The sequence below is a fragment of the Hyperolius riggenbachi genome, chromosome 1, assembly GCF_040937935.1.
Source record: "Hyperolius riggenbachi isolate aHypRig1 chromosome 1, aHypRig1.pri, whole genome shotgun sequence".
In the NCBI taxonomy this organism is placed as follows: Eukaryota; Metazoa; Chordata; class Amphibia; order Anura; family Hyperoliidae; genus Hyperolius; species Hyperolius riggenbachi.
This window is the reverse complement of record NC_090646.1, coordinates 485,454,286-485,742,643: the sequence shown is the minus strand read 5'-3', so window position 1 is coordinate 485,742,643 and position 288,358 is coordinate 485,454,286. Positions and strand designations below refer to the sequence as shown.

General features: G+C 43.2%; 4 protein-coding genes across 6 annotated transcripts; 2 read left to right on the top strand and 2 right to left on the bottom strand.

The window, feature by feature from the left end:
- Positions 1-36,607: 36,607 nt before the first annotated feature.
- LOC137522092 (proteasome subunit beta type-5-like) lies at positions 36,608-51,728 on the bottom strand. Of its 2 annotated transcripts, XR_011022256.1 has the most exons (4): positions 51,506-51,728; positions 45,132-45,438; positions 37,444-38,061; positions 36,608-37,080 (listed from the first exon to the last, which is right to left on the bottom strand). XR_011022256.1 is itself a non-coding variant. In XM_068242121.1 (3 exons), the coding sequence occupies exons 1-3, from the start codon at positions 51,683-51,685 to the stop codon at positions 37,772-37,774; spliced, it is 777 nt and encodes a 258-aa protein (XP_068098222.1). In that variant the 5' UTR covers positions 51,686-51,728; the 3' UTR covers positions 36,608-37,771. The 2 variants fall into 2 exon arrangements, 1 of the variants encoding a protein (XP_068098222.1); XM_068242121.1 differs by having other exon boundaries at positions 36,608-38,061.
- Positions 51,729-64,449: 12,721 nt separating this feature from the next.
- Positions 64,450-65,532, top strand: LOC137555070 (proteasome subunit beta type-11-like). Its single transcript, XM_068271541.1, has one exon. It carries the CDS (start codon positions 64,514-64,516, stop codon positions 65,357-65,359), a length of 846 nt encoding a protein of 281 aa, XP_068127642.1. The 5' UTR covers positions 64,450-64,513; the 3' UTR covers positions 65,360-65,532.
- Positions 65,533-82,880: 17,348 nt separating this feature from the next.
- On the top strand, positions 82,881-83,864 carry LOC137555054 (proteasome subunit beta type-11-like). Its single transcript, XM_068271540.1, has one exon. It carries the CDS (start codon positions 82,926-82,928, stop codon positions 83,730-83,732), a length of 807 nt encoding a protein of 268 aa, XP_068127641.1. The 5' UTR covers positions 82,881-82,925; the 3' UTR covers positions 83,733-83,864.
- Positions 83,865-108,064: 24,200 nt separating this feature from the next.
- Positions 108,065-274,374, bottom strand: CDH24 (cadherin 24). Of its 2 annotated transcripts, none has more exons than XM_068242114.1 (12): positions 273,982-274,374; positions 269,207-269,575; positions 150,356-150,650; positions 148,424-148,543; positions 146,654-146,821; positions 138,697-138,884; positions 131,574-131,827; positions 124,759-124,895; positions 120,389-120,510; positions 114,758-114,866; positions 114,376-114,624; positions 108,065-108,930 (listed from the first exon to the last, which is right to left on the bottom strand). In XM_068242114.1, exons 1-12 carry the CDS (start codon positions 274,225-274,227, stop codon positions 108,413-108,415), a joined length of 2,775 nt encoding a protein of 924 aa, XP_068098215.1. In that variant the 5' UTR covers positions 274,228-274,374; the 3' UTR covers positions 108,065-108,412. The 2 variants fall into 2 exon arrangements, with proteins under 2 accessions (XP_068098215.1, XP_068098219.1); XM_068242118.1 differs by having other exon boundaries at positions 108,784-108,904.
- Between the last annotated feature and the right edge of the window lie 13,984 nt (positions 274,375-288,358).

Below are 288,358 nucleotides of genomic sequence, written 5' to 3'. Positions count from 1 at the left end.
TACATAAATATGCAGTTTCACCTAAACATAACTGGGGCTCTCTCCTTACCTGGCTTCTCTGCTGGCTGGTCTGATTTTATGCTCGTTGGGTTGGCCTGCTGCCAGGTTGTCTGACAGTCCCCCACATAGCATTCCCTGACCCTCTAGTGAACCCCTACCATGCTCCCACAGTTGAGGCACCCCAACTCCCAGCATGCCCCTATAGAAGAGTCACAACCCCTGCATGCCTCCACAAAGGTATTACAGAACCCAGCATGCCCCATAGAGGCACCACAGCACCCAGCATACTGCCCATTGATGCAACAAAGCTCCCAGCATGCCCACAATTGAGGCACTACAGCTCCCAACATGGCTCCATAGAGGCTCAACAGTTGGTATGCTGGGAGCTGTGGTGCCTCAATCAGTCGCTAGGAGCTCTAGCATCTGATTCATTTCCAGACACTAGAGGGAGAAGGGGAAGAGAAGATGCCTGCAGAATCTGGAGACCAAGCACTGAAGGTGAGTACTGACGCCTTATGCCTGACTCTGCCTGGACCCCAGAGTAGATCCGTGGCACATGCCACTGATCTTTGGGGCTAGCAATGCCCCTGGTTATGAGAACTGCCACTGATAACCTTGACATTAAAAAAATGCTACTTAGTGACCGACATAGCCAGTTTTTAAACGGGCTAAGGTCACAAGTGTGATTATATTGTCCATTCAGATGGAATGCAAAAAGTACATTGTGAAAGGAGCCTAAATCTTCCACTGAAGCTCACCATTGGTCCACTGACATGAAACAATGTGAATGCTTTCTAGTGGGGTTTCTTTTTGGTCAAAGATGCTTTTTCTGGGGCTCACTCCTCACCTCACACCACTGTAAAACTAATGTGAATGGGAGTCCCAAGACTATCTTTGAATCTCTTGCTGGGGCTTTCCATTGGTGCTGATATGGACTAATGAGATGTCTCACTTAACGTCTGGACGTAGGGGTAGCTACCTCCAGTGGCGTAGCTAAGGAGTTATGGGCCCCGATGCAAGTTTTACAATGGGGCCCCCCAAGCGCTCTATACATAATAATTGATACTGCGCACAAAAACCTGCCAATGGCAGCAACAGTGTCAGAGGTGCAAGAAGGGGATGGGGAACAGTTTGTTAATGATTACCACTATTCAAAGCATCTATAGAAGTGATTATTATGAGCACAGGACCAATAGAGAGTTAATACTGTGGTTGAGGGAGGGCCCTTCGGGGCCCCGATGCGGTTGCAACCTCTGCAACTCCTATTGCTACGCCCCTGGATAACCCCACCTCTTCCTGGGCATTGGAGGTGGGGATAACTCCCTTGTCCTCAACATGGTCAAGGGTGCTTTGCAAAGCTCCACTCATGTGAAGAACCATGGTATTGTTCCGCCAGCACAGACCCACACTGTTGCGCTCAGCGAATTCTGGCAGCCAGACTGCATGGGGGGTGAGGTTTTGAAAAGACATCAGTTAAACTGATGGCACCACCGTGAGCTGAGCAATGTGTTGTCACCAGGGTAATTCTTTCATTCTGCTTGTTAAACAGTACATTATTACACTAGACACTGACTTCAGCATCGCTTCAGCTATTCTGCACATCATAGCCTTATTACTTTTATCAATCGTCATCAGCAGCAGCAGCAGCAGCGGCAGCATTGTATTGTGCTTTGGAGCTTATTGGCAATTTATGGCAATGAGCAGCACTGCCTTTTTTATAAAGTGAGTTTGAAATGTATTTTCTCAGTTGCAACAAATTATTGTTACACAGCCTAGACAGTTATAAAAGGGAACTACAGATTGCCCAGCAAGCTCACGGTGAACCAGAACTCCCAGGCGTGTGTAAGGAGCTGAAAGAGACCAAAGAGCCTCCCTACTAAAATGCTATGCACTGTGGGACACCTCAAAGCTCACTACAACCTGAATAATCACAAATACTTTCTGTTTTAAGAAGGCAAACTTCTGTTTTGAAAAGGGAAATAATATTTGATTTCTTATTAGGCAAAGTTTATTATTTCAAACTTACCCTTTACAGCAAGAAACGATTAGCAGATAAATCAAAACATCCTTTGGGCATTGGGCGTTCGCACATAGGGGCAAAGTGGGGCACTAAACTTGGGGATCCCAGTCACCACCTAAACTGGGGGGAGTCTCTGTCACCACCTAAACTGGGGGGAGTCCCTGTCACTAAACATAGGAGGTCCCTGTCTCTACCTAAACTGGGGGCATCTGTGACAGGGGTGCTCACAATCTACTTCCTACCATAGTCCTAGTCTAATGACCACTGCTACGTTCATGTAAATTTGGCTCCACCCATGACCACACCCACATCCTGGTCCATGACCATGCCGATGCCCATTGCCGCTGCTGTTCTGCATGTAGAGGAGCATCGGAGAGGGACCCGAAGAGGCGGGGGGGGGGGGGGTCACCCTGACGCTAAAGCTGCCTGAGGAAGTGGTGTCACCTGGCATCATGGGCGGCCCGGAGCTGTCTGTGGGTCAATAGTGCAGTGGTGATGATGAACTCAACTGATACAGAGAGCCATACATCTAGTGATTTTAAAGGGAACCTGAAGCGAGTAAAATTATTTAAAATAAACACATGACGTAGCTGCAAATGAATATTACATACTAACCTCACCGGCAGTTCCTCTCAGAAGCTCACCATTTTCTTCTTACAGTGATCCCTTCCAGTTCTGACAATATTTTGTGAGAAATGAAATATACCAGTTGCTGTCAGTTATATATCAGCAGCTGTCAGTTTCAACTGAATGTGCAAGGTAATGACCATGTTTCCGTATGGCTCAAGTGGGTGACATTACAGTTTAACAGTGTGCTGACCAGGAAGCTGTTATGGTGTAATGGCCATTTTTAAAATAGAGGACGGAGAATGCCATTGGTCACAGTGGACAAACAGGACGCAGGAGAGGAGAAAGAGATTGAGGAGTAGACTACACAGGAGGTAAGTATGACCTGTGTATGGTTATTTTTACTTTTTATTTTCAGTTCAGGTTCTCTTTAAGGGCCAATTCGGATGAAAATTGGTACCGCAACAAGCATGCCTGATCAATGACGCGACCATTTTCGGGCCAAAATTGGTTGAATGTATTCATGAAGCAAGCTGGAAAACCTTGGTTCAACGTGGTTGATCAGGAGCACGGTGGTTACAGCAGGCATTTTCTCAATGAACATTGAAGAGGACGGACCTCCGGCTGCTGCCCCCCCAAGAGTAAAATGTGTCCACCCTGTGCATTGTAAAATCTCACCTGTGCAGCTACCGTGACTCTGCTGTCTCCCCAATGTGGCACCAAGCGCATGTGTGTGGTGTCACACACGTGCCACGTGGTATATGCACCACCACATGGCCGCTCCGTGTGATGGAGGCACTCACTCATTTACATTTGGGGGACGGCCAGGTGAATATGTCAGATGCTTGCATGACAAAAATCCAGTACCCTGAACTGCTGAGGACAGAATCAGTCTGACAACATTTCAGTTTCTAAATAGGGACAGTAAAGTAGACTGAGACTGCAATTGTCTGATAAATATGAATAAACCTATTTCCGGTAGCTCACCTTAACATTCACTTTTAAGAAAGTCATCTGTTTAAGGAGAAATCAAGTAATCTCTGGATAATAGAGCTCAACACCCTGTAACAGACTTCACTGACTAACCGAGCATCTGTGATGGATGTCCCAACTGCCACTTGTGAGTAAATGCACAGAATAACAGTACTTTATGTGACAGCATATATCCCCTGTGGCAAGATTTATGACTGTCAGACTCACTGATACCCCTTGTGACAGCATTTATCCACTGTGACATAATTTATGACTGACAGGCTCACCGATAATCCGGTGACAGGTTTATGACTGACGGGGCTGAATGCAGCTGCACCAGACTGATGGTGCTTTCCGCTATTCAGAGCCCTCTGATAGGGCTTGTTCCAAGGTTCCTACTGACAGGGAGTTTCTCACCAATGACCTTTTATATTCAGGCCTCATAATATCAGTACTTTTGTCTGCCTGTTTATTTCCAGAGTTTCAACCACACCTCACAGTAACCTTGTACTGGCCATCATAGCGGCCTATGGCTGTACCGCTCTCTTTCTGCAGTTGCTTTCTATGTTAGCCCCATCCAGCTCTAATCAAATTGGTGACAACCCTGCCTCCAGCCAGACCAATTAAGTGTTAAGTACCATTATGATGATGAAGTATGTAATCAGAAGGTGCCTTCAGTGAAAACTTTATGACATTATTTTTATTTTTTGGTTCCACAGATATGACCATTAAAATGATATGCAAATTAATGTCATTGCTGGTGTCAGGATCAGGAAGCAGTACCTCTGTTTTAACTTTTCAAGCCTCCCAATTTGACCTATCATGTGATAGATGGCTTTATTAGCCAATTTTTAGTGATGCTCACATTGCTCAGCAGCACAGCTGATTAACTCATTCACTTTACTTTATTTCACCTCCTCCAATCTGTGGAACTACTGAAAATGTAGAAACGGTGTTTTAACTTCTGTTTAAATGTTGGTTTTTTTGTGTATGTGCTGTTTTTGTCTCAGGTTTACTACAAAAGGAAATCCCATTTGTGTAAATAAACAAACTTGAAGTGAGGAAACTCACATCAGGTTTGATACATACCTATGGTCAGAGCAGGGACAAGGTCCTCCAGCACCCAAGGCTGAGACACCAAAGTGCGCCCCTCCATCCCTCCCACCCCAGCTGTCACACACTGATTTCTATTAGACTAAGAGGGCCACAGGGCCCACAACCTCCCCAACACCTTAATATCTAGTTATCTGGCTTGCAGTCACTGCTATGTATCCCCTTTTCTTCTTTCTTTCTGCTTCATACACAATTAGTAATGACAGCTGAATGAATTGTGCGCCCCCTCCTACACTGCGCCCTGAGGCTGGAGCCTCTCCAGCCTATGCCGTGGCCGGGCCCTGCCTTTGATAAGTAGAGGGAAGGCTCTGTATAGCATAGAGCCTTCCTGTTCTTCCATTCCGCTCATTGCTCCAGCACGGTCCCCGGATATAGGTATTCGACCCGCTCGGTCAAAGATATATTTGGAAGTACTTGGGTATTCTTAGGCATTACTTGCATCCCCAAGTAGCTCAGAGGACAAGCGCATCTGTACTGCGTATGCATGAGTCTGACTTGCACATGCGCAGTGTAGATGTACTTGTCTATTGAACTACTCTGAGACGCAAGTCGCAAGTAATTCCTTAAATTACTTGAGTACTTGCAAAGAGCTATTCTGTGGAATATATACACCTGGGGATAGTGCTGGAACAGCAAGAGAGGAACGGTAACGCTCTATGTTATCCAGAGCCTTCTTTTTACTTAGGTGAGTATCAAATCTGAGTTTCCTCACTTCAGATTTGGTTTAAGTTGCCATGTGCTTCACAAGTTTTTTGGCAATTTAATACCATTAAAACTTATATTTGCATTACAGTTTGCAACCAGCTCAGAATTCCCAAAACTGACAGTAAGGTCAATTTGCTTTTGCTTGTAACCTTGGCAACAGTGCTATGTTTGGGGAACTGTTGACATGAGACTGCCCAGAGACTCGGACGTTGCCGCAAGAGTAATTAGCTGCACAGATCAGGAGACTTTATTATTCATTTCAATCTATTGACTGGTATAAAATGTTGACACTTTTAATCTACCAGTTTCTGCTAGAAGCACTGTGCAACGACCGTGTTTTATGCACATGTAATAAAACATAACAACAAAGTAATCAAGCTGAAATAATGTCTGCCATTAACCATTGTAACATATACAGCCAAACTGAAAACATTTAGATTTTCTTAAGAAAAAGTAAGATTCTTCTAAGGGGGTCACCTGACTTCTATTATGAAAGCACTTTAGAGGACTAGCACTCGCTAAGAATAAGCATGCTATGACTGCTACTGTCAATATACCATCTCTACACCTTGCAGATTAAGTGCAGTGGAACAGTGTAATGTGCTGCATCAGTACTGCATCAAACCTCCTCTGTTCTATCCGGCAACCACACGCTCTATGCTGCTTGCCCAGCCCACGATCATGTGACATACACCGAGTGTCTGGTATGCAGCATAGAGCATGCAGCTGTCGGGCAGAAGAGACCTGGCGTAGCACTGGAGCAGGTAAATATTACACTGCTCTCCTCTCCTTACTCTGCAGAAGAGGGAGAAGGAGAGGGCCTCATAGCCTTCTGGCCCTCTGGGTCCGGGGGTGGGACTATTGTCATGCTACTGCATGGATACACAGGAGCCTGGTTCACAAGGCCAACCGGGCGGTCACTGGGAGAGCTGTGAAAAGGGGGGGGGGGGGGGTTAGATTGTTCACTGGCCACTGCCCGCAGAGTATAGTTTCCGGCAGGCATAGCAGGGCTAAGGGAAGATGGGGCCCGAAGCCCTGCACAGTTTTTCCCGCCTGGAATGAAAAAATGGCTAGAGGCACCCCTACATGGATACATAAAAATACAGACATTAGTAGATAATACAGGCACGATAGTAGCCAATAGTGAACATAGTGGATACTGTTTTTTTGTTTTTTTTCATTCTGTCATCTCAATCTAGCCAGATGAGAATCTTGATACAAAAACTTCTGTCTCTAGTTAGAGGAGAATATATTGTAGGAAAAGTTTAGCCTTTAGTGGTTAGAGTACCCTCATACATTCTCAACAGGTTGTTGACAATTGTCTTACACTTTGGCTATCATTCATAAAGCATTACCAAATGCGGTAATGCAGAAAACAACTGACTTTACCGAGCACTTAGGAAAATGTCAATTCATAAAGGCTGTTACCGCATGAAAAGCTACAATTATGGAGCAGTGAGGTAAATTACCGACTTGTGCGGTAAATACCTCAACACATGTCAGCAAATGTCAATTCATAAAGACTACAGCATGCGGAAAAAGGGTGACATTTTACCGTCACCTCTGATGTGCTGAAATCTGTGAGAAGAGTGTGCCGAGCCAGCATGACTCACACAAGCAGAGACGGATAAACTATGTCTGACCGGAGCAGAAACCAAAAAAAAAAAACAGCCCCTGTCTCCTGCTAGTCCGGCTGATAGGTTGCAGCAGGCCTTTTGTACCCCCCAGGCAGTGAGCAGAGAGAGTGGAACAGAAGAGGCTTCCCTGGAGCCCTTCGGCGGTTTAACGTCTTGGGTTCCTGTTTGTAGTGTAGAGTAGCTTGTAGGTAAATCCACTAAGCAAGGCATGTGTAAAGTCTCCTGGAAGTTCTAAGCTGTGGCTAATAAATAAAATGTTAAGAAGGACTAAAGGACAGATTCAGAGCGAGCAGAGGCAGTATAACAAACAGTATATGAATCATGTATATCTAAAGGGATGTCGGGATGCCTCTAACTGGTGTAATGCTGTCTCTGCACAAAGATCAGCATGTAACAAAAGCAGACAGCTTCACACTGCTCTGCTGTTATCAAGCAAGTTAAGCTGGTAAATTACCGAACTTCTACTGAACATTTTATGAATTAGCACACAAAAGTCTAAATTACTGAATGTGGTACTTTCCCGACAAGATTTTTTTTCCGCACAGCCTTTTATGAATGATAGCCTTTGTCTTTTATAATCAGAATCAGAAGGTATTTGCAATTATGCAGGTTGGCGTGAGCTCTGATGACGCCATATGATCACTCAAACCTGAATAAACGCAAATACCTTCTGTTTTAAGAAGGCCAACTTCTGATTTTCATATCATCTTAGTAAGGAGGCATTTTGGCCTCTTTCAGCCCCTTACACACTCCTAGGAGTTCTGGTTCACCATGGCAATCTGTAACGATTAGTCTTTTATAAAGATTCAGGTACTCTAAAGCAAACTGCTTTTCCACAAATGTGAGTTCTGGAACTATGCAACGCTGCGCAGGAATGTTTTCATTCAGCCTCCTTACTCATCTGTTTTTATTTCCTTTGAGATAGTGCTGATTAGGGATGTTTATTGATCGGCCTATACTTTTAGCACAGTCATTTAATCAAGTCACTAATGTTAAGAGTGCCAAATTACTTATATCAGCAGGGCTAGCTGACCTCTCTTCTAAGGACATAGCTATTCCTGACTTTTCTACTACCTGTTTAGTTTATTCAGACCTCAAGGATAATGCCGCATTTCTAACAGTGGGAGATAACAGTGCCCTGCAAACCTTTCTATACTCAGGGCTGCTTTTTGACAAACCGTACAGAATTCTGTCCCAGCTACTTTCCCGAAAGGCCAGTGCAACACTTAACTCCTGAGGTCTGCAGCGCAGTTGCAGTAAGTTATCCTAGGCTATATTCCATTGTAGACAGACTCTGTGGCTTTATTTTAGAAAATGATTGCTGGGGGTTGAGCAGTGGCCTAGCCGAGGAGCTATGGGCAGGGCCGCATTCAGGGCATCATTGGTGATACTGCTGTATGGGGCCCGAGTGAGTCTGGGGCCCAGCGACCAGTGCCACACACAGGACCCAGCTGCAGCATGCATTTTTCCTTCTGGCTGCCCATTGATGTGGTGAGAGGTGCCGAGAGGCTCATCCAGGAGTTACCTTAGTCAGTTAATGAATAAAGTAAACCTGAGACTAATGGGAGAAAAGGATTTTTACTTACCTGGGGCTCCTTCCAGCCCCCTGTAGTCTGTCAGCTCCCACGATACGTTGAGCTCCTGTGTCTGCACAATGCAGCTGGGTAGTGGGTCACTGCCCCTGAATTGTTCTGGGAGTAATGCCTCCTCTGTCATGCTCCCCATAGTCTGCACAATGCAGCTGGGTAGCGGGTCACTGCGCGTGAATTGTTCTGGGAGGAATGCCTCCTCCATCATGCTCCCCATAGTTGGGAGCGTTCTGCGCAAGGGCAGTTAAGCAATCTTAACGAGGAACTGTCGTGAAAATCTTAAAATTTAAAACACATACAAATTTTAAAATGAGCTATAAAATACTTCTCTACTACGTTGCTGTCACTTACAGTATGTAGTAGAGATCTGACATTACCGACAGGTTTTGGGTTAGTCCATCTCTTCATGGGGTATTCTCAGCATGTCCTTTATTCTTTACTAGCTGATGAGCCTGTGTTGCCCGAGTATGTATTTGGCTGTTGTTGGCTCTGCCCACTTTTTCTAACCCTAACACACAAACACTCAACGTCCAAGTTGTGGAACGTTGGGGTCTGTGGCATCAATAAATTGTATATTCCCATAGAAATTAAACAAATCTTATTGGCTGTTTGTGGCTCTGCCCCTCTCCAGTATTTGAACCCCAGTCACCCAATGACCAACTGTAATAGGTTTGAGGCATCTGCTATTAACAGTGTAAAAATGGCAGCAATTTAAATATTCCCCTTGAAAATCAACAGGTGAATTTTGATTGGCTATTAAAGGCTCCACCCACTTCCCTGAATATTAATCTTAGTCACCCAGTGACTAACTGCACAAAGTTTGAGAACCCTGTCATTAACAGTGTAGGAATGACTGCAGTTTATATTTTCCCAGAGTAATTTGTTTTTGGCTCCACTCACTTTTTGTAACCTGGACACACAGTCACTCAATGACCAAGTTTGGGAGCTTTGGGGTCCTTGGCATAAAACATTTATATTTTCCCAATGAGATGAAACAAATCTGATTGGCTGTTTGTGGCTCTGCCCACTTTTCTGAATTTGAACCCCAGTGACCCAATGACCAACTGTACCAGGTTTGAGGCTTTTGCCATTATCAAACCTGGAAGAAAGGCAGCAATTTTAATATTTCCCTTGAAAATCAACAGGTGAATTCTTTTTTAGGCTCCACCCACTTTCCTGAATATTAATCCCAGTCACCCATTAACCAACTGTGCAAAGTTTGAGAACCCTGCTATTAACAGTGAAGAAGAGCTGCAGTTTACATTTTCCCATAGAAATCTGTTCTGACTCGACCCACTTTTCATAACCTTGACACACAGTCACTCAATGACCAAGTTTATGAGCTTTCGGGTTCCTGGCATCAAAATTGTGTGCAATTTATTCAGCAAAGAAATCTGATTGGCTGTTTGTGGTTACACCCCTTTAGTGGATTTAAACCTTAGTCACTTAATGACCGACTGTAGCAGGTTTGAGGCCTCTGCCATTAACAGTGAAAGAATGAAAGCAGTTTCAATATTCCCCTTGAAAATCAATAGGTGAATTTTAATTGGCTGTTGTAGGTTCCACCCACTTTTTTAAATATTAATCTCAGTCACCCAGTGACCAACTGTGTCAAGTTTGAGAACCCTGCCATTAACAGTGTAGAAAGGCTGCAGTTTATATTTTCCCATGTAAAAGTTAGGTTTTGCTTCGCCCACTATTTCTAACCTTGACATACAGTCGCTCAATTACCAAGTTTATGAGCTCTGGGGTCCTTGGCATCAATAAGTTGCATTTTCCCATTGAAATTAAACAAATCTGATTGGCTGTTTGTTGCCAGCCCGGCCCCTTTTCAAAATGTAAACCCCAGTCTCCCAGTGACTGACTGTATCAGATTTTAGGCCTCTGCCTTTAACAGCGTAAGAATGGTAGCAATGTAAATATTCCAAATGAAAATCAATAGGTGAATTTTGATTGGCTGTTGTAAGCTCCACCCACTTTTTCTGAATATTAATTCCAGTCCCCCGTGACCAACTTGGTCAAGTTTGAGAACCCTGCCATTAACAGTGTAGGAATGAATGGCTGCAGTATACATTTTCCCATGTAAAAAATTTAGTTGTTGGCTCCGCCCACTTTTTCAAACCTTGACACACACAATCCCTGTATAACTAAGTTTATGAACTTTGTGGTCCTTGGCATCAACAATTTAAATTTTCCCTCTAAAACGAAACAAATCTGATTGGCTGTTTGTGGCTCCACCCCCTTTTCAGAACATGAACCCCACTCACCCAATGACCGACTGTACCAAGTTTGAGGCCTCTGCCATTCAGAGTGTAAGAATAGCAGCAATGTAAATAGTCCCCTTGAAAATCCATAAGGGAATTTTGATTGGCTGTTGTAGGCTCCACCCACTTTCCTAAATATTAATCCCAGTCACCCAGTGGCCAAATGTATTAAGTTTGAGAACTCTGCCATTAACAATGTAAGAATGGCTGCAGTTTATATTTTCTCATGTAAAAGGTTTAGTTATTGGCTCCGGCCACTTTTTTCTGACCTTGACATACAGTCACTCAATGACCAAGTTTATGAGCTTTGGTGTCCTTGGTATCAATAATTTGTATATTCCAATAGAAATTAAACAAATCTGATTGGCTGTTTGTGGCTCCGCCCCCTTTCCAGAATTTGAACCCTTGTCACCCAATGACCGACTGTACCAGGTTTGAGGCTTCTGCCATTAAGAGTATAGGAATAGCAGCAATGTAAATATTCCCCTTGAAAATCAATAGGTGAATTCTGATTAGCTGTTGTAGGCTCCTCTCACTTTCTTGAATATTATTCCCATTCACCAAGTGCCCAACTGGGCAAAGTTTGAGAACCCTACCATTAAGAGTGTAAGAATCGCTGCAGTTTATATTGTCCCAGTGAAATTTGTTTTTGACTCCGCCCACTTTTTGTAACCTTGACACACAGTCACTCAATGACAAAGTTTGTGAGCCTCCGGGTTCCCGGCATCAAAAATGTGTGAATGGAAGCAGTTTATCCAGCAAAGAAATCTAATTGGCTGTTTGTGGCTCCGCCCCTTTAGTGAAATTGAACCCCAGTCATCCAATGACAGACTGTAGCAAGTTTGAAGACTGCCATTAACAGTGTAAGAATGGCAGCAGTTTAAATATTCCCCTTGAAAATCAATAGTTGATTTTGATTGGCTGTTGTAAGCTCCACCCACTTTCCTGAATATTAATCCCATTCACCCAGTGACCAAGTGTGCAAAGTTTGAGACCCCTGCGATTAATAGTCTAAGAATGGCAGCAGTTAACATTTTCCCATTGAAAATTAGTGGCTGAAATTTGATTGGCTCTTTTATGCTCCGCCCACTTTTCCTGAATGTGTAACTTCGGTCACCAAGTGACCAAGTGTGGGGACCCTGGCTTGATTACTGTGAGAATGGCAGCCTTTTACATTTTTCCCATTGACTTGAATGGGTGAAATCTGATTTGCTGTTTGTAGCTCCGCCCCAGGTGTGCAGGGGGGACCCGAGACCCCCAGAACATATCATCCCAGGTTGTGAGGGATCTGTATACCAAGTTTCGTTCAAAGGTGGTTTTGAGTGATTGCGGCACATACATACATACACACACACACATACATACATCCGATTTTATATATATACAGGATCTTCTCAAAAAATTAGCATATTGTGATAAAGTTCATTATTTTCTGTAATGTACTGATAAACATTAGACTTTCATATATTTTAGATTCATTACAAACAACTGAAGCAGTTCAAGCCTTTTATTGTTTTACTTATTGATGATTTTGGCATACAGCTCATGAAAACCCAAAAATCCTATCTCAAAAAATTAGCATATTTCAGCCGACCAATAAAAGAAAAGTGTTTTTAAAACAAAAAAAGTCAACCTTCAAATAATTATGTTCAGTGATGCACTCAATACTTGGTCGGGAATCCTTTTGCAGAAATGACTGCTTCAATGCGGCGTGGCATGGAGGCAATCAGCCTGTGGCACTGCTCAGGTGTTATGGAGGCCCAGGATGCTTCGATAGCGGCCTTAAGCTCATCCAGAGTGTTGGGTCTTGCGTCTCTCAACTTTCTCTTCACAATATCCCACAGATTCTCTTTGGGGTTCAGGTCAGGAGAGTTGGCAGGACAATTGAGCACAGTAATACCATGGTCAGTAAACCATTTACCAGTGGTTTTGGCACTGTGAGCAGGTGCCAGGTCGTGCTGAAAAATGAAATCTTCATCTCCATAAAGCTTTTCAGCAGATGGAAGCATGAACCCACTTTTGAACCAGAACCAGCGGCAGAAGCGCCTGACCTGGGCTACAGAGAAGCAGCACTGGACTGTTGCTCAGTGGTCCAAAGTACTTTTTTCGGATGAAAGCAACTTTTACATGTCATTCGAAAATCAAGGTGCCGGAGTCTGGAGGAAGACTGGGGAGAGGGAAATGCCAAAATGCCTGAAGTCCAGTGTCAAGTACCCACAGTCAGTGATGGTCTGGGGTGCCATGGCAGCTGCTGGTGTTGGTCCACTGTGTTTTATTAAGGGCAGGGTCAATGCAGCTAGCTATCAGGAGATTTTGGAGCACTTCATGCTTCCATCTGCTGAAAAGCTTTATGGAGATGAAGATTTCAATTTTCAGCACGACCTGGCACCTGCTCACAGTGCCAAAACCACTGGTAAATGGTTTACTGACCATGGTATTACTGTGCTCAATTGGCCTGCCAACTCTCCTGACCTGAACCCCATAGAGAATCTGTGGGATATTGTGAAGAGAAAGTTGAGAGACGCAAGACCCAACACTCTGGATGAGCTTAAGGCCGCTATCGAAGCATCCTGGGCCTCCATAACACCTGAGCAGTGCCACAGGCTGATTGCCTCCATGCCACGCCGCATTGAAGCAGTCATTTTTGCAAAAGGATTCCCGACCAAGTATTGAGGGCATAACTGAACATTATTATTTGAAGGTTGACTTTTTTTGTTTTAAAAACACTTTTCTTTTATTGGTCGGATGAAATATGCTAATTTTTTGAGATAGGAAATTTGGGTTTTTATGAGCTGTATGCCAAAATCATCAATATTAAAACAATAAAAGGCTTGAACTACTTCATTTGTGTGTAATGAATCTAAAATATATGAAAGTCTAATGTTTATCAGTACATTACAGAAAATAATGAACTTTATCACAATATGCTAATTTTTTGAGAAGATCCTGTAGTTAAAGACATTCCCTGAAAAAATGTATACAAAGATGCTGGCCAGACTCCCTGCTCGCTGCACACTTTTTTTGGCAGTTGTACAAAGCAACTGCCATTCACAAAGTGCTTTCAGAATAAAGAAAACCCTGAGAACCCCCATGAGAAGATGGGCTAGTCCAAAATCTGTCTGTAATTTCTACTACTTACTGTAAGTGACAGCAACATAGGAGAAAAGTAATTTATGGCTCATTTTTCTCTGGAAGAAACGTACTTCTTATTTGTATATGTTTACATGTATTTTAAATTAAAGATTTTCACGACAGAGGTCCTTTAATGAGCTGAACATAAGTAGAATGCTCGCAACGATGACAGCTTTTGGATAGCGGACGCACGGATGGTGTTCAGGCCTTCAAAGATTGTGATTTTCTGTGTAGGGCAGAGGGGAGTGCCCAGTATGGGGCCCAAAAAATTCTGATGGTGGGCTCAAAGCCTTTAACCATAACAATTGATATGGAGCTCCAAAACTTGCCAAGGAAAGCCACAGTATCTAAGAGGTGTAAAAACGGGAGGGGAACACTCTGCTAATGATTGTCACTATTCAAAGTAGATAGAGATGTGATAATTAAAACTATAGCACCAATGAGCAGCCAGTACAGCACTTGAAAATGAGCCCCCTGTAAGCCTATATGGTGGTTGCAGGGATCTGCAACCCAACTTTGTGTGTATAAACATTTATATTTACAATTAACCTCCTTAAATAACGATACTGCACCATCAGACTCCTGGCCTCTCTGTTTGCCACCTAGGTGTTCTGGGAGTATGAGCCCACTATGGAATACACCGAAAACTTTTCACTAAAACCCAACACAGTCAATTGCTGTTTCCCTATGAAAAACTTGGGTGCATAGTTCATCACTGTCACCTGAAACATTCACAAACAAATAACAGAAAGTGTAACGTCTGTACAAGGTTTAAAAGTTGGCTTTAACATTACTAAACTTTCCTTTGGAGGCTTTGTCTGGATGTTTTCAAGCTGGAGAAACCTGGTTGGATACATCACTTATTTCCAACTCTAAGGCAGAGAGAAGCTATTAAAGATCTCAACATGGGAAATCTAAATGGTTCTATCAAGCCATAAGGATTTGTATAAAAATCATAGCAGATATCCCAGCAATTATGGTGAGGGATTCTTTGGTAGGCGTACACGTAAATGATAGCTTTCACACAATTCCAATTTATCCTGCTCATCAAGCATGGCTCTGATTCAATTATGAGTAGATTATTTTTTAATGGAAGCTTTTACAGATATAAGCATGTTATTAGCTCACAAAGATACTGTTCTACAGATATTATTAGACCTTAGAAATCAGGCCAGACTACCAAAATCTATTTTAGTCCCTTAGCAGTTGATTCTGTTTGAGATTCACTCCTTCCACAGTAAAAGGTGTCTGCCATTCAAGCTAAGACCTGCACGATTTTATGAAAGGGGAAAATATCTGGGACTCGGTTCAGTGTCACACTATAGGCTCTTTTTCCAGGAAACTACAGTTCCTTTTTAAGTCTCATCTGACAAATGCAAGGATCTGAAATTTCCTGAGGGGGTATATGATTTTTTAGAGTTGTGAAGGTGTTTTTGTCTGTGACGGAAAATCGATTTCATATAAGTGTTTTTGAGCTTAGAGCAGACTCAGAGATGTTACAACCCCTAGGCTCCAGCAGTCAGGAGGAGAAATTCCTCATAATTGAATTTAGGTCAGGTCAGAGCCAAGTAGATCTCTTTGCTTCCACTCCAAGAATCCTCTGCTTATCTCAAGGACATGGGTAAAAAGGACATGTAGAGAATACATAATCCCTTCTTTCTTTTTCATCTGTTGATCTGGTGGTATTTATGCAACGGTTCGCATTTCTAGTGAATCAGTGGATCAAATTGAACTCCATCTACAATTTCTAGGGAGGCACTTACAGGATGCTGTTCCTTGAGGGAATCATTGTTCAGGTCATAGGTGAGACATTAATATATGTGAAGCCCTGCAAAGCACAATCCAACTATAGTATCATCTTAAAAGCTAGGCAGGTAGGATGAGTAGTAGGTGCCCTGAACTTCCTTAGGATAACATCAGTCGGCAAAGAAAATTTGCCATATGTAAGTCGCATTATGCCATTAAAGCCCCAGCTCAGGCTTTTTAATTCGTATTCTGCCAAATAGTGTATTTGGCACTGCACAACACTGTGAAACATAAACTGTTTCTGCATATCCAGTTTTTATTACCTGACTGGCTAGGTTTGCAAAACTCATTTCCTATCAAAACTGCAGCTTGATAGTAATGATCAACAGGCCCATATGCACTTTAAGTAATCCCGAGCCCAAGCTAAGGTTAAAACACTTTACCCTGAAGAGAGGGAAGCCTCAGGATCCTATTGAGGCTTCCCTCGGTGGTCCCAAGCCCCTTGTTGCTGAGCGCGGCCCCCCTCTAAATCAGGGCCTTACAGCTCTTCTCCCTGTATCTTGGCCACGCAGTAGCCGGGCGAGCCTGTCCGCGCCTACCAAGTAGCACATAACCTGCGGCTCTAGCGTACTGCGCATGCACGGGCGGGCCCGCATGACTACTGCATGGATACAATACAGGGAGAGGCGCTGCGCGGTCCCGATGTGATTAGCAACAATGCCAGTCGCTAATCTGGGGGGGGGGGGGGGGAGGGGAAGTGCATGCTCAGCAGCGAAGTATGTCAGAGCAGCGAGGGAAGCCTCAATAGGATCCTGAGGCATCCCTCTCTTTAGGTAAGTATATTATTTTGTACTCAAACTGTGGCTCGGGTACATGTTCACTTTTTCTCCTGAGTTTTATCTTAGGAGATAATCTATATATATAATAGACTAAGTGCCTCAACCTTCAAACAAGAAGAAGAAGTACTTTGCATGAGAAAATTTATGCGTGCTCAAACACCAAGTTTAAGGCCTCTTTTCCACGGACTGTTGAGCTGTGTGCTCAGCAAGCAGTTACCAGGCAGCAGTGAGCAGATACCAGGCAGCAACAAGCAGTTACCAGGCAGCAGCAAGCAGTTAGCAGATACCAGACAGCAACAAGCAGTTACCAGGCAGCAGCAAGCAGTTACCAGGCAGCAGTGAGCAGATACCAGGCAGCAGCAAGCAGTTACCAGGCAGCAGCAAGCAGTTACCAGGCAGCAGCAAGCAGTTACCAGGCAGCAGCAAGCAGTTACCAGGCAGCAGCAAGCAGTTACCAGGCAGCAGCAAGCAGTTACCAGGCAGCAGCAAGCAGTTACCAGGCAGCAGCAAGCAGTTACCAGGCAGCAGTGAGCAGTTACCAGGCAGCAGTGAGCAGTTGTGAGAGTTTGAGAGCCATTTCACTGCCTATTCACAGTCCATGGAAAAGAGGCCTTACCCTAGCAAGTCTGACATTGCAAATCTGGCCTAATTGGCTATTCATGAGGCAATGCTCATGCAAATGCATGCACAAACCAATACCACAAAGCAGTCACCCTGCTACATGCTACATTAGCACTTTCCGGCTTAGTGCACACCAGAGCGGTTCGGCAGCGTTTTGCGATCCACTTGCGGCTGCGGATACGCTTGGGTAATGTATTTCAATGGGCTGGTGCACACCAGAGCGGGAGGCGTTTTGCTGAAACGCATACTCCCGAGGTGAGGCATTTTTTGGATTGCGGAGGCGTTTCTGCCTCCACTGTGAAGTATAGCAAAAACGCAAACCGCTCTGAAAAACGGCAGTTCAGAGCGGTTTTGCAGGCGTTTTTGTTACAGAAGCTGTTCAGTAACAGCTTTACTGTAACAATATATGAAATCTACTACACCAAAAACGCTTTACAAAACCGCAAAATGCTAGGTGAAATGCTACAGAAAAATAAGAAAAAGCGTTTCAAAATCTGCCAGCATTTTGCGGATCTGCTAGCAGTTTTTGGTGTGTTCCAGGCCTCCAGGAACGCCACGGGGAGGATTCCCAATGCCTCCTTTTTATACAACTGGGGGGACCGCAGGGTCCTAGGCTCTCTCACTGCCTGGAAACCACAGCGGCACCCCGGAGAGGGAGGCTGGGTGGCGTGGACGACCCCCCCAAGTGTGGCCAGCGCCGGGGAGAGCCGTCTGCACCCACCTCCCAATATTAAAAACAGGCACTTACCTTAACGTCCATTGCGTTCTGCTACATGCGCATTAATTTGGGGGCACCACATGAGAAAGGAGAGAAGCATGGGTCACCCCGAGCTTTAGAGCTCAGGGCTGGCTCACATACAGCACTCCAGAGGGGGGGGGGGGGGGGGGGAGGACAGGCGCACTCACTCCAGGGTTCACACCACCGGAGCAAGCCATCCACCACCTGCCTCCAAAGGATACAAACTGCACAAAATGCTTTCCATGAGAAAATTAATGCGCATGTAGCAGAACCCAATGGACGTTAAGGTAAGTGGCTGTTTTTAATATTAGGAGGTGGGTGCGGACGGCTCTCCCCAGCGCTGGCCACGCTTGGGGGGGGGGGGGGGCGGCTGCGCCACCCAGCCTCCCAATCCGGGGTGCCGCTGTGGTTCCCAGGCAGCGAGAGAGCGCTTTGCAGTATTGGTTTTTTGACCCTGCATAGTTTGGCATGCGAAAGCAAATGCATATTTGCATGAGCATTGCCTCATGAATAGCCAATTAGGTCGGATTTGCAAAGCCAGACTTGCTAGGGTTAAACTTGGTGTTTGAGCACGCATACATTTTCTCATGGAAAGCCTACTTCTTCTTGCTTCAAGGTTGAGGCACGTACTCTATTAGCTAGATAGATGCGGCGTATGCTACGACGCGGGTTGGCTAGTAATACAATAATACAATAACATTTGTAAAGCGCTTTTCTCCCATAGGACTCAAAGCGCATAGCTGTGTCTCAGATTAATACAGGGTTTCAGGCTGGGTTGTGTTATAGAGGAGATAGTCAGATGTTCATGAATGCCAGACTGAAAAGGTAGGTTTTCAGTTTAGACTTAAATGTTTCCAGGGATGGGGCTGTCCTGATTGGGTGTGGCAGGGAGTTCCAAAGTGTAGGGGCAGCATGACAAAAGGCTCTGTCTCCAAAGGTTTTGAGGTGGACTCTGGGGGTGACCAAGGTGTTACGTCCTTTTGATCTAAGTTTGTGGGGGGTGTGATGTAGTTGCAACAAGTCCTTCAGGTATCCAGGGCCCAGATTGTGCAAGGATTTGAATGTCAGTAAGCCAATCTTAAACAGAATTCTCCATTTTATCGGTAGCCAGTGGAGTGAGCTCAGGGTTGGTGTTATGTGGCAATGGCGGGGTTGGCTCGTTAACAGCTTTGCGGCGGCATTCTGTACTAATTGCAGGCGGCGTAAGTCTTTCTTATGCAGGCCTGTGTAGAGGACGTTGCAGTAGTCTAACCTTGATGTGACGAAGGCATGAACTAGGGTTGGAAGATCCTCTGAAGGAATTAGGTGTTTAATACTTGCAATATTCCTTAGGTGAAAGAAGGAATGTTTCACAACAGCTGAGATTTGATTCCTGAAGCTTAATTTCCCATCAATCAGTACTCCCAGGCTGCGCACACAGTCTGAGTTGTTCAGGTCTGAGCTCCCTATCCGTAGCGGTGTTGGTTGAGACTGGAGCTGCTTTGCTGTTGAGCCCTGGCCCTCGATAACAAGAACCTCAGTTTTGTCAGCATTAAGTTTTAGCCAATTACTATTCATCCACTCCTGAAGCTCAGCTAAGCATGCGTTTATTTGTGGAGTAGGGTCTGTGACGTCAGGTTTGAATGACAAATATAGCTGGGTGTCATCAGCATAGCAATGATATGTCAGGCCATGTTTTTGTATGATTTCTCCAAGTGGCAGCATGTATATGGTGAACAGTAAAGGGGATAATATTGCGCCCTGAGGTACACCGTATTTTAGTGGTACAGGGTTGGAGAGGAAGGGCCCTAAGGCTACCCTTTGTGTTCTGCCAGCCAGGAAGGAGTTGAACCACCGGAGAACAATGCCATCTATGCCACAGTACTCTTGTAGCCTGTTGAGTAAGATTTCATGATCGACTGTGTCAAAAGCCGCTGAGAGGTCGAGCAAAATCAGGATGGAACATTGACCCTTGTCTCTTGCAATGAGCAGATCATTGCAAATCTGGGTGAGGGCTGTTTCACAGCTGTGATATTTCCTGAAACCAGATTGAAGAGGGTCAAGGATGTTGTTTCTGGAGAGCCTGGCTTCAAGTTGGAGGTAGACAGCCTTTTCAATAACTTTTCCCAGAAAGGGGAGGTTTGAGGCAGGTCTGTAGCTGTTTAGAGCATCTGGGTCTAAGGATGGTTTCTTGAGTAGAGGCCTGACGATTGCTTCTTTCAGAGTAGAGGGAAACCACCCTTGTTGTAAGGAGCCGTTGACTATTTTGGGGAATGCCGGTGTAAATAGTTCAGGGCATTTCAACATGAACTTAGTGGGGCCAGGGTCCAGATCGCAGGTAGTCTGGCAAAGGTTTGAGAGGATATCCAAGATGTCTTTTTCAGTGATTACCTTAAAATCAGACCATGGTGGTAGGCTATTTTTGCACCTGTTATATGGCTCTGCATGGGTTTCTGGGGCTGTGAATTGAATGGCAGATCGTATGGAGGAGACTTTGTCTGAGAAGAAGTGGGCAAATTTCTCGCACAGTTCCTGTGAAGGTCTGATGCTGGATTTCCTGCAAGATGGCTTGCAGAGACTGTCAACCGTGCGGAAGAGTTGGGCAGGTCTGTTGGCTGCATTTGCAATTTCGTGAGACAGGAATAAGGACTTCTTTTTGTTAATCATCGTTTGATATTTTTTCAGGTGAGCAATTAGGGAAAGTTTGTCATCAGGAGACTGATGTTTGCGCCACCTTCGTTCCAGTCTGCGTCCCGGTTTCTTTAGTTCCTTTATAGAGTTGTCAAACCAGCGAGCATGATGTAATGGTGCGGAACGTTTAATCTTTAAGGGAGCTATGGCGTCAAAAGCGGCTGAGACATCGTGGTTATATTTAAGGACCATGGATTCAAGGCCGAGGTTGTGATCTGTCAGTCCACCTAGATTGAGGCTGTTCTGAAGGTGTTGGGGTGTCAAACCTTTCAAGGAACGATATTTTATTAGTTCTTTCACTTGGTGTTTTGTAGCCGGTGCTGTAAAGGAGAAGTGGACAGTGTGGTGGTCTGACCAAACTACTGGATCAATTTCCACATTGGATATTAGGAGTTCTGAATGGAAAATGAGGTCCAAAGTGTGTCCTTTTTTGTGGGTAGGGAGGTTGACGGCTTGAGAGAAGCCCAGTTCATTCATAGAGATCATTTTTCAACTACTTTTTAAAATAACTTCTCATTAATTTGCAATGGATCTCCTAATGCATACATAGCTCCCACATAGCAAATGTTCTTGGGTGGTGGATTGGCAAATAAGTAATTTACCTACCTAGATCTTATCTGTTGGCTCCTATTCCAACCTCCCTTCTCCATTTCCACCGCAGCTCCTAGGAAAAGGTTATAGCAAATCTACTATCAGTTGAATCATGGAGTACTACTTTAAGTGAACCTATCAATAAAACCACATTTCATGTTTCAGGTGGGTGAAGGAAAAATCTTAAATGTATACAGGTGTCCCCAGGTCATGGGTGTCTGCACATAGGGGCAAAATGGGACAGATGCCCCCCTCCTGGCCGACAGTCTTCTACCCCCCGAGCGTCTCCGCTGCGTCCCAGCAGCTAGCGTCAGACCTCAAACTCAGCCGGCGACCAGTGAGTGTGGGAGCTAACACCTCGTGGACACCGCACTGATATGCGGTCCACTGGGGTACAGTGCGCCAGCTCTCACTGGTCGCCACCTGATTCTGAGGTCTGACGCTAGCTGCTGGGATGCAGAGGAGACGGCCAGGGGGTAGACAACTGATGGTGAGTGGGGTCCCCGTCGCTAAACATGGGGGGCACCTGTCACTACCTAAAACTAGGGGCACCTGTCATCACCTAAGCTGGGGGGGGGACCTGTGTCAGAGGCGCTCACAATCAAATCCCTACCATAATCCTAGTCTAATGTCTTACCATTGCTTGGTTCATGTAAATTTGGCTCCACCTATGACCACATCCATTTTTGGCTTACCCCCATTTTTGGGCACAACCCCCCCATTTTTGGGCACGGCGTGCCCCACCCTTTTTAAGCCCCCCCCCCCCCCCCGAAAAATTTCTGCAGACACCTATGCCCCAGGTGTCACTGTCCTCCTCTTCAGACATAACTTGACAGATGGCCTCACCCAAGGTATTTTTTTTCCTGTGGAAATTTCAAAGGAAGGTACTGCAGCATGGTGCTGCTTGCTTGTCTTCCCTTTCCATAGAGCTGAACAAAATGCTAAATGTGTCTGTACAGCATTAGTTCTAAATCTACTGTCCCATATATCGAAAACCCCACAATTACATAAGCTGACAAATGTCTGAAACATGTACCAGGCTTTAATTGTGTTTGCTTCATAGATTCTTTGATGCTCCACAAAAATGTGTTCTATTTAAAAACAATAGTCTCTGTTGTGTTAGTTTTTGCCCTTGCTCTTATTTCTTCTTGAGTCTACCGTAGTTTCACAACAGGACATTTTGGAGCAACGCATTCTTTTTATGGCAAGAAATATATTTGTTTTTTTTAAAGCAAATCTGTAAAAATCTGGACAACAGAACTAAGCCTTAATTACTCAGTTACTGTCTGTGAAAACTAATTGTCAGAATGATATAGTTCCTGAGATACACACAATGAAACCAGAAGAGCAGTGTGACAGCAAAGCAAGTAGAGCAATGTTGTTATTGGCAATACATAGTTAGCTAGCAATCTCAAGAATGGTGACACAGTAAAGCTAATGGTGAAGAGCTGTGGTTACCGAGTGACTTGCTGCTAGTAGAAAGGAAATTGTGAGGAGTTCTGCATTAATCTATTATGAACAAACAACAAGGCACATGTGGTAATACAAGCTCCCAAAAAAACTGTTTACACTGTAGCCAAAATGCCCAGACTAGCTTTGTTTTACAGGCTGGGTAGTCAATTTGACCATCCAGGTGAAATTCTGGAGCAATGAATCAGGAATCAGATGTGTTCTGCTCCTTCTTTATCACAAAAGTCAACTTTATTAGCATTTGCCATTAAATATTACCATAAAAAGGTTTCCTCTCCACCCCAAATAGATCACAGTGTTTCTGCTGTAAAAAAAAAACAGGCCTTGTTCACATAAATCGCCAGCGCTGAGAGATTTATAGAGCGCTTTTTAAAAGAACTTTTACCTTAAAAAAATGCTTTTGTAAGCGCTTTTCTGAGCGATTAATTTAGACACTTACTGACATCAGTCAGGAAGTAAACTCTTTGACCTGGAAATGAATAAATACAATATATTTATTTATAAAAGCACTCGGGAAATCGCGATACAAATCGCTTTTTCAAACACTTTGCAATTTCCCTATACCTTCCATTGAGCCAAAACGCTCAGAAAATAGTATAGGTAGTGCGTTTGCGATTTTAAAAAAATTGAAACGCTCAAATGTGAAGTCTCATAGGAAATAGTTGCACAAGCGCTTTTAGAGCGATTTCTAAAATCGTATGGAGAGGTACCGGTATGTTGCTTCCTTCTAGCTTCTGCTCACTACTCTACAATTTGTGGGGTCCACCACGGGTTCTTCATGAGGCCTACACCAGACCCCTTCCCACCGAGCCCCCCTAGGCTACAGGCCCCATAGCAGCCGTTATGGCTGCTATAGTGATCCCTACGCCACTGGGTTGGAGAGTGACAAAGCAGATAAACACTTATCATTGTAGCTAATTATAGATGGTTTCCAGGCTTGTTAAAATGCGACAGCCATACTTCTACACAGAAAGCCCAAGCCACATAAGGGGTAACTCACTAGGTCCGTAGGGGGTGCAACTTACTGGCTATAAGCCTGATATGCAGCAGTAGGGATAGCACTGGTAGCAAACCACCTACTATCAAAAAAACCTTACTATCAACTTTACCAAAGTCTCCTGAAACGCTTGTTCATATCTGCCTTTCACTGCTTCAAGGAAGAATACCAATAGGCTGGCCATGAATCTGTAAAGAAATGCATGCTCCTGGTTTTCAGCCCTCATTAAAAAATCCTAATGCGTAGGTTGGTCGGATTATTATACTTTGTAAAATCACTGTGTTAAGCTGAAAGTTTAGAATGTGCCTCTGCACTTGTCTTCGGGTACCTTCTGCATCTTGATTTGGGTTGTATAAGGGACTCAATGTTCAAATGCAATCAACAGACACATTTAAACTCTGAGATTCTACGCTATTCCACTGCTAAGCCTGCACTTCTTCCACTGGGAACTATTTTTCATAAACTATTTGCTCAGATTAAAATACTGCTGTTTGTCCTAATGTTTATTCATCTGCTGTGATTTTTCTTGCAGCTTTTCTTTTTCAGTAGCTCCCCTCAGCTTACTGAGCAATTAAAATAAAGTTTTCTTTCTGCATTACATTAAAGTGAACATCTAGTCAGAAAAACAAACAAAAATAATTGCTATATTACAGAAAGCGCCATAGGGTATTAGGACATACTTTCAGGCTACGTTCACAGTGCTGCATAACGGCTGTTTTGTAATGTGGCTTGCCGCAATGCACCACTTATGTGACGTTCACAGTGTGGCGGGTGTGTTGCGGTATAACAGTGTGCTACATTGTAACACTGCATGCAGTACATTACTGCAAAACGTGCTTGTACGAAGTTGCAGTGAAGCTTACATTTAATTGACTGTATGTTTAACTGTATACAACACAACACACAGATAACATGCAGTTTTCCCTTCCTGCTGTTTCAGGAAACACAATGGCCTCAATTTACTGAGATCATGCTGGAGCTAATAAGGCAAGAGAAAACTTACCTCCACATAGTTAGAGAGTTATCTTATCTCTTCATTCCTTACGTTACCTCTTCTGTAGTTAATTTACCTCCTCTGTAGTTAATTTACCTCCTCTGTAGTTATTTTCACACGCAGTTAATGAACAGCCTGTCTTTAACTCTGTTATTTTAAGGATTAACCACCCTGGCGTTCTGATTAAATCGCCAGGGTGGCTGCGGGAGGGTTTTTTTTAAATTAAAAAAAAACTATTCCAACTGAAAGTTGGCTGCATGAAAGCCCACTAGAGGGCGCTCCGGAGGCGTTCTTCCGATCGCCTCCGGCGCCCAGAATAAACAAGGAAGGCCGCAATGAGCGGCCTTCCTTGTTTTGCTTAGATCGTCGCCATAGCGACGAGCGGAGTGACGTCATGGACGTCAGCCGACGTCCTGACGTCTGCCGCCTCCGATCCAGCCCTTAGCGCTGGCCGGAACTTTTTGTTCCGGCTACGCTGGGCTCAGGCGGCTGGGGGGACCCTCTTTCGCCGCTGCTCGCGGCGGATCGCCGCAGAGCGGCGGCGATCGGGCAGCACACGCGGCTGGCAAAGTGCCGGCTGCGTGTGCTGCTCTTTATTTCATGAAAATCGGCCCAGCAGGGCCTGAGCGGCAGCCTCCGGCGGTGATGGACGAGCTGAGCTCGTCCATACCGCCCAGCTGGTTAAAGAGTTAACTTAAAGACAGAAGAGTTAACTTTAGGTTTGCCTGAGGTAAAATGTTTCCTGAATACTACATGCCTTATCACCATGGTAACAACTTTAGAAGAGTTATTAAAGACAGGAGATAAGCTTAGTGAATTGAGGCCAATGCCCTCTGTGAACCAAGTCTCAGGATCGCGCATTATGCCTGCACAACCCTTGATTTACCTAGGCATCTATGCAGCGGGAGTGACATTACATGGGAGGAGAACAGTGATCACGGCCAGCGTTTGGCCGAATCGATCCGCCAGTGTGATCGCTGAGGGCAAGGGGTGGGGGTGTGGCAAATGTACAAGCACAAGATTCTTGGCAGAGGCGGTTGTTATCGGTAGAGTTTCATCTAGCATTGTTTAGTGATGACGGCACAAAAAATGAAAGTGCTCTCCCACAGTACATCACTGATGAATATGCAAATTGTCCCTGAAGGCTACACGTTAGGGAATGTCAAAGAGATACAATTATTTTCAAGTTTATGCAGGAATATGCAATTTTGTATGCAGATTTATGCAGCTTGAAAATGGACCAGCAAAATTTTACCTCAGCAGGATTTGATCTGCAAGCTGCATACATTTGCATAATGCAGCATCAACTTGAAATTATTTCCATTTCATTGAACATCCTTAAAACAACTCCAGAACCGCTGGAATGCAATGAAGTGTCAGCTTGTTAATTGTACAGAGCCATATAATCAAAGAAAAATGATGGTACAGTATATATACACATTGCAGAAAAGAAGCCCAGTCTTATTTTATTCAAGCAGAATGCCAGTACACAGCCAATAGTGAAAGATCTTCCTAACCAGGGTTGGATGTAATCGAAATTATGAATAGCATTTCAGGCCTGGTGCACGCCGAGAGGTTTTTTGAAGCGTTTTGCAAACCGCTTCCGCCTGTGAAACCGCTTGGCTAATGTGTTTCAATGGGATGGTGCACACCAGCGGTTTGAGGTTTTTAGCAAACCGCAAAAGTGCCTCCTGCTGCACGCTTGTGGTTTTCAGAAGCGTTTCTGCCTCAATGTAAAGTATAGGAAAAGCTCAAACCGCTCTGGAAACCGCTAGATCAGAGCGGTTTTCCAGGCGTTTTTGTTACAGTAGCTGTTCACTAACAGCTTTTACTGTAACAAGATTTGTAATCTGCTACACAAAAACTCTCCAAAAAACGCTAGGCATGTTTAGAAAATCTCTCTAAACACGCCTAGAATCGCTCTTAAATCTGCTTCAAAAACCTCTAGCATTTTGAGGATCTGCTAGCGGTTTTGATGTGCATTGGGCCTCACAGGCCACAGGAGGGGGGGAGGGGTATTGTTAACTTTTCCATGCCGCTGCCTATAGCCAATGTGCTTCACTTGCATACCACGTCACTCCCATGCTTCCGCCTTCCGGGTTGAAGGAGTGACGTGAATCGCAAGTGGAGCGCATCAGCTATAGGCACCATTGATAAGTTAACTTAAGTTAACAAGCTGATCTTGTTAGATCTGAAAAAAACAACTGATCTGCTGCATGCTTGTTCAGGTTCTAGGGCTAAAAGTATTAGAGGCAGAGGATCAGCAGGACAGCCAGGCAACTGGTATTGCTTAAAAGGAAATAAATATGGCAGCCTCCATATACCTCTACCTACAGTTCTCCTTTAAGTGCTACTCGTAATTAGGGCTGGCGCTACCATAGAGGCAAAGGGGGCAATTGCCCCAGGGCCCCAGAGCTTGTAGGGGCCCCCAGTGGCTACAAGAGGAAAATTTTTTTTCAAAATCGACCTTATAGTTTTTGAGAAAATCGATTTTAAAGTTTCAAAGAAAAAAAATACACATTCAAAAACCTGCCGACTTTAATGGTTAATAGCAAATCCACCTTAAATGCTAGAAACCCTAAATTTGCAGAATATGTTCAGGAGATCATTGGGAATAAGAGGAAAAAACTATTTTTCAAAAAAGACCTTATAGTTTTTGAGAAAATCGATTTTAAAGTTTCGAAGGAAAAAGTATACTTTTAAATGCGGTAAATGTCACTTTTAGTACCAAACCTAACGGTAGTGTAATTTTACATGCATCAAAAGAAAGAGCAATAAATTTCCTGACGGGGTTTCCTGGGGGTCCATACGCAGTTTGGCCAGGGATCGCTATACAGCCGCAATATGGCTGCATGAAGATCCCTGGCATTTTTTCCTATTTACCCAATTTTTTTTTATGTTTAGAGTGTGGGAATTTTTTTTTTTAATTATGTGGGGTCCCCCCTCCTGAAACTTTTTAACCCCTTGTCCCCCATGCAGGCTGGGGTAGCCAGAATGTGGAGCTCCGACCGATTGGGGATTCACACCCTGACTCTACCAGCTGCAAAAAAGGTCCCTTAGCCTCCCTGGCGGTAAGCCGTACAGGAGGTTTTCTCAGGCCCTGCTGGGCCGATTTGCTTAATTTTTTTTTTGCTGCACGCAGCTAGCACTTTGCTAGCTGCGTCAGCACGCCGATCGCTGCCGCCCTGCGCTCGATCGCCACTATCCCAGACCCCGTGCGCTGCCTGGCCAATCAGTGCCAGGCAGCGCTGAGGGGTGGATCGGGACTCCCAATGACGTCGCTGACGCCATGGCGCCGGGGGAAGCCCTCCAGGAAATCCCGTTTTTTGAAGCGGGTGGGGGGATGCTGCTGAGCAGCGGCTATCATGTAGCAAGCCCTGGGCTCGCTACAGGATTTAAAAAAAAAAACAAAACTGCTGCGCTGCCTCCTGGCGGAATTTATTAGACCGCCAGGAGGGTTAATGCCGATTTTTGTTCCGGGGTATCTGTTGGGGGGGCAGGTTTATTTTTGCCCCATTGTTGCTTAAACCGGCCCTGCTCGTAATTTCGATTACGAGCAACCCTACCCCAACACCTGTGTTATCAATTCTTCACACTACTGCCACTGGATGCTAGAGTATACAAATGCATTGAGAGTTTAAAGAACAAGCAACACCCATGCTAACCTAGAAATAAAAAAACACATATATAAGTAGATAAATACTACTTCTACTTGCATAACAGATGTATTGTGCTATCCACATGATTCTTGTGAATTTTATACAGAAAATCCTATTCTAGGCAGTGGCCATCTTGCCAAGCTACCACTGACATCATATCCTCCCTGACTCGTCCCCCCCCCCCCCTCCTTTCTCTTGCTCGTTGTGTATTCATTAGCTGCCATCCTCTCAGAGTCTTCAGGCACTCCCACTGAGGTGTATACGAACAACTGCACTGTTTTTTTTTTATTTATACATCCAATCACTGAGTCACCTCAGCCTTGCTTGTAAACACAAGTAATCAGAGGGTGTTTCTGATAAGCAGCTAGGCAGGGAAATAACTGTAAGGAGGAGGAATATATTATAGATTAAAAAAAAAAACTCCCAGCATTCAACTCTTTGGCACTATGGCCAGTAGTCCTAAAGTATGTGATAACTACAAACCATAACAGCAGAAAAAGGTTTGCAAGTTTTGATTGCAGGATTAGCATCTTTATCACTTAATACACAGACCAGTTGCTGTTGAAATTTGATTTTTATGGTGACAATACCGCTTTAAAGTGCAACTGTAACAAGAGATATAAGGAGGCTGTGATATTTATCCCTCTTTTAAAGGACTTACAAGCCCAAAAGAGGAAAAAGACCACTTTACTTACGGTAAAGTCTTTTCCAGTAGTCATGAGGACAGCACCCCTGGATGAGACTTGTCTCCCTCCCCACTGTGGACAGGAAACTGTTAAAAGAAGAATTTGCATAAGCAATAGGCAGCCACATATAAGATACTACACCTGCCACAGTACCTCAGTTAATAAAAAGATGACACGGACATTTAATGATGCTTACACAAACTTATTTCTCTTTCCTACCCAAATAAGGGCGGGTTGCAGGGGTGCTGTCCTCATGACTACTGGAAAAGACTTTACCGTAAGTAAAGTGGTCTTTCCCAGAACGTCATTTCGGACAGCACCCCTGGATGAGACGATATACAAGAGTTAAAACCTTAGGGTGGGACCACAGCTTGCAAAACTTTCCTTCTGAAGGATAAACCTGCAGAGACAGATACATTAAGGCGATAGTGCTTTACAAACTTATTGTGACTTGACCAGGTCGCAGCTCTGCAAATCTGATCTATAGAGGCCCCTGCCCTCTCTGCCCAAGAAGTCGAAATTCCTCTTGTGGAATGAGCCATGATAGAATTGAATTGCTCCCCCTGTGTCTGATATGCTAATGAAATAGCCCAAACAAATGTATAATCTGTGTAGGATTTAATTAAGGAAGATTTCTCCCAATTAATGATCCAACCTAGATCTTGTAGTAAGACTATTGTCGTAACAATCTGATCTCTTACCGAATTGGGAGATGTCCCCCAAAACAGAAAATCAAGGTAACCCAAAATGTTAACCTTTCTCTGTCTAAGTGTAGCTAGAACCCCAGACATTACCTTCATAAACAACCCTGGAGCTGAGGATAATCCGAAGGGCAAAGCATTAAACTGATACATTCTTACCTCTTCCTCCATCTGGATGGCAAACCTTAAGCATTATTGAGAAGACAGATGTATCGGTAATTGAATATACGCATCTCTTCCGTCTAGAAAGGCTAGGAAATCGTCCTTCTGTAAGAGATGAATAATAGATCAAATCCATCCTGAATTTTCTGTATTTTACCTTCTGGTTTAGACTCTTTAAATTTAGTATGAACTGATAATTTCCCTGTAGCTCCTTTACTAGACAAAACACAGGGCAATAGAATCCCTGTCCTTTGACATTTCGGTACTTCTCGAATTACCCTTTTTTTCTAAACAGGGAAAGGACTTTCGATTGTAGGGCTGAAAACTTTATTTGGTCCTGCAAACGGGGAGTAATGCAAAAGCTCTTAAAAGGAGGCTGGCTGAACTCTATTCTGTATCCCTCCGACAAAAAACACCTTAAAGGCTCTTTCCCACTAAGACGTTGCGTTAGATGCGACGCTAAGGTTACATAACGTGCCCCCAAGGCAACGCATGTGAGCTTTGAAGTTGGATGCTATTTAGAGCCACGTTATGAGTCTCCTGATGGGTCTGTGATGCGTACTTTTTGACGCTTACTATCGGACGAAAACGGCGCATGCAGCAAAAGACTGTGGAGAGCACGTGATCGGAAAACTCCGCATCACGTGGTCCTGCCAGCCAATAAGCGGCCGCTCCAGGAAGTTAACACTGCAGTGCATATTAATTAGTCATGTGGCTGGCCACAACAGCGGACTCTCCCCTCTCCTGCAAGAAAACAAAAAACACACATTATTGAGCATATGCAAACAGTCTAATGCGGCTAAAACCGTGTATAACGCACAGCATGATGCACTTTCTTTAAACGTCCAGCGTTAGAATGTAACACAACGTGGGCACTGTGAACAGCCCATTGATTTGTCATTACTGTGAGCAGGGCTGCGTTACAAGCTGCTCTAACCTGCGCCTGTAACGTCCCACTGTGAAAGAAGCCTAAATAACCAATATTTTGTGCACTGTAGTTGCCATGTTTTGAAATTTGCAATTCTCCATCTCACTGGAATACTAGCGTCATTGCTTATCCGACTTCTTGGTAAAAGTGAAGTTGGACTTAGGGCCGGTTCACATTACAAACGCGGACGGCCACGCATGCGGAACGCAACGCGTACGAACGCACGCCATCCGCGTTTGCATGCGTTGCGTGGCTGATCCCATCACTGAAAAGTGAATGGGACAGCCGCGCGTTTTTGCTAAATCTGCGTGCAGCATGCGTTCCCGGACCGCACAGGTCCGGAACGCATGCAGTGTGAACATCAGACAGTGCACTCTATGCACTGTCTGATGTCGTGCGTGTTGGCCTTCTGCACGCGTTTCCAAAACGCAGCTGGAAACGTGTGCAGTCTGAACGGGCCCTTAGGCTTCTGTGACTTGTAGAGAGCCCATCTCCTGCCCTTAGAGGACTAGGGATCTGACTTATTCTTAGAAGGAGGGACGAAAGGACCGTTTACTTTGAAAAGGTCCTTTCTTAAAGGAATACTATCGATACCCAAGTGTTCTAAAATGACAATGTACAAATAATGTCTAAGTTGCTGTGTAAACATTTTCCTACTTTTCATGTTAAATATCAGAGGCAAAAGCTGTAATTTACTGAGGGTAGGATTAGCTATATTGGGACAAATCAATTGCAGAAGGGGTGTCTACTTCAATGCACAGCCAGAGTTGCATATCGGACTACAGAAAGCAAATATCAAACAAACTCTGAAAGCAAAAAACAGTATGAAAAGCTGTAACAATTAGTTACATTTCCTCTGCTCTCTACAGACACTTCAGTCCGAAACAGGACACAGAAGCTGCAGCTGTTCTCTCTGTCACACACAGTTACACAGAGTTATCTGATCAAGTGTGAGGGGAATTTCCCCTCTCCTCATGGCTCAGAGTCAGTTTTGTCAGTAAAGTTCGAAAGCATTTTGATAACAGTAAACAAAGAGGTTGCTACTAAAATGTATACACCAGTACTTAGCAACACTTCCCAAACAATTCCTGTGTCAATTGAAAATATGTGAATCGATAGAATTCCTTTAACAGGAATACTTTTTTTTTTTTTTTTTTTTTTTTTTTTTAATGCGTGTCTGCCGTTCTGTCTAGAGGGTTGTCTAACTGACTCAAACAGCAGACCCCCTTCACAAGGTACACCACATAACTTGATTTTGAAGAATTGTCATCATTCCAAGTTTTTACCCATACACCTGTTCTGGCTGAATTAACTAATGCCGTAGTTCTGGCCATAAGTTTAACCGTATCATCTGAAGCGTCCACTAGATAATTGGAAGCATTCCAAACTTTAGGGAAATCATTCAAAATTTCCCAGAAATCCTCAAAAAAGTAGGTCAGTTTTGTTTGATACCCTTGAAAAATATGGATCTAATTTAGGCGGGGTTCCCCAAAACCCTGATCTTCAGGAGAAAAACAACATTTAGATAATGATCTGGGCCAAAAAAAAACCAAAACTTTTCCTAGATTATCCCACTCCTTAATCCTAATCTTAAGAGTAGAATGGACTGGAATAAGCCGAGAATGAGGATCCGCCAAACTCTCATACATTTGATCCAAAGGTGTCAAAGATTTCTGCTCAGACTTAATACCTATTAGTAAGTCTTTCATTAATTCAGGAAAAAAACATTGCGGTTAGGGCTCTTTTCTACTATGAAATGCGATCGCAACCGCATTTGCGATCCCAATCGCACTTCAATTTCCACTATGCGATTGCGTTACTATACTTATAGTACAGCTCAATTGCATACAATGCAGGAGGATGACGATTGTGCTTTGTCCAAATCGCATCGCAATCAGATTGCACTAATGGAAATTGCTGCTGCAGTTTCCATTAGTTTAACGTACCTCGTGATCAGAATCAAATCGTAACTCGCAGAGTAATGAAAAAAAGGCCCTTAGTCAGTTTTACTCAAATCTTCCTCCTAGTTTGATACATTTTCTCTGTGCAGAGAGAGTTACTATAAAGGAGGCAGCCCCAGCATTCCTTTACATGTGCATTTTTGTTTAAATTGCCTCTCCTTGCCCTGAATCTGTCTAGTTCTTTTAAACAATCTATTTAATTGCTGCAGCTTAGAAGAACTTCAAGAATGTTACACATGCAGGCTTTCTGATGTGAAATTTATCTGAAAACAGGTACCCAAGGGGTTAAAAACACAGCCTGGGTATTCCGGGATGCAGTTTGTTCTGCTCTCACTGCAGCTGCCTGGGAGGTCTGTCTCTCCATTAGCTTGCCTGTTATGGCTGGCTTATCGCCTTCTCTAAACAGCCAGGGTTTCTCTGCTCACATTTGCCTGCTTTAATTTTTATGAATTAACCTTCAGTGACCTGTGTTGTGATAATCTCCGCACAAGGTGTTAATTTCTGGCACCTGCTCAGGAATTATAAATTTTCATGCGGACACAGGTTTTATGAATGCACACTTTACTAAATGGTGGGTAAAGTCAGCTGTTTTGAGCATTACCGCATGCAGGAATGCTCAATAAATAGAGGCCTATGTCTCTTGGAAGCAGGAGGCATAGTTAGAGGTGCAGACAACATAGGAGATGATGGATTAGCTATAACAGGTAGATAAGCCATAGCAGTACTAGTCCCAGGCCCATCTGAAGCAGCTGAGGCGGTAGAAGCAATAGCAGAATCTTTAATTTCCTATTGCTGTGGACCTTCTCTGTACAATACTGGCACAATTTCCATTCAGAGTTGCCAATCCATGCTGACTGGACTGAGTAGAAGATTTTTCAGACTTTTCAACCTTCTCAGTCTTATGTCTTTTGGGGTATAAAACATAATAAACGATAGCCAGCCATTAGACAAATCCCTCTATACATAACATACATCCAGCCAAGCAGAAGAAACATAATCACATCTACTTGCCAGAGAGGGATCCTGGGCAGATTCAGCAGATTGTGCAGGAGCTGACCCAGAGGCGTCCTCCATGATCTCAGCCACAAACCAGAGTGCATCATGGACTCTACAAACTTATACCTGTGCTGCTGATTTGATGCAGCTGATCCAATTATGCATGCGGCCCCTGCCGGCTAAGCATATGCTTAATCAGCTTCTTACCTTAAGGAATCAGCTGTATGCCGATTCCTAATCACCGCCGCGGCCCCTGCCGCCCGGCTCAGACTTCAGATCACGCGGGACGCCAGCGCGTGACTACCTCCGGTTCAACCGGAAGTGAACTCTCTCCAATGCACGCACCTGCGCGCATAAAGTTGCTGCCTCCAATGGAGAAGCCTCCTCCACGCTGCAGGGCTCCGACTGTTCACTGAACAGTGCTGCTTGGAGCCCTGGAAACCGCTGCCCCTGCCGCCTGACATGGATGGCCCTCCTGGAGACCTCTCCCATGCATCCCGTCCGGGACAGGAAACTAAACTGAGGTACTGTGGCAGGTGTAGTATCTTATATGTGGCTGCCTATTGCTTATGCAAATTCTTCTTTTAACAGTTTCCTGTCCACAGTGGGGAGGGAGACAAGTCTCATCCAGGGGTGCTGTCCGAAATGACGTTCTGGGAAAAATGTCTTTACCTTTGTGAATTTGTAACGCACGGAGGACGCCATCCGCGCAGCTCCGCCGGGTCCCCGCTGCTTTTGTCCCCCCCGGCCGGACCCCGAACCCCACAGCCCGGGTCGGACGCTCCTTCCTCCACAAATATGGCCGCCGGAGGAGGCCGCGGCTGCACAGTCCGCGAGTGCGGCTGCGCAGCTCTAGGGCCTCGTTCCACGCTACGTAGCGTGGGGTCGGGGTCCGGCCGGGGGGGGACAAAAGCAGCGGGGACCCGGCGGAGCTGCACGGAGGGCGCGGATGGCGTCCTCCGTGCGTTACAAATTCACAAAGGTAAAGACTTTTTTCGTCTTTTGGGCTCGTAAGTCCTTTAAGCAATACCAGTTGCCTGGCTGTCCTGCTGATTCTCTGACTAATGGTGGCAATACATGGTACAATTTTTTCATCCAATCTTACCATTTCTATGTAGTATAAAGGTAAATTAAGTGAATATACTGAAAGGATAATTTAGGCAGTTCCCTTATATTACATAGAAATGGTAAGGTAGGATGAAAAAAAATTGTACCATGTATGGCCACCATAATACTTTTAGCCATAGACCCTGAACAAGCATGCAGCAGATCAGGTGTTTGACAGTCAGATTTGACAGCTTTAGCTGCATGCTTGTTTCTGGTATTATTCAACACTACTACAGCCAAATAGATCAGCAGGTCTGCCAGGCAACTGGCATTGTTTAAAAGGAGATCAATATGACAGCCTCCATATTCTTCTCACTGTAGTGAGAGGGATATGGAGGCTGCCATGTGCATTTCCTTTTAAACAATACCAGTTGTCTGGCAGCCCTGCTGAACTATTTGACTGCAGTAGTGTCTGAATCACAACAGGACCAAGCACGCAGCTAATCTTCTCATATCTGACAATGGCAGAAACAACTGATCTGCAGCATACTTGTTCGGGGTCTATGGCTAAAAGTATTAGAGGCAGAGAATCAGCAGGGCAGCCAAGGAACGGGTATTGCTTAAAAGGAAATAAATATGGCTGCCTCCATAATTTGTTAGTTGTCCTTTAAGCATAGATTTTTCTGCCTGCATGAAAAAAAAAAAAGTGCATTGGCACCAGTTCCGTTTATGAAGCACCTAATACACCTTATAGGGCAGTGATGGCTAACCTTGGCACTCCAGCTGTGACAAAACTACAAATCCCATCATGCCTCTGACTCCCCGATGTATGCTTAGAGCTGTCAGAGTATTGCATTGCCTCATGGGACTTGTACTTGCACCACAGCTGGAGTGCCAAGGTTAGCCATCACTGTTATAGGGCCCGTTTCCACTAAGTACGAAATCGCAATGCGATTATTTGCACTGATACCAATGTATGTCAATGGAGTCATCTCTGTACTGTGCATGTGCAAGAATGCGAGCTCGCACATGCGCAGTAGATTCCTGAAGATTGCCGAAGCCTCCAGCAGTGGAGGAAATGAGCAGTCAGAGTCAGAGACTGCTAAAGGGGAATGCAGCGCTGGAATGCGGAGACCGTAGGAGGAACAGGAAGGTTCTATACGACCCAGAGCCTTCCCTCTCCTTAGGTGAATGTTGTTGTTTTTTTTTACTTTGCTTCAGACTCAATTTAAATATGAAAAAAAAAATATCTAAAAGTAAAGAAGGGGAATAAAAGGTTTATAGAAAGTAATGATCAATGAGATACAAATTCTCCTTGTATATATTTCATGTAAATGTTCCGCAGCTTGAACTTGGACCAATACAAATGGACAGAAACTTGCTCCGATTGGTCTAATTTCAAGCTGCATAACATTTACATAAATTTAAATGCAAGGAGAAATGATTTGCATCTTTATGATCATCCTTAGTAATTCGTTTTTATATGCAGGGAGTGTACGTTTCAAGAGTGGGCATGGCTAAAAGTTGTGGTAAAATGCAATTTTTAAATGTAATAGCACCCCTCTTTTTGTTACAGCTTATCCTGGGAAATTAGTGGTTCCCCCTCTTATTTGTATCTTTCATGTCAGTTGCCAAAAATGACGTGCATATACTGTAACCTTGGCACAAAGTGGTTAAATTGTGATGCCCTCAAATCCATTGACTTGCAGTCAACAATTCAGAAAACCAGACAGTATGGAGAAACAACGGTTTTGGAAGAAATACAGCATAAGAAAGTATAAGTGAAATGTCACAAAGCAAGTTTTAGAGAAAATGTTTAATAGGTTACAATGTAGGTGACGGTAATAAAGTTCAAACTGCCCTCCATGCAAAGCCCATAGACTCAATACAAAAGTGCTATAAGGTAGTACGGAAGCTGGCCTACTAACCCCGATAGGACAAAACCAAATGTGCTTTGGATTGAACTAGCAAATTACAAGCTTAGATTTTACCTTTGGGTGCTGCATTTATCCTTATAGGAATGTAAAAGGACCACTGTACACTTAGGCCCACAGCGCACTGTCAGATGGGGATTTAGATCAGGGACACAACTGATATACCTGCTGAGCACTGTTCGATATTACATTATACGTCATCTGATGCAATGCTGATCTGATCACTGCCTCCATGCAATGCAAAGTTAAGGGAATGTTGCATGAGTGTTCACATCAACTAGAAAAATAATGGCTATTCCCTGATACATATTGTTATCTATGGAATTGGCTGTGCCCTAGTCTCAGGCTAAGTTCACAGTGGGACGTTAAAGTCGCGCGTTAAAACAGCATTTAACGCAGAATAACTCAGTGCAATGAAAAATCAATGCCCTGTTCACAGTGCACACGTTGCGTTGGTGTCTAACGCTGCACGTTAAGTAAAAGTACTGCATGCAGTGCGTTATACACGTTATTAGCTGCGTTGGACTGTTTGCACATGCTCAGTAATGACTTGGCAGCATACTTTTCATTGCCTGTATTTTTTACTGTATCTGCTGTATGCGACGGTAACGCTGCGTTGCCACTTTTTGTGCGCGTTGCGTTGTAAGCTTGCGGTGCGACTTTAACGTGGCATCAAAACGCAACGTCCCACTGTGAATCTAGCCTCAATGTTTTATCTAACCTTAATAATGTATAGCGGCCGTTAGTGGAGTCCTGGTTATTACAGATCATCTCACATTCCACAAATACGCTTTGCAGTGGGATGTGTCTGCTGCTGTCAAGGTCACCTTTCAACTAAGGCATGACATGAGAGAGAACTGACAAATCAGCAGCAGTGCCTACAAGTAACAATTTTATTTAGCATTACCAAGATCCATCCAAAATCACATTTTACATATGGGTAGAATTCTACCCCCTTCAGTTGTAAAGAAAAAAAAAAAAATCTATTAACTGCATGGTCGACACACACAACATTCCTATCCAGTAGTGTATCAGCTGTCAGTCATCCCCTTGTATTTTTCATGCAAAACCGCCACATCGTCCTGTGACACCTTCTCCCATCCATCCTCACGCACGTGGTACAGGTTTACTACGCCACCAGAGTAAGCATCACGGTATGTAGCCTGGTATATGGAGCGTCGTGCCAGTTCCCGAGCTTCTTCTACTTCCAGGTCATAGCTGTAGCCTCTGTCCAGAACACCATAGGCATACATGGAACCAGAGCCCACTGAGAACACAGAGCCAGACACACGGTTCCCTGCACTGTCCACATAGTACAGACCTGCAAAGAGAACAGCAGAACAATCAGAAGAAAAAGGAGCACCATCTTGTTGTAAAGGATACCTGTAGTGAGACGAATATGGAGCCTGTAATATTTGTGGTTTATTTCCTTTTAAAAAGAAGCCTCGGTGCACATTTGTTGTAAAAACTTATCAGTGGCTCCATTTTTGGACCTGGACCAAAACCGGAGCCACGGATATAAATGTTAAAAATAGCGGCTGTCTTCACCCACTTCAAAAACGGATCCGTGGGTGATCCGCTTTGATAAAACTGAATGGAAGGTCCGGATTTGCAGGGTTTTCACGGACCCCGGATACACGGAGGGGAAGTGAAAAGCAATGCAAAAACGGATCTCCCTCTACACAGACAGCTTTGGACACAGAAACGGATCCGTTTCCAGTGTCCCAGCCCTGTCTGTGGGTGGGGAGGGGGCCGCCAAGCTGGAGGGACTAGCAGGCAGGAAGGGTGGCAGCGAGCACAGCGATGTGGTGGGCGGTCTGGCCCACCCCTCCCTCACCTGTGTCCCCCCTTCCCCGCTCCCCCGTCGCCCCTTCCCCGCTCCCCCTCCATCTAGTTTCTTTTAAAATCAATCCATCAACTCACTTACTTCCTTGCGTTCCACCACTCGCCGCGTCACTTCCTGCAATGCCGACCTCCGTACATCAGTGGGTGGCATTACAGGAAAAGACGCGTCGAGCGGTGGACCCAGGAAGTGAGGGGGTGCGGAAGGGGGCACCCGGCGAAGGAGAGAGGGTCCAACATCCCTCCCCGCCGCTGTGCCCGCTGCCCCCCTTTCTGGCTGATACCCTCTCCAGCTTGGCGGCCCCCCCCACACCCACGGTTGGGGATGTTTCCACAGACTGGAAACATAAGCTGCAAAAAAGACACTTTTTGCAGAACGGAGATTTTTTTTTTTTTTTTAGAAAAACTGATCCGTTTGAAACAGGATCCTATCTGCAACCTGACAAGTGTGGACCGAGCCTAAGTGCCAGTTGGCTGTCATTTTGTGTTTTTTTTTTGTCTCAAGTAGTTTGTATGAAAAACCTGGAATACATTTAAGTGGTTTATTTACAGAAAAAAAAAAAAAAAAAAAGCATTGTCAGTTATACAAATTATCAGTTTGCCTTCTTAATGCAGCCTATGTATAATTGTCCTGATTGGTGGTGATGGAAAGTCCCTCCCCAAAGGATATCTGAGGTAAAATAAAGACGTAAAGCTTTACGTACCTGGAGCTTCTTCCTGCCCCTAGAAGTCTATCTGCTCCAGTGCTGAAGTTCTGCAGTCCTCCAGGATGCAGACGTCCCCTCTGTAAGATCACTTGACTCCTGGCTGGGTCATGGGCTTCGTGTGGCCATGATTTCCCTGCACCTGGGCAGTTAACAAAGACTTGAACTGCACAAGCGCTGAAGGCTCCCAGGCCATGGGAGCAAGATCATGAGAGGCGCAGGGCTCGCCTGCATAAGACCCACCCATCTGCCACCCTTTTTACCGAGGGGAGGGCAGCAGATCTTCAGCCCTGGAGCAGCTAGGAAGAAACCCCAGGTAAGTAAAGATCCACTTTATTTTACCTCGGATATCCTTTAGGTGACTTACCCTCGGTCGATCCCCGCGCTGTGCCAACCCTCCCCACAGACACCACTGCAGGGCGGGATATTCTCCTGCTCCATCATTAGTCAGTCAGCTGACATGGTTTCTTAGTCATGTGACCTTTTTTTTTTTTTTTACAATTAGTGTGTGGAAAGCCTAATATTCCTGTCAAGCTTTTAATGGTGTTATTTTTGAAATATTGCCTCAGGGCTGGTGCACACCAAAACCCGCTAGCAGATCCGCAAAATGCTAGCAGATTTTTAAACGCTTTTTTTTATTTTTATGAGGCGTTTTGCTAGCGTTTTGCGGATTGCTGCTGCGTTTTTCAGTATAGTAGATTTCATATATTGTTACAGTAAAGCTGTTACTGAACAGCTTCTGTAACAAAAACGCCTGCAAAACCGCTCTGAACAGGCGTTTTTCAGAGCGGTTTGCGTTTTTCCTATACTTAACATTGAGGCAGAAACGCATCCGAAATCCAAAAAATGCCTCACCCAGGCATTTTTCGTTTCTGCAAAACGCCTGCCGCTCTGGTGTGCACCACCCCATTGAGATACATTGACCAAGCAGATCCGCAGCCGCAAGCGGATCTGAAAACGCCCAAAAAGCCGCTCGGTGTGCACCAGCCCTCACTGTGTGATTGACAGGAAGAGAATGCAATCTCTTCAGTAGGGATGGAGAAAGCTGTAAATACCTGACAGAAGGCTTTCCATGCACTTATCTTAGGGAAGGGGGGTGGGGGCGGAGCTGCTCCCAAGCCCCCAGTATTTATGCGCTCCGCCATCTACTTCAGGGAGACTGGTAGGTGGTGCAGTTTCAAACATCACATCTGCCTGACCACAGCAGTGCATGCCGGGTAGTCGTAGTCCTTCAATGTGTGTACTTCTCCCAGACATTTACTAACATCAAAGGACTACAACTATCATTTACTGTGGCAATCATTGGATGTGTGTACCTGGTTTTAGTCTTTCACTGGTCAAAAATAAAATACTTACCTAAGTAGAGGAAAGCCTCTTTTCACACCTTCCTTTGAACCTCCACCGCTGCCATAGAGACCCTATTGCACATCGCGACCACGCTCCTCTTCATGCTCGAGTAGCTGCAGCTTACTGCGCAGACAGTGTGGAAAGTCTCAGACTTTAATGATTACTGCATTGGGCTGCAGTGGGGGGGGGGTAGAGTACAGCGACATGACATGGTAAGTGTAAAAGGGGCCTAAATGAATTTTAAAGTGTCAGAATTACCACACTATACCAGTTATAAATGAATGATGAGTTACACTATTTTGTAAACGGTTATCTGAAGCCTTGGGGCAGTTCCTGCTAAACTAACCAGACCTCTCCCATAATCGAATGTGTCCTGCAGCACGAGATGTTCTAGTGATAACGATATAAAGTGTATCTGTAGCTTGTCTGTCCTCTGCAGACTCTCCTATAGACACTAATATGTCTTCTGAAGCATGGTGCCATTTCAGTCTGTGATGTGCCAGTGCAGACTGCCATAGATACACAAGGCTCTACCGATGTCTGGGAATCGGTGTTCAAGCAGTCATTTCATCTGACCGAACTATAACGTCTGTGGGTACCTTTGAAGGAATCTGAAGTGAGAGGGATATGGAGGCTGATATTTCCTTTTATTTAATTTAAATTTCCTGTGTACCCTCTGCTTCTAATAATTTTAGCCATAGGCCCTGGACAAGCATGCAGATGAGCTGGATTAGACCCATGCTTGTTTTAGGTGGGTGATTCAGACACTACTGCAGCCAGAAAGATCAGGCCTTCCAGGCAAATTGTATTGTGATGAGCGCTTTGAGTCCTATGGGAGAAAAGCGCTATAGAAAGGTTACTGTATTGTTTAAAAGGAAATAAATATGGCAGCCTCTATATCTCTCTCACCTCAGGCTCTCTTTAAAAGGAGAAGGCTTAGAGTTTACTTTGCCTAGGCAATCAGGAACAATTGTAATTTCTATGTTCAAATAAATGAAAAATAAATCCAAGGTTTTCAGCAGCAGAAGTTTCATATCCGGTTCACAGTGGTGTGTTGCAGTGTAAGGGCTGGGGCTGCTCTGTAATGCAGCTTACTGCACCACCTATGCAGCGTTCACAGTGCCGTGGATGCATTGCAGACGGTATAGTAAACTCGTGTGCTAACAGAAGTGAAGCATTCTTTTCATTGACTGTATGCTTCACTTTACCGGAGGAAACAGGAGCATAACATTGCCATAAAGGTGCCATTTTCCTGAACCGCTGCATTCCTGCTGTCGCAGGGAACACAACACCCATTGTGAACGTGGCCTCAAACGTATTCATTCTATCTGGAGTCAAGCATTAGCTAGAGAAATAGATTTTTGTTTCATCACAGCATCATGGATGTTATGACCATATAATGAATGGGTTCTGCATGGAAAAAAACTACTTATTGCCAACACAGCAGAAGGCGTAAAACTATCATTTAAAAAGATCAAGTAAAGAGAGATGGATATGGAGGCATGCACTATACATATTCCTTTTAAGCAATACCAGTTGCCTGGCAGCCCTTCTGATCTATTTGGCTGCAGTAGTGTTTGAGTAACACTAGAAACAAGCATGCAGCTAATCTTGTCAGATCTGAATGTCAGAAACACCTGATCTGCTGCATGCTTGTTCATGGTCTATGGCTAAAAGCAGAGCTCCCCAACCCTATCCTCAAGGCCCACCAATAGTATTTGTTTTGCACAAAACCACACACAATCACAGGTGGAGTAATTAGTTGCAGCAGAGCTGATTAACTACCTCTGTGGATATCCACAAAACATGCACTGTTGGTGGGCCTTGAGGACAGGGTTGGGGAACACTGGCTTAAAGTATTTGAGACGGAAGATCAGCAGGACAGCCAGGCAACTGGTATTGTTTTAAAGGAAATGAGTATGGCAGCCTCCATTTCCCTCTCGGTACAGTTGTCCTTTAAAAGAAACATTCAGGCTAAAAAATAAAAAAAAAATCAACTTACCTCGGGCTTCCTCCAGCCCCTGGCAGCCGTACTGTGCCCTCTCCGCAGCTCCGCTCCCCGCCAGAGGCCTGTGCTCCCCTCCAGTATCAGAAGCCTAGTTGCTCTCCCCCGTGCGTCTCACGTAGTCGTGCTGACGTCATGTGGACTGTACCGCGCAGGCTCAGTACAATCCGGATGACATCAGTGCAACTCCATGAGCCGCACATCAGAGCGCAAGCAGATGCCGACCTGGCGAGGTCAGCAACTGCACTGGAGGAGACCAGAAGCCACCGGGTCTGCCGTGAGGGCACAGGACGTCAGCCAGGGGCTGGAGGAAGCCTGAGGTAAGTAGATTTTTGGTTATTTTTTTGCCTGGACCTTCCCTTTAAATCTGGATTTACACTGTTTGCATTGCATAATGCACGTGTTATATGTGTGAGCTGCAATGGAGACCGGATGTCAATTCAAAGTCTGCATGCAGCAACATAACGCTGTCCACTACAACGCAGAGATGTGAACAGGCCCACAGAATTGTATGGGCAGTTAGTCGACATGCAGAATTATTCTGCAACACAACTGATGCAGACCCTGAAAATGAATTCCCTGTACTCAGTGTTTTTAACAACAAAAATTCTGGTAAGCAGTAAAAATAGAATTAGAAAGATTAATTGTAATACATGACATACAGTATTACTAAAAGGAGTAATTTATGCAACATATCCTGTACTTGTTTGTTAAATGAAAACTGAAAAGAGTAAGATATAGAGGCTGCCATATGTATTTCCTGGTCTATTTGGCTGCAGTAGTGTCTGAATCACACCTGAAACAAGCATGCAGTTAATCTAGTCAGATCTGACAAGAATGTCAAAAACATCTGATCTGCTGCATGCTTGTTCAGGGTCCATGGCTAAATGTATTAGGGCTTGAGCCCACTGATGCAGTTGTGTCCGCTTTTCAGTTACACAATGTTACAGATGCTGAAAAGCAGACAACTGCGTTAGTGGGCTCAGGCCCTTAGAGACAGAAGATCAGCAGGACAGCCAGGCTATTGTTTAAGAGGAAATAAATATGGCAGCCTCCATATCCCTCTCGCTCCAGTTGTCCTTTAAGCAAGGAAGTGTGTAATAGCCATTACCTGGAACACAAGAAGCAGTCAAAAGAAAACCGAAAACCACTAACCCTCCTGGCGGTCAATTAGAAACCGCCAGGGGGCAGCACAACCCTATTTTTAATTTATTTATTTTTAAATCATGTAGCGAGTCTAGGGCGCGGCGATTAGCGGTGATCTTGCGTGGAGCGGCGGCGATCGGAATGCACATGCAGCTAGCAAAGTTCTAGCTGCGTGTTGAAAAAAAAAAAAAAAAAAGAAAGAAAGAAAAAAAAAAAAAAAAGATGCAAATCGGCCCAGCAGGGCATGAGAAATCCTCCTGCGCGGCATAGCCCGTGCGTAGCTCGGGCTTACCGCCAGGAAGGTTAAGACTAGAGTAACTGTTAGGCATAACATCTAAGATCAATTCTCTATTAGTAGCTGTTAAATATGTAAAATGATGCTATCCAGGCAATTCAAAAGTTTAAAATCAATCTCTTTTTTTTCCCCAGTAGATTTCTCATTCCCCTAGGCTCTTATTTGGTAGGACGGCCGCAGAAGGGAAGTCGCAGTGCATGCTAATTCTGCCTGAAGCCTCTATCCCTCCCGGTTTCCCTTACCACACCTCTGTTCTCCCCGATTGGCCGCCTGTTCTTCACTAATGGTGGGCGCAGCCAGGTGCTTGGGCGCGGGGAGGGGGGCCAGCACCGGTTCTCTGCCACTGTTCTCGGTCCCCCTCCTGTAGTGTGCCATGACCTCTCCTCCGTGCCCCCGCCGCATCCCCTCTCCTACCCAAACTGTTACAGAGCACAGCGGGGAGGAATAAAGGCAGCGCACACAGACTCACATACTAATGGTTCCAGGAGCTGGAGTTCCCGTCCATACTCTCTGCACTGTGGTGCAGGGATTATACACAGGAACTCCAGCGCCTGGAACCATTAGTAGGCGAGTATGTGTGCACTGCCTTTATTCCTCCCCGCTGTGCTCTGTAATAGTGCGGCGAGGAGTGGAAATGCCAAGGGGGGAAGTTTCAGCCCGTGGGACCTAAGATGGCCCCTGCCCGGAGAAGAATTATCTTAACGTACTATATAAAAATCTCTGAAATCAAAGTGTGGACAGTACAATATATCTGTTATGTAAGTAGAGCAAGTCATTATCTACTTGCATATGTTTTTTCCCCAGGCATAATATGGCTAATAGTTGTTCTTTAAGGAAGCCTGTAAAACAAAAAGGTGTAACCAGGCAGTTCCAAGAATACCACAACAAGCTGCTTGTTTATTGAACTCAATCAAGTTGCAGGGTGCTAAATGGGAAGCATTTAATAAATTACAAAAATGCTATGTGGAAAGATGAAGAAACATTACATTAAAAAAATGGTGTTGCAAAAGATTAACATAAAATGAGAACACTAAATGCACTTCTTCACTTACCAGGCCCCCTTTTGTCCCATCCGCAGATCATGGTTCCCATAGACAGCCCCATGCCTTTGTACTGATACACCATATTGGCGAGGAGTTTGGAAGCTGCTGCCACAGATATGCGCTCCTTGTTCCGTAGCTCATAGATGCGGCACTGGCGGGCCAGAAGTCTCTCCCAGAAGCTACAGTCAGCAGCTCCTCCTGCCATAGTGCCCAACAGGTAAGGATTGATCTCAATAACCTTCTTCACCGTCTGAGAGGCAATATATGCGCCTGCTGTAGCACGGGAGTCAACGGCCACAATAACTCCATGGCGAAACTAGGAAAAGAAAGCGTAGGTTAGCTGACAAGAAAAGCCTGGTTAAATCCCATTATAATTTAGGTGCCCAGATGTTCAATCTAAATTAAAAGAACCCTGCACTGAAATAAATGTGATATACACACGTGGCCATCTGCACAATATCAGGTGTCATCCAATACACCAAATCAGACGACAATCAAGCTTTTTGGTTGAGCGTGTGTACGAGCGTCTGAACCAACTGCCTGGCTTTTTGATTTAAAGGGAACCTAAACTAAGGGGGATATGGATGTTCCTTTTAAACAAATACCAGTTCCCTGGCAGTCCTGCTGATAACTTTGGCTTCAGTAGTGGCTGAATCACACACCTGAAACAAGCAGGCAGCTAATCCAGTCTGACTTCAGTCAGAGCACCTGATCTGCATGCTTGTTTAGGGGCTGTGGCAAAAAGTATTAAGAGACACAGGATCAGCAGGAGAGTCAGGCAACTGGTATTATTTTAAAAGGAAAAATCCACTTGCTTCTCAGTTTCGGTTTCCTTCAAAGAGAACCAGAGACGAAGCACCCTCATGTATTTTATTACATTTATCAGTGGGAACATGACAGTAAACACCTACCCTGCTTTTAGTTTCATTGTTATCTGCTTAATTAGTCTATTAGCAGCTGTGATAAGAATCCCTGACTGGCTCAGTCTAGGTTTGACCTGGAATCATTAGAGCTGAGTCACTCTTCTGTGGAGTATTTTCAAGCCCAAGCCTTCCCCCTCCTGGCTTAGATTTCCTGCTTTGCATACTGAGAGCTGTGATGACATGAGAGGGGCTGCTGCTGCTCCTGAGAGAGAAGCTCTGTGGCTGTAATATGATCCCTGTGTGCTCTGTGTGCACTAGATAATGATGATGACTGCAGTTTCATTCCAATGAGAGACACTTCCTACAGGCAGCTGTACATCATACCAAAATAAAAGCACACAGATGAAAGGCTGCATTTAGCCTAGATAGCAGCCTAGTCTCATATAGCCTAGACAGCACATCCAGAACAACTCATAACCCGGAAGGATAAGGGATATGAGCCGGCGGCCATATTTGATTTTTCCTGGAGCAATAATGGATAAAAAAAACTATAAAAGGCACATCAGAGCGGCGAAATTATCAGGTAGAGCATTTATTCTTTACAAGCTATCAACTGATATGTTTATTTTCTGTGAAACGTTCATCTCTGGTTCCCTTTAAAGGACAACTGAAGAGAGAGGTATATGGAGGCTGCCATGTTTATTTCCTTTTAAAGGATACCCGAAGTGACATGTGACATGATGATAGACATGTGTATGTACAGTGCCTAGCACACATAACTATGCTGTGTTCCTTTTTTGCTTTCTCTGCCTGAAAGAGCTAAATATCAGGTATGTAAGTGGCTGACTCAGGCCTGACTCAGACATGAAGTGACTACAGTGTGACCCTCACTGATAAGAAATTGCCCTTTTTTATCTCTTTCTTGCTCTCAGAAGCCATTTTTTGGCAGGAAAGTGGTTTATGGTTGGAATTTTTTATCAGTGAGGGTCACACTGACTCAGGAATGAGTCAGTGACTTACATACCTGATATTTAACTCATTCAGACAGAGAAAGCCAAAAAAAAAAAAAAAAAAAAAAAAAAAGGGAACACTGCATAGTTTTTGTGTGTGCTAGGCACTGTACATTCACATGTCTATCTCATCAGGTCACATGTCACTTCGGGTATCCTTTAAGCAGTACCAGTTGCCTGGCAGCCCTGCTGACCCTCTGCCTCTAAAACTTTCAGCCATAGACCATGAACAAGCATGCAGCAGATCAGGCGTTTCTGACATTATTGTCAGATCTGACAGATTAGCTGCATGCTTGTTTCTGGGTTAATTCAGACACTTCTGCAGCCAAACAGACCAGCAGGGCTGCCAGGCAACTGGTATTGTTTAAAAGGAAATAAACATGGCAGCCTCCAGTCTTCTCACCTCAGTTGTCCTTTGAATGCTTTGACCCCCACAGAGGATCACAGAAGCGCCGCGGTGTGCCCGCAGTGGATACTACAAACAAGATGACAGAAAATGACGCGATCATGGCATTTGCACAAGCACCGGTATATGACCATGCCCGGCGACTGTCCATTCACTTTGATGGATAGCAAATAATGTGTTGCAACCGTCACTTATCACTGCAAAAACATCTGTCTAAACCAGACCTAAAAGCTAATGTGAAGGGATATGAAAATGTGAAAATCCAGATATCTATGGAAAGGGAGGGCTCTGGGTCCTATACAGCTTTCCCGTTCCTCTCACGGTCCCCTCATTCCAGCGCTGACACTCCTGCAAGAGCTTTCCAACCAATTGGTCATTTACAGCTCCGAGTATCCTCTGAAGTAGTGGTCCTCAAACAAAGGCCGCGGGCCGAATGCGGCCCCCTGAGGCTCTTTTACAGCCCCCCCCACAAAATTTATTACTTATAGATGCGGTCAGCTAGACAGCTACATCTTTAAATATTGGTGGTCCACAAATAAAATAGCAGTGCTGGCACCACCCATCCATATGGAAGCCAGAAAGCAGTAATTTGCTGGTTTCCAATCATATTCCACATAAGGTGACACTGCTGTCCAATTGGACTTCAGGTTGTCACCTGGGTATGCTTCATTTTCTGGCTCGCAAAGACATCATTTTATGTATACTCCGGCCCCCCAGCAGTCTGAAGTATGTTGACCCGGCCCTTAACCCAAAACGTTTGGGGACCCCTGCTCTGAAGGCTTTGGGAGCCAGAGTGCTCCTGAAGAAGGTCACTACGTACTGCACAGTACAGAGCCTCACGTCTAGCCTCCCGTGGCGGCAGATGTTAACGCGAGTGACAGCCCTGGAATGAAGGAACCGCGAGAGGATTGGGAAGGCTCTATTAGATCCTGAGCCTTCCCTCTCCATAGGCATGTATCTGACATTTGCTTTAACCACTTCACCACTGAGGGGTTTTACCCCCTGAGCACCAGAGCAATTTTCACCTTTCAGCGCTCCTTCCATTCATTCGTCTATAACTTTATCATTACTTATCGCAATGAAATGAACTATATCTTGTTTTTTCCGCCACCAATTAGGCTTTCTTTAGGTGGGACATTATGCCAAGAATTATTTTTTTCTAAATGTGTTTTAATGGGAAAATAGGAAAAATGTGGGGAAAAAAATAATTATTTTTCAGTTTTCGGCCATTATAGTTTTTAAATAATGCATGCTACTGTAATTAAAACCCATGAAACGTATTTGCCCCTTTGTCCCGGTTATAAAACCATTTAAATTATGTCCCTATCACAATGTTTGGCGCCAATATTTTATTTGGAAATAAAGGTGCATTTTTTTCATTTTTGCGTCCATCCCTAATTACAAGCCCATAGTTTATAAAGTAACAGTGTTATACCCTCTTGACATAAATATTTAAAAAGTTCAGTCCCTAAGGTAACTATTTATGTATTTTTTTTAATTGTAAATTTTTTAATTTTTTTTTTTAATTACAAAAAAAAAAAAAATGGGGAGTGTGGGAGGTAATGAGTTAATTTTATATGTAAAAGTCATTTATTTGTATGTGAAAAATGTGTAGGGTGTAGTTTACTATTTGGCCACAAGATGGCCACAGTAACTTTTTGTTTTAATGCGACCTCCAAGCTTCCTTCCGGAAGCTTGGAGGAAGTATAAGGAGGCTGGACACCTGAGTTTTTTCTCACAATGATCGCGCTGCCCATAGGAGAGCAGCTGATCATTGCGGGGCTTAGATCAACGAACGGGAATGGATTTTCCCGTTCATTGATCTCTGGGCGAGCGGGCGGAGGCGTGTTTACTAGCGGCGTGTTTACGAGCGGGAGCGCGGGCAGCGTCGGGAACGCGGAAAGTACGTGTTTCTCCGTCCCTGGTTGTTAAAGGATGGAAAAAGGGGCGGAGAAATACGTACGCGCGGGGGTAAAGTGGTTAAAGTGTACCTTTAATAAAGAAAAAAAAATATACATGACTGGGATTTTCTTCAGCCCTCCTCAGGCTTATTGGTCCCTCACTGTTTTGCTCTGCCACCTGGATATTCCACGTAGGGTCCCGGTAATTCAGTCAGTCAGCACAGTTTGGCCAAGAGCGTTCTGCGCATAATACTGCACAAGTGAGGCACGCGACCTGGCCTCGCATTTGCACTATGCCCGACTGCCTGTAGTATAGGGACCCGTAGCGGAAGATCTAGGTGGCGGAGGAGAGCAAGCGCCCAATTAGCCTAAAGGGGGTTGGCGGAAGCACCAGGAATGTATCATTTTTTCTTTATCTCAGGTTTACTTTACAGTGGACCTGAACTCTTGCACAGGACAGAAGGAAAATATAATTGCATCCTGTGCATATGCAGAGAGTTTAGCCTGTCTAATTCCCCCTTATCTGTCACTAATCACAGTGATTTGATCCCATCAGCTGATTTGTAAACAGGATGTTAACCCTATGTCTGCTTCCATGAAAACAGGAAGTAAGACACTGCAGATTTATTGCAGGATTTGTAACAGACAAATTATTTTCTTTAAAAGGTTATTGTCCTGTTGCTTGTCTTTTAAAGCAGAGGGGAAGCTCTGAGTTCAGGTCTGAGCTTTAATCCATGCAGATGAGGCAGTGGAACTAGCAGTGCTCTCCTGTAGAAAGCAATAAACTTTTATATGTCTGCACACAGACTCCTGATAAGGACTAAAAACCTCAAATGGCAACCTGACAGAGTTCCCACTTGAGCTGAGAATGGACAGTGAATAGCTCCAATTTTATAAACAGGAGTCGTTCACAATTGTCAGTGTGTAACAGATCCATGAGCTCCATGGTGGTAAGCGGGCCCCACTTCTGCGCAGTTTGCGATAATCCCAGGCAGGCGGATGCGTTTCCCCCATATAGCCTATGAAGGTAACACACCTGCCCCAGGATCCAGCCAGACCATCGGAACGGACACTAAACTGTCCACTTACGCTGGCCACACATGATCTGGCTACAGATGGAAAACGAGCCTACATCTCTCCCCTGGGACTTGAATGAATCAGTTTCTACTTTACATCCTGCTTTTTACACTTTATATTGCACCTCCTACAGCAAACATGTAAGGAGGGGGGAGAAAAAGAACGTAAAAGTTAAATCCTTATCTCAGTAGAGGGAGGACTCTAGGTAGCCGAGAGGCTTTCCATGGCCTCCTCAACACCACTGCTGCTGGCTAGGACCCTCTTCCTCTTCACAGCTGCGCTCTCATCTGTGCACAAGTGCAGTTGTACTGCGCATGCACAAGTCGCGCACTATCGCCTTCCTATTACTATGCAAATGTAAACCATTCTCACGCATGCGCAGTACGGCTACAGGAGCATATTCTACAAGCCATTGTTGAGGGTCCCAGCAGTGGATCAGTGGGCTCGAGGAGGATGGCGGAAGATTCTGGACTATGCTGGATAGCTTACTGGTAAGGCTGTTGCCTTTGACCAGGGTTTGAATCCCAGCTCAAGCCACTTTGTTAACAGCATGGAGTTTTTGGTCTAGGCTCACTAATGATCCTGGTCGCCTGTGGAGTACACCCTAAGTGGCTGTAGCTCTCATACGCTTGCGTGTCTGCTAGGAAGAAAGCAAAATATAAGTGTTTTGTGTCTTGTCTATCCAGAGGCTTCCCCCTTCTAAAGTACTGTATGTAACTTTTTCTTTTTTCTCCTTAGAGGTTCAAACCCATTCCCACTACACATACATTTCACTGATAAGTTCAATTCAGGTTTGCTTTATATTCTGGTCTCCTGCGAGAGAATAATTCTTTTTGTATTGCCACCTGCCTCACAAGACAAATTGTACTGTCAACTATTCATTATAAAACATTTTACCTTACATTAAAATAATAATCCACTAGTTGCAAGAATAAATTGCTTTTGTAACATGACACTAAATGAGCCCAACAATACATGACTTTCAGCTCACAGTGTGCCGATGTAAAGCTATACAGGATTCTAATTAGCAGAATATTGCATGCATTTTCAAACCCGCGCAGATGTTTGAGACAAAGATTGTACAGGCAGACATAGTACAAGCTCCATGCTCCCCACTGATGAGCACCTTGAAGGCCAGTGTAGTGGTCCCATGCAGGAACTCGATCCCAGGCTCCGCCACGCCTTGTGCCGCACCGGGCACCATCTGAAAGCTCAGTCCCTCGGCATCCAGGCCGCAAGTCATCGGATTTTCGTGGTGCCGATTCCACAACGGGCCCTCCGATCTCACAACACTAGCCAGCGCCATGTTCACTCCTGGCAGACTACACACCGGCGTGACTATGCTTTTGCATAACAGCGCAGCTTCCGCACGTCACGTGAGCATGACAGAGCACCGTAGCCGCCATGTTTAAGGAGGGCATGACAAGGCTGCTAGACGACGTATGTGGCAGTAGTTTGCAGCAACTTAAGTCGTAAAGTGATCAGAGATTTTTTTTTGTATTAGCGTTTCCTGAGCGGGTTTCTGGCTGCATCAGGGATGTGCTGCTAATCAATAACTATTGCTAGAACTGCTCTGTTCGGAATGGGGTTCTAGGGTACTAGAATGGGCTTTGGCTGCAGTGCTGAGAGGGTCCTTGGACAGAAGATGGGAGAACACTAGGCTGTACTGAAAACCATGTGTTTTCTGCACTGCGGCTTTTTTTTCTGGTGCGGTTTTGTTGCGTTTCACTTTTAAATATTTTTCCTCTATCATTGGAGTAAAATACTATATACTGTAGTATTAAAAAAATATGCATGTAAAAACGCAATTCTCTGTCTCCATTGAGTTACATTATGTGCATTTACATCATGTGGTTTTGAATGCAGCAAGTTGTGCGTTTTCATAAACACACACTGACTGCAAAGCGCACATATATGTGTTTTTATATGTGGCCCATAGACCTTCATTAGTGGCAAAAACGCATGTGTTTTCAGCAACGCTATCGTTTCTGCCTAGTGTGTTCCTAACCCCTTTAGGCCCCGTTCACACTGCATGCGTTCCCACCCGTGTTTTGGGAACGTGTGCAGGAGGCAGACACACAACATCAGACAGTGTATAGTCACTGCGCTGCGTAATATGTTGGCGCTTTGTAAATACAATAAATAAATAGTCGGCACTGTCTAATGTTCACACTGCATGCGGTCCCGGAACTCATGCTGCACGCATTTTTTACCAAAATGCACGGCTGACCCATTCACTTCAGGGAATGGGATCAGCCATGCAACGCATACAAACGCGGATGACGTGCATTCGTATGCGTTGCGTTCTGAACGCACGGCCCTCTGCGTTTGCTAATGTGAACGTGGTCTTAGAGTTTTGCTGCTCTTTTTCTTAAAAATATTTGCTCCTAAAAAGTTTCCCAGCAAAACCCCATTGAAAGGGTGTAGTCTATTATTTAGTGCTATTATTTGGGATCTAGAACTTTTTTTTTAACCGCTCTGCTCCTAGACCTGTTTTGATTGACCAATGCAGTCACAATGGTGACCAGCTTTACTATCAGAGTTGTAACTGTGCATCCTCCATTTTCTGTGCTTGATTTTATGCAGGCAGAAATCGGTTGCATTTTTTTGCCAATGGGTTTGTCTCTGCAGGCAGTGAGGAGCCTTTGCTTTCTGCTTACTTCCTTGCTACACAGGACATTAAGGCCTCTTTTCCACGAACTGTTTACAGGCAGTGAAATGCCTCTCAAACTCTCACAACTGCTTGCTGCTGCCTGGTAACTGCTTGCTGCTGTCTGATAACTGCTTGCTGCTGACTGGCAACTGCTCACTGCTACCTGGCTACTGCTTGCTGAGCACACAGCTCAACAGTTCGTGGAAAAGAGGCCTGAATGCAGCTTTTTTAAGCCAAAGGAGCATGTACTGGCACTGGTTGCAAGGAAATTGCTGGCCAAAATGATCTGGAATAAGGCCTCATTCACATCTGCTGCGCTGAGCAACGTGAAAGCGTGTGGTAAAAAACGCATGCGCTGGTGTGCATTTCTGTGCGTTGTGCTGCGCTTCTTTAAAGCATGTTTTGCTTACTGTAGCAGTTGTCAATAAAGCTTTGTTTTTATATGTAAATGTATTTTTTTTCCAATTAGGGGTAAAAAACACATGCGCTTCTATACGCTTGTACGCGCTTCTATGCGCTAAAAAGCACACCCATTCACTTGCATTGATGTGCGCTTTACAGCTCAATGCGCAGAAATGTATGCAACCCTACGTTTTTGTAAGGCTGCTCAGCGCAGCGCATAGATGTGAACCAGCTACATTTAATTACATGGGAAAATCAATACCTTGCTGAACGCACAGGGCAGTGCGCTGTGAAAAGCACACAGAAACGGCCCTGATGTGAACAAGGCCTTATTGTTTTGGCCATCAAAGAATTGTACAGGGCTTAAAATATACCGAAGCCGAAGCTCGGGTACAAAATAAGATACTTACCTAGAGAGAGGGAAGCCTCAGCATCCTATTGAGTCTTCCCTCCCTGCTCTGATGTCCCCCATTGCTGATCACGGCCCCCTGGAAGATTAGAGACAAGGCATTGTCGCTAATCATATAGGGGCCACCCATTTGCAGTAAGCTGGCGCCGTGACCTCTGTGCTACTGCACATGCATGGGTGGGCTTTTGCGGCTACTGCGCCCATGCTGCACGAAGCAGAGCTCAGCAATAAAGGCAGTTGGACTACCGGAGGAAGCCTCAATAGGATCTTGAGGCTTCCCTCTGTAGCTTATTTTGAACCCGAGCTTTGGCTTGGGATTGCTTCAAGGCAGGGGTGGACAAAGGTAATAATAAAAAAAAAACCATGGGGTACATAATAATACAGACAATGGTATACACACCAAATACGGACACTGGTACAAAATACAGAATTGGTAATAATAGTGATAAATGTAACATGATGAATAATATGTATAACAGATTGCAAGATACAAAATGAATTACCATTTGAACAACAATTAAGACACAAAGGGATGAGAGCCCTGCCCTTGCAAACTTACGGGAATGGGGGAACGGGGAACAAGAGGTGGGGTAATATACAGTATTCATACAGGTAGTGTGTTTTTTGGTTATCTAGTGAGGAGTACAACTTGATTAGAGGTCGAAGGGAAAATGGCCTAAGCTATATCATATGCTTGTCAGAAAAAGTGAGATTTGAGGGAGCGTTTAAAGATTTCAAAGTTGGCGAGTGACAGATGTGTTGTGGAAGGGCATTCCAGAGGAGGGGTGAAGCACGTGAGAAGTCTTGCATACTTGAATGCGAGGAGGTGATTCTAGAGGAGTACAAAAGAAGGTCATGTGCAGATCTGAGATTGCGGTTAGGTTGGTATCTGGAAACAAGGGAGGCAATGTATAGGGGAGAGAGATTGTGGAGAGCTTTGTAGGCTAGGGTTAAGAGTTTGATATGCATCCTCTCGCTAATTGGCAGCCAATGAAGAGCTTGACAGAGAGGAGCAGCAGAGGAAGAGCGAGAAGAAAGATGAATGAGACGAGCTTGAATGAGATGAATAAAATTAGTACAGATTGGAGTGGTGCCAGTCAGTTAGATGGTAGTCCACAAAGCAGTATGTTTCAGTAGTCCAAACAAGATATTATAAGAGCATGTACTAACAGAAACGGTCAAATGCGAGATATGTTTTTTAGTTGGAGATGACAAGAGCTGGTCACGAAGTAAATGTGAGGAATAAATGAGAGAGGTCAGTGGCATAACTACGGGGAGCAGCCCCTGCTACTGCAAGGGTGCCCAGAGCTGTGAGGGGACCTCTTCTACTAACCTTCCCTTCCTCCAATAAAGAGCTCCATCCTTCAGATCAGACGGTTTTGTGGCTACATTGGTTATGGGTGTGAAAATCACAATGGCCTTACTTGTTTTATGGCCCTTGCAAGATGGGCCCCTAGGTGGTGAGTCACCAAAGAGGAAGCAAGGGAAGGGGTGTGGAAACTGGAAGGCCCAATGATCTGCAGTTACCCCCTCCTGGAGAGGACTCCATCTTACCCCTAAGCAATGTGGTTTGGGAACTGAAGTTATAGTGGTGTTATCAACATTCATTGTTATATCAGGCATAGAGGTAGACGGAGGCGGTGGAAAGATGATTAGTTCTGTTTCAGCTGATAGATAAGACTCATTGATTCCTTTATTCTGAATCAAATTGGCTGCCATATAATAACTCTTAACAGCAACACTTGTCAGTACATCACAGTTTAACAAGTCATATCCTTATAATAATTCTTTCTGTTACGAGCCTCAGGATTGTGTGGTGTGATTGATGTCTTCTGTTGTGTCCTCTTCAGAAGTGTTTTTAATTGACAACCCTCCTCAGTTGTCACACTAAAGCCACATACAGACATTTAGTTGATAGCTGATTTAAACATTTATGGTGAGATCAGGTTCAGAATGAATGTCTGCCGGCATGTCCAGTATTCCCCACACTTCCTGTGCCTGATCCTCCGCAGAGAGGGGTTGTTGTAAAAAAGGATATTAGCTACAAGAAATCTCCCGCTTCTTTCCACCTCCCCTCTCCATTGAAAATACCATGACTCCTTGTCCAAATTGGGTGTGAATGCCTGTAGTGTTATGCAATGGAGCAGTTAAGTTATGGTAACCCATAGCCACTTTAGCAGTATTAGGCTGCCTGTACAAAAGGTCTCCTGCTTATCACACCCAACAATTTCCATAGGAAATACCATGCATATTTGCAGTGGCGTAGCAAAGGAGCTGTGGGCCCCGATGCAAGTTTTACATTGGGGCCCCCTAAGCACTCTATACATAACAATTGATACGGCACAACAAAACCTACCAATGGCAACAACATTGTCAGAGGTGCAAAAAGGGAATGGGGAGCAGTTTGTTAATTTATTACCACTATTTAAAGTATCTACAGAAGTGATTATTATGAGCACAGGACCAATAGAGAGCTAATACTGCAGTTCAGGGAGGGCCCTTCGGGGCCCCTCTGACCCAAGGGCCCGATGTGGTCGCAACCTCTGCACCCCCTATTACTACGCCCCTGCATACTTATCCAAGCTGAGAGTGCATGCCTGTACACAAAACATGCTTGATTTAAAGTACAGGTTCTGGAACTGTAAGAAAAATTCCGGATTCTCTGGCCTTCTCTTAAAGAGACACTGAAGCGAAAAAAAATATATGATATAGTGAATTGGTTGTGTACTATGAATAATTACTAGAAGATTAGCAGCAAAGAAAATATCCTCATATTTTTATTTTCAGGTATACAGTGTTTTTTCTAACATTGCATAATTCTCTAATATGTGCAGATTACACAACACTCAGCATTCAAAATGATTCTTTCAGAGCAGTCTGTGAACTAATGACCTCTCCTCTGACAGAGAAAAAGTAATTAGTTCCCTTACAGTTGAGATAATAAAAGTCAGATAACAGCCCTCTCCACGACTTTGAAAGTCGTAGAGATTAATGGCTTTTTTGCATAGAGATAACAACTAGAGTTTCTTAACTCTTCCTGTACTGGAAACAATTAGACTGATATATCTGATCTTAATGTTTTATTTCTTAGCTGTACTACACATACAAATCATAATATCATCATTTTTTTTTCCGCTTCAGTGTCTCTTTAAAGCTGACCCAAACCAAACATTTTTTTTAAATTCAAAATATTTAGTTGCACCACTCTGACATGTACAAAGATAAATAAACACGCCTTCAAGCCTATGAGCATTTCAGTGCATGCTTTTCTCTTTTCATAACTAGGGTTATACAGGTGGCAGCCATTACCTCTGAGCTTAGTTTGAGGTTTTTGATCATGGGTGTGTTTGTCATCAGCTACCCTCCCTCACAGGGGCGTCGTCTATGTGAAATCTCACACAAGCTGAGATCACCTCCCATGTGACATCATCAGTAGTAGCCTGTGGTTTTTTTTTGTTTTTTTTATCTCTTCCACCAGTCTGCCGGATTCTGTCCCGGCAATATGAAAGGAAGGGAGGGGGTCCTCCAATAAATGTAAAATATTTTATATTTGTCATCATACAGCTGAAAAAATGCTGCTTTTAATTTGGGTCCACTTTAAGAGAGCATGTTCTTCTCTAACGTGTCTTTCATTAAAGGGACACTTAAGTCAAACAAAAAAAAATAACCCCTCCGATGCACTCTCTGCACAAGGCCCTGCCCACCAGTGTCTCTAAGTCAGGCTCAGGCGCTTTTATTTTTGAATGAATTCCGAGTCACACTTGGGAATACCACTGGGGAGTTAAAGGGACACTTAAGTCAAAAAAAAAAAATGAGTTTTACTCACCTAGGGCTTCCAATAGCCCCCTGCAGCTGTCCGGTGACCTCGCCGTCTCCCTCCGATCCTCCTGGCCCCGCCGGCAGCCACTTCCTGTTTCGGTGACAGGAGCTGACTGAGTGATTCTTCGCGTTCCCAGACACATTAGCACCCTCTATGCTACTATATGGTATATGATATATGCTATGGCAGCATAGATGGCGCTATTGTGACCAGGAAAGCGACGAATCACTCGCATCCCCAGCCTGTCAGCTCCTGTCACAGAAACAGGAAGTGGCTGCCGGCGGGGCCAGGAGGATCGGAGGGAGACGGCGAGGGCACCGGACAGCTGCAGGGGGCTATTGGAAGCCCCAGGTGAGTAAAACTCATTTTTTTTTTTTGACTTAAGTGTCCCTTTAACTCCCCAGTGGTATTCCCAAGTGTGACTCGGAATTCATTCAAAAATAAAAGCGCCTGAGCCTGACTTAGAGACACTGGTGGGCAGGGCCTCGTGCAGAGAGTGCATCGGAGGGGTTATTCATTCACCTCTCCATCTTCCCTCTTCATCCACTCCCTCTAGGCTCTATGTCTCTATGGTGACATGATGACAGACAGCACTCGCACCATAGAGATGGATTACCTAAATTGAGAGGATGAAAATGTGTTGCATGTGTCTGCTGGATCCTGGAGAGGTGAGTTGCTCACCCCTCTTCTGCACACTCTGTATTGGGATATGGTGCCCTCTCTGGTCACCTATACCGGGGGGAACACTCTCTGGCTACCTATACTGGGTGGGCCTCTCTGTCGATTGATTGATTTTGGGGGCGGGGCCACTTTGGCTACCTATACTGGGGGCACTCCCTGGCTACATATACTAGGTAGAGGGGGCACTCTGGCTACTTATATAGTACTGGGAGGCACACTCTGGCTACCTATACTTGGAGGAGGCACTTTCTGGCTACCTGTACTGGAGAGGGGGGGCGGGGGGAGGGGGCTTCTCTGCCTACCTCGTTATATTATAAATCGCCTTATATTTAGAGATACTAGCATAATCAGACCGCCAGGGAGGTTATAGAAACCTGAGATTTTGGAATCAGGATGCTAACATTTACTAAATAACTCTAATAGAATTAAAGAGTAAGCTTTAAGTAATAGTAATATCGTCTTCAGGTTCTTATCCTGTGTACCTGTACTGGGAGAGAATGAGTAATAAACACCTGACAGAGGCTTTAACCTTTTGTCCTCACATTTCAAAAATATTACTTCTTAGCTTCAATGGAAACATTGAAATTATTTTTTTTAATCAGATCAAGATGTGTAGAAAATTCTCTTATATGGGAAGTAGTAGATACTAATATGGGTTCTAATGCTTTTCATTAATAAAACTAAAATATCTTGCTCCTGAGAAATATAGTCTCTGTTAATCTTAGGTAGATTGTAATCCAAATAAAGGAATTGATTGGCTCTATCCACTGATAATGGATTGAATGACTTCCCTTTACTATACTGCCTCAAGACTGAACGTTTCATCCTGACTGGGGTCTCCTCTCTCTGTACACAGGGCACATTCCGGCAGTCACTGGAGGGCTCTCATTACAGAGCATAGCCCCAGTCCCCACCAGCCACATCAGCTCTGTCTCTGATCCCACAAGCTTTCCATCCAGCATATTTACTTTCATTTTCCCTGCTCCTTCCCTGAAGTGGGGAGCCTCTGGATCCTGAAGGCTTCCGGTATCCTCTACGAGACCACTGCCACTGGCTGGTACCGTCTTTTAGATCTTGATCATGCTCCTCTTTGTGCACGAGTGCAGCTCTACTGTGCCTGCGCGATGACAGCCATGGCAATGCAGTAGCATAAAGCCACACATTAATGAGCAGCTTTGGCTTACAGCACTGGTATGGCCATACTCACGTAGACGCAGTACAGCCATGCTCAGGCACCAGTTTCAGGGCCAGTTTCCACTACACGCGGATTCTGGATGCTGAAAAAACGACTCCAATGAAGGCCTATGGGCCTGTTTCCACTAAGCGCAATTTTTCTGATGCAGATTTCCCTTAGGCATTCATTGGAGTCAGTTTTCTGCATCCAGAATCTGTGTGTAGTGGGAACAGGCCCTAAGCGGGTGCAGTCACAAGAACATAACCAACAAGCTTCTGTTGTATATATTCAGAGCTTCCTCGCGTGGCAACACTGGGTGTGAGGAAGACACGGAAAGCCTCTGGAATCTCTGCAGGCTTCCCTCTATCTAAGTAACTATGTATTAATTAATTTTTTTGGGTGGCGTACACTTTAATGTACTACTAAACATAATGCTAAATTGTATTAATTCCATTAGAGACTACGCTGTGTTTTTGTAACGATTGGTGTCAGCAAGAACAGATTTTCTGATTATTGGTGATCTGCAGTATCACCAATAATACAGATGCTATACCTGATTATGTAGTGATCTGCAGAATCACCAATAATGCGAGTATAGCGAGACACAGGACCACCAGATGTAAAGATAGGTGTTTGGTGCAACAGTAATACAGATAGAGATACCAACTGCCCCAGAGGAGCTAGTAGAGGGAGATATCTCTATAGAACACAGGGATCAGCATTCCAGCAAGCCGGAGATGCAGATGAACTAGTAATCAGTTCACCCGAGGAGCTGGTGGTGTACAGTAAGACAACGTGTACTGATCACCCGTGGAGCGGGTGATTCAGACTGCACTGCAGCAGGTGATCACCTGAGGAGCAGGTGATCAAGACTGTACTGCAGCTCCTAATCACCTGTGGAGCAGGTGATGAGGACAGTACCGTGGTTACTAGTCACCTGAGGAGCAGGTGATTAAGACTGTACTGCAGCTACTGGTCACCTGACGAGCAGGTGATTAAGACTACTGCAGCTACTGGTCACCTGACGAGCAGGTGATTAAGACTGTACTGCAGCTACTGGTCACCTGAGGAGCAGGTGATTAAGCTGTACAGAGAATCCCTCACCAGGGACTAGGCTCACTGGTGTGGGCAGGAGAGTCAGACAAGCAGATTCGGTAACAAACGGACAGATACGGTACAAAGACAGAAGGATAAATCAGAGTAGTGTTCAGGCTGAGTCGGCAACAGGATCAGATAGGCGGAAGTACAGAATCAGTAGGCAGAAGAGTAGTCAAGGCTAGCAGAAGGTCATAACAAATAATACAATTTAATTAGTACTTTAGCTATCAACAGTATCTGACTAAGTGTGGATCCCCAGCTCCTGCTGGTTCTAGCACACTTTGGGATCTGACTAAGTTCGGAGTGCTAACACGTAGCATTTGCAACAGCAGACGAGGAGCTACTGACAGGCAGGTCCTATATATACTGAGAGCGCCCCACAGCGCCGCCCCAGTCACTCAACCAATCAGGAGCACTGCTGGAGTCAGCTGACCGGCCGATCAGCTGACTCCCCTTCTATTCACATAAAGGTCCTGTCGCCTGCCGCGCGTAGCGCTCAGTCTATGTGCAACTGAAGGACCAGGCAAAACTCCACCATGTAATTGCGCGGCGGAGGCTGCCGGCTGAGACGCGGAGACAGCCGCCATGCCACTCACCGCTGCGGCGGCATCTCCGCTATCTATTACAGTTTTTCTGCAGAAATCTATATCCCAATCTCCCCCTTTCTAAATGTTCCTCACACAAGGTTTGCCAGATCGGAATGAAAGCATCAGATTAAAGATGGTCAGTAGCACTGACAACTCATCTCTTTAAAGAGAAAACCCACTCTTGTTAAACCTATTAATAGAGTGCCACAATCAAAAACAGCGCTGTAGTTATTTTTGCAATATATTATTGTTATCATTTATCTCTGAGGGCTCGTTCCCACTGTTCCGACGCGATTTCGGCCGCATTCCGACGCTTGTAAAAACGCATGCGGATGAGTTTCCGCATGCGTTTTTACCCGCGATTTCGCATGCGATTTCGCATGGCAGGGTGCCATGCGAAATTAACCATGACACTGCCAGGGCTAAATAAAATTGAAAAAGGTGCGAAATCGCACGCGAAATCGCGGGTAAAAACGCATGTAACAAACGCATGCGTTTTTACTATTAAATACATTAGCGGCGATTCGCACGGATTCCCGACGCAGGCAAAATCGTTGGCTCTTTTGTGCGTTTTTTTCACGCTGAAAAAAACGCACCTCAACAACGCTACAGTGGAAACAGGCCCATCCACTTGCATTACATGTGCGGATCTGCATGCGTTGGACGCATGCAGATTCGCGATAGTGGGAACGAGCCCTAAGATTTTGCAAAGCTAGCAGTAAACTCAGGTCACTCTGCTTTGCAGCCTGTGCAACAGTACTCTGTGTATTCTGTTAGGAGTATGTTTGCCATGAGATTTTCTGAAAGCTACCATTCCTTTTAGCAAGGGTAATGTGCTGTCCATCTCAAGAGAGTTTGTTGCTCATTTTGAACACTTGGACTGATCCACTGATTGACAGCAAAGGTTGGCATTCCTATTGGCCAGATCCAGTTTGAAGTAGTGTGGAATGCTTGCGTGTTAGAGGCACATAAAAACAAAATAATTAAGCTAAGAAAGGTTTGTCATGAATCTTTGCAATGCATACAGCCAAATTGTAAACATTGAGTTTTTATTAATATAAGTGAAAAATGACTCACTTATCTAAGCTGTCCAAGTTTCAAGGGAACCTGAAATGAGAGACATATGGAGGCTCCTATTTTGATATGATATTTTAATAAGCCAGTTATCTGGCTTTTGGGATGATTGTTTGCGTTTAGCAGTGTCTGAGTCACATACCAGTGGCTGGAAAGTGTAATGGTTAAGGGCTCTGCCTCTGATACAGGTGACCTGGGTTCGAATCTCGGCTCTGCCTGTTCAGTAAGCCAGCACCTATTCAGTAGGAGACCTTAGGCAAGTCTCCCTAACATTGCTACTGCCTATAGAGCGCGTCCTAGTGGCTGCAGCTCTGGCGCTTTGAGTCCGCCAGGAGAAAAGCGTCATATAAATGTTATTTGTCTTGTCTTGTCTCTACCTGGGATAAGTATGCAGCTAGCTGAGTCAGAGCATCTGGACCAAATACTGGTTTTGGGTCAGTGAGTCATTATACATTAGAGATAGAGGGTCAGCAAAACAGACACGTAAATAGTATTTTTTTAAAGGAAGTCCGCCATGGAGCCCTCCATACTCACTTCATCTCCAAAGATCATCTAACATATAATTCTAGTTCTAAGAATGCACTGCTGAAAACCACTAATGTATACATAGGGTCCACCCTGTTACCACAACTTCAGATACATTAAAAACAACAACATAGAGTTACAACTTTATGTTCCAGTACACCAGATTCATTAGTGAAATCATGCACATGAGCAGTAATGACCCAAACATGCTGACCATTTGATGACTGAAACAATTATATCTGATTTCTTTGGCCAAGAGTCTGATGTATGTATGAACATACCTTGACTATTGTGCCTGTCAAACATGGACAACTAGAAATCAGCCATGGTGGACTTTTGTGGCTATTTGCCCTTCTCAGCTTGTTCAGTTTTGGTGATTGTGCAGAAGGGTCGGGAGTCGGGACCTCTGCCTAGTTGTTATTGCTAGATTTATCACATTGCCTTACCTTTTCACTATTGACACAACAAGAAGTGATCAGAAATAGCAATCAGGGCACAAGCAGAACTATTTCTACATGCAACCACGTTATCCAAAACAATGATCTGGATAAGGCCTGGTTCACATTAGCGTTCCCTGTCCGGATCCGGACCTTATACTGTACAAACGGAACGTACGTTCCGCATAGCAATGCAAAGGCTATGCGGACGTTCACACGCGTACGTTCCGTACACTCCGGAGCCGGATCGGATCCGGACTCCGGAGGCTTTTCCAACATGCGCTATTTTTTGGGTCCGGCTCATCCGGCCCACGCACCCGGAACGGATCCTGACTGCACCATGCGGATGTGGAAACCTATGGGGAACGGAAAGCACAAAACACACAGGACCCAAACACCTGACGTTCTACCCCACTTCCTATGCAGATTCTAGCGGCCATTTCGGATGGGGACACATGGGCAGCAGTGGAGCAGCAGTGACTTGCGTGCTGGAGCTGTTTGGCAGTATATGTCGGAGGTGGAGGTGAGGCCTACAGCGGAGGACCTGATTCTACAGGTGCACCTTCTGCAGACCCCAACAAGTTTAGGTACTTTTGTTATTTATTTATTTTTTTACCCCGGATCCGCATGGCAGCCGCGTTCACACCGCAAGAAATACGCATGCAAACGGACCGGATCCGCATCGCATGCGGATAGGTGCCGTACGGCTCCCATGCGTATCAGGTCCGGCTCCGATGCGGATCCGGTCCGTTTGCGTGACAGAACGCAAGTGTGAATGGGGCCTTACTCATTTTACTAAATTGTCTTGTGGCTACAACAGCTTCATTGGCACACTGTCATGATGCAAAGCAATAGCATTACAACACACAAGGGTATGTGATTATTATTTCAAATCAGTAGTGTAGGTAGATGAAGGCCGTTTGAGGAATCGGTACACTATACTTGGCATAAACAGGTTGTTTTTGAAAGCAACTCTTCATTTATCATATTCTTCTTCCCTCTAAAAGGCTTGTTCACGCACTCTATCTCTGTGTATCTTATGTCAGCAAAGCGTAGGGCTGTACACAGGATGTCAGTGAACTGCTCCATTTCAAGCTACGAATATGTATCTTGTGTCAAAACATCCCATGATTCACGATAGGCTAAAAGATCTTCTCTCATTTCTCAACAATACATACATTTAAATATGCCCCCCCCTCCCAGCATCACAACTCTTCTCCATCACTTGCTTGAGCATTCTAAATGAGGGATTACTTAGTCCTCTTCTAGATTTTATGCAGAAGAGAATGGCATTGCAGAACGTTTGTGGCTGGGATGCACAATCTTCACTTCATCCAGCAGAAAATACCTTTGATCCTTCTTTGAACATCAGTTTATCACAATGTTTACCTCATTCTCTACTTAAGAGGACTTCAGATGATTTTTCCTCTTCTCACCACCCCAGCACGGGTCCCCCACCACCAGCACATGGCACTACCACCCTTGCCTTTCTATATGCAGATGGTGTTGCTGTAGCAACGGACACACGCGCCTCTGCTGGAGGTCTAGTTTGCAGCCCTGACAGCCGCAAAGCATTCCTCATTCACAGTCATTTGCTGGCCACCACCTCAGGAAGTGCTACTGATTGCCAGTTCTTTGGGCAAGTTTTGGCAAAAGAGTGCAGGCTTTACCAGTTGAGGAATGGGAACATGCCCAGTGTCCGAGGAGCAGCTAGAATGCTGAGCTTCTTGATGGGGCCATTCCGAGGAACAGATGTCTGTGCTGCCTTTACTTTGTGTGGATGGGACAGGAATGGACCTTGTATCTGCTATGTATATAATGATGGAACCCGTCTGAGCTCAGAAATCCTTTCTGTGGGATCAGGCTCTCCATATGCTTACAGCATTATAGATGATGGGTACAAGCCTGGAATGAAGGAAGAAGAAGCCCGTCAGCTAGCTAGAAGGGCAGTGTGCCATGCTGGCCGGAGAGATGCCTACTCTGGGGGTTTAGTAGATGTGTACTGGGTGAAAGAGGGAGGCTGCGAGATGGATGCCAGAGAAGACCTGGACCAACTTTATCAGCGTTTGAGAGAAGAGGACAAACAAATGATAAGAAACGCATCAGAAGCCACCCCTTAACCAAAATATAATGAAACCTATTAGCAAATAATGATAAATACATATGTATTATTCTTTTTTTTTTTTTCATTTTAAACATGTTAAAATAATAGTTAAGCTATATCATGTATGCATTCAATTTTTCCTCATTATGAAATATTTTGTAATTACTACTTTGTATGTTTACAGGGAACCTAAACTGAGAAGGATGTGGATTTTTCCTTTTAAAATTATACCAGTTGCCTAACTCTCCTGCTGATCCTGTGTCTCTAATACTTTTAGCCACAGCCCCTCAACAAGCATGCAGGTCAGGTGCTCTGACTGAAGTCAGACTGGATTAGCTGCATGCTTGTTTCAGGTGTGTGATTCAGCCATTACTGCAGCCAAACAGATCAGCAGGGCTGACAAGCAACTGGTATTGTTTAAAAGGAAGCATCCATATCCCTCTCAGTTTAGGTTCCCTTTAAGAAGATTTAAAGGTTACTTTGGGAATCTGAGCAGGAAGTTTTGAATCAGGATAGTAGCATTTTCTGGCTAATGTAAAAGAAAAAGAGCAAGCGTTTGGCCATTTAAAAAATGAAACTCACTATATAATGGAGATTGTTAAAGAGATGCATAAGTACCACAAATCCTAAGACCTGAACATACTTAAAGCTTGCAAAGCCCAGTCAGTTGGTAGATCATCTTGAGACATGGCTACACAAAAATTATATGTTTTATCTGTGCAATTGTTTTATTCTTTTAATTTGCTTAAATTGTCCTATAATTATCAGGATGTGTGCCATTCAATATACTATCTGGAACATCTGATATATTATTTCTAGTGCACTAGATTGTTGACAGAGTCATGTTCCTTGAAGATGTCTCAATAAAGTTTTTCTGTTTTGACATTTATGATGTAATATACTCAGAAAGGATATACGGTATGTTTTAAGGTGGCCATACATGGTACAATTTTTCAATTAGATAATTTAGTTCGATTATTCCATTAGATCGAATATAAAGATTTTTCCAGCATGTCCGATCATTTTTCCCGAAAAAACGGGATAATCGTTCGAATTTCTTGATCGAAAAAAAAAATATTTTCAACTTTCATTCAATTCGATCATTTAGATCGAATAAACGGGAAAATCGAACGTTTTTATTGTACCGTGTATGGCCACCATTAGTGAGATAAGTCAGACTTTTCACTGCATGCCTTACTTAATTTGTGTTATTTTACATTAAGTCCATGTACATCTTACAGTATTTATTAAAATATGTTATGGAATCGTGGAGCAACAAACTATTTTGAAAATCATAAAATTTTAAATACATGTAAACACATAGAAATACGAAGTACATTTCTTCCAGATTAAAATGAGACATAAATTACTTTTACTAACAGCAGGTAATAAAACTCTGGCAGTACCAACAGGTTTTGGACTAGCCCATCTCTTTATGGGGGTTTTTTAGGGTTTTTGTTATTTTCAAAAGCACTTAGCGAATGCCATTTTCTAAGTCCAACTGCCAAAAAAAGTGCAGCAAGCAGGGAGGCTGACCAGCATCTTTGTGTAAATCCTTTTCATTATAAAGAATAAAGTCCATGCTGAGAATCCCCCATGAAGAGATGGACTAGCCCAAAACCTGTAATTTATGGCTCATTTTACTCTGGAAGAAACATACTTTTTGTTTGTATGTGTTGAAATGTATTTAAAATTTTACACTTTTTTACTATAGTGGTCTTTTAAGTATGCAGTAGACTTGCAGTAAAATGACAGCTGAACTGAAGTCAAAGGACAGAAAATGACCCTGAAGCCAGTGATGTGGGGTAATTATAAGACGACAACATGTAAAAAGTTTCATGGATGTTTGCTTTACTTCACAAGGTTTGGATACAGGTTGTCACAGGTGCTGAATTACTGAAGCAAGGGATTGCAGCTCACAATCTCTTATTTTGGTGCTTCTGCTATAATAGAAGCTCTAAGTGGGTGGCTGCAAACAGCTCAAAATACCTATGCCCACCTGCTGCTGCACCCACACACAGCTCCGCTGAAGTGAATACATTGCTGCTGAAATGTCAGCACACCTGCACATTTATCACATCATTTGAAGCGATATAGCTGGTGATCCCATTTTTGACAGCATTGTGTGCACAGAATGAGCTAGGACCAGGAGTGGGACTAGAAAAATAAATAAATTATTTTTTAAATGCATTTAACTAACAAAAAAAAAGTGTGGCTTCCCCTCCCAAGCCCTTTTAACCCTTTGTCCAATGTTCAGATTGGTGTAAACCAGTGTCTGACTTATGCTGCCCTCTCCCTTTGATGTGTAGCAGATTCTGTGTCCTCTTTCATGTGCAGCAACAACCCTTATTTCATGTGCAGATTCTCTGTACAGCAGGCCCCATGCAAAGCATATCCCTTTGACCACATCATGAATATTGGATGAGACCAATCTGCATCGATTTCAGCACTATTTGTACAGGCGTAAATATATATTTACATGCCAATAAAGGCTCTTTGAAAACACAACTAGAAATATGATTGAGTCTCCTTTACACTTGCAAATGTGCGTTGCATTACCCTGTTTTGCCGCAGGGTAACGCAACGACAACGTAAGGCAATGGAACCTAGCACACTTACCGCGTCGCACCGGAAGTTTTCAATAAGCCGCCAACCTAACAGCCTGTTGCCGTGACAATGCAGAGGTGGCAGAATGCATGTAAACCAATGGGTAACGCAGAAAATGTAAATACGCTTGCATTATGACAGGAAAGCCGTGAATTCCAGTGACGTACTTCCTGTCCAGCAGGGATTATGTCACGAGGCGAGGGGCGTGCGGTGGAACAACATTATGCATATGACCCTATTGGCACACTCTTGTGCAGTTATATGAATGACGTCACCAAAAAACACACACCACCGGTTTTTGCTTTTCAACTGCCAAGTAGATTTATTAAAGGTACTTTATGCTAATCAATTGGTTACAGTGGCATGGCAATAGGGGATGCAGAGGTAGCGACCGCGCAGGGGCACCTGGACCAGAGGGGCCCATTAGGGGCCCTCCTTCATCCATCTTATTAGCTTTTCATAGGTTAGCACCTAAGATAGGTGAAGGAGGGCCCCTAATGGGCCCCTCTGGTCCAGGGCATAATTATATGTGCATTGAATAGTCGTGAAACTGCTTTTCAATTGTTTCCTTACTCTGATTACACCTCTCTGACACTGAAACTGTCTTTGGTAGGTTTTGGGGCTTCATGTTAATAGAGTGTGCGAATCCCCATTTAAAACTCGCACTGGGGCCCCAAGCTCCTTAGTTACGCCACTGATTGGTCACATATGAAAATGCAAAATAATGAGGCAGGTTAAGGCCTCACTATAGCAATGATCTAACTTCAAACAGATCCAAACACTCAACTGACAATTGTGTGGACTCCATAATCCATCCTAACCCAGAATCTAGAGTGCTGGTGTACGGCACTATTGGGGAGTAACCAAATATTGTGAAAATGTGCCCCACATTAGCAATCACAGATAATGTAACTGTCCATTACCAGCTGTAAAAGAGACCTCAACTGCAAGGTGTAAAGCACACATGTTTCCCTGCACATACCATACAACCACCAATCTCTGCTAACCACCCATAAAGTAACATTCACACAGGCAAGGCCAGCCTCTTTACTACTGTACCACAGACTGAGATAATGAGATGTTAATTAAAGGGATGCAAAGCAGGTTTTAAAATCACAATTTGTACTTACCCGCGGCTTCCTTCAGCCCACCGTAGGCCGCAAGTCCCCCAGCATCCTGGCTCCTCTCCCGGTCCTGCTGGTGGCTCTGTTAATTGGCAACTTCCGCCTGAAGTCACCAGTAGGAGTCCCCGCTGCGCACGTTACGTGTCATCACGTCGGCCGGTGTGAGAGTCCTGTGCATGTGCAGTTCTCTAACTCTGAACCACGCGTGCACAGGATTCTCACGACGGTCTTCATGATGACGCATAGCTGGCATGATAACACGTAACGTGCGTGGCGGGGACTTGTACTGCAGACTTCAAGCGGAAGTCACCAGTGAACGGAGCCACCAGCGGGACCGGAAGAGGAGCCAGGAGGACGCTGGGGACCAGCACAGTCACATGTCATGCCCAAAAGTGGCTCATATGGATATGGGTGTATTGACTGATCATATTCCTCATGTACCATCCAAGGCAACTGTATTGAGTAAAAAAAATGATCATCAATCATATATCAATCATATGAATGAAGTTTTCTTTGTTGTGGTGCGATACAATGGGGGTGGTGCACTGCACTGCTATGCTATGACCAGCAGATGTAAAACCAGCCTCAGTCTACAATACAAAACTGCTGTTTCTTTGCCCACCACACTGGATCACTCATGCAATGGCAGTCTAGACGAGTGGCAGGCAACTCTTCAGATACAGAGTCACAAAACGGTTGCCAAAATGCTTCACATGTCACACAGAAAAGATCAATTGCAAATCAACTGGCAGATGGGTAGTAACTGATTTGTCATGAAAATGTGCCTAAAAATGATGCAGAATAGTAAGAAGGTTTCTATCACCAAGCACCAGTTATTAAAACCCGAGTGACAGAACGTAGCTCAGCATAATAGCATTGTTGTATAACTCTTTGCAGAGCACTGCTATAAAGCTACCCACAGACATTAGACAGCAATGTAGACTGTACAGCCACACTTTCTGCTGAGTTGTGGATCTGGCAGGCAGGCTGTATTTGGGAAGACTGCAAATCACTGACTAATCATGTTTTTGAAACTGGAGTAAATGATGGACCTCAATAAAACCCAAGATCATTTACACATGGTAAGAAGTTCATTAACAGTACAGAAATGTAAAGATATTATGGAGGAACATTCAGGAGATTTCAGGGATAAACATTTCAAAGCACAGTCTTTACAACCATGGCACTGACCCAGGAAACAGTACAAGCTATTCAAATGGATAAATATCTCGTCACCCTAAGACCATTGGAAAACATAAATTAGAAGTTGTAAAGGGAACTCACTGGAGGCCTGATGCACAAAACTATTCTCATGATTTATCTCACCTTAGCTATATAAATGTCTTTTAAGCACTAAACTAGGAAAAAGCACTAAAAATAAGGCAAGTAAATGAATAAGGTTAAGTAAATTAGGAACAAGTTTTCTGAATGATGTTTTTTTTAATACTATGGGAAGTGCTGAAAAGCTGTTGATTCTAAGCTGTTATTTCTGCTAAGATGAGGGTTAAAGTGTACCGAGCCGAAGCTTAGGTAAACAAAATCAGATACTTACCTAAAGAGAGGTAAGTCTCAGGATCCTATTTAAAGCTTTCCTCTCTATTCTAATGTCCCCTGTTGCTGAGCGCAGCTGCTCTAGCTTATTCATGGCCGCGTAATAACCGACTGAGCCGCTCGTGCATGTTCAGTGAGCCAGATTCGCGGGTGCCGTGTTACTGCGCATGAGCGGGCGAGCTCCCGCGGCTACAGAGCGGCAATGAGGAAATGGAGCTGTGCGGCCCTGATGTGGAGGGGGGGGGCGCGCTCTGCAGCGGGGGGGGGGGGGGGGGGAACCCTCAATAGGATCCTGAGGCCTCCCTCTCTTCAGGGTAAGATCTTGTTTTGGACCCGAGCTTCGGCTCTTGTTCATTTTAAGAAGCTGGACATTTTGTAGGGGTAGGTAAGGCGGGTCATCATCTGGGCGAGAGTTTAGAAGCAGGCCCATGCAGAGTGTGGAGGGGTGTAGCGACTCACCTCTCCAGGATCCAGTGCCAGACGTACACAATGCATACATTTGAAAAAGGCACCTGTTGAAAATGGTGCAGGATAGCGATAGTAAAATATTGGCACATTTACAGATCTTCGTCTTCGTTCAAATAGTAAAATACAGGGATGCTCAAATTCCAACTGAAATCCGAATAGGTGTTATTCGAATTTCTTCAGGTTAAATAAAATCACCTGTGCGGGTGGGCAAGGGGGGGTTAATCTTACCCATCAGGCTTTTCTTAGGTCCGTCCCTCGGTGCCTCCCACGATGCGGTCCACGCGCGTCACGTGACTAAAAACACTTCCTCCTTCAACCCGGAAGGAGGAAGTGTTTGTAATCACAGGACCGCCACTTGGACCGCATCGTGGGAGGCGCCGAGGGACGGACCTAAGAAGAGCCTGATGGGAAAGATTAACCCCCCCTCGCCCACCCGCACAGGTGATTTTATTTAACCTGATGAAATCCGAATAACTCCTATTTGGATTTCATCAGAGTTCGAATTTGAGCATCCCTGGTAAAATATCAGTAATATTTACCAATATTTTACTATGACCTAACTTCTCCCTAATCTCACACAGAACCCTCCCTTGGTGATATTTAACACTGATGGTGCCAGTACTACCTGCGCAGGTGCAGAACTCTCCCGGCGATGTGAATGCAGCGGGCATGCACACATGCTCAGAAGAGCCCAACTGATAGGACTGAAGGCAGATTACCGGGGCCAATTAAAGATCCTGGTTTCAGCATCAGAACTACTTCCTATACATTATCTATATATTGCTGTATAATGGTATGTAGCCCCACCCTCCCAGTGAGGCTTATTATAGGATGTTTATGTGATAAATTTTAGAAAGTAAATCAGAGAGAGGAAATATTTTATAATGGGCAAACACTGATTAAATAATGTATAAATGAATACTGTAAAGAAAATAAGCAATTTTATTAATTCTGTTATTTTGGTTACAGTTCCTTTTTAACCACTTGAGGACCACAGTGCTAAACCCCCCTAAAGACCAGGCTGTTTTTTCTGTAATTGGCCTCTGCAGCTTTAAAGGACTTACGAGGTGAAAATTAACTTCTGAGAAAAACAATTATATCTATTCTATTTCTCCTAAAAATGACTTTTTTATATATCCCACAGTTTTATTTTATATTTAAATCTAGTTTTTAAGTTTTTACTGTTTCATTGTCTCTGCTCAATGACCTTCATTGAAGTATGCCAGAGCTCAGATCTATGAATTATTGACCCTTTTTATCTATTTTCTGCTCTTAAAAGCCATTTACTGACAGAAAAATGTTTTATGGCTGTAATTACTTATCAGTGAGGGTTATGCTATAGTCTGACCCAGTCCGACCCGGTCCCGACCCAGACAGAAATTGTCACTTGCATACTCGATGTTTAACTTTTTCAGGCAGAGAAAGAAAAAAAAGGAACACAGCATAGTTATTTGTGTGCTCGGCACTGTACATACACATGACTCTCTCAACATGTCACATGTCACCTCGTAAGTCCTTTAAGGCCAAGCTGCAGGGCCGCTCAACAGAGCAGAGGAGTGATCTCCCCCCTTTTCCCCCCACCAACAGAGCTCTTTGTTGGTGGGGTCTTATCATCTGACCAGTGTTCATTTTTTTAAATCAATATTTAAGTTATTTTTTTTTTTTTTACTATTTCTTTCTTATTTTTTTTTTTTCTAAACCCTCCGACCCCCCAGCCAGCCAATCCTGGCGATCGGCTGTCATAGGCTTCTGCCTATGAGAACCAATCGCTCTCTTGTCCCACACGGCTGTCCCCAGTACAGTGCTGCTACCGATCGCAGCACTGTACATGTAGATAGACGGCGGTCCTGGGGCTGCCACCGCGGCCACGCCCCACGCAAATTTACTGGCATATGCACTCAGGGCTGGTGCACACCAGAGCGGTTCTGGAGAGTTTTTTAAAATGCTTGCAGGGGGAAAACCGCTTGGCTAATAAAAGTGAATGGGATGGTGCACACCAGAAAGGTTCGTTTTTTCCACAAACGCAAACTCAGGTGCTGCAGCATTTTTTTAGATTTCTGAGGCATTTCTGCCTCAATGTTAAGGTATAGGAAAGTGGAAAACTGCTCTGAAAAATGCTAGATCAGAGCGGCTTTCCAGGCGTTTTTGTTAGGGCCGGTTCACATGGGCGGCAGGCAGCGTTGGGGCGGCCAGGAAGTTGCGTCGTCCTGTGACGTCTCGTTCGGTGGCGGCAGTACGGAGATCGTCGCCATCGGCGTTTCTCGTCCCCGCAGGGGGACATGAAGCCGCGCCGGCTAGCCGTCCCTGGACGTTGCATGCGGCTTCTAGGGACGGCCGAAACGATGCATTAAATCGGGATCAGAACGCCGCGTTTATGCAATCGACGGTAATCGACGGTAACCGCGCAATGCTAAACGCTCCTATTCACTTGAATGGGAGAGTTTAGCCGATGGGTCCCGAACGCTTGACGGTAGACACCGCCAAGCGTCCGTGTGAACCGGCCCTTACAGAAGCTGTTCAATTACAGCTGTTACTGTAACAATATTTATAATCTGCTACACAAAAACGCTCCAAAAAAACGCTAGACATGTTTAGAAAACATGCCTAGAATCGCTCTGAAATCTGCTTCAAAAACCTCTAGCGTTTTGCAGATCTGCTAGAGGTTTTTGGTGTGCACTGGGCCTAAAAGTGGGTAGCTGAACTAGAGCTTTAATCAAGGATTTTTGGCTGCATAAGTCTTCCTTGACAGAAATAAATAACATTTAGGCAATCTGATCACCGAGCTATAATTTTACTTGTTCCTGTTGTTGCACTTAAAATGTTCTATCATGCCCACATCTTGAAAATGTCAGTGCTGTTCTATATCTATAATGGGTATGGTAATCAGGCAGATGAGTATGAGTGGTGGGGATCTGGAGTTACCCAATCCTGTTTTCAGAGATGTTCTTTGCAGGAATAGTAAAATGTTAACTGGAACATTTTGTGATTCGGTTGCAGAAAAATAAAGACAGTAAGTTATGTTAAATTGCTGAGCGAAGTGCATTATCTGTATGCATTATGTATACACTTGTATTTCTTTGTGATATGTTTTTAGTAAGCGCATTAACCTCTTAGGGTATGTGGGCAAGTGGGGGAAGAGGCGCTCATATCAAGATAAAACTAGTTTAAAATCCAACAAGATTGAAAAGGCGGATGACTTACCTCAAAGGATTGCAATTATTTATTAGGCAGTGGCTAGCATGTCGTGGGCTCAACTAACTTCATCAGGCCAAATATTTGTGCCACAACAATAATGTGGCCGAGCTTTGAACGCCTCTCTCTCATAGAATGTGGTGCTTACTGAACCTTCTGTCAAATGTTTTGGAAATATGCATGTGAGTATAGAGCAGGCATGGGCAAACTTGGCCCCCCAGCTGTTGAGGAACTACAAGTCCCACAATGCATTGCAGGAGTCTGACAGCCACAGTAATGACTCACAAAGGCAAATGCATTGTGGGATTTGTAGTTCCTTAACAGCTGGATGGCCAAGTTTGCCCATGCCTGGTATAGAGCAAATGCTGAAAACCATTAGAAGAATACAGTATCTGTTGTCCTCATTCACAGCGGATAATATTGCATTTGCTAATCCTCCAACCTAGAGGCATATAAGTTAAATACCCTGAGCCCCTCAACAAAATACAGCAGGCCGCCCTCCCATATGCAAGTGTTTGTGTGGTGTTATAATAAGAAAAACAACAAAAACCTACGACGGGACAGATCCTCTTTGTTGCTGCTTCAGCATAGTGGCGTCGCCAAATTTTGCCAGGTGGGGACATGTTATGTATGCCCCTGGTTGTGGTACTTATACAGATATACAGATGTAGTGCAATATTGGAGAAATGAGGTAGATATTAAAGCTAGTTCTGTGATTCTGATAGCCAGCATTAAAATGAACCTACAGCTAGGCTTCCATATGTATTTCCTTTTAAACAATACCAGTTGCCTAACTATCCTGCTGATCTCTTTGGCTGCGATAGTGTCTGAATCATACACCTGAAAAAGCATGCGGCTTATCCAGTCAGACTTCAGTCAGAAACATCTGATCTGCTGCATGCTTGCTCAGGGTCTATGGCTAAAAGTATTAAAGGCAGAGGATTATCAGGGCAACCAGGCAATATACACTGTTTAAAAGGAAATAAATATGGCAGCCGCTCTATCCCTCTCTCTTTAGGTTCCCTTTAACACAAAAGCCCATTCCATAAATGGCTCCTTGTTGGCCTCTTTCTTCTGTCGGCAGTATAGCATAGGAACCGCTCCTCCCTATGCCTGCTGATTGGACATTGCAGATCAGGCCCATGCACACATCGATTGATGCCCCGCTAGTGCACCTATTGTTCATTTCAATAACACTACAACAGCTAAAACTGATTAACAACCCCCACTGCTACTTAACTGACCAGATCAATATCCCAGAAGTTTCATTGAATTGATTCCATATTCTAATTGGATAAACACCTTGAGCTTTAACTCTTTCTGGACGAGATGGATACTGAAAGATCAGACAGTGCAGTCTATGCACTTCTAATGTCCCTGCGGATTGCACAAGGCCCGGTTCACACTGGCAGTTAGTGGCAAACGGATCCGTGAAAATGGATCTGATTACCGATCAATCGGCTCTGTTTTCACTCCGTTGTCATTCAGCTGCAACCATTCCGTTTCCCCACACCCCCCCAGACCCAAAGTGAATTTTGCTGGCTAGAACAGCCCGTTTCTTCCCTAGTGTGAAGAAACGTTCCGCTTTCTCACTGCCACCAATGCAGTGTTTCAGCTTCCACTGGTCTTCAAAAATTGCTACAGAATCAAATTTGCTGTCTGTTCAGCGGACCGTGCGGGACAGATTTGTTCTAACAGACCAATTTGAATGGATCCATAGGTTAATATTTGTTCCATTTGAATGCATTAGGATCCGTTCCATTAGGATCTGCGAACGGACCATTTTTTCCTGCAAGTGTAAAACTTGTGGGACTGAAACTGAATGGTTTGTATTGAAACCAAATTTAAATTCGACCTAAATTTCAACAGAAACTCTATTCAGGGTTGCAGAAAGTTATGTCACCTTGTGGTTGACTTGTTTCAGTTGCATGATGACCCCACAAAAACCAGTCAAGGCCCAACTGGTTTTTAGTATACTGATGTTTTGGTGTAATGTTTTAGACTTGTTTTTAGACCTGGACTACCATTCAGTAATTACACAATTCACAAAGGCAAACAAAGAGTAACCACGCCAGCTTTTTCTGACAGAGATTAGACCAGCTGATTTCTGTCAGTAAAGTAATTATGTGAGGTATTTTAAATGTGAGGTTGGAACCTTTTGAATTAATTATGCAGGAGTTTATTTTGTATCTAGAGGAGAACTCATCAAAGGAGAAGGATGTCAGCTACTTGTTTGTGAATTGCATCTTTTGATAATTTCCCCTGCTTTACCGACCTAATTACCAAATGTTTTAGACCAGGTCTAAAAACAGGTCTAAAAAATTTAGTTATAGTGAATTCCCCTTTAATGCAACTGGCCAAACCATCAGTACACTAAAAACCATCAGTAGACTAGTCTAAACTGCTTAGTGAATTGAGGCCATTATGTGGGTTTTAAACAGCACCATCTAGTGTCTATTTATCAAAGTGCTACCAGGAAGCGTTTAAAATGGTAAAATTAATTACGAATATAGACAACCTTTTTGATACATATATTACCTTTTCTTGTTATTGTGAGTTTAATGGATGTCACTATTGTTATTTTAATATTCATTATAGTGTTTTAAACAGATTCAGCTGCATTTTGAAACACTGTTTATAAGCTTTTATGCTTTATCTAGTGGTACGGAAGTGATGGTGATTGACTACTTCTGTGAACCTTCTTAGTACAGGTCACTGTGTATTCCATACTAGCCTTCCACATCATTAGCTGGTCTGTATAATGAAGCTCATTTATTGTGAAATGTGTTGCATTGTCTCTCAGCTACCAGTCATTATATCCACTTTGAATCTACAATAAATCCCCCAAGACACTTCCCAGAGTTCAAAGCATTTCATTTAGAAGTTATCCTAAACAAGCCCTCCCTGTAGCCTGAGATTACTGGATAGTCACTGTGCTTAACCGGTCCTGTACAGCATGCATTATTGTAGTCTAATGGGAATACCATCATTGTGTGTACAGTCACACTAAGGTCACTAATGGCAAAATCAAATGTCATATAAATGGGGCATCTGGAAGAAACCTTTACAACACAAATGGTTTGAACTGGCACCAAATTCCCAGAATATAATACAGCCAGGAAAATAAGCATTAAACATGACAATGGTTTTCTCAGTAGATATATTTCAAATGCAGTTATTGACAAGAAATTTACACATAAAAATAAAATAAAACACATAAGTCCATAAATGAAGTTATGTGTAGCAAAGAGGAGTAACACAGGGAATAAGTATTGAACACATGGGGCTTGATTCACAAAAGAGTGCTAACTGTTAGCACGGCCATTTTCGCGCTAAACGATAACGTTTTCGCGCGCAAACGCGAATTTTCACGTGAAAACGTTATCAATTTTGCGGTAAAATTCGCGTTTGCGCGCGAAAACGTTATCATTTTGCGCGAAAATTCGCGATCGCGCGCAATGCGAAAATTCGCGCGAAAACGGCCGTGCTAACAGTTAGCACTCTTTTGTGAATCAAGCCCATGGAGGTGTAAAAAGGCATGGAAATCCAATAAACCAGCTGAAATCTGCAAGTATTTTGAAAGCAATCCTGCCCCCTATCAGTGCTAATTCATATCAGCTGTCTTAGTCCTAATTGATGGCCTATGAAAAGGTATCTCATTACCAAGGTATTCTACATGAAAAGCAAAGAGCTCTCAAGACTTTCACAACGTTCTTGTTATAAAACCTACAGATGGCATTAGTAAGGGCCATTTCCACTATTTACGAATATGCAGTGTTTCTCCACATCTGAGTTAGGTGGGGAAACGCTGCTTATTCTATTATTGGCATGCTGGTGCAATTCTGTATGACATGCAGCAGTTTTTTGTAGCACACATCCAAATCCTTATAGCTGTGCATGGCACGCCTATAGAGATTTGTCCGTGGCTGCACAGCAGCGCGCGTGACGTGTCTAATTTGGAAAAAGACATGGCTCCCAGTGGAAATAAGCCCTTACAGATGCGTTTCTAAGCTTCTGAATGTTCCAGTGAGCACCATTGTGGCCATATCTGGAAGTGGAAAGAACATATTTTCACCGTAAACTGGTTATTATGGCCAGGTGCTACTTTTGAGACAGATGAGTTAAAATAATCGAAGAGTTGTCCAAAAGCCAAGGACCACTCACAGAGAGCTCCAGGAAGACCTGAAATTAGCAGGTACAGTTGTTTCAAAGAAAACAATAAGTAGTGCAATTAACCAACATGACCTTTGTGCATGCTCACCACATAAGACCCCACTGCTGAAAAAAAACATATTGAAGTAGGCAAATGAAAAACTGAGAGAATAAAGTCTGGTCAAATAAGACTAAAATGTAACTCTCTGGATGTCATTGCACAAACCATTGGAGGTGGGAACATCATGGTATAGAACTGGATTTTTGCACCTGGAACTGACAAACTCCATATAATTGAAGGAAGAATAAATGGGGAAATGTACTGGGACATCATAGATACTTATGTGCTGCCATCTACCTAGATGCAAGGATGGACATTTCAGTAAGACAATGAATGACCCCAAAAAGAAAAAAAATTAAGCTGCTAGAATGGTCCAATGACCCAACTTAAAGGGACCCAAGAACCACATATAACAAATATATAAAACTAAACCTCCCCCTTAGGGAGGTTTGTAAATGCAGTGGGCTTTTGACTTTCTTACATACGTGGGCGACTCTGTAGCCCCCCATCTATATGAGGGCTCCCATTGTCCTACTTCCTGCTGAACCGCAGCAGCACATTAAGCAGGAAAATAGAGGCCTTCATAAAGACGAGGTTACAGAGCAGCTCCCCATAGGTAAATAAACACACACTGTCCACCCCAAAAGCCCACAGGATTTATATACCTCTCTTAGGGGGAGGATCATTTTATAATTTATTTAACTTAGGAGCACCCAGGTGCTCAGATTCTTTTAAAGCTGATTGAAAATGGAAAGAACTGAATATCCCTAGAACTCCCCAGAGAGAGTTGAAGGTTTGTGTGGAAGAATGGGACGACTTAAAGCTATATTTACCAACAAAGGCATTTTCATTCAATATTAAATAAACATTAGTAAACGTGTTCAGCATGTATTCTCTCTATACGCAGCCTCATCCCCAGAAAGAGCAGGCAGATAAGTACTGCTGTAATTAGCAGTAGCAATGATCAAACAAAAGCTTTTATTATTGGGGGAAGGGGGTTAGGTAGATAGGGGGAGAAATGGCAGCTCCTTCAGCTGTTAGAAACCAGGACAAACTGCAGAAAAAAGCTACTTGGATCCCTTTAATAGGCATCTTGATCAGGGATGGTCAAGACATGCAAATAATTTTGAGTTAATGCCTAATGTATGCAAATGTATGCAGCTTAAAATGGACTGATCCAGTGTTGCAACAGAGGTATTTGTTTGGTCCATTTTAAAGCTGCAGAACTGCGTGCAAAAATGCATTGAGACAATGTACTGCTACACAGTGCACCAGTGTTTCCTCAGACAGTGCTGTGTGCATGTTGCGTTGCATTGTGAAATCCAATTAGCTACGCAGCAGTGTGCTCAAGCCTCAACCCAGGAAAAAAACAGTTTGTTTTGTCAGAGTACAAAATGAGTTACAGCAAAGGTTATTGCTTTCAGTGTCCCCATTTGGGAACATTTCTGTGGTGATCTCAGTATTTAGGAAACCAAGAGATGCACAATGTCAATATGTTATTCAATAAGCCAGCAGCCAAATTAAACTGAAACATCAATTCTGGGTCAAGTGGTCTTTAACATACAACATAAATTTAATTATTTTACTCATTTATATAGCAGCCAGAAATTCTGCAGAGCTTTCTGCTCCTGCTCCCAAAGGCATTTGTTTTCTAATGTGTTTAGGGCCATTGTTCAGGTGGAAGGCAATTAGCTTGCCATTATTATGCACTTATTTATTTCCTTTATTTATATTGTGCTGACATACTACACGAGCTTTCCAGAGTACATAGCTGCATTTATATCTATCATCTGTATAATCAGTACATTTTGATATATTGGGAGGAATGTAAAAACAATTTAGGCTCATTTCACATTATTTAGAATCCGTTAAAGGTGCATTCTTACAGTTGTGTTCAAAATTATTCAACCCCCACTGAAATTGAGTGATTTGCCCAGTTTGATATTGATTTTGATCATTTCAGTCATCTTGTTTACAATGAAATCAAAGAGGCACTTGTAAGTCAGACAAATCTAACATAACATTTATAATGAAATAACCACAAATGTCTTTTTTGTGCTCACATCATTATCAGTTTGATTCAACCCCCAAGTGACATGTATTCTTAGTACTTAGTACAACATCCTTTTCCAGTTATAACAGCTTTTAAATGTGAAGCATAGCTTGACACAAGTGACTTGCAGCGATCTACGGGGATCTTAGCCCATTCTTCATGGGCAAAAGCCTCCAGTTTCAGTCACATTCTTAGGTTTGCAACTGCTTTCTTTAAGTCCCACCAGAGGTTCTCAATCAGATTTAAGTCTGATGATTGCGATGGCCACTCCAAAATGTTCCAGCCTTTAATCTGCAACCATGCTCTAGTGGACTTGGAGGTATGCTTGGGATCTTTGTCCTGTTGAAAAGTCCAACGTCTCCCAAGCCTCAGGTTTGTGATGGACTGCATCACATTTTCATCCAATATCTCCTGGTACTGAAGAGAATTCATGGTACCTTGCACACGCTGAAGCTTCCCTGTACCTGCAGAAGCAAAACAGCCCCAAAGCATGATTGACCACCCGCCATGCTTCACAGTAGGCAAGGTGTTCTTTTCTTTATAGGCCTTGTTATTCCTCCTCCAAACATAGCGTTGATCCATGGGCCCAAACAGTTCTAATTTTGTTTCATCAGTCCACAGAACACTACCACAAAAGTTTTGGGATTCCAAAGGGGCAAACTGGACAAATGCCCCAGGACACCCGAGCGCTGCCGAGTCCTCCAGGTCTTTCCCAACTTTATTTTTGGCCCCCAAAGAGTCATGTGATCTGTCTGGTGTGCAGTAATATAAGCCAGGTCACGCAGGAGAGGTGTCCTGACCCTGTGAGAATGAAGACGGAATGCATGGATTAATAGAGGAGCACACCGGCTGGAAACAGGTGAGTCACAACACTGCCAAAAATGCTGCAACGGATGCACAGACCAAAATAAAGTTGGGGTGCACCTGGGGGAATCCAGCAATTGGCTTGGGGGCCCTGAGTGTAATTTGCACAGAAATAAAGTGCCACTAATGCTAATTATGGGTGAAAGGGATTCAGGGGAGCGCTACGTTAATTTTCCCCAGGGGCCCAATTGTAACTAGAACCAGCCCTGCTCTACCCTTAACATGTTTGGCCACTATGACAACTTTCTTCCTTTGCAGAAATGACCTTACCCCCCCCATCATCATGTCCCCCCCCCCCCCCCCCCACAGGGCCGGTTCAAGACTTTTTGCTGCCAGAGGCAAACTTGTGAGGATGACCCTCTCCACCTCCCAATTTGGAATGGTCGCACGGCACCCAACAATTCACTCTTCATTTAATGCTCTCACATGATATGCTGCAGCTCAACACAATAGCACACTGGCTGGCTGTGAGTCTGTGACCGACACACTGCTCACCCACGGCCACTCCATCCCTCCTCAGGAAGGTACACACAGTACAAACATGCTGCCCCTGAAATATCTGCACCTGATGCAAATGTTTCACCTTGCTTCATGAGAGAACCGGACCTGACCCCCAGGAATATCAGGCACTGTCCAGTAATGCAGGCGCTCCCCAGTAGTTACACCTGTGGATGTACCCAGTTATTATATGGTGACCGTGAATCATCAGGAACCAAAACACTCTTTGCAATAAACACTAAAAAGTACAGAATTCAACTTCAATCCTCTTAACGCATCTGTCACTATCTGTGGTTTAAAATGATTGGTCTCTCTCAGTAAACGATCTCTTTGATAAATATTATAGCCAGTGCCATAGCTAAGAAGCTGTGGGCCCCAGTGCATTGGGCACCCCAAGCACTCTATTCATAACAATTGATTGAAAGACAATCAAGTATAACTACAGTGTCAGAGGTGCAAGAAGGGGATGGGGAACAGTTTGTTAATGATTACTACTATTCAAAGCATTTATAGACGTGATTATTATTAGCATGGGACCAGTAAAGAGCTAATATTGTGGTTGAGGGAGGGCCCCTCAGGCCCAAAGGCCCTGGTGCGGTTGCGACCTCTGTCCCCCTACGCTACTGATTACAGCAGTTCAGTATGCAGAATACACAGATGCATGGAAGAAGCACATAGTACTGTATGGAATATTAAAGGTTAATACCAAAGCATCAAGAAGCGGCTTCTCCTTATCTATCACTTCTGCTTCCTTTCTGTCAAGCTTCTTCTGACATTTTATCCTGGCAATGTTATCCAGGAGCCGCATCTTAAAGAGTCTGGTGAGCTACTTCAAATGAAGCATCATAAAATAGATCTTGTGTCTTAAAGCACAGACACTGATACATGATATCCGGCATCAGTCCAGTATAAATATGTTGTGTATGTATGACATCATCCTCTTCACTTTATTGCTTTTACATGGAGAGCTAAAACACTGAGAGGAATACTCTTCCCAATCATATGCTAGGAAATGGCATTGCAGAGTGTCTGTGGTTGGAATGTAGAATCTTCACCACCGCCAGGAGGGAGTAACATTCATCTACTCCCAAATTCAAGTTTATTGAGGCCTCCACTTCTGATTAAGACTTTATCTTCTTCCAACCACCCCAGCACGGGTCCCCCACCACCAGCACATGGCACTACCACCCTTGCCTTTCTATATGCAGATGGTGTTGCTGTAGCAACGGACACACGCGCCTCTGCTGGAGGTCTAGTTTGCACCCCTGACCACCGCAAAGCATTCCTTATTCACAGTCATTTACTGGCCACTACTTCTGGAAGTTGTGCAGACACTCACTTCTTTGCTCGAGTTTTGGCAAGAGAGTGCAGGCTCTATCAGGTGAGGAATGGGAACATGCCCAGTGTCCGAGGAGCAGCTAGAATGCTGAGCTTCTTGATGAGGCCATTCCGAGGAACAGATGTCTGTGCTGCCTTTACTTTGTGTGGATGGGACAGGAATGGACCTTGTATCTGCTATGTATATAATGATGGAACCCGTCTGAGCTCAGAAATCCTTTCTGTTGGATCAGGCTCTCCATATGCTTACAGCATTATAGATGAAGGCTACAAACCTGGAATGAAGGAAGAGGAAGCTCGTCAGCTAGCTAGAAGGGCAGTGTGCCATGCTGGCCGGAGAGATGCCTATTCAGGTGGACTGGCAGATGTATACTTTGTGAAAGAAGGAGGCTGTCAGATGGATCCTAGAGAAGATCAAGTGCAGCTTTATGAACGAATGAGAGAAGACAACAAAGGAATGTTGAGAGAAAAAGATAACTGAGTGGCCTCCTTAAATTCTGGCTCACATACAATAAAGTCCTACCAGAAATTGATGTGATCAAAGACAATAAACAGGAGACCTTGATGACAACCATGTTGTTTTAACATTTTTCTATATTTCTTTTAGCTGTTTTCCCCTTCTTATCAGTTTCAACCTCTACATTTAAGGGGATTCTTATTTATTTTAAGAGTAATAAATCTTCAAAATCTCCAGTTTTGCCTTTTAAGAGTGAACACAGGTGAGTTTACCGCACTAAGGAGGTTTTTCTAATATATTTATTTTACATGGAATCTTTAGTTAGATAATGTCGTAGTTAATAAGCACAGTGTAGTTGTTTGTAATTTAATGTAATGTCACTCATTGATACTCGAGTTTTCTTGCTGTAATCCAAGCCTAAAGGACACAAACACATGCATGTAAACACTTCTTTTTTGCTTCTATTTACCAAAATTAATGTAGGAGCTAATGTCAAAAGATCCTTTTTTATGAAGCGATTTTCATGGATATGCATGACATGTTCAATAAATTAAGGAAGGAGGTGGGACTGAGAAAAGACATACCTGGGCAGCTTATCACAATGCCGATTTTACCCAATTGTTTTTAGGGTGAAGTATGGATAGCTAATAAATATGGTTAAGTGGTTGAAGGTCATAAGCAGAGCTTGAGTACCAGCTTTGATGCACACCCTGGGCACTGCGTGTACTTTGAATGCCTTTCCTGTGTTTTCTCCCCCCCCCCCCCTTTTAAAAAAACAAAACAATTCCTTTCAGGCTTGCTTGAAACTATCCTAGGGATCTTTGACTACAGTGGTAACATTGGATTGTGAGCTCCTGTGAGGGAAATTAGTGACATGAATTATTCAGTTTACTCTCTAAAGTGTTGTAGAAAATTAAATGTCATTATGTAACACTTAACACTTTTTTTCATGCTTTATGTGAATAATTAATGTTACTGTTCCTCAGAGAGCTCACAGTCTAACATCTCAACTGTGTTTGACAGTCTAACATCCCGACCACAATCTAAGGCCAATAAGAGGGATAGCCAAATAACCTGCTGGTATGTAATTAGTGTTCAAGACATTAGTGTTTAAGATCCATGCAGTGTCCTGCCCAAGATTTCAACCTGGGACTGTAGTACTGCAAGGCAAATGTGCTGGCCACTAACTCAACATATTCACTGAGTAAACTGCATCAAAAGATCAAAAGCCTGACAAATATATATATATTTTTTTAGTTTGGAATAGTGCCAGGTTAAGTTAAAACCTATGGCATAGGAAAGTGGATTACACAGGTTATGAATACACTTGGGCTCCTAAACTAAAAGGCCCTCTTAGAACTTTCCTTCAGACACTTCACTATTCTTTGTGGTTTTAATTGCAGTGATCATCACTATCTGTTTTTTTTTGCATACTGGTTGCCACTAGGAATTGGAACTCACCTGGTTTCCTGCAGGCACGCATTTGTCCTGTGTATTCCCATTATGCTCTTAGTCAACTTGTTAGTCAGAAAGCTAGCAGGAATGCTGCTGCTACCCAGTGATTGCTCTGGGTATTGGAGCTCATCTATCCCAATTCTCTAGGCTATCGACCATCCAGGCGAGCTTGTGTTGCATACAGTCAAATCCTTCTGGCTCACTCTGGGCAAAGTATTGTCTTGGGGAGCCTGATTTGCTCATGTCTTTGATTGGTTGCTGCATACATAAAATGTTCTTCCTGTCTGAGATCCACGCCTGTGATGGTGGTTAGTTGCTAGTACTAAGCAGCTGGGTATTATTTGGATTGTTCTCCTGTTGTGACCTTTTCCTGACTTTTTGACTATGTGTTTGATTGGCACCTGAACTGACCTTTGCTGCTACCAACTACTGATAATAGCAAAGGTCAATTCAGCTTAACTCTCCTCTGATATCTCTTTGCATCCTCCCAGAATGCCTCCTGTGGGTAAAGATAGGATAGGTGTAGACGTTTGGACAGCTTATAGACTGCTGATCAGTCCACCTCAGCAGTACGTGACATTAGCACAGGAAGTCAGCATGGCACCTATGCAGCCAGCTAAAAACAAATAATTTGTGTAGCTTTTCCTTATTCAAAACTCTGGACAATGCCATGCACAGTACTACAGAACCATCACTTATATTTAAAAAAAACTTTTAGCCTATCACATTGTTAGTGAGTATGTTTATAGATAATGGTAGTTGATGCTGTTTTGCTGTTTTTTTTCTTGTCTACCAGTAGTAAAGATGATGACTAGCAGGCTGATTGTGGATCACACTACATGAACGAATTACCCAGAGTATCAATCATTTCTTGATCTCTCTTCTATATTTGAAACATCTCACTTTGCAATGTATTGATTTATTTTTTCTGCCCTACTACTACTGGTAAAGTTAGTGTTAACGGTGTGTGCTGCATTAACTGTTAAGGTAGTGGCCAGCTGCTCCCTACCGAGGAATATGACATATACTGCTGTAATATCAGTGCTTTTATATCACAGACCTAAAGCTTAGAAATATTTCATTTAGCACACACTCAGGCTTTCTTACTACAGTTTAGAGCAGGGGTCTCAAACTCAATTTACCTGGGGGCCTCAGGAGGCAAAGTCAGGATGAGGCTGGGCCGCATAAGGGATTTCACAAAAAAAGTCAATCAGCAGCTATCGCCCCCCCCCCCCAAGTCCCTTGCATTGATTTTTATTTCAAAATCAAATTCACACTGAAGCAAACTATTAGCGAACTATTTTGCCTATTTTACCTTATAGTTCGCTTCAGTGCTCCCATTACAAGTAATCCGCCGTGTCCCCGCCGCAAAACGAGGGCTGCAGAGCCCCCAAGTCGCCCAGGGGGCAATCCGCCGGCATTTCCTGGAACGGGCAGAGCTTTCAGCTTCAGCTCTGCCCCTCCTGACGTCAATCGCGGCGCATTGCTGTCTCTCCCCGCCCCTCTCTGTGAAGGAAGAGTGAGAGGGGCGGGCAGAGGCGCCGTCGTTTAGCGACGGGGATGCGGCGGATTACTTGGGAGCACTTAAGCGAACTATAAGGAAGCTTTTGCTGGCGAGGGCCACAAAATATTGAATCGAGGGCCACAAATGGCTCGCGGGCCGCGAGTTTGAGACCCCTGGTTTAGAGCATCTACAGTAATAAGGAATTAGATGTTTGCTCAAAGCAGTCAATCCAATAAAAATAATTCCTGAGTGGTTATGTTATGTAATAAATAAAGCTTAAATAAAGGTGAATATCAGACCTGTCAATTCATATATGCCTTTCATATATATTTTCCCCTTTGTTGTCATTTAAAAATATATTTTGATTTTTTTTAAATGGGCCGTTAAACCATTTTGTTAGGAAAATGTTTGTATTTTATGTAGCTTTTGTTGTATTGAAGACCAAAAATAAATAAATAACCCCCCTCCTCTACTTTTACACATGCCCCCTCCTCTACCAATGCCTAACCCTAACACCTCCTGGTGGTGCTTAACCTTAACCCCCACCCATGGTGCCTTACCTTAAGCACCTCTGTTGTGCCTAACCTTAACCCCCCATACTCCTAACACTAAAGAACTCTGCCTTCTTTCCCTCACCGCGATTAGTGCCTATAAGTGATACATTGTGGCTATAAACCTCAAGCACCTGTTAGCGCCCAAATTACCAGCTATTAGTGATGAGCATGAATTTCGCATAACCCTAATTTTGCATTATAATTAGATTTGCAATTACGATGCAAAAATGTAATGCAAAATTTCTTGAAAAACCATAATTAATTTTTGTTTGTAACCATAATTAGTAACCATAATTTTGGATTTTCGTGTAATTTTCTTGTAATTTCGCGCTGACTTTAGCGGTTAATAGCAAACCCCTCATACATGCTATCATCACCAAAACTGCTATGTGTGTTGAGGAGAATTGGGGAAAGCATTGTTGTTTTTGAGAAAATCGGTTTTAAAAGTGCAAAGGAAAAATGGTTTTTAAACTCTGAAAATGTACAGTTTAAAAATAATTTTCCTTTGTATTTTAAAAAATTAATTTTCTTAAAAACTTCAAGGTTTTTTCAAAAAATTAATAACGTATATAAGAATTTTGGTGATGATGGCATGTGTAGGAGCTTTGCTATTAATCGCTAAAATCGGCACAAAATTGCTCAAAATCTACTTAACTTCCAAATCGTACTTACATATGGCCGTAATTTCACGTAATTGTGATTAGCATATTACAACTGCTTATACCCGCCCATCTTTTAACATTGCCTCCTGTGGCGGTGCCATTTTAAACACGGTGTCTCTGGTGCCATTTTTACCTGCTTTCCATGTAGCATCAAAAAGGCTTTGCACATTTTTAGTGACACTCTTTTTATTTGCACTTACTACAGAAAAGAGCTTGAATTGCTCTGTAGTGAGTTCCTTTTATCTATCCAGGGCTTACTTTCACATGAAGTCATTTATTATCATGAGACTAACTCCTGATTGGCAGATGCATCATTTGTAGTGCTGTACACTTTGTTCAAGAGCCCCAATGCACTAAAGAGAAACATCTGCATACTTTCATTTCAAATTTAGGTTCATAGAGATTAAATAAATACAGAAATTTCCATGAACTGGATATTTGAATTGAAAATGTCTCTAGTCAATCAAGAATGTGTTGAAAATGACTATATTACTGACAAGTAGAGAACTCCCTGGAGACTGCTCATAGTAAAATCTACTCCGCCTGTGCAGCTTGTGGACACTGAAGCCTGATTTCACTACACCGGCTTCCACAATCCAGATACAATCTTGTGCTTAACTGAGCTTTCTAATGACAGGTGAGTTCTGTGCACCACTCAGGAGCTATTTTCATTGGCTCCTGAACCTGTGATCACTGTGAAACAATCACCGTGATCATAGAGGAAAAATTAAAAGAAAGACTATTGAACCTTAAAGGGAACCTGAAGTGAGTAAAATTATTTAATATAAACACATGACGTAGCTGCAAATGAATATTTCATACTTACCTCGCAGTCAGTTCCTCTCAGAAGCTTACCATTTTCTTCTTAAAGTGATCCCTTCCAGTTCTGACAATCTTTTGTCAGAACTAAAATATACCAGTTGCTGTCAGTTATATATCAGCAGCTGTCAGTTACAACTGAATGTGCAAGGTAATGTCTATGTTTCCCTATGGCTCAAGTGGGTGATATTACAGTTTAACAGTGTGCTGACCAGGAAGCTGTTATGGGGTAATGGCCATTTTTAAAATGGAGGATGGAGAATTCAATTGATCACAGTGGACAAATGGGACGCAGGAGAGGAGAAAAAGATTAAAAGAGTAGAAAAAAGAGTAGACTACACAGGAAGTAAGTATGACCTGTGTATGGTTATTTTGACTTTTTATTTTCAGTTCAGGTTCTCTTTAAAGTACCCCTGAGCTGAAGGGGTGTTTGCATTTTATTTATAGAATTGTATATGTGGTGCTGTGACAGGATTGAGTCTGACGAAGGCTACACAGCTGAAAGCTTGCTTACACTTATTCTCATAAGTTAGCCAATAAATGGTATCATCCTGATTCAAAACTTATTTTACTTATGGCTAGCACGGTACAATACTCTCCTGACAAATGTCACAGAACCATCCTTTTTGTCTAGTTCCCCCTTCGGTAATATGGGCGGGGATGAAGTGGCAGTTCTCCCCATAAGAATGCCCCTTCCTTCACTGACTACGCCCACTTCAAGCCCCCCTAAACTTGATTTTAATGAGCTGTTAAAGGGTACCTGAGGTGAGAGTGATATGGAGGCTGCCATATTTATTTCCTTTTAGACAATACTAGTTGCCTGGCAGTCGTCCTGATCCTGTATTTCTAATACTTTTAGCTAGGGGCGTAACAATAGCCTTTGCAGGCCCCTAAACTGCAGGTGGGCCCGGAGACTCACAGGGGCCCTCACACTCTGGCTGCCTGCATAAGGCGATCCTTTGCAGAGGAGGGCAGGCAGCGTACAAAGAGTACAGGCGGCACACAGGGGCAGTAAAGAGGTAGCCTGCAACGTAGATGTAACACTGTCCCTGTCAGAAACACATATCCTAGCAGTCCCCGGTCAGCATCAGAGCCACTCGCTACTTCCCTTTCCTCACAGGAAGTTACATCCTGCCAGTAGCTTACAGTGGAGATGGTCGCTTCTGCTGAATCTATTCCTCTGCCCTCTGATGCTGGCTGTGCATGCTGGTGTTCCAACATTTTAGCATACCCGACAGAATAGCATACAAATGCTACTGAGCATGTGCAAAGTCATGCAGGGCATACATTAACCCCATAATACCCATCAGCAGCATTAACCTTTTCAACCCCAGTTAGCTGCCTGTGTGCTGATGTGCAATCTCCACTATCCAAGTGGACATAGAGTTAGAATAAAAACTGGGCCAGTTCATCAGAGCAGCGTTCCGTTCGGTGACAAAACTGGGAAGATGCCTCTCTCTCCTGCACTGTGGTGTCGGGTGACACAGGGAAGGAGAACACAGTCCGTACAGGCTCAGCAGAGGGATGGGATCATGTGCAAAGGTATGCTTCATCCCTGCTGTGCCCTACTGTGCCCTGCATTTCACTGACATTGTAATGTGGTAGCAGTGAAAAAAACTCACTAACACACTCACTTTCTCTCACTCACTCACTCTCTCACTCACTCTCTCTCTCTCTCACTCACTCTCTCTTTCACTTACTCACTTTTACTTACTCACTATCTCTCACACTCTCTCTCTCACTTACTAACTCTCACTCACTAACTCTCACTTACTCACTCCCTCTCACTTATTCATTCTCACTCACTCACTCACTCACTCACTCACTCACTCACTCACTCACTCTTTCACTTACTCATTCTCACTCACTCACTCACTCACTCACTCACTAACTCTCTCACTCACTCACTCTCTCACTTACTCACTTTTACTTACTCTCTCACTAACTCTCTCTCACTCACTCTCACTCTCTCTCACTTACTCACTCCCTCTCACTTACTCACTCCCTCTCACTTATTCATTCTCACTCACTCTCTCTCACTAACTCATTATCACTCACTCTCTCTCACTCACACACTCACTCACTCATTCTCACTCACTCTCTCTCTCACTTACTCACTCTCACTCACTCTCTCACACACTCACGCTCTCACTTACTCACTCTCTCTCACTCACTCACTCACTCACTCACTCACTCACTCACTCACACACACACACTATCTCTCTCTCACTTACTCACACTCACTCACTCTTTCACTCTCGTTCTCTCACTCACTCACTCACTCACTCACTCACTCACTCACTCACTCACACTCTCTCTTACTCATTCTCTCTCTCTCTCTCACTCACTCACTCACACTCTCTCTTACTCATTCTCTCTCACACTCACTCACTCACTCACTCACTCACTCACTCACTCACTCACTCACTCACTCACTCTCTCACTTAATCACTCTCTCTTTCACTTTCTTTCTCTCACTCACTCTCTCACTCACTAACTCTCACACTCTCTCTCCCCTTACACTTAACCCTGACCTCTATGCCCTTATGTTAATCACTTCCTGATATACTAATACGGGGGTCCATATTGAACATATAATGTGGGGGGTGGGGGGCCCCATCCAAAAATATGGCAGGGGGGCCCAATAATTGCTAGTTACGCCCCTGCTTTTAGCCATAGACCCTGAACAAGCATATGCAGATCAGGTACACTGACTCAGCTGACGAGGGTTTTACTGGATTAGTCACATGCTTGTTCCAGGGTTTTAACTCAGACACTATGTATGCCTGAAGATCAACATAACTGCCAGTCAACTAGCATTGTTTACTAGGAAATAAATATGGCAGCCTCCAAATCACTCTCACCTCAGGTGTCCTTTAAAAAAAAAGCCACAGCATAACTTACCTACTCAGGGTTCCCATTGCCGCCTATTCTGTTCTGTCAGCTCTGCCGTTCTGCCACAGTGTCCTTGTATATATTTTGGCCTCTTCATAGCAATGGTGCTACTTCAGGAGTACTTCTGGGTCAGCAGCATTGCTGTAAAGATGCCGATATTTGTTGAGAATAGGTAGAACTTTCCTGCCAGACCTCCTTAGGGAACATGCCAGGTGGTGTGGCCCAGGGCTGGAGCAGCATCTGGAAGCAGGAAATGGTGCAGTGGAGGATCAGCGTGGTTTGCTTGAAGGGGTTCACGTTACATATTTTTTAACTCAATGCCATTTGATTCAAACCAGCAGCTAAAATTAGAGTACTGATAATGTGATTATTACAAGTACTTTGCTGTTTCAGGTTTGTGAAGCTGTTTTCGTTAGCGATTGTGAAGCTGTTTTCGTTAGCGATTTCGGCACACCTACCTCATAGATGGGCTAACCCTTACCAGTCCTCAAAGGGCCCTTTCACACTGTGGCAGTGCAGTGTGGAAAATTTCTGCACTGCTACCGCAGCCTAATGAAAGTCTATGGGGAAGTTCATTCTTCCCATGTTGCGGAACACTGCGCGGGAAGTGCCCAATTTAACACTAGCACATACCTATGTTACCGCGAGGCTCCTGGGACAACATGCCGCGATCCGCATCAGCCCGGAAGTCATGTTAGTCTATGGCGACGCAGGGTTCTTGAAACACGGCGTCGCAATGATGTCACAGCGCGCATGCACAGAAGTATATTTTTTACAATATACTTCCCCTGCACTTCCGCGTACCCAAAACAGGAAGTGACTGCAAGTGTGTGCCACTTACTGTTTGGACGGATGCCAGACAGGGAACCCTGTGTACTAAAGCTGTATTCCCTGAGGGCCTGTTTTTGGCGGTGCCTGCCACACCGCTAACGCCAATTTGTAGTGTAAAGGAGGAATAAAAGAGAAAGGAAGGAAATTAAATTAGGATTGACTTCAGTCAGTAGAAGCAAAAATGGAAAATGCCAGGAACAGTTTTCTCTTTATTTACTATATGAAATTCACTGAAAGCAAAACGTGGACAGTACAATACATATGTTATGTGAGTAGAACGAGTATTTATATGCTTATGTAAGTGGGTTTTTTCCCCCTGGAATTGTATGGCTATCCCTCCTGCTTTAAAGGGGCCACTGCCTGCCGTCCTCAATGAGTTAATGTAATTTTATTAAACTTACTGTTTTTTTTTTTATTTCATCCCTTTATTCCCTTTTTCGAAAACAAGTAAGAGGGTCATAGATTACCTATTTTCCCCAGTTTGGGATGGCTACATTGTTGACACCTCTTTAAGGGGGTGACCACATAGCACCCCCCACCACCCCTTTTTTCCCTCTCCCTTTACACTGGCACAATGATGTTTTGCAAGGGAGGGTGAGAAGTTCAGTTTCCTTTTCTGGGGTAAACATTATTCCTGTTGCTTTTCTAAGGAACAGTTTTTATTAGTTATTCCTGCATATTTTTATGCGTAGAAAAGTACTGCCAGCTATTAGCTGGTGGTTATTCTGGCCATCAAGAGTAACTTAGAAATGATTGGGAATCACATGGTGACTTCCTGATGTCACATGCATGGGTTGTATGTACCTGTGAGTGGTACACATGGCCACTTTTATTTAGTAAATCCACAACTGACATTTTTCCCAGTCACATATTTACAAAGACACTTGGCATCTACAATGCACGTTAATTAGAATTGCATGCATTCCATAAAGGAACTACTTTTTTTAGTCTGCCTTTGACTAAGATCACATTAAATCTTCTGATCAATAAAACTTGCAGTTACTTTAAAACAGTATAGTAATAGTACAGAATATCCTGCTGACATAATTATTCTAGTCCTGGTACAATCCAAGCTTGAGGCCAACCGAGCAAAATTGATGCTGCTTCTGTATAAATTGCAAAGGTACCACAATATCTTCCTTTAACTGCTTCCAGACCAGGATGATTGAAATCTACTGCTGATTGCGCCGTTGCTGCAGCCTACTCGCCCAGCCGTCGCTATGACAGCAGAGCTCCGTGAGCCAGTCAAGAGCCGATTTCATTGACTCCTGACCCTGTGATCACAGTGAGCCAATGATTGGCTCACAGTGTTCACAGGGTCAGGAACCAATGAAATTGGCTCTTGACCAGCTCGCGAAGCTCTGCTTTCATAGAAATGGCAGAGAGAAAGGGTGATGGGAGATTAGCACGAATGACAGGTCCATGTGGCGTGAAAATCGGCCCAGCGGGGCCTGAGAAATCCTCCTACGCAGGTTAGCCCGAGCTGAGCTCGGGATAACCGGCAAGGAGGTTAACCACCCTGGCGTTCTATTAAGATCGCCAGGACAGCTGCATGAGGGTTTTTTTTAAATAAAAAAAAAACTATTTCATGCAGCCAACTGAAAGTTGGCTGCATGAAAGCCCACTAGATGGCGCTCCGGAGGCGTTCTTCTGATTGCCTCCGGTGGCCAAAAGTAACACGGAAGGCCGCAATGAGCAGCCTTCCATGTTTGGCTTCTCCTGTCGCCATGGCGACGAGCGGAGTGACGTCATGGACGTCAGCCGACGTCCTGACGTCAGCCGCCTCCGATCCAGCCCTTAGCGCTGGCCGGAACTATTTGTTCCGGCTGCGCAGGGCTCAGGCGGCTGGGGGGACCCTCTTTCGCCGCTGCTCGCGGCGGATCGCCGCAGAGCGGCGGCGATCGGGCAGCACACGCGGCTGGCAAAGTGCCGGCTGCGTGTGCTGCTCTTTATTTGATCAAAATCGGCCCAGCAGGGCCTGAGCGGCACCCTCTGGCGGTAATGGACGAGCTGAGCTCGTCCATACCGCTAAGGTGGTTTTAAGGGGCCAGAGACTGCTGTTACTCAAGTGGTTAAAGTGAACATGAAGTCAAAATAAACTTATGATATAATGAATTGTATGTTTAGTATGGCTAATAAATAGAACATTAGTAGCAAAGAACATAGTCTCATATTTTTATTTTTAGTTATATAGCTTTATTTATATCAAGACTGTCAACAAGCTCAGAGAAGCTCTTTTGCATAGATAACAACTCCAAGGTTTTTTTTAACTCTTCCTGTACTGGAAAACAAAAAAGGACTTCACTTAATTTCTTAATAGGGGTAGTATCATATGTGCATGTTTATCTCATCATGTCACATGACGGTTCAGGTTTAATTTTACTTTACTCATTTAGAGGTATGGCTTTTTGTTCTGTTTGCCGACAGTTTTTCATTTAGCCAGAAATGGCCCATTTGGCATATGATGTTTTCTGAAATGAGAATAAGTGAAACAGATATAAAATTCCCACACAACCAAGCCCTTGTTTTTACTGTATCTTCATGTATTAATGCAAATAAGAAGCAGGATTCACTGAGATACAAGAAGGCCTATAAAAGATGGAATTGAATGTGGCAGCAGAGGACAGGAAAACTGACAGGCTCCAATATTGCGTATCCTTCTTACCAAATAAGCTAGCTGATTTGTGATTGTTGTCCACAGCAGAAATAGCAGGTAAAATTGTGATCCTGTGACATCTATGGCTTAGATGAGGTACAGAGGCTTCTGGGAAATGTCTAAAAAGTCTTTGTTCCTTCAGTCAAAGCTGCAGCACATGCTCTTCTTAGAGAAATGTTAGTCATCTAAAATCTTATGGTTTATTCTTCCTCGACAGTCTGGACTGACTGTGTGAAGATCATATCAGACACATTTATTTGATTTCTTTGACTGTAACTAAAATGACATTGCACTGGGGAGCCCAGACAACGGGTTCAGGAAAGAATGGTTTAGAATTGAAATCAATTATGCCTCAGCGAATATTGTATTGTGAAAAGGGACAATTCTTCTCAGATTATATCAAAGCCAAAGCAGCTGTCCATACTCAATCAGCTAACACATAAAAGGCACATATCTACTACAGACGAGGGAGGCAGAGCAATTCAAAAATACATCTTTAGGATTGTTGTTGTCTGTTTACAAAGTGCAGCCCATCAACGTAAATAAAAATAACTAGATTAAAGGGGAAAAAAGATTGTTCATAATATGCTGCCTACAGATAGAAGTGCACTAAAACAGAGGTAGTGTCTCATAATCCTACATTATGTGCGAGCAGTTATTTTAGCTAAAGCAGATTGCTAGTTCATTCATTGCATTTTATAATGATTAAACAATGGATTTGTTAAGAGTATTCTAATCCCCATGTCTCAATTTGGGATGAGTAGAGCCATTTTTAAAGTGTTGTTATTAGCCATGGTTAATCATCAGCCCTCTCCTCAGTTCTCCCATGTGTGTGAACTGATAAAGGGATCCTTAACCACTTGAGGACCTAGGGCTTTCTACCCCTTAAGGACCGGCCACTTTTTTTCCATTCAGACCACTGCAGCTTTCACGGTTTATTGCTCGCTCATACAACCTACCACCTAAATGAATTTTGGCTCCTTTTCTTGTCACTAATAAAGCTTTCTTTTGGTGCTATTTAATTGCTCCTGCGATTTTTACTTTTTATTATATTCAGCAAAAAAGACATGAATTTTGGCAAAAAAATGATTTTTTTAACTTTCTGTGCTGACAGTTTTCAAATAAAGTAAAATTTCTGTATACATGCAGCGCGAAAAATGTGGACAAACATGTTTTTGATAAAAAAAAAAACATTCAGCGTATATTTATTGGTTTGGGTAAAAGTTATAGCGTTTACAAACTATGGTGCAAAAAGTGAATTTTCCCATTTTCAAGCATCTATGACTTTTCTGACCCCCTGTCATGTTTCATGAGGGGCTAGAATTCCAGGATAGTATAAATACCCCCCAAATGACCCCATTTTGGAAAGAAGACATCCCAAAGTATTCACTGAGAGGCATAGTGAGTTCATAGAAGATATTATTTTTTGTCACAAGTAAGCGGAAAATGACACTTTGTGAGGAAAAAAAAAAAAAAAAAAAAGTTTCCATTTCTTCTAACTTGCACAAAAAAAAAAATGAAATCTGCCACAGACTCACCATACCCCTCTCTGAATACCTTGAAGGGTCTACTTTCCAAAATGGGGTCATTTGTGGGGTGTGTTTACTGTCCTGACATTTTGGGGGGTGCTAAATTGTAAGCACCTCTGTAAAGCCTAAAGGTGCTCATTGGACTTTGGACCCCTTAGCGCAGTTAGGCTGCAAAAAAGTGCCACACATGTGGTATTGCCGTACTCAGGAGAAGTAGTATAATGTGTTTTGGGGTGTATTTTTACACATACCCATGCTGGGTGGGAGAAATATCTCTGTAAATGACAATTTGTTAATTTTTTTTACACACAATTGTCCATTTACAGAGATATTTCTCCCACTCAGCATGGGTATGTGTAAAAATACACCACAAAACACATTATACTACTTCTCCTGAGTACGGCGATACCACATGTGTGGCACTTTTTTGCACCCTAACTGCGCTAAAGGGCCCAAAGTCCAATGAGTACCTTTAGGATTTCACAGGTCATTTTGAGAAATTTCGTTTCAAGACTACTCCTCACGGTTTAGGGCCCCTAAAATGCCAGGGCAGTATAGGAACCCCACAAATGACCCCATTTTAGAAAGAAGACACCCCAAGGTATTTCGTTAGGAGTATGGTGAGTTCATAGAAGATTTTTTTTTTTGTCAAAAGTTAGCGGAAAATTGATTTTTATTGTTTTTTTCACAAAGTGTCATTTTCCACTAACTTGTGACAAAAAATAAAATCTTCTATGAACTCACCATACTCCTAACTGAATACCTTGGGGTGTCTTCTTTCTAAAATGGGGTCATTTGTGGGGTTCCTATACTGTCCTGGCATTTTAGGGGCCCTAAACCGTGAGGAGTAGTCTGGAAACGAAATTCCGCAAAATGACCTGTGAAATCCTAAAGGTGCTCATTGGACTTTGGGCCCTTTAGCGCAGTTAGGGTGCAAAAAAGTGCCACACATGTGGTATCGCCGTACTCGGGAGAAGTAGTACAATGTGTTTTGGGGTGTATTTTTACACATACCCATGCTGGGTGGGAGAAATAACTCTGTAAATATACAATTGTGTGTAAAAAAATCAAAAGATTGTCATTTACAGAAGTATTTCTCCCACCCAGCATGGGTATGTGTAAAAAATACACCCCAAAACACATTGTACTACTTCTCCCGAGTACGGCGATACCACATGTGTGGCACTTTTTTGCACCCTAACTGCGCTAAAGGGCCCAAAGTCCAATGAGTACCTTTAGGATTTCACAGGTCATTTTGCGGAATTTGATTTCCAGACTACTCCTCACGGTTTAGGGCCCCTAAAATGCCAGGGCAGTATAGGAACCCCACAAATGACCCCATTTTAGAAAGAAGACACCCCAAGGTATTCCGTTAGGAGTATGGTGAGTTCATAGAAGATTTTTTTTTTTTGTCAAAAGTTAGCGGAAAATTGATTTTTATTGTTTTTTCACAAAGTGTCATTTTCCACTAACTTGTGACAAAAAATAAAATCTTCTATGAACTCACCATACTCCTAACTGAATACCTTGGGGTGTCTTCTTTCTAAAATGGGGTCATTTGTGGGGTTCCTATACTGTCCTGGCATTTTAGGGGCCCTAAACCATGAGGAGTAGTCTGGAAACGAAATTCCGCAAAGTGACCTGTGAAATCCTAAAGGTACTCATTGGACTTTGGGCCCTTTAGCGCAGTTAGGGTGCAAAAAAGTGCCACACATGTGGTATCGCCGTACTCGGGAGAAGTAGTACAATGTGTTTTGGGGTGTATTTTTACACATACCCATGCTGGGTGGGAGAAATAACTCTGTAAATATACAATTGTGTGTAAAAAAATCAAAAGATTGTCATTTACAGAGGTATTTCTCCCACCCAGCATGGGTATGTGTAAAAATACACCCCAAAACACATTGTACTACTTCTCCCGAGTACGGCAATACCACATGTGTGGCACTTTTTTGCACCCTAACTGCGCTAAAGGGCCCAAAGTCCAATGAGTACCTTTAGGATTTCACAGGTCATTTTGCGGAATTTGATTTCCAGACTACTCCTCACGGTTTAGGGCCCCTAAAATGCCAGGGCAGTATAGGAACCCCACAAATGACCCCATTTTAGAAAGAAGACACCCCAAGGTATTCCGTTAGGAGTATGGTGAGTTCATAGATGATTTTTTTTTTGTCAAAAGTTAGCGGAAAATTGATTTTTATTGTTTTTTCACAAAGTGTCATTTTCCACTAACTTGTGGCAAAAAATAAAATCTTCTATGAACTCACCATACTCCTAACGGAATACCTTGGGGTGTCTTCTTTCTAAAATGGGGTCACTTGTGGGGTTCCTATACTGCCCTGGCACTTTAGGGGCCCTAAACCGTGAGGAGTAGTTTGGAAATCAAATTCCGCAAAATGACCTGTGAAAACCTAAAGGTACTTATTGGACTTTGGGCCCTTTAGCGCAGTTAGGGTGCAAAAAAGTGCCACACATGTGGTATCGCCATACTCGGGAGAAGTAGTACAATGTGTTTTGGGGTGTATTTTTACACATACCCATGCTGGGTGGGAGAAATAACTCTGTAAATGGACAATTGTGTGTAAAAAAATCAAAAGATTGTCATTTACAGAGGTATTTCTCCCACCCAGCATGGGTATGTGTAAGAATACACCCCGAAACACATTATACTACTCCTCCCGAGTACGGCGGTACCACATGTGTGGCACTTTTTTGCACCCTAACTGCGCTAAGGGGCCCAGAGTCCAATGAGTACCTTTAGGCTTTACAGGGGTGCTCACAATTTAGCACCCTGCCCACTTGCCAGGACAGTTAACAAACCCCACAAATGACCCCATTTTGGAAAGAATACACAACAAGGTATTCCATGAGGGTAATGGTAAGGTCATTGAAAATTTTATTTTTTGTCACAAGTAAACGGAAAATGACACTTTGTTAAAAAATAAAATAAAAAAAAAATTCTGCTAACTTGTGACAAAAACTAAAATCTTTTATGAACCCACCGTGCACCTCACATAATACTTTAGGGTGTCCTCTTTCCAAAATGGGGTCATTTGTGGAGTCTGTCCTGGCATTTTAGGGTCTCTGCAATCATTACATGTATGGCCAGTATTAGGAGTTTCTGCTATCCTCCTTATATTGGGTATACAAGTAATGCACTCTGGGCTGAAAGGAAAAATGAACGGCAAACATACCTTGCTCCACATCAATGGCAGATCTTCCTCCACATCAATGGCAGTGATAACCTCAGGAGAGAGACACCCCATGCCACCCTGCACTCAGGGTGAGCCACCAACTTATGTGACTGGGCCTCAGAACTTTAGTATACAGCATTATGCCTGTAGGATACAGCAATATGCCTGCCAATAGAGATGACTCTTTGTGGCATTAAAGCATCATCATAGGCCCAAATCACATATAAACCGGGGGTGTCCACACTCAAGGGAAATTCAAACATGCCGTCTTATATCGCCAACCCAGGACAGATCAGCAATATCAAGCATGGAAACCGATCCTTCTTGCCACTTTTATGCTTACCCGTTTGGTTTTCAAGCTTACCTCTCCTCTCCCTGCGACAATGTGCGAAAGACCACTGAGTGTGTGCCTACTCCTGTGTCTGGAGTTCCCTAGGTTCTAATAGTGTACCTGCTCGTGGTACCTCTCAAAACACGGCCCTACGCATAGGCCAGGCTGGTCAGGACAGCGGGGACAATAAAAATTGGTGTCATTCCTTCTTCCAGTCCTGCTGCAGACACGACAACGTTTTCTTCGGATGCGTTGACCTGGGGCACACGGAATCTGATAGGCGTAATGCCTACCATGCAGTCGGCTAGTTGCATCTGGGGGGGGGGGCCTGGCACCTCCTGGATACAGGATGTCCAGAATGATCTGTTCCTGAAATTGGAGGAAAGATCCAGTTCTCCCAGCCTTACTGTAGAGAACAAAGCTGTTGTAAACTGCCAATTGAATCAGATAAAAAGACACTTTCTTATACCAGCGTCTTGTTTTCCGGGCAATTAAATAGGGCGCTAACCTCTGGTCATTGAAGTCCACCCCTCCCATGTTGACATTATATTCGTGGACGACAAGGGGCTTTACAATGACCTTAGTTGCCCGTTGAATTTGGACTGTCGTGTCTGTGTGAATGGTGGACAGAAAGTAAACGTCCCTCTTGTCCCTCCATTTCACCGCGAGCAGGTCTTCAGTACGCAAGGCGGCCCTCTGCCCCCGTTGAAGTCTGGTGGTAACGAGCCGTTGGGGGAAGCCCTGGCGACTAGGCCGCGCAGTGCCACAGCATCGGATTCCTTCTAACTTTAAGTGCTGAAAGAGGGCCACACTTGTGTAATAATTGTCCACAAAAAGATGGTACCCCTTCCGGAACAAGGGTGACACCAAGTCCCACACAACCTTTCCACTGCTCCCCAGGTAGTCAGGGCATCCGACCGGCTCCAATTTTGAGTCTTTTCCCTCATAGACCCTAAAACGACATGTATAGCCTGTGGCCCTTTCACAGAGCTTATACAGTTTCACCCCATACCGGGCGCGCTTGCTTGGGATGTACTGTTTGATGCCAAGGCGCCCGGTAAAGCGTAAGAGGGACTCGTCTACGCAGATGTTCTGTTCAGGGATATAAGCATCTGCAAATGTTGAGGACAGGTGGTCTATGAGGGGCCGAATTTTGTGGAGCCGGTCATAAGCAGGGTCTCCCCTTTCATGACAGGTTTCGTCGTCGTTGAAGTGCAGGAAGCGCAGGATGGACTCAAATCGTGTCCTGGACATGGCAGCAGGGTACAAGGGAACATGATGTACTGGGTTCGTAGACCAATACGCCCGCAATACATTCTGTTTCATTAGTCCCAAGTGAAGGATAAGGGCCAAAAAGATTTTAATGTCGGAAACTTGGACTGGTTTCCACCCGAAAGGCTGGGCATACATGCTCTCCGGGTGCTCGGTGATGAATTGTGTGGCTTTACGGTTGGTCTCAACCACAATTAAGTCCAAGAGAACCTGGGTGATGAACAGCTGCAAAAAGTCTAGGGCCGTTCCTAGATGAGCTGTCGCCACCTGGACTCCAGACTGGGCAGTGAAAGGGGGCACTACGGGTGCGGCGGAATCAGGGGATTGCCAATCTGGTTGTGCCAGCACCTCTGGGAGTCTATGGGTACTACGGGCCCGTCTTCTTCTTGGTGGCTGCGACGGGGGTACTACTGCACTTGCCACCGTACCAGTTTCGACTTCCATGCTGACGCTCACCACTTCGCCAGGGTCTACAGAAGTACTGGTACCAAGTCCAGGAGATGCTGCGCTGCTGGTGCCTGCCTCACCAAGAAAACTATCAACAGCGCTAGCACCACCCTGCTGCCCTTGAGGCGGATCCTGCGCCACCTGCGGTCTAACGACTTGGGGTCTGGTACGCCTGGCTCTAGCCGGGACCATAGCCTCGTCATCACTATCGGTCAGGGAACCACTGCTTTCTACAGGTTCAAATTCGGACCCGGAAGATTCGACGGATGATTCTTCCCAAAAGAACTCATCCGACTGGTCCATGTACCTGTATACCTCGTCATCGGAAAGCCCCCTTCTTGCCATTGTGGATTGCTAAATTTATGGGGTTTTCCTCCGAGACTACCCAGAAAAAAAGAGCACCTACCTAGCAAAAAGGGAGTATTTGAGAGGTATTGGGGTTAAAGGAAGTGGGGTCTCAGAGGCAATCAAACAATCACGGGACAATCAAATACAATTACAGCACAATCGACTCCAATCACAGCACAAGCAAATCTGATGCACTCGGAAGGTGGTAATTGGGTGTGGTGGGGGGGGGGGGGGGGAGGGTAGGGTTGGTGTGGTGGGGTGGGTTGGGTGTGGTGGGGGGAGGGTTGGGTGTGGTGGGGGGGGAGGGTTGGGTGTGGTGGGGGGGAGGGACAATCGAAGCCGATCACGGGACAATCAAATACAATCGCAGCACAATCGAATACAAGCGCAGCACAATCAAATCTGATGCACTCGGAAGGTGATGGGGGGTGGTGGTGGGGTGGGGGTTGGTGGGAAGTGGGGTCTCAGAGGCAATCAAACAATCACGGGACAATCGAAGCCAATCACGGGACAATCAAACACAATCGCAGCACAATCGAATACAAGCGCAGCACAATCAAATCTGATGCACTCGGAAGGTGATGGGGGGTGGGGGTGGTGGTGGGGTGGGGGTTGGTGGGAAGTGGGGTCTCAGAGGCAATCAAACAATCACGGGACAATCGAAGCAGATCACGGGACAATCAAATACAATCGCAGCACAATCGAATACAAGCGCAGCACAATCGAATACAAGCGCAGCACAGTCAAATACAATGCACTTGGACGGTGATTAGGGGGGGGGGTCTGAGGGCGATTTGAGGGGGTGGGGGGTTGATCAGGAGCCCGCACGGGGCAGACTGAGTCCTGATCTGATGAGAGGCAGACACAGGGGGTTACTGATCGCAGATCAGTTAGTGATCGCTGGGGAGGACAGATGTAAACAAAGAGCAGGGGATGTAATCAGGAGGGGGGTATGAGGGCAATCGAGGGCCTGGGCAGGTGATCGGTTACCCCCGCGGGGCAGTTAGGGTCTGCTCTGATGGGTGGGGGTGCTGAGGGGTGATGGACAGGTGATAGACAGGTGATCAGAGGGGGATCAGAGGGCGATCAGGGGGTAAGGTAGCTGTATACAGATGTATACAGTATACAGGGGGGTAGTCTGGGATGGGGTCTGGGGGTGATCTAAAGGTAGGGGGGGGGGATCAGGGGTGACTAGGAGGCAGTTAGGGACCTAAACTAAGGGGCAGCGTCGCTAGTTAGTGGCAGGTGGGGGGGGTGGGGGTTTTGCAGGGGTGCAAGGGTGCTAGGCAGGGGTCTGCTGGGGTGATCAGGGGGGGTATGAGGCCTGGGGTGGGTGATCAGGGGGCTGTAAGGCAAAAAAAAGGCTGTGTGCTGGGTACTTACAAAGTGCTTCCTCCTCGCTAGTGGTCTCTGCAACAATGAGACCACGAGGCGAGGAGGAAGCACGTATAAGGCACTTTGTTTACTTAACAAAGTGCCTTATACATTCTGATTGGCTACAGTATCGGATTCCTCCGCTCGCCGGCTCTGCTAAGTGGCCGGCGAGCGGAGACAAAATGCCCAAGTAACGATCCCGGGCGGAGGATCGCGTCACTGATGACGCGATCGCTCCGCCCATGCCCCTACAAGGACCGCCGCCAATTGTCAATACGGCGGTCCTTGCGGGGTGCACTTCCCGGCCGCCAATTGTCAATACGGCGGTCGGGAAGTGGTTAAAGGACCACTATCGTGAAAATCGTAAACATTTAAAATACATGTAAACATATACAAAGAGGAAGTACATTTCTTCCAGAGTAAAATGAGACATAGATGACTTTTCTCCTATGTTGCTCTCACTTACAGTAGGTAGTAGAAATCTGACAGAACTGACAGGTTTTGGACTAGCCCAGCTCCTTATAGGGGATTATCAGTGTTTTCTTTATTTTCAAAAGCACTTAGTGAATGGCAGTTGCTCTGTCCAACTGCCAAAAAAAGCGCAAACAGGTAGGGTGGCGGTCTGCACCTTTATATAAATACTTTCCAGTGATTGTCTTTTTAGAAATAATAAAGGCCATGCAGAGAATCCCCCTTGAAGAGGTGGACTAGTCCAAAACCTGTCGGTTCTGTCAGATTTACAACTACTTACTGTAGGTGACAGCAAAATAGGAAAAAATTAATTTATGGCTCATTTTACTCTGGAAGAAACATACTTCTTATTTGTCTGTTTTTACACGTATTTTACATTTTACAGTTTTCGCAATAGTGGTCCTTTAAGTTCTCAAGCCCGCTCACAAATCCTACTGCAGACACACTTTGTCCCTTACATAGAGCACTGGCTCCCCTTCACCCTGCGACGTTTCACTTCCCAGGGAAGATGAGAGTGTAAGCCCACTGCTAGAGACATTGGACCTGGATATAAGAACCATAACATTGGCCTTTGCAACCCCAATGCTAAGTATATCACAATACAGCTTGAGAAATGCAGAAGCAGTGATTCTCAGATCCCGCAGGTCTGCTTTGTAATGCAGGAGGATGGGATGGGCCGCTCAAATATGCCAAAGCAGATGGGCATTTCCAGCACCCTGGCAGTCCAGAATCCTCAGCAAGGAACAACCACCAGCCATGTAACAGAGATATGTTCTTGTTACTGCTAATGTTTAGCATAGTTGGAAGTCAAAATATATATATTTGTTATATGTATGTAATGTAATTCTGCCTGGAGCCCACGGTAACATAGTGTTGCTAACAGTTCCCCGTAGAGGTATCGGGGTCCAGTTGTGGCTACCTAGCTGGGCTCTCTGCAGCTTTCATTTATAAGATAAGATAGCCAGACAAAGTAGCATACTATGCTCCATTGCTCAAGTCTTTTCTTTTAAAGCGGACCTGAACTCAGAACCATCTCTCTGCTCTAAAAGATAAGCAACAGCATAATAACATTTAAAGAAAAACATTTCTTTGTTACAGCTGATACAAATCCTGCAATAAATCATCCTGTGTTTACCAATTAGCTCTCTGCCAAGGCAGCCAGCTGATACAGATGAGGGATCAAATTACAACTTGTGCTTGGTCACAGATGAGGGGAAATTAGACAGGCTAAGCTCTCTAAATACATACAGGGTCCAGATGGGGCATTAGACAGGCTCAACTCTCTAAATACATACAGGGCGCATTTCTATATGTTTTCCATCTGCCCTGTGCAAGAGTTCAGGTCCACTTTAAAGCAGACCTAATCCCAGGTATTGAAGTAAGATATGAAGGATTGGAGAAATAGAGCCAAGCGTTGGCACTGCAGTGTAATGGAAGGGTTGCAGCTGTACCATCCAGGGCCAGCTAGTTAACCAGCTACCATGCTATGCATGCTCTGACATAGGAGACTCAATGCAGTAAATGGAGAAAAAGGCAGAAGTCGGCCCTGCAAGCAGATCAGTTTAATGCAAACAGCAACATTTTAAAGGGCTAACTGGTGCAACAGATCAACATTTAGGTGCACATACCGGTCCTGTGAAACCTGTGAAATCCAAAGGGGTAAATAATTGATACTTACCTTTTCCAGGGTAAACATCTTTCCTGTGGCTTTTTTAAGGAACTGTGTCTATCAGTTATCCCTGCATACTTTTAGGGGGATTTGTAACTAAGACTACATTTATTCTGGCATTAGACACCAGTGTCACCCATCTCTCCTGTCCCCAAGTGAGCAAAAGGGGAACACTGGCAAAAATGCAGACATGGGGGTTCAAAAGCGGCATTCATACTGGCACTGGTCATCATTCCACCAGCATCCTGTTCACTGGACGCTGCTTGCAGTGACTTTTTCCCATCTCACATGCACCCTATGTTCATTTTCCTATTGAAAATTACCATTGCAGAACAGATGCCTCACTATCGTCACACCAAACATCAGGAAGCAACATCTAATGACAAGATGGATAGCAAGTGTGAATCTGGCCTCAGCTGCAGTGTACACCTGTCTGAGTCACAAGCTGCATGCTAGATCCAGTGGGCAATCAAACACCTATTGCTGAAACTGAGTTGACTCTTGGAACTAGTATACAGCTGATGAGTCAAACAATGGCAGCTTCCATTAGACAGTTGTTTTGGCTTCACAACATAATCCCCTTAAATTAGAGAACCTCTTTCATCCATTTGGGTAAAGCAAGTGCTATTAAAAAGTGATGGAAAGGTATTTGAAGCAATGAAAATAAACCAATCTTATGGACCACCTGCCATGCCAACAACTAGGCTTCCTAAAGTGGAACTCCATTTCTGTAAAAACAAAAAACGTTGTTGCATGCTCCATTGATACTTTATTGTAATGTAATGACCTTTTGCTGAACATGCTTTTAACTAAAATAAAATAAACTAAGTCACAATGAAGAAATTACATCTGCTTACAACGCTCAACGTTTGCATGGAAAATGAGTCGATAATTAGCTTTCTCTGTTAGGCTTATTTCACACTATGAGCCAAATGGTCCTTTTCACAGAACTGACCACAGCGGACCAACGGGCATGTCAAAAGATTATATGTTCAACATAAGATCTGTTCAGACATGTGCTGATATGGCAATTCTGTCCGGCATTCATGCCATCCATTGCAGAGATGGAGGGAAAACTCACTGCTTGCCAGGGCCTGATTTGCCATAAGGCACTGTAGGCACGTGTCTACAGGCGCCTGATGATGTAAAGGTGGCTCACTCCCCTCCCCCAGTGCCTCTCTCCTTTACTATGCAGAGTCCTGATGAGAGTGTAAATGAGAGGTTACTCGCCCTGCACTTGGCATTCCACTGATGAGTCAGGGGCACCTCTAGCTACTTAATACTGAGGTTCCTCTGGCTGCCTAATACTTGGGGGCACCTCTAGCTGCTTAATATTGAAGGTACTTATGGTTATCTAATACTAAGGGGCTCCTGTAGCTCCCTAAGAGGGGCAAGGGAAGTAAGGGAGAAGTAACAGCTGGGACAGCCAGCACCCTTGCAGTGTGGTTTGGTGGGGGTTTGTAGGTTCATGGAGGGTAAAGTCTAGGGTGCCAGGACATCTGTGCCTATAGGCTCCTGTGAGGTAAATCCGGGCCTGCTGCTTGCACAATAATTACAGACACCAGACAGAAGTGATATGTAATAATAGCATCACTATTGTTATGTCCGATGCATCAGTATCTCAACAGGTTTTCCCTGTTTCCCCTGTCCAGGGGGCTGAACCCTGATACAACAGTATCTCAACAGGTTTTCCCTGTTCCCCTGTCCAGGGTGCTGAACCCTAATGCAACAGTATCTCAACAGGTTTTTCCTGTTTCCCCTGTCCAGAGTGCTGAACCCTGATACAACAGTATCTCAACAGGTTTTTCCTGTTTCCCCTGTCCAGAGTGCTGAACCCTGATGCAACAGTATCTCAACAGGTTTTTCCTGTTTCCAGTGTCCAGGGTGCTGAACCCTGTATTGTGAACCAATCCTTTCTGACAAGAGAAGTATCAGCTGTTGAGTTCAGTAGGAAATAGAGCAGACATAGAGCTTGATTCACAAAGCGGTGCTAACCTACTTAGCACGTCTAAAGTCTTTAGGAGCACTAACCAGGGTGCTAAGTAGGTTAGCACCGAATTTCTCAATCAGATTGCGCGCTAAGTACCGCGCGTTTGCGTGCACAAAGTCCTATGCGCGCGCTAAGTCCCACAGGCTTTAATGGGCACTTCGCGCAGAGCGCCCTGCGCTCTGTGCAGTGTGCGCGTAAAGTTTTACGCGCATAAAGTTTTATGCGCGAAAAGCTCGTTTAGACATGCTAAGGGGGTTTTCACAGGTGTGCTAACAGTTAGCACCCCTTTGTGAATCAAGCCCTTAAAGCCATACAAACCATACACATATACATACACATACTGCACACAGCGAAATACTTTTATATTTTTTATTTTGAAAATAAAATGTTTGCTTTCAACAAATGGCACACATTGGACTGTATTTGAGACACCCGCAGCAAGCGGTGGGAAGACTGGAAGAAGTGGATGTAATCTTGTAAACGTCACAACAACCTTGGGCACTCTTTTGAAGCCCCTGACATAGGAGGCATTAACACATTCCACCTGTCTCTCTTATGAGTCTGCTAGTCTTTTTGAAGAAGCAGGAGCTTTGTCACTTATTTTGTATAACTTTGTTTATGGAAGGGAGAAAATGATCATTCTGCAGGTCATTCACAAGAAATTGGTTAACAATCACTCAGCAGATTTTCAATAGACAGAATCTTAATCTTCGGAGACCGAGCTTCTTCGTTTTGCTCCATAGATCTCTGCGAGTGTCCTGAAATGAGGGCCCCATTCCCATATGTCATCCCCAACAGGTTCATCTTCTCCAGCCCCTCCTGAGCTGCTGGTAAGTGAACTCAGTGAACCAGCTGACGACCCGCCACCCTCAAACCCATAAACCTGGATGGAGTCATAGGGGGGAGCTAAAGGATCTCTTTCTGCCTCTCTAAGTCGGAGTGCCAGGAACCGCTGTACATCAACAGGGGCTGTCTGAGGAGACCGGGGCACTGGTTGGTGGGGAACTCTCGGAAGAACATCCATTCGAGGAGGATGAAAGAAGCCTCCACTGAGGCCTGTTTGTGGTGGCTGCAAGGCTGACATGTCAAATGCTTGTGTGTCTTGTTCTCCTCCACCTTCATCATCATAAGTAATGATGTTCTCTCGAATATCCTCATCTTCACACAGAGACAGAGGGGATGGCTTGTGTCTCCGCTGTAAATAAAATAGGGACACTAGGGCTGAGGTGGAGGTGTATGGAGGGGAGACGATTGTGTGTCATGATGTGAAAAAAGTATTGTAAGAACAGAATGTTTTCAGGGAATGAAAATGTGATGATGTGAAGAAAAAAGAAGATATATTTTACAATTAGTTATAGACAACAACAATATAGCATGGCTTATGGAAGACTAGTTACATATATAAAGATATGTACACACCATAGATTACTGTCTCCTCAAACTATCATTTCTGATCATATTCAATGACAGTGTAGGAACGAATACTGTACAGATTTATGTTCTGCTGCTGTGATTGGTGGATACTTTGGACTCTGTAGTTCCCCATCACATCCACTGCTGGGGGGCGTGGTTTACTGCTAGGGTGTGTCCCATTTACAGAGGGGTATTTAAACAACTTGTCAGTTTTGTTCCTTTGAGGTCTGCTCAGCCTGAAGAAAGACTGCTTTCTGCCTGAAACAGCAGGGCTGACGCTGCACAGCAGCCCTCTTTTAACTCATTTGAACTGATGAAATAAAGAGCTATGATTTAATACAAAATAGCTATTATTTACACTGTTGGTGGTGCTGATCCTTCTCTCACGGACTGCATTCCTGCCCGAGAGGTACTGAAGGGCAGCTGGATCATGGCACTCCCCTTACGCTCAACTTATACATGCGTGCTGATTTCCCTCTTCTTGCGTTATCCTGGTTTCTGCATCAGAAACACTTCCTATATCTATTTAGATCTTATCCACTGGCACATACTGGCCTGCCCCTCCCATCCTCCAATGACCTGCACCTGTTCGCACTGCACATTTCTCACTACCATGCACGATTGCAGGACTTCGCTAGGGCTGCCCTCACTCCCTGGAACTAGCTCCCACCGGCCATCAAATTTGCTCTCATCTTAATTCATTCAAAAGATCCCTCAAGCACCTTTTAATGCTCCCCTACACCCCTTCCCCACGTATCAGCAACATAATACGTTTTTCTGGGCACCCTCTCAATAGAAGCGTCAATTGTGTCTCTACCCCCACCCCTTAGTTTGTAAGCCCCTAGGCCCCCCCAATAATGTTTCCAGCTTCAACATGCAATCTCACTGTCGGACACCCCTTTCACAGACTAGAACAGACTCTATTTTTACCAAAAGACATTGAACTATATTCTTATCAAAGACATTTGCGTGGCCTTTTTTTTAATTGTGAGCTCCTTGTATGTCCAGCATTCTCTTCCCAGAACATTTTGGGAGACCAGGGCCATATGCAATTCCCTTTTTCTCCTGAATTTTCTCCAAGGAGATATTTTTTCATCTTCTATTTAAAATGACTTTTCAGCACTTTGCAATTGAAAAAGTACCAGAAAGTAGGTGAAAAAGTACTATCAAAACTATTTTGACCCTTTTCTCACTTACTAGTGGCTTTAACCACTTGATGACCCACCCTTTACCCCCCCTTAAGGACCAGCGCTGTTTTGAGTGATCTGTGCTGGGTGGGCTGTGCAGCCCCCAGCACAGATCAGGTAGCAGGCAGAGAGATCAGATTGCCCCCCTTTTTTCCCCCCTATGGGGATGATGTGCAGGGGGGGTCTGATCTCTTCTGCCTGCGTGTGGCTGGCGGGGGGGGGGGGCACCTCAAAGCCCCCCTCCGCGGCGAAATCCTCCCCCTCCCTCTCCTACCTGGCCCCCCCGGCGATCGAGGCTGCACAGGACGCTATCCGTCCTGTGCAGCCAGTGACGGGACGTCCCCTGTCACATGGCGGCGATCCCCGACCGCTGATTGGCCGGGGATCGCCGATCTGCCTTACGGCGCTGCTGCGCAGCAGCGCCATACAATGTAAACAAAGCGGATTATTTCCGCTTGTGTTTACATTTAGCCTGCGAGCCGCCATCGGCGGCCCGCAGGCTATTCACGGAGCCCCCCGCCGTGATTTGACAGGAAGCAGCTGCTCGCGCGAGCGGCTGCTTCCTAATTAATCAGCCTGCAGCTGGCGACGCAGTACTGCGTCGCTGGTCCTGCAGCTGCCACTTTGCCGACGCACGGTATAAGCGTGCGGTCGGCAAGTGGTTAAAGTGAACCTTAAGCCAGAAAAAAAAATGAGTTTTACTCACCTGAGGCTTCTACCAGCCCCCTGCAGCAGTCCTGTGCCGTCGCAGCCACTCACTAATCCTCTGGTCCCCCGCTGCCAGCTAGTTTCATTTTTGCCGACAGGCCCGTCAGGACTGGCCACGCGTAGCATTTTCCGCATTCCCGACTGTAATTAGCACTATTGCGGGCCGCAACGCATACAAAAATACGCGTTGCCGCATATCTATGCGTTCGTAATGCGGCAACGCGTATTTTTGTACGCATTGCGGCCCGCAATAGTGCTAATTACAGTCGGGAATGCGGAAAAAGCTACGCGTGGCCAGTCCTGACGGGCCTGTCGGCAAAAACGAAACTAGCTGGCAGCGGGGGACTAGAGGATTAGTGAGTGGCTGCGAGGGCACAGGACTGCTGCAGGGGGCTGGTAGAAGCCCCAGGTGAGTAAAACTCATTTTTTCCCCTGTCTTAAGTGTCTCTTTAAAGGAGTTGTAAGGCAAATTTAAATAAAATAAATGCTACTTACCGGGGGCTTCCTCCAGCCCCAAGCTCCCAGGACCTCCCTCGCCGCAGCTCTGCCTTCAGCCGTTTGCCGGAGCTCGGACCCGGTCCCCGGCGATGACGTCAGAGTGACCTGGAGGTCCCTCTGTACTGCGTCTGCGCAATTGGCGCTGTCAATCACCGCCACGTGGGCTGGAGCGGACTGAGCAGGCGCAGAACTACTGCGCCTGCACAGTCCGCTCCGGCCCGCGTGGCGGTGATTGACAGCGCCAATCGCGCAGGCGCAGTACAGAGGGACCTCCAGGTCGCTCTGACGTCATCGCCGGGAACCGGGTCGGAGCTCCAGCAAACGGCTGCGTGCAGAGATGCGGCGAGGGAGGTCCTGGGAGCTTGGGGCTGGAGGAAGTAGCATTTATTTTATTGGAATTTGCCTTACAACTCCTTTAAAGGCATTTTATTGATAAGTTTGAAAATATCACCTAGGAGAAAACTCAGGAGAAAAAGTTTATTGCATATGGGCCCAGGTGCTGTTTCTACTAACTTTGGAACACACAGTATACCAACATTGTGCAGTGATGCACCTTGCCAGCAGTAATGATGTCACCATCTGTGATAAATTTGAGAATGTAAATCAGGGAGAGAATTTTTTTTTTACCATGGGCAAACACTGACTAAATAATTTAGAAAGTAATATTGCTAATAAGCAAATGTATTTATTAAAGAGAACCTAAAGTAAAACAAAAATGCCCAATTACTCACCTAAAGTTTCTTCCAGCCCCCTGAAGTGTTCCTGGTCCCTGGCCGTCATCCCACACTCATGGCCCTATGTCGCATGCCTCCTCCAATGTGCTCCCATGGCCAGGAGTGCTCAGCACTTGCACAGTAAGTAAAAATTGCTATTGCGCATGTGCAGAACACACCTGGTCGTAGGAGTGCGATAGAGGATGCACACGGCCAGCGCCATGCTTGTGCAGTGGCCAGTGGACTCATCAGTTGGCCAGATTATGGCGGGGGGACTGCGGAGGAACAGCTGAGTGCGGAGTCACAACAAGTGAGCCAAAGAACTTCAGAGTGATGATGCATAGCGCCCGCATGATGACGGCAAGCATCCAGATCCAGGAAGTGTCAGCCCGAGCCCGGCTCGGGTGTTGCCTGTAACGGAGCCGTCAGCGGGACCCGGAGAAGAGCCAGGAGGATGCTGGGAGACCTCGTGGCCTACGGTGGGCTGGAGGAAGCCCCAGGTAAGTGAAATTTGTGATTTAAAGTACTGCTCATAGTCCCTATAACTTAAAGCAAATCTGATGCAAAAATAAACTGATATGGTAATGAATTGTATGTATAGTCTGGATAATATATAGAACATTTGTAGAAAACAAAAGAGTCTCATGTTGTTTTCCAGTATAAGAAGCAAAAGAGCTACTCTGAGCTAGTCCACTAACTTAATCAAACTCAGTCCAGTTTTCTGAAGAGTGAGGGCCCGTTTCCACTAAAAACATGCAAATTCGCAGAAGCATGCAAATTTGCATGCTTTTTTTGGATGCACACAAAAATGTCATGTGTCATGCAGAAACTGCTGTGCGGATTTTTTTCTGCATACAGATTCTGGATACAATAGAAACAGGCCCATTGAAATACACTGCTATGCGAATTTGTAGTGGAAACGGTCCCTGAGCAAAGGGTCATTAGCTCTGTTCTGGTTTACAGCTTAAAATACAGAGTGTAGTTTCTAAACTGCAAATATGACAGAATGATGCAATTTTCAAAATAAAGCTATATAACTGAAAATAAAAATATGACACTCCTTTATTTCCTACTAATGTTCTGTTTATTATCTGTGCTACACATACAATTTAGCCATGATTTTTTAAAGGAAAGTAACAACCAAACCTATTCCACTATTCCTCTTGTTTGGAAACTTATTAACAGAAAAATATATGTAGGCTTATATTGGTCTGATAGTGGACATCCATCGCGGTTATGGCTTGCCTCACTGATCCAAGTATAAAACTTACAGTTCATAAAAGACAAGGGCCTAATGCACAAAAGTCCAGTAATTCTGTCATGCTCAGGCAGTGCACAGCATCTTTACCAGTCCTAACAGGGGAGCACCGCCAGTTACTCTATTAGCATCACTTGCTTTACCAGGGTGTTGCTATGGTAATGCGCAATACCATAGCGCATGGCAAAATTACTGGCATTTTATGCATCAGGCCCAAAATCACTTAAATTTCAGCATAGATGAAGTATAATACTTGGCTTAGCTGAACCAGACAAAATCACATAGAAACATTACCACAGTGTAGCCACCAGAAATGTATTGGTTAATTTGCAGCCAGAATTTTCTCCATGGACTTTCTGGCTCTTCTGTCAGTTTCATGTAACTCTACAGTATCTACAGACATGACAAGGCAGTTGATCACCCATCTTTAAATTGACCAAAAGACAACATCATGTCTCTAGTGCTTCTATTGATAGCTGAGTGAAGAAAAGGGGGGAGGGGTGAAGACTGTCCAGTACATACGGTCAAGCGAGATCAAAATATGTCACCCCATGCAGGGGTGGCTTTAAAGCGCTGGGCAAAAATCAATGTAGGGCCTCTTCCATTTTCATGCTGTACTGAGAGTAAACTTGTGACCTTTACAAACCCTGACTTATTGGGCCCCTAAAGAGCCAGATGGGGCTCCAGGTTGACCTCTTTGAAGCACTAACTCTGATCTCAAGGACAGAAGTCACTAGAGCATTTTATTGGTATGAATTAGTGGTTTAATGGTTGTTTAGTGTCTGTAGGCCACTTAGTGTAATGTGTCTGTAGGAAGCATTACCTAGGAAAATATAGCTGCACCTTAGCCTTTTAAAAATGATGAGGAAGCTAGTGGTGTTATAATTACCCAGAAGGCTAAATGCACACGCCAGTATTGCCAGCAGAGCAGGAGTGCTGAGTCCAGCAGCTGACCCTGTGGTCATGTGACAGGAAAGGATTGTTCCACCCGTCTCACAGTGACACAAAGAGACCGTCAGGGTATCAGTGCTGCTCATAGGAGGATCTCCATTGTCTGTAATCTCTATAGGCACTAAAAAGATGTCCCTGTGTGCCCTCCACAAACCACTGTGCTTCACCAGAAGAGATGCACTTCCATCTAGAGTAGAGAGACATGAGATTAGACTACACAGAAAGTAAAATATATCTATAATAAAGAGTCTATAAAGATGAGGAAATGGCACTATACAAACATCAGATCTGTAAAGATTGGGAATTTCTAAAGATCGCACCTTTGTTGTCTATGATAGTGAAGTTTCCGTTAGGTATGGCAGCTGGGCTTTGGATAGAAAAAACACCATTCTCAACATCTGCATCTTTCACTTTCACAGTCTGGATGATCTACGGTTACATGAGGGCAAAATAATGGCAGAATAAGTATACCAACATCACAGGACGATGCACTGCTATTATTTAACATTTATACAGCACTGACACGTTATGCAGTGCTTCACAGCGTAACACTTAACCATGTACAGAATTCAGTGGGGGAGATTTATCAACGCATTACCGACAGCTTTTTCTTCTTAATCTGTTCTAACAAGCAAGGAGAACAGTTCTGCATGATAATAAGAACCTTCTTAAATCCTAGACCTGGGTAATAGTGGCAATTTAGCATGATTTCTTAAGATGCCTGAGACAATTGTGCATGGATTTCTAAAACCCTACCAATATTTTGTCTCAGACACTCTTGATAAATTTGGCCCACTGACCCCTCCCACCCCCTCAGAGGGGGATCACAATCGGCAGCCATGCTTAGCCCTCTACTCAAGGCATCGTTCTGAGGAGAAATGTAAAACAGGATTTATGTGTATAAGCTGTAGGTTAGAATAAACATTGAATTGCTATCTATTGATGATGATGTTATCCATTCAGTTGTGTCTGACTCTTGGCGATTCTATGGGTTAGCTCTCTCCATGCTGTCCGATCTTGTACCATTTCTGCCAGTTGAAAGAGAACCTGTACTGAGTAAAATTATTTAAAATAAACACATGAGGTAACTTCAAATGAACATTACATAGTTACCTTGATATTAGTTCCTCTCAGAAGCGCACCATTTTCTTCTGACAGTGATCGCTTCGAGTTCTGACAACATTTTGTCAGAATTGAAATATATCAGTTACTGTCAGTTATAGCTGAGAGAACAACTGATGTGCCAAGTAATGTCTATGTTTTCCTATGGCTCAAGTGGGCAATATGACAGTTTAACAGTGTGCTGACCAGAAAGCTGTTATGGGGTAATGGCCATTTTAAAAATGGAGGACAGAGAATTCCCTTGATCACAGTGGACAAACAGGATGCAGGAGAGGAGAAAGAGATTGAGGAGTAAACTACACGGGAGGTAAGTATGACTTGTGTATGGTTATTTTGACTTTTAATTTTCAGTTCAGGTTTTCTTTAAAGAAAACCTGAACTGAAAATAAAAGTCAAAATAAGCATACACAAGTCATACTTACCTTCCATGTAGTCTATTTCTCAGTGTCTTTCTCCTGTCTCGCGTCCTATTTGTTCACTGTGATCAAGGGAATTTTCCGTCCTCCATTTTGAAAATGGCCATTACCCATAACAGCTTTCTGGTCAGCACATAGTTAAAATGTAACATCGCTCACTTGAGCCATAAGGAAACATGGACATTACCTGGTACATCAGTTTTCCTCTCAGCTATAACTGACAGCAACTGATATTTTACTGACAGCAACTGATATATTTCAGATCTGACAAAATGTTGTCAGAACTGGAAGGGATTATTGTCAGAAGAAAATGGTGAGCTTCTGAGAGGAACTGATGGCAAGGTAACTACGTAATGTTCATTTGAAGTTACCTCATGTGTTTATTTTAAATATTTTTACTCAGTACAGGTTCTCTTTAAGCTCAATCCTGTGTCAACTTTGATGCTATTAGGGGACTGCTTTATTGCCATAATGCCATATATCTTAGCAAAATCTTCTATTTTTAGTACTTTTGTACATCACAGTTCATGTTTTCAGGTTCATAATAACAGAGAGTCAGTGTTCTGTGACATGAAATTGAGTTGTTCTTTAGTTTAACTTTATTTTTAAAACATGGAGTTTGTTTTTTGAAATGCATAGTATATGAGTAATCATGTATAAAAGGCATGCCTGGCTATGTTTGTGCCAATTGAAGTGGACTATGTTTCCATAAATACAGGATCTTCTCAAAACATTAGCATATTGTGATAAAGTTCATTACTTTCTGTAATGTACTGATAAACATTAGACTTTTATATATTTTAGATTCATTACACACAGTGGCATAGCTAAGGAGCTGTGGGCCCCGATGCAAGTTTTACAATGGGGCCCCCTAAGCACTCTATACATAACAATTGATATGGCGCACCAAAACCTGCCAATGGCAACTACAGTGTCAGAGGTGCAAGAAGGGGATAGGGAACAGCTTGTTAATGATTACCACTATTCAAAGTATCTATAGAAGTGAATATTATGAGCACAGGACCAATAGAGAGCTAATTACTGTAGTTGAGGGAGGGCCCTTTGGGGCCCCTCTGGCCTAAGGGCCCCGATGCGGTCGCTACCTCTGTAACCCCTATTGCTACGCCCCTGATTACACACTACTGAAGTAGTTCAAGCCTCTTTATTGTTTTAATATTGATGATTTTGGCACACAGCTCATGAAAACCCAAAATTCCTTTTTCAAAAAATTACCATATTTCATCCGACCAATAAAAGAAAAGTGTTTTTGAAACAAAAAACGTCAACCTTCAAATAATTATGTTCAGTTATGCACTCAATACTTGGTTGGGAATCCTTTTGCAGAAATGGCTGCTTCAATGCGGCGTGGCATGGAGGCAATCAGCCTGTGGCACTGCTCAGGTGTTATGGAGGCCCAGGATGCTTCGAAAGCGGCATTAAGCTCATCCAGAGTGTTGGGTCTTGCGGCTCTCAACTTTCTCTTCACAATATCCCACAGATTCTGTATGGGGTTGAGGTCAGGAGAGTTGGCAGGCCAATTGAGCACAGTAATACCATGGTCAGTAAACCATTTACCAGTGGTTTTGGCACTGTGAGCAGGTGCCAGGTCGTGCTGAAAAATGAAATCTTCATCTCCATAAAGCTTTTCAGCAGATGGAAGCATGAACCCACTTTTGAACCAGCAACAGCGGCAGAGGCGCCTGACCTGGGCTACAGAGAAGCAGCACTGGACTGTTGCTCAGTGGTCCAAAGTACTTTTTTCGGATGAAAGCAACTTTTACGTGTCATTCGGAAATCAAGGTGCCGGAGTCTGGAGGAAGACTGGGGAGAGGGAAATGCCAAAATGCCTTAAGTCCAGTGTCAAGTACCCACAGTCAGTGATGGTCTGGGGTGCCATGTCAGCTGCTGGTGTTGGTCCACTGTGTTTTATCAAGGGCAGGGTCAATGCAGCTAGCTATCAGGAGATTTTGGAGCACTTCATGCTTCCATCTGCTGAAAAGCTTTATGGAGATGAAGATTTCATTTTTCAGCACGACCTGGCACCTGCTCACAGTGCCAAAACCACTGGTAAATGGTTTACTGACCATGGTATTACTGTGCTCAATTGGCCTGCCAACTCTCCTGACCTCAACCCCATACAGAATCTGTGGGATATTGTGAAGAGAAAGTTGAGAGACGCAAGACCCAACACTCTGGATGAGCTTAAGGCCGCTATCGAAGCATCCTGGGCCTCCATAACACCTGAGCAGTGCCACAGGCTGATTGCCTTTATGCCACGCCGCATTGAAGCAGTCATTTCTGCAAAAGGATTCCCGACCAAGTATTGAGTGCATAACTGAACATAATTATTTGAAGGTTGACTTTTTTTGTTTTAAAAACACTTTTCTTTTATTGGTCGGATGAAATATGCTAATTTTTTGACATAGGAATTTTGGGTTTTCATGAGCTGTATGCCAAAATCATAAATATTAAAACAATAAAAGGCTTGAACTACTTCAGTTGTGTGTAATGAATCTAAAACATATGAAAGTCTAATGTTTATCAGTACATTGCAGAAAATAATGAACTTTATCACAATATGCTAATTTTTTGAGAAGATCCTGTACACATTTTAGCAATAACTTCTTAAAGTAGTGTTAAAGTGGGGAGATAAATGCACAGAAAAACCCGCACTGTGGGGTTGTTTCACTAAACCGTGCTATGACAAACAGCACGACTTATCAGAGATAGCACAGGAGCTCAGGGCAGGACGAGTGCCATTGCCAATTAGCAGGCATAAGTTTGTAGTGCTCGCTATGCTACTCTGATAAGGCATGTTAACTTTGATAAGGCGTGTTATCTTTGATAAGGTGTGTTATTTCTGATACGGCATGCTATCTTTGATAAGGCGTGCTATTTGTCATAAATTGCGCAAAAGGTGGATCAGCGCACGGTTTAGTGAATCAACCCAATCTGCAGATACTGATGACTAACACTAACCTACCACTCACTGCCGAAATCTGCGCCGATACAACTATCGCCTTCAGCACTGAATACACGTATTAATGGGTGTTGGCAGCCTAAACCAGGTATTAAAGTGGACCTGAACTCTTGTACAGGACAGAAGGAAAACATAGCAAAATGCACCCTGTATGTAAATAGAGAGTTTAGCCTGTGTACTTCTCACCTGATCTGTGACTAATCACAACTGTAATTTGATCTCCTAGCTGTGTCAGCTGGCTGCCTCGGCAGAGCAGCTAATTTGAAAACACAGGATGTTAACCCTATGTCTGCTTTTATGAAAGCAAGAAGTAGACACACTACAGATTTATTGCAGGATTTGTATCAGCTGTTACAAAGAAATGTTCAGGTCCACCCTAATTGGCTGCCAATGGCACCCACATCACCCCCTGTGCACTGCTATACCCGCAATTAACTTTGCAGTCTAATTTTGACTAATGATTTTTTTTCAAATGAATATTAAATATTGCCTCTGAGTATTTCATATGCACAATATGCACCCAACAATTTGATCTACTTATAGTTTAGTCTGGAAATTTACATTGTATCAATTTATCCATTAGAACCAAATAGTATTTTCTGAACTGGTCTGGTAGTATAGGACTAGCAATGTCTGCTTCCAGGTCCGATCATAGACAATAAAGTCAAGCAACAATATTTTAGTCCATTGATTCTAATTAATATTGTATTATAATATACAGTATATTGTAATATAAGTATTGTGCTCTTAGCAGTGGGTGCAGACATACTTGAACAAGATTCTGGTAATGAAAATTGTCTTATGGCCTCCGTAAAGCACTGCAGACAATGGTCTTGATTCACAAAAGGGTGCTATCATAGTTAGCATGCCTAAAAGCTTGGGACGTGCAAACTAGGGTGCTAAGTAGTTTGCACGACCAAAGCTGTTACTGATCGCGCGTTAAGTTGGTGCGCCCGAAACGTCGCACCGGTGCACTCGAAACATCGCATGTTCGCGTGTAAAATAGCTTTTCCTGCTATTTTGCGTGCGAACGGTGCAACATTTCCTTTGTGCGTGCAAACGCTTGCGCGCATATTAGCGTGTGTAGCGGACGTTTTCGCATCCCAAATGCCTTTTCACTAGTGTGCTAACACTTAGCACCCTTTAGTGAATCAGGGCCCATGTGTCAGTAATATAGAAATGATGAATAATAACAGAAAAAGGCTTTACACTGCATAAGCTAGTTGAAATAATGAGTTAAAACAAGTGAAGTTACACATCAAATTAATACATTAATTTTAAAGTAAAGAGTATTAAATCTGAAAGTCTGGTTATTTGTTTTATTTTAATAAATTACTAAATTACCATTTAAGATGTCTTGGAAATATTAAATTTGCTGCTGCTATGTACATTTTTTTTACATATGCTTTAAAAAGAGAAGTGGCTAAACATACCTGCCCAGCCTGTGCGTTATCACAGACATGCGGCCTGTATAGCTCGGCCAGTGTAGGAGGATTGTCATTGACATCTAGCACCTGGATCACCACTCCCACTTGTGACACCTGGGAAGGGCTGTCTGAAACAAAAACACAACACAGAGACACAACAGAGAGACACAACAAAAAGGAAAACAAAAAACACAACACCAAGACAAAATAAAACACACAACACAAATATACAAAAACAACAGATGATACATAAATACACAATACAAAACAAACAACATAAAAAGACAAAGGTGTGAGTTTGTGAGACACAAGAAATATGCACAAACAATTTCCTACGAAGCTGGACAGATGTGGAAAAATGGTTTATGATGATAAAGTCCCCCCATATTATATCATAAAGATGACCATTGCACCTCAGGTTAGTACAAAAGAAAGAGAGATCTAACAATTCATAATATATTTACACCTCAAAAAAATCACCCAAAATGATCTTTCATGATCACCTTAGGTGTCAGTTTGCCCACGAACAGTATACAAGTGTTCTGTTCATTCTGTCTTATGGAGGAAGGTAGGGTTAGCAGGACATGTCCCGCTTCAGTGCGCAGTGGGAACTACAGCTGTTTTTGACTAGTTTTATACAATTTAGTGGACTGTCGAGGATGAGGTATACTGTGCACACACTAAATTGCAACAATCACATATAATTATTTCAGGCAATGAAAATTTAGCCGGTATAACCTTGCTGTGGTTGTTGAATTGCCAGGGCTGCTTCAGTTTTTATCCATGATATAATGTAAACAGACATGAGGGAATAGTAGCCTAATAAGGTGCAGTATACAGATAAACAAAGACTCATCTTAAGATGGCATTGTGGTATCTTTTTAGGTGTGTGGTGTCTTTAAATAGCTACATGTTAAAGCAGAGGTTTTATCCACTTAAATGCTTCCAATGATTGTCAGCAGAAAGAGGAGAGCCAAGAGAGTAATTTCTAGTCACTGTGATTATATAGTGACTATGCTACAATTTACAATGCTTCCAAACTCTGGAATCCACATCCTGCCTGGCTCTCTCCCTATTCCTTTTGTGGGCTTTGCATGAGGGTCGAGGCGCAAGCAACCTGTCATAAAATCTACTGAAAATTTTGCTTGAGTTTTGTACAGTAACATTCATGTAGGTAATTTTATATATATTTTAAAAACAATGTCCCATCTATCCCTTAAAAAGCAATATATAGATTAGCTGCATTCATAAACAAAATCAAAGATTCTGTTATCAGGTAATACAACACATTTTCAAAGCCTGAAAAATGGTATGATTCTACAAGGAAGTAAACGTTTGAAAGGTCTGGCTAAAGATTGGTTAATCTCTCACATGTTCCTCTAATAACTTAGTGTCGGCAATATACTGTACGCGTTTAATTTGAAGTTTGAAGCATTGAAGACTTTTGTAAAGGGTGATTGAATTAAGCTTGCCTGTGTAATCTGCCCTCTAATCAACTCCAGAAATATCTTCACACAACATATCAGAACTCAGTCAACCAGCACAGAAGTCTTCAAACAAGCAAGAAAACCGCCAAAGATGGCAGGGATTTCTGCCATGGAAGTAAGGTACTTCAATCAACATAGAAGGTGTCAGAGGAGGGAGAGGAGATCAGATGGTCCTGGATTAAAGACTCTGCAGACAAAGCAAGTAGTTTGGGCACCTCCGTGCACCTGGTACTTTAGGCGCTACATAGACTGCAATGTTAAGTGCAGCTATAGTGGTGCCCAGAGTATAATTTGGGCACTGGAGGCACAGGAGTAGCAGAACCCCAAATGATGCCAGGGATGAAAAATAGCGGTGGAGGGAGGGGGTAGATAGCAGCGGAGTAAGAAATAGTGGTGGATGGGTTAGTAAAATGTTGTAAACCGGCATTAGTGTTATGCAAGCCTGGGGGTGAGGTTAGTGTTAGGAGTGGGTAGTTGGTATGTTGGCGTTAGGAGTAGGTAAGGGGGGTTTAGTGTAAGGCGTAGGTAACGGTAGGTTAGTTTTAGGTGTAGAAAGAGGGAAAGTTAGTGTGAGAGGATGGTTAGGTAAAGTGATAGTAGTAAATCGGTAAAATTACAGATACTCTACAACTGCTATTAGACAGCTCCCAATAATAGGATATTGGTAATAATACTGATATTCCAGTGGCTTCACTAGACGCCCACATTACTGGATTCCCTTTTTCAGCATACATCCCGCAGTCTAGCAGTTTGGAGGTTGGCAAGGGACTAAATAAATGTTTTTTTTAACCAATACGGTTAGGGCCCATTTCCACTAGAAGCAGTGCGATGCGGCTACGTAGCCGCATAGCACCATGGGTGTGCTGAAACACATGCACGGCAATGGAATAGTTTCCACTGCGTGCATGTTGTGCAGAGCGATCCGAGAATCTGCAGCATGCTGAAGATTCTCGCATGGCGGCATCCATCCACACCCGCGTCCCATCTCCTCAATTGACTTCCGCATTGGGAGATGCAGAAGTGACACAGTCAGCAGCAGAAGTGATGCGATGCGGCTATGAATGGAAACGGGCCCTTAATTAAAACCTGGCCCGACTGGGAGATTAATTTATTTCACCTCCCAGCCATTTATTGGACATTTTCTTGCATGCCAGCCCCACAATTAACCAATTGATGTATACATCATCATCTCTATGGCTAGTGCTGTTAAAGAGAAACTCTGACCAAGAATTGAACTTTATCCCAGTCAGTAGCTGATACTCCCTTTTACATGAGAAATCTATTACTTTTCACAAACAGACCATCAGGGGGCGCTGTATGACTGATGTTGTGGTGAAACCCCTCCCACAAGAAACTCTGAGTACATACTCCTGGCAGTTTCCTGTCTGTGAACCTTGCTGCATTGTGGGAAATAGCTGTTTACAGCTGTTTCCAACTGCCAAAAAAGCATGCAGCAGCTACATCATCTGTCAACAGTAAAAATGTCACCATGTAATAAATGTCAGAATGTAAATCAGGGATTTAAAAGATTTTACAATGGGCAAACACTGACTAAATCATTTATACATAATTATTGTAAAAATGAAGCACTTTTTTATTACATTATTTTCACTGGAGTTCTTCTTTAAAGCATGTCCTGTATTCAATTCTTGTGTGCTGTTCCATGCACATGGTAGGGTCATCACAACTGTTTGCTGTTATAGTTTAGGGCATATTTTTATGTTCTTCACTTTCTGTACATGTATTTTAATATGCAGTTTGCACTAGTACATCTTTGCATTACAATGAACCATGGGGACCTCAGTTAGGGCATATAAGCCAATCAGTTGATTGCAGCATTTTTCACCATGTGCTATGTAGACATGATTTGTCATAACTAAATACTTATACTGTATGGCTATAAAATATATGTGATTATTGGTGGTTTTAGTGTTTCTTATTTTTATAACTTTGGAAAATAAAGATGTTAAAGAAATATTAGCACTACATGACATTACGAGTGGCACTACTTTATAGGTCCTTCTTGTTCTTTTTTGGTGTATACAGTTAGTCTAATGATCTAGCACATTCTTATGCATATTTACCAGTATGTGGTTTAACTGTTTTGTATTTAATTAAACATGTATGACTTTTGTGGCCAGTGGGTGAGGTGCCTGAGAAAGTCTTACAGAGTATACTGATTAACTAGGGCATTACCACATTACCCCACTCAAGTACTAACAGGCATAGCGAACAGAGGGAGCAGAGAAAAATGTACAAAAAAAAGAAAAGAAAGCTGTCCTGTGTTCCAAACATGTGGCAACCAGATCTGCAAGTTCAGTACCAAGGATAGCTCCTTCTGAGTGATAACTGGGGGAATATACTCCATTGGCTGCATCACATAACAAGCGGGCGGAGCTACCACAGCTGCTCTCATGTTAGTTTTAATGAATCAGGCATCCATCCAGTAAGTTGCCGTTTCGAACATTAATTAAAGCTACTGCAACCTTTTTTATGTTAACAAGTCAAACTGACCCACAGTGTGTGTGTTTATATGTATTGCCAATTTAAAGTATCTATTTGTGTTTTATTCTTTGCTGAAAAAGCTTAAAGCTGTATCATGAATCATGATGCTGAGTCTTTTCCCTCACAAGCTTCAGGTTCACCCTTCCTACATCAGCAGCTGCACTGCATAGAGAATCCCAGAATGCACTAAGTGTGCCAAAGCTTACATGGCTAATGATATCTAATGTCTGTCCTCCTGCCAAATGGCCAGTTTACCACAGTCATGTATTCCATCTTTGGGTTGTCTAACTGAGTAATCATTAGGACATTTATCATCATTGAATTGTACTCTAGCAATATGGGTCTCCCCTGAGCTTCAGGAAGTGATGAATGATTCCCACTCACCGTTCTCAGTAGCTGTTACAGTGATACTGTGCTCTTTCCTGATCTCTCGGTCCAAGGTCACACTTGTTCTGATGGTCCCATCCTCAGGGTTAATAGCAAAGAAAGCCTCAGGGTCAGAGAGCGATTCGATAGAGTAACTGAGAGCAAAACAAAGCGTGGAGATAAAACTGTTAAAAGGGAATTAAAGAGTTGCTCCATTTTAGTACACAAATCTATATAACATCTATAACTACCATTCAAGTCATTTTGTAACTGAAAAATATTAAATATTATCTCTTGACTTCAGTCTGGGGATGCTATAACAGTTTATTAAACGTACTGGCTGAATCTATGGCAATAGCATACAGCTTGATGTTAAAGATAGCCTGAATACTTTTCTCTGTTATCTCATTGGTTCATGGAAAGCAGGAAGTAAATTATTTTTGCACTCACATTTCAGAGACCAGGGGGTTCCTAAACTACTAATTTACAGATTATAGGTGTAAAGTTCATGACTGCCACACTTGTTTATGACCCCTGCAAGCCCCTCATGCCGTGAAGGTCACCAAGGAAAGTCATGAGAAGCAGGGTGAACATTGCAGGGGCCTTATCATAGTTTTGTTGGTGGCCCCATGATTGGTAGCTATGGCCCTGCTCCTGCTACTTCCATCTCAAAAATATTTCACAAAGGTGTCACAAATATTTCACAAAGGTGTCCCTTCCTTACACAATGTTTTTTATTGCTCTAATCATTTACCATTTGGACTACTGCAACAACCTTCTCTACGTCCTACCAAAAGATAGATCGGCACCTAGTTCAAGCTCCTCATTCCACCAATCAAAGCTCTTGATAAACTTCCCCTTCATACATTTCCTACTTAATCTCCAGATACTATTCCATCTGGAACTTTTGCTCTTCCCTTGTTACCCTCCTGTCCTCTAGCTTGGTCACCGCCTCACAATTTTGTATCCGGGACTTTTCATGAGTGCCATCTCTTCTTCAAGCTCTCTCCCACGGCTGGCTTGTCTGTCATGCTTTGAGATGAGAAAAAAACCTTCAAATATACCCTTAAAGGACCACTATCCCGAAAAATATAAAATTTAAGATACATGTAAACACATACAAATAAGAAGTACATTTCTTCCAGAGTAAAATAAGATATAATTTACTTTTCTCCTATGTTGCTGTCACTTACAGTAGTTAGTAGAAATCTGGTAGAACCGACAGGTTTTGGGCTAGTCCATCTCTTCATTGGGGATTCTCAGCATGTACTTTATACTCTATACTTTATACTCTATACTCTATACGCTGTCCCTGTGTAGCTGGGTCCATGCTTTTTGCTACGGCGCATGTGCGCAGCACCGATCCGGACAGCAGTTCTGACTGGAGGACGGGGCCAGTGAGCCAGGTGTGCACGCGGAGGGGTGCACGCGCGCGGATGAGCGGCGGGTGCTAACATGCAGCAGCGGTGACGGCATAATCACTACCTAGAGCCCATTTTTAAACGGGCTTAGGTAGACTAGTTCTTTATAAAGACACTCCCTGAAAAGGATTTATACAAAGATGCTGGCCAGTTTCCCGGCTGGCTTCACACTTTTTTGGCAGTTGGATGGAGCAACTGCCATTCACTATGTGCTTTTGAAAATAAAGAAAACCCTGAGGAGCCCCCATGAGAAGATGGGCTACTCCAAAACCTGTCAGTAATGTCAGATTTCTACTACCCAGTACCCACTATAAGTGACAGCAACATAGGAGAAAAACAATTTTACTCTGGAACAAATGCACTTCTTATTTGAATGTGTTTACATGCATTTCACATTTTAAGATTTTCACGATAGTGGTGCTTTAATACAGACCTCTTCAGACAAGCTTATAATTTGTAGTAGGCAGATGTTGAGGCTCACTGCCTCATCTGCTTGCCCCTTCACCCCCTAGTGTCTCCACCACAATACCCTCTAAATTACAAGATTGCAAGCGCCTCCTCCTAGTATTTCTTGTTTCTGCTGTACTTTATCAATTGAACATGAGCTAATATTAGTTGACGCTTCAAACCACACCTGAACTATGTATGTACTGAGTGTTGAACTACTTTTATATCTATGCTTCCCACGATTGGCTGTTTTGTAGTGTGTAAAAGCACCACAGAAGATGTTGGCACTATACAAGTAAATAATAATAATAATAATAAACACTATACACTGTCCATAAAGTACACCTGTCATGAGAGGAATAGGATACTGCTACTTGTGTTTGACTCCTCTAAACACTGGCTTCCTGGATGTAATAATATAATAATGGTGTGTAACAACAATCCTTTCTAAAGATGGTTACGCACAGATCAATTTTTCTGGTAGATGCCTGAAATCCATTCACTGCCACATTGTTAATAGATAAACATCTGACTCATTTTGGACAGCTTATCAATGGAAAAGTTGATTGGAAGTGACAGTAAATTTCCATCAGGGCAGCAGGTCGATCGGGGTGCCCATCGTTTTTTACTGAATTGAGCAGAATACACTTAGTACAGCATCAGTTTTCATTTTTTTCTCTTTTTTCTGATCATAAATCTTATCAAATTAGAATGATGCTGTGCGTTGCATTGATTACTACTTCCTGATTAATTTTCAATTAAAGAGTAATCAATCATTTGTTTATTCAGGCTGCTATTGTACTTTGTATGGACATCTGAAAGTTGGGGTGTTCTGAATGCTAGTTGTTTCCATGTTCCTATAAAATTCTAATGTTATTTTTACCAGGTGAGTGACTCAAAAGTCTTGATATACTAAAGCAATGGTGTGAGGTGTTAATCCCTGATTAGTTAAAAATCATGATCAGATTCAGTAAAGAAAACGGGGCATGTGATCTGCAATGGTACATGGGAAATTAACTATGTGGGGCCTGTCCACTACTATTCTCCAGGCAATTATTGTAGTGTAGTGCTTTTTTGAATATGTTTATTTTGCCGCCTGAGAAAATGTTTAGAAAATAAGAAAATATCCTTTCTACTTCAAAGAAATACGATATTGACATTTAATATTTATAAAATGACTTTATGATAAAAACAGCATCAAAGGCCGTTCAAACCTGAGTAAACTCCTCATCAACCATGCAGGTTCGGTGTGAGGTTCTGATCCATGGCCTATCCACATGGCTTTTGACATAAGGATTGGGGTACTCTTCAAGGATGGGGGAGAAGTACAAACCTCCCCCCATTGCAGAGCATCCTTGTCCCAATTTTAAGAATAAGTGTCTCTTTCCTATCTCAAAAAAGAGGTTGTGTTAATATAGTGAATGGGGCTTGCGGTGCTATCAGACAACTAAATAGCCACGTCCAGGAAAGGCAAAAAGGTTAAAGCTTTGTTTATTATCCCGAACGTATTTACCATAAAGGATAGAATGTTTGAAACATAAAACAGAAAGCAAAACATCTGGACCACTGGGAAATTCAAATAAGCCCCACTGGCATATATCTAAATTTCCCACTGGGGCTTATTTAAATATGTCACTAAATCTGTCCCATTAGAATTGACCTAACGAAAGGCTCAGCAGCAATTTCAAGTATCCCGATTGCAGAGCTCCCAGTCATCGTTTCTTCTTTTTCTTTTCTTTTTTTCTTCAACGGTGTCTTTATTCATTTTAACTACTTATCTAAATGGTGACGGCCACAAGAAAGCACCATCTCCCCCCCACCAACCATCACACTGTATTACCCTCACCTCCATTTGTTTGCCAATGGCGTGACTGCCAGCTAGTGTAGTAGAGGGGGCAAGTGATGGGAAATACAGAAGAGATAGATGTACAGAAGAAGTGGAAGTTTCACAGCTAAAATATTTTGGGATCAACAGCATTTAAGAGCAATACAGTATATACCAAAATGGCCACAAGATGGCACCATGTATAACTGTGCTGGGCATTCATGTGTGCTCTGCTTTTCTCTCTCTGTCATTTCTATTTTCCAGAGATGGATTAAAGGGGCACTATGGTGAAACATTGTAAAATTTAAAATATGTGCAAACCTATACAAATAAGAAGTACATTTTTTTTCCAGAGTAAAATGAGCCATACATTATTTTTCTCCTATTGTGCTGTCACTTACAGTAGGTAGTAGAAATTTGACAGAAGTGACAGGTTTTGGACTCGTTCATCTCTTCATAGGGGATTCTCAGGGATTTATTTATTTTCAAAAGCACTTTAGTGAATGGCAGTTGTTCTGTCCTACTGCCAAAAAAACAGTGCAGCATCATTGTTTAAATTCTTTTTAGGTAATATCTTTATAAAGCATAAAAGCCTTGCTGAGAATCCCCTATGAAGAGATGGACTAGTCCAAAACCTGTCAGTTCTGTCAGATTTCTACTACCTACTGTAAGTGACAGCAACATAGGAGAAAAAGCGTACTTCTTATTTGTTTATGTTTGCACATATTTTAAAATTTACACTTTTTCACCATAGTGCCCCTTTAAGAAGAAAAGGGGCCCTAGGCAAGGCAGTAGCTTTGGCTCCCCCTTATGGTCATTTTGGAGATCTGAGATCGGAGAGGCGGTCAGAGAAAGTGGCAGTTGGGCTCCCTGACACTCACTAGGCCCCAGGAACCTGCCTAGGTTGCCTTATGGATAATCCTGCTCTGCTATTTTCTTCCTTTCCCCCCTGCTTTTTCTCATCTTTCTAAATAACATGTTTATGCCTTCTATATATAAGTTGCTGAACATGTGTTATCCCTCAGTTGACTCCAGTAAGTCTTCTTAGATGTTACTATACTGATTCTGACACTAGGAACAGAGTTTTATCTAGCCAATGATCTGAGAGAAAGACGGCTAACACCTCAAAATGTGAGCAAGCAGTGGCTAGAATGGGTTATAAGCTGTGGGAGTTTAAGCTGAAATGCTGTTATGCAGAGATGATTTGTATGAGGTTATCACTATGGATAAACCAGATGGTGATCATCAAGAGTAGGATAAGAAAGAGAGACAAGCACAAGCTGTAATAAGCCTATTCATGGAAGATGAACAGCTGATTCATACAGGGCAACAGAATACCGCAAAGGGCATGTGTGCATGTGTTGGCGAGAATACATGAAAGCGCTAACAGAAAGCTATTACTGCTAAGCTTGCTGTACAACATGAGCCCAGGAAATAATATACAGGCGTATATATGAAAGCCATGCTAGAAATGCAACAACACTGGGGGTTGCATTGCGTTCCCTGGAAAAACAGGATCCCAACTAGGGGAAAAATAGCATCACATGTAATGCACGTGGCATTTACAGTAAAGCATAAAGTACATAAAAAGCATGCTTTACTGCAACTGTTACAGGAACAACATCTCAAATATATAACATTTTAAATATATGTGTATAAGAAGTACATTTATCCTAGATTACAATGCATTGTAAATTACTTTTCTCCAATGTTCCTGTTTCTTACAGTAGGCAGTAAAAATCTGATAGATATGATCAGGAAGGGTTTGGAATAGTCGAGCTCCTCATGTGGGACTCTCAGGGTATTGTTTCTTATCAAAAGCACTTACTAAATGGCAGTTGCTCAGTCAAATTGCCAAAATAGTGTGCAAAATAGTTGGGAGGACGACCAACATCTTTGTATTTATCTTTTCCAGGAAGAGCTTTTGCAAAGAGGAGATACTGAGAATCACCCATGAGGGGATGGACTAGTCCCAAAAAAAATCAAATTTTCATTGCCTACTTTAAATGATAGAAGAGAGAGAAAAGTACAATGTGGTACATTGTACTTGGGGAGAAATGTACTTCTACTAAGTACTGTACATGTATTTTAAATGTACAATTTCTTGTGATGGTGTTCCATGAATGTGCACGTTATTCAGTACAATGCATGCACCGCATTATGCCAGATGGATCCATCATATTGCACTGCGAATGCAACAATGTGAATGCACTATTACAATATAATTGCATGGAGTTAGCAGTGAGATTGTATTGTCTGACGCAATGCACCAGTAGCCTAAATACTAGCATTTGTCTGAGGACTCCTTACTGAATAGGTACTGGCTCCAGGCAGGATTTAAACCTAGGTCTCCTAAGTTAATGCTCTAAATCACGAACACTCTTAACTCTGTCCCAAAAAATGAAGAAGATATATTGGACAGCCTGATTTATACAGTGATTTGATTAAGCTGAATTAATTAGCCTGAAGATAAGGTCTGCTTAATACTAGACCATGTTAAAATGAGGCTCATAAATGATCACTTATTCCTATCGGATTTGACAAAGAATCAGATAGGACTAAGTGATCATTTACGTTTTCAATATTCCAGGGGCACAACTAGAAATCACCGGGCCCCCCTGCAAAAAGCATTGGCCACACATCGGCGGGGAGAGGGGACACTTCCCCCCCTCCCCCCCCCCCCTCATCTCGGGCTCTTCCCATAGCACTCCTCCTCCAGCATCAATCAGTGGCAGCAGGCGGCGGGCAGGAACACATACCTCCATCCACCGCGGAGGTCCGCTCTCTAAGTGCCTCACGCTACTTTCTGTTCAAACAGAAAGTAGCATCAGACACTTCAAGAGCGGAACCTCCGGCGTGTGGAACGCATGAAGGTATGTGTTCCTTCCTGCCTGCTGCCTGCTGCCACTGATTGATGCTGGAGGGGGAGCACTGAGGGGAGAGCCCAAGGTGAGGGGGGGGGGGGGGGAAGTGTCCCCCTCTCCCCGCCGATGTGTGGCCAATGCTCTCCCCTCATGCTACGACCCCTCCTGCCCCCCAAAATGGCCCTGAGCGGGCCCAAGAGGGGCCAAAAATAAGTGTATTGCATTATGCCTCAGCTGCTACATTTTGAAAACTGAAGAGTATTATATGTGAATTACCTTACAGAGCTGCTCTGCAGATCAGGGTCTCTGGCCTCCACCACGCCCACGAATGCACCAGGAGGAAGGTTTTCCTGAATACTGAGGATGTAAGGATCCTGGTAGAAAACAGGAGGCTCATTCACATCTCCAACCGTTACTCTCACTGTTGTGACATCCTTAAAGGGGCCTCTGCGAATATATTGAGGATCAATGACAGTGTTCATCACTTCAACACGGAATGTGAAGGACCGCCGGGACTCAAAATCAAGAGGCTAGAAGGATAAAGGGGTGCAAGAAACAAAGGTCAGTGAAGAAGACAACAAATGGAAAGTAGCTTCAGTTTCATATATGCAGAGCAAAGCTTTATAGTTTCCATCCCTGAACTGGTTATCAAAATCATTGTCTCTGGATGTCACATGTGCCATCCTGCCACAGGTGTGCTATACCATGATCTCCATCCAATCAGCTCTGCTGCCAATCATGATGGCCAATTACAATGGGGCAGGAGGTGGTGTTTCCAGGGTGGACGGACACACACATAGCAGGCGGCTTGGAAATTATTATTATCTATATATTGTGCAAAACACCATTATGAGATGTCTTGTCACCAGAGTAAATCAAGAACTGTGTTTCTAGCTCATCTGCCTTTACTTGTTTGTGAAACATGCCTTCCCACATCTACAACCAACTGAATCAGAGAGAAAGAAGTCAGGATTAGAATAACCCCCAAATAAGTTCTTTCTTGTATTGCTGGGCAGTGCAAAGTTAATGGAATCATGATTTTCAAATCACATGATTTTAACACTCACCAGCACTTATCACTGGGAAGGTTATATAAATGCATAAGGCCCTTGCGATTGTATCAAATGTGCATGTTCGGTATCCCTTGGGGAATAGCAATCACAATATGGTAACATTTGATTTGGCATTTAGCAGAGTCTCTGAGTAAGGGCAAACTAAAGCTATGGATTTTAGGAAAGCCATGTTTCAGCTCAGGGAGTCAATACATCTTGTTGACTGGAATAGTAAATTACAGGGCAAGGCCACTGAAAGTAAATGGCAAACATTAAAACAGATTCTTAATGGAGTATTTTAGTATGTACATTCCTAATAGGAATGAACCAGAACAGTTTTGCAAGAAGAAGCAAAACTGTCTGAGGCCCAGTGCACACCAAAACCGCTAGCAGATCCGCAATACGCTATCGGTTTTGGGAGCTGATTTCAGAGCGATTCTAGGTATGTTTAGAGAGGTTTTCTAAACATACCTAGCGGTTTTGCGTGCGTTTTTGTGTAGCAGATTACATATATTGTTACAGTAAAAGCTGTTACTGAACAGCTACTGTAACAAAAATGCCTGGCAAACCGCTCTGAACTAGCGTTTTTCAGAGCGGTTTGCGTTTTTCCTATACTTTACATTGAGGACGAAACGCTTCCAAAAACCGCAAACGCGCAGCAGGAGGCGCGTTTGCGGCTTGGCAAAAACGGCAAACTGCCGGTGTGCACCATCCCATTGCAATACATTAGACAAGCGTTTTTATAGGCGGATGCGGCCGGTGGATCGCTCCAAAAACCGCTCGGTGTGCACTGGGCCTTAGTGTGTACAGGGGTACGGGCTGCACCACAGATGCTTAACTCACCAGTGTGCTGCACACAGCTCTCCATCTTCCTGACACTTCTGCCTTGACAGCCAGAAGTCAAAAGGATGGAAAGCAGCATGCAGTGCAGCGGCAAGAGGCAGTGTTATAGGTAAGTTAACGCTCTGTGTTGTGACCCATGCTTCGCTGCTTGCAAAACAGTTTTTGCTCATCCATAATAGGTATATACATACTACAATACTACAGTTGCAAATTCAGTTGCAGGCTCCTATACAGTTGTCATACTGAAACTTGGTCTGATCATAAGTGTTTTGGGTGACAGTTATCTAACACCTATACACGGCCTTAGACTCCTGCAGAACAGGCCCGCAGGACCTTATGCCAATTGGCGTTAGGTGGTCCTGGGGCTGCCGCCGTGGCCACGCCCATCGGCATGAGGCGGTCGGCAAGTAGTTAAAGCACACGAACAGTGTCCAGTGCCCTTGGCCGGTGCAATGAATGCCAGGAGATGTAGTTCTTTATTGTGAGTACATCTCCCCGCCTCCCATCAAAGTACTATGTCTCCTGTCATGCTTTGCAGTGGTTGGGGACGCAGGAGTCTCCTGGGAGTTTCAAAACTCACTTTTTCCATCAAGCATACGCTCTACCTTAGGAGAGCTCACCCGTTGACCTCTGGCTAAGTTATACTTCCTACCAGATAACCTAAAACACACTGCCTCTAGGTATGATTATTATATTATACCCCACTTCTTGTTTCCCCCTATTCATTTAGATTGTAAGTTGGCAAGGGCAGAGCTCTTTCACCTTTTTGTGCCTTGGATTTTGTTACACATTTATTCATATTAATTATGCCACTGTTATTACCAATTCTGTAGTTTGTACCGATTCTGTATTTTGTACCAACTCTGTATTTTGTACACTGGTGTATACCATTGTCTGTATTCTTTTGTACTCCATATTTGTTCTTACTTTGTACAGTGCCACCGGATATGTTGCTCTTTATAAATATAAATCAATAATAATAATCATCTGTGGCACCTGCGAGTCTGCCTGGAGAAGATGAATTCCAGCATAAAGAAGGGGGCATACCCCACAGGTAATAATGTCTGCCACCCCCCTATGGCCCACCCCAGTTATGAACCTCCCTTAGGGGGAGGTTTGAGGTCAGTGGATTCCTTTAATCCTGTAACTAGCAAATGATAAATAGTCACATTTGTTAACAGAAAGTGGGCCTGTGTTGACAAAGTTATCTGCTGTGTAACGAGTTCTTCTTTGATTAGAAAGAGGTGATGTGTTATCATTAATGTGTTATTATGCCATGAGAGAGCATCCCTAGTTCTTTATGTGTTTTAGAAGAACCACCTGTGATTTGGCAGGGTCATGGAGCTTGTCTTTTGGAGGGGCTTAACAGGGGCATTCCTGAATCCTGATTGATCTGCCAACCCAGTGAAATGTTGACAAGGCTTGCAATGGCATTTAGGAACTGGCAGTTTTCTGATAACCAGATATAACCATATGATGGCCTTGGAATGCAGGATGGAAGGTGCACTGCCTAACATGTAACGTGTCATAAAACACTTCATATGTGTTTTGGCTGGTGCACACCAGAGCGGTTCTGGAGCATTTTTAAAAACGCTAGCGGTTTGAAAACTGCTTGGCTAATGTATTTCAATGGGCTGGTGCACATCAGAGTGGTTCGTTTTTTTCCACAAACGCAAACTCCAGGACTGCAGCATTTTATAAATTTCTGAGGTGTTCCTGCCTCAATGTCAAAGTATAGGAAAGTGGAATACCGCTCTGAAAAACGCTAGATCAGAGCTGTTTTCCAGGTGTTTTTTTGTTACATAAGCTGTTCAGTAACAGCTTTACTGTAACAATATATAAAATCTGCTACACAAAAACGCTCCAAAAATGCTAGGCATGTTTAGAAAACCTCTCTAAACATGCCTAGAATCGCTCTGAAATCTGCTTCAAAAACCTCTAGCGTTTTGCAGATCTGATAGAGGTTTTTGGTGTGCACTGGCCCTATCTGTGTCTACAGCAGCCTGGTGTATTTCAGGTGTTTACTTTCTTACATTAGACCAGGGATGTCCAAACATTTTGGATAAAGTGCCATATCATCGTTCTTGAGATGACTAGAAGGCCAAACTAGTGAAATATAACAAATTTTTTTGGGATTGCCAGGTACAGTATGTCTATTACATTTTATCAAATAAAACATTTCCACAGGAAATAAACCATATACCATGTGTGCTGTCAGCATGTCCCCTTCAGTGTGCAGTGGCAGCTGCTGATAGGGGGCTGCTGCTGCTGCTGATACAGTGGTAGCTGCTGCTGGCATAGTGGTGGCTACTGCTAGGATAAGTAGTTACCCATCAATCATCCAGTCCAGCCCCTTGTCTCTTCTTTCCCATCTCTTTTCCTCCTTCTCGATCAGGACATCTGCGCCCATTTTCCAGAGTCCCATAGTAATCACTACAGGACTACAAAAATGGTTGATATATTTTCCAGTGTATACTGAATTTCTTTGTAGTCCTAAAGTAATTCCTGTGGGACTACAGGAGCAGAGTGGGAGGCAGAGTGGTGACACAGGTTGGCTCTAAAAATTGATGCGTGCTGCACTGCAGTATGGCCTATGGGCTGCATGCAATTAAAGTCTCACAAGAGCTTTGAGGGCCATTGGAAAAGGCTCAGGGGGCCGAGTTTGGCCCTCGGGCCAGACTTTGGACACCCCTGCATTAGACTGAATGTGCAGGAAAGTTGTTCTAAAGGAAAAATGTTTGCAACCAATCAGATTGCTAAATGACAACAGGAACAATTGTAACAACACTTTTTATGTATTTGGTCTGATGAATATGATTATACTGCACCAGAGTTCAGGTAGTTGTCAATATGGCTCTACTGCCACCTGGTAAGACTACATCTCTCATCGCCTGAAGGCCAATCTGTAGCCTGAGGCAAAAAAATGTCACTTTGTCTCATGACAGTCATGGCCTTGTGAAGCACATGCAGTCCCTAGACTTTGAAATTATGAATAGGTTGGTGTCAGCAACAGAATCAGGAGCAGCTCAATTCTCAGCACTGTGGAGCTTTGCAGAAAATCTCTCAGATTGCGTTAGGAATAGGAATGTGCATCCTAATTGTGGCAACACATTGATCTTTATAATAATTGTAATAAATATGGTTTAGTGTTCAAGAACACAAAATATGCTGTAAAAGCAGCAAAGGCTATTGTTAGGAAAAGATGGAAACTTATAAAGGTATTTTTTTGTGTGTTTTATGTTTTTATTCTCATTAGTGATTGTGCTTTATATTTTGATGTATATTTATATTTAACCTTTACTTTCCTCCACTTCATTTCACATGTTTTTTTCTCTTCTTTCAATCAGCCACTGAAATCGTCTTCTTACCACATCTACTGTTTTAAAAATGCAAGGTGTTTTCTTGTTGTTAGTATAAGAGCAATTTGCTCCTTTCAATGCATTGTACCAGATGCTTTGAAATGCTTTTGTTAATAATGATAATAGGGCTGATTATCCTTATTAACCCCCTTGCCGTTCCAATTACTGCGGCAAGGGGGCAGCGCAGCACTTTTAAATTTTTTTTATTAATCATGTAGCTAGCCTAGCGCTAGCTACATGATAGCCGCTGAGCAGCGGCATCCCCCCACCCACTCCGTTCACCTCCGGCGATCTGCGCAAGCAGGTAATCACGTTCAGAACGGAATTTCCTGCATTGCTTCCCCAGTCGCTATGGTGATGGGGGGGGATGACGTCACCGACGTCATGGACATCAGGACGTCAGAGGGAGTCCGGATCCCCCCCTCCCCCTAAGCGCTGCCTGGCACTGATTGGCCAGGCTGCGCAAGGGGTCGGGGCGGCGCGACGGGTAGCAGCGAATCGGCGACAATCGAGTTATGCATGCAGCTAGCAAAGTGCTAGCTGCGTGCAATAAAAAAATTGTGAAAATCGGCCCAGCGGGGCCTGAGCAATCCTCCTGCGCAGGTTACCCCGAGCTCAGCTCGGGATAACCGGCAAGGAGTTTAACAAAAGCTTAGAATAGGGCTCTAAGTGCAATCTTACAGGAAACATAAACTGAGAAGGATATGGATTTTTCCTTTTAAAATAATACCAGTTGCTGGACTCTCCTGCTGATTCCTGTGTTCTTTAAACTTTTAGCCACAGCCCCTCAACAAGCATGCAGATCAGGTGCTCTGACTGAAGTCAGACTGGATTAGCTGCATGCTTGTTTCAGGTGTGTGATTCAGCCACCACTGCAGCCAAAGAGATCAGCAGGACTGACAAGCAACTGGTATTGTTTAAAAGGAAACATCCATATCCCTCTAAGTTAAGGTTCCCTGTAATGGTGTTTATGCAAGCAATGTAACTTGCATTGTACACAAAGCGCAATTCGGGCAATATACACAATGCACACTTTCTGCACACATCAATTTTACCGTAGTTTAGTGAATTAATAACAATATGACAAAATAGGACAAACGATATGGAACATCTATTGTTATTTGTTGTGGCTTTCAGTTAATCCCCAAAAAGTGCATATGCACATTGACTCATTTTTGCTTGATTTGCATTCTGGAATCTTTGCATTTTTTTATCATTATTTTGCTCAGTCTAATTTAACTTTTTGAGCAAAACACCCATTTTTGAGCAGGTTTTCTCTGTTTGATCGACATTTTCCCTCACTGCAGTTAGAGAGTGCATGTGCTTTTGTGTGGTGTGAGGAATTCACTGCAGTTAGAGAGTGCATGTGCTTTTGTGTGGTGTGAGGGACTCACTGCAGTTAGAGAGTGCATGTGCTTTTGTGTGGTGTGAGGGACTCACTGCAGTTAGAGAGTGCATGTGCTTTTGTGTGGTGTGAGGGACTCACTGCAGTTAGAGAGTGCATGTGCTTTTGTGTGGTGTGAGGGATTCATTGCAGTTAATGGGAGCTGGCTAATCCTTATTAGGTTACATTTTAATTGTTTGTTTGCAAAAAAACTAAATTGGCAATTTGCATTGCAATTACGGCGTCTGTAACAACTCTTGTCTCGTTAAGTAGCAGTGCATGTTGAAACATACGATATTCTGTCATTAACACTTTTGAAAAAAACACCTTTATATTGATCATATTTAGACATAGCTCCCAGCTGTCCCTCTTTGGGAACCAAATCCCTCTGTCTCTCTATCTCCCTCATTTGTCACTATTTCCTGACTAATGTACAGATCTATGTGAATATATGTATTTTCCAACTGAAAAATGTGTTTCATTGACTCTTAACATTAATCCCAACCTTTAAATTGACATATTTCTTATTTTCAAATATTATTATGAAGGAAAATAAACCAGGATAGAAAGGACCAGTGTGGTTTGAATAATAAAACAACATATTTTTCTTTATGAAATCTTCATGGTGTGCATGACTAGGAATGTGTTGTGGGCATGAGTGGGGGTTTGGCAGGGGTGTGGCTTATGTGTCCCTCTTTCATTTCTCAAAAAGTTGGGAAGTATGTTTTCAGATAGACTCAAACTGACAAAACCTGCCTTACCTTTTGTACTCTGAGAATGCCATCTTGGCCTGCGGCGCCTGCCATCACACTGAAGGTATCCCCAGCATCGCCATCCAGAATATTATATGACATTTCTGCATTCTCACCTACGTCTGGGTCATGTGCTCTCAGTCGCCCAATTAAAGAGCCAGGAAGTGTGTCTTCTAACACAGTGAACTGGTATAGACCTGTAACAGAATGCACTGAATTTAAATCATGGTTGCCTAATGGTTTCCTTTCCTTTATTAAAAAATCCACACATTTCCAAATGGGAGCGGCACCAGACCAAGGGCCTTATGCACTTCCTTGCAAGAATATTTCCGTGTACATATAGGGCACGGCAATATTACCCTTACTTCCATCAGCGTGTACTGCTAGTAAGGTTCATTACCATAGCAACGGTCGCTCTACTCAAATATCATGGGCCACGCTAATAGTGTTACACACTGCTGGAAGTAAGGGTAATAGTACTGCACTTTTTTGCATCAAGCCCCAAGTGCGATAGGAACCATTTAAAACAATAGGTCCATTCTGCACTGTACGCCATGTGCTGCTGTGCACATAAATGCGTATAGTATGAAAAAGCTCTAAGGCTTCAGGCACACAGGTAGACCCACTGCTGCTGTTGTGGACATTTGGTCATCACCATCAATTTACTGAGTAGTAATCTGTCAGGCAGGAATGTTATATTAATGTACACAGCTCAGATTTTCCCTCTGATTTTTGGTCTTAAGCAGGTTCCTCGTTTGAACACATGGTGTTGATTGATGGTTCACAGGTGCACACAGCTTGACGTGTACAATTAATTGATAAATCCGATCTTGCAACAGCTGATAAAAGACTTGGCTATTTTCAGTCCATTCACAGCAAAATTCACTCTTAGTTCTTGAATTATTCAATCTCTTGATTGTTTTGGAAGGTGCCTATTTGTACCAGGCCTAACCTAAACAACTGTAAACATTCAGTCTTTGGTAGTGACTTTGACAGATGACCAGGGTGTGAATATTGGCTCTTCCTGTTCAGTAAGGAGAGGATGAGACCCTGGGCAAGGCTCCCATACACTGCTACTGCCTACAGAAAGCGCTCTAGTGGCTGCAGCTCTGTTGGTTTTAGTCTGCCATGAGAAAAGCACAATATAAATGTTCTGTGTCTTGTCTTGACCTTTTCTTATTCTATGAGTTATTTGCTGAACCTCTCAAGAGCAGACTTGCTTGTTCTCTCCAGTGGGGTGATCTCGGGGTTGCGACTTGGTTACCACTTGCAGCAAAATAGTTAATTGTCAACCAGGTGTCCATCGGCCCATCGGCCCTTGTGTGGCGTTCTGGTAAAGACTAGTGATGATCACTTAGACTTCACACTGTAGGTAAGTATGCACCCACCACTGGTGGCAGGGTCAACAGATTCTGTCGCAGCAGTCCTTACACTAACATCTGGCAAGACGGATTGCAAATGGTGTTGGTGAAAACCTGTGAGGGTGCTAAATTTTCATCCAAGACAATTGAGTGACAAAAATCTACTGTGTGCATATGGCCTTAAGCCTCATAAACACGCTAGATGAAACACAGCTGATAATAACTGTTGTAGCCGAGAATCTATTGCAGTAGCATCCGAAGCCAAGAGCATTGTTCTTATTCACCCTTCCTGCCGCATGACACTCCTCGTGTGCTGCTCCGTTGGCTCTCCTTCACTCCCCCCGCATAGCAACAGGACATGTCACTAGCCTGAAAGCTTGCAGCATGTCCATGCAACATGGGACCTGCACTGTCACCCTAGGGGTCGATCCCTGGTCCCGGTTGGGTGACTTTCCTCATACATGTGTATGAGTTTTTACTCATTTTAGTAGCATTTAGGAGACGTGTGATGCTGTAACTTATAGCACCCACTTCATCTTCATTTCCTTGTAGTATTGATACAAATGTTAAAATAATTATCATGCTGAATTAGATAAATTCAGCCATTCCACATAAAACACGTCTGCCTAAAATTATAAGTGTGACTTCACCAAGACTAATGGTGTAAAAATGTTTAAAATTCAGAAATTCAGTATTGCTTTTGATCTTGTAAGCAGTGGGAGCCAGATACAGGATATTCATATATTGCAGCAAATATTGTGCTTATTGAAGCAAGCCCTGCAAAGCAATGGAGAGCAGCTCTCCCTGTCTCACATATAGCCCATCCTTTCTCGGAATTGACTGCAATTGCCCGATAGCCAGTCTACTCTTGCATAAATACTTCATTTGCATTTCTTAATTGTATAAGTAATTGTGTAACTTGATAGAAGTAATTATGTATGGATATGTATAACGAAATAGGAAGTGAGAAATAAATCCCTTGCTGGTTTCCTGGAGCAACATTTCATGGGATGAAGCTTGCAGCAGAAAACACAGGCTAGCAGCTAATCCAGTGACAGACTGATTTAATTCCATTTATTGGCATATGTGATGCTTCGTCTTCTTGATATCCATTTAAGCATCTTACGGTTCACTTTACTTATTATTTACCTTTTAAAGCAGCGTTTTCTAATAACAACGAGTAACCCAGTTGGGACCTTCGGAAGATGACGTTACTTTGGGCCAAAGGCAAATGAGATTACCGTTATGGCAATAAGGAGTTGGGAGAAAGATCTAAAATGTGTGTTAGGCTGCCTTTTTGCAGATCCTCTGGTTTAACTAGAACAAGTATGCAGATTGGGGATGTTAGATGAGAGAATACCTGATTTGTCTACTTGACCTTCAACTTTATCAATTAAAGGAAATTTGAAGTGAGAGGGATATGGAGGCTGCCATATTATCTCCCTTTAAACAATACTAGTTGACTGGCGTCCTGCATCCTCTTTGGTTGCAGTAGGGTCGGAATCACAGACCTGAGATAAGCATGAGGCTAACCTTGTCAGATTTTTGTCAGAAACACTTGATCTGCATGCTTGTTCAGGGTCTATGGCTAAAGGTAGAGGCAGAGGTTCAGCAGAACAGCCAGGCAACTAACATTGTTTAAAAATAAATAATTATGACAGCCTTCATATTCCTCTTCTTCAGGTTTCCCTTAAACAGAGGCTAAAGCACTTGCCGCGCTTTTTAGTATTTTGTCCCAGTGTTCGGACCCAGGTCTCAGCAGCCATAATGCAGGCTTCTTACAGACTCCTGGGAAAAGGAATGCTGCAATGTAGAAATCGTTCAGAAGCCATTTGTTGTGCTGGTTTTAGGGTCACGCCATTCATGTCTACATCTTCCTGGAGATCTCATAGTGTACTATGGTGCTCATTTTCCCCGAGGTTATGAGATGGTATCTCAACAGGAAAATTAGTGTTTAAGACGTGTGTGTGAAAAGGCCCTTAAGTGCTTGATAAAAGATCATGGCCAGAAGATGAGCACTACAGCTAGAAAACTGACACCTTTTTTCTCTAGAAGGTCACCAGTAGCAGCCTTACAGGATCTTCTCAAAAAATTAGCATATTGTGATAAAGTTCATTATTTTTTGTAATGTACTGATAAACATTAGACTTTCATATATTTTAGATTCAAATAAACACAACTGAAGTAGTTCAAGCCTTTTATTGTTTTAATATTGATGATTTTGGCATACAGCTCATAAAAACCCAAATTCCTATCTCAAAAAATTAGCATATTTCATCCGACCAAAAACAAAAACGAAGCAGTCATTTCTGCAAAAGGATTCCCGACCAAGTATTGAGTGCATAACTGAACATAATTATTTGAAGGTTGACTTTTTTGTTTTAAAAACACTTTTCTTTTATTGGTCGGATGAAATCTGCTAATTTTTTGAGATAGGAATTTGGGGTTTTCATGAGCTGTATGCCAAAATCATCAATATTAAAACAATAAAAGGCTTGAACTACTTCAGTTGTGTGTATTTGAATCTAAAATATATAAGAGTTTAATGTTTATCAGTACATTACAGAAAATAATGAACTTTATCAGAATATGCTAATTTTTTGAGAAGATCCTGTACATATTTCTGTCATGATGGGTACACGTCAATCTGATCCTTACATTGTTTGACACATACAGGTATTTAAATGAATATGGTAAATTAGGCTCAATTTGGGCACCAGATTAGACCAATGTTTGGAGTATCATTAAACTGCACAAACAAGGGTAGCTATTAGAGATGTCGCGAATGGTTCGCCTGCGAACGGTTCCAGGTGAACTTTGGGGGTTCGCGTTCGCCTGCACCAGGCGAACTTTTGCGGAAGTTCGATTCGCCCCATAATGCACTATGAGGGTCAACTTTGACCCTCTGCATCACAGTCAGCAGGCACATTGTAGCCATTCAGGCTACACTAAGCCCTGGAGCCCCCCCCCCCCCCTTATATAAGGCAGGCTCGCTGGCCATGACACTCACTCGTGTGCCTGCTAGAGACAGACTAGGGACAGCTGCTGCAGACTTGTTCTCCTAGGGAAAGATTAGTTAGGCTCTTGGCTTGCTCCTGACTGATTGTTATTGCTAAAATAGCACCCCTCAACAGCTCTTTTGAGAGCTAATGTTTTCCCGATGTGTTATTTTTTTTGTGTGTGTTGCTCTCTGACACTGACATTATACAGCCCTATCTGTTGCAGCTGGATCTTGGTAATTGTTATTACTGTGCCAGCCAGGCCCTGCCTAACTATCTATACTGGGACACCTACCTATGCCTACCTAACTACTGGGGCACCTACTTACCTATACGGGGACACCTACCTACCTACCTATACTAGGGGACCTAACTATGCCTACCTACCTATAGTGGGTCTCCTACCTATGCCTAGCTAACTACTGAGACAGCTACCTATGCCTACCTACCTATACTGGGACTCCTACCTATGTCTAGCTAACTACTGAGGCACCTACCTATGCCTACCTACCTATACTGGGACTCCTACCTATGCTTAGCTAACTACTGAGGCACCTACCTATGTCTACCTAACTACTGGGACACCTACCTATGCCTACCTACCTATACTGGGACATCTACCTATGCCTACCTAACTACTGGGGCACATACTTACCTATACGGGGACACCTACCTACCTACCTATACTGGGACTCCTACCTATGCCTAGCTAACTACTGGGACACCTACCTATGCCTACCTACCTATACTGGGTCTCCTACCTATGCCTAGCTAACTACTGAGGCACCTACCTATGCCTACCTACCTATACTGGGACTCCTACCTATGCCTACCTACCTATACTGGGTCTCCTACCTATGCCTAGCTAACTACTGAGGCACCTACCTACCTATACTGGGACTCCTACCTATGCTTACCTACCTATACTGGGTCTCCTACCTATGCCTAGCTAACTACTGGGACACCTACCTATGCCTACCTACCTATACTGGGACTCCTACCTATGCCTACCTACCTATACTGGGTCTCCTACCTATGCCTAGCTAACTACTGAGGCACCTACCTACCTATACTGGGACTCCTACCTATGCTTACCTACCTATACTGGGTCTCCTACCTATGCCTAGCTAACTAACTACTGAGGCACCCACCTATGCCTACCTACCTATACTGGAACTCCTACCTATGCCTACCTACCTACCTACCTATACTGGGACTCCTACCTATGCCTACCTACATGCAAGAAGATAATAAGGTCGTTGCTTCATTGTGGACAGACCAAATTTGATCAGCTTGACAGGCGACCATATGGGCTGGAAAACTGCCACGGCCTGCACTCTGGCCATGTTGCGCACCAGTCCAGCACGGCCGTCACCATGCAAACAGCTGTTTGCGGTGCGTTACACAGTGAGTTTGGTGTGTCAGTGTGAAGCAGTACTCTAATTACACTCCCTGATTGATGCATACACATGAAAGATGTTTAAAAGCACTTTAGGCCTGCAATTTAGCATTCAATGTGATTTCTGCCCTTAAAACGCTGCTTTGCGTCAAATCCAGATTTTTCCCCAGGACTTTTGGTGTCTATCCCACTCCGCCACCTGGGGGGTCCAGGTGTTAGACCCCTTGAAACATGTTTTCCATCACTTTTCTGGCCAGCATAATTTTTTCTATTTTTCAAAGTTCGCCTCCCCATTAAAGTCTATTGCGGTTCGCGAACTTTTACGCGAACCGAACCTTCCGCGGAAGTTCGCGAACAGGGTTCGCAAACCAAAAATCGGAAGTTCGCGACATCTCTAGTAGCTATGCTGCTCATCCTGCTGGGTCCTACATATGGGAAAACAGGTGCTGAGAAATGTGGTCAATTTACATGCAAATTATCATCAACCCTCTGCACTCAAAACACATGATCATAACAATCTGCAACACTGACAACCACAAAAGCAACTGAGCGTTGTTAAAATTGGGGATCTTAGTTTAAAAAAAAAACTGCAGTATTTTTTGCATTTGGGCAATTCACCCCTTTGTAGTTCCCTCCTTAGTTGCAGCTTGAATCTCAGGTTCTAATATCTCAGGTTCATGAAGGGCTCACCTAATTTCCCCTACTAATGCTTAACCCTAATCTCCCTCTCTAATGTAACACCTTTACAAAGCCTAACCTTAATGCCCCCCCACAATTGACTCCTTCCTGATGACTAACCCTGACAGTTAAAGGTAACCTCACCCCACCACCTAACACCAATCCAAGCACCAGGGCTGAGAGCTAAATTATAAGCCAACACCTGCCAGGAGTATATTTTGAGAGTAGACTATAGCTGAGTGTCCCTAATCTGTGCCAAATATCAGCTACAATTACAACTCTGACTATATTTCAATATAAAATGGGGAAGTTTGCAATCTTAACATTGAATTGCAGACAATTCTGAAAATATTTAGATTGAGATCTTTTATGCTTGGATATATGGCTCAATAGACAGGTTCGATCTGATTTCGATCATTTTTCTGAACCATTTTCTCATAGAAGTGAATGGAAATCAATCAGAAAAACGATAAAAAAAATTGATTGGACAGTAAATCTGCTGAAAAAAACTCATCATGTATTACCAGCATTAGTGAATAAGACCCATGGAGTAGAATTTACATTTAGTTGACCAGAGCCATGTGTATTTTTTGTTACAGCCAATACAGGTCCAGTTGCAGTTCTCCAGGTGCTGGCCAGTAAACAAAAGCTAACCTGTGACTAAAGGGACTCTGTATATATCCAAGGATATTAATCCACTACCACATCCTGAAGGAGAAGTGGTTTATGAAGGTATAGTTGCTATTCCTTGCCCTGTAGAAGTTTTTCTCTTCCTAATCAAGCCAAACTCAAAACCATGAAATTCCACTACCGTATTGTTGGATCTGTAGCTCTGCCGATCCTTTCTACTACCTAACTCCTCCCACTAGTGGCTTAGCAATATGGGGTGCAGAGGTTGAGACTGCATCGGGGGCCCACCCTCAACCACAGTATTAGCTCTTTATTGCTCCTGTGCTGGTAATAATCACTTATATAGATGCTTTGAATAGTGGTAATCATTAACAAACTGCTCCCCATCCCCTTCTTGCACCTTTGACACTGTTGTTGTCCTTGGCAGGTTTTGTTGCGCCATATCAATTGTTATCTATAGAATGATTGGGGAGCCCCAGTGTAAAGCTTGCACTGGGGGGCTCACAGCGTCTTAGCTACGCCACTGCCTCCCACCTTCATTTTGATGAGTCATGCTGTCTGCTTGAGTGTGCAGAGACATACTCTGCTACCAGCTACAGCACTGAAAGCACAGAACAGCTGTCTTGTTCTACATAAAAAGAGCAGACAGCAGGACACTTATCTGAAGGGACGGGAAGAAGAGGAAGTTAGAGAAACTGAGGAGAGCTGCAGATTTGACCATTTCAGTGGTAGCAGATTCCTATACTTGGAGCCACTACGGGGTCCCTTAATCACTATAAGCCATACACCTCATTCTTTCAGAACTTAGGTTAATTTTTCATTAAGGTATGCACTTAATATGACAATTAATATAATGCAAACATGGTATGGAAAACTGACTGTTTAGCTGTTATTCTTACTTTGAGGGAATTTGGGTGGATTGTCATTAACATCTGTCAGGGTGACGGTAACTGTGGTGGAGCCTGACAGACCTCCTACATGGCCCCCCATATCCTTGGCCTGGATAACAACAATAAACTCATCTTGGGTTTCACGGTCCATGTTTGGAATAGCAGTGCGGATCACACCTGCAAAGACAAATTATAATGTTAATGAATCAATAGCGATCCAGTAATTGTTGGTATTTGTTATCCTGATCTATATAACAATATTCTTGCATAGCTAGGAGTTAGAGAGGAGAGCACTTTAACCTTATAAATAGTAAAATTATAATGTTAAATTAAACCTAAGGTGAAATAAAATTGACGGGTTAAACAATTGTATCTACAGTAGAGTTCTGGTTACCCAGAACTCAACTAACCAGCAGTCTCAACCAACCAGCACAAATCTCCAGCAGCACTCACAGTGGTGAAGGCCAACTTCATAGGCTATTTGTAGGCTCCACTGTGCTGAAAGACTGAGTTCCATGGCTCTCCCAAGGTTAATATACTTTCAATTACTGCATTTTAACATTTAATACAGAGTTCATGGTGTGTATATAGTGTGGGGCATAGAACTGTATTAGCTAAGCCTATATTTAACATTGAGTCTCAAGCAACCATAAAGCACCCACTTATCCGGCATCAGCCGATCCACGCTGGTGCTGGATAACCAAGTCTACTGTATATGAATAATTCTAAACAAGACTTTTATATCTTCTTATCCATTATCAGTTACATTGTACCTTGTACAAATGCTAGATGCTTCTTGGCCAGAAGGCTGCCTCCGCTGAGAATCTAGGTTGTTTATGGCAGCTCCCCCAACCCCCCCCCCTCCACCCGATGCACAGGCGAGAGATCTGAACTGCCAGATCATCTCATCCAAGCGCTGGCCATACCATTGTTATGCTAATCACCCTGTGCATCACGGTGTCCTCCCACCATCCCTCTTCATAGCAACAGAATGCTTTGTTAGCCTCTAGGCTAGAGATACATCAATCCTGAACTGTCGCCTGAGGGGTTGAGTCCTGATTCCTACAGGCCACAGTAATAGTGCATGTGTATTTTTCCCTAAGCTGAAGTGTGACTTAGTCCAACTGTAGATAGACTGTGATTTATAGCACTGGAAAACGAATCCCAAAAGTGCATATGAATGCACAATTTGGGTTGCACGCAGGAAATCAAGCTTGGGCGACAGTTTAGGGCCAAGTACTGTACTGGTGGACAGCAATGCAGTCTGTTGCTAGGAAGGGGGGGGGGGGGAGGAGGAGTCACCGTGCAGTACACTATGGACCAGCTTCCAACAAGGGGGTGGGGGGACATAAGAAGGAAAGCAATGGGATTGACTGGCATAACTTAGTGGGCTGGGTCTCTCGATTTATGAGGGAGGCTGTACACACGCTATATTCTCAGCAGAGAACACCGCGGGCAGCCACCTTGGCCTTATTTTCTCCAAGCGTCCCCTAGTCTTTTGCACAAGCCTAGGTTGGAACATGTTCATTAGATCTTCTTCCAAATGCCAGTGTGGATTTCTCTCCCCTAATATCTCAGCTAACATGCTGTGAACTTCATATATACTACTATGTAAAAATGGAGCAGCCAGATTCACTACATTACAGACAGGAAGAATGTTTACATGCTATAGGCGGTAGAAGAGCATCAAAACCACAGTCCACAACACCTGAAGACTGACCATTGGCTGAGCTTCCCCTGTAATAGACAGTGACTATACATAGCTGTATAGGAAATTACCGGTTTGTGGATCCACAGAGAAGTATGGCTGTCCTTCCAGCACAGTGTATACCAGCCTGGCGCTGTTGCCGTACGTCGGGTCATCAGCATCGCTGGCTGTCACTTGGATCACAGAGGTCCCTGTGAGATTCAGCATGATTACTTGTCACTACATCCATCACATTTATACTGTATATATTGTTCTTATTCAGCACATACATAGAGCTTGCTTACAGCCACTGCACAGCACATCTGCTTCTTAACCTTTCCTCCCCAGTATTGGTAGTGTAAATATGTTTTCCTTGGAACTATGGTGACATCAATTGCCCTAAGCTACGCAAATGTTTCCTTTCTCCTTTTCTAATATGCATTTCTGTGGATGTTTACCGGATTTCTAATTAGTGAGAGAAACAAAAGACAAAAGGCCTGTGGAGAACACAGCACATTTTGCAAACCTGGATTGGATTCAATAAAGGTAACAAATGCTTGTAGCCTTCATCAGGGTCATATCAGAGCATGGCAGGGATTAGTAAAAGGTTAGTGAAACAATACAGTCAGGTATGCCCCCTTTCACCCAGAACATCTTTTTCAATAAATCTAGGCTGTGCTGGATTTAAGAAGAATAAAAACGTTCCTGCTGAGGCCATGTGCACCTGATTTCTGTAGCACAAATATAATAACCCTTTATTACCCCACAGTGTTATGATATGACCCAGGTGGGGGTTGGAACCTTTTGGCAAATAATAGCAGACACTTTTTAATACATCCAGTCCAGGTTTGCTGGATTGTGTCTGTTCCCTGATGTTTTCCATCTAAAGAGAGCCTTAGTGACGGAGGCCCAAAGTATTGTAGCAAAGAAAGGCAAGGGGAGAGGACCTGTCCTGTCTATGGTGTACATCTGTCTGCCATTTCTTGCTTTAAAGTGGACCTGAACTCTTGCAGAAATCCAGCCTGTATGTATTTAGAGAGTTTAGCCTGTCAAATACCCCCTCATCTGTAACTAATCACAAGTCTAATTTGATCTCTCAGCTGTCAGTTCAGGAATCTCGGCTGCCTCGGCAGAGCAGCTAATTTGTAAACACAGGATGTTAAACCTATGTCTGCTTCCATGACAGCAGGAAGGAGACACACTGCAAATGTATTGCAGGATTTCTATCAGCTGTAACAAAGAAATGTTTTTCTTTAAAGGTTTTTATGCTGTTGATTATCTTTTAGAGAAGAGAGGAAGTTCTGAGTTCAGATCCCCTTTAAGCCTGGTACACACATCCAATTTTGATTGGTGAATCATTGACCAATTGTACCATCTCCATGTAGTATGAGGGCCACAGAATTTGAATACTATGAATAGATTTTGCAGGTAAGCTCTCTTACTACACAGAGGTTGTAAAATTGGCCAATGATTGGAAAATGACTATTGGATACCAGGCTTTATAGTTGGGGCATTCAGTGATGGATACTGTACAGCCAGTGCTGAGTATAATGGTGTGTGACTGCTGCATATGCTTGCGGATAGTAATTCTGCACCCACTCCTATTATCCCCATGTAACCTGCAAATTCACACTGAGCATTAAACATGCACAGCTTTCAGCCTCCCCAGCCCGTCTTTGTAAAATCCGGCATACAGAATCTCTCCGTGCCACCCTACTGAGGAGTCTGAAAAAGAAATCCACTTTTCTATCAACCTCGAGAGCTTGTTTAATAGCATAGGCTGAAAGCCCAAACATCTATTTTCCTCTGCATTGATTTTTATCCATTTCGTTCCTAGTCTCATTGTTTGCAGATGTGTTTCGTTGCCTTGCTAGATATGATATCAGTTTATTGCTGCTTCTCTCTAGCACACATTATAGGATTACTAATGATAATTGGCATATTTGCTGTGTGAAGGCTCTGGCCTCTGATGTCTCCATTGCACAACACATAGCTAAACACAAAGACCTGCGGTCCCCCCTCACCTACGTTGGACATCTCCGGCACCGAGGCCCGGTAAGGAGGGTGCAGGAAAACAGGGGGGTTGTCATTAATGTCTTGCACCTTGATGATGAATTGAGAGGGCGGCTCTAGTGGTCGCAGTGTAATCTTGTCCACAGCCTGCGCCAGCAGCACATATTCCTCCTTTTCTTCTCGATCCAAAGACTTTGTGACATGAATATTGCCAGTTTTATCATCAATAACAAACACAGATCCGGCGCCTTCTCCAGTCAGGATATACTTGGCTCGTCCTTCCCCTCGGTCGGCGTCTGAGTGCAGCTGTGAAGCCAGAATGCAAACAACATAAAGCCTTGTAAATATTTATAGCTTCAATAAGGTTCAATAGCGCTATTACTGGTGTATCTGCTTTATTCATATAATAGTAACCCATATCAGCTAGCAGCAGCCAATCAGATTCCAGCTTTCAGGAAATAAAACCACCTGCCAAAAATCAATGAGGATTTCCACATATTGAGGATGCAACTTGCGGTTTCTGAAAAATGTACATTTACATAATGAAAGGCAGCTTGATAAATACTTCCAGCTTGCATGCAAATATAATGCAATTTTATATGCAGCTTAAAATTGGGTCAATCGAGTGCACTTGTTGATTGTGATTGGCCCATTTCCAAGCTGTATACAGTTTACATTACATGCTACAGGCAAGCTGGGATCAGTAGCATCTCATTGACCAACTAAATTCAGGATTGTCCCCAAAACATCTTATTAAAGTCTGAAGAAGGCTTATTAGCCAAAAGCTTCCTTTTGTTTTCCTCTAAGTTAGACAATAAATGGTATCATCCTGATTCTTGCGTTTACTGATGGCTAACACGGTACAATACTCTACTGCTTCCAAAAATTTACCAATATATAAATTCCTGTTCCGTAGGGAAAATGCAGTGTCAGGCATTTGATATGCAGTTACTGAATCTGATTAGACACTACAAACTTCCAATTCCTGTCATACTGTCAATTTTTTGAACACTTCAGTTGGCCATACACTCATCAATTTTCTCATTCGATTCCTTGCAGATTTCATTCATCTGCTGGGAATCGATTCCCCTAAAATGTCAGAGCAATCGATTTTTGATTGCCGTTAACTAAAAATCGATCTAAACTATCGATAGGATGGATATTTTAAAACAATTGGGGACGTGGCAAGAGCATTAACAGTGCCTATAGCTTGGGACTGCATCGAACATTGCGACTCTGCAGATCGATTTTCAATAGATACCCTGTTGGAAATTGATGAGCAGTGTATGGTGGGAATTGATTCCTTCTGAATCAATTATTTTCAGAAAGATCGATCATTGTGGAACATTGGATGGAAATCTAGAATAATACACTATGGGATTAAAAAAACAAGTTGTTAGAAAGTATACATGAGCCAGTGCATTCGCTAGCATTTGTTTTTGTTAGAGAGGAACTGTAGTGAAAATAATGCAATGCATAAAATTGCGTATTTTTTGCTATATACATTTATAAATTATTAAGTCAGTGTTTACCCATTGTAAAATCTTCCCTCACCCTGATGTACATTCGAAAAATTATCATAAGTGGCAACATCTTTATTCCTGTAAAGTGCAGCTCTGCAGAATGTTTGTTTATGAGAATTTCTAAGCCAGAGAAACTAATGCCTGATTTTGGAGGAGAATTTCAAATAGCTAAACAGCCTAGGCTAAGCCATACCTCCCAACTTTTTGAGATAAGAAAGTGGGAGAAACGTACCACAAATAATGGCATAATTTCATAATAAATACCATACTGATTCTTTCTGTCACCACTACCTTTCCTTCTTATTAACACCTGAAAATAATATGTCAATTTAGATGGGAATAAATATTTGGAGTCTCATAAATATTTTTTTCTTAAATAGACTGATATAGGATAAAACAAAGCGCCAGAAAGAATAAAATACACTAAAAGCAGTTTAAAAGTGGTAGAACACAATTTTATTGGAATTTTGTTCCACTTTTTTGCGATGCGTTTTGCGGGTTGAGCCCACTTCCTCCGGCAATAGGAGGGTAACTGTGAAAAGTCTCTCAGTGTATGGGTGCCTCAACATGTGAATCGTGTCACAACAAAATAGAGTGAGTTTCCAATGAAATAGATGATTGTGTCATCTGTTGGGAGGTAAGTCCACCTCTTACTGCCATTTTTAAACTGTTTTTAGTTTATTTTATTCTTTCCGGCACCTCTGTTTATCCTATATCAGTCTAGTTGTTGTCCACCCTTGGAGAATGGGTGTTATCCCTTTTCTTGCTACTACAGAGAGCGACTTATTAACCCCAGTGTGGTCGGGTCTAATCTCCCCACCTGCATTTACAGCGGTTGCCTAAGTGATAACCCACACTTATGAATGTTATTTCAGCTGCAGCAAGCCTGCAACAAGCCTTTACATACTACACCATAGTGGGCTCTCAGTTGTCACCCCTCCCCTCTCCCCCTTTAGTATTCAAGCCACATGGATTTTAATAATGCATTTTCATGCATCTATGCTATCTATGATTATTTGGCTGCTTTTGGATTTACCCATACCTCCCAACTTTTTGAGATGAGAAAGAGGGACACTTAAAGCGGAATATAACCCAGAATTTCTTCTTTGCTCTAAAAGATTATTTACAGCATATAATATACTAACACAATGTTTTTTTGTTTTGTTTTTTTTAGTAAAACAGCATTCAAAGGGTTACATCACAGGGCTGACTCTTTCTTCTGCAGGGATAACCCGCATCCAAACTGCTTATAATCTTATCTTGTGTACACATTCTTTACTTGATACATTTATGTAAATAAAATGCACCAGCAGCTTTCAAAGTAAATTAACTGAACTTTGGGAAGTTATAATATCTAAATGAATTGTGTACTTGTGCACAAAAGCAAATATGATAATTGTATGGGTTATAAAAAGTAGGAAAACATATTTTTGTCGAAAATTTTGTCAGAGTTTTAAACCGCTTTAAGCCTTGCCCCTGCCACACCCATTATCACACCTTAGTCACGCATACCATAAAGATTTCATAAGAAAAATATGTTGTTTTATAATTCAAACCACACTGGTCCTTTGTATCCTCTTTCATTTTCCCTTATATTAACATTTTAAAATTAGTAATATATCAATTTAAAGGATGGGAATAAAGTTTAGAGTCAATCAAACACATTTTTTAGTAGAGAAATATATACATATCTACATAGAAACAGGGACTGTCCCTCCGAAAGAGGGACAGTTGGGAGTTATGGATTTACCTATAAGGGTTAACGATACAATTAAGTAATGTGCCCACCCACATGTAGGTGTGTTTATTTAAGTCAACAGTATTTATTCAACTGTTGCACTTGGGCATAGAGATGGCCCGAACGGTTCGCCGGCGAACGGTTCCCGGCCAACTCCTGTGGTTCGCAATCACGGAGAACCGCAAACTTTTCCGAAAGTTCGGTTCGCCCCCATAGTGCATCATGAGGGTCAACTTTGACCCTCTACATCACAGTCAGCAGGCACATTGTAGCCAATTAGGCTACACTCCCTCCTGCAGCCCCACCCCCCTTATAAAAGGCAGGCAGCATCAGACATTGGACTCACTCGTGTGCCTGCAGTAATTAGAGAAGGGAAAGCTGCTGCAGACTCTCATAGGGAAAGCTTAGTTAGGCTCTTGTAGGCTTGTTAGCTTGCTCCTGGCTGATTATTATTGCTAAAAAAGCACCCCTCAACAGCTCTTTTGAGAGCTAATCTTGTTCTTGTGATCTATTTTTTGTGTGTGTGTGTGTGTCCCACTGACACTTGTGTTGCATAGACAGCCTTGGTAATTCCTACTGTGTGTGCCACTGCCAGGCCCAGCACATTCAGTGACTACCTGTGTGTGTGACAGGTGCACATTGTAAAACCCATCACTGTATATAACTGTTGTTCACTTCAGTGCACCCACCTACCTACGTGAGCGCACACAGTGTCACTGAGCCTATCCGGTACCTGTCTGTGTGTGACAAGTGCACATTGTAATACTCATCACTGCATATACCTACTACCTGTTGTTCACTTCAGTGCACCCACCTACCTACATGAGCGCACGCAGTGTCACTGTGCCTGTTCAGTACCTGTCTGTGTGGGACAGGTGCACATTGTAATACCTATCACTGCATATACCTACTACCTGTTGTTCACTTCAGTGCACCCACCTATGTGAGCGCACGCAGTGTCACTGTGCCTGTTCGGTACCTGTCTGTGTGTGACAGGTGCACATTATAATACCCAGCACTGCATATACCTACCTGACAGTCACCACAGCCCGGCGACCACATGGGCTTGAAAACCGCCGCGGCCTGCACTCAGGCCATGGTGCCAGGGCCGGCGCTACCATTAAGGCAGAGGAGGCAGCTGCCCCAGGGCCCCAGAGCTTGTAGGGGCCCCCAGTGGCTACAAGAGGAAAAAAAAAATTTCAAATCGGCCTTATAGTTCCTGAGAAAATCGATTTTAAAGTTTCAAAGGAAAAAAAAACCACATTTAAAAACCTGCCGACTTTAATGGTTAATAACAAATCCACCTTAAATGCTAGAAACCCTAAATTTGCAGGATATGTTAAGGAGATCATTAGGAATAAGAGGAAAAAAACAATTTTTCAAAAAGACCTTATAGTTTTTGAGAAAATCGATTTTAAAGTTTCAAAGGAAAAAAAACACATTTAAAAACCTGCCGACTTTAATGGTTAATAACAAATCCACCTTAAATGCTAGAAACCCTAAATTTGCAGGATATATTAAGGAGATCATTAGGAATAAGAGGAAAAAACAATTTTTCAAAAAGACCTTATAGTTTTTGAGAAAATCGATTTTAAAGTTTAGAAGGAAAAAAGTATAGTTTTAAATGCGGTAAATGTCACTTTTAGTAGCAAACCTAACGGTAGTGTAATTTTACATGTATAAAAAGAAAGAGCAATACATTTCCTGACGGGGTTTCCAGGGGGTCCATACGCAGCCGCAATGCTTTGGCCAGGGATCGCTATACAGCCGCAATATGGCTGTATGAAGATCCCTGGCATTTTTTCCTATTTTCCCAATTTTTTTTTATGTTTAGAGTGTGGGAATTTTTTTTTTTTTTTAATTATGTGGGGTCCCCTCTCCTGAAACTTTTTAACCCCTTGTCCCCCATGCAGGCTGGGATAGCCAGAATGTGGAGCTCTGACCGATTGGGACTTCACACCCTGACTATACCAGCTGCAAAAAAGGTCCCCTAATGCCGATTTTTGTTCCGGGGTATATGTTGGGGGGGCCCCCCAGGTTTATTTTGCCCTGGGGCCCCATTGTTGCTTAAACCAGCCCTGCATGGTGCGCACCAGTCCAGCATGGCCGTCACTACACAAACAGCTGTTTGCGGTGCGTTACACAGTGAGTTTGGTGTGTCAGTGTGAAGCAGTACTCTAATTACACTCCCTGATTGATGTATGCACATGCAAGATGTTTTAAAGCTCTTTAGGTCTGCAATTTAGCATGCAATGTGATTTCTGCCCTTAAAACGCTGCTTTGCGTCAAATCCAGATTTTTCCCCGGGACTTTTGGTGTCTATCCCACTCCGCCATGCCCCCCTCCAGGTGTTAGACCCCTTGAAACATCTTTTCCATCACTTTTATGCCCAGCATAAGTGTTTCTAGTTTTCAAAGTTCGCCTCCCCATTGAAGTCTATTGCGGTTCGCGAAAGTTCGGGCCATCTCTACTTGGGCACTTGAGAAAGGGTGAACCAGCCCGAAAGTCGTGCCAGTGTTCTGATTGTTACTGTAAAGCAATAAAAGGAAGCTAATAGGCTATATCTCTGTCGGACTGGGAGGTGGAAAAACTGAGTGAGGGCTGGTGCACACCGAGCGGCTTTTTGGGCGTTTTCAGATCCGCTTGCGGCTGCGGATCTGCTTGGTCAATGTATCTCAATGGGGTGGTGCACACCAGAGCGGCAGGCGTTTTGCAGAAACGAAAAATGCCTGGGTGAGGCATTTTTTGGATTGCGGATGCGTTTCTGCCTCAATGTTAAGTATAGGAAAAACGCAAACCGCTCTGAAAAACGGCACTTCAGAGCGGTTTTGCAGGCGTTTTTGTTACAGAAGCTGTTCAGTAACAGCTTTACTGTAACAATATATGAAATCTACTATACTGAAAACCGCAGCAGCAATCCGCAAAACGCTAGCAAAACGCCTCATAAAAATAAAAAAAAGCGTTTAAAAATCTGCTAGCGTTTTGCGGATCTGCTAGCGGGTTTTGGTGTGCACCAGCCCTGACTCCACCTGCTAGCCAAGCAGCAGAATCCCTTTGCTATCACTCCCAATAACAACCTGCAGCAAGTCTTCACTGTGAGCAGCAACACCTGATTACTGCTGCTTGGCCAGCAAGTGGATTTCCTTAGCTTTTCCAGCTCCCAGTCCGACACTGAGCTATATAGCAACATTTGGTTGAGCCCTGGTCCTTATTACACTGTGGTGGATTGATTGGGGAGCGCTGGTCTCCTTGTGTCCAGGAGCTCCCAGCTGAAGAGTGTGAGGGCCTGCAGGAGCATAGTACCTTTAGAATTTGCAAAGTAAATCATATTGACAAAGCACTAGCAATTGCAGAGTACCGTGCGTAGGTTTGGGGCTACACGGAAGATTTTAATTGCTTGTTAGGAAGAGATTTAACTCATCCTGGCAATCTTTGTATAGCATATGAAGCGACTGCCAAGAAGGATTAAAATCCCTATCAAGCAATTAAAACTGCCCGTGTAGCCTGAGCCCAGCGTTTAGCAAATTGCTATTGAATGGGCTTGGCTCCTGGGTTTTTCTCTGTGAATGTAAGAGATATTACATGTCATGCTCTTCTCCAGGCAGGGGCTAGTGTGAATCGCTCACAGCTCTCCGTCAAGTCCTCCGGAATATGTTGGTATTATATAAATGAATCAAATAAATACAAGTAAATAAGATTAGTTTTGACTGACTGCTATGGGTTATTGCAGTCTGCCCGCTGCAATATTAAATACGTCTCTATATATTATTCAGATCTAATCCCTTATGATTGTGTCTTATTTACATAGTACTGACAAATGTAACATTTCTTGACAATCACCTTTTATTCTCTCCCTGCAAAGTATAATTGAACAGTTTACAAGCGGCGAGTTTGATTCAGACATGTCGCTGCCCCACTGGAGCTTATAATCTAATTTTCCTTCTACAGACGCAGAAAGACACAGCCTGGTGCTCATTTAGTCAGAAGCCAATTAACCTACCAGTATGGCTTTGGCCTGTGGGGGGAAACCAGAGTACCTGGATAAAGCAGCAGCAGCAACATGGGAAGAACATACGAGCTGTACCGTTCTGTCACTATCAATGTCATTTTGTGCACACAAAAAGCTCAAATCCTTTCCCATCAAGACAATTCCTCATTAGAAATGGTCAATGAGATGCTAATTAGTTCCAGTTCACGGGAATTGTATGTTAGCTTTATTAGAGCTGTTTCAAGCCAGGCAAAGCCCCTATTGTGCCCCAAATCTTGTGACTAGAAAGATCATAGCCTACATTAATTATACAGGCACCAATATCAAATTGACAGGATATGCCTAACTGGGACAAAATCATGGAATCTACATAACAATGTGCCTGGTTTGTCTATGCCTAAAAACGGCCCTGATTTAACCTCCTTGGCGGTATGGACGAGCTCAGCTCGTCCATGACCACCGGAGGGCGCTGCTCAGGCCCCGCTGTGCTGATTTTCATAATTTTTTTTAAAAAACACGCAGCAAGCACTTTGCTTGCTGCATGTTGGAGACGATCGCCGCCGATCCGCGACGCGTAACGGGGTCCCCCCCCCCGAGACCCCTGCTCAGCCTGGCCAATCAGTGCCAGGCAGCGCTGAGGGGTGGATTGGGATTCCCTCTGACGTCACAACGTCAATGACGTCATTCCGCTCATCGCCATGGAGACAGGGGAAGCCCTAAAGGAAATCCCATTCGGAACAGGATTTCCTTATGGGCAAGCGCGCTGGCAGCGATCGGAGGGGTGGGAGGGATGCGGCAGGGAGGGGGGGAATCATGTTGCTAGCGCTAGGCTAGCTACATGATTTTAAAAAAAAATCCAAAAAATACTGCTGCGCAGCCACCCTGGCGAAATCAATAGAACGCCAGGGTGGTTAATGCACATACATGCAAGTTGGACTGATCAAATACAGTAGCTGATGATGTTCATTGGTCCAGGTCTGATCTGCATACATTTGCATGAAATTAACATACCATTTGTATCAACTCAAAATGAATAGCATCTCATTGACCATGTCTATTCATCATGTTGAGCCTCGTGTTTTCAAGCACTGTGGCCTGCAGGGATTGGGACTTGGGGTTGAGTGCTGTATAGACATGCCCCGAGTCTAGAGGCTTGCAGTGTTTCTGATGAGGGGAGGAGGGACATTGTACAGGACAGGACACAGTGGCTTCTGGCAGGTGGGGTAAGGAGAACCATGTGCTTGTGGGGGTCATCAGATATCGCTAAAGATTTGACATGGTGCACCTTTAGACGACATCAGATGGCTTCTGTACACACGCTAGATTCTCAGCAGAGACGGTCCTCTCAGCTGAGTTTAATCCCTCATGTGTATGTAGCTTTAGTACAACATACAAAATATGACACAAGGCAAGTCTCTGTCTTTTATTATTTGTTAATGCATGTGGCTGGAGCTTACACATCTGGACATGACAGAGTAGCCATATATGCTTTAATTTCATCACTGCCAGCAGCTCCAACCAGAGTTTTTACAATGCCCAGAGTGAAATTAGACTTTGTTGCCGCTGCCTCTAGATTTAAACTGCCCCTACTGCCAAAGATTTCAATGCCGCTACTGCAAGCACAGTGTTCTTGGTAGTGGCAGGTGTTAGGTAGCCAAGTATGCCCTTAGGTATTAGGTGGGATATGGGCGGGTTCCAGATGTCACCCCTATTAAACACTTGCTATTGGCTTACAGAACTCTGTGATTGACATCCAGAACTCTGTGATTGACATCCGTCTAATGCGCAAGCGCGAAGCAGATGCCCTGTACCCTAAATACTCAGAAGCTGGTGTTTAGAAACACCAGGCATTGTTTGGCATTGTTTGGCCCTGGGCATCCCAGGCTCAGACAGCTAGTCTGCACATCCCATAGATAATGCTGCGTTCTGACCTTTTACTATTCCCTGTAATGTTCTCTCTTCTATTCCACTCTCTGCCTGGCCTTCTAGAATCTGTATAGCAAGAGAACTCTGCACATAATCTTTGATTTGAAACACAGGTTCACTTTGGCTATAATAAGGGCCATACCTTGCAAGACCCTCTAAGAATCTTACATTAGATAGCCACCTGTGCCCACTGTATTAGGTAGTCCTCTTCCCCTAGTATAGGCAGCAGATGTGCCACCAGTATTCAATAGTTTCCTTAGTATAGGTAGCAGATATGCCCCCACCCCATGCAGAGTAGGGAGTGGAGGTAGAGCATGAGAGGTTACTCACCTCTCAGGGTCCAGTGATGGAGGGTCTATATCAGCTGTGTGTCTATAGCTACTCAAAATCTCTCATTATGCGAAAGGCCAGTACCTCCCGGAGTACATTAGGAGTACCACCTGTAGCCATGCAGATAGGATGCCGGATAAGAAGCTGGTAGAGGGTGCCAGTCGCTGGATGCCAGGAGGTGAGTAACTCTTTGCCCTGGCCGGGGGGGAGGTAGATTACTCATTGTGCGTCCTGCCCCTGTACTTGACTATGTGACACACTGAGTGACTGCTCAGATCGCTAAACTCAAAGGCCGTCTCTGACTGCCAGGCATCTGTTGATCAACTTTCAATCCATGTTTCTTAATTTAAAGTGTGATCATGTGTGTTAGGAAAGCTTTGCCGAGTGGAATGGGAGTTGGGAGCAGTTGGGACATAGAGTTGTGTGCTTTGAGCAGTACAGTAATAACAGCTTGACCAATTTGGGATTAGATTTCTGATGAAATCTAATCCAGATCGAGTAAACAAGATGGATTGATAACTACTACCCAATAGATTTCCGATTTGGGGTTGACTGCCTGCATATTGGGTTTCCATAGACCTGTGTATGGCTTTAGTTTGTTCACTGCATAGCTTTAATGTTCTTTTGTACATACACCCCTTCCCCACTTTGTATCTCTGTGACTGTCTTGTTTTACAGATTGAACTGATTCCATGCGTGTAAAAATGCAGATCGTGTTTCAGAGTCTAAGCACTGCAGGAATGAAGGCCAGGTTTTCCCCAAATAATAGCACTTTCTTGTTCAGAGCAAGGTTGCGTAGAATAACACTGGATGAAAAGGTGTTGCAGATCATCTTAAAAAGCTCTGTGAAACGCACACATAAACTGGCTGTACTGCATTGTGAATTAGTCACATGAAAGATGAATTAGCATGAACCAAAAGTTATGTGATCTAGCTATTTTCATCCAGGTTGAGAGCTCTGTATGCAGCCCATGATGATGTAACCGGCACTATCAGGGAACGACTGATCAAGCAGGAAACTCTCTCTACTGCATAACTGCAACTGTCTCCCTGAGGCTACGCACACAGCGGTGTGGTAAGGCGGCTTGCCACACTGCAACGCACCACTTATGCATGTTCTCAGTGCAGGTTTGTTGCAGTATAACGCATGCAGTACGTTACCGCAAAAATGCATGCTTTAACAGTGACAGTGAAGCGTACTTTTCATAATGCTTTACTGTGCTTCACTGTATGTGACACAATGTGCGGATAACGTGCGGCGCCACTTTTCTGATCCGTTGTGTTCCTGCTGTTACTGGGAACCCAACGCAATGCCCACAGTGAACGTAGCCTTAGTTGGAGGACTGTATATATCTCTCCCCCTTCCCAAGCATAAACACAAGGCAATAATTTAGTTTCAGGTCTCAGCATTCTGACAGATGCCCTGAGTGCATTTGGATCGTATCTGCGTGTTTGCCTGTCCCCTGATGTCTAGGGGCAGCTGTCCTCTCTGTACTGCATATTCTGTGCTCTCCGGATTGTATTAGTATTCCATTTTGCAAAGCTGCTCATTAACTAAACAGTTCAATGTTTGTTCTGCACATGTGTTTGTAAGATAGCACACTGGTATTCGCGGCATTCACACTGGTATTCGCGGCATTCACACTGGTATTTGCGGCATTCACACTGGTATTCGCGGCATTCACACTGGTATTCGCGACATTCACACTGGTATTCGCGGCATTCACACTGGTATTTGCGGCATTCACACTGGTATTTGCGGCATTCACACTGGTATTTGCGGCATTCACCCTGGTATTCGCGACATTCACACTGGTATTTGCGGCATTCACACTGGTATTTGCGGCATTCACACTGGTATTCGGGTCATTCACACTAGTATTCGCGGCATTCACACTGGTATTCGCGGCATTCGCACTGGTATTCGCGGCATTCACACTGGTATTCGCGGCATTCAAACTGGTATTTGCGGCATTCGCACTGGTATTCGCGACATTCACACTGGTATTCGCGGCATTCACACTGGTATTTTCGCGGCATTCACACTGGTATTTTCGTGGCATTCACTCTGGTATTTGTGTTTGGTGTTTTATTGATGATGCATTGCACCTGGTGGATGCTGTTGCAATGCATTTCGGCCATTTCTAGGGCATTTTCTAAGGCGACATGGCAATTTCTCAGAAGGGGAAATCACCATGAACAAAGATTTGCAGTTAAATGCGTGGCAACATGGATATGGCATGATTATTTCCAATCTTGTCACCATTGCTCCCCATTGCTATTGTGCCTTTAGCCTCACCAAATACATGTGGTGATAAACACCTCTCTAGCAGGGGTGCTGCTGAGGTTTCTGCGGCTCCAAGCAGCCAGTGGTGGGCTGAAATTTTGCATCAAAATTTTATAGAAAATCGTAATTTCATATGTAATAGTAATATGTCATAATTTTGCATCAATTTCACGTTATTTTGCATCATTTTTGCATTATTTTGCGTATTTTTGTGCCGACTAGCCCCCATACATGCTATTGCTACCAAATGTTTTATATATGTTAAGGAGTATAGTGGGTACAAGTCAAAACAAAGAATAAAAAAATGTCAAATAGACCTTGTAGTTTTTGAGAAAATGATTTTAAAAATGCAAAGAAAAAATGGTTTTAAAACTTTCTAAACCCATTTGTAAAAAAAAAAAAACGTATCCCCATACATGTTTTTTTTTTTTTTTTTTTACAAATGGTTTTAGAAAGTTTTAAAACCATTTTTTCTTTGCATTTTTACAATCATTTTCTCAAAAACTACAAGGTCTATTTGAAATTTTTTTATTTTGCTATTCACTGCTAAAGTCGGCACAGAATGATGTGAAATTTTATGCGGAATTACTATATGGAATCAAGTGAATTTGCAAATCGTAATTACATATAGGCGTAATTGCAAACATGTACGTGACATTTTGCGTAAACCTAATGAGCTGATTATGATCATCACTAGAAGCAGCACATAATTTGTGCCCCCCCTCCCAAAGGGTGCCCTTTATGCCTTAATAATAACTAGCCAAAGTTAACTTCCCCCAAAAATAGGTAGCCCCCAACATAGGTAGGTAGCCAAAGGTGCAACCCCTGTACAGGCAGCCACCCCAGTATAAGTAGCTACCCCCAGTATGGGAAGCCAAGGTGTTACCTCAGTATAGATATTCACCTCAAATGTAACCAAAGGAGTCCCCCCCATAAAGAGCATTGAGGGCAGCAGGGATATGTAGCTTCCTACTACCTCCCTATACCCAGCACTCATAGTCCTGCAGGTCAGCAACGACCTGAAGAGAGGAGAGCATGCGCAGTAACTGTGTGGCGCACTTTAAATGCAGGAAATGTACAATGACCTCACTTCCGCTCTCCTCTCTGTTCATGTTGCTGCTAATCTGAGGTCTGTGTTTGAGTCATGGGATGGCAGCGGCAGTCATGAAGGCAGACCTGACAGAATGGGAGGCTCCTGCTCTTTCGCATGTGCCAAGCAGCACCCTTGTTCTCTGGGTAATACAGATAATGGAGCACAAGACACTTCAGCCTGAAGGCCCGTACTCACGGGCTGCAAAACTCGCCTGTCGCCAGCACACGTGAGCGTGTGGGCGACAGGCCGGCGATAGCTTCTCGCCAGGTCCCTCCGCGTACACATGCGGAAGAGGGACCAGCGGCAAGGCGGAAGCTGTCGCTGACGTTCCTCCTCCCCCCGCCGGAAGCTCACCGGAAGGTCTGTGAACCTCAATGGAGGTTGCTGTCGCTAGTCCGCGTACTCACGCGGACTAGCGACAGTTGCGGCGGGGGGGCAGCGGCGACTGTCGCCATGCGATTGAAAGTTTCAATCGCATGGCGACATAGCGACGGGCGACAGTTCGGGGGCGCGCGCGCGTGCGACGGCCCATACTCACGGGCGACCTGTCGCCGCAACACGCGCGCGCCGCGTGTTGAGGCGACAAAAGTCCCTCGTGAGTATGGGCCATTAGTCTCTTACTCAGCTACTCCCTTTGGCCACCTCTAGTCATGTCACATTGATGACAGAATTATTGGGTACCTATTTTCATTTAATCTAGTACTGATCTCCTTGAAAGAGGGCTTAAACTGTAAGTGTAGAAATTATTTCTGTTTTTTGCCAATAACCAGTCATCCATCTTGTTTTATATGCAAATGAGCACTTTAAAGGCTCTTTCAGACGATCGGGTGACAGCAGAACACTTAGCTGCTTGTCAGCTGCTCCTGTTTATGTGCAGAGTGCTTACAGCTGTCTGCAAGCATCGAGCACTTGCTGCGGTCTCTGCGTGTGCATCTGGGCGGCCGGCATCCAGTCATGGACGCGACGTGCAACTTCTTTTACCGGGCGCTAACTGATGACATGCTTGTGATTACAAATGCTCCCATTCGATTGCATTATTTTGCAACCGGAAGGTGCTTAACCCCATCTAAAGAGCAGCTACATGCATGGTGCATTTCACATGCCATTTATGCGTTTGTCTGAAAGAGCACTTTTTTTTTTAGATCAGCATTTATTCAACAAAGATAAAAAGGAACATATGACAAAATATGCAGTGTAGCAGTGCCCCTCCTAGCCTCTCCAACAGTCTAAAGAGTACAGTCAGACACCGATTATTAAATCAACCAGAATAGATAGATTCAAAGTCAGTTATCACTTTTGAAAGTGAGAGCTAATATTAAAGACAATGGCCTCAATTCATTAAGCTTATCTCCTGTCTTTAATAACGTTTCTAGAGTTATCACCATGGTGATGAGGCATGTAGTATTCAGGAAACATTTTACCTCAGGCAAACCTAAAGTTAACTCTTCTGTCTTTAAGTTAACTCTTCAATCCTTAAAATAACTCCAGAGTTAAAGACAGGCTGTTTATTAACTGTGTGTGAAAATAACTACAGAGGAGGTAAATTAACTACAGAGGAGGTAAATTAACTACAGGGGAGGTAACTTAAAGAATGAAGAGATAAAATAACTCTCACTGTGTGGAGGTAAGTTTTCTCTTGCCTTATTATCTCCAGCATGATCTTAGTGAATTGAGGTCAATGGCCTCAATTCACTAAGCTTATCTCCTGTCTTTAATAACGTTTTTAGAGTTGTCACCATGGTGATAAGGAATGTAGTGGTCAGGAAACATTTTACCTCAGGCAAACCTAAAGTTAACTCTTCTTGTCTTTAAGTTAACTCTTCAATCCTTAAAATAACTCCAGAGTTAAAGACAGGGTGTTAATTAACTGCGTGTGAAAATAACTACAGAGGAGGTAAATTAACTACAGAGGAGGTAACTTAACTACAGAGGAGGTAACTTAAGGACTGAAGAGATAAGATAACTCTCTCACTGTGTGGAGGTAAGTTTTCTCTTGCCTTATTATCTCCAGCGTGATCTTCGTGAATTGAGGCCAATATCATGAACGTCACATAATATGCAAAACCTCAGACTGAACTTAAATTTCCAAATATCCTATCTTTTACAAGGTCAAAATCAGCAAGACCAGGGGTATCTAACCATAAAGCCCATATTTTTTTCAAACTTCTGAGGGGCACCTCTATGAGCAAATATGAATTTCTCCATTTTTAGGTAATTATAATGTAATAACCAATCACTAGCTTTGGGAGGGAGTGTTTGCTTCCACGTCAAAAGTATTAATTTTCTAACTTGGAACAACGCTCTTTGTACCATTAATTGCACATGCTCTGCCATATTCAGACCAGACAATAAACCAAAGATGCAAGTTTTAGTTGTTCTTGAAATGGCAGAGCAAGTGACAGTGTCCAATGTATCAAACACCTCCATCCAATACCATCCAATAATGCAGTTTCGGACATTTCCATAGCATGTGTAGAAGGTCCCCATGGTCTCTCATACATCTAGCACATAAGGGATCATCCCTCAAGCCCATGCTATGCAATATTTAGGAGTTAAACAACTTCTAATATGTATTATGGTGAGTTGAGATAATTTTGGAAGAGCACTTTAAATGACCATTGAAATAGAAAAACCATTTCAGGGAACCTACAGACATTCTCACATACTTTAAGAAGTCAAGTGCAATCAGGGAGTTATAAAACCTATGGGCCACAAAAAAAGAAGGCAAATATCATGTATGTTTTATCACATTATATTGGTGCATGCATTTTTGTGCGTAACCTATTAAGCGTAATACAGGTTTGCTTTAATGTGTGGTTATGAATGAGGGGAATTCAGTTAAAGGCACTGAGCTCAGGCAGTACAATAGACAGCCTGTTCACCCATGCAACAGGGCACACAGCTCAGCACCACTGCTACCTACAGGAAGAATATGGATCAGCTTATCCTTGAATTACAAATTGACTGAGCTGTTGATCACCACATGCATCTGTACACATGTGCTACACTACACTACTGTCAGTAATTCTGCGCTTACCGTGTCAGTTTCTGCTGCCTCCGCTGGCAGCGCATCTGGGACTTCCGGTGCGGCTGCCCGCATTGTCAGGGATGGTGTCAGCAGCATTCATGCAGAGATCCGGCCGCATGATTCTCAGACTGCAAATGAGGGTGGACACATGCGCTGTCGGTGACGCCCCTCTTATACTCTAAGGAAGCGTGTCAGCTGATCACCTGTCAGCTGATCACCTGTCAGCTGACCTTAGTCAGATCCTTGTGTGCTTTGAACCGGCAGGACCCCGGGGATTCCACACTAGCTAGCCTATTATTATTACTGATTGATATACTGTGTTTGACTTCTGCTTGTTTCTCTGACTACTCCTTGCCTATCGATTCTGTACCTCTGCCAATCTGATCTGTTGCCTGAACACTCACTTAGCTCTTGCCTGCCGATTCTGTACCTTTGCGCATCTGATTGTTGCCGACCTCTGCCTGTTTACTAGTACTTTGTATTTGCCTGCCAATTTTGTACTGTATCTGTCAGATCTGTTACCGACCCTGATTGCCTGACCATTCTTATTATCTGTGTTATTGCTGCCTTCTACTGACACTGTCTGTAGACAATTCCCGTTGAGGGAACGTCTGATATTGTCTGTCTGCTAGTGCCCACACACTAGCAGATCGTTACAACTACATTGCTCTGAGTTTGTGAATATAAAGAGGCACTGTAGTGGCATATAGTAGAATGCAGTAAATTATTCAGGAAACCCACTTTTATGATGATTATTCTGGTTTCAGCATCAGCAATACTCTTATTTCAATATATTGCTGCTTAGTCTAAGCTGTTGACCTATGCGGAAAATTGCACTCCCGCCTGAACATTTTGGGAGGCTCTATTTGCATTGGCTTTGGAACTCCCAGTAAAAAAATATTCTGAACAGATGCACTTGCCAGTACTAAAGACAGGGATGGATTTGGACATTTTACCGCCCAAAGCCCACTGTCACCAACACTGCCCGCCCCCAACCCCCCAATTTCACCACTATTTCAGCTATACAGATATCCCTGATGGTCTTTTTGAGAAAAGGTAAAGAATTTTCATGAAAAAGGGGGTATCAGTTACTGACTGGGATGAAGTTCAACCCTGGGTTAAAGTTCCACTTTAAGTGCAGAGCCGACAAGCAGTAAGAGCCCATTTGGTATAAACAGGTCCTTACTGGAATCCAGACCAGAATCATCAGTCATTAGAGAACTATGGAAGCTGTCAACTTGACTTCCGTCTAGAAAATGCTTACTTGCATACTCGCATTTGTATGTAACATCCAAGATGGCAGCCTCCATAGCTCTATAATAACTTTAAACCCTACTTTACTCAAAAAAACCCAAAGAGCAGGGCTAGTGGTGGCATGTTCACTATTGGACTTACTCCCTTACCTTTTCTTTTCCATACATCCACAAGTAGGACCGGCACCACTCAAAAAGTATTTATCAGCTCTTTTATTAAGCAAACATGGCTAAGCAATAACAGACGCTGTTTCGGGCCATGCCCTTTCTCAAATTGCAGCAGCCTTTTTTAGGCTGCTGCAATTTGAGAAAGGGCATGGCCCAAAACAGCGTCTGTTAATGCTTAGCCATGTTTGCTTAATAAAAGAGCTGATAAATACTTTTTGAGTGGTGCCGGTCCTACTTGTGGATGGATGACTGAGGGTCTCTATTGGCACTGAGACCTTGACCAAGGCACACTCCAACGTTCTCTACTAGTGGTGCTTCTCCTGCAATTTTGTCTTCTTTTCTTTTCCATAGACAGGGCATGTGAAAATCAACCCCTGCCCCACCCTCTCTGTCAGGCATCCATCTTCCCTCTCTCATGTGTGCCAACTGGTTTAAGTGAATGGGAACTAGGACCACTAGAAACAAAATAGGAAGAAGGAGAAGGAGCAGGAATGATCGGCACTGCAACGTACATTTATTCTTCAAAAAGTGAGGTACAGTCCGAATGCATAAATACAAACCAGTAGTGCAGCATACATGGACATACACTGCTCGCCTGACAGCGCGAAACGGCCGTCAGGCGAGCAGTGCCCAGCACCCACCGTCACCACCACACCTCTGAGCACCGGTATGTCCATGTATGCTGCACTACTGTTTTGTATTTATGCATTCGGACTGTGCCTCACTTTTTGAAGAATAAATGTACATTGCAGTGCTGATCATTCCTGCTCCTTCTTCTTCCATGTATGTACTTCCCTTGGATCAGAGCACGCAAGTTACAACACTGTGGGTGAGGTGTGTTCTACCTGCCTAATGCCCTTCCATGCTGACTACATACTGCTGTAGTGCCAACTGCCTTCTTACCTGAAACAAAATAGGAGATGGTGGTACAAAAAATAGCTGTGGGGGAGGGGTGCCGCGATATATTTTATGGACAATGCTAATGCTTTTTTCTTCTTTGTTTAGTAGCTCTTTTAAGTATTGTCATCACTGCTGATTTAAAATAGCATTAGAGTCATTTTGGTATTTTATTATCATTCAAAGACACATCAGCTCTTCTGTTAAACACCAGAAATGGCAAGATGACAGTCCTTAACCAGGTTCCAAATCTAATCAAAATGTAATAATAGCTTATTTAGCTGATGCTATACAATAATCCAATAGTGATTACTGTATCATAGTCCTCATCACAAGAAATAAGCTTTATTTGCAACCGTATACACCTGTAATAAGATCTGAGAGAGTATTTGAAAGCAAGACAAAGAAAAAAAATGTAGAAGCAGCTCAGCGACGATAGCTGTGACTGTATAAAGAATTAACGAATTTAAAAAAGGAGGTCAGTCTCATAATTAGAAATTACTGTTCCAGATAGCCTCACGCCTTCAAGCCACTCTCATCTCTTTGTTTACATGGTTAAATCCTACCCAACCACTGACATCTACTTAATCCCTAAACAAAAAAGCCACGACTGCAAATTATATTCCTAATAACCATTTCATGTTTCCTGAACTATAAGCACACATATATATCTCCATCTCAGCTGCTGCCAAATCCAGTTGTTGACTGAGCAAATCGATGCAAAGACAGAACAGATTATTGTTCTTTTTTTGGCTTCCAAGTCGCATAGGTAATAAGCCATCGAAGGAGTGCGACAGGCTGGAATAAATCCCTGTTTTATTCGCTACTGTGAAACTAGCATTTTACAAGGTTCTTAGTACTGTACCAGGGCAATTGCCATACCAGCACTGACCATCATAGAGGCGTAGATCATAGGGTAGTCACGAATCCTAAAAAGTATTTGGAAATGCCACAAGGCACTAATGCAAAACCTGAGCAAGACTTTATATAGCTCATACAAATAGCTTATGGCCCCTTTCACACAGACAGATGAACCGCACACAGATCTGCTGAGCCACGACTGCCATTTGGTTGCTATGTAATGCTACCAGATGGAAGCATTTGTAACCATGTGATGGCAGTTGATACACGGTTTGGTTATTGCACGGCAGAAACGCATGTAACATCTAGCATGCTGCTACACTGCTCAGGTGTTCTTTCTTGGTACAGACCCCAATGCCAAACGTTGGGAGCAGTCTAATTCACACAAGCAGTTGACTAGCAAAGGGCTAGCAAAGAGCTACGATATAATTTGCACCGCATGTTTTTGGCCGACTATGTCAAGAACAGGAGAATACCAAGAGGATATCGCATTGGGCTGAGGTCCACATTGTTGAATAATGACCCGATATTTGTACAAAGGTTTTTTGAAATTTTGAACAAGAGCAGCATTGATGTCATGGCACTGACCATCGAGAGACTATCAGTGCATTTGAATAAATTGAAGGTGAACATCTCCACTGCCATTAATGACTTAGAGAGCTGCACCAAAGATTGTGAGTACATTGACATCCTGGAAGAGATGGACAACAGCATTGAGGATGAAAAGATAGCCATCTCTGATAAGAAAAAGAAAAAGATACAGCGCGATTTGGAGGACTATACCTTAGATCGAGTTTATTCCTGGAAACATGATAGACGCCAAAGGAGAGGCCAGTACACCCGTCCCACGGAAACGGATGACTAGTTTGTGACCCAGAGTCACGTCACTTCCGATGGCAGTGCGCGACCCGGAAGTGGAAGAGATGACTATACGCAGAGACGCCGCTTTGTACAACGGCGCGGTGGAGGAGAGAGACCCGGTAGAAGTCACGGAGGAGGCTGGGGACAGCGCGGAAACCGCGGGCGACGTGGACATGGAGGGAGGAGAAGCTTAGCCTTTAGGCAGGCGGCCTCGTCCGATTCAATGACCGATGACTCGGGCACTGAATACGAAAGACCCATCCAAGGAAGCCAGCCAAACCGTGATACTACCAGGTCTAACACAGATCCAACGGAGGCACTGCCACCACGAGAGGGCTACAACACACGCAATCGGCCGAAGGTGAGCAATGTAATTAACATTTCGAATTATACACTAACTTCAGTTGAGACATCTGTGTTGGAAAAAGGACTTGGCTTTGTGCCAGTTTACAATGATCAGCTATTTGAGTGGGAGGTGGCCTTTTACAAATTTATACGTACTTTGAAGTTGAAGGTGCACTTTAAAGATCAGCCTTGTGTTATGAAGCATAAACATGCGAATGATAGAAAGTATTTGAATAGATCAGATTGGACTCCCGATGTTTGTTGCCCAGCAATTGATGCTTTTGAAAAAGCAGTGAAAAACGAGGTAAAAACGAGGTGGGACAACAGGAGAGTGACCAATAATCTCACTTTGCTAGAGAAGCAGGCACATAATGCACTTCGTGACAATGACAGCATTATTATACTAAAGGCTGACAAAGGGGGCGCAACAGTGGTACAAAATAGGGACAGCTATGTGCAGGAAGGACTGAGGCAATTGGGGGTCAATGAGCATTATAGACTGTGTGAGCATGACCCAACCGATGAAGTAAAATCCAAGGTGGACTTCCTGTTAACCTGTGCAGTTGAAGACGGGACAATCCCACAACAAACAGCAAAGGGATTGACTACTGATTACCCATGCGTCCCTTTGTTATATCTCCTCCCCAAGATCCATAAGGGGCTGCAGGACCCCCCGGGCCGCCCCATTGTATCCAGTCGGGGAAGAGTGCTTTACCCGTTAGCAGGCTATTTAGATGGCTACTTACAGGAGATAGTAAGGACCTTTCCACACTGTTTAAAGGACACTACAGATCTATTGTGTAAACTGGAGTCTTTAAATGAAATATTTGATGAGTTAATCTTTTGCAGTTTAGACATACAAAGCCTGTTTACAGCCATTCCGCAAGATGAGGCTATCAGTTGTGTGGAATGCAACCTGTTAGACATGGATCTAACTAATGCTGAGGTTTATTTTCTTCTCGATGCATTGGAGTTAATTCTTAAATTTAATTACTTCAAATTTCATGGCAGGTTCTATTTCCAGAAACAAGGGGCGAGCATGGGTTCTCCAGCTGCCCCTTCGGTGGCTAATATTTTCGTTGAGTCCCTTGAGAAGAAATTCTTTTTTGGAAATCAGAGGTACAGAGAGTACATCTATCAGTACTTCAGATTTGTCGATGACATACTAATTTTATGGAAGGGACCCAGTGAAACATTGGAGGAAATGGTGAGGGAGGCCAATGCTGGCCACAGCACCATAAGGTTCACTATGGAAACTTCCACAGAGATGGTTAATTTCTTGGACGTTACCATTTCTAAACAGGGCAAGAAGTTAAATACGAAATTGTTTAAAAAACCTACGGATCACAACAACTTAAATTAAGGAAAGACAGTTACCATCATCCCCACACTACAAGAGCTATCCCCAAGGGCCAATTTTTAAGAGCTAAAAGGATCTGTTCTACTCCAGATGATTTTGCACAGGTAGGGCAGGAGTTGGTTGACAAATTTGTCACCAAGGGTTACCCACGTGAACAGATCGTTAGAATCCAAGAAGAAGTAAGGACCCTAAAGAGAGATGACTTATTGAGTGGTAAGAACAAAACAGGCGGAGGGGACAGACGGATACCATTTGTTATGCAGTTTGGGAAGAATACCCCATTAGTGAAAAGAGTAGTGAGGAAGTTTTGGCCTGTACTCAGTAGTGACCAGACAGTGGGAGGCCTCTTCCATGAGCAACCTTTGTTTGCCCTTAAAAGAGGAAAAACGATCCAAAATACGGTCAGAAAGATAGACACGGCCACTATTCCAATCAGACAGAATAAGCAGAGGAATGGTACTTTTGCCTGTTGCAGTTGCAATGTTTTCTCGGCAATAGTGGGAGGCAACTGCATTTCTCATCCACACACTGGAAAAAAGGTACAAATTGGCAGTAGGTACACATGCGCCAGCACTTATGTCGTCTATGGTTTAAAATGTCCGTGTGGCATGATGTATGTAGGCATGACCACACGGGCAGTGCGTGTATGCATACAAGAACACAAGCGCTTCATCAGCAGGTTCCTAGAAGGGCAGGAAAAATATGAGACCTCTGTGTCTAGACACTTTCGAGATGCTAGACACAGGGCCTCACAATTGAGGTGGATGGTGCTTGACTCCATAGATGTTCAACGTTGTGGGGGCGACAAAGAAAAATTATTACTCCAAAAAGAAGGGAGGTGGATCAACCACTTGGATGTCATACATCCAAGAGGGATGAACGAGCACATACAGTGGAAATGTTTTGTCTAATACATAATGCTCCCTAGGGGTTTAGCGTTGTTCACAGTGTCTTGTATAAATGCCTCTTGTTTTTAGGATTTTTATGATGTTTTTCATAGAGGGTCTTTTTGTAATTGGGATCATATAATATTAGCGGTGCAATTAATTAATCATTGATATGCGGAGGTGTCAGCGGGTATGGTTATATCCTTCACCTTTCTTTTTTAGGTTGGAGTGCATGGATAGCCCTTGTGGAGTGCCCCAGGATTACGGTCAGTTATAACATCTAACAGTCATATTACGTATATGACAGTTAGCCTGTTTGTGGAGTGCCCTCATAAAGACTGTGATTTTAAACAATTTAATATGATGTATGCTTTGTAGGTGATACAGAGCATTATTTTGTACACACTTTTTGCACAATTTTTTCATGGGTATGCATAGTTTAAGTATTTTTGTACATTCATGTATTTAAGAAATTGAACAATTCATCTAAGAATGCTTGGTGTTGTGGTAGGAAGGCGTGGCCTTTGTCTAAGTAGTGACCACCACGCCCCTCATTCAATGGGTGTGGTCTTGGACTATTATAAATGTACCTGTTGGGATTGTTTTCATTTAACACCTGATGAAGAACCGCGAAGGTTCGTAACATGTAGTGTTGCTCCACCATTAATACACGCTTTAACTAGCAAAGCCTTTTGTGTGCCGCCTCATCACTGTTGGTTGGACTTGGCTCTCAGGGGGGTGACCTGAGCGAGGCGTAGCACCGGCAGCACAGGAAAGTTGTTCCTTGAATAGGTTCCAGGACCGTGACTTGTCACATTGACTAGCAAAGGGTGCACTGCCTGTGTGAAAGAAGCCTAACAGTAGAAAGCCTTTTTTTCTGAAAGTCTGACTTTCATTTAAAACAGACACTAGTGTGAAAGGTGCTGAAATTTGTGCTGCAGCTTTGCAAGAAGAAACTGCACATACCCACCTACAAAACAACATTACAACAAATGTAAAGCAGTTTACAGACTACAGCAAAAATGAAGGCATTCTGCTACAAATCACAGGGCTCTCTATTATTATTGTTATTATTGATTTATATACCGCCAGCATCTTCCGTGGCGCTGTAAAACAGCATACATGGTATAACAACACAAAATATACAATACAATACAGTTAATACAAGACAATGGTGGATTACCGCTGATGCAGTGAACAAATCAAATACAGACTTTTACACAGAAGTGGGAGGTATGTACACACATTACATGACATTGCAAGACAAAAGCAGAAGAGAGATCTGGCCAAAAGGTCATACAGTCTAAAGGTTTAAGGGATAGGACAGTAGGTATAGGGAAGCTGTGTATGAGATGGTAGAAATGGTGGTCAGTGGGCAAAGTGTCCGTGGTAGGAGAGTTTGCTTGCCCGAAGAGGTGAGTTTTCAGACTGCGCCTAAAAAGAGCTATTATGGGTGAGTGGAATAGTGGAGATTGCATGTAGGATGGTATCTGGAAACAAGCTGATTTGGATGGGAAGGACTCAGGTTGTGGAAAGCTTTGTAAGAGAGGAAAAGGATTTAAAATTGTATCCTTTGCGTAACTGGCAGCCAGTGAAGGGGCTGATAGAGTGGGATAGGGCTGGAGAAGTGGGAGGAGAGGTGGATGAGTCGTGCAACAGAGTTCATGACGGACTTCAGAAGGGCTAAACGGTTGGTGGGGAGGCCGCAGAGCAAAGAGTTGAAATAGTCTAGTTTTGAAATGATCAGGGCATGCACCAGAAGTTTTGTAGTGTCCTTTGTTAAAAAAGGGCAGATGTGGGAGATGTTTTTTAAGTAGAGGCGACAAAAGGAGGATAGTTTGTCAATGTGTGGTTTGTGGTTTGAATGTGTGGTTTGATTGAGAATAAGAGTCCAGTAGGCAGTGAGCCTGAGGGACAGGCGTTATTGAAGTGCCATCAATAGAAATAGTGAAGCCAGGCAGGCCCATTGCATTGTGAGGTGGGAAGGCTACAATTTCAGTGTTGTCCATATTGAGTTTTCGAAAACGGGAGGTCATGAAGGAGGCAATTGCATTGAGACAGTCCAGGATACGACCTGTTAAAGTCAAAGGGCTGAAATGTAGATTTGGGTATCGTCAGCATATAGGTGATATTGGAAGCAGGGCCGGGCCAAGGCAGAGGCTGGAGAGGCTCCAGCCTCAGGGCGCAGTGTAGGAGGGGGCGCACAACTCATTCAGCTGTCATTCCCAATTGTGTTTGAAGCAGAAAGAAATAAGAAAAGGGGATACATAGCAGTGACTGCAAGCCAGATAACTAGATATTAAGGTGTTGGGGAGGTTGTGGGCTCTGTGGCACCTATTACTGTGAAAGCAATCAGTGTGTGAAGGCTGGGGTGGGAGGGATGGAGGGGCGCACTTTGCTATCTCAGCCTTGGGTGCTGAAGGACCTTGTCCCGGCTCTGATTGGAAGCCAAAGGAACTGATGAGCTGACCAAGACCATAAGTGTAGATGGAGAAAAGGAGAGGTCCAAGGACTGAGCCTTGGGGTACTCCAACAATGACTCTGAAGGTCTTATCTATGAGATAGGAGGAAAACCAGGAGAGAGCAAGACCCTGAATGCCCATGGATGAGAGGTTTTGAAGGAGAGGGTGGTCCACTGTGTCAAAAGTCTAGGAGATTGAGAATCGAGTAGAGGCTCTACAATGTTTTAATGGGACCACTGACCTCAAATACACTTGAGGGAAAGCAATCTCCTCCATGGAATTGAGGGGCTAATGTAACATACAATCGCACACAATACATAACGTGCATGGTGGCAAATCTGTATATGGCCTGGAACCCACAAGCAGCTATTTTCTAAGCGCTTGTGATTTGAAAAGCTCTTGCTAATGTAATGGTATGGGTGTGATCCCACTTGAGGGATGTGATTTAAAAAAAAATCCCCCATACCATTTCATTAGCAAGAGCTTTTTTAAATCAGTAGCACTTAGAAAAGCGCTGCTAGTAGGTCCCAGGCCTAATTGCTACTTGCTCAGATGCAAAGATGAAGAGCCTGCAGAAAATCTGCAATACAGCTCATCTTTAAGTTTCATTTGACAGAGGATTGTAAAGGCATAACATTTGCAATTTTGAACCTTTGCAAAATATCTTATTCTTAGGGAAAGCAGTAGGGTACCAGAAGTTACATAATAAGATTAATATGTGTACAGTCCCAACTCTTAGTACTAGCCTCTGTTCCTTTTTCACACTGTAAGGGTTAACAATCCAAGGCTCTAAATGACAATTTCACTGCATTTGAACTACAGCCGGACTGTAGCGTGACTCTCACTGGCAAGTAATCTTACTTTGTAAAAGTCTGTGTGGCTGAGAAAACCATATTTGAGTGAAACAAGTTCAATGGCTCAAGTTCAAAGTACTTCTTGAGGAGAGCTGAAAAGTATTTACAAACTGTTGTTATGTATCGGAGACAGGTAGATTTTAATCTTTAAACACAAAATAAGACTATGGGGGTCCCAGGAAAGTCCTATTTAGGTGTAGGACTATAGATACAATTAGTGTATTTTAACTACAGGTTTGCTTTAATATTCCCAAAACTCTCTTTCCCTAATCAGCTGACAATAGTATGATATTTAAATGACTGAGAAAGAGGAATGGCAGTGGTATGCAAGAGAGGAGAGAAGGAGCCAGCATCATAGCCAACAAACTTGTATTGATAGTGATGAGCAATCAGGTCACAGGTGCACCATACAGTAGATAAAGGAGCCAGCAAGTGGGCGCTGGGACAGAAGGTCATTGATCAATAATGAATTGCAATAAATAATATAACTAACTTGACTTAAGGCATCCTGGAGTTCTGAAACGATTTAGTATCGGAAACCATGCAAGGAAATACTTTCTGCACTACTTAAAGCAAATCTGAAGCAAAAATAAACGAATGAAATAATGAATGGTATGAGTAGTACAGCTAAGAAATAAAGCATTAGTAACAAAGATAAGAGTCTCATATTGTTTTCCAGTGCTGGAAGAGTTAAAAAAAAAACTTCAGTTATCTATGCAAAAGAGCTTCTTTGAGCTATTTGACCCATTTGGGTTAAATACAGTCCTGTTTTCTGAAGCACTTAAACAGCCAAGAAACAGCGAGTGGCAGCTTGAGATAAGGTTTCACCGCAGGAAAGTTCAAAGGGTCATTATCTCTGCATTGTCTTGTAAGGTATAAAACAGAGTGTGGTTTTAAAACTGTAACTGTGACAAAATGATGCGATGTTATAAAAAAAAGCTATATAACTAAAAATAAAAATAGGAGACTTTTTTCTTTGCTACTAATATTCTATTCATTATCTGTACTACACATACAATTCATTAAATCATACTTTTTTTCTCTTTAGATTTTCTTTAACTAGAAACTGAAGTAAAGAAAAGATCACAGCGCAGAAGTGTTTGGGGCCTACTCAATTTAAAATGTTGTACTGATCAAGGGTCAGAAAGAAGGAGTGCAGTGGCTGCATCTGTCCCGAAACAACAACAGTTTGACGTGCTTGATTTATGGTGTACAGCCAGTCATGTGATTAATGTTTTCCGTTACTGACATTTAGGGGTCGATTTATCAAAACAGAGAAAGTTTCCCCGGTTTCCTGCCTCTATCTGGAGCGTTTTTTTTTAAAACTTATTCATCAATGTCATTTTTGTGAGTATGAATTAAGAAGTGAAGTGAAAAACAGGTTGTGGAAAACGTGTGAAATGTAATTTCAGAAGAAGAGAGGCGTGTCTCTTAAAATGCGCACGTATCCATTGGTCTTTGCAGTAGTGACATCACTCGCTGTATTGTGCACCTGCATAGAACTACAAACCCCAAAATGCAATGGGCTACCTCAAGTCTGGTTCAACGGCGACAGCAGAGCTATGCAAATCAAAGAACCATGGATCTCATATGGAAATAAAGGTGTTTTTGAGACCAAAAGAACTTATTTTACATATATTTAATTTAACAAGTTTCAAGCCACTGAAAACAATTCCCCTTCTCCCACCTGTATCCCTTTGGCTGTGAGTTCTGCTGCTGAAGGAGCTGAAGTGACGTACTAGTTCCGCCCTTCACCCCGCATCATGATGAACACACACCTTCCCAAGCTCCTTCCACCATGTGAGGCCACTCCCACTCATCCCATGCTTAAAGAGAACCTGTACTGAGTAAAATTATTTAAAATAAACACATGAGGTAACTTCAAATGAACATTACATAGTTACCTTGCCATCAGTTCCTCTCAGAAGCTCCCCATTTTCTTCTTACAGTGATCCCTTCCAGTTCTGACAACATTTTGTCAGAACTGAAATATATCAGTTGCTGTCAGTTATATATCAGTTGCTGTCAGTTACAGCTGAGAGGAGAACTGATGTGTCCATGTTTCCCTATGGCTCAAGTGGACAATGTTACAGTTTAACTGTGTGCTGACCAGGAAGCTGTTATGGGGTAATAGCCATTTTCAAAAAAGGAGGACGGAGAATTCCATTGATCACAGTGGACAAACAAGATGCAGGGGAGGAAAAATAGATTGATGAGTAGACTACACAGGAGGTAAGTATGACTTGTGTATGTTTATTTTGACTTTTAATGTTCAGTTCAGGTTTTCTTTAAAGAGGAACTCCAGTATAAATAATGTAATAAAAAAGTACTTCATTTTTACAATAATTGTGTATAAATGATTTAGTCAGTGTTTGCCCATTGTAAAATCTTTTAAATCCCTGATTTACATTCTGACATTTTTACTGTTGGCAGGTGATGTAGCTGCTGTATGCTATTTTGGCAGTTGGGAACAGCTGTAAACAGGCATAGGATATTGCTTGCAGTGTGAGGGCCACTACTCAATCAATTTTTGATCAACTTAACTGTAGTTGGTCGCTGTCACGGCGCAAGCCGGTATTGCGAGGAATGACCACAATTTGCAGAAATACTGACACTGAAACAAAAACAATAGTGTGCAAAAGTGTTAAATGAACCCCATATGGTGCATAAATGCAACCACATGCACCGCAAGCTATGTACAACAACCAGGAATTGCAGTGATATATACATATATACAATGATGCAAATAAGATGCAAACATATGTGAACCACATACACAGCAAATATATACAAGTGATCACCAACCAATCAAGCACGTGCAATATACACGTATGCAAACAAACCTAACTATCTAACTAAATGCAAATAACCGTGAATATATACAAACATACAAATATATACAAAATATCGTGGTATCACTGGGAATGGCAATGACAAGTCATAACAGAGTACCAGGGTCAGCAACGGGTAATCAGATACAGGCGAGGCACAGAGGAACAAACAGAAGCAGAGTCAGGACAAGCAAAGGTTCAGCAACAGGTTATCAAATCAGGTAAACAAGGAACAAAAGTCAAGGAACAGGCGAGTCCAGGAACTCAGACCTAAAGGGGACGAGGTTTTGGCAAGTGTTTGGAGGAAGAGGCAATCTTTATATAGTCCATGTAACAGGAAGCAGCTGGTGGTAAATGATTAAAGTTCCATTAGAGGCCTCTACAGGCCAGACAATGAACTGCAAGTCTTTGTACATAATGACAGGCCACCTGCTGGTGGATAGTGGAAGTTCATGCAATAAGTTCACAATATAATAATCTGCAGATGGAAATCGTAACAGTCGCCTAATAATGTTGATAATGTCTCCCTTCCCTCTGTCATGCGTATCCTCCTTAAAAGGTCCTCCTTCCAATCACTGTGCTATGTGCAAGCACTTCCTCAGAGAGACATGATAGCAGAGGATTGGGCTTGCACAGGCCCCCTAAAGATGTATGCCTGTAGAAGGATGTGGGGGAGTATAGTAAGGATGTCTTACTATCCCAAGGAGAATGGTATATCAATTTCAAAGCAACTTATTTATTTACTTATATAAGTTACAGTACATTTTGTCTTCTCACACATGCCTGCGTCTGATTTGGTTGCAGAAATTGGCATTGTATTTATTGTATTCATATTGTATTGATGTACAATGGTTTGTATACTCAGTGATATCATCCCCTAGAATCTAGAGTCTAGATTGTGAGCTCACAAGGGCAGGGCCTGTCCCTAGTGTTTCCTGTTTCTGCTATACTTTGATCATGTACCTGTATAACTGATGTTTTAAACTACAGTACACATGAACTATGCCTGTATTTTGTAGCTATGTTGCTGGATGCTGAACTGTTTGTGTCTCTGCGCTCCACACTTTAGTCTGTTTTATGCTTTGTTCAGCACTATGGAAGATGTTGGTGCAATATAAATAAATAACAATATTGGTAGGTACTGGTTATTGTCTGTTCCACATAGTTTGCATATTTTTGAGCTACAGCTGTTTTCTGCCTATGCTCCATTGTGTAATTGTGTACAGTTATGTAGATCTATCACCTACAGCTACTTTCCTCCAGCTTGTTTATATGGTAGCATTTTGTATCAGTTTGCTGTTGTATTGCTGTCTGTTGGATGAGCACCAGCACTCATTACAGTATAGACTATCCACATCCACCAGGTGGTTTGCCTGCATTATATTCGGGATGTGAACTCTATCTGCATATTTAAGTTCCCACGAGGACTGTTATGCTTGTATACTGAGTATTGACATAGCTATGTTGTACTTTATGGAAATGTACATATTTTACATAAATTCTTTTTTTTTCATGGGTTTTCTAAACGTTCTCCAGTTTCCTAACATATCCTCAAAGGCATTCTTGGATGCTAATTGGCTTTCTCTCTAGACTATAACACACAGCATACAATCTTGATTGTACAGATTTACCAAATCTATGTAGTATAGGGGCCAACAGATTGAAAATACCTTGAATGATTGATTGGATAAGCTCTTATACTACATGAAAGTGGTAAGATTGAACAACCAAGATTGTATGGTGTGTGTTGAGCCCGGATGAGTGATGTCATTGGTTTGTAGCTGTCCAGAAAGCACTGCAGAAGACGTGACACCACCATATTAAACTATAGAGTAAATATGTAAGATTATAGCTAAAATGTGATTACAGTTGCCAAATATATACTGTGTGTATATAAGGCTTCTCACTGCGGTATAGGCCCTAGTCCCCCATATAACAAATACAGCCATTATGTCCTTCATTTAAAGGACCACTACAGCATAAACGTAAACAGTGTTAAAATATGACAGAACTGACAGGTTTTGAACTAGTCAATCTCCTCATAAGGGATTCTCAGTTTCCTTTCTTTTCAAAAGCATTCCCTGAAAGGCAGTTGCTCAGACTAACTGCCAAGATAGTGTGCAAGCGAGTAGGAAGGCTGGCATCCTATTATTTAGGCAGTTAGACTTAGCAACTGGCGTTCAGGAAATGCTTTTGAAAACAAAGTTAATGTACAAACCGTAGCGATGTTAATGTACAAACCGTAGCGATTAAAAAATCACTAGCAGTTTGTGATTTTGCGATTCAGCATCGCAAATGCCGCTAGTGGAAAAGGGCCTATTCCAAACAAGCTCCCTAGAGCAGGGGCCCAGTTGTAGCTACACCTGTTCTTATGCCATGTCATTTCTATAGTCAGGTTCCTGAAGTCTTTTCATGTTATATTGACATTACTTCTCAAATTAAGTGATAGAACTGCCTCTCCAGATTCAGATGCTCATGTACTGTAAATGAAAATCCTAAACCCTTATTTATTACAATTTATACTTCTTGTACTAGAGTTTCACACTATTGGCTTGATTCACAGAAGAGTGCTAACTCTTAGCACGGGCGTTTTCGCACGAAATCGTTATCGTTTCGTGCGCAAACGCGAATTTTTGCACGAAAACGGTAACGATTTTGCGCGAAAATTCGTGTTTGCGCACGAAAACGATAACGATTTTGCACAAAAAGTCGCGCGCGAACTCGAAAATTCACGCGAAAACGGCCGTGCTAACAGTTAGCACTCTTTTGTGAATCAAGCCCGAGATGTGCTAACACAGTTAGCACCGGTTAGTGAATCGCGCCCCTTGTGATATAACAGGGGTAGGGAACCTATGGCTCAAGAGTCAGATGTGACTCTTTTGATGGCTACATCTGGCTCACAGACAAATCCAGTAGGGGTTGATTCACTAAACTACACTGCTCAAGCAGCGCAGCTTAGTGTGGCAGCGCAAGTAAAATTTTCAAAATAGTGCATGCTACTGCTGTAGCATGCACTACTAACCTACTCGCGCCACCCTAAAACGAACGGCTGCTCCAATTGTCCCTCTCTGGACCCTGTTAGGTCCAGTGACTTTGTAGAACGAGAATACTACACTTTGATTGGACCAATAGGCTGCCTGTCATTTGACAGGCAGCCTACTGGGCCAAAGTGTGGGGATCTTGTCTTACAAAGTAAATCAACCCCCAAGTCAGCTAGCTAATTGTACAAGCTGTTAGTCAGTATTTCTCCTGTGTGACTCTTTGGGAAATTACTGATGTTGCTGAAACCCAAGAGAAGCTGAAGATGTGACTGACACTGCCGATGCCCGGCGGATCAACTATATACACATCACCAAGGCAACAAGGACGTGAGTCCTACTGTCCCAGTTTGAAACATATATGGCTCTCACGGAATTCCATTTTAAAATTTATGGCGTTGATGGCTCTCTCAGCCAAAAAGGTTCCTGACCCCTGTGATATAATATCCTCCATATATTTGAATGTTCATGTGTTACAATTCTGCATTGATTCTGCTGATCCATCAAAGACAGCTACTCCCAAAAGGTAATAAAAAATATCACATATAGTACCTAACCTTTTTGATGCTGACAGCATTTACGTACAGTTAAACTTAGTTATAACCATGCATGGGTTCAATAAACACCAACAATTGAATGAAACAGTGATGGGAAGAAAAGCAAAACACGTTACTAATTATAATTTGTGCTAGGAAGTCAATTGAATAAAAGTTGGTCAGAGGTCCAATGACCCAGTAGGCCCTGTAACAGTTGTCTACCTTTAATTATGCCCTCAGCACACACTCCGCATTACCAATTTGGGCAGAGGCTATCTGTCCTCCCACTGTGCTTGAGGATTTTGGCAGGTTGTGATGGTAATAGCCAGTCCATGGTGTGCATGCATCCAGCAAATATACCCTCAGGGCACCACTACCAGAAAACAACGTGATCTTCAATAAGAACAAATAAAGTGTAAACAAGTGAACCCTGGTACCCTTATATTATCAAATAAAACAAATGGAAAGCAGGAAGAGCTGCAAAATAAGATCCTTAGGGGTTTTAGTCCAAACACAGAATATAAGGAAAGTAAAGAACAATACAGATAACATGTAAACATAAAAGTAACAAACTCTTTATTATTCTGAACATTAAGAATTGATAGTGTAAAAGAACAGCATAGATAGTGTAAAAGTCTCAATGTCACACTGGTAGAAATGAACTCCGATAGCCGTGTCAGTGGCCGTCCTATGTGTATGTGTCCATTATATTCACAAATACATAATACATGAAAATATAAACATCAACCACGCAGTGGGGAAACAGTGTGCAGATGTAAACATACAAAATGCATAAAGAGTTACAGAAAGCCTTCATAATACAAGCCTGATGTGTGTTTCATGAGGCAGCAATCACTACCTCAGAGCCAGCAAAGAATGACAAATGTGTGTATCACAGTAATGTGTCAATCTGCAATATAACAGCGAAAGGTCACTCAAAATGCCGGGGGGGGCTCAACTCCCCACCTGGGCAGTGTACAAAGTGGTGGGGGTGGAAAAAAGGTCACCAAGTTGATGAAATGATCCCAACAATTAGGTGATAAGAGAGGAGGATAAATACTATGGGGCTGTCAAGCCCAGCAGCAGCAGCATATGAGAAGTGTGATGTGAGGCATGATCCAGTCTTCTGGAATATCTATCTAGTGATATGCACAATGCCTATTATCCCAAATCTCAGCCAGTGTAAAGCAGTATCCATGTGGATTGGGTAGCGATTAAAGGTAGCCATACACTTATAGGATGAGAAAAATAAAGAACACCAAGAGCCCAATATAGTGTAGTATGTACTGGTAATGTATAATTGGAAGAGTAATAATATTAATTTAATACTCACAAACCAGGGTTACCAGGTAGGCAACCACTGTCAAAGCAGGTGGGGAGATTGTCCTGACCCCACTCAGGATTAAAAAGTCACTCTCTGTAGTAGTAGGAGGAAGGGTACAACCCTCCACCAAGGGTGGACTTGATGTAGATAATAGGATAACAGAGGCGCCAACAGGATAAAAAACACTAAAAAAAACTTAAAAACCCATCTTGGTAATAGAGGAGGTAGTGGTGGACTTACCCCCTCCAAGCAGAACATACGACTGTGGATTTTCTGTCAAAACAATTTTATTGGATACTCCAAATAAATTTCAACGCATTTCACAGGGTACAAACCCGCTTCATCAGGCAATAACAGATAGGAGTAAACAGCATCTGCCAGTATCATCAACACTGAGCGCCTCTGTGTTTTGACAGAAAATCCAGTCGTATGTTCTGCTTGGAGAACGTCCACCACTACCTCCTCTATTACCAAGATGGGTTTTTAAGTTCTTTTAGTGTTTTTTATCCTGTTGGCGCCTCTGTTATCCTATTATCCCCATACACTTAAAAATTTGCAGCAGATTCAACCATCAGATTCTTGTCAAGTTGAAACTGACAGGAATCTATCTGATGTGTGCCACACACTAGGAACAGATTTCCAATAGATTTCAGAATGAAATCTATTGGAAATCGATCTAAATGCATTATTGGATCATTAGATCCAATGCAACTCTAATGCTGGGCATACACGGTGCAATAATGCACGTGCGCGCGGATTGATCCCTGCTCGTCCGAGATGGCGCTTCTTATCAGCCGCTCGATTCCCCGCCAGCGGGGATCGAGCGGGGTCATCGGACCTGCTGAATATTATCAGCTCCCGGCATCAGCTGCTCGATACACGGTACAGAAATGTACTGTGTATCCCCAGCATAAGGGGCATCGATTTGCTGCAAGCAGCAGATCGACCTAGATTTTCCATTCAGTCAGATAGATCAAATTGATCAAAATCGGCCACAAATCGATTAATCGGTTTATTTGATAGAATCGATTTCCGATCAATTGATCGATTCGATAGAATCAATCGATCGATGGCTGAAATCGACCAGTATATGGGTCCTTTAGTAGCAATCATGTATGCACAGATCAACAAAACATACATCAAATGTCCATATGTAACTATTAAATCCCTACTTCACCCTCACAATTTTTTCACTTTTAGCAACGCTGAATAGGGGACTGTGGTATGATGCACAAATGTAATATCTAAAGCAGCCCTTCCAGAGAAATTCCCTGTGACACTGAGATGCCTCCAGCAGGCATGGAGCTAGCAGCAGAGTGGGTGTTCCCAGCTTGGGAGCAACTATCACTATCAAGCTTCTCCCTTTGCTGCTGAAAGTTAAACTCTTCTGACCAGCACTGCAGCTCAGCAGATTCTTTTGATTGTGAGAATTAACTGCACCTGCAGAGGGAGGAAGTGGGTGAGGTCAGGTGATCTGTGCTCACAGGGAGAGACAGATTGTTGTCGTCTCAACAGAATTAAGATCTACTAGGCTTGGAATTTGAGATATATTTATTGCAAAAATTACAGCTGTCCAGTGCACAAAACATTTCACATTCACCATTACTTCAAATGTTTTAAGTATAATTGGTGTTACTATTACAGTAGAATAACATTAAAGTAAACTCCAAGGGACCTGGCAAAGTAGTTTATTATATCAGAAGTTTTCTATATTCGAATTGGTCACACATTGTATATTTATACAAACGCATTGGCTTGGACTTGGAGACGGAGTTTACTATATCCAGAGGTTTATTATATCAGAGTTTACCATAATGAGATTCTACTGTATTAGAAACAGTAGCGTAGCAATAGGTGATGTAGAGGTTGCAACTGTATCAGGGCCTCTGGACCAGAGAGGACCACTAGGGGCTCTCCTTCATCCATCCGATTAGCTTTTCATTGGTGTTATGCTCGTAATGAACACCTCTGTATGTGCAATGCATTGGATAGTGATAATCCTTAAAGTGAATCTCCAGACTAAAAATTTACTCTGCAGCACTGAAAAGGCTTGGTGTTTCTTTAACAGTTTTACAGCATCAGAAACTTTGTTTTTCTTACCCAAGACTGATTTTTAGCTGCACAGAAGCTAAGCTCCGCCCCATCAAATAAATCTGCTCGGGCATTTTTCCCCTGATGCTGTGCAAAGCACGATGGGATTTCTCTTTCTGCTGTTTTGGCGCAAATTTGTTTTTTTACATTTTGAATTTGAGATTTGAAGCCTAGCGCGCAGCTGGGAGGGGTGATCAGAACACAGAACAGTTGGAACTGTGTCTCTTGCTCCCTGTAACCTTTTTCAACCAAAAAGATGGCTGCCCCATGAAAAAGATGGCTGCCTCCATGAAATCACAAACATTTGCCTGTTCTTTTAAAACAGGGTGGGTAAGAGATTATATTAACTATCTATTTTAATTAACATAACTAATGTAACTTAAAGAGACTCTGAAGCGAGTCTAAATTCTCTTTTTTAACCTGTATTCATTTTAAGAACCATAAGCTCTGCCGGCGCTATCCCTTGGCAAACCCCTCGTTTTGCTGCGGGATAGCTTCAGAGTCTCTTTAATGACACTATGTTTGTTTAGGCTGAAGTTTCTCTTTATCAAACAGCCCCCTTACTCTAAATACACCTCTCTGACACTGCAGCTGTCCTTGGTAAGTTTTGGGACTATATATCAATGTAGTCTTTGGGGCCCCATTTAAAACTTCCACTGGGGCCCTAAGCTCCTTTGGTACACGCCTGATTAGAAATACAGTATTTTTTATGGAGTCAACATGTTGTGTAGAGCTGTACAAAGAAAAATGCAAAGATGACACATGGAGAGAAATGTACCTGGCACCAACTTGCAGCAGGCCAGACCAACTGGAGTGTGCTCTGTACCAGAAATTGTTCATGTGAGAAGAGAAGAATAGCAAGGCACTGTTCCTTAAAAGCTCTTTGTTCCAATCCAATATACACAGTGGTTCAAGACAATGGGGGTGTCAGGTGCCTGACAGCTGTTATGCAGGCTAAAACTTGCACCTTCCCAGGCAAAACATGTACAATGGTGCAAAGGTGTTTTGTACATGTCTTTGCCTCTGAAGAAGCAGGGTCTAGCCTGCGAAACAGCTGTCAGGCTCCTGACACCCCCATTGTCTTGTAACACTGTATATACCAGACTGGAACAAAGGGCTTTTAAGCAGCAGCGCCTTGCTGTTCTTCTCTTCTCGCAAAAATACAAAGATGAACATACAATGCAGAGGAGGTATACAAGATAGACATCACAGTAATTAACAGAGACACTTCTATAAGAACAGTAATCACAAGAAACAATGTATTAGGTAGTAGAATAAAACATATTCCAAGAAAACCTTTATTACACCGCTGAACTAAGCTGAATATTTCATTCCATGAATATTACGCCTTTCTAGCACCACTGCATCACCCTATATAATGTCACTGTAATCCTAGGCTTGAATTTGGCAGTATATAGACGATATATTACATTTTACCTCTCTCCTTTCTAGTAAATAATGTAAGAATACGGCTGGCTTCCGTCTGCTTTAGAGTACAAGGAGAAAAAAAGAAGACAAACAAGATTTACTTCTGCTATTAATGGCCGAAGATTTAACTGCACTTACACAGTGACATGCTGAAATAAATCTGAAAAACAGAAAAATCCATAAAGAGTTCTCATCAGTAAGTTAAACCCAGGAAAAGAAGATGCAAAATGCAGCAACATGTGGCTTGACTGTAGTACGCTGGATCTCCCCTCTAGTGTACTGAGGAGGAGAGGAAGGAGAAAAAAGCTGCAAATAAATAAATCATTCTTCTACTGTCATTGCTTACTGCGGACTCCTGAAAACTGTATATGCGCCGTGCCTGTGATCTCTATGCCAAGCTAGGAGACATGACTAGAAACAGAAAGAGCTTAAAAAAAGAGAGAACTGGGCATGACAGCGAGTGTTATTACTGGCAGATTGCATCCCTCTCACCTGCAGTCCTTTGAGTAAATCTGCCATCTCGCACTATGCATAGCCATGTTTACTGCAGCCTGCATGACTGCAGTGTGGCTGAAAGCAGACCTATTACCTGAATTTAAGGTCTGCATATATAAATGTTTTTATTTTACAGGGTTATTTAGTGCTGCCGCAGCACTTTACAGCCCGCATCAAACAATTCACGTCGCTAGCTGTCTCTGAGCGGGGCTCACAATCTAATTTGCTTTTATATCACAATATACGCTAACGATCATATTTTGCCAACGAACAGTATGTATCAGTAATAAAAAAAAAACATTTACATAAAACTTCCATCAAGGAACTCTGCCTAGTAGAAAAACACAAGGTCTGCTTTCCAGGAACGTCGTGGCAATAGGATGTCTGCAATATGTAAAACTTTGGATGCAGGGAGGGAGGAAGCTTGGTACCTCCATGTCACCGGAAGAGAGGAAGCTTAATATGGCTGCTATCGCCATGGAGATATCACAAACGTAGCATGTGGTGGTCTTATAACTTGTTAGGGATTTTTTGGGGGGGATAGTGAGGCTGCATTCATACTTATCCCTGTGATTTCTGGATGCCTTTTTTGCATTTGCGATTCTATTTTTTCTTTTTTTCAAATCGTTTTTTTTTTTTTTTTTTCACATTTTAGTGGGAATTTTTAAATTCAAATTTTTCCATGCACACCAATTAAGTTAATTTACATTAAATTGTATGCCTACGCATTTGGAATGCGAAAATTAGCATTTACATTGACTTGCATTGAACTTGTTTCCCATGTCTGGTAAGAAAAAAAGCGTACATATGTCTTTTTTTCAGCAGAAATGTTTTTTTGCAAAGCATCGCTTTTCAGATTTGGTGTCATTGACTTGCAAAACCAAAAAAACACACACAAATACTGTTGTGTGTGAGGCCCTGTTCACAGTGCTCAGTTGTGTTGCAGAATTATTCTGCATGTCAACTCACTGCCCATACACTTCTATGGGCCTGTTCACAGTACTGCGTTGTAACTGATCGTGTTATTCTAACTCGCTGCATGCAGGCTATGTCCAGTCTCCATTGTGGTTCACACTCATTATAACATGTGCGTTATGCAACTGACTACTGTGAAGTGAGCCTGAAAGGTGCCTATCGGAGGGTTCACAATTTTACATGCAGAAACCATGCATTTATTTTTGCACACAGATTCATCTGCACTACAAATTTTATCACAGCATTTTATCACAGTAGCTAATGATTGTTAACAAGATAAAGTGCACAGTGGTCAAAATTATATTACAGGTTGTATGTTTTTTTCTGCATGCGAAAAATTGAGTCATTTGATTTGCATTGGTTGTAAATTGCAAATTCACATGCACGAAATTGTATGCAAAAACAGTCACATTTGGATGAGTCCATCTGCTCATGGGGGATTCTTAAGGTTTCTTTTATTCTTTTATTCTTTTCAAAGCATTCCCTGAACGACAGTGGTACCATCCAACCACCAGAATGTTTTGTACACAAGTAGACAGGCAGACCAGCATCTTGGTATAGTTCCTTGCCAGGAAGTGATTTTCAAAAATATTGAAAACCTTGAGAATCCCTTGGGAGGAGATGTACTAGTTCAAGTACTCTATCGGTAAGAGGTTTTTTTTTTTATTATAGTGCTCCATTAAAGTGATATTGTAGCAAAGGAAAAAAAAACGTTTTGATGCTCACCTATGGAGAGGAAAGGCTCTGGATCCTATACTTTACAGCGTTCCCCAACCTTGCTCTCAAGGCCCACCAACAGTACGTGTGTTGCAGAAAACCACAAACAAGAACAGGTGAGGTAATTAGTGTCTTAGCAGAGCTGATTAACTACCTCTGTGGATTTCCACAAAACATGCACTGTTGGTGGGCCTTGATCACTGCATATAGAACCTTTCCAGTCCTTGCTCAGTCCCCTGGATCCAACGCTGTCACCGCTGTTGCAGGTATTTGATTAAACTAGTCGAATATGTCTTTGTGGATCCTCAGAAGGCTTGGGGAGCACTCACGTCCCTGGCTCTGTGCTTTGCAGGCATGAGTGTGCGCTCGCGCATGCGCAGAGCCGAACTGCCTGTCTTCGGAAGCACTTGGGGACACAATCGCTTCCACAGCCTCTTAAAGTGAATGTTTACTGAATTAAAAAAGAAAAAGTCAGATACTCACCTAAGGAGAGGGAAGGCTCGGTCCTAATGAGCCTTCCCTCTCCTCTCCCGGTGCCCGGTCCCGCGCAGGGTCCCCCGTGGCAGTATTCGACCTGTTCGGTCAAATACTGCCACTTCCGCATGCCTTCGGGAGCTTTCGGAAGCTTCCGGGAGCACTCGGGCTCTCGATGACGCGGCCGCTCCATACTACGCATGCGCGAGCGCCCTCTATGACGCACTCGCGCGTACGTAGTATGGAGCGGCCCGTCTTCGGAAGCCCGAGTGCTCCCGAAGACCTCCAAAGTCCCTGCGGCGGCGGACGCGAACGGGGGAGCCAGCGCAGCACCGAGGGCACCGGGAGAGGAGAGGGAAGGCTCATTAGGACCGAGCCTTGCCTCTCCTTAGGTGAGTATCTGACTTTTTCTTTTGTAATCCGGTACCCATTGGCTTTAAGGGCTCCCAGAGGTGGCAGGGTTGAACCGCTGATAGCGCTGGAACGCGGACACCATGAAAGGACAGGGAAGAATTTATAAAATACAGAGCCCTCCCTCTCCATAGCTAACTATCTGACTTCTTAAAAATATTTTGCTACAGATTTGCTTTAACAAGTGGTGTGCTGGCCCTGCCCTTGCCCACATAACTGTGCACTTTGCCCGGCGCCCACTCTCCCCATTGATATGCCAGCCTCAGAGCATGTTGTGGTAACACTAGTACAGACGCAGAGCAGACAGAGTTTATGGAAGACCCCTGAAGGAATGCGATCTGATGCAATACCCAATGAGGCAAGGTGATAAGCGATCAATATCTGGTGGATGTCAATGTTTTACATCTTCTCTATACAGTATATGCCTAGCTTTACTGGCCAACAGAAAATGGAACAATAAACTCTAAGAAAGAAATACGCTAAAAAAGAGAAAAGTACAGTAATAGCAATGAATACAAAGATCAGCAGAGCATTGAGCTGCTGTATACAGTGTCGGCAGGAGACAGGAATCCAACAAGTAAAGGTAGTCATACATTAGGCGATTTGGCGGCCGATCGACCATCCAATTCGATTATTATAATCAAATCAACTGGTATTGTTTAAAAGGAAACAAATATGGCAGCCTCCATATCACTCTCACCTCAGATTCACTTTAAATAGCAGAACAGTAGGAAGACCTGGTTCACACTACAATGGGCACAGCCAGAGCAGAACCGTACAGTGCTGTACTGCTCCAGGGATGCCCTGTAGTCCATTGCGGAGTCTAGAGTGGATGAATGTCATTTTGAATGCCAGCTCAAAGCCCACTGTTCAATAAATTATTTCCAATCAGGTTTGGTCCAGACCATAGAAAATCATTGCTAGTGTCAACCCATTCAAGTCAACATGTAGACACCTAGTGTAAACTGAGCCCAGGAAGTCTTTAAAGATAATACATGAAATACATTAAAATATATTAATATCAATGTAATATTTTGGTGCTTGCACTAATATTGTATAAAAATTTTCCCTGACAAATTCCATATTTGTAATGCAGCATCACCTGCTATCTGCTGGCGATTGCAATAGTCCTTTTATGGAGCTCAGACCTCCATAGCAAGGGCAGGGCAGTGATTTCCCAAAGGCTTGTGCATTCGCCCAATTGCAGCCCAGCGCTTTAGTAATCCTCAAATGATGTTTTCAGCCCAATTGCAAATTACTGTCCCTCAATTACTGCTTTCAAATTAGGCCCATAGCATAAGACATTATGAATGGAAGAAATTACACTGAAATGCTTGCAGACTTGTGTACTGTACACAGAGCAGGCTTAATAACCCTGCAGAACAGTGGCGAAGAGCAGCTTTTTGGAACATATCCCATGGAAATGTTTTGCAGGCTTGCTTATCCTGCAAACAAACAGACTTAATAACCCAAGAAAATGGTGGAGAATAGCAATTATTTCATCGTTCCTATTGTTGAGTATGTCCCCAAGATATGCAGGCCTGCATATTTCAAAAATAGATACATTTAAAGGACGCCAGACCAAACAGCATTTGGCTTATTGTATTATTGAATCTTGTAACAATCATTGCTTGTAAAATGTATGTGCTTTTGTTTTGTAAGATATTGAACTTTGTTTCTTAAAGGACAACTGAAGTGAGAAGAATATGGAGGCTGCCATATTTATTTCCTCTTAAACAATACCAGTTGCCTGGCAGTCGTGCTGATCTATTTTGCTGCAGTAGTGTCTGAATAACACCAGAAACAAGCATGCAGCTAATCTTGTCAGATATGACAATAGCGTCAGAAACACTTGATCTACATATGCTTGTTCAGAGTTTATAGGTCCGCACACACGCCTGGTGGAAGGCCACGACGGGTCCGTCGTCACCTCCCGCTGGGCGTGTTTTCAGCAGACAGTACAGCGTGTGTACAGTCTGTCGGTGGACTGATAAGGCTGTGTTTCTGAGCGATCCGCCGGGCGGATCGCTCAGAAACAGCCTTATCAGTCCACTGACAGACTGTACACACGCTGTACTGTCTTCTGAAAACACGCCCAGTGGGAGGTGACGACGGACCCGTCGTTGCCTTCCATCAGGCGTGTGTACGGACCTTATGGCTAAAGGCATTAGTAGAGGCATAACATAGACAGGCAACTGGTATTGCTTATAAGGAAATAAATATGGCAGCTTCCATATCCCTCTCGCTTCAGTTGTCTGTTAAAATTGCCCCGTCACTTGGGAAGTGACAGGGATGGTGTCAGATGTATAATACGGGAGAGATCGAGTTCTTCTGTTGCTGTATATAGTTTTTGTTATTTTTAAGATTCAGGTTAGAGCTGTCTTAGTCCTCTGTGGCACCTACAGTACTTCGACGCCATGTCCATTTATATGTTATTTCATCATAACACATACAGTAATAGTAAAAAAAATATATACACTTTTCCGTGATATAGATATATAGGTGATATAGGAATCAGGAGGAACAGTTTTGATGGTTGAGGATGGTGAACAAAATGCCACAAATGGATTGCTCAGCAGCTCGGCTCGTACATATGTCCAATCTGCCCAGCTATCATGTAAACTAGGTCTGTTGGAAGACAGTTGGGTGTGTGTACGGCTGGCAAACAGCAAGACGACCAACTGATAGCAGGTGGTTTGCCAGATTCATCCGGCAAATCAACCTGCACCACCATCTTGCAGGTTGGCTACGTGTGTACAAGTTGTTTGAACAACATTGTTGTTTTTGAATGCAGACATGTTGTGCAGTTTTTCGGTTGGTTGTACATTATTTTAGACATGTGTATGAGCTGAGAGCTGAACATTTCAAGAATAAAAAAAAACAAACTCCATAGGCTAGCTTTAGAATGCAGAGTCTGATCTGTTGCAATACAAAATTAGATACCTCTTTTGGCCAGTAGTATTCTCAACAAAGAAGATGTACTATTTAATAGTGTTCCTTCTTATATCAATAAACAGGTCTGTCTTTAACCATCACACGCTCCTAACAATGCCCACACCTTACTGAAGATATGGCTGGCCACATTTATTGCTGTCAACTCCACACATCTAACTTCGGCTCCGGAATGTAGATAAACACTTTACAACTTGGGATGGAAAAAGGCAGTTTGGGTGCAATGATTATTAGTTAGCATGGCAGCATTCGATAAGATTTGGTTTCAGGGTGGTGAATTGGGCAGAGGCTCTGAAGCTAGAATGAGAAGATTCAGTGGAGGGGTGGTGGATCATCTGGTGGCAATGAGGCTCAAACAAAAATGATGAAAGGTGAACATTGGTTAGTCAAGCATGAGGAAGTAACATTAGGGTTCAGAGTTGGCAGGGGTTAGTTAGAAGTTTAGTATTTGTTGAGGAAGTTAAGATGTACATTAAAGAAAACCTGAACTGAAAATTAAAAAGTCAAAATAAACATACACAGGTCATACTTACCTCCCATGTAGTCTGCTCATCAATCTCTTTCGCCAAACCTGCATCCTGTTTGTCCGCTATGGTCAATGGAATTTTCCATCCTCCATTTTGAAAATGGCCAATACAAGCTTCCTGGTTATCATACTCTTAAACTGTAACATTGCCCACAGGAGCCATAGAGAAGCATGGACATTACCTTGCACAGCAGTTGTCCTTTCAGTTATATCTGATAGAAACTGATATATAACTAACAGCAACTGATATATTTCAGCTCTGACAAAATCTTGTCAGAACTGGAAGGAAACATTGTTAGAAGAAAATGATGAGCTTCTGAGAGGAACAGACAATGAGGTAACTATGTAATATTCATTTGCAGGTACATCATGTGTTTTATTTTAAATAATTTGACTTAGTTATGGTTCCCTTTAAAGGACACTCAAAGCGACTTTTTAAGATATTCCACAGTTTTATTTTATGTTTAAATCCACTTTTTATTGTTTTTGTTCATTGACACATTCATTGAAATATGCCAGAGCTAAAATCTATGAACTGTTTACCCTTTTTATCTCTTTCCTGCTCTCAGAAGCCATTTTCTGCTAGAAAAGTGTTTTATAGTTGTAATTTCTTATCAGTGAGGGTCCCAATGAAGTCACTTCCTGTCTGAGTCAGGACTGAGTCAGCCACTTACTGGTATATTTAACTCTTTCAGGCAGAGAAAGAAAAAAAGGAACACAGCATAGTTATTAGTGTGCTAGGCACTGTACCTACCCATGTCTATCTCATCATGTCACACGTCACTTGGGGTATCCTTTAAGGAGTAGGTTAGAGTTAAAACCTGTCAAAAACAGGTTATTTAAGCCGAAACCTAAAGCATATAAGCAGAATGTGGCACACAGTATGTTACTTTATAGAACACATGCAACCTAATATGCCTGGGGATTTTCATGAGTGCGTCATACAATGGGAATGCAGACTCTCACAAACTGCATACCAGGGTCCACAGTTACAGACATTTTTCTCTACTTTAAAGCTAATGAACAGAAAAATGACTGCAATCACCGACATAAGTGGACATTTTGAGAAAGTCTTTGTCCTAGTTAGCTCAGTGGGCCAGAGCCAAGCTGAGAGCAGCAAGGAGCAGGTGACACATCACCCGTTCTGCCACAGTACATAAATGTGTTACAGCAGGCAGATTAGCAATCAATGATTTAGATGAACATAAATTAAACAGTGCTGTGTACACTTTTGTTAGATAAACAGTGGCTTTATGGTACAGATCCGTGTGTAGGAATAACAGAAGGGCAACTGGTGGGAAAGACTAATTTGATTTCAAAAGAATGACAGTGGGGTTTATTATAACGCTGCCAAAGAGCTCTTCAGCTGAACAGTTTTTTAAATAGATATAATGGACCTCTTTTGTCTATATTTATATAGCGATCAGCATAGTTGCTTATTTAGTTTTCACATATAGTGTTTAGGTTGAGAGCGTAGGAGTGTGGTGTTTGAGTTAAAAACCTGCAACTTTTGACATCTTCAGCTCTTTAAAAAAGGGGACCTGAAGTGAAAGGTATATGGTGGCTGCCATATTTAATTCCTTTTAACAATACCAGTTGCCTGGCAGTCCTGCTGGTCCCTTTGGCTGCAGTAGTGTCTGAATCACACACCTGAGACCAGCATGCAGCTAATTCGCTCAGACTTGGGTCAGAGCCCCTTGAGGATCAGCAGGACGGCCAGGCAATCTGCATTGTTTAAAAGTAAAATATTTATGTCAGCATTCATATTCCACTCACTTCAAGGGGTTGATTCTCAAAAGCGTGATAACTGCTATCACAGCAGTTATCACGCACTCTGCCGCTCGCATTGCTTATCACGCGAACAGCGTTAGTTCACGTGATAAGCGAAGGTTATTGAGCGATCCCGTGCGTGTTTCACGTGAAAAGTGCACGTGATCGCACAATAACCTTCGCTTATCGCGTGAACTAACACTGGTCGCGTGATAAGCAATGCGAGCGGCGGGGCGCTTGATAACTGCTTGAGAATTGGCCCCCAGGAAAAGGGATGGTCAGAAAGACCCATTTCTGATGCATTGGAAATTCCAATTTCCAATTTTCTGTTTTTCCGATTTTCCGTGGAGTATTTTATGTGTCATTTTTTTTGCATCAGAGAATGCAAAAAAACGACCACCCAAAAAATCGGAAATCGTAAAATAGAAAATCAGAAAAACGGAATATCGTTATTGGTTTAAAATAACCACAGTAATCCGATTTTTACAAAAAAAAAATCTGCATTCTTTGATTGGTCCAATGCTTCCAAGTTCTGTGATTGGTCCAATGCTTCCGAGTTCTGTGATTGGTCCAATGTTTCCGAGTTCTGTGATTGGTGTAATGCTTCCGAGTTCTGTGATTGGTCCAATGCTTCCGAGTTCTGTGATTGGTCCAATGCTTCCGAGTTCTGTGATTGGTCCAATGTTTCCGAGTTCTGTGATTGGTGTAATGCTTCCGAGTTCTGTGATTGGTCCAATGCCTCCGAGTTCTGTGATTGGTCCAATGCTTCCGAGTTCTGTGATTGGTCCAATGCTTCCGAGTTCTGTGATTGGTCCATTGCTTCCGAGTTCTGTGATTGGTCCAATGATTCCGAGTTCTGTGATTGGTCCAATGCCTCCGAGTTCTGTGATTGGTCCAATGCTTCTGAGTTCTGTGATTGGTCCAATGCTTCTGAGTTCTGTGATTGGCCCAATGCTTCTGAGTTCTGTGATTGGTCCAATGCTTCTGAGTTCTATGATTAGTCCAATGCTTCTGAGTTCTGTGATTGGTCCAATGCTTCTGAGTTCTATGATTGATCCAATGCTTCTGAGTTCTGTGATTGGTCCAATGCTTCTGAGTTCTATAATTGGTCCAATGCTTCTGAGTTCTGTGATTGGTCCAATGCTTCTGAGTTCTATGATTGGGCTAATATTACGGTATAATAAATAGGATTTCCGCGGAATTTGGATTTCCATTTTCCGATCGGAAATGTGGAAATTGTGGAAATTTCAATTCAATTCCACAGAATCCTAATGAGCATCCCTATTCAGGAGTACATTAATTAGCAGGCCGCAGTCTGTGAGGTAATCGTGCCTGCCAATCTGTCACTCCATTCAGGTGAGTGAGGCTTCTGATTTGAAATTTATGGTAATTACAGTGAATGTTCAATACAGTGATGGCTAAATCTTCCCTTTATAAATCAATTGATCTTAAAGTGAACCTGAACTGGAAAATATAAGTCAAATAAATATACCCAAGTCATACTTACCTCCAGTGTAGTCTACTCCACAGTCTATTTCTCCTCCCCACATCCTCTTTGTCCACTGTAATTGATAGAATTCTCCATCCTCCATGACCCAGTAACAGCTTCCGTGGTCAGCACTCTGTTAAAGGGAACTTTAACTGAGAGGGATGTGGATGTTTCCTTTTAAACAATACCTGTTGCTTGGCAGTTCTGCTGATCTTTTTGGCTGCAGTAATGGATGAATCGCACACCTGAAACAAGCATGCAGCTAATCCAGTCTGACTTCAGTCAGAGCACCTGATCTGCATGCTTGTTGAGGGGCTGTGGATAAACGTAATAGAGACACAGGATCAGCAGGGGAGTCTTTCCTTTAAAGTTTAAACTGTAATATAGCCCACTTGAGCAATAGGGAAACATGGACATTACCTTGCACATCCGTTGTCCTTTCAGTCATAACAGCAACCAATATAGTGGAAAAGGGCCCCACAGCATTTTAGTTCTGACAAGATCTTGTAAGAACTGGAAGGAATCATTGTTAGAAGTAAATGGTGAGCTTCTGAGAGGAAGTGATGGTGAGGTAAGTATGTAAAATTCATTTGCAGCTACCTCATGTGTTTTAGTTTTACTTTCAGTTTTACTCAGTTCAGGATCACTTTAAAGGGACAAACTGATTAAAAAAAGGAAGAAGTGCTGAAGTTGTGATAGCTAACTGGCAGCTTTTTATAAATATGCACCACCTTAGATAGACCGTTCAGAGCTATGGCTCAGCATACAGGCCTAGAAAAATTGCAGATGCCGGCACATAAGGAAGCAGAAAACAGAGAGGGAGAGAGAGAGAGATGCAGGAACGCATAGATTACTGAGGTGCTATAATATCTCTTTTGCATGACCTTCTTTATATCATTGCAATTTTACAGTGGCTTGTTTTAACTTGATTCAGTGGTGGCTCCACACAATGGCTCCACACTGGCAATACCTAATGCAAGTCAATCAGAATTCAGTGCAGAACAGTTAGACTGTTGAAAACTCATCTGTGATTGATGGCTATAATCTTCTGCACAAGATTGCTGTGTTCACTGTTATTCAGGAAAGCCCTGTTCATGCAGCCATAGTTTTATTGCAATATCTGTACACTGTTATCTTTTATTCCTTTGGCTAAACGTTAAATTCCCCATAACCAGCTATCACCAGCCAACCCCCAGACAGATCCCTACGTCATAGTAATGTATCAGGCAATATCAAAGCCTGGTGGAAGCACCATGCCCCAGGATTAGCACCTGCTTTCACATTCCTGGCCTTTTCCTCACCTCAGACTTGTACATTGTCAATTTACACTCAAGTGCTGTAAGGTTTGGAGAAGGTCAATACCTTTCTGCTGTGATCTGAATAATCCATAGCCAGCTTCCCTTTCTAGATCCTGCAGTCTACACATGGAAGCACAAGTAGCGTATACAACTAGAGAGGTGACTGACTGTGTGTTTTATATTAGATTTTCACAATGGAAATGAATATTTACAATGAGGGCCCACCCATCAGAATTTGATGGATTTACAATTAATGCCTCCCCTCAATATGTCAAGATATTAGTGGGTGCTGATTTAATCAGGGCAGGTGTAAGATACTCAAGGATGCTTTAAAGAGGAACTCCAGTGAACATTTTACTTTTGGCAGGTGATGTAGCTGCTGCATGTTTTTTGGCAGTTGGAAACAGCTGTAAACAGCTATTTCCCACAAAAGTTTGAACTTTTCTTGTGGGAGGGGTTACTTGTGGGAGGGGTTTCACCACAATATCAGTCATACAGCGCCCCCTGATGTTCTGTTTGTGAAAAGGAATAGACTTCTCATGTAAATGGGAATATCAGCTACTGATTGGGATAAAGTTAAATTTTTGGTCGGAGTTTCTCTTTAAAGCAAACCAGAACTAGAAATTAAAAGTGAAAATAAACATACACACATACACATACTTACCTCCTGTGTAGTTTACTTATCAGTCTCTTTCCCCTCTACCGTATCTTGTTTGTTCACTGTGATCAATGCAATTTCGTCCTCCATTTTAACAGCTTCCGCATTAGCACACTGCTAAACTGTTATTTATTAGTTGTCCTTTCTGTTGTAACTGACACCAACTGATATATAACTGACATCATTTGCTATATTTCAGTTCTGACAAAATCTTGTCGGAACTGGAGGTTATCATTGTTAGAAGCAAATGGTGAGTTTCAAATAGGAACTAATGGCGAGCTAAATATGTAATATTAATTTGTAGGTACATCATGATTTAACATTTTTACTCAGTTCAGGTTCCCTTTAAAGAACAAGCGACACCCATGCTAACCTAGAAATAAAAAACACATATATAAGTAGATAATACTACCTCTACTTACATAACAGATGTATTGTGCTATCCATATAATGATTCCTGTGAATTTTACAAAGGAAAAGCAAAAAATCCTATTCTAGGCAGTGGCCATCTTGCCAAGCTAATGCTGACATCATATCCTCCCCGACTCTTTTTTTCCCCCTCCCTTCTCTTGCTCATTGTGTATTCATTAGCTGCCCTCCGCCCAGAGTCGTTTTTTATTTACACATCCAATCACTGTGTCACCTCAGCCTTGCTTGTAAACACAAGTGATCAGCTAGGCAGGGAAATAAATGGAAGAGGAGGAATATATTATAGATAAAAAGAACTCCCAGCATTCAAAAGAACTCCCAGCATTCAACTTTTTGGCACTGTTTGGCACTAGGGCCAGTGCTCCTATAGTATGTGATAACTCCAAACCATAACAGCAGAAAAAAGTTTTGAATGCAGGATTAGCATCTTTATCACTTAATACACTCAGACCAGTTGCTGTTGAAATTTGATTTTTATGGTGACAATACCGCTTTAAGACAGAAGTAGGTTAAGTGGCAAAGGTACATTTAGAGGGATCACAGTATATACGTAAATCTAATGGACACAACTCCCAGAAGATGGACAGTTAAAAATGTTAAGCAAGGTAACAGTAATACAGAATTTTCCAGGGAGTACGATTATAGTGTGAAAGTATTTCATTTTTTTAGTGGACAATAGCTCCGTTAGACTCAGCTCTTTATCTAGATTTCATTCATACCATAGGGATATGGAATATTGAACAAAAAATACACTTCTTTTTATCTTATCTGGGTTCCCACAGGACAGAGTGAGGGAATCTGGAACATATTGAACATGCTATCAGTTTGCTAAAAGGTTTCTTTTCTGCTACGGAAGGACCAGGGGACCTGGGACAAAATGTCCTATATATCCCTTCTCTAATATGGTCATGGCTTGTTTGATTTTCAAAATTAGCATTCATTATTTTGGCATGAATTTTTGGAGACATACTTCTTTTGACGGTCATTTTTATTACCATCATTATTGTTCTTATTGATTAATGTAGCATCACAATCTTCCATGGTACTGTGGAATGGACAATACATAGCACTGAAGGTACAGTTAATAAGGGTGGATACAGATAACATACAACTGAGCAAGCTATGTGTGAGTGTGTGTATACAATATAGTTTGTAAAGCTGAAAGTCCTACCAGACAGGTGGAAAAGCAAGAGAGAGCAGGACTATGGGCCGAGAAGCAGCCATCACCATCACAATCACCATGTAGTGCACAAAGTCTGAGTGAATGTAATGTTTCAGTGGTCTGGAGAAGAAGGAGGATAGACATGCTGGTAGTTGAGCAGATCAGCAGTATCTACAAATGCTCTCTTAAGTGTTAATGTTATGAGAGTTAATCTTAAAAAGAAGTTTACCCCTTGATAGTAAGAGGCAGAAGAGAAAGGTTAAGTTGGGATTGATGGTAAAGGACTGAGGTGTAAGAAGATAGAATCAAGAGGAAAGAGCTGAAGAATAGGACTTGCTAATGAGCGAGGACAGCCTGCAGTCATTATTTGAGAGGAAAGAAGTTGAGAAGGATGTCAGAGGTGTGTGTACAAAGACTAGGCTGTACAGTGAAGCTATTTGGGATGTTGTTGATTTTATCTCCCTCAGCTGGAATCAAGGAAGTTGGAAGCAGAGGCAGAGGATGGAACAGGGGGATGGAAGCAGAGGGAGAGGATGGTGCAAGGAGCTGGGAGCAGAGACAGAGGATTGTGCAAGGAGCTGGGAGCAGAGAATTGGAAGCAGAAGATGGAACAGGGAATTGGAAACAGAGGATGGAGCAGGGAATTGGAAGCAGAGGCAGAGGATGGAACAGGGAATTGGAAGCAGAGGATGGAGCAGGGAATTGGAAGCAGAGGCAGAGGATGGAGCAGGAAATTGAAGCAGAGGCAGATGATGGAACAGGGAATTGGAAGCAGAGGATGGAGCAGGGAATTGGAAGCAGAGGCAGAGGATGGAGCAGGAAATTGGAAGCAGGGGCAGAGGATGGAGCAGGGAATTGGAAGCAGAGGCAGAGGATGGAGCAGGAAATTGGAAGCAGGGGCAGAGGATGGAACAGGGAATTGGAAGCAGAGGATGGAGCAGGGAATTGGAAGCAGAGGCAGAGGATGGAGCAGGAAATTGGAAGCAGGGGCAGAGAATGGAACAGGGAATTGGAAGCAGAGGATGGAGCAGGGAATTGGAAGCAGAGGCAGAGGATGGAGCAGGAAATTGGAAGCAGGGGCAGAGGATGGAGCAGGGAATTGGAAGCAGAAGATGGAGCAGGGAATTGGAAGCAGAGAATGGAGCAGGGAATTGGAAGCAGAGGCAGAGGATGGAGCAGGAAATTGGAAGCAGAGGCAGAGGATGGAGCAGGGAATTCGAAGCAGAAGATGGAGCAGGGAATTGGAAGTGTGAAGTGGTCTCGTTGTCTTGACACCCTAAAGACAAGGACAACAGGATACAGAGAACGGGAGCCCAGTAGTGCAGGATGTAAGGTCAAATGGAAAATTCAATAGGTATAAAAAAGCTACTCACAAAGGTGGGCTGCAGAGGGGCAACCAACCGCAGAAAGCAGGTGGAGATGATTAACCCGACTCCACTCGGGGTGGTCCAGCTGGACCCAGATGCGGTCGCTCTCTTTGGAAAAAACTGAGGACAGTGCCACTTATGGTAAAACCACACGTGGTCTGTCTCAACCCCTCTGATGTGGTATATTGGGGGTTTTGGTGGTGTGTGAAACACAATTTATGGGAAAAGAGGTGCACAGGTGTGTATAAAATGGTTTAAAAACACAATAACATTAGAAGATGAGGTAGCTTTTGTCATTAGTCAATGGGGTAAGCTACCTCATCTTCTAATTTTATTCTGTTTTTAATCCATTTTATACACACCTGGTCGCCTCTTTTCCCATAAATTGTGATTCAGGGAATTGGAAGCAAAGGCAGAGGATGGAGCAGGGAATTGGAAGCAGAGGCAGAGGATGGAGGATCACCGGGGCCGCCCTCCCTGCTCCCTCTCTGCAGAGTAAGCGCAGGGAAGCCTGGTAAGAGGAACTCACCTCCCTGCCATTCTAATCGTGCTCACTTACCGCTGGTCTCCTCCGTCTGCATAGCCGCTGATACACTCTCTACTTCCTGTTAATCAAGAAGTAGAGCATGTATCAGCAGCTATGAAGAGGAGATCACGACAGGTGAGCGGCAATTGGACTGGCAGGGAGGTGAGTTCCACTTACCAGGCTTCCCTGCGCTTACTCTGCAACAGAGGGGGGAGCACAGAGGGCGGCCCTGGGGAGAGCAAGGGAGGGAGAAGTCGACCAACCTCCCCGCAGCTGATTGAGTCCAAGTGATGCTGCGGTTCCCCCCTCTATCGCACGCCCCCCTCCCTCACAGCACTCGGGGCGGTCGCATGCCTGGCATGCTCCTAAATACGGGGCTGTCAATAAATTTGTAGTTGAGCAGCATATACTGCTTAGTTCTTGGTCTTTTGTATGCTAGGCATAATAATGGTCCATGAAATGAGTCAGAAATGGGCCAGGATGTGAATATATTAAAGAGAATCTGTACTCTAAATTTCTTACAATAAAAAGCATACCATTCTATTCATTGGGCTTGATTCACAAAGCGGTGCTAACCTACTTAGCATGTCTAAAGTCTTTAGACGTGCTAACCAGGGTGCTAAGTAGGTTAGCACCGGATTTCTCAATTGAGAAAACCGGTGCTAACCTACTTAGCACCCTGGTTAGTGCGCCTAAAGACTTTAGACGTGCTAAGTAGGTTAGCACCGCTTTGTGAATCAAGCCCATTATGTTTTCCTGGGCCCCTCTGCGCTGTTTCTGCCACTCCCTGCTGCAATCCTGGCTCGTAATTGCCAGTTTTAGGCAGTGTTTACAAACAAAAGACATGGCTGCTAACCAGAGTGTGATAGGCTGAGAGGAGCTCAGTCTGTGACTCACACAGAGCCTGCAGGGGGCATGGAGAGGGTGTGTATAGCTTCTATCCTATCACAAGTAGAGCATCACATTCCTGCCTGAGTGCCTGAGACCGACAAAGCCGTCAGAGGAAAGAAGATTAGATTATATAACAGAGATAATACAGCCACTGTGCAACTAGGAAATGCTGCAGTAAGACAGGCCACATTAGAACAGGTATAGGAACTTATAGGATACAAGAAATAAGGCTGACATTTTTGTTACAGAGTCTCTTTAAAGTAATTTGGAAATAGAAGGGAGAATAGATTTTGAGCAAGAGAACATCAAAAGATGAAAGGTAGAAGGCAGGTGCAGGAGAAAAAGTGGGCTGAATGAACAGAGTTCGGTCAGGAGATCACCAATATTGTCAGCTGGTTTACTCCCAGTCCCAAATCTGTTTCTATGGCTGAATTGTAAGCCCCTTTATGCCAGAGGAGCAGGAAGGTAGTCTTGTTTCTTTGAGATAAAGCGTTCATGCATACATGGAAGCTTATATTGCACCAAGTGAGCATTCTACAAGGTACCAGTTATGAGAGTAGAAGGAATTTGGTCTTAGGTTATGTTGATAAGGCACTTTGTTACACAAGTGTGATAAGTTGTAGGAGGTTGTTGTACAGATGATGCTAGTTTGGGAGAGAGTTCAGGGGAGGAATGAAGTTTTCATCTTGTGCCAGGATTAGGTGAAATATCACCAGCACCAAAAAGGAGTAAAAAAAGGAGAGGAGGTGAGAGTGAGATTATAACATGACATCGTCACTGACTGACCCCCAGATGGAATGCTGAACAATTATATGATTGTACAAGTATATGATATCGCCCTGTGATGCAGAGCCTAACTCAGTTCATCAGTGCCACACTGATGTTTACTTGCACAATTGGAGCATCCACTATGGAGGCTTCAGAATCATAAACCAAAAAACTTCTATACTTGACAGTGATCCTATCTACGATGGGTAGATTGCTGGACATTATCATTTAATATTATTATGAATGAAACAAAACAAAAACAAAATGAATGACAGCACTCAACTTATATTTATTGCAGTGGCTGCATAGTGAGGTCTCATCTGACTGTGGTTTCATGTGGCTGTTTGGCTGTGTACTTCATAGTATAAAAAGGTATAGGAAAATACAACCTTAAATGAAGGAGAAAACAGGTCCAGGCACCATCCAGTGCAGTGTGTGAATGCTTTTTTCTCCAAGTAGGTATACATCAAACCAGCTGTCATTCAACATACAGCTGTAGATATCCCAGAGGTGCGTGCGTAGGGTATTGAACGAATCAACACATTACCATTGATTATGCAGCTTTAGAGATCTGTGGTGTCATTACTGCCTAGGGCCATCATGCTAATCTACAGTCTATTCACCCTGCTGGTTATACCAAATATACTTTCAGGGAGTTGATGTTCTGTGCCTCCAGATCCTTGTTGATAAGTTCCTGGACTGATCAGACACTGTGTTTCATCTTTGCCACATTATCATAGGCTGTTCAGCTGAATGGTGTTTATTGCCACTTTAATATGTTACTTCCCTATTATCTTATCTTATTGTGTTGCACACTGGTACTCATGATGCACTCAGGTAATTAAATGCACTGTTTACACTTATGCTCGATTTAATGAGTTTATTGATTTCAGCATTGACTAGAATGATGTGCATTGTACAGGTTGTCCAGGCTAAAACTACAAAGTGGATATTAATACTGAAAATGTTGGTTTAAAGCCTTAGTTCAGGCTTGTGTGTTTTAATGAGCACAGAGGGAAATATATCATAATTTGCAATGCACAGAGTTTTGTGCATTGCATATAAACTATTTTTGCTTTATTCATCTTTATTTAATTTCCTGACTGCCTCTGTTTGCATTGCTGACTTCCTGTACCTATGTCATATACTGTTGAACTGGACTGCATAATAGCCTCTGAGCTGTCCAAACTCCTCTCCTGCTCCATCATCACCCACAGGAGATAATCAGAAATGTCCTTTACATTCTCTACATAGCTCTCTGCAGAGGAATAAACTCCCATTCTGCTGGCATCTCTCTAACTTGTGCACAGATTTCTGGGTCATGTGACTGACTTTTGCAAAGGGAATTTCTCTGGAACAGCTGCCTCAAATTTGAAAATTGTGGTGTAAAGGCAAAAAACCCTTATTCAGCTTTACTGACAATGACATTTCTGGAAGGATGGGCTTAATAGGACATTAATGTACCATGTAATCGACAGCAAGTGCTGAATGTTAAATCCATTCTGTCCTATGTACACCTCTTCATATTTCTAGTGACATTCTAAAGCATTTCACTGATTATATTGTGCATCACAGGTAGGGTGTTCATATTTCATTCATTTTTGTTGTGGGAATTACTTGTGTACACTGTGTTCTCAAGATATCTACTTAGGAAGAAGTCTGAACTTGTTAGGTCTGTTTATCTGGAAGGCTGCAGTCCTTTAAAAAATGGTTGTGTTTACAAACAACCCTTCAAGCAAGACCATAAAATTGACAGTAAAGTGACAAGTTGCACTGCCATTATCATTGCACTTCAATACTGATTAAGATGTTTCTTCATGTTCTGAACCAAGAGAGATGTTCACTTGATTTCTTAATTTCCTCATAGACCTCATTCATCTTGTCATTATCCCTGGGTGTCAGAAACTTCATTTTTCAGCCAAAACTTTTTTTCCCTCCATCATTTCTGTAGCTATAACTGAAGCAATTTACTGGAATTTTAATACCCTTTTTTCTGTTTCAGTACAATATTGTTAACCTCCCTGGCGGTGCATTTGTCAAAAGCGGTAAATTTTTTTCTCGAATTTTCGGCCTCCAATTCTTAAGTCATAATTTAACAAAATATGACAGAATAAAAGCCTGGTAGACATTCTGCAAATAAATAAAAGACTAGAACACAAATTTTGTGAATTAATTAAATTTATGAAGGCACTTACAAATTTTGAAACTGTACAAATAATAGAGTAGTCAAAATCAGGGCAGAGGTCGGTGCAGGCGGCAGGCAGAAAGCAGTCAAAATAAGGGCAAAAATCGGTAACAGTATGGCAGAAGCACTTAGCTCAGAAGCAATTGGGAACCAAATGGCTATATTGTTACTATCCTGTGCTTTTCTGCCATTTCTGCTATGGCAGTCAGGTGACACAGAGGAGAGATCAAATTACTACTTGTGGTTAGAGATAAATGAGGCTAAACTCTCTCTCTCTCTCTCTCTCTCTCTCTCTCTCTCTCTCTCTCTCTCTCTCTCTCTCTCTCTATATATATATATATATATATATATATACATGTACATACATACATGCACATACATACACGTACATACATATATATATATATATATATACTGTATATATATATATATGTATATATATATATATATATATATATATATATATATATACTGTATATGTATATATATATATATATATATATATATATATATATATGTATGTATACACAGTTAAGCATATAAATGAGTGCATTGCACATGTTCAGAGAATTCATCTGGTAGCTAGTGAAAGGTAAGGTGTTTTTAATGTCCTTTTTTCCCATTTACTTGACTTTTGGGTTTTTGGTTTAGTTCCCACTAGACTGCTTATAAAAACTGGCATTTTGCATGGTAGAGTAGGACTCACCAGATTGGGGACACTTTGGCGCAGTTGGTGAGCTTAAGCGCGTTAAAGCATAACCAAGAGCCCCTGTCACTGTTTTCCTGTTGTGTGCTGCAGCCCCTCTGTAATTTTACATATATATATATATATACAGTATATATATATATATACACACACACAGACACAGAGGGCAATTTCACTCTTTCCTTTGCATTACTTTTGGACCTGAACATCTTCAGGTCCACTTTGAAAATTAGCCCCGCCGTGTGACATCACGATGCCCCCGCCGCGCACTGATTGGCCGCCGGCTCCCCGGAAGAATAGAGGGGACTTAAGGATTCCGGCGGCCGAAAAACTTAAAAAAAAGGTTAGAGGGGAGAAACCTGGGTCCCGTTGGCAGCGCTGATCGCACGCGGGACCCAGGTAAACAAAGCAGGAGCCACATTCTTTACAGCCCAACCTGAGCACGGGCTTACCGCTGTGCTCAGGTCGGGCTTACCGCCAGGGAGGCTACGGAATAGACATAAGCCAATATTCAATTAACTTTTTTTTCCTGCATTTTCTCTTAGAAGATCATTTTTTATTATCTCTTTTCAATTGAAAAAGTACCAAAACGTAGGTGAAGAAGTACTATCACGGTTATTTTCTGTATTTTCTTGCTTATTGGTGGCTTAAATGGCATTTTGTTGGTAAGGTATGTGTGACGCCTTTGCTATTTTTCATAACAAATGCATCATAACTCAGATACAGTTTCACAACAGTGCCACAACAGCAATGGATTAAACTGCACAGGCCGAACACAGAGTTAATTAGCTCTTAGCTCTTATCAGCACCCCAGAACCTCATAAAATAGACTCTTACCAGCCTGACAGTCTCCAACATTTCCACATTGTTTTTTTTTTTTTTTAAATTGTTGATTTTCTAGATGGATTGCAAATAACTGTTCTCTTCCTTTTAGAAATAGCTAGTTCTGAGGTCTAGCCTGCGCGAAATTGAAAACTTTTTTTTTTACTGATTGCACATGCAATCAAGATTGTATCATGTGTGGGCACACCATCCAACCTTAAACGTTGACTTTGCTTACAGTGCAATCGCCTTCAGAAGCCTCCAGTGGATGAGACCTGAATGGCAACTGTGGCATAGTAAGACGGGGTGAGAGTTCCAAAGAGTAAACTTCCCCACACACAGTAGACCATTCAATCAAGGAGCTTTCCAAAGGCCAAAAGATCTCTATAACGCTACCAACACGTTAAACCATAATCAGTAAGGCAAGAACCAGAATGAAGAAGAACAACTAGATCCTGGCTCCTAAGGGGAGTGTGCAAAAGTTCCAATGTAAGGCCCATAACAGATCTCATTATCTTATTGATGTGATTGATCTTCTTCTCTGCTAGAATCCTCCTGCTGCGGCAGACTTGCAGAAGTAACTGCCTTGCCTCTGCACTCTGGTTACCTCCCGATTGCTATGCATATCAGCATTATATCTGGAGCATCCAGAGCTTCTTTCAGGGCTGCTCCTAGCAAAGGCCATACGAGGGCAAACTTCAAGAAAGTCATCATAGTCCTACCATATTATTATGTATTTATATGATGCTGACATCTTCTTCAGGGCTTCAGAGAGTTCATAGTCATGTCACTGACTGTCCTCAGAGGAGCTCACAATCTAATCCTACCATACTCCTAGTCTAATGACCTTCCTAATTATTATTATTATTATTATTATTATTACATCTACTGCAGGGCTTTACACAGTACATAGTCATGTCATTGACTGACTGTCCTCAGTGGAGCTCACAATCTAATCATTCTATGTTTGAGAGTTGCTGTACCCCAACTTTACTCTGGGGATTTTAACAACCTTCTTTTGCTTTCATCCTAAAGATTTGCTCTTCTAACATGTAAAAGTTTTGTGAACAAGCTCTGCGTATGTGAAGCGCATCATTCCCCCTAACATATCTGATTGGATATTTAGTACACCAAATGGAGAAAATCCATTTACATAATGAGTGCACCTGGCCATTCAAGCAGTTATCACACGACCGCACAATTTGTGAGTGTTTATGCAACGTGGAGTGTTATATATGGGGTGCCGAGCTTTCTAGTTATTTGCTTAACTTGCTCCAGTGCATAGCACAGTGTGGTAGTATTTCTTCTGCTCAGCTTGTGAAGAAAAAAAAAGAGAAAACTTTCTATAGGATAGACAAAGAGCAAGTTATATATTATTAAACCGCCACACAGCTTTCTGGGTCTCTGTACAGTGCATTGTTGAGAATATGTTTTCTTACCTGCCAAATTAATGACCGAGGGGGCAGTTATCGCTTCTGTTCAGTCAAAGCAGAATTTTTATGCAGATATTGTCTCCCCTTGCTGAACAGATTGTGCTGTTATAATCAGCCCTCTCAACTGATATCTACAAACGCAGTTTATTCGACACTCTTGTAAAGAAAAATTTTTATCGCAAAAGAGATTAGAGGCCTGTTCTTCACTATGTCTCATTTATCCCAAAGTGACATATACAAGTCATGGCTCATTCAGCCGACGCTGAGCTGTTTAAAATACTTTATGTGTCCCATGCGAAGAGAATAATAACCTTTGATGAAAAGATGCTTAAGTGTGTTGTTTTTCAATTGGCGACTGGCGTTAGAGCAGCAAACTCTATCCCCCGAGCCTGATTTGGGCTTTTTCGAAAATGCAAATTTCAACAGGAGAGACCGTATAAAAGACGGCAATTATTTAAAAGCGATATCAGGAACCTGTCACGAGCAAAATAATGCCTTCCTTTTTTAAACCTGGGATTCTTGAATAAATATACTTTTTTTTGTGAATGCCATTTATAACACATGTCTACAGAGCACAATTATCGATGGATACGCACAATGGGAGCTCGCACTATCGCTAATTAATTTTACGGTGCTTACAGATGTAAAGAAGAAATAGTGGATTGATGTTCCATTGTCTACAGTGATACTGTATTATTTATCACAGCTGTCGTTACTGGGAATAAAGGAAGGGAAGTGGTTAAACGCTAAGAGGAGATTAGTAAAATTGGTTGTGTTTACTATGGGAAAGACATCTTAGATGTGACCTGATTAAAGAATAAAATAATTTGAATGTAAATGTATTCAAGGTCAGTCGGTACAAAGACTGTCTAAGATACATTTCCTAGACATAGAAGCATCAGCATTCTCATAAAAGGTAGGCACATTGAAAAAATGATATATCGTTTACCTATTTCCCCTATTTTAATGGTACCAATATTATGCAGTACTTTGTATTATTAATAGAACCATTAATACCCCTTCCTGGTCTGCAAGGATCTACACTCTAATGTCCCCATCACACCCTTACAATGCTGTTTTTGTATTACTTCGGGACTGTGATAATGGGATTGCCGCACGTGACTTGTGAGCACGATCCGTGCAACCCATTCTCCCGTCACATGCAAGACAATATTGGTAGTAAGATATCATTGCTGGAGGGATTTAATACCACTGGGAGGTTCAACAGGCTGACCTCCACCCCAAATTAGCATTTTAATTGGATGGATTTAAGGAGCATCCCACATACCCGAGATATGGACGCTACCAATTAAAATCTACATTTTATAAATCTAATCTTCTGGCATTGATGCTGATTCTGTGGCTATAGAACTATCGTAACCTTTCTCAGCATGTAGATCTGGGGTGCCAGAGATGAAGAGGTACAAAACAAGTGGCTAGGAGATGTATGATAGAGCCAAAAAGAAGGAAATCAACAATGGCAACATCCATATATCTCTCATGGAAGGCGTTCTAACAATTGACCCTTTCCAGTCTCTTTATCCGATCACTCACATCCCCACAGCATTATCCGCTTACTCACGCCCTCAGCATTTTTTCCGGTGTGCTGGAGGAGATAGTGGTAGATCGGGATGTGTGGAAGAAATTGGGAGGGTCTGTAGAGCCCCACACTACAGCAAGAAGGTGACCCAGCAACAGTGGTAGTCCAACACTTTGATCTGAAGAGGATGACGCATCATCTAGTTGCAGCCTCTATTCCTATCATCCCTTTAGGAGGATACCATTACATCCATGTGCAGTAGGCTAAAAAACAGTCTACAGGTTGAACTTGAAGCTGCCCCTTCATATAATTGTAAACTAATCAATTAGAAGGGAGCGCATACACAACAAGGCTTGTGAAGTCCACTAGGGCAACAGCTCATCAAAGGCCTTAGTGTATAACTTTGCAGTCTCTTTACTTTAGGTGTTCAAGTTTTTGCATCACTCAGAGTATGATCCTCTCCACACAAGGACAGCACCACCACCACACCCTATGAGCGTAGACTCACCAAACTGTAAGGTCTAATTGCACATCGGGACACTTTGGGCCATCCCCACCACTAAGATTCAAACACAGAATAAGCATTAAACATCTTCACATGTAATAAACTATGCTCCAGCTTCCAGATTGTTACTACCTCAAAGGAAAGGCCTCACATAGCATAAAAATGTAACACATTTATTGAAATATAAAAATTATTGCACTCACTATCTCCTTTTATCCAAAAACTTTGTAGCGTTTGCTTCTCCCACATTAAGCTGGGCACCGGCTAGCTCTTGTAGTCATTCCTGCTGGCGGGTCAGTGTGCACAACACAAACTGCTGCAGTCAGGACGTTCCCACGCTTCCACTTGCTCTCAGTTCTGCATCCAGGCTCCACCCAACATGTTTCGTCACTTATCATCAGGCGAGCCTCTTTTCTTATGTTGGACTATGTCCATTGGTCCTATAGAGTAAAATGCCAATGTTGGGCATAGTCCAGCATATGATTGGAAAGGGTTAAGACATGGTTGATGAGATCATATTAAACGATGGCTGAGCTACAATGGTCCAAATACAACCAAGTTAAAAACTCACTGATCAGATGCACAATATGGGGTTTAAGAGAGCTCACAGCATGTGCAGCTATACTGTCTATGTTCTCATTACTATGTCTATGTTCTCAGCCTCTCTTGTCCATTTAGGAGACTAATTAAATAACACATTAATGAAACACACAGGTAAAGACCTAATATCAGCACTTATATTTCCAATACTTTTTCCAACATAATGGTCAGTTTCCCATTGATTTCACTTAAATGCAGATATAATGGGCACAAATTGGCATAACGCAGCATGTAAAATTCCCAAAGCAAAATGATTGTAAATGTCCTTCGTCTCCAACATCCACATTAAAAGCGTTCCCACCACTGAGACCCCTGCTATTATAACACAGCCAGGTTTATTCATTAAGAACAAAGAATGGCAATGGCTATTAGGAGCACAGCAGGAGGCTGAAAAAGGAGTAGTGGCATCAATAAAGCTGTATTAACTTAATTTAAATATACTCAGTAGTTCTTCCCCAGCTCCCCATATATTACAAACTAACAATGATATCAGTAGCCTCCCCCACTAATGACCCCGGCGATGTTCAGGCTGCAAGGACCAGTGGTTCGCCACGTACACACTCACAATTCATGTAATTAAAATAAAAGGGCCATAAATTATTAATACAGAAATAAATACAACTGGAAATAAATTCAGCAGTAGTAATACCTTCACATGAAATGCTCATCCTTCCCTTGGACAGTAAAACCTTGGATTTCAAGCAACTCAGTTTACAAGTGCGTTGCAAGACAAGCTAACGTGGTTACTATGAACTTTTGACTTGATGAGCAAGCAACGTCTTATAGTACAAGCACAGAATGTATAATACACGTGCTGATGGTTCTCTTTTTGATGCTGCAGGATTGTACTTTATCCAAGTGTAGGGACCGTGCAATGTCACATTTCCATGAAATCCTCAAAAGTAGGCAAAATCAACTGTCACTGGATAAAGGTGCGTACACATGCACTACGGCCGCCAACGATGGGTCCGTCAGACCCTCCGGCTGGGCGGACTTTCAGGCGACAGGAGCGCGTGTGTACGCACTGTCGGCAGACTGATAAGGCTGTTTCTGAGCGATCCGCCAGAAAAAAAATAAAAATACAATAACCCTAATAACCCTCATCCTCTCATCTTCCTCACACCAGCCAAATGTTTTTTTCCACAGTAAAATGCAGGTTAATTTGTATGCATTTTTTGTTTTATTGTATGCATTTTTTTTACTTTACATAGTACAGTACTTTGTATTAAATATTTTTGTATAAATGTTTTTAGGATTGTGGAACGTATCATCCAATAATTTACTTTGATATAAGAGTGCTTTGGATTACAAGTGTATATGCATAGACATGAGAGGAACCAACCAGTTAAATGATAAAAAAAACATTAAGTTTGTACAGCTCTGTGTTTCTGCACTTTCAGCATTAATATTTGGGAGTAAACTGCATCCTGGAAGTAGAGTTGGGCCGAACGGTTCGCCTGCGAACGGTTCCATGCAAACTTCAGTGGTTCGCGTTCGCATCCCGCAGGCGAACTTTTGCGGAAGTTCGGTTCGCCCCATAATGCACCATGAGGGTCAACTTTGACCCTCTACATCACAGTCAGAAGGCCCAGTGTAGCCAATTAGGCTACACTAGGCCCTGGAGCCACTCCCCCCTAATAAAAGGCAGGCAGCGGCGGCCATTACGCTCACTCGTGTGCCTGCGTTAGTGAGAGTAGGGCGAGCTGCTGCAGACTGTCTCTCATAGGGAAAGATTAGTTAGGCTTAGCTTGTTCCTGGCTGCATACCTGTTCTGTTCAGTGAGGCCACCATACCTGTTCTGTTCAGTGAGCCCACTGGATACCTGCATACCTGTTCAGTGAACCTGCCACTGCATACCTGTTCTGTGAACCCACCACTGCATACCTGTACTGTGAACCCACCACTGCATACCTGTTCAGTGAACCCACCACTGCATACCTGTTCAGTGAACCCACCACTGCATACCTGTTCAGTGAACCCACCACTGCATACCTGTTCAGTGAACCTGCCACTGCATACCTGTTCTGTGAACCCACCACTGCATACCTGTTCAGTGAACCCACCACTGCATACCTGTTCAGTGAACCTGCCACTGCATACCTGTTCTGTGAACCCACCACTGCATACCTGTTCTGTGAACCCACCACTGCATACCTGTTCTGTGAACCCGCCACTGTATACCTGTTCAGTGAACCTGCCACTGCATACCTGTTCTGTGAACCCACCACTGCATACCTGTTCTGTTCAGTGATCCCGCCACTGCATACCTGTTCTGTTCATCACCTGCACTCTCGCCATGGTGCGCACCAGTCCAGCACGGCCGTCACTACACAAACAGCTGTTTGCGGTGCGTTACACGGTGAGTTTGGTGTGTCAGTGTGAAGCAGTACCTTAATTACACTACCTGATTGATGTATACACATGCAAGATGTTTTAAAGCACTTTAGGCCTGTCATTTAGCATTCAATGTGATTTCTGCCCTTAAAACGCTGCTTTGCGTCAAATCCAGATTTTTCCCGGGGACTTTTGGCATGTATCCCACTCCTCTACCTGGGGGTCCAGGTGTTAGACCCCTTGAAACATCTTTTCCATCACTTTTGTGGCCAGCATAATTTTTTTTTTTTCTTCAAAGTTCGCATCCCCATTGAAGTCTATTGCGGTTTGCGAACTTTTACGCGAACCGAACCTTACGCGGAAGTTCGCGAACCCGGTTCGCGAACCTAAAATCAGAGGTTCGGCCCCACTCTACCTGGAAGCTGCAAAAAAAGAAATTTAAAATCACAAACTTTTGCACGACAGACAGGGGCCCCGGGCTCTCTCACTGGCCAGGGCCCCGGCTGTCGTGCGAACTAGTGTTTGTGATTTTAAATTTCTTTTTTGCAGCTTCCAGGATGCGGTTGACAGGTGAGTGGTTAGGGAGGGGACCATGTGGGAGATCTGCCTGCATAGGGCGTTACTGCAAACGATGTAATCTACAACCAAAGTCTCCCACCTGAATGCTACCTAATTTATGCAATTCCTGCTAAATTTGGTATGGCAGGCAAAGGGTGTATAACAGTACACCTGATTGGCTGACTGGCACCGGCTGACCAAATAAAGGTAGGAAATTGCTTTAGCTTGGAGTGAGCATTTGTGTTTGTTGCAGTTGGCATTCAGTTCAGAGGCAGTGGGGGTGAATTTCCTGGTGGTTAGACGTCCCGGGTTCGCTTGCCCCGGCCAGTGAGAGAGCCCAGGGACCCTGGCTGTCGTGCGAACCAGTGTTTGTGAAAATACACTGAAGGCTGAAGTGGTTAATATGTCACTCATGAAGAAAGAAGCTGGAAGACGGAATGGGCAGAGGGAGAGGGGGGCATTCTTATTGGCCCTCTCACTGCACCTGCTGTTGTAGAAGTCCTATAAGAACAGCAAGCAACAGCCAATGATGCTTTCTGCTGACTATTCATACTCTATAAGCCAATCCAGACAAATAAACAAAGGGGTATAAAGATGGCAGAATAAAATTGTGGTAGTGTGAACTTTTTCAGCAACCTCAGATGGTTCGTCGTCTGTTGTTCTTTCTTGAAGATGGCAGCAATGTTGTTTTCCCATTTTAGATCCTGGGAGATTATGGACCCAAGACATTTTAATTAACCTACTAATTAACTTATGTCTTTTCCCTTGAATTTATAAGGTATTTTAAAGAGAAATGAGTTAAGGGATGATGTGAGAGTTAGTTAGGTTACTTTAAATTTAGTCATTCAGGCCATAAAAACAGATGTGTGCACCATTAGTCAAGAAAAAAAGATATTTGAGATCAGTGGATTAGTCAACAGAATAAGCGGAGGTGGATGTGATGCTTAGATACCAGTTATAAGGTGCAATTATTGCATTTATTTATACAGACCTGTATTAAACAGTAACAGCTGAGAGGCACACAATATGCCCTTATGCACAGGTGTCTTTATCGTTCTCAATTATTCTGGTGCACCCTTCATAAAAAAAACGATTTACAGTAAAGTGTGTGTGACCAGCATTACAATACAAAGACCATTAGAATATTTCATTTCAGTTGAAGAAAAAGATTAATGAACTGAGAATTCTAATTTCTAATACACAGTACAGTACTGCTTATTTTAAAACAGAAGACAATTGCAGCTTATCATTTCCACGTGTCCAAAAAGCAAAATTCATAATGTTTCACTTGAGGACGGTGGGTGGAGCTATGTGAATTAGTCCTTTTTGCCTTTGTAAGCCAGGCACCTAGAGCTTATATAGTCTTAATTACTGTATGCAGAGTCATTTATCGCAAATTTTTGCGTGAAAATTTGCAATTGCGCGTGATAATTCACGATCGCGTGCAAACGCAAAAATGTGCATGAAAACGCCTGTGATATGAGTTATCACGGTTTAGTGAATCAAGCCCTATGTGTGAGGCCTGAGTAGCAATATGGGGGACACACTGGGGAGACCCAACAACTAGCAGGATTGTATGAACTGGACTCAAAGGGATCTGAAAGCCCTTTACCAAAAGCACTGCTAAGTGTAATGCTGGGTACACACTATGAGATTTTGTGGTCAATTTACTGTCAGATCAATTATTTCCAACTGGTCGATTTGCTTTTCGATCGATCTCCGAGCATTTTCCGATCGATTTCCGTTAACTCAAAATGCGGGCAGCGGGCCGGGGGCAGCGGGCACAGCAAACAGGCAGGGCGGGCAGCGGGCGGGCGGAGAATACTCACTTCCGCTTATCAGACGCTGGAACGCTTCGTTGCCATCACGTGCCTCTTCTGCACCTCCAATCCCGCGACGCAGTGTTCCAGCGGCTGATACTCGGAAGTGAATATTCGCCACTTGCCCGCTGCCCGCCCTGCCTGTTTTCTGTGCCCGCTGCCCACATTTTGGAGGTGAAGAGAGGCAGAAGGAGGGGACCCAGGTGGGGGAGGGGGGAATATGTCCCCCCTCCCCGCCATCCCTCCTTCTAGCTATACTGGGGGGGCACTATACTACCTACAATGGGGGCCCACTATACTACCTACACTGGGGGGGGGCACTATACCAGCTAAAATGGGGGCCACTATACTAGCTACACTGGGGGCAACTTTACTAGCTACCTTGGGGCCACTATACTAGCTACACTGAGGGCAGCTATACTACCTACACTGGGGGCCACTATACTACCTAAACTGGGAGCCACTATACTAGCTATACTGGGGGCAACTATCGGGGGCACTATACTACCTATACTGGGGGCAGCTATATGGGGGTCACTATACTAGCTATACTGGGGGCCACTATACTAGCTACACTGGGGGCAGCAGCACTACCTACATTGGGGGCAGCAGCAATGCTGCCTATCCTGGGGGCAACTATACTAGCTATACTGGGGGCAGCTATATTGGTGCTACTATACTACCTTCACTGGGGGCAACTAGGCACCTATACTGGGAGCAACTGTGCTAACTACCTATACTGGGGGCAGTGGCGGCGCCAGGGGGTGCTTTGGGTGCTGAAGCACCCCCTAAAATTCTCCAAGCAACCCCCAGCGTGAACTGACTTTCGGCGTCTAATAGATGCCATGTCAGTTGACAGCAGCGGCAGAGCAGGGCCACGGTAAAATGGCGTCCGAAGGCCTGCTCTGGAGACTTTGAGTCTGCAGGGCTTTGGGCGCCATTTTCCCGTAGCCCTGCTCTCAGCGCGGGAGTTTCGCTGGCTGCAGAGGATCGTGGGAGCTGCTCTGCTCTTCAGGTGAGTAAATGTTTTTTTTAAATTTATATTAGCAGCCAGGTGTATCGTGTATGTTCTGGCCAGGTCTGCTACACGATTGAAGTGTTTTCTGGCCAGGTCTGCTACACGATTGAAGTGTTTTCTGGCCAGGTCTGCCACATGATTGCATGTATTTTCTGGTCAAATCTGCCGACATGATTGCACGTATTTTCTCGTCAAATCTGCTACATGATTGCATGTATTTTCTGGGCAAATCTGCCACATGATTCCACATATTTTCTGGTCAAATCTGCTACACGATTCCACGTATTTTCTGGTCAAATCTGCTACATGATTGCATGTATTTTCTGGGCAAATCTGCCGACATGATTGCATGTATTTTCTGGGCAAATCTGCGACATGATTGCATGTATTTTCTGGGCAAATCTGCTGCATGATTGCATGTATTTTCTGGGCAAATCTGCCACATGATTCCACGTATTTTCTGGTCAAATCTGCTACATGACTGCATGTATTTTCTGGGCAAATCTGCCGACTTGATTGCACATATTTTCTAATCAAATCTGCTGACATGATTGAACTATTTTCTGGTCAAATCTGCCGACATGATTGAACATGTTTTCTGGTCAAATTTGCCGACATGATTGAACGTATTTTCTGGACAAATCTGCTCAGATTACGTGTATTTTCTTGAGAAAACCTGCACAATTATGTGAATTTTCTGGGGAAGAGGTTTACCAAACCTACTGTCTTTGCGTTGCACTTTTAAAGGGAACCCGAGGTGAGAATAATATTGAGGCTGCCATATTTATCTCCTTTTAAGCAATACCAGTTGCCTGGCTGCCGTGCTGGTCCTCTGCCTCTACTTCTTTCAACCATAGACCCTGAGCAAGCATGCTTGTTTCTGGTATAATTCAGTTCACTACTGCAGCCAAATAGATCAGCAGGGCTGGCAGGCAACTAGTATTGTTTAAAAGGAAATAAATATGGAAGCCTCCATATCACTCTCACCCCGGTTTCACTTTAAATTACAGTTAGCTCCGCCCTTATCCGGTCATGATCACCCCCATTTTTTGCCCCTTTCCTTTTTTTTGGATGGGGTGTCTTATAATACCCAGCACCGGGTGTCAAATGCCCTAGGTACGCCACTGTACCCAGTATACAATAACCAGCTAATCACGGCAAGCGATGTACCTTACTGGGATTGGCTGGTTGTTGTATACAAAGCCTGCTTGGATTTGTCAGCTATCCGACTATCAAAGCGGTAGCGCGAACACGCCTCTTTCCCCCATCTGGCCCGCACTTGTATACTATTACCTCCTTCTCTGCCTCTCAGATCTCGCACATGTGCGCCTGCACATCTTCACTGCAGTCCTCTGTAGCGAGATCTGAGAGGCAGAGAGGGAGTTACGGTAATAGGATACAAGGGCAGGCCAGACGGGTGAAAGAGGCATGTTTTTCTGAGCACAGAGCCACTCTATCTATTTTTTTCATACCCCTGGCGTCCCTAGCGCCTGCAGCTTGCTCCGATCTTCACTTATACCTGCCCAGTAAGGTGCCCCCTCACCTCGTCATCAACATCGCGTTAGGTCACTTCTTTCCACGAATCCTGGTGAGTGGATTTTGTTCTACCGCAATGCCCTTGCTGCTTTCATATGGTCGCTGAATACAGCGGGGATGCGGCCATGGACGTTTTTGAACTCCCACCACCATATGCGGGAACTGAAGATTCTCCAGTCCAGCTCGGAAGTTTCAGCAGTCCCCGCCCATAGGTAGTATAATTGCCCCCCAGTATAGGTAGCCTGCATGGGTCGCAGCAAGGAAGGGGGAGCAGCGGGCACATCGATGGGGAGGGGGAACTCCCACATCCTCTTTCCCCCGCCAGCGATTTGCTCAAAATTCAATTAGTTCAGCCAGGTAGCAGAGACGTAATGACTCACGTACTTCCTGTATCCTGCGCTGCGTTCCACCTGCATTGCAGGAAGTGAGCGGCATTGCAGGAAGTGACACAAGCGGTGGAATGCAGCGCAGGATCCAGGAAGTTGGTGAGTCATTATGCTCCCCGCTGCCTGGCTGAACTAATTGAATTTTGAGCAAATAGCTGGAGGGGGAGAGTGGATGGGGAGCCCCAGGTGAGGGGGTGGGGGGTCCGACCCCCCTCCCCACCGATGCGCCCACTGCTCCCCCTTCCTGGCTGCTACCCCCTCCAGCTTGGTGCCCCCCCCCACCTAGGCGCCAGGCAGGTGCCGCCCCCCAACTTCTGCCACCTGAGGAAACTGCCTCACCCCGCCTCATATGTGGCCTGGGGCTGCACCCAGCATATAAGACGACCCCCACCTTTTTTAAGAATATTTTCCTGGGTTAAAAAGTAGTCTTACATGCCAGAATTTATATTTATATAGTGCCAACATATTACGCAGTGCTGTACAGAGTATATATTGTCTTGTCACTAACTGTCCCTCAGAGGGGCTCACAATCTAGTCCCTACGTAGTCATATGTATTGTATAGTGCATGTATAATAGTCTAGGGCCAATTTAGGTGGAAGACAATTAACTTATCTGTATGTTTTTGGGATGTGGGAGGAAACCAGTACACGGGTGGACTATGGCCTGATATGCCAACCCAAGTGATCTCTTTTCAATTGGAAGGTGATCAAATTGTGATCAATTCCCTGCCTACACAGAAAACTACATTTTGATGGCTTTACGCTCCTGCCCAATCCCACCTTCACACAAAGATTTTCCAACATGTCTAATAAGACTTTCAATCAATAAACTGCACAAAATCAATCAAAAGTCAATTGATCAGATATGTTGAACAAATATATTGCTGGCAAATTCAATCAAAGTGATCGAATTGATCAGAAATTGATCACGCAAATTGTTGTATGCATGGCCAGTTTCCATGTGTGGTGTTCAGCCTTCATGACTATAAAGCGAGATGTTTTGAATCGGGATGATACCATTTATTGGCTAACTTAAAAGAAAAAGTTTAAGTGTTGGGCTAACTAGACTTCTTCAGACTCTGTTCTATTCACACCATATAAAGTACAAAGTCTCAAAGTGGTATTTTTGCTGAAGTTCTGTTTCCACTAAAACTGAATAAAATGAAGAGAAAAGTTTGATGATCCGTGACCCCTATGATGACCTATGACCCCTATAAATACATTCAGGTTACGCACTCACAGGTTGCACAGCTCTGCTGAGGGAAGCAGTCAGCCAACACGTGGAGGAAACTGCTGACTGGACACATCAGGCTCAGCGCCAATTGAAATGCTTTACCACAGGAGGTGAAGGTGGTCTGCTCATTACATTTATTTATTAATTTAAATGAACCTATAATGAAATGAATGCCCTTTTTAAGGATTATTGCCAGCTATAATTCATTAACAATATTAGTTGGAAGATAGATGCAGGATATCAATATGGTTGAAGGTGAAAAGGTCTTCTGCTAGTGTATAAATGATCAACCACATTAACCGAAGCATATTTTTCATCAGGAACATTCTTCCAATCTAGCTAAAGAACTATGCTAAATATGTTATGGCATAAGCTGATCACATAACTCTATTCACAATTAATGAGAATCCCAGAATTACTTTCTATGAGAATGAGATATGAGATAAAATCATATACATAAGTGAACAAGAAACAAACAATGCATGCTTTTGGCCACTCCTCATCCTTAGCATGTGACAGCAGGACAAGACCAGTCAGAGTCAAGGTTAATGTTTTACTATCCATTATAATGCAGTGGTGCAGGCAGATACACTGACTGCACTTACAGAAATGAGAGTTCATACTCTTTCCTCTAACTTGGGAACTAGTGCTAACATTTTCAGCTCCAGCTCTGATATATTAGAGCATAGGGGTCGAGCTTAGAGTACAGTTCAGGTTCGCTTTAGTATAGTAACACATTAAATAAGTCACTGAGAGTCCTAAACCCTAATTATGCAATTACATTTCTTTTTGAACTGACTTCCACTGTACACCTTCTTTATAGGACGTTCAGGCTCTCTGAAATGTACAGTGACTCTTGAGTCCCAGGCACACATGCATTGGCAGAAAAAAACGTCCGTAAATACAGAATGTTGGAGCTACAACCCCTTCCTGTGAAGCCCCACGCTTATAACCAAGCTATACAGGGGTTAGTTCCTTTGGGGAGGTTGGTTTTTATAAGTGTAGGAAATGTTTACCCTGTAGAACTTGTACTTTTACCCCTAGTGTTCAACAAACTTTTTCAAGTAAGGAATTTAAAATAAAGCAGTTTATCACGTGTGAGACAAAATACGTGGTGTATTTAATCACATGTCCTTGTGGGAAATATTATGTAGGAAGAACCAAATGGCCCCTTAAAGAAAGGATTGGGGAGCATATTAATAATATAAAAAATGGTTATAAAGAACATTCAGTGTCAGAACACTTCAGAGTTTGTCAACAAGATCCCACAGGCTTGAAGTTTTGTGGGATAGAGAGAAATTTAAGTAATTGGAGGGGTACACATAGGGTAAGAGAGATATCTAAGGCTGAGACAAAATGGATTTATATATTGGATTGTATGGACCCAAAGGGTCTGAATATAGAGTTAGATTTAAATTGTTTTATCACAGATGAATAGTAGGGTCCAAATTAGATGAATTATATGTGAACATTTAATTAAGTCATTGAGGGATGTGGGAAATGGTCCTAATTTATTGGACCACTAGTTGGTAGTTTTAGTCTAATGGATGTTTTTGATATGCATTATTAGAATATTTGTATTGATGCTATGCCTATACATTTCATATGTTATTATGTGGGAGAATTTTACTGTTGGGAGCCCCTGAAAGTTTATTTGGTCTTTCCCTTTTAAGCATTTATGTTTAAATTTTATAATGATTGTTTAATGTATAATGTGTTGTACTATGATTTTATTGTATAATGAGTTTGAGAATGTCTTTCGGCAGGGTGCCGCTTTAACATCTGCGCATCCTGGTTTAAAAAGCCTTCTGGAACTAGTTTGGAATGACTAGATTCCAGATGAGGAGGGCGTTTTTAATACATACCTTCCGTGCGCTCCAAGTGTATCATGAAAGATATATGCGGGCAGTATTATACATTACCTTCCGTGCGTTCCATTCGGCGGAAGTTCTGATGTGACGTAGCAGAAGTGACGTTACGCAGGTCGGAACTCACGGCCTGACGTGCTGGCGGCGTTCGTGACTGCAGCGAGTTACTAATTAAACAGCCATTCGGTATGCCATTCCGTTTAGAAGCCCCTGAGGACGCAATATCGAAACCTAGGTCGGGCGAAACGGATGGCAGATGGGAGAGTGGCACCCTGCTGACACTTTTTACACGCTTTTTCTACTGAGGGTCCCTGTAATAAGGGCCCTTATGTGAGTATCTGTCTCAGTTTTATATGAATAAAGTGCTTGCTTTTAAATGAAAACAGAGAGCACTTAGATTTTGTTTGTTATATTATATCTTCATATGCCGAGAATACCATCTGAGGAGTGATATTTGGAATTTGAAAACGAGGAAGCTCATGGTCGTTGGGGATATTGAATACACGCATAGACCTTATAACTTGGGTCTTATAAGAAGCTGGTAAGCCTGCACTGTGAGTGGTGTTGGTGATGGATTCATAACATAAGAGACTATGCAGCGCTGAAGTTTGGGAATTTATAAACAACCTATCACAGTGGAAGTCAGTTCAAAAAGAAATGTAATTGCATAATTAGGGTTTAGGACTCTCAGTGACTTACTTAATGTGTTACTATACTAAAGCGAGCCTGAACTGTAAGTTATGAGATAATGCATTGTATGTGTTATTAAAAAAGAACATTAGAAACATAAAAAGGCTTTATTTTTAAATCTAATGTAAAATCAGCTTCATTCAGTTGCAAAACAAACAGACGTAATGACCTTTGAACTTTTCATTACTAAAACCCTATCAGCCTTGTCTTATCCAGGTAAAAGCCTTTTGCCTTCCATTTACATTTCAGAACAGAGGGCCAAATTTAAAAATCTGTTCCACAGGCTCATTTCAATCATTTAAAAAAAACTCTAGTTTTTTTTAACACACTTACTGTACTGAAAAAAAATTGTTATAAAAAAAATAGTTGGTAGGGCAAGTGCAATATGTACCTGTTGTTTATTTCATCATGTCACACCGAGTGGTACAGACTAACTAGAAAGCTCATGGTGAACCAGAACTCATTGGAGTATGTGAGAGGCTACAATGGTCCTAAAAGCCCCCTTTCTAAAATACTAAGGAAAACAAAAGTTTGCTTTCTTAAAACAGAAAGAATTTGTGATAATTCAGGTTGGAGTGAGCTTGAGATGTCTCCCAGTGCATCACTGGTAAATATATGCAAATTAACCATTGTTGCCCTTAGAAGCTAAACACACCTCCAGAACTGCTGGAATGCAATGATGTGTCAGCTTGTTAATTTGTACAGAGCCATAATTATTATCATCATGTGGCATGTCACTTGCAGTGCAGGGTAGTGTAGTGTTGTATGTAATGTAGTGTAACTGGTAGAGGCAGCAGGGGTTAGGGCTGGTCAGTGTAGCTTAGATAGACTAACTTAGAGGCAGTTTGGAGGGTGGGGGGATCTTATTTGAAGCAATCTGTGCATCACAGTTAAAAGGACCATGAGCAGTGGCTAAAAAAAGACATCTGGACTTACCTGGGGCTTTCTCCAGCCCCCCGCAGCCCGTGAGGTGACATGCCGGGTGAGCGCAGGTGTGGCTTCAGCAAAAGTTGCCACATTACCGGAGCCGCCAGTGGGAGGAAGGAAGGGACCAGGAGGATGTTGGAGGACATCCCGGGCTATGGGGGGCTGGAGGAAGCCCCAGGTAAGTCCAGATTTCTTTTTTTAGCCACTGCTGAGGGTGCCTAAGGGGTCATCACAATGAGGATAAAAAATATGGGTGTTTAGTTACAAAATGGGAACCTCCAAATGAGGAGTAGCAGAGAGCAAGTCAGCTAACAGTTACAGTTCTGCTGAACTTAGAGCATCTACAATCTCAGTGCAGAGGTAAATGATGCCTGTCTGTTGTTATTAGCATCACTGTAGACTTTAAACCACACCAGACATTTTCCCTTTGTAATGGATGGCCACACTGTGTCCCACACATAATGAACGTGCAAATATTAAGGAACAAAAAGGCACCCATCTGCTACTTTTATAAAAAGTAATATTAGTAAATTCGCTGTACTTATTAGCTAGTTCTTTGTGCATACAGACCTCCTGAGGGTGCATCAGCAGAATTCTTGTTATTAACACGTGTGCCTCGTGCCTTGGAGATCAGAAGTGCGCGGCCTCCAGTATGCAACTCTAAGGGCCTGTTTCCACTACACGCAGATTGGATGCAGAACGGATGCAGAAAAACTGACCCCAATGTATGCCTATGGGAAAATCTGCATCCGAAAAATCGCATTTAGTGGAAACAGGCCCATAGGCATTCAGTTTTTCTGCATCCATTCTGCATCCAATCTGTGTGTAATAGAAACAGGCCCTTAGTGAGGAGTATATAAGATTCTTCTTTCTTATTAGGCTTTGCTCTCTATGGGGAAATAAATCCAGTGTGTACTCACCTCCATTGAAAGAGTTATATTGTAATCAGCCAGAGTCACACTTTGGTTTGCGGGAATTCTTTATTGATATTGAAGCAACCGCACAGTCACACACAGGACACTGCGAACAGTTCAAACAGAAGTTGTCATCGGGAACCAGAAAAGTGTAATTACAGGGAGATAAACCCAGGCCTGGCAGAAACTGAGGCCACAAAACACTTAGAATGGACAGTTGTAGGATCTGTAGAGATGCTTGGTATATATCTGGCCTTTGTTCACTGTTCTCTAGGGGGTGCTGGGGTAGACTCCAAGTAAGCCAGTTATTTGTTCTGTCTATTGTTATACAGTATATGTTCCACTACAGAATTCACAGTTGATAAAGAAGAACTAAAGTTTCACAAGAAATTTGCAATAAAAATAGATACTCGTCCATATATGACCTTTTTTCAGGTGCTCGTAGTGGCGGAAGCTGTTCTTTTGTTTCTGTTTGAAGAAGCTCCCAGCAGACCACAATCCTATCTCCAATCATATGTCCTCAGGAAAACCCTCTCCTGGTGCTGAGCAGTCTATGTATGCTATTATCTCCTCCCAAGGTGCAGATATCCTTTAAACATCTTTATTTCATGCTTCCTGTCAAACACCTTGCAGTTCTCCATTTTGCTGTCTTCCTATCTCTATTTGTGCTTGCTGTTCTATCCATTCCTCACACGTTCACCATGTACCATTTCCAGGGCCGTATTTAGGGTTTGTGCTGCGGCACTTTATGGGTATGATGCCACCTCAAAAGGAATTTAGCAGGTGGGCATGGTTATGACAGGAAGCGGCAGGGCCAAATAAAATATCTTAGTAAAAGTGCAACCCATAGTTAGTGGGCCTGTGCTTCCTTCCCAAATATGAGTGTCCCTAAATAAAGTAACTAGGAGGCATCCCCCTATAAAACACGTCTTAGCTAGAGTTTTCCCCCTCAAAATATTGTAGAAAACTTTACCCCACATATGAAATGATGCAAACATTAACCCACGTATGGAATGCAAACGTTACCCCACAAATGAAGTGCAGCAAACATTACCTCACATATGAAATGCAGCAAATGTTGACCCACTTAAGAAATGTAGAATTGCAGCATACATAGCTCCACATATGAAATGCTGTAAACGTTACTCGACATAATAAACGCAGCATACATTACTCCACATGTGGAATGCAGTAAACGTTACCCCACATAAGAAATGCAGAAATGCGGCATACGCTACTTACACATGAAATGCAGCAAACTTTACCTTACGTATGAATTGTAGCAAATGTTATCCTACATTAGAAATGCAGCATGCATTACTCCACATATGAAATGTATTAAAAGTTACATATGAAATGCAGATAATGATACCTTACATGAAATGCAACAAACCTTACCCTACATAAGAAATACTTCCCATATGAAATGCAATAGGTTTCACCCAACATATGAAATGCATCAATCATTACCCCACATAAGAAGTGCAGAAATGCAGTATACATTATTCCACATATGAAGTGCAGCAAATGTAACCCCACATTTTAAGTGCAGTAAATATTACTTCACACATGTAGCAGCACAGCTGGCAGCCCCCGTATTTCATACTGCTTTCTTTGCTGCATAGTCTGCACCCCATATCTCAATATGCCCTCTCTGATCCATGCCCCCCCCCCCCCCCCCAAACAAACATAAAGGACCTCAAGGGCCTTACTGTAGTTATGGGCCTGACCATTTCCACATCAATACACTCTCCCCCCACACAGGTTCTCTATGAAACACTTCATCAAAACACTGATTATGCAAGTGCAGCAGCAGGACACTTGCTAGCACTTGGCATGGGCAGCAGCAAGGAAGCCCCCACATTGGCCTCAATTCACTAAGCTTTATCAAACACTTTATCAAACGTTTGATAATTTACCTCATGGGTAAAATCTAATTTTGAATTAGTGTTATAGATTTATTGAACGTTTTATGGATAAAACATTTGATAAATAAATATCACCTTAGTGAATTCAAGATTAGATTTTACCCATGAGGTAAATGATCAAACGTTTGATAAAGTGTTTGATAAAGCTTAGTGAATTGAGGCTATTGTGTCTAAGCATAGACATAGCTATATATATATATATATATATATATATATATATACTCCTTCCCTATATACAGTGATTTCAGAGGGGTCGGAGAGGGGAGTGGCTGAGGGGTGGAGATTTGCCTGTGTTGATGATGACCAGCAAAACATGGCCGCTCTCATCGTATCACAGGAAGAAATAAATCCTATACCGTTGAAGCTGTTTGCAGCTAGATTTGCTGTATAAAACATCTAAACTTTAGATAGGATATATAGACAAGTTACTTGCTATAGTAATTTTTTCATCTCGGGTCCACTTTAACCAGGACAGGATCTGTGGTGTTACAAATGCTGTCATTCGGGTGCATACAATTGCAGCTTAAAGGTGCTCGGTGGTCAGCAGATGGGAGGCTGTACTGCCCGACAAGCACACAATTCTACCATCAGAAAGAGTCCTTAAAATAGTAAACATTTTATTCACCATTTGACAAACTCAGCTCAGCCAACACTGCACATCAGCTGGTTATATCTATGAGCAATATAAAAACATTATCTCTGTTATGTTCTTGTGCAAAGAGCATGGTCTCAACCACACCGTTAATTTCAGCTTGGCTTCAGAGATTGCCAAATATTATTTGTGAAGTCAGCAATCTTCATTGTTCTCAGCCATTGATCTCTGTGTGCTAATGTCTTCACAACACTTCAGAGACAGCAAGGGCAAGATGAAGTGGAAGTAAACTCTCTGTATGCAGTCTGAGAAGAATCAAGTGTCTAAACTCGGGAATACAACTGGAGCAGGCACTAGCCTCTGTAGTCTGTGATAATAAAGCAAATCAGCAGTAGTGTGCCCTATGTAATACAGGTGTTAATGCTGCAGACTTTGAAGCTACAGATACATCCTTAGCAACACTGTCCAAAGGGTATCAACAGAATTCTCCTTAGCCCTGTGTCCCCCATATTCACGTGGGCTTACTGCTACTGCAGTCTAGTCACACCTCTTCCTGCAATGCCTACAGTATGATGCCATTTTCCCAGTTAAAATAAGATAAAGTTCATAATAAAAAAAATAAATATGGAAATGACAAGGTGCGTTTGATAATATTTCCCCCTCATACCTCCTAACTTACTTGTTTTACAATCACCTCTTTTAGCCCAACCCTTGTCTTGGCAATCAAGGATGCCAGTGCTTGTGACATGTATGGGCAGAGTCATGACTATGGGAGAGCAGCCCCTGCAACCGTCAAAGCTGAGGAAGGGGGGGGGGGGATATTAACCCAATCTAAGGAGTCTACCCCATCTCCAATATAGGCATTGTTGTGGCCTCCCTTGTCCTAATTGGGGATTATGTCTGTAGGCTGTGGAATTCACCACTTGGGAGGTGGAAATGGGTTGTGGATGATGGGTGGGGCACATCAAAGTTCTTCTGAGGAACCCCATGATCTGTAGTTACACCTCTGCATATGGAAACAGCTTGGGACCACAAGGCAGTCAGACAAGCAGAGCATGTGGTCACATGGGGTAGGAGCAGGGCCAGGTGGCACTCCAGGATTGGTCAGTACCTTGGCGGTGGCTATGTGAAGCCAAGGGGAAGACGCCAAGAAGAATAGAAGATTTATTGCGGATTTACAGGATTTTTTTCCCCTCAAAAGTGTTAGCACCCTACTCTGTTATTCAGAATGATTGAACACAAGGCACATTCAGTTCCACAAAAGATGACTTTGGTATACTGATGGACATTAGATGACAGTTGCCCAGTGGAGTGGTTATTGGCATTATTTAAACAGTAATAAATGTTTATGAGGCCAATCAAATGACTACTGCAATGTTTGATATTACATTCATTCTCCCTAAGTGACTCAAACAATATAAGCAGCCAATCCTCACTCACTCTACCTCACCTATCTATACACAGAAACACCAGCACTATGTCAAGCCAAGCGTTTGTGTCTACTTATGTCAAACCTAGTGTTTATGTCTACTTGGCAGTCAGCCAAGAGGAAAGAATTACACCTGTTAGGACAATAAGGAGTTATTGAATGTTCATTATTTTTCTTTAAATACCGCCAGTATGATGTGCAGAACTCTATCATTATATTATCTTCTCACTAACTTAAGCACAGGAGAAATCAGAGAGTACAAAGTAATGCACTGCGAGGCTATGGGCACTGTATTGCGTTCACTTTGCTGTCAATCTAATATGTTTCCAGGGACTAGAGCTTGTAGAGGAAGCTGTTTAGGCAGTTTACAGTAGTAGAAGAGCATAGGGAATATCCAAGTAATGTGGTTATGCTCATTCATAGTCCTATGAGCAGCCTGGAGGTGGGCATTTAACATGGAATGATGCAGATCAAGAACCTCATATAGCAGTTACAAGCCTTAACTGTACATATATATTTTTAGGTATAACAGATCACATGTACCGGTATTTATTTTAGCTGTGTATGTAGCAGTTTAAAGTGGACCTGAACCGAGTAAAATTATTTAAAATAAACATGATGTACCTGCAAATGAATATTACATACTTACCTCACCATCAGTTCCTCTCAGAAGCTCCCCATTTTCTTCTTACAACAGTTCCTTCCAGTTCAGATATGATTTTGTCAGATCTGAAATATATCAGTTGCTGTCAGTTACATATATCAATTGCTGTCAGTTCTAGCTGAAAGGATGTGCAAGGTAAGGTCCATGTTATCCTACAACTCGAGTGGGCGATATTACAGTTTAACAGAGTGCTGACCAGGAAGCTGTTATGGGGTAATGATCATTTTCAAAATAATGGAAGATGGAGAATTCCATTAGTCACAGTGGACAAACAAGACACAGGAGGGGAGAAAGAGGTTAAAGGGTGTACTACGAGGGAGGTACGTACGACCTGTGTATGTTTATTTTAACTTTTAATTTTCAGTTCAGGTTTGCTAAAGAGCATATTTTTAAGTTTTAAGATGTTTCCTGTTTCAAGAACAGGTGTACTTACATCATAAATGTATTAAATCAGTACAAAATTGCTCCCTGATCAACAATGCAATTATAACTCATTACTGAATTTGTTTCAATAAAGGGATATGAGGACTCTCTTGATTTCTGGAGTTTACCAACACACCTCCTAAGCAGTGATGTTTGAATTTGCCAAAATTTGAATATAACCATTAAAATTTGTCTTTGACGTTCATTAATTTGGCTAAAATGCATTGCTGTCTATGGGTGTCCACCTTTGTATTTGTCTCAGGTTAATTGCAAAACCCCAAAGCATACTATCATCACTAGTGCTGCTGTGAAGGTCAAGGACACTTGTGGGGACAAGTATATTAATGGGCATCCCTTATAAGAACAAAATCCAGTAAATATTTGGAGTTTAATTTCTACTTTCTACTGTTCTTTTCTATTACACAGCCTGAATAGGAATGACACTAAAACAGCAATAAGAACTATTACTACTACTATTACTATACTAAATGAGATTAGCTATTTTCGGTAAAATTAATGAAAATTACCCCATGAATTACCTCATGAGGTAAAACATGACTAAAATGTACCAGAATTGCCACATGCCATTACCTCATCTGGTAAATGACCTGACATGAGGTAATTTGTTTGATAACTGTACCAGAATTGGTGCCAATGAGTGCTGGATTTTTGTATCTACACCCTCTGATCCTCAATAAGGCACTGAGAGAAAAATCTTTCTGCTCTTTGCACAATTCTTCTAATGACTGCTCAGCCACTGATAAGGAAGTTTCGTAGACAAAGATTTGCAGACAATCCCTATTCAGTGTGCAGCAGGCTCTTGTGTACAGTGCCCTGCCCCAAACTCTAATCCCCCTCCCAAAGTGCTGTTCATACACTGTAGTGATGCTGCAGGAGGAGTCTGCACAGCCAGTTCTGCAGCCATCGGAGGTGGACAAAGTGAGTGTAATAAAAATCGGAGACTGGGAGCACACGGGTCTGACGGTTTTCTGTATATGTTTTCTGCATACCCGAGGCTTGATTCACTAAACCGTGATAACTCAAATATCACACCTTATCAAAGTTAACATGCCTTATCAGAGTAGCATAGCGAGCGCTACAAACTTATGCCTGCTAATTGCCAATGGCACTCATTCTGCCCTGAGCCCCTGCGGGTTCGTAGTGCTCGCTATACTACTCTGATAAGGTGTGATATGTTTAACCTATTTTGGTTCCTGGACGTAGTTTCTACGTCCAGGAACCATGCGCGCTACCGCGCGCCCCCGCGGCCGATCGTGCGCGTGCACGCGCACTCCCGGGCGCGGATTCGGTAGCCAAGGAATCAATGTATCAGGCTATGGAGCCCGATCATTGATTCCTCTCCCCCGCTGAAAAAGCGACAGCTTCTCTCGGAAGCTGAGCTTTTTCTGGCCGTCTTCTTCCTGATGCGTCACTCTAAGCGCGTGCTACGCTTAGAGTGACGTCATGTAAACAAACTCATGGCCGCCATCTTGTGGCCAAAAAGTAATACTACACCTGAAAAAAAAAAAACAGAATATTTCTATATTTTTTTTATTTTAAACTTGTAAATAGTGATAGATGCAAAATGGAAAAAATGCACCTTTATTTCCAAATAAAATAGTGTCGCCATACATTGTGATAGGGACATAATTTTAACGGTGTAATAACCGGGACATATGGACAAATACAATACGCGAGTTTTAATTATGGAGGCATGTATTATTTTAAAACTATAATGGCTGAAAACTGAGAAATAATGAATTTTTCCATTTTTTTCTTATTCTTCCTGTTAAAATGCATTTACAGTAAAGTGGCTCTTAGCAAAATGTACCCCCCAAAGAAAGCCTAATTGGTGGCGGAAAAAGCAAGATATAGATCAGTGCATTGTGATAAGTAGTGATAAAGTTATAGGCTAATGAATGGGAGGTGAACATTTCTCACGTGAAAACGACGGAACCTGAATGGGTTAATAAGGTATGATATGTTTTCATAAGGTGTGATATCTTTTCATAAGTTGTAATATGTTTGATAAGGTGTGATGTTTGAGTTATCATGGTTTACTGAATCGAGCCGCATGAGTGTCTGTAGGTGTGAAAACATGTACGTTTATCACAGAAGCTAATGTAATTTATAGAGAAAATGCGTGCAGTGCTTCACTGCTGTCAGTTTTCATCTGCATGGGGAAAACACATTTAAGTGTGCACTAGCCAAATGAATAATGTTGGTTTACCTGTGCAGAAAGCGAAGGGGGAATGCAAAGTTTTGCAGGGGGGCCCAGTGATTTCTAGTTATTGCTCTGGTGACAGTGCACAATTATGTAATAAAGCAGTGTAGTATCTGCCTCACATAGGATCAGTTTCAATGCTAGAATTATTACAGGAGATCATTCTTTTTTTGTAAAAAAAAAATAAAATGTAAATAATGTTCATGGTGTCAGTGTGTTTTTGCTTCTAAGGGTTTGTGGTTATGCGTAAGGGCTTTTTCACACTTGCCAACATGATTTCAGACACACGTTACTGATGCACCGCATGCGTGGCAGGGTTCCATTTCTAGCAAACATAAACCCGATGGGAAATCGCGTGTATTGTGCGATAAAGTGTTTCCGGGTGTAAAGCACGGGAACGCTTTCTCAACTGTGAACGGTAACATGAAAGTCAACGGAATTCCATATTGTTATTATTATTATAATTATTGATTTATACAGTGCCAACATATTCCGCTGCGTTGTATAAAGTAAGAAAAAAACATGGGGTATAAAATAATACAGACAATGGTATACACCAGTATACAAAATACAGAGTCGATACAAAGTACAGAACTGGTAATTACAGTGACAATATTAATATGAATAAATGTGTAACAAAGTCTAAGACACAAAAAGGTGAGAGAGCCCTGCCCTTCAGAGCTTACAATCTTAACCATGGGTGTCACACACAATATCATACTAGCTTATCTCCCAACTTTTCTCTAAGGATATAAAAATTATTCTGCTCTAAAAAAATAATTTTGCAGTACTTTGCAATTGAAAAAGTATTAACTAGTAAAAGGGTACTAGGAGAAAAGTGAATAGTTTATGGCCAAATGTGCGGTGCATCATAACGGATAGCTTTGCACAGCCCCGGGCCGCCCATGAGGCGGGGTGAGGCAGGTTCCTCAGCGGCAGAAGTGAGGGGGCCGCACCTGCTTGCCATGGGTGGGGGGGGGGGGTGCCAAGCTGGAGGGGTTAGCAGCCAAGAAGGGGGGGAAGGGGGCACAGTAGTGGAGAGGGGGGTCGGACCCCCCCTCATCTGGGAAATAAATTACTCACCTCTTCCTTTTGCGTTCCAGCGCTGCGTACGACCTCTAGTCACTTCCTGCAATGTCGCCCACTGTACTTGCGCAAGTACATTGCATTGCGGCATTGCAGGAAGTGACGAGCAGTGGTACGCAAGGTTGGAACGCGGAAGGAAGAGGTAAGTAATTACTTCCCCGCCCACTACCTAACAAACGCTGCGCTTATAGCTGGAGGGGGAGAGCGGTCGGGGGGGGGGGACCCAGTGAGGGAGGGGGGTCCGACCATCCTCCCCACTGCTGCGGCCGCTGCCCCCCTTCCTGGCTGCTACCCCCTCCACGCTAGCTATTATTATTATTTATTGGATTTATATAGCGCCAACATATTACGCAGCGCTGTACAATAAATAGCTATACTGGGGTCAATTATACTACCTATTGGGGGGGGCATCTTCACAAGTTTGTCTCAGGCGGGAAAAAGTCTACAACTGGCCCAGGCTTTGCATATAAGAGTAACAGGGCCCTAAGAGTACGGCGGCTATGCGGTGGTGGATCGGGCACCGCTCCTACATGCATTCTCCATTAGGTTCAATTGGCAAGGGAATGGGCACATAATAGTGTACGGCTAGGTTTGATTCACCATTTAAAAGTGAGTGTACTTATATTGTGAAATGTCAGCATAATGCAAACCTAAATTAACTTTTTTTCACCTCAGCCAATCTCTCCCAAGTTCCAGATAACTAAATATCATCATTTAGTAATGCACAGGGTCATCTCACCTTGCTCTACAGAGCTGCAAAATCTGCAGATTCACCAGCTTGCTATCAATAACTAGCGAGGGGCACTCGCTGGATAACTACAACACTCCTTCACTGAATATAATTGCTTTGTAATGAAATCCACAGTTTTGGCCTCCCGGTAATTAAAATCTCAACACTGAGAGTTAATCCTCCTACCGTAGATTGACACACAACTCGCCCTACTCTCCAATACTATCCATCACTGAGAAAACAGATCATGGGCTTGATTCACTAAACTGTAATAACTCAGATATCACACCTTATCAAAGATATCACACCTTGGGCTTGATTTACTACACCGTGATAACTCAAATATCATACCAGTGCGGCGGCATAGCTAGTATAGTTGCCCCAGTATAGGGAGTTTAGTTGCCCCAGTATGGCTAGTATAGTTACCCCAGTATATTTAGCATAGTGCCCCAGTATAGCTAGCATAGCTCCCCAGTATAGCTAGTATAGTGTCCCAGTATAGCTAGTATAGTGGCCAGTATAACTAGTATAGTGCTCCAGTATAGCTAGTATAGTGCCCAGTGTGCATAGGTAGTGCCCCAGTATAGCTAGTATAGTGCCCAGTATGGGTAGGTAGTGCCCCAGTATAGCTAGTATAGTGCCCAGTATAGGTAGGTAGTGCCCCAGTATAGCTAGTATAGTGCCCAGTTTAGGTAGTATAGTGCCCCAGTATAGCTAGTATAGTGCCCAGTGTGGATAGGTAGTGCCCCAGTATAGCTAGTATAGTGCCCAGTATGGGTAGGTAGTGCCCCAGTATAGCTAGTATAGCTAGTATAGTGCCAGTATAGGTAGGTAGTGCCCCAGTATAGCTAGTATAGTGCCCAGTTTAGGTAGTATAGTGCCCCAGTATAACTATGATAGTGCACAGTATAGGTAGGTAGTGCCCCAGTATAGCTAGTATAGTGCCCAGTTTAGGTAGTATAGTGCCCCAGTATAGCTAGTATAGTGCCCAGTATAGGTAGTATAGTGCCCAGTATAGCTAGTATGGGTAGGTAGTGCCCCAGTATAGCTAGTACAGTGCCCAGTATAGGTAGGTAGTGCCCCAGTATAGCTAGTATAGTGCCCAGTTTAGGTAGTATAGTGCCCCAGTATAACTAGTATAGTGCCCAGTATAGGTAGGTAGTGCCCCAGTATAGCTAGTATAGTGCCCAGTTTAGGTAGTATAGTGCCCCAGTATAGCTAGTATAGTGCCCAGTATAGGTAGTATAGTGCCCAGTATAGCTAGTATAGTGCTCAGTATGGCTAGTATAGTGCCCAGTATGGCTAGCATAGCGCCCCAGTATAGGTAGTATAGTGCCCCAGTATAGCTCCCCAGGATGGGTAGGTAGTGCCTCAGTACAGCCGTCACACACACCACCCAACCCCCCCCCCCCCCCCCCCCGGGCCGCCGCTGCTATTACCTTAGCCGGCGGCCGCTTCCTCTATATTCCCTTCTCCTGCCTGTGTAACTGATTCACAGCAGCGCGCCCCGCAGCTGTTTTGAGGAGGCAGGAAGCAGGAGAGAGCGTGGCTTCCTGTAGCGGCGATGTGTATCGCCATTACTATGGGAACCGCTCTCCCTCTCCTGCTTCCTGCCTCATCACAGCAGCCGCGGGGCTCGAGGACAGTCACGCGGCCCAACTGCAAACGTCCCACGGACCGGCAGTGGGCCGCGGACCAGTGGTTGGGGACTCCTGCTCTATTGGACCCAGAGCCTTCCCTCTCCTTAAGTATCTGTTTGTTTTATTAAATTACGCTTCAGATTCTCTTTTTTAAGTTAGGAAAAAAATAAATAAATGAAAGACAACAGCCCCCCTCCATATTTTACTACTTTGTTACATTACACATGTGCGCTTACCGTGTATTTCCATGTCTAGAGAAAAGCATAGCATTTCTTCATATGCTGATAGCAACCTTTATGTCCCTCAGTATTTGCTAGGGATGGCCTGATTAGGAGAACTCATGGAGAAGCATGTGATCAGTTTGATCAGCTGATAGATTTGTAAGTTTCTGATTTGCTGTGAAGACTTCCTGGTTTAACAAATGATCAGGACCAGCAAATCAGAACCTTACAAATCTGTCAGAATCAGAATCAGAATCAAGTTTATTTCGCCAAGCATGACTGGGTCATGCCCGGAATTGGGTTGGGCACAGACAGAGAGCTTAGCAGCAAAAAACAAAACAACAATGAGAAGGCAACAATTATTACACATCTAACAGCTAACCATGACATCTGTCATCTGACCACTACATTCTAGCAACACAACAGCAGCAACAACCAGTTACAGTACAGAAGCAATAGTACAGTAGTAGGTGTAGCTTAAGCAAGGGAGGCGCTGAATTGGGTGCAAAGGTGGCCAGAAAGCAGGGACACGGCGGGCACATATGGTCTGATTACCGGCCTGCGGGGGGGAGCCAGTGAATGGAATTCAGGAGCTTAACGGCGGCAGGAAAGAAGGAGTTCATGTGCCTAGCTGTCTTGGAGGAAATGGACCGTAGCCTTCTGCCAGGAAACTGATCACATGCTTCTCTATGCGTTCTCCTAAGCAGGGCCATTCCTAGTTTCGCTTATTTCTATTTTTTTAGTTTTCTTAACCCTGTTGCCCTTAGTGAATGGGTAAGTGTTTAAAGTCCCCTTCACTCATTCACCTGGGAGAAGGTAAGAAGCACATGAATCCACTTCCCAATGCCAGTACTCCCTCCTTGCCTCCAGGGTGGGCGCTTGTCAGGACTGGGCACTGGTGGTTTATGAGGTATGTCTGATTTTTGGACACCCTTTGCAAAGCATCTCTCTAAAGCTCCACATATACGTTAGACCTCGGCTGTCGGATCATAAGTGATCCTTGACAGTACGTGACATGCGAATTATGTCACTGCACATTTGACTTCAACAACGGCATAATGACCGGTCACAGATTGGATCATAAGTGGAAGCGCAAAAATGAGGACTTTGAAGTGCCAAATTCGGCAAACCTCAGTACTTTGAATGGATTGATCGTTTGTTATTGGTCAGTATGAACGACTAACAGCAGTTATCGTTCAAATCAATCTGCCAGATTGATACATGAACAAACAATTCTGCCAGAATGATACATGGATGAATCGATCTGCCAGAACGATACATGGATGACCCAATTTGCCAGGACGATACATGGATGACCCCATCTGCCAGAACGATACATGGATGACCCCATCTGCCAGGACGATACATGGATGACCCCATCTGCCAGGACAATACATGGCTGACCCAATCTGCCAGAATGATACATGGATGACCTAATCTGCCAGGACGATACATGGATGACCTAATCTGCCAGGACGATACATGGATGACCCCATCTGCCAGAACGATACATGGATGACCCCATCTGCCAGGACGATACATGGATGACCCCATCTGCCAGGACGATACATGGATGACCCCATCTGCCAGGACGATACATAGCTGACCCCATCTGCCAGAACGATACATGGATGAATCGATCTGCCAGAACTATACATGGGTGACCCCATCTGCCAGAATGATACATGGATGACCCGATCTGCCAGGACGATACATGGGCGAACCGATCTGCCAGGACTATACATGGGTGACTCGATCTGCCAGAACTATACATGGGTGACCCCATCTGCCAGAATGATACATGGATGACCCGATCTGCCAGGACGATACATGTACAAACCAATCTGCCAGGACTATACATGGGTGACCCGATCTGCCAGAATGATACATGGGTGACCCGATCTGCCAGAATGATACATGGGCGAACCGATCTGCCAGGACTATACATGGGTGACCCGATCTGCCAGAATGATACATGGGTGACCCGATCTGCCAGAATGATACATGGGCGAACCGATCTGCCAGGACTATACATGGGTGACCCGATCTGCCAGAATGATACATGAGTGACCCGATCTGCCAGAATGATACATGGGCGAACCGATCTGCCAGGACTATACATGGGTGACCCGATCTGCCAGAATGATACATGGGTGACCCAATCTGCCAGAATGATACATGGGCGAACCGATCTGCCAGGACTATACATGGCTGACCCAATCTGCCAGAACGATACATGGATGACCTAATCTGCCAGGACGATACATGGATGACCCCATCTGCAAGATTGATACATGGATGACCCCATCTGCCAGGACGATACATGGATGACCCCATCTGCCAGGACGATACATGGATGACCCCATCTGCCAGGACGATACATAGCTGACCCCATCTGCCAGAACGATACATGGATGAATCGATCTGCCAGAACTATACATGGGTGACCCCATCTGCCAGAATGATACATGGATGACCCGATCTGCCAGGACGATACATGGGCGAACCGATCTGCCAGGACTATACATGGGTGACTCGATCTGCCAGAACTATACATGGGTGACCCCATCTGCCAGAATGATACATGGATGACCCGATCTGCCAGAATGATACATGGGCGAACCGATCTGCCAGGACGAGACATGTTTTTTTTTTGCCATTGGTGCATTTAATACTAAAGGACATGCCGACCAGTATCAGCAAAGAAGGATCTCTGTCCTCTCCATGTTGGTTTGGGGGTCCCGAGTAGTGGCAGTGCTCGGAACCCCTTCCTGTCATGTGCACTAGTGTTTGCATATTCTAAATTTCATTTGCAGCTCTTTATGCAGTTTAGTTAAGTGGGGGGGAAGGGGCGGATGAGAGGGAGTTTCCTGCACGCTGGTGCCCCCTGCTGGTCATATAGCCCTTGTCTATATGTGACTGAAGCCCTCTCCAATGATTGGCTAAATTGCTCAGCCTCTGCTTAATTAAGTACTGCAGACTAGGGGTAATATATTTGCACTTCTTATTGGCTGACTGGCAGTCTGTGGACTATATATAAGTGGCAGATTGCTGCAGAGATGGGACAAGGTCCTCCGCCACCCAAGGCTGAGACACCAAAGTGCGCCCCTCCATCCCTCCCACCCCAGTCATCACACACGAATTGTTAGACTAAGAGGCGCCCCAGGGCCCTCAACACCTTAATCTCTTGTTATCTGGCTTGCAGTCACTGCCATGAATCCCCTTTTCATATATTTATTTGCTTCAAACACAATAGGGGAATGATATCTGAGTGAGTTGTGCGTCCCCCTCCTACAATGCGCCCTGAGGCTGGAGCCTCTCTCGCCTCTGCCTCGGCCCGGCCCTGGATTGCTGTCTGGGCGTAAGCATTTCCTTTTGTGTTTGGGGGAATAGTAGTATGCCTGCTTGGCATGCTGAGGCAAACTGTGCTGTGGATATGGGGAAACCATGCTGTTTTTATATGTGTTGATATTATTTATTGGAAAATAGTTTCCCAGTCCAGTGACGATACTGGAGCTTGACAGGAGCACTGCGGAGGTGTGTGACAACAGTTTATCACCTGCTTCCTGCAGGTGAAAAGTCAGCCTGTTCCTTCCTCATGAGAAACACTCTGCCAGCAGCTAAAAGTCAGTAATGAATCAGCATATCATTTTACATTAGTGGGCTTCTTACATTCGAATTCCTATAAGAAAAAAATATGTGCAAACATTTTCTTCTGCATGTTGAGATGATGAATCATAAAAAGAGCAGGCAACTAAAAATATGAGACAATATGGAAAAGTAATATGAGGAAAGTCTGCATTGAAATTTCCTGCATGAAGCCAGTGTCATGAGATACAAATGATTGCAATGCAAATGTGCAACAACTGCGGCGTATAGAGTGACAACAGAACAAAACAATTAGAATAGATCAACATGAAACCCTAATCTTGCAGATGGCAAATATGTCTGGTTCATTTTACTTCTCTGCAGATAAAGCAGGGATAAAGCAGGGTGTAAATATATGCCTGCTAAATGGGGAATTTGATTGTTGGGTGAAAATAGACTGTTCTGAAGCAGCCTCTGCTCACGCCATTGTGGATGCTAGGATACTGCTGTGTCATTTGTGATTGGCTCAAGCTTGTCATTTATTTGCTCTTGGTAAGTACACAGTGCTGCATAATAGATTGTTTTATACATTAAAGTGGACCTGAACTTTTGCACAGGACTGAAAAAATACATAGAGAAATGCACCCTGTATGTATTTACAGAGTTTTGCCTGCTTAATTCCCCCTCATGTGTGTCTAATCACTAGTTGTATTCTGATCTCTCCCCTGGGTCACATGACTGCCTATGGCAGATTACTAAGCAGATAAGCCCATTTGTAAGTACAGGCTGTAAACAATATGTCTGCTTCCTTGAATCAAGAAGTAGAAACATTGCAGATTTATTTTAGGATTTGTATCAATTGTAACAAAGAAATGTTTTTGTTTAAGGCTTCTTGCACACCAAGACGTTGCATTAGGTGGCACGTTAAGGTCGCATAACGTGCACCTAACACAACGTATGGTGCTGCAAGAGCCGACGGTAGAGTGAGCCGCGTTAGGCGGCTCGATTCCTATAATGTCTCCCAGAGTGGAGCTGATTGGCCAGCGGGACCACGTGATGCGGAGCGAGACACTCCGCATCACGTGGTCCCGCCGGCCAATCAGCGCCCGCCAGTGCAGTGAATATTAAGTAGCCATGTGCGCGGCTACTGTAGCTGGCTCTCCCCGCCTCCTCTCCGCCCCCCACTGCGCATGTGCAAACAGTCTAACGCGGCTATAGCCGCTCCAACGCCGTAGCATGCTGCACTTTGCGCAGAACGTGCAGCGTTACATGTAACGCAACGTGGGCTGTGTGAACAGCCCACTTGTGTTACATTGCTGTGCGTTGGGGGAGCGTTACAGGCGCACTAATGTGCGCCTGTAACGTCTTGGTGTGTAAGCAGCCTAAAGTTGTTATGCTGTTGTATCTTTTAGAGCAGAGCAGTTGTGAGTTCAAGCCTGCTTGAAGGGTAGTATCTTTACACACTACATTGCTTGCCAGTACAGTACTGATCGCTCCTATACCATATAGGATATAACTAACTTAAAAAGTGTTACATCTCCCAGAGTCAGTTATACAGGCTACACTGTTAAAGCAAACCTGTAGCAAAAATAAACATATTATACAGGGTGGGCCATTTATATAAAATGGGAATGGTTGGTGATATTAACTTCCTGTTAGTGGCACATTAGTTTATGTGAGGGGAGAAACTTTTCAAGATGGGTGGTGACCATGGTGGCCATTTTGAAGTTGATCATTTTAAATCCAACTTTTGTTTTTTCAGTAGGAAGAGGGTCATGTGACACATCAAACTTATTGAGAATTTCACAAGAAAAACAATGGTGTGCTTGGTTTTAATGTAACTTTATTCTTTCATGAGTTATTTACAAGTTTCTTTTTGTTTACAGCCATTGACATGTTGCCGAGATTAACACGTGAGGATTGGATAGAAATTGTGTTGATGTCTGGTGAACGCAGTAACCGGGTCATTGCAGCAGATTTCAAAGCAGGACACCCTACGAGACCACCCATCTCCCATGCTACAGTTAGCAAACTGCTTGCTAAGTTTCTTGAAACTGGTTAAGTGTTGGATTTGCCAAAATGTGGACGCATGAAATCTGTCACTAATGAAGAAACATCAGTGGCTGTCCTAGCTTCATTGAGCAAGAGCCCACAGCGTAGCACTCGCCGCATGTCACTGGAGAGTGACATTAGTCGAACATCCCTTCGGCAGATATTAGCTACTCACAAATGGCACCCTTACAAACTCCAGCTACTGCAGCATCTCATAGAGGATGACCCAGATCGGCGCACTGAATTTGAAGAATGGGCAAAACAAAAATTGGAACAGGACCCTCAGTTTACACAGAAGATTTTGTTCAGTGATGAGGCAAACTTTTATGTGAATGGTGAAGTTAACAAACCAAACCACCGCTATTGGTCTGACACTAACCAACATTGGATAGATCCCTCCAAGACTGTTGGAACAAAAAAAATTGATGGTATGGTGTGGTATATGGGGTACAGAGATAGTGGGGCCATTCTTCATCAATGGAAACCTCAAGGCCAATGGATATGGGAAATTGCTACATGATGATGTGTTTCCCTCTTTATGCACTGAAGCTGGCATGTTTCCTGAGTTTTCAGGGTGTCAGGTCCGAGCATTCCTAGATGAACAGTTTCCTGGAAAGTGGATTGGTCATCGTGGGCCAGTTGAATGGCCCCCAAGGTCTCCCGATCTGACCCCCTTAGACTTTTATCTTTGGGGTCCTCTGAAGGCAATTGTTTATGCTGTGAAGATATGAGATGTGCAGCACCTGAAACTATGGATACTGGAAGCCTGAGCTAGCATTTCTCATGCAGTGTTTCTATCAGTGTGTGAAGAGTGGGAGAAGAGGGTTGCATTGACCATCCAACACCATGGGTAGCACATTGAACACATTTTATAAGTGGTCAGAAACTTGTAAATAACTCATGAAAGAATAAAGTTATGTTAAAACCAAGCACACCATTGTTTTTCTTGTGAAATTCCCAATATGTTTGATGTGTCACATGACCCTCTTCCTACTGAAAAAAAATACTGCGTCTGCGCAGGTGCAGTTGCATTCGTGCAGTTAGACTAATGCAACTAGACTAATAGTTTGACGGTAACCGGGAATGGAGGATCGTAGAGGATGGTGCTGGACAGGACAGCTGCAGGGGCCAATAGAAGCCCCAGGTAAGTGTCAATCTTGTTTTTTTTTGTTGTTTTTTTTAAACACAGAACCCCTTGAACTACTTGAGGACCGTGGGCTTACACCCCCCTAGTGACCAGGCTATTTTTCAGTAATTAGGCCACTGTAGCTTTAAGGCCTCACTATGGGGTCGTACAACTCAGCACGCAAGTGATTCCTTCCCCCCTTTTCTGCCCACCAAAAGAGCTTTCTGTTGGTGAACTATGATGGCTCCCAGGATGTTTTAGTTTCTTTTTTTATAAATATTTATTGTATTATTGATTTAATAAATACACTTATTTTACTTACAATTTTGTAACCTGCCCTCCCTCCTCCCACCAGCCAGCCTATGACAGCGATTGGCTGTCATAGGCATCAGCCTGTGCGAGCCAATCGCTCTTGTCTTCCCCAGGGGGACAGCCGTGTCACACGGTTGTCTCCAGTACAGCGCTGCCTTAGATCACAGCGCTGTACAGTGTTATTAGACAGCGGTTTCACCATCGAACAGTCTCCTAGCGACGATCGCCGCTGGGAGGCTGACGGCGGAGCGGAGCTATGTCATTCATGTGGAGATGCGCGCGCATTGGCCGCTGCGTTGGGAGGTTACATTCAAGTCATACAGGAATTCACCTGATAAAGCCATGATTCCCACCTTGTCTGGGAAATGCAGAATGCTTTTACAAAGGCTGGCTATTTTCGCACCATCATAGAAATCAAGTATGCGGAGGCGGAGCCCGTATGCGTCTGAGCGAGCACGCAACCCAGCCGCCCGCACGCACTTCCGGACTGTTGTCCCAATACTGCCAGCAAGTGCCATGCTGGAGAGTGATAGGAGATGCCAAGACGTGGAGACCTCATCTAAAGCGGGCTTGGGACACCAGCCAGCAATAGGTCCACGCAGCTCCCTCAATCTCACAGCCTACTCAACTGCGCAGCAACAATCCATGGACTCAGTCATGCTTAGTGCAAACTGGATAATCCGGAGTAGCTCACGCACAGACTGACAGAGGATGGGGATGAGATCTAATCCCCCTTTGCTTTTTGTGCCCTCGCTTTTGCAACTGCTTGCACCCTCAATCCTAGAACTAACAGCATGTTGGCTGAAACTGGCAAATACTAACTTTGATGTGCACTTATACCACATGTGAAATGCTTGAAACCTATGAAATGGACAGTATATCTATACAATAGAGAAGGAATTTATATCAATATAGCAATATACAAGGTGGTACCACCCATTCTGATGTCTAGTGAGCGTGTGCTGTGCGTGTGAAGCATATGAGATGTGTGCATGTGAAATTTAATATCGCTCAGGTATGCAAATCTCGGGCCCCGCAACTTGCCCTTGTTTTTAAACTTTGTCTGTGTTTTCTATTAACTCTCTGCATTTAATAAAATATATCTATAAATTGATATACACGTTATACCTATATATTCTTTATTAGCAATAGAAATCAAGTATACAGCATTTTAGCAACGTTATTATCTTGAAAACAGACAAATCATAAACAAAAATCATAAAAAATAAAGAAGAATCACATTTCTGACAGTACAAATAGTCAGTTATTTCATTACACGTTGGGATGAGGCGCAGACAGGAACATAGCAATTGCCATAGCATATGTATGGCCACTTTGGGACATATTCACTAACCAGTGTTATGCTACTGATGTGGCGTGCGTTGGGCAATTAGTGCAACCTGTGTTACCTAGGAAACACCCACATTGTTGTTAATGTAATGCCCACTATGATATTTGTGAAACGCATGCTACACTAGCAATGTGGGAATTACCTAGGTAATTCAGGTTGCGTTAATTGTGCAGTGCACCCTATGTAACTGCAGTTTCACTGTTGGTAGTGAATGTGTCCTCTGGCGCTATATACTGCAAATAAATAATAATAATAATCATTTTTCCTAACTTGCTGCCTGTCTTTTTATATATCACCTCTTATTGTAGTTGTTGTTTGGAGTTAGGGTAAGTATACATCTATATCAGTGATGGCTAACCTTGACACTCCAGCTGTGACAAAACTACAAATCCCATCATGCCTCGAGCTGTCAGAGTATTGCAATGCCTCATGGGACTTGTAGTTCCACCACAGCTGCTAGAGTGCCAAGGTTAGCCATCACTGATCTATATCTTATGAGATGGTAGACTGCTTGTAGCCTGCTCTACTCATAATAATTTGTAATGTTAACTACTGTAGACCTTTCATCTGTGCAGACTTTGCATTCACACTGACATTTCACCTTGATATGTCCTGTAGATTATTTTTGCAAAAGAATACACAAAGAGCCACTAAAGATCCCATGGAAACCAGTACTTCCACTTGAATTTATTTTGCCCCATGCCAGCATCTTTCTGCCCCTTGCATCAATCTTTGGTTCTATTTGTAAACCTCTGCTGAGGCCACAGAAACCTGCTCGCCTAGATTTCCCAGAATTCACCAGCAACAGCTCTTAGGAGTTATAAAGATGCTTGGAGGGCGCGGCACTGCCTGAATGACTGTGAATGCATGCGAGGAAAGGGTGAATGCCTAGCAAATGAGCGGTAAATTTAGATTTCGCGTTTTTCTGGAAAGGAGAATCATAAGACAGTAAGACGTAAGAGCCTCAAGGTCACAGTGTTTTCAGTAAATCTTTCAGTCAACATTGCATTTGCTGTTTTGGAAACATATCAAATATTATAAATCCAACATCTAAAGTAAGCCTCCAAGCCGGAAAACATTTATCAAACAACAATACCGCATTACAGCAAGCATCAAAAAGCGTTATGTCATACTTTTATGACTGCTGCAGCCAGCTTTAAACCTAATATACATATATTGACACTGTTTCTGAGTTACTGATTACATAAAGTGGCATGGGGACAGACAAGATAGAGACAATAAGAATGGGGACAGGCAGGATGGGGACAAACAAGATAGGGAAAGGCAGTTTGGGGGCAGTAAGGTTGAGGACAGAAAGGATGGGGACATGCAGGATAGAGACAGTAAGGATAAGGACAACAAGATGGAGACATGCAGGATGGTAACAGTAAGGTTAGGGATATGCAGGATAGAGTCAGTAAGGATAGGCACAGGCAGGATGGGGACAGTAAGGATGAGGACTGGAAGAATGCGGATAGGCAGAATGGGGATAGGTGAATAGGTAGGATGGGGCAGTAAGGATGGGGGTAGTAAGGATGCAGATGGGCAGGTTGGGTACAGTATGGATGGGAAGAGACAGGATGGAAACAGTAAGGTTGGGCATATGCAGGATAGTGACAGTAAGGATGAGGACAGGCAGGATGGAGACAGCAAGGATGAGGAAAGGCAGGATGGGGACAATAAGGATGAGACAGGTATGATGGGGACAATATGGATGAGGGCCGGCAGAATGGGGACAATAATGATTAGACAGGCAGAATGGGGACAATAAGGATGAGGACAGGCAGAATGGGGACAATAAGGGTGAGGATAGGCAGGATGGGGTCAATAAGGATTAGACAAGCAGGGTGGGGACAGTAAGGATGAGAGAGGCAGGATGGGGACAATAAGGATGAGACAGGCAGGATAGGGACAATAAGGATGAGGACAGGCATGAGGGGGACAATAAGGATGAGGAAATGCAGGATGGGACAGTAAGGATCAGGACAGGCAGGATGGGGACAGTAAGGATGAGAAAGGCATGATGGGGGCAATAAGGGTGAGGACATGCAGAATGGGGACAATAAGGATGAGGACAGACAGGATGGGGAAAGTAAGAATGAGGACAGGCAGGATGGGAACAATAAGGATGAGGACAGGCAGAATGGGGACAATAAGGTTGAGGACAGGCAGGATGGGGACAGTAAGGATGAGGACAGGCAGGATGGGGACAGTAAGGATGAGGACAGGCAGGATGGGGACAGTAAGGATGAGGACAGGCAAGATGGGGACAATAAGGATGAGGACAGGCAGAATGGGGACAGTAAGGATGAGGACAGGCAAGATGGGGACAGTAAGGATAAGGACAGGCAGGATGGGGACAATAAGGATGACCACAAGCAGGATGGGGACAGGCAGGTCAGGGACATGTAGGATGGTGACAGTAAGGATAGGGACAGGGAATGTAGCTAAGCTACGCATAATAGGAAGGTCATGTCTATACAGGAATTGCTGATCATTTACATGTTCATTGCTACAGAGAAAAAATATGAAATCCAAATATTCTATGGATCTCTTTGGAATGGGTGAATGTATGAGAAAACATTATATTGAGAAAGGTTTAATACCGTGTTTCCCCTAAAGTAAGACATCCCCTGAGAATAAAACCTAGCAGGAATTTAAAGAATGCTTGAAATGTAAGACATTCTCCGAATTTAAAGCGGTTTAACACCCAGCATTACAACTTTGCTTTAAAAGATTGCTTACAGCTTACAAACTATTATGCCAGATTTTTTTTTAAGCAGAAATTCACTGAATGGGTTAAACATGACATTTTAGTGTTGGATTTAACTAGGAATCCGCATCCGTTCTTATCTTTAGTTACAAATGTATCTTTATTTGGAATACAAATAGACCTTTGAAAAGCCTGCCGGGGAAGCCCTCTTTGTTCTCTCAGAGCAGTGTTTGTTTGTTACATTGTAGATAGATACATTTGTAACTAAACCTAAGCACGGAGGAGGATTTCTAGCTAAATGCAGCACTAAAATGTCATGTTTAATCCATTCAGTGAATTTCTGCTAAAAAAAAAAATCTGGCATAATAGTTTATAAGCTGTAAGCAATCTTTTAAAGCAAACTTGAAATGCTGGGTGTTAGGGCCTGTACACACTGCTGCGCTTGCGTTGCGTTTTTAAAAACGCATGCGTTTTTAAAAACGCAAGGTCTTTTGAAAAAGAATGAAAATCGTGATGACTTGTACACACTGGTGCGATGCGTTTTTAGAAAAACGCAATCGCAGTGCCTGCTGCACTTTTTTAAGCGCAGCGCATGAAAAACGCATTAAAAACACATGCGCTTGCGTTTTTGCCTGCGTTTTTCAGAAGTCAGTATCCCAGAAGACTCTGCAATCTCCTGATTCCTGTTGAAATGTAAACTAGAAAAAAAACAAAGGATTCTTTAGCCAATCAGCAATTACAAGAAAAACGCAAACGCACAAAAAACGCAGGCAAAAGCGCATGCGTTTTTAAAACTACATGCACTTTAAAAACGCATGCGCTTGCGATTTTGCTTGCGTTTTTCAGTGTATACAGGCCCTTAGACCACTTTAAGCCCTAGCAGCTACCCACATGACACCAGCAAGTCACGCTCAATACAAAGCCTGGATACAGGAGAGCAGCAGTATAATGTGAGTTCTACACAGTCCTGTATATGTGTCAGGCAATTTGTGTTTTTGTTGGAGCCATCCCTCCTGATCTGTTGTGGTGATAAGCATCACCAGCACTTCACCTCTTCCCAGGATACACACACAGCTTATCCTATCATAGCTCTGGGGAGACTGACAGTTCTCTGCCTGCAAGAAATAAACTCCTACCTACATGATCAGCAGAATCAATTTCTTGTAATTGAGAGCCAATATCTGCAAACCACAAGCTCTGTGTATGTTGCACATGGCATACAGTATGTACATTTTGTATAGGAAAAATACCAGTGTGTTTGCCCCAAAATAAGACATCCTCTGAAAATAAGCCCTAGCACATCTTTTAGAGCAAAAATTAATATAAGACAGTGTCTTATTTTCGGGGAAACATGGTAGTAGGAATAATTATTTTGGCACACACAGTTAATACACACGCAGTTAATACACCGGGATTCTAATTGAATACTGAAAGAAATCATCATTTACTGTTTTATTTATTAATAACGCCTTTTATTTACTTCTCATGAATTATTAAGCTTAATTAAAGCTTCAGTAGCAGTACATAAAAACAAACATAAACAAACAAATAGCTCATGAACACCTGTCAATGGCTTTGCACAACTATGAGCAAAAAGATGCAAATGCATGTACGGCTGTTAGCGGTTGATTTGAGGCAGTTGGGAAGCAGTAATCATTAGAGCCAGATTAAGGAAGGCTAAGCCCAACCAGAGGCAAAACAGCAGCTTTGGGCCTCCATGTTTACATCAGCAGACATGTATGTCAGGCGTCATTCGCACAAACGCAACTGATTAGTGTTTGCACTGGCTGTCCACTGCCACTGAGCACCATATTGCAACTGCTGCTTGTGTTGCATCCCAGGGATTGCGATTCCAGCTTCTGGGACTGATGCAAAAAGTGAATGCCGGAGAACTGCCAAACAAATACAGTACCTGGCAAATTGTAAACACATTTAGACGGCAGATGTCCCAAAACACTGTTGGCAGTGCTCTTGTATTATGCAGACAATGCAGCATTGTACAAACATGGCTATCAAATGCTCAAATGAAGTGTTCTTGAAGGTCAAATTGAGTGCTGCAGTAAACTGACTGCTTTAACCTCCATGGTGGTATGATTATTTCTGGATTTTAGGGCCTAAAGGAAGTGCAATTATTTTGCAGGCTTTAAGACCCTAAAACCAGGAAAAAATTATGCTCCTAGAGAGCCTGCAGCAGCCCCAGCACTTGCTCACCTCCCTGGGATCCAGCGCTGCAGTTCTCCCTCCGTCCTCTGGGTGGCAATCTCACTACAGGGTTACAGCACCTGTAACCCTGTAGTGAGATTGCCAGCTGTCGTCATGACAACAGACAGCAATCTCACCAGAGGGATGCAGAGCCTCCAAGGACAGGAAGGATAATGGCTGCTGGTGTCTGGATTCAGGGGGAGGTGAGTTAAAAAGTCAGCTGTACACTATGCTCTGCACAAGCCCACCCAGAGTTAGGCTTGGATTTACCACTCCTGGCTGCTTTTTTTCCACCCTGAGCCTGACTCGGGGATACCGCCAGGGAGGTTAACAATAGAAGAACAGCCAGGTGCAACAGTGTTTGTGTTTGTTTTGGCTTATGAAGATGCAACTGAGTGAGTGTGCTGTCACATTACAGAATGTGTCTATTGATTCAGAAGTTATTCAAATGCTGAGTAGTAAGTGCTGAGAATGAACCAGAAGGCTGGGGGCTTGGAACCGAAATCGGTGGGTAAAGGAAGACATGGGCAAGGACTTAGGATTGATGGCTAGGTACTATTTTGGGAGTGCAAAAACTTTCTTTAAAATAGCCACCTGCCAATGGAAAATTGACAAAATGTCCACCAAAGACAGAAAGACAGGGGTAGCACCTTAGAAACTGGATAGGGAGTTGTATTCCTAGACTGTCCATTTCAAAACCAGGGAGATAGCAATACTAGCAGAGTCACAAAGGCAGGAAGTCCTGCTGTCCACACACTCAAACAACAAACACATGGTTGTTATAGAGAAGGGGAGGGACTCTTTGGGAGCAAGAAGATGGCAACTAAATAAATAATGAACTATAGACTAATAAATAATGAGCTATTTGAACAAAATTTATACTTTGATAGACAAACTTCAAATTAAAATATCAGAATGTCCATAACAGTTACAATCAATGTGATGACTTGCAAAGTTTGGACCTAGTCCAAATATTGCATTAGTCATCCCTCCCATTACAGCACCCACCCAAGTTCTGCCTGTTCACCCCACCCACATTATAGAAACTCACACCCCAAACTTTTTTTCAGTACTGCCCTCCCACAAGTCGATATACGAGAGGCATTATTGTGGGGAAAAAACACATTTCTCAGCTTTTATTTACATTTGAGCAAAAAGTGTCCAGTCCAAAATTATTCATACCCTTCACAAACTGTCAAGGTCTGTGGGAAATATAAAGTTCTATACCATTCCAAATTGTCCAAGCTGTTCTAAAGCATCCTAATTACCCTGATTAATTGGGAACCGCTGTTTTAATCAACTCAACAGGTGAAAAACAGCAGCTCTCTGCAGTTGGTTTGTAGACAGTCGTGGCTAAGACAAAGGAGCTCAGTGAGGACCTGCGGCTGCGCATTGTGGCTGCTCACAAGTCAGGAAAGGGCAACAAGGCCATTTCTAAATGTTTTCAAGTTCCAGTGACTACAGTGCAAAGTATTATTAAAAAAATACAAGATGTTTCATGCTGTGGAAAATCTCCGTGGATATGGTCGGAAACCAAAAGTGACACCTGTGCTGGCCAGGAGGATAGTGAGAGAGGTGAAAAAGAATCCAAGGATCACCACCAAGGCCATCCTGGTGAATCTGGGCTCTGCTGGTGGCAATGTCTCATGGCAGACTATTCAACGGACACTGCACACTGCCAGGTTCCACGGATGCAGACCAAGGAGGACGCCACTTCTCTAGATAAGGCACGCAAAAGCTTGCTTGGCCTTTGCAAATGCTCACCTGGACAAAGAAGAAGACTTCTGGTCTTCTGTGTTATTGTCAGATGAAACAAAGGTTAAATTGTTTGGTCGCAGTGATGTTTCCTTCATTTGGTGTAAAAAGGGGAAGCCTTTAACCCAAAGAACAGCATCCCGACTGTCAAACATGGTGGTGGGAATCTAATGCTTTAGGGGTGTTTTTTAGCCAATGGACCAGGGAACCTAATCACAGTAAATGGCACAGTGAAAAAAGAGTAATACATGAGGATTCTCAACAACAACATCAGGCAGTCTGCAGAGAAACTTGGCCTTGGGCACCAGTAGACATTTCACCATTAAATAATAAATGCAGCAACAGTTACCCCAGACACCAGAAAATAAATGCAATGTGGGCAACATTTCAGCAGAAAATAAATGCAATTTGGGCAACATTTCAGCAGAAAGTAACACAATGGGGAGAACATTCCAGCAGAAAATAACACAGTGGGCAGCATTTCAGCAGAAAATAACACAGTGGGCAGCATTTCAGCAGAAAATAACACAGTGGGCAACATTTCAGCAGAAAATAATGCAGTGGGCAACATGTCAGTAGAAAATAACACAGTGGGCAACATGTCAGCAGAAAATAACACTGTGGGCAACATGTCAGCAGAAAATAACACACTGGGCAACATGTCAGTAGAAAATAACACACTGGGCAACATGTCAGCAGAAAATAACACCGTGGGCAACATGTCAGCAGAAAATAACACAGTGGGCAACATGTCAGCAGAAAATAACACAGTGGGCAACATGTCAGCAGAAAATAACACAGTGGGCAACATGTCAGCAGAAAATAACACAGTGGGCAACATGTCAGTAGAAAATAACACACTGGGCAACATGTCAGCAGAAAATAACACCGTGAGCAACATGTCAGCAGAAAATAACACAGTGGGCAACATGTCAGCAGAAAATAACGCAGTGGGCAACATGTCAGCAGAAAATAACACACTGGGCAACATGTCAGCAGAAAATAACACAGTAGGCAACATGTCAGCAGAAAATAACACTGTGGGCAACATTTCACCTGCAAAAAAAGGAATTTACTCACCTGACAGAAGTCTCCTCTCCCGGCCGGCCTCTAGCGCACATCTCCCCCGGACGATCTTCCTCCTGCAGTCTCCCGCTCTGAATTGAATAGCAGGGCTACGGGAAGATGGCGCCTGAAGCCCTGTACTGGAGACACAAATAGTCTCCAGTACAGGGCTTCGGACGCTATCTTCCCGTAGCCCTGCTCTGCCTGTCGGAACTCGGAAGACTATGCAGGCTCAGGCTGGAGCGGGGATGCGGGCTATGAACTGGCACGCTGTCTATTTGACGCCGTTGCCAGTTCATTCAATAGTACGGTGGCCAGAGTCTCGAGGCCGGGACGTCCGTGGCTAAAAGCGGGACATTTCCCGGGACCTCATGCAGCCTGGGACAGGGGACCCCGAATCCGGGACCTGGCAGCGTACCCCAGTATAGGTAGTATAGTTGCCCTCAGTGAAGCTAGTATAGTTGCCCCCAGTGTATGTAGTTTAGTTGCTCCCAGTGAAGTCAGTATAGTTGCCCCAGTAAAGCTAGTATAGTTGCCCCCAGTAAACTTAGTTTAGTTGCCCCCAGTATAGCTAGTATAGTTGTCCCCAGTATAGCTAGAACAGTTGCCCCAGTATAGCTAGAACAGTTGCCCCAGTATAGCTAGTACATTTGCCCCCAGTATAGCTAGAACAGTTGCCCCCAGTATAGCTAGTACAGTTGCCCCCAGTATAGCTAGAACAGTTGCCCCAGTATAGCTAGAACAGTTTCCCCCAGTATAGCTAGTACAGTTGCCCCCAGTGTAGCTTGTACAGTTTCCCCCAGTATAGCTGCCCCAGTGAAGTTAGTATAGTTGCAGTTGCCCCAGTATAGCTAGTATAGTTGCCCCCAGTATAGCTAGAACAGTTGCCTCCAGTATAGCTAGTACAGTTGCCCCCAGTATAGCTAGTACAGTTGCCCCAGTATAGCTAGAACAGTTGCCCCCACTATAGCTAGTACAGTTGCCCCCAGTGTAGCTTGTACAGTTTCCCCCAGTATAGCTGCCCCAGTGAAGTTAGTATAGTTGCAGTTGCCCCAGTATAGCTAGTATAGTTGCCCCCAGTAAACTTAGTTTAAATGTCCCCAGTATAGCTAGTTTAGTTGCCCCCAGTATAGCTAGTACAGTTGCCCCAGTATAGATGCCCCAGGAGGGGGAAGCAGCGCTAGAAGGAGAGGCAGTGGGGGCAGCGGCAGGGAGGGGGGCCAGAACCCCCCCCCCCTCCCTCACCTGGGACCCCTCCTTTTGCCTCTCTCCCCCTCCATAGATTACCAGCAAGTGCAGGCTCGGCGGGAGGCGTGCGGAGAAATACTCACTTCCGCGGTCCAAGCGCTGGCAGCGTCATGTCGTCACAGATCTCCGCCTTCAATGCCGCCCACTGTGCTTCCGCTAATCGGGAAGCACAGTGGGCGGCATTGAAGACAGAGACCTGTGACGACATGACGCTGCGCTCCAGCGCTTGGAACGCGGAAGTGAGGTGAGTAATTCTCCACACGCCTCCCGCTAACCTGCACTTGCCGGTAATCTATGGAGGGGGAGAGAGGCAGAAGGAGGGGTCCCAGGTGAGGGAGGGGGGGATCTGGCCCCCCTCCCCGCCGCTGCCCCCACTGCCCCTCCTTCTAGCGCTGCTTCCCCCTCCTGCTCTGCTGCTGTGGGGGGTTGTGGCGACACCCCCCCTTGATGTCAGTCACCCGGGGCACCACGCCCCCCTGCGCTCTATGGTAGGAACGCCACTGGTTAGCAGACAACAATATTAACATTGAGAATCTGTGGAGAGAGCTAAAGATCAGGGTGATGGCAAAACGACCCTCCGACCTGAAAGATTTGGAGCTCATTGCAAAAAATGAATGGGCAAAAATACCTGTGGAGACATTAAAAAAGCTGGTCTGCAATTATAGGAAGCGTTTGATTGCTGTAATAGCCAGATTATTGAGAAGGGTATGAATAATTTTGGACTGGACACTTTTTGCTCAAATGTAAATAAAAGCTGAGAAATATTTTCTTTACACAATAATGCCTCTTCTACATCGTCTTATTATCTTTTGGGAGACACCTATGTCATTTCCCATCAAAACATTACTTGCTGGTTGAATAAAAGTAACTTTAAAGAGAATCTGTATTGTTAAAATCGCACAAAAGTAAACATACCAGTGCGTTAGGGGACATCTCCTATTACCCTCTGTCACAATTTTGCCGCTCCCCGTCGCATTAAAAGTGGTTAAAAACCGTTTTAAAACGTTTGTTTATAAACAAACAAAATGGCCACCAAAACAGGAAGTAGGTTGATGTAAAGTATGTCCACACATAGAAAATACATTCTTACACAAGCAGGTTGTATACACCCTTCCTTTTGAATCTCAAGAGATCATTTGTGTGTTTCTTTCCCCCTGCAGCTATCTTCCACTGAAGTGTCAGGCTGTTTCTTCTTGCAGAGTGCAGACAGCTCTGCCTGTATGTAATTCCTCAGTATGTGAAAGCCCAGCCAGCTCAGAGGAGGATTTATCCAGCTTGTAAAAGATAAGAGAGAAGAGAGAAGCTGCTCTAATCTAAATAATACACAGGCAGTGTGCAGAGAGGCGCCTGGAGGGGGGAGATGCATCACAGAACCACAACACTGAAGAACTTGGCAGCCTTCCAGACACAGGCTGACAAGTCTGACAAGAGAGAGAGAAGTTGATTTATTACAGAGATGGTGATAGTAGAACCTGCTGCAGTAAGCCAGAACACCTTAGAATAGCTTTTGGAACTTGTAGGATGATAAAAAACAGGATGCAATTTTTGTTACGGAGTCTCTTTAAGTCAAAATTTGCCAGGGGTATGAATAATTATGGGCAGCACTGTGTGTTTAATGTCTAACGGTGCAGTGGTAGATCAGGATGATATCAGTCTTTTACAAAATCTTCCACACATTGTATTATGTATAGCCAGCATGACAATTAATTCCAGTCTTGTGTTCATGGCAAACGTCTGTCTGCAGGAACAGTGTGTCCCCTTTCATGGATCAGAAGATCATGCTGTTATTGCGTAATTGCCATATCTGACGAATGTTCTGTTCTTTGAGAATGCTCTATTCCATGCCCCCTAAATTCCTACATCCAGACCGCTTTACCATCAAAGAAATATAAATAGATGCAATAAAACAATGCTTTCTCACATTATTATGGGTTGGTGGTCTAGTAGCTTGAAATAACTGACTGCAGGTTTTCATACATGGTTAGAAGACAGCATTTGTGTTCTATCAGTGTGGTCTTGTGTAGGGTTGACTATCAGGGGCATAAAGTAATTATTTTCTCAATTTTGCCCACTGTACTTAAATGAGGAATGAACCTCAGTTTTATTTGTGGTGGAAATTATCATGTGTAAAAATGGAAGCATTGCTATCTCTTGGATCTCCGTTATCCGACTAAATATTTTGACAACAAGATTATCAGTGTGAACAACAAGTACTTTCAGAGCTTGGAACTGCTTGAGGGCCCTGTTTCTTCCCACCTCCCACCAACCCAGAGGAGAAACTCACATTGGACCACAGATTGCCACACTTCAAACCTGTACCTATACCTATCATCGTCCCAACACCTGCTCCATCTGCTGAGTCTTATGAAGACCCTAGAGGACTATATGCAATTCACTTTTTCTCCTAAGTTTTCTCCTAGGTGATATTAGCACACCTTATTTCAGAGCGCTAAAATGTTATTTTAAACAGAACATGAAAAATGATCTCCCAAGACAAAACGTGAATTGTGTATGACCCCCTAAGTGCTACCATTTCAAGAACTGTAGTTTGATTTTTTTCATTTAGTGTGATAGGATTATACAGTATTCATCGATAGTGAAAACCAATTTAAAAAATGATCACTAATGCTGGGAATACACGGTTCGTTTTTGCCTTCGTTTAAACCTTCGATTCGTTCGGTAAACGAATTGAGTGTTGAAAACGTATGTGAAAATAGTCATAATCTCATTATAGTTTCGATTAATAGACCCCAAAAACGAACGACTAGTGATCGAACATGTTTGATATTATCTCTCTTTATCCATCTAATCGAGCCATTGGTAGGCTTGATGGCTGTTCAGATCGATTATATATTCGTTTATGCTAGTCCGTCCCTGTAAAAAGGGATTTTCGTTTCGTTTCTTTGCAGCCTTCGATCATTGGAAAAACGAAACCATCAGAATCGGAAAAAAAAACGAACCCGTGGGTGGTGATATTAACCGTATGACTGATTATTTCGGGATCGAAAAGGACAAAAGGCACAATCGAAACGAAGGTTTAAACGAAGGCAAAAACGAACCGTGTATTCCCAGCATAAATCACTCAAAATGTGGCAAAACCAATTTGAAGACCTCCATTCAGTTTTGCTTGTCATCAGCATTCAAACATTTTGACACCCACTTGGCTGACAGTTTCTGCATACTCAACTGCTCATGAATTATAAACCCAGGGCATTCCCTGGATATCTCGAGTGCCTCAGCAATTGTTTTAGCTCCGTTTTGCCAATGTGCCAAAATAAGTTCATGAACGTGATTAACAATTTCAGGAATTGACACTGTTGAAATTCTTCCAGATCTGGCTGCATTTCAAAATCTCCAGGCTGAAAGTTGGCACGATTGCTTCTTCACAGTTAAGCACATTGGCACTTGTCACTCAATGTTTGCATCATGCACTTATGGATTTCCTTTGGAGTTTTTTCAGCAGAAACAGGAATTTTAGGATGGTCTGGAGTTCATCAGAAAATTCCACATATTTCATTGACATGTTTCTGTCAATGATCAGAAAAAATGGTGTTGTGATTCAGCAATATAAAGCATCAGATATGCTGACAAAATAACATGGTTCAGGCCGAGAACTTATCAGCCTCATATGATGTTCTGGCCTTCTCCGCAGTCAAGGGTATTCTTATTTACTTGAATAGTCCAATGCCACGAAAGTGGATTTCTTCTCCAGTGACATGTAGGGTCATTATTGCTCCCTGTTTCTCTCATCTGGCTTCTATCCACTGTAAGAGAAGTATTGACTCTTTTTAGGACATGCAAGTTCCCACCATCACCTTCATCCAGAATGAGAAATTCTATGAATAAAACTTCCAAAAGACAGATGTATGGTCATATAACAACGCTATTTGCAAGAAGAATCGTAGGGGTCCATTGGTTTAAAGGCACCTTGTTAATTGACTATATGACTGAATAGTGCAGTTTGGTCCAAAGTCTGTGTCTGGCCTGGACTTCCTGCATGCGTTTATCTAACTTGGCTGCTTATATAAGCATCCAGGCATCAGGACTGGTGGAATCAGTGCACACCAGCAAAGTGACAGTACATGGGACATGGCATCAGGAGCTCTTTGGGTACCATTGTCATCCAACAAAGAGTGAATATGTGCAACTGAAAAATCATGTTGTATTCATGAAAATGCTAATTCTGAACAGGAATCTGGGCTTGTGTGGCGTGAAGAAACCTAATTCAAATTTAAATGAATGTTTAAAATGAGGAAATACACTTATTCCTAACGACTGTGTGAGAGTTGTAATAAATCCTCATCACTCCATGTCTGTCTTTAGCTGAGGTCTCCAAAGAGCTTCAGGCACCGATGTGTGTCTGCGCTGGGTGTGAGGTCTCCACCAGACGCCTTTCTTCTTCCCCATTGTCAGCACAGACAATTGTGCGTGTACGGGATAGACTGTGTGTATTTACAGTATATATAGATATATATAATGAGTACATTGACAGTAAAATAAATACATAGATGACTGGATCATTACGTAAAGAGTATAGCCTGATTTACCACCAACCATTTAATAGTATTTCACTCAATAAGCATTTCATATCACCAATAAAAGAAAGCAGCTATTCCCCATTTGTGGTTTGCATTGATTTTTTTTTCAGTTTCCAGTAGAAACCATGTAAACAGAATCCTTTAATGTGTGATTTCTCAGTGTGTCTGACACCTCTGCTGTTTTGCTTCTTGTAACTGCTAAAAAGCACAACAGTTTGTCACCAGATAGATCACCATTCATTATAGCATCACTGGAAATGAAGCTTATAGCAGTAACATTTCTGAACTAGGAACAATGAAACTTCATGGATTTAGCATAATTGTAAGGTACAGTATGATCTCTTTTTTTGATTAAACACATGAAGAATGGCAACGCTTCATCATTACAGGCGCACATAATGGAAATTTATCAAACAAGGCTTCAGAAGAAACAGGTGCTTATCTACTTCACATAAAGCTACCTCTTCCTTATCACAGAATTTCTCTGACTCCCCAGTGCTAGCATGTCGAATGCACCAGCTTTGTTCACACCTGCAGCTCATTCTTTTTAGCTCCACTTTGATTCAGAAATAAGGAATCCCTTCAGTCCAGCTCTACACAGTGCTAGCAACAGATGCAGACTTCCTTTTAACTGGCTTACATTCTTTTTTTGTGCATGCAAAATACACTAAAGGTGGTCATAAATCTATCAATGACCATACATACTAAAGGGGGCCATACCCTCCGATTAGATAATTCGGGGGAGCCATTGCTGGATCACCTCTGCTGCGGAAGGGAGAGGCCTCTTTGGGATTCAGAGACGTTCCCCCCATGAGGTAAGTACCCCCTAGAACCAAAGTGCACTGTATACAGTATATTGGCATTATTAAATATTTGGCATATTTTGACTTCTCTGTTTCTACATTTGTTTTGTCACTTACGTTCTTTTGAAGTTGTCATGAAAAGTAATATGGTTGTTTTGTACAATGACAATATGTAGCAAGTAACTGGGGACAAGTGTTTGAATTTGAAGTAACAATTGTTCCTGATATTTGCAGCTGATTTCCAATGCAGGAAGAGTAAAATGCCTGGGCAGTCTGTGTGCAAAGAGCTTACAGATTCCAGGCTTGAAAAGAAGTGCAGAGTGTGCTCATGGCCAGTTTTGTAAATTGATAGCTGGCTGCAAATTCAAATACAAATGTCATCTTTAATAACATGAAAGATTTGTGCAGCATTGATACATTTTTATAACAACTTTTAGCAAAAGTGGGATTTCACTTTAAGCTTTGCTCACTCTTGGGCCAGTGTTTTTTCTGGTGCAGCATTTCCTTTTCCTGTGACAGGAAATGCTGACTGGTGAAGCACCCTTCAGATTCTCCTGCAAGAAAGCTTCATTTTATCCTCTCCTGATTGTGGTTTCAGCTGATTTGCCCTTTAGAATTCATTGAAACTTCTTAGGAAGCAGATGTTTTAAGGAAAAAAAATAAATGAAGGTGCTTGGGGGCTGGTTTGGGCCGGGGGTATGCAAGCTAGTGATGTGTCTGTTACTGCGGAAAGCGGGGGAGGAACAGCGCATGGTGCTTAAGTTATACATTAATAAGCACTTTCATATCTTCAAGAGAGAATAATGCAGCCAGTTGTCGTTAAGGGCCCGTTTCCACTATAGCGTTGCGGAATCGCCGGCGAATCACCGCAGGCAAATCGCATGCGGGTGCGATTCCGCATGCGTTTTTTGCCGCGATTTCGCATGCGATTTCGCATAGGTAAGGCTGTATGCGAATTTAACCATGTCACTGCCTGTGTAAATTAACATTATTACCTATGCGAAATCGCATGCGAAATGGCGGCAAAAAACGCATGGGGAAAACGCATGCGATTTCCCTATTAAATACATTGCGTGCGATTCGCCTGCATTCCACACGCAGGCGAATTCTGAGGACCCTACCCTGCAGATTTTTTCTGCACAGAAAAACGTGCGGGGAAACGCACAAGTGGAAACAGTCCCATCCACTTGTACTGACTGTGCGAATCCGCATGCGGGCAACGCATGCGGATTCGCGATAGTGGAAACGGGCCCTAAAGATTTGGCATGCTGGATCTATAGGCAATGTCGGATATTCATGCTAGGACAATCAATAATCGATATTCATCCTGCTCACCCCTGGTGTATAAGCCATCAATGTACAGTCGCAAGTGCTCAGAGCCAATCTCTGGGTGATTGACAACACCTTTTTCAAAGTTTAGCTGGCCCTTCCTTGAAAGCAAATAAGCTTTATTCACATAAGCCAACATTTCGAGACCCACAGTCTCTTCCTCAGGGTATTAACCACTTAAAGTGGACCCAAACTAAAAATACAAGATTTCAGAAATAAAATCTATTTTCTAAATTATAATAATAAATAGCAGCCTTTTTTCAGATGCATGATGACAAATATAAAATATTTTACATTTATTGGAGAAACCCCTCCCTTCCTTTCATATTGCCGGCAAATAATTCGGCAAACTGGTGGAGTAGATGGTGTCCAGCAATGCAGGAATTGCTAATGGCTGCCACCTGTATAACCCTAGTTATGCAAAGAGGAGGGTGAAAAGCATGCACTGAAATGCTCATAGGCTTGAAGGAGTGTTTATTTATGTTTGTATGTGTCAGAGTGGTGCAACTAAATATTTTGAATAAAAAAAATGTTTGGTTTGGGTCCGCTTTAAGGACCACGGCCTAACCCCCCCCCCCCCCCCCTAGTGACCAGGTTATTTTTTACAAATTAGGCCACTGCAGCTTTAAGGCCTTGCTGCAGGGCCGTACAACTCAGCACACAAGTGATTCCCCCCCCCCCCCTTTTCTGCCCACCAACAGAGATTTCTGTTGGTGGGGTCTGATCACTCCCCCAATGTTTATTTGTTTTTTTATAAATATTTTTTGTTTTATTTTTTAATAAATTTGCCTATTTTTTCTTTTTTTCCCACCCGCCAGCCAATCACTCCTAAGCCTCTAGAGGGGACAGTCGTGTCACACAGCTGTCCCCAGTACAGCGCTGCCGTGGATTGCAGCGCTGTACACAGCGAATAGACGGCGGATTTGCCGCCTAACAGTCTCCTAGCTGCGATCGCCACTGGGAGACTGATGATGGAGCAGAGCTCTGTCATCCAAGCGGAGATGCGCGCGCATTGGCGCTCGCGATCTTCTGCAAATCCCCGCCCAGGACTTTACGCCGATCAGCATTAGGCGGTCCTGGGGCTGCCACCGCGTCCACGCCCATCGGTGTAACATGGTTGCCAAAAAGTTAAAGTCTGTTAAATGCGACTATGTAAATAAATGCACTGCAAAGATGCCATAGCACTTGCAAGCAAGCGATGTGTCAGGTCTGGTGTGCTGCAGCATTGGAATTCATTTATGAATCAAGCTGCACAGCTATAATAACTCTGGCTCCAGCTTCTCAGCATCTTGCGTTGCCTCAGCTGGTGACATGATTGAGATGTTTTCCCCATAGGCTATGTTTGTGATGCCTGGAGCACTTTAAGCCCAGTCACAAATGTTTAGGACTTCTCATCCCATAAAAATCAGTGCTTATTAATGTATAACTAACGTAAAATGTACAACTAATGTAAACATTTTCCACTAATTCAAAATTCCCATTTACACAAATAGCATATGTCAGTTCTCTGCAGTGCTTCTGCTAACATCCTGTTGCTTACAAAACCGACAAATAATGTCTTTTCAGCATAGATACGTGTTGTTCTACAGACTACACTTTCATTATCTCTAACTTAAAGGGCTAGTCCATAAATATGAACAATTGTGGGTGGACCACGGTAAGCCGGATCATGTAAAGTTTAGGATGTCTCTAAAGGAACAAAGACAGAAGTTTGTCTTCTTAAAACAGAAGGTACAGTGGGTTGCAAAAGTATTCGGCCCCCTTGAAGTTTTCCACATTTTGTCACATTACTGCCACAAGCATGCATCAATTTTATTGGAATTCCACGTGACAGACCAATACAAAGTGGTGTACCCGTGAGAAGTGCATCGGAAATCATACATCATTCCAAACATTTTTTACAAATAAATAACTGCAAAGTGGGGTGTGCGTAATTATTCGTCCCCGAGTCAATACTTTGTAGAACCACCTTTTGTGGCAATTACCGCTGCCAGTCTTTTAGGGTATGTCTCTACCAGCTTTGCACATCTAGAGACTGAACTCCTGGCCCATTCTTCTTTGCAAAACAGCTCCAGCTCAGTCAGATTAGATGGACAGCATTTGTGAACAGCAGTTTTCACATCTTGCCACAGATTCTCGATTGGATTTAGATCTGGACTTTTACTGGGCCATTCTAACACATAGATATGTTTTGTTTTAAACCATTCCATTGTTGCCCTGGCTTTATGTTTATGGTCATTGTCCTGCTGGAAGGTGAACCCTCCGCCCCAGTCTCAAGTCTTTTGCAGTGTCCAAGAGGTTTTCTTCCAAGTTTGCCCTGTATTTGGCTCCATCCATCTTCCCATCAACTCTGACCAGCTTCCCTGTCCCTGCTGAAGAGATGCACCCCCCGAGCATGATGCTGCCACCACCATATTTGACAGTGGGGATGGTGTGTTCAGAGTGATGTGCAGTGTTAGTTTTCCACCACACATAGCGTTTTGCATTTTGGCCAAAAAGTTCCATTTTGGTCTCATCTGACCAGAGCATCTTCTTCCACATGGTTGCGTGTCCCCCACATGGTTTGTGGCAAACTGCAAACGGGACTTCTTATGCTTTCTGTTAACAATGCCTTTCTTCTTGCCACTCTTCCATAAAGGCCAACTTTGTACAGTGCATGACTAATAGTTGTCCTATGGACAGAGTCTCCCACCTGAGCTGTAGATCTCTGCAGCTCGTCCAGAGTCACCATGGGCCTTTTGACTGCATTTCTGATCAGCGCTCTCCTTGTTCGGCCTGTGAGTTTAGGTGGATGGCCTTGTCTTGGTAGGTTTACAGTAGTGCCATATTCCTTCCATCTCTGAATAATCGCTTGAACAGTGCTCCGTGGGATGTTCAAGGCTTTGGAAATCTTTTTGTAGCCTAAGCCTGCTTTAAATTTCTCAATATTTTGATCCCTGGCCTGTCTGGTGTGTTCTTTGGACTTCACGGTGTTGTTGCTCCCAATATTCTCTTAGACAACCTCTGAGGCCCTCACAGAGCAGCTGTATTTGTACTGACATTAGATTACACACAGGTGCACTCTATTTAGTCATTAGCACTCATCAGGCAATGTCTATAGGCAACTGACTGCACTCAGATCAAAGGGGGCCAAATAATTATGCACACACCACTTTGCAGTTATTTATTTGTAAAAAAATGTTTGGAATCATGTATGATTTTCGTTCCACTTCTCATGTGTACACCACTTTGTGTTGGTCTTTCATGTGGAATTCCAATAAAATTGATTCATGTTTGTGGCAGTAATATGACAAAATGTGGAAAACTTTAAGGGGGCCGAATACTTTTGCAACCCACTGTATTTGCGATTATTCAGGTTGGTTGAAGTGAGCTCTCAGGTGTCCCACAATGCATCACTGCTGACTATGCAAATCATCACTTTGTTGTCCCTGATTGCTAAACACACCACTGGAACCACTGGAATGCAATGATGTGTGAATTTGCACGAAAATTCGCATACCAAAACAGGATGCAAATTTCCTATTAAATACATTAGCTGCGATTCGCATGCATTCCACTCGCAGGCGAATTCTGCGGCTCTTTTGTGCGTTTTTTCACCGCTGAAAAAAACGCACCTCAACAACGCTACAGTGGAAAGAGGCCCATCCACTTGCATTACATGTGTGAATCCGCATGCGTTGGACGCATGCGGATTCGCGAAAGTGGAAACGAGCCCTAAGAGAGTCTAAAAGACCCCTTTTGTCAGTTGACGGGGACTGTAAAATAGACTTCTTGGTACTACATCCCTGTGGCCTGCAAGAAGATGGCCAGGGACTCATACAACCCACATATACACAAGAGTGGAATGGACTTGATTCACTAACACAAATAGCATTCCTTATTAAAGTTAGCACGCCTTATCAAAATTAACACACTTTATCAGAGTAGTATAGCGAGCACTACGAACCCGCAGGGGCTCAGGGCAGGACGAGTGGAGCTCTCGTCATTGCCAATTAGCAGGCATAAGTTTGCAATGCTACTCTGATAAGGCGTGTTAACTTTGATAAGGCGTGTTAACTTTGATAAGGCGTGCTATTTGTCTTAGTGAATCAAACCCAATATGTCCTTCTATGCAGCTAAAGAAATATATGGTAATGTGCGAAGCCAGCAGAATTCACCTCTATTCACTTAGAACCTGAGTTCTCACGGTTTGGTACATGCTCCCCGGGGGTATTTCTGATGGATTCAGGGGTATTCGGGCATTATACCGTTAATTAAGTATAACAAACTTTGAGTTTCCGAAAATGAGAAATCATACATAAACAGAGCTGAATTAGTATTTTGGTTAATTAAAAGCAGTAGGGAAGGCACGGAATTCATTCCTCAACAATTAGGGTGTTCTGCAATTAAACATCTGTGTCAAGAGGTACTTGAAATAATCTGATTTATGCTGGGGGCACTTGCTAAGCACAGGCTTTTAAAGGGGTTACATAGCAAAATAATGTTGAGAAACACCAGCAGAGTGCTCAGGACTGTGATGATTGCTGATTAGCTGGTTAGGTTTGCTGTACTTTGTCTCATTATATAAGCCTGAGTATCAGCAAATCCCCCACCTAATCCGCTCATGCTACAACTCTGTGGCTATTACACAGTGACAAGAAAGATAATATGTCTCCCTAATAATAATTCTGCACTTCCTACTACTTTAAGACCCGTATAATTTTACCATGGGCATCAAAGATTGGCATCTATAGCGAAAAGGGGGAAAAAAAGAAATCGATACATTGCAGTGTAAAAAGTTACAAAATTGAAGAGCGATCAAGAAATGATCGCCATGTAATTTGTTCATTTTGCTTGATCCACAATCAGCCCGCATGTAATCATCTTTACTACTAGCATGAAAAAAAAAGACAGCACCAACTGCCATTATTTATAACCACACCCACTAACAATGCGATTGGCTAAACGTTTTTTTTTAATGGTTACAGTTGCCTTTTTAAAGAAAAACTCTGACCAAGAATTGAACTTTATCCCAATCAGTAGCTGATACCCCCTTTTACATGAGAAATCTATTCCTTTTCACAAACAGACCATCAGGGGGCTTTGTATGACTGATATTGTGGTGAAACCCCTCCCACAAGAAACAAGAAAAGTACTTACTCTTGGCAGTTTCCTGTCTGTGAACCTTGCTGCATTGTGGGAAATAGCTGTTTACAGCTGTTTCCAACTACCCAAAAAAGCATGCAGCAGCTACATCACCTGCCAGCAGTAAAAATGTCAGAATGTAAATCAGGGATTTAAAATATTTTACAATTGGCAAACACTGACTAAATAATTTATACATAATTATTGTAAAAATGAAGCACTTTTTTATTACATTATTTTCACTGGAGTTCCTCTTTAAGAGACATTTTTTTCTGAGAGCAGAGTTTCCTACTGCTTTGTGCTATAATAGCACCCTATGGCCAATAGATGATGTGCTTTCTGTAAAAAGTCAGAAATGGAAGCTACAAGTATGTAACCTGAAGATGCTTGAAAATCCTAATGCAGATTTTATGAGAGAATGAAGACTTTATTAATCACTTGGCTTGTTTGTAAATGAAAATTAGGACTGTGTATAGCCGCATTTATGGCCTACAGCGCTAAGGATTTGTGTATTTTACCAATAGGCAATGTGTTGCTAGTTTGTACATAAAAGCTATGCCTTTTAATAGAAGACAGTATACTTCCTTTCCATCAGCCCGTATAGGCACAGCGCAGCGCTTACATGCTCTGGCGCTCCTGAACTTGCTTTAGTAATGAGTTCTATTTACTCAACCATGGTCCATCACAATCCACTGGAGGCCATTGCCTCCTCTTACTCTCACTTCCTTCTGCATCAGTGTAGCATCCGAACTGCCAGTCAATAAACCATCAGGTGAGGGGAGTGCTATGCGTGACTTATGGTGGGAGGAGCGGTGCTGTCAAACCTTTACAAGAGCAAGCCCAATTGCCTCTAGATTTGGCCAAGACTTTCCAGCAATGAAGATAAAGACACGAGTGCTACTGCTGCAAATGATGTGGGCGCTAGACCCATAAACAGCTGGAAATAATTAGGCAGGCCATGAGCAATATAATGATAAATCTAGTTTCATCTGGCTTGGCTTCCTGCTTGTTGCAGTGGATAACTAGTTCACGTAGTGTGATATACCCCCATATTGTGAGGGTCACCAATAGAGTCAAGGGGAGGGTTGTGAACATTAAAGGGCACCATCAAAGGATTGCTAGAGGGCCCCATGATTTGTAGTTACACCCCTGCAAACAACCTTTATGTATAATGTGCTACAAACCACTTTAAGCATTTTGTGGATTGCAGTATTGAAAGATTTGTGTAATTACCAAACTGTTCTGGACTTTTTTTATGAACCTCCAACATCCAACCTTTAGACTAAGATCATGCTGTACTACAGATAGGCCCTTTCTCTGCAACGGAGGCCAATGTATAAACCAGCCTTTCTCAACCTTTTTACCCTGGAGGAACCCTGAAAATAGCTTTTGGATCTCAAGGAACCCTGCAAACACTTTTGTGAACTCGAGGAACCCCTGCATTTGTTTTGTAGGAGGCATGGTCTTCAAAATAGATGAGGTTGTTTATTTCACTACTCTCTATTACATACCCACTTATTATACCGTCTCCTAGTGCTTATATTAATGTGCTCATTATTATTCTGACCCCCAGTTTAGTGCTTCTTTTTACAGTACCCCCTATTACATTGTGCTCTGTTATACTTCCCCCACGATGGGGGAAAATGCCAAGGAACCCCTGCAGAGTACTCAAGGAACCCTGGTTGAGAAAGCCTGAAACGGACATGTCAACAGATCTATGTTATCTACAGGATCCGTTAAACATGTCTGTTTACAACATGTCCATTGTGTCTGTTGTATAAATGGTACTCAGAGTCCTGCCCTGCATGGAAAATGTACATCTGCTTTGGTTTCCCTTGCTGTCTGATAGACACCAATGGAGACCAGAACAGGAGTGGATAGACACAGCAGATTATACATCAGATCCACTGTGTATGTCCACTTTGTACTTGTGGCATTGTGTGGATGTAACCTTAGTAAACATTCATCTATTTTGCATGAACCTTGTCTATTATTATGCCTGGTGACTACAAAACCCTCAAATACTAATGTGAGGGGTGCATGATGTACTTAGAGAGGTAATCAGAGGATTCACAGTCAGGTTGATAATCATTTAGCACAATGTACCATGGCACAGATAGGTCCCCTATCTTGCCCTTACAGAAGAATTTCTAAACAGGTTGCAAATGCACCAGGGCTCCAGGACATGAGGACTACTCTGGGCTCTCCTGCAGTCACTACATCAGTTCTTTATGTGGTTGTCCTTGGAAAGCCAGCTTTGGTGGTCTGTATCATGCAATTATTGTACATAGAGCATTAGAGAGGAAAAGTGTGTGTTTAGCTATACATCTATACAGTGGCGTTCCTGCCATTGGGTGCAGGAGGGCAGCGTGCACCACGTGACAGATGGGATGGGGGTGTCACCAAGGCCTCCCACAGAGGCAATGTTGCAGGAGGGGGAAAGCAGCAAAAGAAGGAGGGGCAGCGGAGAGTGGCGGGGAGGGGGGCCAGACCCCCCCACCTCCCTCACCTGGGTCCCGTCCTTCTTGCACTTCCTCCCTCTAGATTAGCAGCAGCAACCATGAGTAGGTGGAGAGGAATTACTCACCTGCTTCCTGCATTCCAGGCAATGGCGCATAGTGTCATCGTCACGTGACACTGGTCTCCGCTTTCTCCACCGCTCACTGTGTTTCCTGATTGGCAGAAGCATAGTGAGCGGGGGAGAAGGCGGAGACCAGTGTCACATGACAATGACGCTGCGGTCATGATGAAGGAAGCAAGTGAGTAATTCCACTCTGCCCGCTCCTGTTTGCTGCTGCTAATCTAGAGAGGGGAAGCGCAAAAAGAAGGGGACCCAGGTCCCCACCGCTGTCCCCGCTGCTCCTCCTTCTAAGCTTCCCCCATACCAGGGGCAACTATACCATCTATTCTGGGGGCAACTATTCTAGCTTTACTGAGGCAACAATACTGGTACTGGGGCAACTATATTATCCATACTGGAAGCAACTATTCTACCTACACTGGGGGCAACTATACTGGCTATACTGGGGGCAACTATACTACCTACACTGGGGGCAACTATACTACAGACACTGGGGGCAACTATACTACCTACACTGGGGCAACTATACTAGCTATACTGAGGCAACTATACTACTTATACTGGGGCAACTATATTAACTGTACTGGGGGCACCTATACCTGGCATTACCCACCGTGGCATCCTTTTTTTTGGGGGGGGGGGGGTGTCTTTAAATACCTAGCACCGGGTGTCAAATGCCCTAGGTACGCCACTGCATTCATATAAGCACATTCTAACTGTACATCATTTACCAATTGCTGCACTAAATTTTACTGAAAATACACCAACCCATCTCATATAGTTGTGACGCACTACATGACAACTGCACCAATGCCACTCTACAAAATCATAATCATTGAACTTGAGATTAAATCATTTGGGCTTAATTAGAACTTGCTGTTTGAAAAACCTTACCTGCCTGTCGCTGCAAGAGCTGCTGCTGAGAAACCCCAGAGCATTAGATGCAGTTTCTAAGTAACTCTAAATTCAGTAATATATTTCACTAGACGTTGTAAATGCCATGGCAGACACAGAAATTGCTAAATAAAATAATCCATATACTCACCCTCCCAATTAGCACAGGCTCTGGTCCTGCGTATTCTTCTATGACAAAAAACTGGTTCCAGACCCAGCTACGCTTGGAGCGTGGAGGACCAGGCCCTTGAGGAGGGGCTGATGGTGACCCAGTCTCTCCACTAAGAGCAGAAGACATTTCCTCCAGGACAGGGACAGTGGAGGAGCAGCCCAGAAGTAGCAAGGAGAGTAGTGGGCACAAATGAAGGACAGGCATTGGGAAAGTGAAGAACCCGCTGAAGAACAATGGCTCCAGAGCACAACGCTCACAGTAAGGTACAATGTCTGTTTGGCTTGGCAAAGTCTTCCATGTAGGTGAGAGTTTCAGTCTCTGTTGTTCCTCAGTCCATGGGATTTGATGCTGGCAAAGATATAAGGAAGAGGGGAAGGAAAGGTTACACTGTGATCCTCATAACACAAGCACGGGTCAGCATCATATGAATGATAATTCCTGTGAATTCTTTTAATATCACTGACTTGGACACTGAACTTATATTTATTGGCCTAATATCTACATAGTGCAAATAATAATTGATATGTTGGAATTTCCAGTGTCATTTAACCAGCATCATCTTTTATTACTAAAGATAACTTCTGATCAGTTTTTCTTACTTCAGTTTGCATATCATATTTGCTCTTGCAATACACTATTAACTACTTTATGACCGCCTCACGCCAATGGGCGTGACCGCGGCGACAGCCCCTGGACCGCCTAACGCCAATTGGTGTCAAGTCTTGGGGCTGCAGTTTCCCAGGGAACGGCCACACGCATGCGCGATCGTTCCCAGCCACTATACGGAACGGAGTTCCGTGATTAGCCTGCTAGCCACCGATCGCGGCTAACAAGCTGCTTGTAAACGAAAGGGAAAAGAAATCTCCTTGGTTTACATGCGTACATCGCGGCGGTCTCCAGCAGCGCTGTACAAGATCGGCGATCCCCGGCCTCTGATTGGCTGGGGATCGCCGTCCTCTCATAGGCTGATGCCTATAAGAGGCGGAGAGCAGGAAGGATCGCCGTCCTGCTCAATTATACAGGCAGAGGGAAGGAGAGGGAGAGGGACAGCGGCAATGAGAGCCTCTAAGAGGCTGAAGAAAAAAAAATAACAGTGACTGCGGAGATCGGACCCCTCTGGCAGCATGTCCCCTTAGGGACAAAAATAGGAGGTGAGTCCGATCGCCATACTCTTTAGCTGGGCTGTGCAGGAGGCTGAAAAGCCTGCACAGCCCAGTACAGAAAAAAAGTACCTGGTCTTTAGGGGGGTTTAACACTGCAGTCATCAAGTGGTTAAAGTGAACCTGTGCCCAAGTTTTTATGGCCCTGACCTGAGTCATAGATTGTGTTCGGCCTTTCCTCCCGCACTAAACTGCTCCAGTAGCTAATTCCGTAGACTGGTGCCCATTATTCCTGTTATCAATATCAGATGGTTGTAGGTGGTGGCAGGGCGTAACTTGAGAGGAGCAGCACCTGGGATTGCAGAGGGGCCCAGACCTGTTGGGGGCGCCAACTACTAACCTTCCCTTTCTCTGATACAGGGGACTATAGTTCAGATCAGGTGAAGATTATGATGGCCACACTTGTTTTATAATCCTTGTGAGATGGGCCCTGAAGGACACCAAGGGAAGGCAAGGAAAGGTGTATGAACATTGGGAGGCCCCATCAAAGTTTTGCGGGGGGTCCCCATAAATTGCAGTTATGCCACTGGGTCGCGGCCAATGGGGAGTTAGGGAGGGCGGAAGGGGCAGGTTAAATTTAGCCAGTTTATGTTAATGTAAGATTACCAGTGATCCCTACCATCACACAGCCAGAATGATAAGTGTAGTATAGTCAAAATTCTAATATCACTCAGAAAGGATCATTATTACAAGGCTTTATTCGCACAGTTACACCATGAAAGCCAAAGATATTTCTAAGGGACCGTGGCTACATAAAGGGGGTGCCAGTTATTGAGTTACACAAGCAGCGGTGGAAATTGGTACACTGGGTAGCAGTGAGCCATAGGCATGTATAAAATCAGGAAGGGTGTATAGGGAGCTTCTGTTATCACAGCATTGACATCAATATATGACAAGTGAGGCATCTTAAATGTCAAATGGTATATACTTGATATATCAGTTTTGTAATATTGAGAACAGGCAACCTTGGAACACTGAGCAACAGTGAGTCATGCACATGTCTAAAATCAAGTGGGCTGTAAAGGGAGTGCCTGAGATCAGTATGTTAGAAACATGGGCATTACTCCACTGGGCACAAGTATCTCAAAGGTCAGTTGGGACATACGGGATGTGCCTGTTATTGTTCCTGTAGGAGCACTGTATGTTGGCACACTAGGCAGCAGTGAACCATGGATGTCTCTAAGGTCAGGTTGTATATACAGCTTCTGATCAGTATGTTAGGGGAGGTGGACACTGTTCTACCAGGAAATAATAAGTCAAAGACATCTCAAAGGTCACCTGGGACATACAAGAAGTATCTGCAATTGTTACATTTAGAACATTGTACACTGGGCAGCAGCGAGCCATGGACATCTCTAAGGTCAGGTGGGGCATGCAGGGAGTGTCTGCTGCTGATACACTAGAAGCAGTGGGCTTAGAGAGTCAACAACCCTCAGCTAAGCCTATGTTATGAAATTCAAGTAAAAATGCACACAAGCAGAATAAGCCCATGAGAGCATTATATACAGAGCTGTGCTTCAATTGTTGCCTTTGCTTTTGTTTTGCTCTCTCTACATCTCCTATGCCTCCCCCCCTGACCCCAGCAGGCCTGATATTTTATGTGAAAAGATTCTGACTGTTCTTTCTTACCTCTGTCTTCTCCCCTTGACTATAGTAGATTTTGTTTTATTTCTGACTCCCCTCTCTTACTCATGCATGCCCTACTGTTTATCTCCCAGCATCTTCTTCCCATGGAACCCCCTCCTCTTGTCTAGAAGTTATTTCCCCTGTTTGGTTTTAGCTGTGTACAAATTGTACCATCTGTCTCTCCTCTCTACTTCTTCCCTTTCTCCCCTTCGCTTCTCCTTTCTCCCTCTGTCTCTTTGTATGCCCGTCATGTTCAACACTTTACGCTTTACTGCAATAAGAAGAGGATAAGAAATCATAGGGCGAGAGAGACTGAGGGAGGGAGGGGGTGGAAAGAGGGACAGATAAAGAGACAAGGAAGAAAAACAAAACAGACAGAATGGGTAAGAGGGATAAAAATCCAACGGGAGGGCTGAACAAGGGAGGAAGGAAAGAATGAAAATGAAACACAGGAAGGATGGGGAGGGAGGTGAGGATGGCAGCAGCTTGCCTGGACACAATTTGTGCCACTGCAGAAGTTCTGTGGCACTGAGGGACACACATGACCATCTGGTGACACGTCTCACTGATGGCAACACATCTCCTGCAGTAACTCTTTAGGGACTTGAATAGGTGACCAGAATGGGAAGAAGTCACAGCAGTCCATTCTATGATTTATAAGTAGTTTTTCCTCATTGTTATGCATGCCAGACCCACTCCCTCTAATGTGTTTTCACTTTATCTCCACTTATTTCCATTTAGATATTTCCTGTGTCCTGCCGTCTGGCTCCTTCCTCCTCCCCATAACTGTCTCCCCCGCTATCTTCACTCCACCTGCTTGTAAAATTCATGTCTCTTTTCCCTGTAGGGTTTAGTGGATTATTCTAGGATGGAGGAGGTTGGGTATTCCATTTCACATATAAATTACAATTTTCTTCTTCAGACAGTATCTGCGCATCAAGCGGATAAAACTCTTCCATTGAGATGTCAGGTGGGCTGCCTGGTAAGGGCTGTGTGGAGAATGCTCCGTGTGACATTCTAATAGAGTCATTGATTATATCTCCCTGTCTCACTGCTTCCTAAAACTCCATATAAGATCCCATTTCAGCTCTTCATAAAGCTTCCATTGCCTGGCATAAGTGCTCCTTGCAATGCCTGATTAGACCATTTGGTGCATTTGATCCCATTGTTCAGTTAAATTCCTCCTCACAGCATCTCCTTTTACAATGCATTAAAACTGTTTTCCCGTAGCTGTACCATTACTTATATTGCTTCACATAACCTTTCCCTATAACTCCCATATTGCTCTGCATAAATTCCTTAATAGCTCAATAATTACTCCCTATAAACGTGTCCCTTTACCCAGTTTAACCTTCTACTATACGTGCACCATATAACTTCTATTTTAACGTCCTGAAAGCCCCTCCTTTTTTACATTTCCTATAACAGAACGTGATTCAAATAGCGGCTGTCCATTGCCGCCTCTGCCCATTTGCCTCTGACCAGCTTTACACATAACTCCAACTACTGGTAAATAGAACTCCAGCCTATAACGCCTCCTGGAACACATCAAGTAACCAGAACTCCTCCCCCTGCTCCCAGTGTATGCTGTTGCACTGTGTGCAAGATTATCATGCAGACAGCTGGGACTCTACCGAGGCTCTTTTATGTATTCAGATGTAATTGGGAATGTTCACATGTGTGTATAAACACATTAGCTCTGCATGAATGCAGTACACATTAGGCATGCTGCGTATCTGTATGCTCACGTCAGTCTTGTGAGAGTATGTCTGCGCACACGTCCATACAGAAATACACTCAGACAAGTAGAGGCACAATTCTATACAGCGGCACACAAAAAACCCCATAGACTTACAGGTGTGGGTATTAGCACTCCTACATACACATACGTGAGCATAGATCCCCCTACCCATCACACACACATGTAGCACGTATACTCATCACACTCAAGCAGAAGTTTTAACGCACCGTATAACTCCAGACGTGTGAGACAGACCGCTGCAAGCACAGATCAAGATGTGGCAGAAACCTCTGCAGAACCCGCTCCAGATGTGTGCCCGAGACCTCCGAAGGAATAGATGCTATTATATGAGAGACCGCTGCAGAGACTGCTCCAGTTGTGAGGCAGACTCCTGCAGAGAGACTTCCAGATGTGAGAGAGGGGACTGCTGCAGAGACAGCTCCAAATCTACGAGAGCCTGCTGCAGAGACCATGTGATAGAAAGGAACAGACAATGTTAGAGACAGTTAGTGACAGACAGTGTTAGAGTGAGAGAATGAGACACAGAGGGCGAGGGTGATGGACTAATGGAGCTAGACGGAGAGATGGGGGAGAAAGGCAGATACAGGTTTCTGCAGATGCTGCTCTGGTTTTAGAGCGAGTGATGCTGAGAATACGAGTTGACATGCCCCCCCCCCCCCCCCCCCCAAATCCTCTGCACTCTCCCTCCTCCTCCTCAGTCTTTCTCTTTTTCTATCTCTCCTCCTCTTTCTTCCTCTTTCTCCTTTCCTCTAATACAAGAGGACACAGAGAACGCAGAGCGACAGAGACAAAGTGACAGCGAGAAACCAGAGGGACAAGAAGTGAAATAAACACACAGCTCACTCTGGACAAGGAACAGAAAGCTCTCTAAGGAAAGATAGATAGACAGACAGATGACAGACAGAGTGAGCCGACAGGAGGGCACAGACGCAAAGTATCAGTAGTAATACGCAGGCAGCAACACGCTGATGGATTACAGGCACTTTGTGAATGGGCACCTGACGTGGTTTGTTTTAGGTGGACTGTAAAATGATGCCCCTGAGGTCCATGCATGTGTCTCTCGATACAGAAGAGGATCACCCAACCTGTCTGGAGACAATCAGAAAATAAGACATATCAGTTTAAGACTATATGTGAACATGGGCATAACAACAAAGGGCATAAGATAAAAAATTGAAACAATGTAAAACATACACATAAGGCTGGTGGATGAAAATATTAGGGAAGAGCAAAAAAAAAATAATAGGTATCATTTATGAGATCTACCTATTGCTACTATCTAGTCTAGATTGTACATACAAGCAGGAAGGACAGTAATGGGTATCATCTACGAGATCTACCTATTACATAGGCAATATCTAGTCTAGAGTGTACATACCATACAAGCAGAAAGGACAGTGATGGGTATCATCTACGTCTACGAGATCTACCTATTACTTAGGCAATATCTAGTCTAGATTGTACATACCATACAAGCAGGAAGGACAGTAATGGGCATCATATATGAGATCTACCTATTACATAGGCAATATCTAGTCTAGATTGTACATACCATACAAGCAGGAAGGACAGTAATGGGTATCATCTACGAGATCTACCTATTACATAGGCAATATCTAGTCTAGATTGTACATACCATACAAGTAGGAAGGACAGTAATGGGTATCATCTACGAGATCTACCTATTACATAGGCAATATCTAGTCTAGATTGTACATACCATACAAGCAGGAAGGACAGTAATGGGTATCATCTACGAGATCTACCTATTACATAGGCAATATCTAGTCTAGATTGTACATACCATACAAGCAGGAAGGACAGTAATGGGTATCATCTATGAGATCTACCTATTACACAGGCAATATCTAGTCTAGATTGTACATACAAGCAGGAAGGACAGTAATGGGTATCATCTACGAGATCTACCTATTACACAGACAATATCTAGTCTAGATTCTACATACAAGCAGGAAGGACAGTAATGGGTATCATCTACGAGATCTACCTATTACACAGGCAATATCTAGTCTAGATTGTACATACAAGCAGGAAGGACAGTAATGGGTATCATCTACGAGATCTACCTATTACACAGACAATATCTAGTCTAGATTCTACATACAAGCAGGAAGGACAGTAATGGGTATCATCTACGAGATCTACCTATTACACAGGCAATATCTAGTCTAGATTGTACATACAAGCAGGAAGGACAGTAATGGGTATCATCTATGAGATCTACCTATTACACAGACAATATCTAGTCTAGATTGTACATACAAGCAGGAAGGACAGTAATGGGTATCATCTACGAGATCTACCTATTACACAGACAATATCTAGTCTAGATTGTACATACAAGCAGGAAGGACAGTAATGGGTATCATCTATGAGATCTACCTATTACACAGGCAATATCTAGTCTAGATTGTACATACAAGCAGGAAGGACAGTAATGGGTATCATCTACGAGATCTACCTATTACATAGGCAATATCTAGTCTAGATTGTACATACAAGCAGGAAGGACAGTAATGGGTATCATCTACGAGATCTACCTATTACACAGGCAATATCTAGTCTGGATTGTACATACAAGCAGAAAGGGACTAACTATAAGCAAAGAATGACTACTCTGGAGCCACACAGCATAGGAATTCAACAGCATCCAACTACATAGTGATCTATGCAGGAAGCAATTTAGGAGAAGAGATTTAAAATATATGTATTTTATTAGGTAGGATAGTCAAGTAGTTTCTATTTAAGCAATATCTGTACTATGTTATTAAACATGGTTCTACACTGGATCTTACCACGCTGGAATACCATAGTTTAGGCAGGCTTCCTTGTTAGAGAGATGTTGGCTCTATGATGATTTTAGTGGGGGCCCCTTTACATAGGTCCTCTGATGATTTTAGTATAGGGCCCCCTTTTATAGGTCCTATTATTATTTCTGTATGGGACCCCATTACATGGGCCCTATGATGATTTTAGTATGAGTCCCATTACATTGATCCTATGCGGAATTTAATATTGGGCATTACATATTACATTAGTCCTAGGATGGTTTTAGTATGGTGCCCCATTACATTGGCACTATAATAAATTAATTTTATGGCCCCATTTCATTGGTCCTATGCTGCACTTAGTATTGGGCCTTATTATATTAGACCTATGAGTATTTTACTATATGGGCCCATTACATACTTTAGGTCTTATGATCATTTTGGTATGGGGCCCCATTACATTGAAACTATGATGATTTTATTATAGAGCTCCATTACATTGGTCCTATGCTGAAATAAGTATTGAGCTCTATCACATTAGTCCTATGATTGCTTTAATATGTGGCCCGATTACATACTGTAGATCAGGGGCGTTCCTATGGTCCTTGAAGATCCGGGGCACCTGTGGGCACCAGGTGGGGTGTAGGTAAAAAATGGGCATGGCCATTCTGTGAGTGGGCGTGGCCATGGGTGGGGCCAAATGTACATGAACTTAGCAGCGGTGTAAGCTACAGATAACGGTCCTGCCCATCGAAATATTGGATGGAGCCCACTGCCCTTTATTTAGATAATTTACAATCAGTATAGGCATAGATTAAAGATGTATACGCACATACAATTTTGATTGGTCAATCACTGACCAATTTTACAACCACCATGTAGTAAGTGGGCCAACAGACAATGCATATGATGAACAGAGCTAAAATTGGCTAATCAAAATTGTATGTGTGTACCAGGCTTTACAGCTAATACTGTACATACTGAAAGTAGCAGGTATCAGCATACAATACAGCTGGTTTACAATCACTAAAGGCACACCTTATACTGTACACACTGGAGGTAGATCAGCAGACACAGTGCAGGCACCAGAGAGCAGCTTATACTGTACATACTGTGGGTAGCAGAGATCAGCATACTGCAGCTAGTTTACTATCAGTACAGGCACAGAGTAACAGCTTATACTGTACATACTGGAGGTAGCAGAGATCAGCACACACTGCAGCTAGTTTACTATCAGTACAGGCACCGAGTAACAGCTTATACTGTACATACTGGGGGTAGCAGAGATCAGCAAACACTGCAGCTGGTTTACTATCAGTACAGGCACAGAGTAACAGCTTATACTGTACATACTGGGGGTAGCAAAGATCAGCACACACTGCAGCTAGTTTACTATCAGTACAAACATAAAGTAACAGCTTTTACTGTACATTCTGGAGGTAGCATAGATCAGCACACACTGCAGCTAGTTTACTATCAGTGCAGGCACAGAAAACAGCTCATACTGGACATATTGGAGGTAGCAGAGATAAGCACACAGAGACAGCACAGCACAGAAGACAGGCCCAGCCAGACCCAGGTGCTGTTTGGCTAGTGGCTACTACTACTGGGCTGGCTGGCTGTGTGGCTATCTGTCTCTGGCTGCACTCTCTCCCCTCCAACCCCCACCTGGCTAGTGGCTACTAGCACTGGGCTGACTGCAGGCTGGCTAGCCATCTGGCAGCAGTTCCCCAAAATACGTGTAATCTGGTAGCAGCCTTTCCCCTAACATACACATAATCTGGCAGCGGTTCCCCAAAATACACTTAATCTGTTAACAGCGGTTCCCCAAAAATGCAGATAATCTGACAGCAGTTCCCCCAAAATAGGTACCCCCAGCATAGGTAGCCAGGCATATAGGTGTCCCCAGTATAAGTAGTCATGAGTATAGTTGTCCTCAGAATAGGTAGCCAGATGTATAATGTCCCCAGAATAGGTAGCCAGGTGTATAGATGTCCACAGAATAGGTGGCTAGGTGTATGTTCCATAAGTATCCAGGTGTATAGTAGTCCCCAGTATATGTAGCCAGGTGCATAGCTGTCCCCAGTATATGTAGCCAGGGGGTATTTGTGCCCAGTATATGTAGTCAGGGGTGTATTAGTCCACAGTTTATGTAGCCAGAGGTATATGTCCCCAGTATATGTAGCCAGGGGTAAATGTCCTCAGTATATGTAGTCAGAGGTATAGTAGTCCCTAGTATATGTAGCCAGGGGTATATGTGCCCAGTATATGTAGCCAGAGGTATAAGTGCCCAGTATATGTAGCCAGAGGTATATGTGCCCAGTATATGTAGCCAAGGGTATATGTCCCCAGTATATGTAGGCAGGGGTATATGTGCCCAGTATATATAGCCAAGGGTTTATGTCCCCAGTATATGTAGGCAGGGGTATATGTGCCCAGTATATATATTCAGGGGAATATGTCCCCAGTATATGTAGCCAGGGGTATATGTCCCCAGTATATGTAGGCAGAGGTATATGTGCCCAGTATATGTAGCCAGGGGTATATGTGCCCAGTATATGTAGCCAGAGGTATTTGTGCCCAGTATGCATAGCCAAGGGTATATGTTCCCAGTATATGTAGGCAGGGGTATATGTGCCCAGTATATGTAGCCAGGGGTATATGTCTCCAGTATATGTAGTCAGAGGTATAGTAGTCCACAGTATATGTAGCCAGGGGTATATGTGCCCAGTATATGTAGCCAGAGGTATAAGTGCCCAGTATATGTAGCCAGAGGTATATGTGCCCAGTATATGTAGCCAAGGGTATATGTCCCCAGTATATGTAGGCAGGGGTATATGTGCCCAGTATATATAGCCAAGGGTTTATGTCCCCAGTATATGTAGGCAGGGGTATATGTGCCCAGTATATATAGTCAGGGGAATATGTCCCCAGTATATGTAGCCAGGGGTATATGTCCCCAGTATATGTAGGCAGGGGTATATGTGCCCAGTATATATAGTCAGGGGAATATGTCCCCAGTATATGTAGCCAGGGGTATATGTCTCCAGTATATGTAGGCAGAGGTATATGTGCCCAGTATATGTAGGCAGAGGTATATGTCCCCAGTATATGTAGGCAGGGGTATATGTCCCCAGTATATGTAGACAGGGGTACTTGTGTTGCGGAACCCCAGTAAGTAGATTGGGGGCACCCTAGGACATGTTGGGGGCACAGGCCCCCCTAAAATAGGGCTGGCGACGCCCATGCTGTAGATCTTATGATGATTTTAGTATGTGGCCCCAATATATTGGCACTGTGATGTTTCAAAATGTGGCCCCATTACATAGGACCTATAATGATTTCAGTATGGGCCCCCATTACATTTAGCCTATGATGATTTTATTATAGGGCCCCATTACATTGAGCCTATGATGATTTTATTATACGGCCCCATAACATAAGTCCTATGATGATTTTAGAATAGGACCCCATTACATTGGTCCTACGATAATTACATTGCATGTAATTATAGCCCTGCTTATGATGAGAACAATCCCACCTTTGCCAGGAATAAGGCAAGAATCATACTGTACATAGCATGCAAATCACTGGCTCTTACCACCAAAGTAGACAGTGAAATCCAATTATTGAAACAACAACATATTTGTCTTGGAATAAGAAAGATTCTAGCGGAAAGTAGGACATTTATCTGATTAGCTTTAAGCTAGGGAACATGATTATGCAACACCAAGAAAAATTGTTCATTTTTTTTTTTAAATGAAACACACCAGATGCTCCCTCTCTCCCCAACGCTTTAAAAGCATGTGAAATTCAAAGCAAAGGGACAATTTCTAAAAAGCGAGGATCTGATGAAAATGTCCACCTTTTTCTTCTCCACTTTTCAATGCCTGAATTGAATGCCACGATTATAGATCAACACTTATGATAGTGAGAAGAGGATTGTTCCCTTTATAAATGCAGTGATCTACAAATGCCATTATTTCAAGGAAAAAAATAATGCCATTTTTTTGATGAGCAGTAGCCTCAATATATAGTACATAGTACAATAGGCCTATAGTAAACTCTTACAGGTATACAGTATAAAACCGAGCTCTGCGCTAAAAGAAAAAGGAAAGGTAGCTTCAATTACAGTATTATTCGAAGTTGTTACAGAGGCGCCAAAAGATTAAAACCACTACGACTTAAAATTCTAAAATGGGGGGTATTGGATGACTTACCTCCCCAATGAAGACAATTTGCAATTGTTCAAAATGACTATAAGTACTCTGTAAGCAAGTGCTTACAGAGTACTTACAGTGCTTATAGTGTTCATAATGAAATATAATGAGATATATGTAGATATATGTTAAGGCTCTAATATCCTAATATTGTGGTTTTTAATATTGTGGTTTAACTTAAGGAAATGGATGGCTTTTATGAATTATGTATGTATATTTTTGTTTTTAGTACTCCCATTTTTATGTTGCCTGAGGAAGCGGGCAGTAGACCCGTGAAACGCGTTGCAAAGTGTTGTTGTGGAGTAAGAATAAATCATGTCATTTTGAACAATTGCAAATTGTCTTCATTGGGGAGGTAAGTCATCCAATACCCCCCATTTTAGAATTTTAAGTTGTAGTGGTTTTAATCTTTGGGCACCTCTGTAACAACTTCGAATAATATTGTATCTACTGGCTGGATGGGTGTGAACACCTTTTTCTATCTACGGAGAGCGACCTTTTAGCCTGAGCGGGGACAGGCCTAAATTCCCCGTCTGCGCGATCAGTGGTTGCCTGGAATCGGCAACCCATATTTGTGAGTAACATTCCTCATATTACAATCACGTAAAGTAATAACGATATCACACCATTGGGGCTCTCGTTTCTCTTTTTGTTTTCAATTACAGCATATCTGACACATTCCCTGCTATAACACACTGTTCACTTATACTCATCACATATCATTTTGCATTTTAATCCAGCTGTTAATATGTCCCCACAACTGAATAATTGTATTGCCACCAACTAATATGCTCAGCACTCTGCAGTATCCTGTCCCCAGAGGCATAAATATGGGGAGTAGCAGCTCCTGCTGACCACAGGGGGCCCTGGGCTGAGTGAGGTCCCAGCTTCTTACCCTCTCTCTATTTGATACAGTGCTGTCCTCTACAGATTGTTCTGGTCTCACTTACTATGGGTGGGTGGAGTCATTGTGGCTGCACTGTTATGGGCAGCTATGGAGGCCATACTGGTTGAATGATCCCTGGTAGATGGGACCCCTGGCCATGGAGGTCACCATAGGAGAAGTGGGTAGAGGATATGGATGTAGGAGAGCCTTATTCAAGTTTTGCTAGAGGACCTTTAATGCCAATGTTTGTCCTTATGTGTACCACAGGGATGATTGGGTCATACACACTGCCTCTGATCCGGATCCCCATTAACAGTTTTGTGGTTATTTGTGCCAATGAGGTGTAGTGCACCAACAGTATTTTGACATGCTGGACATGCAACCCCATTCACTTATATGGAGAGGGGATGGGGAAGTGCAGCTAATGGTCAGGAGGGCAGAGTGCCTCACTTGGCATGGAGTCCTTGGCGGCAGATGCAATCACCGCCTTCCATAATACGCTGCCTAGCGGCTGAGGCTGCCAATTCAACACTGGCTTAAAGTCTGATCAGGAGTTATTTGCCAATTATAAGTGCTCATTCCAGTATAAGTGGGTGTCCTCAGCAAATAAGGATAAAGAACACATTTATCTAGATCAAAATCGCAGACTGAGTACACAGAGGTCAAGATAAACCTTCCAGAATATTCTCTGCTATCAAGAGCTAATCAGGAAATTAAGTCATTTCCTGTCTGGAGTAATTTTGACTTCTCAAAGAAAGCCTTAAAGGACATTTACAAATAAAAGTGAAACAAAAAGACTTCTCTTTGACTAGAAGTATTTCAGATAACAAGGCATACAGACAGAGAAATTTCACTGTATTATTTCAAGCAACCATTCAAAGCACTTACATTTCAAACATGATGGTTGGTCCCACGCAAGCAACAATGGAGACAGAGCAAATCATCTATGCGAATTGCGAAACAAGAATAGAGTAATAGTGCCAACACACTGTGGTAATAATGGGATATACAGGTCCTTCTCAAAAAATTAGCATATTGTGATCAAGTTCATTATTTTCTGTAATGTACTGATAAACATTAGACTTTCATATATTTTAGATTCATTACACACAACTGAAGTAGTTCACGCCTTTTATTGTTTTAATATTGATGATTTGGGCATACAGCTCATGAAAACCCAAATTTCCTATCTCAAAAAATTAGCATATTTCATCCGACCAAAAAAAGAAAAGTGTTTTTAAAACAAAAAAAGTCAACCTTCAAATAATTATGTTCAGTTATGCACTCAATACTTGGTCGGGAATCCTTTTGCAGAAATGACTGCTTCAATGTGGCGTGGCATGGAGGCAATCAGCCTGTGGCACTGCTCAGGCGTTATGGAGGCCCAGGATGCTTCGATAGCGGCCTTAAAGAGACACTGAAGCGAAAAAAAATATATGATATAATGAATTGGTTGTGTACTATGAATAATTACTAGAAGATTAGCAGCAAAGAAAATATTCTCATATTTTTATTTTCAGGTATATAGTGTTTTTTCTAACATTGCATTATTCTATAATATGTGCAGATTACACAACACTCAGCATTCAAAATGAGTCTTTCAGAGCAGTCTGTGAAGTAATGAACTCTCCTCTAGCAGAGGAAAAGTAAACAGTTCAATTACAGTTGAGATAATAAAAGTCAGATAACAGCCCTCTCCACGACTAAAGGCCCATACACACGTCGGATTTTAGCGAACGACCCGTCGTTTGAACGTTCCGTCGTTCGGACGTTTTCGCGTCAAATCCGACGTGTGTACAGACTATCGTTCGGGTGATAAGACTGGTTACCAACGATCCGCCGGGCGGATCGCTGGTAACCAGTCTTATCACCCGAACGATAGTCTGTACACACGTCGGATTTGACGCGAAAACGTCCGAACGACGGAACGTTCAAACGACGGGTCGTTCGCTAAAATCCGACGTGTGTATGGGCCTTAAGTTAGTCGGAGAGCTTAATAGCTTTTTTGCATAGAGATAACAACTGGAGTTTCTCAACTCTTCCTGTACTGGAAACAATTAGACTGATGTATCTGATCTTAATGTTTTTTTTCTTAGCTGTACTACACATACAAATCATAATATCATCATTTTTTTTTCGCTTCAGTGTCTCTTTAAGCTCATCCAGAGTGTTGGGTCTTGCGTCTCAACTTTCTCTTCACAATATCCCACAGATTCTCTATGGGGTTCAGGTCAGGAGAGTTGGCAGGCCAATTGAGCACAGTAATACCATGGTCAGTAAACCATTTAGCAGTGGTTTTGGCACTGTGAGCAGGTGCCAGGTCATGCTGAAAAATGAAATCTTCATCTCTATAAAGCTTTTCAGCAGATGGAAGCATGAAGTGCTCCAAAATCTCCTGATAGCTAGCTGCATTGACCCTGCCCTTGATAAAACACAGTGGACCAACACCAGCAGCTGACATGGCACCCCAGACCATCACTGACTGTGGGTACTTGACACTGGACTTCAGGCATTTTGGCATTTCCCTCTCCCCAGTCTTCCTCCAGACTCTGGCACCTTGATTTCCGAATGACATGCAAAAGTTGCTTTTATCCGAAAAAAGTACTTTGGACCACTGAGCAACAGACCAGTGCTGCTTCTCTGTAGCCCAGGTCAGGCGCTTCTGCCGCTGTTTCTGGTTCAAAAGTGGCTTGACCTGGGGAATGCGGCACCTGTAGCCCATTTCCTGCACACGCCAGTACATGGTGGCTCTGGATGTTTCTACTCCAGACTCAGTCCACTGCTTCCGCAGGTCCACCAAGGTCTGGAATCGGTCCTTCTCCACAATCTTCCTCAGAGTCCGGTCACCTTTTCTCGTTGTGCAGCGTTTTCTGCCACACGTTTTCCTTCCCACAGACTTCCCACTGAGGTGCCTTGATACAGCACTCTGGGAACAGCCTATTCGTTTATAAAAACATTTCTGTGTCTTACCCTCTTGCTTGAGGGTGTCAATGATGGCCTTCTGGACAGCAGTCAGGTCGGCAGTCTTACCCATGATTGCGGTTTTGAGTAATGAACCAGGCTGGGAGTTTTTAACAGCCTCAGGAATCTTTTGCAGGTGTTTAGAGTTAATTAGTTGATTCAAATGATTAGGTTAATAGCTCGTTTAGAGAACCTTTTCATGATGATATGCTAATTTTTTGAGATAGGAATTTTGGGTTTTCATGAGCTGTATGCCAAAATCATCAATATTAAAACAATAAAAGGCTTAAACTACTTTAGTTGTGTGTAACGAATCTAAAATATATGAAAGTCTAATGTTTATCAGTACATTACAGAAAATAATGAACTTTATCACAATATGCACATTTTTTGAGAAGGACCTGTATATCTTTACCCCAGCATAGCTTTTTAATAAGAAAGTCAGATAACCACTCCTTCAGCTTTATCCCAACTGAATGTGTATGATACGTTATGGACAGAACCCGAGGTTGGCCATTCCTTCTCCATCAAGTCTTCCGACCTTGGTCATCTCTCAGCTGGCTCTTTTGGTCTAGTGTGCCAGATCCAAAAGTAGCCAGACTTTGGGTAGGAGCACACTAAGCAAAAACGCTAGTGTTGCGGAAAACGCAGCGGAAAGCACACATACGTAATGCAAGTCAATGGGCCGCATGGAAAAACGCATATGTTTGCATTCTGCAATGCGCGTTTTTTAAAACCCAGGACTTGCTGCATATTTTTCTGAAACGCATCTAAAATGCAATAAGGAATGTCAATGGTGACGAAGATGTATTGCGTTCTAGTGCGTTTTTAGTGCTTTTTATTTGTTTATTTTTTTAAAACCAAGTTTGATTATGTATTTTTGTTTCCTGTTGACTTCCTAGTCATTAGCATAAAACCCATATGAAAAACGCATACAAAACACATATGCGATTTATATATGTGAACCGCAAACGCATTAAAACGCACGCAAAACTCAAGAAAAACGCATGTGCGGAACAAAGACGAAAAACGTAAACACACTGAAAATGCATAAATGCATATGCAGCAAAACGCTAACTTTCATGCACTGCCTAGTGCAGGCGTTCTCAACCAGGGTTCCCTGGAACCCCAGGGTTCCTTGAGTACTCTGCAGGGGTTCCTTGGCATTTTCCCCCATCGTGGGGATGTATAATGGAGCTCACTATAATAGGTGGTACTGTAACAAAAAACACTAAATTAGGGGCTTAGGAGGCAGTATAATGTGTGGCAGTGTAATGGGGGTAGTGAAATAAACAGCCACACATACTTTTAAAGACCATGCTTCCTGAAAAATAAATGCAGGGGTTCCTCGAGATCAAAAAATTGTTTGCCGGGGTTCCTTGAGATCCAAAAGTTATTTGCAGGGTTCCTCCAGGGTAGAAAGGTTGAGAAAGGCTGGCCTAGTGTGTTCCTACGCTGAGGGTAGGAACACACTGGCAGAATCGCATATGAGTTTTTCATAGCACATAGTGGAAAACGCATATGCGATTCTGCCTAGTGTGTTCTTACCCTTTGCGTTCATGCTGAAAGATACATATAATCTCTTTGTGAAGGAGGGAACTGGTGGAGTTATTCCCCAGGGGAAATGTAGGCAATCTAAAGGTGCATATACACCTGCAATTGCTGTTGCCCACAGGAATTGGAATTCGATCCCTCGTGCCTCAGTTCAGGGTCACGTTATACACTCTAGCGCTGCATTTTGTTTCTATGGAGGGGAGGCCATTGGTGCGGCGTACAATGGAGCAGCACGAAGAGGGCAGGGTGAATGGCAAAACAATAGGTTGGGAGGAGATCTCTGGCCAATGTGTCAGTAGGGGAGGGGGGATTAGATGGCACTGTACACGCTAGATTCTTGGCAAATACGACGTTGACTGGATTCCTTACCTTAGAACAATCTAGTGTGTCTGCAAAGCCAAGGCAGCCTGAGTATAGCCTGAGCCTGAGTATAGGGTTCACCATGTGTACAGGTCTCCACAAGGTCATTTAAACAACCGTCTCCCTGGATTCTTATGCAACAGCTGAATGCATTGTTCTTCGCCCTAATTTGCCCACTGAAAGCTGCTCCATGGGGTTCTGCATTGTTGTCCCTCCTCCCCTCCTCTTCCATAGCAACAGAACGCATTGTTCACCTACAGTATAGTCAAAGGATGCATCTGTATGAGCAAGCCCTGGTCCCTATTGACAAGTTATTGCCCATGTATATAGAGCATTAGAAAGTGGAGAGACACATCTTGCTGTTTGTATGTTATAACAATAAGAAATCTCCCCCAGAAGCTGTATACGTCAGTTTTGAAAAGCCAGGTACAGGTCACTTGATCACTATTTTTGCACTAAAAAGCTTGGATTATAGAAATGCTAGGAAAATATGCACCGTTTACATTGTCCAAGAAGGAAGGACACAGATCTACTAACCTTTCTGAAAACTGTCAATACGCTTTAGCACTTACACTTTATAGTAATACTGATGAAAACATCCTTGAGGGTAACATGTCCACAGCTGCTGCTCAAGTCTTATTTTGGCCTTCTCTGTGCAATTTATTACACTTGTCTTGCTTTGGTCTGTTTTTTTTTATCATTTTATTATTAAGAGTGTCTAAGTAGCTGGAAGAGTCAGGGCAAGAGTTAAAGGCTCCATTCAGCAGTAGGACAAATTTGTTAAAGCATCAGGGACAGCCATACTATCCCAGGAAAAAAAACACATATATAAGTAGATAAATATTCCTTACATGCATTGCACTGTCCTTGTTTTGATTTCAGTGAATTTCATATAGTAAATAAAGAGAAAACTGTTCCAGGCATTTTCCATCTTTACTGCCTCTAACAGAAGCCAATCCTGATATCATTTCCTCCCTTTCACTTTTTATTTCTCCAGCCTGAAATGGTGTATGCATTACCAGACCTCCTCCCCTCTGATTTATGTACTAAAAAACTGCACTGTCATATCTAGCTTGCTTTGTAAACATATCTGAGCACCAGGGCCGGCGCTACCATTAAGGCAAAGTAGGCAGCTGCCCCAGGGCCCCAGAGCTTGTAGGGGACCCCAGTGGCTACAAGAGGAAAAAGAAAATTTCAAATCGGCCTTATAGTTTTTGAGAAAATCGATTTTAAAGTTTCAAAGGAAAAAAAAAACACATTTAAAAACCTGCCGACTTTAATGGTTAATAGCAAATCCACCTTAAATGCTAAAAACCCTAAATTTGCAGGATATGTTAAGGAGATCATTAGGAATAAGAGGAAAAAACAATTTTTCAAAAAGACCTTACAGTTTTTGAGAAAATCAAATTTTAAAGTTTAGAAGGAAAAAAGTATAGTTTTAAATGCGGTAAATATAACTTTTAGTAGCAAGCCTACCGGTAGTGTAATTTTACATGCATCAAACGAAAGCGCAATACATTTCCTGACAGGGTTTCCAGGGGGTCTATACGCAGCCGCAGCGCTTTGGCCAGGGATCGCTATACAGCCGCAATATGGCTGTATGAAGATCCCTGGTATTTTTTCCTATTTACCCAATTTTTTTTATGTTTAGAGTGTGGGAAATTTAAAAAAAAATAAAAATTATGTGGGGTCCCCGCTCCTGAAACTTTTTAACCCCTTGTCCCCCATGCAGTCTGGGATAGCCAGAATGTGGAGCTCTGACCGATTGGGACTTCACACCCTGACTATACCAGCTGCAAAAAAGGTCCCCTAA

Excerpts from the sequence above, each read along its gene's own strand:
- LOC137522092 (XM_068242121.1), bottom strand. The coding sequence starts at position 51,685 with ATGGCGCTGGCTAGTGTTGTGAGATCGGAGGGCCCGTTGTGGAATCGG. Across the intron at positions 45,439-51,505 it reads CCACTACACTGGCCTTCAAG|TTTCGCCATGGAGTTATTGT; the intron begins GTGCTCATCAGT and ends TTCTTTTCCTAG. Across the intron at positions 38,062-45,131 it reads ATGGGACAAAAGGGGGCCTG|GTCTGTACTATGTGGACAGT; the intron begins GTAAGTGAAGAA and ends TTCTCTTTGCAG.
- LOC137555070 (XM_068271541.1), top strand. The coding sequence starts at position 64,514 with ATGCAGAAGAGAATGGCATTGCAGAACGTTTGTGGCTGGGATGCACAA.
- LOC137555054 (XM_068271540.1), top strand. The coding sequence starts at position 82,926 with ATGGCATTGCAGAGTGTCTGTGGTTGGAATGTAGAATCTTCACCACCG.
- CDH24 (XM_068242114.1), bottom strand. The coding sequence starts at position 274,227 with ATGGTCTCTGCAGCAGGCTCTCGTAGATTTGGAGCTGTCTCTGCAGCA. Across the intron at positions 148,544-150,355 it reads GCCGGAGATGTCCAACGTAG|GGACCTCTGTGATCCAAGTG; the intron begins GTGAGGGGGGAC and ends TGAATCTCACAG. Across the intron at positions 120,511-124,758 it reads TGTAACAGCTACTGAGAACG|ACAGCCCTTCCCAGGTGTCA; the intron begins GTGAGTGGGAAT and ends TTTTTGTTTCAG.